Source organism: Mirounga angustirostris, unplaced genomic scaffold (assembly GCF_029215605.1).
Source record: "Mirounga angustirostris isolate CCGP_5_RB_7025 unplaced genomic scaffold, mMirAng1.0.hap1 SCAF_1, whole genome shotgun sequence".
Lineage (NCBI taxonomy): Eukaryota > Metazoa > Chordata > Mammalia > Carnivora > Phocidae > Mirounga > Mirounga angustirostris.
In genome coordinates, this window is record NW_026991709.1 from 67,196,888 (window position 1) to 67,440,680 (window position 243,793).

The window sequence follows — 243,793 nt, forward strand, 5'->3', positions numbered from 1 at the left end:
AAGTCTATCCTTAAACCTACACCAAAGATTCATGGAGACCCTTATGCATATTTCTGGGGCTCTTTCTCTGGTATTCTGCCCTGCAAATTTCATTTGCCTCAATGTCTCCTAATTCCAATTTCTCTCTCATTTAGGAGGAGTAATATAATCTGTTTGGCTTTTTTCTATCCTGTGCTTAGGTAAATACCTCCAGAAAGAAATCTGGGGAAACCTTTGGACTCATTTTATTTGTTTTCCTTTTTTTCCAGTATGCCTATTGTCCAATGTTTGAAAACACTTCTTTCATAGATTTGGTCCAGTTTTCTATTGTTTGTTATAGGAAGGTTAGTCTGGTACCAGTAACTTATTCATGGCTAGATCACCCATAACATTTTTAAAATGTAAAATTTCTACTGAATAATAAAATACATACTGGAAAATTGCATAAATCTTAAGTGTACAGCTTGATGAATTGTCATTAATTGAACACACTGGTGTAATCAACACCCAGATCAAGAACAACAGTATTAGAACTCCAGGAGCCCCCTAGTGGCCCTTTTTAAACATTAATACTGTTTAAGGATAACGAATATCCCAACTTCTATTACCATATATTATTTTTGTCTATTTTTAATATTATAAAAGTAAAATCATATAATATATGATTTTCGTATCTGGCTTATTTCACTCAATTTTATGACTGTGAAATTCATCCATGTTTTGTGCGTACTGGTAAATTGTTCATTCTCTTTCCTGTATGCCATTCTACTATGTGAATATTCTAAACTTATTCATCCTATTAACATTCTTTTTTTTTTTTTTTAAGATTTTATTTATTTATATGACAGAGAGACACAGCGAGAGAGGGAACACAAGCAGGGGGAGCAGGAGAGGGAGAAGCAGGCTTCCTGCGGAGCAGGGACCCGATGCGGGGCTCGATCCCAGGACCCTGGGACCATGACCTGAGCCGAAGGCAGACACGTAACGACTGAGCCACCCAGGCACCCCCATCCTATTAACATTCTTATATATGTCTTTTGGTGAACACATGGATATGTTTCTACTGCATATATACCTAGGAGTAGAATTGCTGGGTTAACCCACTTCAGTAACCACCAAATTTATATAATTAGTCCAGACATTTCTTCTGAACTCCAGACTTCCACATTCAAATCTGTTTGACCCCTCTGTTTGTAAGCATCTCAAACTCATATCCAAAACCATTTGCTCCTCTTTTTACATTCCCTGAATCAGTAAATGGCTTCTTAATCCATCTAGTTACTTAAGGAGTCATTCTTTTTTTTTTTTTTTACCAAATTAGACAGATGTTTATTTCCTGTTTTATTAAATGACTCATAATGTACAGTCTGCTTTTTGTCCTTCTTGATATTATCACTCACAAATAATATAAGGGTGTCAACATTGTTAATGTAAATCTAAGTTGACTGCTGCTAGTTACTTCTGTCTTCTAAAGGGATGATTTTTCTACCAGTGAGGAGTATGTCTCTGTACTGCTCATTTCCACCTTTACGTGGTGGATGAGATGCTCTAGCTCATTCACTTTGTAGGTCTCCAGTCCTAGCTCCTTGGCTAATCTTAAGATACGATTCTGAGTTGGCCCAACATAAGATCTTCCAAGGTCCACATATTTAATCTTTTGGTTCCTGATGGTGTAAGTCCTGCCTCCCATCCGGTCTCGGGCTTCCAGAACAATCACATTCAGGCCAGAGTCATGCAGAAGCTTGGCTGCTGCCATGCCTGAGATGCTGCCCCCCACCATGACCACGTAGCATTTGCGGCTCATGGCGCTCGCCCCGCTCTGGGCCTCCCGGGTGCCCACTGCTTGGCAGTCTGGGTCTCAGCCCCCGCCTGCCGCGCTGCTGCCCCCGCCTTAAGGAGTCATTCTTAATGCTCTTTTCTTTTCTCTTCCCAGAAAACCAATCCATTATTAAGTCCCTTGGATTCCACCTCTCATTTATACATGTCCTGAAATTATCCAACTCTCACTGTCTCTACTGCCATTACCCTAGTTCAAGCCACCATCATCTCTGGCGTTGACTAATATAACTGCCTCCAACCTGGCCTTTCAGCAACCCTTCCTGTCCTCTTCTAAACTATTTCCCACAAATAGCCTGAGTGAGCTTTTAAATATGTAAATCAGATCCTATTTAACATTCTCTATTAGCTGCCCATTAACCTTAGGATACATTCCAAAATACAATCTAAAATCTATTATGTGGCCAATAAGAGCCTGCATGGTCTGGCTTCTGTCTCATCTCTGCCCAAGCTCGCTCCCTACATTTCAACCACACTGACTTCCTTTCAGTTCCTAGAACACACCAAGTTCTTTCATGCTCCCAACAACCTAACACTTAATGTTCTCTTGGCTTGAAACATTCTTTTAGGCTTTTTCATATGCCTGGAACTTAAAAGGCACTTCTTCAAAGACATCTTCCCTGATAGTCCAGAATTAATCCATCATCATACCTACTAATTTTCCTTCATAGTACTGATGACAATTTATAATTATGTAATGATTTATGCTTTAACGTCTCTTGCTCTTATTGCACTTTAGATTCCATCCAGTGGTTATGTTTGTTCCTGTAACCCAATGCCTAACACCGTGCTTTGCACGTGGTACACAGTCATTAAGTGCTTATTTAACAATGCATGACCCATGCAAAGGTTGGAAGGGGCCGCAGGGTCTGCATCTGCCATTTCTCTGCCAAGGTTAGGTGCTTCCTCTTGTGTGGTGATAGATGGGGCAAGTCCTTTTCTTGCTCACTCAGAGGGGGCTTTTCCCCCATGCTGCTTGGGTAAGTGTTTGCTGTAGGGCCGCGTGAGAGACACACTGCCTCCAGACACAAGCGGCAGGCAGAAGAGATTAGCTTTATTTGTGAGAGACAGCACTAGCTGTCAGCGTCACCAGAGGACTTTGCAACCTCTTGGCGCAGGTGCGTGAAAAGCTGCCAATCTTTCCTGGATGGGGGCGGGACTACATCGGGCCCCAGGAGGGGGCGGGTCAGTGTGTCCTTCCCACAGAACCTGATTGGCCCGGGTGAGCCAAAGAAACGGGGGCGGAGCTTGATCCCGTCGGACGCCAGCCACGTTGAACGCGGGGCTGCCCCGCAGAAAGGCCACTCCCTGGCCCCACAATGCATTGCGGGTCGCGTCACTCGGAGCGGCGGGTCCCGGCTCGGCAGGTATGACCTGATCTTTCGGAGTTCTCGTTCCTCCCCTGTTAGGGTCGCTCGAACCCCTGGTAGGCGTTCCCCTCGCTCCTCCTGCTAGCCGCCACGGCCCTCACCCTCGGGACTACAGACCTCCCCCAGGACAGGAACCCAGCGCGTGCCGTGGGGGCGGGAGCCCGGTGGTTGGAGCCGCGGAGCTCTGGAGAGGTGGGATGGCGGGGGCTTCGTCCCCTTCGACTTGAAGGGGACTGTGGGTCCGCGCGAGCGGCGGTTGCCCCTCGGCTGACCTCTCTTGGGTATGGGGCAGGCTAAGCAGGGGGTTCCGGGGGAGGGACAGTCGCTGTGGGCTGCCAGCAGTGGGGGGCATTCCCTGGAGCCCAGTTGTTAGAGACACGGTAATCCACCTAGGCTACTGAGCTGGCCCAGAGAGCTTGACGTGGCATTTACTATTTTTTAAACGCAGGGTGGGATTTGAACCAGTGGCTTACTTCGCGTTCCGTGGGGATTTAATGGGCATTGAGCCCAGAGATTTGCCCGCGTTCGCCAACAGAAACCTTTTAAGGCCCTGTTAATGGCACTTTGGAAGCGATGTGGCTTAAAGGAGACCTGAGCAATTGGCTCGGCAGGTGGAAGAGGGCTCCGGAATAGGAGGCCGAGCTCCAGCTGACTTGAATCTCTCTGCCAGCGAAAACAGCTTTGGACTTTTCTCCGCCTTAGTTTCCTGGATCATCCGCTGGGGCGGTTGGAGAGCTTGAGAACCAGTGCCTCCTATGCGTATACAGCCAAGGCAAAGTCCGGGGCTAGAGTATCAGTCAGCCACCAGACGGGAGATGTTGTGATCCCAGCTAACAGGTGGAACAACTACTTTTCTAAAGTCTGAATTTGCTCACGTGCTGAGATTATAAGGAGTTAGGCAGTACTTGAAATAGTACCTGTACTTTCCATTATTGAAGGTAGTTCAGTATTTGAATCTGATATGTGACCATGACCTAAGTTAATGGGACATCTGGGCATTTTCTATGTTGAGAACCATGATATCAGTTTAGTGATTTTTTGTGTGTGTGTGTATGAACTGGTTTTAAAAAATCTATATTTTATATTGATGTTTAAAAGAAGCATAGGTCTTATCAAAGTATCCATATACTTGAGTAGGAAGCTTGGAAATGTTGTGAGGCCGTGTCTCACTGGGTGGTTAAAGTTAGGCCTGCATTTAAATCTGTCACTTACGGATGTAGGAATTGAATAAATTACTTTTCTGAGCTTGAATTTCCTCAAGGGTAAAATAGAACTGATAATATCTCTCTCACAGGTTATCGGAGGGCTTAAATGAGGTAGTGTATAAAGTGCCTGGTAAATAGAGGGCAGTCAGTTAATATAATAATAAACAATATTGTATTTTTGTTCTTCAAGGTGATGTTTCAGGTTCTTTATGTATCCCTATCAGGTAGATACTGTTAGTATTTTTAAAACAATCCTATGAGATACATAATATTAGTGACCACATTTTACAGGTGCTCAAGTTCACAGTTAGCACAGGGGTGGAGCCAGTTTTTGAACCCAGGTGTATGTTCCAGAGTCCATCCTGTTAACTGTTATACTGCCTTTTAAAGAAAATGTGAGGTGGTCTTTTATTATTTCAAAATTAGTAGCTAGATAGCTTCTGTATCACCAGGTTCTTGCCCCTTGTGGGTTTTAGGAGACCGATGTAGCACAGCAATGTGGAGATAGAAGAAATTGAGGTTTAAGCACCAGTTCTGCTATATATTTGCAATGTGACATTGAGAATGGGACCTTCAGTTTCCTCATCTGTAAAATGGAGGTTATACTGTTTGGAGTTTATTGTTTGTAAGCTGTGAGGTGCTGCATAACTGTTGGGGATTGACACATTTGTGCATGTGTTGGGGGCCCTGTTCCTAGTTGTGGGTATAATCTCCTCTGGAGCCTGAGGTCTTACACATACTGTGTAGTACAAGCACCTGTAATAGGAGTATTGAAGGCTGTTGGTAAGGTGAGGGGCATAGGCAAAGCTGCAAAATAAATTCTGATTGTCTTTGGTACCCTTTCCCCTTTTCCTCTTCAAGCTGTTTTTCACGTGTCTTTCTGTTAACCTGTGGCTGTGCAAAGTCCTTCCCTTTTCTCTCAATCTTGCTCCCACCCTACACATCACAATTAATATAGCTTTCTCTCCCTGTAACCCCCCGCTCCCAATTCCCACAGATCTCAGCTAGCATTTTCAATAAAATATGTACCAAGGTAGTGTTTCACATGCAAGATAATCTGAGTGATAAGTAGATGAACATTTTAAAAAATTTTCCAAAAAATTTAACACATACATATTTGTAAGGCAGATGTGCTAACCACTACACCATGGAACCAACACATACATATTTGGATGAAACAACAACAAAAAAATCTCTAGGAGAAAAACCTCTAACATCTCAAAACTGATTTCACAGATAATTTTGCTAAGGATAGGGCAAAAAAATAAGTCAATTGAAAGACCTTCATTAGGTAAATAATAATACAGGTAAGATGTAGATATGGTATGACTTCTGAAAATGGGGATGTCTGGGTGGCTCAGTCGGATTAAGCAGCTGACTCTTGATTTGGGCTCAGACCATGATCTCAGGGTAGTGAGATTGAGCCCTGCGTCAGGCTCTAAGCTCAGTGTGGAGTCTGCTTGAGATTCTCTCTTTCCCTCTCTCCCTCCCCTTGCTTGTTCTCTCTCTCTCAAATAAATAAATAAAATCTTAAAAAAAAAATAATTCTGAAAATGGTACTTGGATGATTTAAGTTTGGGAAATAACTAAAATAAGATATGAGTGGTTAACCCGATATGAAATGTTTTTCTCTTTTATGAAAACATCTTGCTGGAAAGTAGATATAAAATATGTGTTGGGTTTTGTTAATTACTTTTTGAGAAAGTGCCTTCCTGGTGGCCCACAGTCATTACCCCACAAGGTTCTGAAGAAGAGGTCAGCATCCTGTTATCCTGGGACTAAACAGTTGCTAAGCATTGGCATAGTGGGAGTTTATTTTCCTCAGTGTCTACATAAATGTTTTCCCAGACTTACTCAGATTCTAATTTGGGCTTTTTCCTTTAGCAGTTGCTGTTGAGGAAAGGATGTGCAGGTCACTACTCAGATTCCCTGTGAGTTTTCTGCTGTCTAGAGACATATTTTTTTTTTCAGTGTTAAAGGTGAGGAAAAATGGATCATGGCCTAAAAATGTATCTGTGGCCTGATAAAACTACTGTTGCTCCTGAATCTTCCTATGCACATGGTAACCTCTTGATTTCCTCAGTTCCCATCAATTTTTCCTTGGTTTTCCCAACCACCACCGTGCCTGGACTCTAAGGGTATTCTAACCCTAGCTCGGCCTTTATGTGGACAGATATCTTTTTCTACTAGCATAGTCCAGATGAGATTGGAGTGGGTTTTTTGTTGCTGCTGTTGTTGTTGTCGTTGTTTTAAGGAACTGCATTAAGAACCCAAAGTAGAAACAGAAAAGAGGGGAGAGGTAGTAGTTGATAGAAGAGAGATTGCTTATCCTAAGTGATTGAAGTCCAAATTAGTCAAGCCTGACATTGTTCATTGGGCAGTCATGACAGTTTCTTTTGCTAGCCCACTGGTTTGGATATTACGTCCAATGACTCTGGGAGGAAGAAATTTAGGTTTTTCTCCTCAGAGGAATTTTATCTACTGACAGAAGCAGTTTTCTGACAACCTTTTAAGAATCTTGACAGGGACTATCAATGCTGTGTTGTGGGTTTGGTTACAAGCCTAAGTGTGTTAGGAATATCTGAAATGCAAGTTTGTCTATAGTTTTCCAGTTAGTTAAGTGGTGGGTGACACAACTTGTGTTGTGTTTGCTCTTTTCATCTGAATTTCTTTAATTCTGGATTGATGGTCCTTGAGGGTAGGAACTGTGTATTCCTAATGTCTCCCATAGTCCCTGGCATATAGTACCTACTCAATAAATATTTGTTATATGAATGGAACTTATAGGTTGGTATTTGTTTCTTAGTATATGTTTTAGGAAATACGAATCATATCCTTTGTTTTTAATTCATAAAAAAGAAAAGTAACAAGATTACATGAAAATTGGCACTCTATAATAAAGATTACTCCTAATATTTCTGTTGTAATCCTAGAAAGATCAGGCATAAAAGAATGCAGTCTACTCTGTACCTCTGAAACAAACAATACATTATGTGTTAAAAAAAAAAAAAAGAAGAAGATAGTAGGAAGGGAAAAATGAAGGGGGGGACATCGGAGGGGTAGATGAACCATGAGAGACTATGGACTCTGAGAAACAAACTGAGGCTTCTAGAGGGGAGGGGGGTGGGGGATGGGTTAGCCTGGTGATGGGTATTAAGGAGGGCATGTATTGAATGGAGCACTGGGTGTTATATGCAAATAATGAATCATGGAACACTACATCAAAAACTAATGATGTAATGTATGGTGATTAACATAATAATTAAAAAAAGCTATAGCAAGAAAAAAGAAAGAATGCAGTCTACTTTTAAATACTAAGAATATGGGTGTTTGGAAACTATTAAGTCACAACCCTGCCCTCATGTTAATTCCCAGAGTAATCATTGTGTTGCAGTAAACTTCAGGAAGAAAAAATTTTATATTTAAATAATAAATGCCTGAGGGTACGAAGTAAGACATTTTCCTACTTATACTTAGGCTAAATCTCATAATTATGGTTTACTAATTAATAAAACATAGTACATTTTAAAAATGGGTTTGTAGTTTAAGTATTATCCCTTGAAGAATCCCAGCTTTCTCTTGGTACTGCTTTTGGAAAGGAAACTGATTGAATAGGAAAAAAAAATGATTTGAATATGTTATGTTGGACTTCCATTAGAAGATCCCATTATGGTAAAGGCTAATTTAATTCCTGTTGGGTTTTTTTCCTTTTAAATGAATGAAGGAGAAAAATAGTAATGATATATTAATACCTAGCTATTCCTTTCATTTCCTCATGAAAAGAGGAAAAGGGGGAGTAAATTTAATGCATAAACTTTGTCGTTTGGATTAATTTTTTGTGTCACTCAGTTACCATCGTGAGTAGACAGTCAGATTGCAACTTTACACAGCAATGAAAACGAGGAACTATAGTACTAATTTCCAAAGTCGGTACCAGTTGGTTTTCTTTGGCATTTACATAGCAAACTCAGTTTTTCATTTTTGGAATGAGATAATATTGAGCTATCTGAACAGGACAGGTGAAGATTTAGTCTCTGGGATACAATATCTTGAAAAAAGCCTATGAAATTGTTTTCAGAATTTTCAGTTTTCACCATTTACCCTACTGCTAGTGAAGCAGTACTTAGTGGCATTGTTCTCCGAAGACCTGGCAAGAAAGAGTTAGCACTTAATTTCAGACTGTGAACATGTTTTAATTTAGTGTTTTTCAAAGTATGATCCGTAGACACTGAGCATAGTAATTACCTGGGAATTTGTTAAAAATGGAAGATTCTCAAGCTCTACCTCGTAGTCAATGGATCAGAATTTGGGGGCAGGGGGAGGTTCAGAAATCTGCATTTCTAAGCAAACTTCCAATGGTTTTTCTACAAGCTAAAATTTGAGCAACATTGTATAGTTTTTAGCAAAGTTTCTGTTTACCTGATTTCTTTCAGACCCAGCCTGTGAAGTCCTTTTATCTACTTTTGTGAAGTTTGATCAGAATATAATAAAATAAGCCATTATGGTTTATTTTCTGGTAAAGACATTGAGAGCAATATTAAAACCAGTATTCCTTTAGCTTTAAGACTTACTATAATTTTTTGTTGTTGTTTAAAGATATCTTTATTTTAGAGAGACAGAGAGTGTGCATCAGTGGGGCGAGGGGCAGAGGGAGAGAGAGAATCCCAAGCAGACTCCCTGCTGAGTGGGGAGCCTGACAGGGGGCTCAATTTCAAGACCCTGAGATCATGACCTGAGCTGAAATCAAGAGTTGGACGCTCAACTGACTGAGCCACACAGGCACCCCAATAAAACTTTTTTTCTGATTATAAAAGTAATATATGTCCACTATGGAATATTTTGAAAATTTAGGAAATTATAAAATAACAGTCACCCATGATACTATTTTCTGGAGATAAGCATTATTATAATTTTAGCATGTTTCCTTCTGATATCTGTTTCTCCATTTATCCCTCCCTTCTTCTTTGTCTTTATAGAAAGCAACATTTGCAGTTTTTATCCTGCTTTTTTTCTGATTTATATGTAAGCATTTTACTACATTATTGAACTCTTTTTCATAAACATAACTGTTCTTCATCATATTCCATCATAGGGGTGTACTATAATTTATTTAACCATTCCCCTATTGTTGGATGTTTAGATTGTTTTTGGTTATTTCTGTGAAAGAATGCCTTTCTGTTTAAAATTTTTTTTAAACTTTATTTTATTATGTTAGTCACCATATAGTACATCATTAGTTTTTGATGTAGTGATCCACGGTTCATTGTTTTCGTATAACACCCAGTGCTCTATGCAGTATATGCCCTCCTTAATACCCATCACCAGGCTAACCCATCCCCCCCACCCAAAACCCTCAGTTTGTTTCTCAAAGTCCATAGTCTCTCATGGTTCGTCTCTCCCTCCGATTTCCCCCCCTTCATTTTTCTCTTCCTTCTCCTAATGTCCTCCATGCTATTCCTTATGTTCCACAAATAAGTGAAACCATATGATAATTGACTTTCTCTGCTTGACTTATTTCACTTAGCATAATCTGTTTAAAATTTTGTTTGAATCTGATTACTTCCCTTAGGGTATGGTTATATATTTATATTGCTCTTGTGGTCAAAGGGCATCAGTATTTTTACACTCTTTTGAATATCACCAAATTATTTTGAGAATGGTGTTTACTCCAATATTTACTTCTGCAAATACTTATAAGAATGCCAAAAAGAAGCAAGTATTATTTAAAAAAAATTTTTTTTTCTAAATATTTATTTTAGCGAGCCAGCGCATGCACTGGAGGAGAGGCAGAGGGGGAGGGAGAGGGACAAGCAAACTCCACCCTGAGTGCAGAGGCTGATGTGGTGCTGGATCTCAGGACTCTGAGATCATGACCTAAGCTGAAATCAGGAGCAGGTAACTCAACCGACTGAGCCACCCCGGTGCCCCAACAGTTTTTATTTTTTAAAAGCTAATTTGTTAAGGAAAGTGTAGTATGTCATAGTTTTAATTAGTGAATCTTTGATTATTAGTGAGTTGAACATTTTTGCACTGTTTATCAGGTTTGGCTTTCATTTTTTATCTAACCTCAATTGTTCATTTTGTTTTAGGTATCCTCTGCTGGTTGAAATGTCTATGATTTTATCTGCGTCAGTCATTCGTGTCAGAGATGGGCTGCCGCTTTCTGCTTCTACTGACTATGAACAAGGCACAGGCGTGCAGGAGTGCAGGAAGTATTTTAAAATGCTCTCGAAGAAACTTGCTCAGCTTCCTGATAGATGTACACTGAAAACTGGACGTTATAACATTAAGTAAGACTTCAGTTTCCTCCATTAGAATCATTTGCCTAGTGGTTGCCTTTTGCATGAAATTTAAGTGGTTGCTGTCAAAAGTAGTGATTGGTTAGTTTAGGAAAGTGTTCAAGTCAAGAATCATGTGGTTCTGAACTAAACAGTAGTCATCATGTAGGAGAGAGCTTCGTTATTGAGATGACGCATGAGCCATGTCCTGAAGAATAGTAAGATTTGGCTAAGACAGAGAAGAGGGCATTCCAAGTATAGAGAGGAGAAGCAGAATAAGTAAAGAATGACTTGGCCTTGGGGGTGTATTCACCTGTTTGGTGTAGTGAATGGTGATTTAGGGATAGTTACGGGAAATGTGAGATAATTAGTGTGGGGCCAGATCCTGGATTTCCCTGCAAGTTCAGACTGAGGGATGTCACTTTGATGTAATAGGTTATAGGAAGCTGTTACTGCAGGTTTGAGGGAAGTGACTTGCTAAAAAACAATGCTGAGGCAGTGAAATAGAAAGTCTGAGAGAGATTAACTTATAATTAGGACCTGACCTAGTAAGATGTAAGTGCAAATGAAAAAGAAAATGCCAGTCACAGAGACACTTCAAAAGAAGAAATGGTTAAGCCTGATAAGATGGAATGCCAGAGATGAAGAGATGGAATACCAAAGATGACTTTGAAGCCTTGGAATTGGACAGAATGAGCTCTTTGGGAAGGGTTGCTTATAGGGGTGAAGAAGAAGAGAAAGATAACTAAGCACGATTTTGAATATTTTACTTGAGGTTGTGACTAGGCAGCCCAATTGAGATGGGATAGAGATTTTGGAATCATTCACATAGAAGTTGAAACTGTGAGGGTAGTAATGCCCACTGAGTTTCTGAGAGGCCAGAATAGAACCTTAGAGAATGTCCATAATTACTTAGATTAACTAGGTAATGGTAAGATAATGAGCTTTTATCTTAAACTGGGTTTTTAAAGGGTTTAACTGGAAGATGTGGTGATGATGGTTAAAATGTATCTAAAATTATGTCTAACCTGTTTCTGTTTTATGGAGAAAAACTTGCAACATTTTAATATTCTATTTAATAGGCTCTTTTAGTACCTTGGTCATTATTCTGAGTTTCAGTTGATACTGTATCGTACTGTAGACCTATGTCAACATTATAGAAGATTGTTTGAACATATATTAATTCTGACAGATGCCCTGGACTTGGAAGAACAATTTTTTGCAAATATTTTTCTTCCTCTCTCTTAAGAGTATCATGTGGTAAATTTTTAACACCCCTCCAATTCTAACTGTTTTGAATTCTAGATTATGTATTATTTCTTTGTACCCCATCTTATTCCACAAAGGATGTGAGGCAGTTCACACACACAAAAAAATAATTCAAGAGCACAGGAAAGAGAATCACATGAAAGTAGAGATAAAGATAGAATAATAAACTGAAGTAACATTTCCTTCTGGAGATGCAACTACATAGTCCATTCATTTGTTGGAAAAGGGCTGGAAATATTTCTCTGAGCTTCCTCATGGCCAAAACAGAGGAGGATAATGAATCATTTACAGGATTCGGTGTCCACTGGATAAAAACATTGCTCTTCATGTTCCTGAGACCTGATGTACGTAAAGAGGGACAGCATTTGGATAGCATTCTTCCAGCAGCCATAACAATGAGCTTTTTATGATTTTTCTTAATATCCCTTAGTGTAAGCAAATATCACGATACAAAAAAGCAATTTTATGAGACAGTTTAGGAGTGAGATGGATCAGCAGTGGTCTAATCTGGCCTGATCTAAGAATACAATTTAGAAATGTCTAAAGGAATAAATAGACTACATGGCCTTCGGAACCACTCAGAGAAAAGCCTCTATGCATGTTATTTTTGTAATTAAGTTTTTTTTTTTTTAAAGATTTTATTTATTTATTAGAGAGAGAATGAGAGAGAACACATGAGAGGGGATAGGGTCAGAGGGCAAAGCAGACTCCCTGCCGAGCAGGGAGCCCGATGCAGGACTCGATCCAGGGACCCCAGGATCATGACCTGAGCCAAAGGCAGTCGCTTAACCAACTGAGCCACCCAGGCGCCCTGTAATTAAGTTTTTAAAAAGGATTGAACAACAGAGAAGTTTTAGTTCTAGTTCCTGACAAGAACCTGGACTTTATATGTTTTCTATCATTGATTAGAGGACTTGTTGATTGTTTCCTAGTTTATTGAGGTTTTCATGCTGTATGACAGTACATTTAGACTGAATTATAAAGTCACTCTGAAACTGGGAGTTTATATGTTACCTGAGTTATTTATTTTATTTTTTTATTTTTTAAGATTATTTATTTATTTGACAGAGAGAGACACAGCGAGAGAGGGAACACAAGCAGGGGGAGTGAGGGAGGGAGAAGCAGGCTTCCCGCAGAGCAGGGAGCCCGATGCGGGGCTCGATCCCAGGGCCCTGAGATCACGACCTGAGCCGAAGGCAGAGGCTTAACCAACTGAGCCACCCAGGCGCCCCTACTGAGTTAAAGTTCTCTTGTGACACCTCTTTTTCTAACTGCCCATGAGCTTGTGAGATAAAACTCACAGATCTGCAGTTGTAGCATCGTAGCACAGCCCAGAACTGGCACCAGGCTGCCTGTCTGCCTTGTCAAAGCCTGGCCTAGAGCCTACTTCTTTGGAATCATCTTTTTTGCTACTACTATTTCATTTCTCTCATGATCTCACTGCTTACACAGATTGCCTGTAGAACTTGTTTTATTGTTTTATCATTTATATTTTTCTTATTTTAAATTTATTTTTAAATTTTTGTATCCTTCCTCTGTAGTTAGATAACTTACTGAGATACTTGATCTGTTCTGGCTTATAAGTGATTCCTCATCTCTTAACACTGCATTTCAAATTTCTGTAAAAATTGAGGTGCTCTTTGCAGAATACCACTGAGAACCAAAATAAAGTAGCTTAAGTATGTAGTTATATGCTAAATCAGATGGTACCTCACAGTGGATTCTAGTTGAATAGGTAGAGGAAGACCATAGCGTTTGAGAAAAAACTTAGAATAACATTTTAAAATTAAAATTCCGGGGTGCCTGGGTGGCTCAGTTGGTTAACATCCAACTCTTGGTTTCGGCTCAGGTCATGATCTCACGGATTGTGGGATTGAGCCCCACAGCAGGCTCTGTGCTCAGCAGGGAGTCTGCTTGAGATTCTCTCCCTCTGCCCTTCCTCCTACTCCTGCGTACACACTCTTTCTCTCTCTCTCAAATAAATCTTTAAAAAAATATTTTAAAAAATAGGAAAAAATCAAGAAAATTCCTTTAATATCCCCCCCCACACACACTCCCAGTGTGTTGGGAAAATGATGAACTTTATCAGATTGTAGCAGCTAAATACTTGAGTTTAGCTAATGGAGCCCATTTTGTGGCGCTTAGGCTGGCACAACGCCTTGCACATACGATTCTAACTGCTAAATGAGGGATGGTTGTTTTGGGGGTATGGCAATGTTCAGAGTGCCATGGAGTTAAGTCTTAATTTTCTCCAAAATACTTCAGTTTGGCTTATTGATTAGTGAGTGGTTGGGGGATGCATAATCTAGTTTTGTGATTTCTTCTCATATTACAGTTGAATCCTTGAACAACATGGGTTTGAACCACATGGGTCCATTTATAATTCTTTTCAGTAAATACAGTATAGTACTATAAATGTATTTTCTCTTCCTTATGATTTTTTAAATAACACTTTATCTTCTCTAGCTTACTTTATTGTATGAATACAGTATGTAATATGTAAAATATGTGTTGACTGTGTTATTGGTAAGGCTTTCAGTCAACAGTAGGCTATTAGTAGTCAAGTTTTTGGTGGTCAAAAATTATGCTGATTTTTGACTGTGCAGGATATTGGCATCCCTAACCCCAGCATTGTTCAAGGATCAGCTGTACATAGTGATGGTACAGTTCTTTCTGGGTAAAACTTTAAGGAATTTATCTGTTTCATAAGTTGAAGGATACTTTCCTAAAGTTGTCATAAATGTTTAATATATAAATCTATATCAGAACTTAGGAAACAATGATGACTAAAGCAATAATTATGAACCATATGAAATTAAGTTGTGTCCTATGAGATCTTAAATTTTGAGATTGGTTTTGGGGGTTTGAAAATCATAGTGGTACATTTTGAGATCTCTTTAAACATTGAGATACTGATCTTATGAAAATACAAACTGCTTTGGGAGGTCAGTCATACTCTATTGTGAATTTTAGTGCAAGAAGTAAAATTTCTTAGTTCTTCCACTGTCAATTCTTTTGAAGTCTGATGATATCTGTGAGCCTTATAGGTTCTCTCTTTACCTGAGTCCTTACTTTCTCCATATTAGTCCACAAACTGCTACCTCCAGCCAGGAATGCTATTTTAGGCTTACCTGCCTTTTGTTTTTAGTTTCTGGCGGTGCTTTTCTTTCACTCTTTGGTGCTATTTCCTGATTACAGGAATAACAACTTCAACAGTGACCCAGTTATTAAGTACCTGCAGTTGCCAGGCACTTTTCTTATGGTTCAGTTTTGCAACAGTTCTGTGAATAGTTAATATATAGAGCTTTTCCCCATTGTTGAGGGCAGAAACACAACTCACTAGTTTAAGCAAAAAAAGGGTATTGTGAAGGATAGGAGGGCTTCTGAATTGGCTGGAGCCAGGGACTCAGATATTGTTATCAGGAATCTTTCTCTCATTTCTCCACTTTCTCTCCTTTTGCAAATAGGTATTTTCCATGTATGGAAAACACTGTACGGGCAGCTGCAGGCATACTTCATTTCAGCTGAGTACCCCTTTTCCTCCATGTTTCAAGGAAAGGACTTAATTAATTAGCCTTGCTGTGTCATGGTACATCTCTAGAATAGCATTGTAGTCAGAGGGCCGAGGTACTCTTAGTTGGATCCTGGATCACGTGTCTACCCAGTGGGTGAGCAGCTTTACCAAAGTCATATAAAATAGGTAGTAGGGCTGGAGATAATTCCCCAAAGGCAAAGAGAAATGGGATGTTGGGCAGATAGCCATTATGGTACTATTGCCCCCCCCCCCCCCCGCCTTTTTCTTTTTTTACAGATGAGGAAACTAAGACTTAGGGATGTAAAGAAACTTGTTCATAGTCACAAAGCTAGTAAGTGGTATATCTGTACCATAGTCTTTTGGCTTCGGCATTCACATTATTCTCTGGTAAAAGAAAGAGTTGCCTCCCTTTACCTTTAGCCTCTCTCTTTACAGGGTGTGTGTGTAATTCTCCTAGTTCTTTTTACTTTTTATGGAGAGAAAAATTAACCAGGGAAGAGAATTAAGTGAAAGTTATCCCCCTCTCCTTTTTTTGGTTGAGAAATAATGAGGACTAGAGTATGGGTGAGGAGACAGCATTATCTTGTTGGAGACTAGTTGTTTGGTGGAGAGGGGGCATGGCAGGGACACGCAACCCTCCACTAGCTACCAAACCACTTGGGGGAAGAAGATAACCTATGTATCCTGCTTTACTGTTTTATCTCATTACAGCATCATATTACTTTTCTACTGCTTACTGTAAAATCTACAGCTGTTCAGCACCACATATGTTAAATAGGCTGTTATGAACTCGTTTAGGAACCTCGTTACTCATACTGTGGAAAAATGAGTTCTAGGTGCAATAAAGTTTGGGGATACCACATAGAGTTAAATGAGGGATTATCTATGATTGATTATCTAAGAAAGTCAAGATCTTCGTTCTCTGTGGTGTGAGGTGTTAGGGTTAGTGGGAAAGGGTGAATCAGGATATAGATTAACTGCAGAAAAGGAAATTAAGGATGTCATTGGCAAAGGTTGCTTGCTCTGCTCTGTGTTTTATCCAAGGCTCAATGGTATAATCACCTTTGCCCACTTAAAATTCTCTGATTCTCCTTGTGCTTACTGTTGTAAGTTGCTATCACCTGGCATATTGCATATTAATAAATATGTTCTTATATAGTGAGGTTAAAATTAGTGACTAAGAGGCGCCTGGGTGGCTCAGTCGTTAAGCGTCTGCCTTCGGCTCAGGTCATGATCCCAGGGTTCTGGGATCGAGCCCCGCATCGGGCTCCCGGCTCAGCGGGGAGCCTGCTTCTCCCTCTCCCACTCCCCCCTGCTTGTGTTCCCTCTCTCGCTGTGTCTCTCTCTGTCAAAAAAATAAATCTTTAAAAAAAAAAAATCAGTGACTAAAATGGGTCTTTTATTCATGGGATAATGTATTCATAATTTAGCTTTTCACCAGTGGAGGATAATTGAAAGTTGGCCACATAAGAGAGAAATAAGTGAGAAAATATGAAGTTCCTAGGAGAATGTTGTGCATGGTGGACACTCAGTGTTCTCTTTCTGGTTCTTGCCTCACTACTGTCCCAGTGATGGCAAAGTCTTGTCTTCACTTTATTTTCTATTAGACATACTTGGTGATAATAAAATCCATAAGATAAACTCACTTTCATAATGTCGGGTTTATTTATTTTTAAAAGATTTTATTTATTTATTTGAGAGAGCATGTGAGAGAGCACAGAGTACAAGCTGGTGGGTGGGGAGCAGAGGGAAAGGGTGAAGCAGACTTCTGCTGAGCAGGGAGCCCGACTTGGGGCTTCATCCCAGGACCCTGAGATCATGAGCTGAAGGCAGACATTTAACCGACTAAGCCACCCAGACATCCCTGTCAAGTTTATTTTTATATTTAAAAGTTTAAATGCTTTATTTTGGAGAATAGAATTCAGTGTGGAAGCTCTGTTTCAAAAAAATATTTTTCCTGGGGCACCTGGCTGGCTCAGTCAGTGGAGCATGTGACTCTTGATCTCAGGGCTGTGAGTTCGATCCCCATGTTGGGTGTAGAGATTACTTTTAAAAATATATATATACATATGTATAATTTTTAAAAAATAATATTTTTCTTTTACTTAACAATTTTAACAGATTAGAGAAGGCCTGTCCTACTGGAGAACTTTTCTTCACCCATGAAAGCTAACTGGGCAAATGAGGCTACAGAGGATAGACAGATTTTCTATGTGTAATGGTTCAATTGTAGAATGTACCATTATAGGCAATGTAAATGTTAATTATTACTGTCTCGATTTATTAATAGTTTGCTGTATACATTGTCATTTAGCATGCTACAAAAATGCAGTGTTGTTTCTTGTTTTGTGTATAGTTTTAAGTGCATTCCCAGCACTGTATTGCAGGTGCCCAGCAGGCAGAGATTTTGTTTTTGAAACTAGAGCCTATAGAGTAGAATGTGATACATATGCTAGGTGCTTTGTTTTTTGCTGTGGGGAAGATCACTGCTTTCACTAATTATTTAGTTTGGTACAGCAGGCCACAATTGTCCTAATAATGTCAGTGTTTAATTGGTGATGTGCAAAATTTCTTTGACAGTTCATAAATAAAATCACATACCAGAAAATGCTTAATGTTTAAAAACCACTTATTTTATTGGATCTTAGAAATCACTTGAGGTTTGGCCTGCTTGGATACATGATAGAATTAGCTTTTTTTTTTTCAATGATTTTTTTTTGAAGATTTTATTTATTTATTTGAGAGAGAGAGGGAGAGAGAGAGCATGAGAGGGAGGAGGATCAGAGGGAGAAGCAGACTCCCTGCTGAGCAGTGAGCCCGATGCGGGACTCGATCCAGGGACTCCAGGATCATGACCTGAGCCGAAGGCAGTCGCTTAACCAACTGAGCCACCCAGGCGCCCCGAATTAGCTTTTTAATGAAGTGATTGAAAGGGGTAAATACCCCTTATCTGGAGTTTGAACTTCTGTCAGTCTTACCTGTTGAAGACATATTTCGTCCTGGAACGCCCTGAAGAAGTTCATGGTGTGTCTGCTGGCGGAGGAACCAAAGATGTAATGCAGTTGGATAAATTCCTTCGCCAGAAGAAAGACAGTAGCCATAAAGACCAAACCCCATCTGTACCAAAGCCAAGAAGTAGAAGGGAAGTAAAAAGGAGTAGAAGCAGGAAGAAAACAATGGCAATTTAAAAATTGTGCTCAAGGTGGAGAAGAGATGTGTGAGGATTAGTAATGTCCATGATAAAAGGACGGTAGACATATCTAACGTATACATATAACCATCTGTAGGTGAGTAATTCTACATGATCTGAGAACATCTCTGCCTTTAAAGTAGGGGGATGTTGAAAACTCACGGACCTGAACCCTAAAGCCTTCTGGAAGAGGAGGTAAAGTTGTATTCTGTTCTGTTAAATTTAGTCAAGTATTTATTGAGCTGCTTCTTTATGTAGATACTTTGTGTAGATACTGCTGGGCTGTACAATTATGTGTACACAATATACTCAAATTAGTGTATAAATAAGTGAATGAATGATGTCATCTTTGTACTCATTTATTCACTAATTTATTGAGCACTTATTTTATACCAGACACCAAATATTCTAGTTGGTAAGAATACAGTGGTGAGCCCTCTAGAAATTATCTCCGCTCCTATGGAGTATAGATGTTAGTGAAAGACATCACAACAAATAAACATATAAATACATAATTACAAATTGGGTTAATTACATGAAGAAAAATAACAGCTCCTATGATATAACAACCATAGGGGTGGGATCAATTTTTATATTATTTAAGATTTATTTATTTATTTTAGAGAGAGTGCATGAGCTAGTGGGGGGAGGGGCAGAGAGAGAGGGGTTGAATCTCAAGCAGACTCCCCACTGATCATGGAGCCTGATGCGGGGCTCAATTCCACAACCCATGAGATCATGACCTGAGCCAAAATCATGAGTCTGATGCCCAGTGGACTGAGCCACCCAGGTGCCGGGGGTGGGATCAATTTAGATTGTATGCTCTGGGAGGAACTTTAAGTCCAAGAAGGATGAATAGGATTAGCCAGGTCAGAATTGGAGCATGGTAGAGATAGGGTTGGGTTGGAGCATTGCAAGTGAGGAAGACAGAATTCGTTTGTCAGATTGGGAGTTGGAGGACTGGGAGTAGGTTGGTATCTTTTGGATCTGAAATAACACTAGTGTGGCTAAAGTGCAGAGAGGGAGGAGGAGTAGAGTTGCACAAGAAGTAGAGAAGTTGGCAGGGCTTCTTGAATATCCTGATTCCAGTTCCCAAATTCTCAAGTTTCATTAACTCTTAATTAGAAGAAAAAATAGAGATTGATTTGTGACTTGAAAAAGTGTGGGGGAAAAGTTGATGAATTAGCACATAATTGGTTTATCTATAACATAGGGAAGTTGGGTGTTGTGTTGGGAAAGAATGTGGGCTTTGGAGTTAGAACTAAGTTTGACCCTGCTCTGCTTCTTAGTGGTGGTGGTGGCCCTGGTAAGCTCCTAAACATCCCTGAGCTTCTGTTTCATTATCTGTAAAATGGAGATAGTGGTGCCCTTTTACTGTGAGAATGAAATTAAATAAAATACATACATAAAGCACTTAGCAGAGGACCTGGTTCAGACTGAATGGTCAGTAAACTGTACCTGCTGCTGTTCCTCCTCCTCCTCCTCCTCCTCCTCCTCCTCCTCAAGGCAGAAGGACAACAGCCAGATTGTCTATAAAATGTGAGCTAAATGAACCTAATGGACAGGCTAATGCATGCACAGACTGGCATGCTTGTAGTGACTTTAGACTGTTTCATATGAGGAGTTCTCAGTGAAAGGGTGGGAGTCTTTGAGTTTGTCCCCATGATAGTTGAAAGCCAGAAGTCTTTTGATGATGGAAGGCTTGTATGTACTGTTGGAAAACTGGCTTTGCATTTCAAAGAAAGACAATAGCATAAGCCTAAATTCATTATGAAAAGCCGTAATAAAATAGAGTACTTTATGGCCTTTTCAGAGAATATCACATAATTAAAGTAAAGGCTTTGAAAGAAAGATTCTCTGAAAATGCTGACATATAATCTTAAAAACACAGGCTTCCCTTTATTTCATAAATAATTCTGTAGTTAACTAAGTGCGAGCAAGAGAAACTGTTTGGGATAAACTGTTGTGTATGTGTCTGTGGTTCACTTTATTATTAATATGGAAATACAGCCAAATTCTACCATAACACAAAATATTGAAGTCCAAAAGCTTCAGTTATATTTTTGGAGGATAATGAAACAACTCCTAGGTAGTTATTTGGGTGTTCTGAGTATGTGGAAAGCAATCACCAATTGTGTTTTATCCCAACTCAGGTTACTGGGGAGTATATTTGAATGCTAATGACATGTCAAAGAATTTTTAAAATGATAGTGAAGATTTTTTGGAAAGAGAAAATTGGGAAGAACATTCGTTGCCTTTGATTTAGTTATTCATAGAAAAATGCAGTATGTATCATTAAACTTTTTTGACTATGATTCATAAGAAGAGATACATTTTATTTATTTATTTTTAAAGATTTTATTTTTTTGTCAGAGAGCGTGCACAAGTAGGGGGAGCTGCAGGCAGAGGAGAACCAGGCTCCCTATAAGCAAGGAGCCCGACACAGGACTCGATCCCAGGACCCCAACGCAGCCACCCAGGCATCCCAGGAGATACATTTTAGTTTGTGAACATTACCTATATACAAATAGGGAAACTAAAAAGTTTTATGAAACAATATACATTTCCAATATTTTCTATTACGTTCTATTTCAATTTTTAAGAAAATGCTTTATGTAGTTTACACTAATTTTATGACCTAATAGGTCACAAGTTGCAGTTTGAAAAACACTGCATCAAATGACTGTATTAATTGAACTTCAGAAAGGAATTCCAGGTTATTCCAGAAGGTATAAAACCAGCACAATCTTTCTAGTAGTATATTCCACACCATTAATAATAGGTGATTAACAGGTGCCAATCCCATATCATCTGGCTGCATTGGATGGTCTTTTAAGAAAGAAATAGAGAAAGAGAGAGAAAAAAATGAGGCAGGGAGGGAGGGATGCATGAACTCTCACTGAATGATATGTAAGAATTTAATAATATGAGTTGGGGTGCCTGGCTGGCTTGGTCAGTGGAGTATACGTATGGCTTAATTTTGGGGTTGTAGGTTCAAGTTCCACATTGGATGTGGAGATTACTTAAAAAAAATCTTAAAAAAAGTAACAACATGAGTTGCTTGAGGGACAGAGAATTGGGTATCTTTAGGTGGAGGTAGTGAAAAGACACTTTACTGTATTTCATTTTTCATTGTTTTAAAATTTGAACCATGTGAATATATTCTATATATTAAATTTAAAATAATAAATTCTGCTTCTACATTATTAGAGAAGAAAGAGGGGAGGGGGGCTCCAGTTTGGATCTGGGTTTGTTCAGTAAGGATTGCTGCAATAGATTAGCAGTGTCTTTCACAGGAGTGGGAGATAATAACCTTTATGCTCTGTTTATTGCCCCTGATCTAGAGGAGCTACATTGACAGTTCTATAAAAGAATGTTTAGAAGAATGACTAAGAGGGGCGCCTGGGTGGCTCAGTTGGTTAAGCGGCTGCCTTCGGCTCAGGTCATGATCCTGGAGTCCCAGGATCGAGTCCCGCATCGGGCTCCCTGCTCAGCAGGGAGCCTGCTTCTCCCTCTGACCCTCCCCTCTCTCATGCTCTCTGTCTCATTCTCTTTCTCAAATAAATAAATAAAATCTTTAAAAAAAAAAAAGAAGATTGACTAAGAAGGGTTAATTTGTGTCCCATTCTCTGCTTCTTGTAGGGGGTTATACGCTTCAGAAATTTTTTTTCAAGAGAACATGGCTAATTTGAACATTTCAGTACTTAAAAGAAGTTTAAAAAATTTTTTAACTTATTTAGAAATAATTTCAAACTTAGCGAAAAATTGTATAAATAAGAAAGATATACATAATACCTATTCCCAGATTCACCTTTTGGTAACATTTTACCCCATTTAGTTTATCATTTTAATCTGCCTACCTGTCTATCTGATTTATTTTTGTCTGAATCATTTGAGAGAAACTTAAAATACCATGCCCCTTTATTCCTCACTACTTCGAAGTGTATTTTCTAAGATTAAGGATATTCTCTTAACTATGGTACAGTTATCAGCTCTAGTAATATTGATATCCTACTTTACCGCCTGTTTTCCATTTTTGTCAGTTGACCCAGGGATGTCCTTTATAGCATTTTCCCCCTCTGTGGCACAGGATCCAGACTAGGGTTAGGTATTGGCATTTAGTTGTGTCTCTTTAGCTTCCTTTGATCAAAAACATTTACACAGCCTTTATTTTTTCTTTACAACATTGAGATTTTTAAAGAATATAGCCCTTCCCCTTTTTAAAATAGAATGTTGATCATTTCGATGTTCTTTCAGCATTAGATTCAGATTATGCATTCTTGGCTAGAATACTTTATAGCTGATATGTCTTTCTGAGGATATCACAACTGAAGGCACAGGAAGTCCATCTACCCCTCATTAGTAATGTTAGAGTGCTCAGTCAAGATGTTTTCTAGGTTCTGCTGTATAATAAATATTTTCCCCTTGCAACAAATAAGACATTTTAAAACTATGCAAAATTTCCTGCTTCTCGTCAAAAGTTCCACCTGGATTCACCATTCATTGATTGTCCTTGCTTGATTCAGTCTTTACTATGTTGGTGGCAAAATGCTGATTTTTCCAGTTCTAGGACTACCTATACATTTACCAGTTGGTACTCAGCATTCTGCTGTAAGCAAGAGTTCTCCTTTCTACCCCACTTATTTTATTTGTTGTTGTTATAAACTCCTAAATTACTCTTATTTCACCAGTGGTTCATAATTCATTATTATGTGAAGTAGAGGATTTGATTCTGGAATCAGTGGATGACATCAGGAGGTCAGTGACCAACCTGAAATTGTGTGCCAGGTTTCGTGTTTGGACAGTTTTCTGAGGAGAGTGTCCATAACTTTAATCAGAATCTCTAAAGAGTTCTTGATTCAAACAAGATTAAGTTCCACTAGGTTGAATAGTTAAGTGTTAAGCTATCTGTAACCCTTACATATTTGTATATTCTTTTCCCTGCTTTCTACCCCAAGTGATAAATAACTGAAGTGTTAGAATTATAGTATGTGTCCTTCTGTAGGTACATTGCATTTTTTTGTCTACTGTTTTTAACTGCAACTGAAAGTAGTATTATATTTTGGTTTCTTTATTTTTTTTTTGCTGGAATATATAATAAATGTTAATAGCTTCATTGCCACTGTAGCAGCAGTTTATGGTGTATAGAACCAGTCTTTTGAAGCAACAAATTACCTTGATTTAATTTGAAATTTTAAAACCAATGTTTTTTACACTGTAGTTTTATTAGTTCTCTGGGAGTGAGCTACATGATGTTGTGCACTGAAAATTACCCGAATGTTCTGGCCTTCTCTTTCCTGGATGAGCTTCAGAAGGAGTTCATTACTACTTATAACATGATGAAGACAAATACTGCTGTCAGACCATACTGTTTCATTGAATTTGGTAAGGGCCTGATTTTTTTTTCTTTTTCATTATCCTGTCTCCAATCATAAGCGATTTTTCATGTAATACTGGGGACCAGGGGAAGAACTCAGAAAATTCTGCTACCTTGCTTTTGATAGAATAATTTGACAGATGGTCTATAAATTATGGCAACTTCTTCATTTAGGTGCCTATTTGAAAAAAAATGTGTTTGGGCTGCGGAGGGGATCATGATTATTGGCACAAAGAGTTAATCCCAGAGGACAGTTTCTCAATGAGAAATTTATAAGCTAGAGATTCAGAGTTCTGTGTTTATGTGATAATCTTTTATAGTCTGCTTAATGTAGAATGGAGGTTGGCAAACATTTGCTGGAAAGTACCAGATAGTACATATTTTAAGCTTTAAGGACCATATGGTCGCTGTCACAACTACTCAGCCCTGCCATTGTGGCTTGAAAGCAGCCATAGGCAATACATAAATGAATGAGTATAGTTATATTCCAATAAAACTTTATTTCCATAAGCAATCAGCAGGCTCAGTTTGGCCTCTGGGCATTAGTTTGCTTGACTTCTGGTGTAGGAGGAGAAAAAAGTAAAACCAAGTTGTAAGTAATGAAGGTAAAATTGGAAGATATTTAGAAAATGTCTTTTATTGATTTCATTAAATTTGTTGTTTAAAACATACATTCTAATGGTATAAGCAATAAATAAGAAAACAGGTTTATAAGAACTTGCAATTTACAGTATATGTTGTTATGTAATTACAATTGGTAAATACTGACAGACTTAATATTTTATGAGAGATGAATCCTATAAAAATTAAGACTTTGGTTTAAAAATAAAGCAAGCTGTTTTTGTTTTTTTCTAAAAATTTAAAGTAATTCCTTGAAGAGAATATAATAGTAGAAATTGTCTCACAATCATGTAGTGTTAAATCCTTATTTTATTTATAATTATTTCTAGAATATAATTTCTAGAATGAAACACTGATGACTCCATGATGTATTAACTATTAAACACAAATAATATTTGAATATTCAATGACAAATTGAATAGTTTTGGACAACAAATTAAACTGTTGATCTGCAGAATTCCATAAATGTCACACTTTCAAATTATTTAATTAACAAATGACTGCAAGGAAATTTATTTTTTATTTTACATAGATAACTTCATTCAGAGAACCAAGCAGCGATATAATAATCCCAGGTCTCTTTCAACAAAGATAAATCTGTCTGACATGCAGATGGAAATCAAGCTGAGGCCCCCTTATCAAATTTCCATGTGTGAACTGGGGTCGGCCAATGGAGTCACATCTGCATTTTCTGTTGACTATAAAGGTGCTGGTAAGATTTCTTCTGGTGAGTTATGGATCTCAATTATTTCATTAAAAAAAACTTTTGTAAGAACTGAGTAATTCTTGTAAATTAATTACTCTAATATTAATTTTAAAGCAAGTACATGAGAGAATACAGAATTTTAAAGTAATTCTTGCAATGGTTTATAGAGTAATCTACTAGATATGTGACTAATCAGGAAAATACTTTTAAATAGCAGTCTCAGAGAAACTCTTTGCTAGGGAAGCATTTAAGAATTTTTCTTAATTGTTTCTTAAATATTTCTTCATAATTTGTTTTCAAGAAGTGAATAATAGTTTATTTATAATATATATTTATGTACATGTAAAGTGCTTTGCATTATGTCAGAATGGTTACATTCAAGGCCAGGTTTCTTGATTATCACAGAAAATGGAATTATCTACCCAAGCCTATCCTACCATACAAGAAATACCATACTCAATAGTTGTGACAGATAAAAATCTTCTGCTTAAAAATGGGAACCTCATTAGTGTCTAAGGTAGCATATGCCATTGTTGAATTGCTTGTTTAAAGAATTCCGTGTAGTACCAATTTGTTTGTCTAAGTTCTGCGACTTTTTCTCTGCTCTTCAGCTATGCCAGAATATCACTTCAGAACTTTGAAATCAGTAACTCTTTGTCCTTTCTATCCTATTACTCTGATTGACTTCAGATATAATCAGTTTCCTTAGCCTTTTGTTCTGTGACATTTTGAAACCCTCCCCATCCTGGAAGCTGCTTCTGTATGTGCTTTAGTTTGTTAGTATTCTTCAAATGAGGCATTCAGGACTGAACACAACATTTCTTGGGTTGATTATTTCAAATTATGGGAGAAAAGGGGATGCAATTTTTAGTAAAATAATCCAGTCAATCAGGAAACAAACACGGAAACAGGCAAATACCAGTAACAAGCCCCAGGAGAGAGGAAGTGGATCAGTACTCATAGTTGTTATGTTTTCTAAAATGTCCAATCTCCAACAAAAAAATACAAGATATGCAGAGGAAGAGGAAAGTGTATATTTTTTTGTTGGAGGCAGTTTCTATTGCCTGCTTTTTCCCTTTGAGAGTGATCAGATGTCAGATTTTTTTAAAAAGATTTTATTTATTTATTTAACAGAGATGCAGCGAGAGAGGGAACACAAGCAGGGGGAGTGGGGGTGAGAGAGAAACAGGCTTCTCATGGAGCAGGGAGCCCAATGCAGGGCTTGATCCCAGGACCCTGGAATCATGACCTGAGCTGGAGGCAGACGCTTAAGGACTGAGCCACCCACGTGCCCCCAGATGTCAGATTTAACAAAGACTTTGAAGTAGTCATTATAACTCTGTTCAGAGAACTAAAGGAAACCATGATTAAAGAAGTAAAGGAAATATCACAATGATGTTGTATCAAATAGACAATATCAATAAAGAAGTAGAATCCTATATCCAGCAAAGCTATTTTTCAAAACTAAGGTGAAATAAAGACATTTACAGAGAAGCAGAAGCTGAGAGAATTGTTGCTGGCAGACTCCTCTTGCAAGAAATACTAAAGGAAGTTCTTTAGGCTGAAAAGTGATCTAGACAGTAATTTGAATCCACACCAAAAAAATCAAAGAGCAACAGGAAAGGTAATTATAAGACAGTCATTTTTCTTCTTCTCTCTTTTGTTGACTGATGTAAAAAGCAAGTGTATAAAACTAATGTATTGTTGGGCCTATAACATATAGAAATGTAATATATATTTTTCATAAGAGCACAAAGGAGCTGGATGGGAGCAAAACTACACTGGGCTAAAGAAATGACTCCAGATAGCAATTTGAATCCACAAGAACAAATGAAGAAAGCCAGAAGTGATAAGAATTCATATTAATAAAACTTAAAAAAATATAATTCCTATCCTCTTAGCTACTCTAAAAGACATAAAATTATGTGAAGTAATAATTGTAACAATGTATTTTGGGGTTTGCAATGTTTATAAATGTAATTTGTATACAATACCACAAAAAGGGAAGAAAAGGAGTAGAGCTCTATAGGAGTAATGTTTCTATGGCTAATTGGAATTAAGTTAGTATAAATACGAAGCTATTTCTGTTAAGATGTGTATGGTAAGTCCTAGAATAGCCACTAAGCAAATCACTCAAAAAATAGTAAAAATCATTAAAGAAATTAAAGTGCTGCAGTATAAAACATTCACTTAATGCAATGATAGAGTCAAGGAGAAATAGAGCAAAAAAGGGCATGAGACATATAGAAATAGTAAAATGGTGTATGTAAATCTGCTATGTCAATAATTAATGAGATTGGATTTTAAAATGTGAGTGAATGAAACATTCCAGTTAAAGTTGGAGATTATAAAAGTGGATTAAAAAAAAGGTAGAAAAAGATTCAAAGTAAAAGGAATAAAAAAAAAATACAATGCAAATAGCAACCAAAAGAGAAGTGGAGTGGCTTTTTGATATTAGACAAAATGGGTTTTAGGACAAAAATTGCTACTAAAGACAAGGACATTTTATAGTGATAAAAAGTCCATCGATTTAATGTGTAGCAATTTTAAACCTAGGTGCATTTAACAACAGAGCTCCCAAATACATGAAGCAAAGCCTGCCAGAAATGAAGGGAGACATAGGCCAACAGTAATGGTTGAAGACTTAATACCCAACTTTCAACAATGGATAGAACTAGGCAGAAGATAAACAAGGAAACAGAAGATTTGAACAATGCCATAAACCAGCTAGATCTAACGACTACATAACACTTAATATTACAAAGTATATTCTTAAGCGCACATGGTACATTCTCCCCCAGGATAGACTTAATGCTAAGCCATTATAAAACAAAAACTTTGTAAACTTAACAGGCTAAGAATAATACGAAGTATATTCTGTAACCACAGTGGAATGAAATTAGAAATTAATAACAAAAGAATTTGGGAAACTCATAAATATATGGAAATTAAACAGTACACCTAAATAATAAATGGGTCAAAGAAGTATTCAAAAGGGGAATTTATACTTGGAGACGAATGAAGGTGAAAACATGATATAACAAAATCTGAGATGCAGCTAAAGTTGTACTTAGAGGAAATTTTATTGCTATAAATACCTATATTTTTTAAAAAGGAAGATCTCAAATGAATACTTTAACCATCTGCCTAAAGATACTAGAAAAAAAAAGCAAATTAAACCTAAAATAAAGAGGAGGAAGGAAATAATTAAGATTAGGGCAGAAATGAAAATGAAATAGAAAATAGAAGAATAGAGAAAAATCAATAAAACCAAAAACTAGTTCTTTGAAAAGATAAACAAAATTAACAAACCTTTAGCTAGATTGACAAAAAAAGAAATTACTAGACTCAGAAATGAAAGGACATTTCTATTGATCTTACAAAATAAAGGATTTTATTTATTTTTTTATTTATTTTTTATTTTTTATTCTTATGTTAATCCCCATACATTACATCATTAGTTTTAGATGAAGTGTTCCATGATTCATTATTTGTGCATAACACCCAGTGCTCCATGCAGAATGTGCCCTCCTCAATACCCACCACCAGGCTAACCCATCCTCCCACCCCCCTCCCCTCTAGAACCCTGTTTGTTTTTCAGAGTCCATCGTCTCTCATGGTTCGTCTACCCCTCCGATTTCCCCCGCTTCATTCTTCCCCTCCTGCTACCTCCTCCTTCTTTTTTTTTTTCTTAACATATATTGCATTATTTGTTTCAGAGGTACAGATCTGAGATTCAACAGTCTTGCACAATTCACAGCGCTTACCAGAGCACATACCCTCCCCAGTGTCTATCACCCAGTCACCCCATCCCTCCCACCCCACCCCCCACTCCAGCAACCCTCAGTTTGTTTCCTACAATTAAGAATTCCTCATATCAGTGAGATCATATGATACATGTCTTTCTCTGTTTGACTTATTTCACTCAACATAATGCCCTCCAGTTCCATCCACGTCGTTGCAAATGGCAAGATCTCATTCCTTTTGATGGCTGCATAATATTCCATTATATATATACACCACATCTTCTTTATCCATTCATCTGTCGATGGACATCTTGGCTCTTTCCACAGTTTGGCTATTGTGGACATTGCTGCTGTAAACATCGGGGTGCACGTACCCCTTCGGATCCCTACTTTTGTATCTTTGGGGTAAATACCCAGTAGTGCAATTGCTGGATCATATGGTAGCTCTATTTTCAACTTTTTGAGGAACCTCCATACAGTTTTCCAGAGTGGCTGCACCAGCTTGCATTCCCACCAACAGTGTAGGAGGGTGCCCCTTTCTCCGCATCCCCGCCAACATCTGTCGTTTCCTGACTTGTTAATTTTAGCCATTCTGACTGGTGTGAGGTGGTATCTCATTGAGGTTTTGATTTGGATTTCCCTGATGCCGAGCGATGTTGAGCACTTTTTCATGTGTCTGTTGGCCATTTGGATGTCTTCTTTGGAAAAATGTCTGTTCATGTCTTCTGCCCATTTCTTGATTGGATTCTTTGTTCTTTGGGTGTTGAGTTTGATGAGTTCTTTATAGATTTTGGATACTAGCCCTTTATCTGATATGTCATTTGCAAATATCTTCTCCCATTCTGTTGGTTGTCTTTTGGTTTTGTTGACTGTTTCCTTTGCTTTGCAAAAGCTTTTTATCTTGATGAAGTCCCAATAGTTCATTTTTGCCCTTGCTTCCCTTGCCTTTGGCGACATTTCTAGGAAGAAGTTGCTTCGGCTGAGGTCGAAGAGGTTGCTGCCTGTGTTCTCCTTTAGGATGTTGATGAACTCCTGTCTCACATTTAGGTCTTTCAACCATTTGGAGTCTATTTTTGTGTGTGGTGTAAGGAAAGGGTCCAGTTTCATTCTTCTGCATGTGGCTGTCCAATTTTCCCAACACCATTTGTTGAAGAGACTGTCTTTGTTCCATTGGACATTCTTTCCTGCTTTGTCAAAGATGAGTTGACCATAGAGTTGAGGGTCCATTTCTGGGCTCTCTATTCTGTTCCATTGATCTATGTGTCTGTTTTTGTGCCAGGACCATGCTGTCTTGATGATGACAGCTTTGTAATAGAGCTGGAAGTCCGGAATTGTGATGCCACCAGCTTTGCTTTTCTTTTTCAACATTCCTCTGGCTATGCGGGGTCTTTTCTGGTTCCATACAAATTTTAGGATCAAAATAAAGGATTTTAAAGGAACACTGTGAACAGTTTTATGTCAATGAATTAGACAACTTTGAATGAAATGGGCATATTCTTAGAAATACACAAAATTTTAAAAACTAAAAATGGATCAAAGACCTAAATTTAACCACTAAAACTATACAACTCTTAGAAGAAAACATAGATGTAAATCTTTGTGACTTTGTATTAGACAGTGTTTTTTTAGATTTGACACCAAAAGCACAGTGAAAAAAAAAAAATTAAGGTGGGCTTGATTGACGTTCAAAAAAAAGTTTTTTTTTTTAAGTAGGCTTTACGGTCAGTGTGGAGCCCAATGCAGGGCTTGAACTCACAACCCTGAGATCAAGAACTGAGTTGAGATCAAGAGTCAGACAGAGACACTTAACACTTAACTGACTGAGCCACCCAGACACCCCCAAAGTTAAAAATTTTGTTCTTCAACAGACACTGTCAATAAATTGAAGATAATCCACAGACAAATCATGTATTTCCTAAGGGATTTGTGTCCAGAATATATAACACAACAATAACAATCAAAAGATAATGATCCAATTTTAAAATGAGAAAAGGATTTGAATAAATACTTCTACAAAGAAAATGTGCAACTGGCTAATTAACACATGAAAAGATGTTCCACATTATTAGTCATAGTGAAATGGAAAGCAAAATGATAAGGAGATTCCATTTCACACCCACTAGGATGGCTGTAGTTTTAAAAAATAGTAACAAGTATTAGCAAGGATATGGAGAAATTGGAACCCTCCTATAATGCTGGTAGGGTTGCAAAATGGTGAGCTGCTTTGGAAAATACTTTGGAAGTTCCTCAGAAAGGTAAATGTAGAGTTACCATATGACCTCACAATTCAACTCGTAGGTATGTACCCCAGAGAGTTGAAAATGTAAGTGTGAATAAAAATGTGTACATGAATATTTATAGCACTGTTATTCATAGAAGCCAAAAAGTTGAAATAACCCAAACATCCATCATCTAATGAATAAACAAAATATGGTGTATACATGCAACAGAATATTAAGGAGTAAAAAAGGAATGAAGTATTGATGCATGATACAACATGGATGAACCTTAAAAGCATTATGCTAAGTGAGAGAAGCCAGATACAAAAGGCCATATATTTATAGTTTCATTTATACAAAATGTCCAGAATAGGCAAATCCATAGAGACAGAAAGTAGCTTAATGGTTGACAGGAGCTGGAGGGGTACAGGGAAATAGGCAGTGACTACTAATGGTTTTGAGATTTCTTTTTGAGGTGATGAAAATTGTGGAATTAGATAATGATTGCACAATTCTGTGAATACTAAAAACTTCTGATTTAATATACTTTTATTTTTAGGGAGAGCGCATGTGCGCTTGTGAGTAGGGGCAGGGCAGAGAGAGAGAGAGAATCTTAAGCAGGCTCCAATGCTCAGTACAGAGCCCAGTGTGGGGCTTGATCTCATGACCCTGAGATCATGGCCTGAGCCGAAATCAAGAGTTGGATGCTTAACTGATTGCACCCCCCAGGTGCCCCTGAATTATATACTTCTAAAGGGCAAATTTTACTGTATTCAAATTATATTTCAATTTTTAAAATCAGTAATAAATGAGAGGGTTATTACTTTGAGACTTCTACTTCCAGTAGTGATGGAGTAGGCAGTTCAGACCAATAGTTCCACAAAATACATGTAGGAAAGCTGAATGGAACGTATACATTCTATAGAATATGTAGGTCTAAAAAAAAGAATATGTAGGTCTAATATGATACAGAATTTAATTTAAAATATAGTCTTGCCGAAGTCTTTGGATATCCAACAAGATTACTAAGAATTACTGGGATACAGAAGAGGGTGGAGGCCTATGGAGATGAGCTTAATGTTCGGAGCTACTTTTTCTTTTTCTTTTGGGGCTTTTACCAATTCTGGAGGGAACAGCTGGCAGCCACTCAAGACTAGGGAGACAGGTATTAGAAAGCAGGGTCCGCCAAGCTGATGGACCTCATGAACAACCCCCTAGCTTTGGGTTTGGATGTCAGCACTCTAGGAATATGGGTTGACAGGAATATGAAGTAGAAATAGAAAGTCTTTTATGAGGACTGCAGCTTAGTTTTGAATCATACTGATCTCTAAAATTCCACAGTGCTATGCTCCAAAGATCTGGCAGAAGCAAACAAACATCTTTCCTAGAGGAAATTGTCACATAAGCTTCAAATTATATCTACAATAATATTTTGAAAATAGAATGTTTGGTAAACAGTGAAGTAACCAGGCATAAATCACCAGGCACTTGGATTACATGAACACAAACCATTACACACACACACACACACACACACACTCTCTTTCTCTCTCTCTCTTTCTCTCTTTCTCTCTTTCTCTCTTTCTCTCATAGGAGTCCTGGAAGCCAGAAGACCACTTAATGGTATCTTCTAAAGGATAAAAGAAAATAACTGCAAATGTGGAATTCTGTGCTTAACAAAAATATACTGAAAGAATGAAATGGCAAGAGTGGCTATCCTTGCAGTGTTCCTGATCTTAGCAGGGAAAGCATTCAGTCTTTCATAGTTAAATATGATGTTAACTTAGGGTTTATGTAAATGCTTTTTTATCCAGTTGATAAAATTCCCTTATATTCCCAGTTTGATGAGTGGTTTGTATCATAAATGAAAGTTGGATTGTGTCAAATACTTTGTCTAAATTTATTTATTGAGATGATTGTATGATTTTTCTTTTTAAAGTCTTTCTGTGGTAAATTACATTGATTGCTTTTCAAATGTTAAACCAACCTTGCGTTTCTGTGATAAACCCCACTTGGTCATAATATCCTTTTTGTATATATATTGTGAGATTCAATTTGCTAAAATTTTATTTAGATATTTTATGTATGTTTTCATGTGGGATTTGGTTTATAGTTTTCCTTTTTTGTAACGTTTTTGTCTGGTTTTGCTATCAGGATAACATTGGCCTCAGAATAAATTGGGAGATATTCCATTTTCAATTTTTTCAGAAATGTTTCTGTAGAATTTTTATTTCTTCTTCTTTGTTCAGTACAGTGAAGCCTTTTGAGCCTCTGGTTTTCTTTGTGGAAAGGTTTTTAACTACACACCAATTTCTTTGACAGATGTTCAAGTTATCTGTTTCTTGAGTGAGTTTTAGTAGTTTGTTTTTTTGAAGGAATCTGTTCATCTCACCTAAGTTAATGCATTTTTTGGCATAAGTTAATAATCTCTTATCCCTTTAATATCTGTAGAGTTGTGATACAACCATTCTCATTTCTGATATTGGACATTTTTGTCTTTTGCATTTTTCTTATTTTTATTAGAGCTTAGCATTTTTATTGATTTTCTTAAAGAACCAGCTTTTGGTTCATTGACTTTTTATTTTTGTTTTTTATTTCATTGATTCACGATCTGATCTTTATTACTTCCTGTCTTCTGCTAACTTAGGGTTTAATTTGCTCTTCTTTTTCTAGGTTCTTAAGGCAGAAGTTGAGGTTATTTAAAAAAAAAAAAGTGGAGGTTATTTTTTATTTGAGATCTTCTTTAATAGGCATTTAGTAGTATGTATTTCCCTCTAAATATTGCTTTAGCTACATTCATAAATTTTAATATATTGTATTTTCATTTTCATACTGTTTAAAATGCTTTTTGAGGCTCCTGGGTGGCTCAGTCATTAAACGTCTGCCGTCAGCTCAGGTCATGATCCCAGGGTCCTGGGATCGAGCCCCGCATCAGGCTCTCTGCTCTGTGGGAAGCCTGCTTCTCCCTCTCCCACTCCCCCTGCTTGTGTTCCTTCTCTCACTGTCCCTCTCTGTCAAATAAATAAATAAATCTAAAAAAAAAAATAAAATGCTTTTTAATTTCCATTTTGGTTTCTTTTATGATCCATGAGTTACTTAGAAATGTGTTATATAGTTTTAAGTATTTAGAGATTTTTCCAGGTATCTTTCATTTCTTGATTTCTAACTCCATGTGGTCAGATACCAAATTTTGTATGATTCTAATTCATTTCAATTTATTGAGACTTGTTTTACTCTCCCAGAATATGTTCTGTCTTAGCCATTTTTCTGTGTTCTGTGTTGAAAAGAATGTGTATTCTATTATTGTAGGGTGGAGTTCTATAAATGTCATTTAGATCAAGTTGGTTGATATTGTTCAAATCTTTCATATCCTTTCTGATTTTCTGTTGACTCTCAATTATTGAGAAAGTGGTGTTGAACTCTCTGACTATATTTGTGAATTTATATCTTTCTCCTTTTAGGTTTGTCAGTTTTTATTTTATATATTTTAAAGCTTATTAAATATTTAGGATCGTTCTCTTGGTGCATAGATGCCTTTGTCACTTTGAAATGACCTTCCTTATCCCTAGTAATATTCTTAGTTCTGCAGTCTACTTTATTAATATAGCCACTCTAACTTCTTTAAGTAGTATGGGAATGGTGTATCTTTTCCTGTCTTTTTTCTTTTAACCTTTCTGTGTCTATTTACAAAGGTTGCTTTTAGGTATTATTTAGTTGAGTCTGTTGGAAAAAAAAATCCAATTTGACATCTGCCTTTTTTTTAGGTGTTTAGGCCACTTACCTTTAATGTATGTGATTATTAATGTGGTTGGGGTTTTTTTGTTTTTTTTTTTTAAGATTTTATTTTTAAGTAATCCCTGCACCACTTATGGGGCTCAAACCCACAACCCCAAGATCAAGAGTTGCATGCTCCACTGACTAGCCAGATAGGTGCCCCAATATGGTTGGGTTTAAACCTACCATCATGGTTGTTTTCTTTTTATCTCATCTGTTTTTAGTCACCTTTCTCTCTTTTTCTGCCTTCCTTCAAATTATTTTTTGATCCATTTTCTGTTCTTGGTTGACTTATTATACCTCTTCATTTCTTTTGTTTGTTTTTATGGGTGCTTTAGGGTTTATAGTATATACCTCATATTTCATGGTAGGGCCACTAGCTTCTGCTTTGGCCAACAAGCAAGCCAGGAACTAGTTCTTGAAATGAAAACATTTTTCTTTTTGCGTAAGAGCCATGTCATTGCTTCAAAACCCAGGATCCTTTTTTATGATTCTTCTTTCCAAATTTGCTACAGATTCAAAACATTATCTCTATCTTCCACAGATATTTTGAACACCATTGGATCTGTGAGGTGTAAGGGCTTAGTGGCAAAGTAGTCTGTAATGCAGTCTCGATCTTTCTGTTGCTTTGGCCCTCTTCAGCCATTGTTATTCAGTAAACATGTTGGAGCAGTATACCCAAGTCTCGTAATGTTGCTTTTGAAATCTAGAAAGGCATACTCAGCAGCATATCTTTTCTTAGTGGTATGGGTTGCAAGTTGCAACTTGATCTTTACATTCAATATACTCTAGACCATTAACAACCAGAAACTCGACTGAGGTGGTAGGCTCCTATAATTTTGTTATTATTTTCCATACTCTGGCATACATTTATCATCCCAAGGTATCTACTGTCTGTTCTTCAGATCCTGTCAGCATGAGGTTATCAACAAAGTGGATCAGTATAATGTTCCATGGGGTGTTAAGAAGCTGAGTCCTTGTAGGCCAAGAGTCAGCAAACGTTTTCTGTAATTGGCAAGGTAGCAAATATTTTAGCTTTTATAGGCTAAATGGTCTCTGTTGCAACTACTTCACTTTGCCGGTATAGTATAAAACAGCCATAGACAATGTGTAAAAGAATAGGTAAAGCTGTGTTGCAGTAAAGCTCTATTTACAAAAACAGGTGGTGGGCTGGATTTAGCCTGTGGGTCATAGTTTGCCAACCCCTGCTATAGACTCCTCTCTGGCTTAGAGTTGACATAACCTCGTGGCAATATAGTAAATGTACTGCTATCTCTCTCTCTCTTTTTGGAGGGGGGGAGATAGCTCAAGCAATGGGGGGAGAGGGAGGGAGAGAGAGAATCCCAAGCAGACTCCATGCTCAGTGTGGAGCCTGACATGGGGCTCAGTCTCAAAACCTGGAGATCATGACCTGAGCCAAAATCAAGAGTCGGATGCTTAACTGACTGAGTCACCCAGGCGCCCCTATGTACTGCTGTCTTTATCAGGTAAAAGTAAAATGCATCTGATTTTCTCTGTTTATTAGGGTAGAGAAGAAAGTGTTAGCAAATTAGTACCTACATGTCATGGAATTAATTGTTGTTCCATATGGAGACTGTATCTGGAAAAGCATGTGCAGTTGGAACCCACAGTAATCTGTTGTCATCCTCTAAGGCACTCTCATTTTGGAGCCTTAAACTGGAGAGTTAAATGGGTGTGTAGTAGGAATCACTATCTGTTCATATTTTAATAAGCTTTGGATGGTGACACTGATTTCTGCATTTACCTTAGGGATTAATATTTTGATGATGTTTGGGTGGGGGGAGCTCCATGGCTTCCATTGGCCTTTCCTTCTCTAATAGTTCTAATTCCATAGGTCTGGCAGTCAGTTTTGCTGCCAGAATATCTGTCCATTAATGTACACACTCAGGATCTAGAAAATTAATCTTTAATTTTTTAAAGATTAATTTTAATCTTTAGGGGTCCATCCAACTTGACATACCAAGAGACAAATTCTGTTAGAAAGTTCATGTAATGTTTGACTCCCCTAAGTCCCCACTCTGACCTGTAGTCTGCTGGATCACCAGACAGGAAACACTGGGAAAATGGGAAATCTGGCATTTGATAATTGTTTTAAGAAAGAGAGAGAAGTTTTAAGAAAAGTTTTTAAAGTAATTCACAATTAGAACTTATTTTAATATTAACAAAATTTTCTTTTAATCCAGACAAAGCCTGGGTAATACTTTCTGTAGTCTCTGAGTTTGTTTTCCTAAATAAAATTATTTACTCTATTTTGGAATCTGGTTAATAGCTATTTGACAGATATTATTTTTCAGGCCTTTTTCTCTGTTAGAGTATCTTACTTTTGGTTTCTTGACTTTTTCTCTTTTTGACCTTTTGACCCCTCCCCCTCCAGTCTAGCATGAATTTTTTCTATAATTTTCTGAAGTCTACAGATGTTCTGCTATCCATCATAGGGTCAATATGTTAAGTTAAACACTATGTCCTACTTTTACCCTGTTTTATTTTTAAAACATTTTATCATGGAGAAATTTTAAATAGCTACAAAGTAAACAGAATAGTATAATGAACTTTTTTGTGTGTCTGTGAGCTTCATCTTTTTTTTTAAATTTTTATTGTTATGTTAATCACCATACATTACATCATTAGTTTTTGATGTAGTGTTCCATGATTCATTGTTTGTGCACAACACCCAGTGCTCCATGCAGAATGTGCCCTCTTTAATACCCATCACCAGGCTAACCCATCCTCCCACCCCCTTCCCCTCTAGAACCTTCAGTTTGCTCTTCAGAGTCCATCGTCTCTCATGGTTCGTCTCCCCCTCCGATTTCCCCTGCTTCATTCTTCCCCTCTTGCTTTTTTTTTTTTTTTTTTTCTTAACATATATTGCATTATTTGTTTCAGAGGTATGGATCTGTGAGTCAACAGTCTTGCACAATTCCCAGCGCTCACCATAGCACATACCCTCCCCAATGTCTATCACCCAGCCACCCCACCCCCCACTCCAGCAACCCTCGGTTTGTTTCCTGAGATTAAGAATTCCTCATATCGGTGAGGTCATCTGATACATGTCTTTCTCTGATTGACTTATTTCGCTCAGCATAACACCCTCCAGTTTCATCCACGTTGTTGCAAATGGCAAGATCTCATTCCTTTTGATGGCTGCATAATATTCCATTGTGTATATGTACCACATCTTCTTTATCCATTCATCTGTCGATGGACATCTTGGCTCTTTCCACAGTTTGGCTATTGTGGACATTGCTGCTATAAACATCGGGGTGCACGTACCCCTTAGGATCACTATATTTGTTATCTTTGGGGTAAATACCCAGTAGTGCAATTGCTGGATCGTATGGTAGCTCTATTTTCAACTCTTTGAGGAACCTCCATACTGTTTTCCAGAGTGGCTGCACCAGCTTGCATTCCCACCAACAATGTAGGAGGGTGCCCCTTTCTCCGCGTCCCCTCCAACATCTGTCATTTCCTGACTTGTTAATTTTAGCCATTCTGACTGGTGTGAGGTGGTATCTCATTGAGGTTTTGATTTGGATTTCCCTGATGCTGAGCGATGTTGAGCACTTCTTCATGTGTCTGTTGGCCATTTGGATGTCTTCTTTGGAAAAATGTCTGTTCATGTCTTCTGCCCATTTCTTGATTGGATTCTTTGTTCTTTGGGTGTTGAGTTTGATGAGTTCTTTATAGATTTTGGATACTAGTCCTTTATCTGATACGTCATTTGCAAATATCTTCTCCCATTCTGTTGGTTGTCTTTTGGTTTTGTTGACTGTTTCTTTTGCTGTGCAAAAGCTTTTTATCTTGATGAAGTCCCAATAGTTCATTTTTGCTCTTGCTTCCCTTGCCTTTGGCGACATTTCTAGGAAGAAGTTGCTGTGGCTGAGGTCGAAGAGGTTGCTGCCTGTGTTCTCCTTTAGGATTTTGATGGACTTCTGTCTCACATTTAGGTCTTTCAAGCATTTGGAGTCTATTTTTGTGTGTGGTGTAAGGCAGTGGTCCAGTTTCATTCTTCTGCATGTGGCTGTCCAATTTTCCCAACACCATTTGTTGAAGAGACTGTCTTTGTTCCATTGGACATTCTTTCCTGCTTTGTCAAAGATGAGTTGACCATAGAGTTGAGGGTCCATTTCTGGGCTCTCTATTCTGTTCCATTGATCTATGTGTCTGTTTTTGTGCCAGGACCATACTGTCTTGATGACAGCTTTGTAATAGAGCTGGAAGTCCGGAATTGTGATGCCACCAGCTTTGCTTTTCTTTTTCAACATTCCTCTGGCTATTCAGGGTCTTTTCTGGTTCCATACAAATTTTAGGATTATTTGTTCCATTTCTTTGAAAAAAGTGGATGGTATTTTGATGGGGATTGCATTGAATGTGTAGATTGCTCTAGGTAGCATTGACATCTTCACAATATTTGTTCTTCCAATCCATGAGCATGGAACGTTTTTCCATTTCTTTGTGTCTTCCTCAGTTTGTTTCATGAGTATTTTGTAGTTTTCTGAGTACAGATCCTTTGCCTCTTTGGTTAGATTTATTCCTAGGTATCTTATGGTTTTGGGTACAGTTGTAAATGGGATCGACTCCTTAATTTCTCTTTCTTCTGTCTTGTTGTTGGTGTATAGGAATGCCACTGATTTCTGTGCATTGATTTTATATTCTGCCACTTTACTGAATTCCTGTATGAGTTCTAGCAGTTTTGGGGTGGAGTCTTTGGGTTTGCCACATAAAGTATCATATCATCTGCAAAGAGTGAGAGTTTGACTTCTTTGCCGATTTGGATGCCTTTTATTTCTTTTTGTTGTCTGATTGCTGTGGCTAGGACTTCTAATACTATGTTGAATAGCAGTGGTGATAGTGGACATCCCTGCCGTGTTCCTAACCTTAGGGGGAAAGCTCTCAATTTTTCCCCATTGAGAATGATATTCGCTGTAGGTTTCTCAGAGATGGCTTTTATGATATTGAGGTATGTACCCTCTATGCCTATACTCTGAAGAGTTTTGATCAAGAAAGGATGCTGTACTTTGTCAAATGCTTTTTCTGCATCTATTGAGAGGATCATATGATTCTTGTTCTTTCTTTTGTTAATGTATTGTATCACGTTGATTGATTTGCAGATATTGAACCAACCTTGCAGCCCAGGGATAGATCCCACTTGGTCGTGGTGAGTAATCCTTTTAATGTACTGTTGGATCCTATTGGCTAGTATTTTGGTGAGCATTTTTGCATCCATGTTCATCAAGGATATTGGTCTGTAATTCTCCTTTTTGATGGGGTCTTTGTCTGGTTTTGGGATCAAGGTAATGGTAGCCTCATAAAACGAGTTTGGAAGTTTTCCTTCCATTTCTATTTTTTTGGAACAGTTTCAGAAGAATAGGTATTAATTCTTCTTTAAATGTTTGGTAGAATTCCCCTGGGAAACCATATGGCCTTGGGCTTTTGTTTGTTGGGAGATTTTTGATGACTGCTTCAATTTCCTTAGTGGTTATAGGTCTGTTCAGGTTTTCTGTTTCTTTCTGGTTCAGTTTTGGTAGTTGATACATCTCTAGGAATGTATCCATTTCTTCCAGGTTACCTAATATGCTGGCATATAGTTGCTCATAATATGTTCTTATAATTATTTGTATTTCTTTGGTGTTGGTTGTGATCTCTCCTCTTTCATTCATGATTTTGTTGATGTGGGTCATTTCTCTTTTCTTTTCGATAAGTCTGGCCAGGGGTTTATCAATCTTGTTAATTCTTTCAAAGAACCAGCTCCTGGTTTCGTTGATCTGTTCTACTGTTCTTTTGGTTTCTGTTTCATTGATTTCTGCTCTGATCTTTATTATTTCTCTTCTCTTGCTGGGTTTAGGCTTTATTTGCTGTTCTTTCTCCAGCTCCTTTAGGTGTAGGGTTAGGTTGTGTACTTGAGACCTTTCTTGTTTCTTGAGAAAGGCTTGTATTGCTATATACTTTCCTCTTAGGACTGCCTTTGCTGCATCCCAAAGATTTTGAACAGTTGTGTTTTCATTTTCATTGGTTTCCATGAATTTTTTAAATTCTTTAATTTCCTCGTTGACCCATTTATTCTTTAGTAGGATGCTCTTTAGCCTCCATGTATTTGAGTTCTTTCCGACTTTCCTCTTGTGATTGAGTTCTAGTTTCAAAGCATTGTGGTCTGAAAATAGGCAGGGAATGATCCCAATCTTTTGGTACCGGTTGAGACCTGATTTGTGACCTAGGATGTGATCTATTCTGGAGAATGTTCCATGGGCACTAGAGAAGAATGTGTATTCTGTTGCTTTGGGATGGAATGTTCTGAATATGTCTGTGAAGTCCATTTGGTCCAGTGTGTCATTTAAAGTTTTTATTTCCTTGTTGATCTTTTGCTTAGACGATCTGTCCATTTCAGTGAGGGGGCTGTTAAAGTTCCCCACTATTATTGTATTGTTGTCAATGTGTTTCTTTGTTTTTTGTTATTAATTGCCTTATATAATTGGTTGCTCCCATTAGGGGCATAGATATTTATAATTGTTAGATCTTCTTGTTGGATAGACCCTTTAAGTAGGATATAGTGTCCTTCCTCATCTCTTATTACAGTCTTTGGTTTAAAATCTAATTTGTCTGATGTAAGGATTGCCACCCAGCTTTCTTTTGGTGTCCATTAGCATGGTAAATGGTTTTCCACCCCCTCACTTTCAATCTGGGGGTGTCTTTGGGTCTAAAATGAGTCTCTTGCAGACAGCATATCGATGGGTCTTGTTTTTTAATCCAATCTGATAGCCTGTGTCTTTTGATTGGAGCATTTAGCCCATTTACATTCAGGGTAACTATTGAGAGATATGAATTTAGTGCCATTGTATTGCCTGTAAGGTGACTGTTACGGTATATTGTCTGTGTTCCTTTCTGGTCTATGTTGCTTTTAGGCTCTCTCTTTGCTTAGAGGACCCCTTTCAATATTTCTTGTAGGGCTGGTTTTGTGTTTGCAAATTCCTTTAGGTTTTGTTTGTCCTGGAAGCTTTTTATGTCTCCTATTTTCAATGACAGCCTAGCTGGATATAGTATTCTTGGCTGCATATTTTTCTCATTTAGTGCTCTGAACATATTATGCCAGTCTTTTCTGGCCTGCCAGGTCTCTGTGGATAGGTCTGTTGCCAATCTAATGTTTCTACCATTGTAGGTTACATATCTCTTCTCCTGAGCTGCTTTCAGGATTTTCTCTTTGTCTCTGAGACTCATAAGTTTTACTATTAGATGTCGGGGTGTTGACCTATTTTTATTGATTTTGAGAGGGGTTCTCTGTGCCTCCTGGATTTTGATGCCTGTTTCCTTCCCCAAATTAGGGAAGTTCTCTGCTATAATTTGCTCCAATATACCTTCTGCCCCTCTCTCTCTTTCTTCTTCTTCTGGGATCCCAATTATTCTAATGTTTCATCTTATGGTATCGCTTATCTCTCGAATTCTGCCCTCGTGATCCAGTAGTTTTTTATCTCTTTTTCTCAGCTTCTTTATTTTCCATAATTTGGTTTTCTAGATCACTGATTCTCTCTTCTGCTTCATTTATCCTAGCAGTTAGTGCCCCCATTTTTTAAAAAAAATTTTTTTTATTTATTTGAGAGAGAGAATGGGAGACAGAGAGCATGAGAGGGGGAGGATCAGAGGGAGAAGCAGACTCCCCGCTGAGCAGGGAGTCCAGTGTGGGACTCGATCCCGGGACTCCAGGATCATGACCTGAGCCGAAGGCAGTTGCTTAACCAACTGAGCCACCCAGGCGCCCAGCGCCCCCATTTTTGATTGCACCTCATTAATAGCCTTTTTGATTTCGACTTGGTTAGATTTTAGTTCTTTTATTTCTCCAGAAAGGGTTTCTCTAATAACTTCCATGCTTTTTTCAAGTCCAGCTAGTATCTTTAAGTCATGATTTTGAACTCTAGATCTGACATCATACTAATGTCCGTATTGAGTTAGGTCCCTGGCAAGTCGGTACTACCTCTTGTTCTTTTTGTTGAGGTGATTTTTTCCATCTTGTCATTTTGTCCAGAGGAGAACAGGTAAATGAGAGAATAGAATGCTAACAGGGTAACAGCGTCCCCAGAAAATATACTCTAAACAAATCAGAAAAGACCTGAAGCCGGGGGAAAAGAAAGGGAAAGAAAGAGAAAAGAGAAAAAAAAAAAAAGAAAAAGATAAAAACAAAAACAGAACAAAACAAAACAAAAAAAACAGAATATGATCAAATATGATCAGGCTGGTGCATAGATCAGTGCCACACACTAGATTTTGGGTGTATTTTGGTTTGTTAGAAGAAAGTGCCTCCCAAAAATTTTAAAGAAAGAAAAACTTACATATGTACAAAAATAAGGGTTGATATGATGAAGGGATGGAATATGACTGTAAAGATGAAAATTATAAAAAATTTTATAAAAGGAATTGATAAGAAATTGTTTGAAAATAGAAAGAAGAGGATTTCAAAAAAAAGGAGAGAATGTGATCAGGCAGGAGACTAGAACAAAGCCATACACTGGAGATTTAGGGTATATTTTGATCTGTTAGAAGAAACTATCTCAAAAAAAAATTTTTTTTTTAAAGATTTTATCTATTTATTTGACAGAGACACAGCAAGAGAGGGAACACAAGCAGGGGGAGTGGGAGAGGGAGAAGCAGGCTTCCCGCTGAGCAGGGAGCCCGATGCGGGGCTCGATCCCAGGACCCTGGGACCATGGCCTGAGCCGAAGGCAGACACTTAATGACTGAGCCACCCAGGCGCCCTGTATCTCAAAATTTTAAAGAGAGAACAACTGGGCGCCTGGGTGGCTCAGTCGGTTGAGCGACTGCCTTCGGCTCAGGTCATGATCCTGGAGTCCCGGGATCGAGTCCCGCATTGGGCTCCCTGCTCGGTGGGGAGTCTGCTTCTCCCTCTGACCCTCCCCCCCTCATGCGCGCTCTCTCTCTCTCTCTCTCTCATTCTCTCTGTCAAATAATAAATAAAATCTTTAAAAAAATAAATAAATAAAGAGAGAACAACTTATATATATATGCCAAAAATAAGGGTAAGTACTATGAAGGGATAGAATATGACTCTAAAAATGAAAAATAAAAAATTTTTTTTAAAAAAAGGGATTGATGTTGGTTGAAAAAGGGAAAAAGAAAAATTAAGAAAAATACAGTTAAAAAAAAATTAACTTTGAAAGACTAAAGAATCATGGTAAAAAAAAGCCATGGATTCTATGTGCAGTATTCCCCTAGCGCTAGAGTTCTGCCGTTCTCGTTGATCGATAAACTTGGTCTTGGCTGGCTGTTCTCGCTGATCTTCTGGGGGAGGGGCCTGTTGCTGTGGTTCCCAAATGTCTTTGCCAGAGGCGGAATTGCCCCGCCCTTGCAGGTCCGGGCTAAGTTACCTGCTTGGGTTTGCTCTCGGGAGCTTTTGTTCCCTGCAAGCTGTCTGTACAGCTTTGGAGGACGAGAGTGAAAACGGCGGCCTCCCAATCTCCGCCCTGGAGGAGCCGAGAACTCGGGGCTCCGCTCCTCAGGGAGCCCCCAGAGAAAAGCAGTCTATCACTCCCGTCTCTCCAGTCTCCAGCCGTACTCCGTGCTCATCCGGCCTGTGACTGAGTGTTTCTATCTCTGACACTCGACCCTGGGTGGAGTCTCCAAACCCAGCAGATCCGTGTGGTGCGCTCCCGCGCTGTTCCTCCCGGGGGAGGAAGGGGAGTCTCCCCGGATCTGTCGCTTGTTGGGTCCCTGCTGGAAGAGCAGTGGTCTGACTGTACCGCGGATCACAGTTTATGGCAACCCTGAGCTGAGGGCCCGCTCCTCAGCTCCGTCTCTGCAGCCGGCTTCCCTGCTCCGATACCTGGGAGCTCTGCCGCACTCAGGCACCTCCCCCCCGGTCTTTCTGTGACCCCGGGGCTCCTGAGACCACACTGTCCCACGAGGGTTCCACCCCCGGCTTAGCCACTGGAGCGACATCCCTCAGCGGAGCCGACTTCTAAAAGTTCTGATTTTGTGCTCTGCTCTCTATCACTTGCCAGAAGCGGCCAACAGAGGCCCTGTCCCCCACCGTCTATCCTCCCAAATATCGCCTCGGATTCGCTTCTCTGCATGTCCTGCCTTCCAGAAAGTGGTCCCTTTTCTGTTCAGAGAGTTGTTGCTATTCTTTTCTTCGATCTCCTGTTGAGTTCGTAGGTGTTCAGAATAGTTTGATCCCTATCCAGCTGAATTCCTGAGACAGACGAAATCCAGGTCTCCTACTCCTCCACCATCTTGCTCCGCCCCCCAGTATAATGAACTTTTATCTACCTGTCACCCAATTATAATAACTATATCAACATTTTGCCGTTCTTGTTTCATCTGTATCCCCACCCACTATCCACTCATCTACTTTATAATTTACTTCTGTGGTTCTTTTTTTTTTTTTTAAGATTTTATTTATTTGAGCGAGAGAGAGCACAAGCCGGGAGGAGAGGGAGAAGCAGGCTCACTGTGGAGCAGGGAGCCTGACTCAGGACATGATCCCAGGACTCTGGGATCATGACCTGAGCCGAAGGCAGATGCTTAACTAAGCCACCCAGGCGCCCCTGTGGTTCTTTTCTTTTTTAAGGGAAATTTGCACATATTAAAATGCACAAATCTTTGCTGTATGGTTTAGATACATGGATACATTTGTATAAACCACTCTTTTTAAAAGTATAGATTTTATTATTATTCAGGTATGATAAGGCCAACAGATTAGGAGACAGCCGCCACTGCAAAGGTAGTTTGTTATTCTCAGATCCCATGGAAAGGGTGCACACTATTCCACCCAGGGCAATGCGGGGGAAGTGCAGGTGTTGGTCAGGAGGTAAAGGAGTGGGAGGAAAACGTGAGCAAGAGAATTTATTGTGCTTTCCCTAGGAAGGAACTGAAGAGGCAGGGTAAGCAGGTTTAGATTGGCTAGCTTGAGTTACTTACAGCAGGCTCTGGGATATAGGGCTGTCCTTAGTTGTTTGATACCTGACCTTGGGGTGATTCAGGCAGGGGGATAGTGGCCCTGAGTGTGAGAGCCCCATATAGGAGGTCAAGTGTGGGCTTTGGATTAGGAGGTTTGCTTTTGGAAAGCACTCTTAGAGGTGAGTTGTTTGCTATCTCTAGGAATTAGATAGCCCTGGGAAGGGCTGTCCTCTAGGACCAGCAAGGCCCCAAGATATCAAAGCATCAAAATACAGAATATAAGAAAAAAAACTAATACATACTGTTATCATGATGTAGAATATTTCCATCTCCCCAGGAAGTTCTTTCATGTCTCTTCCCAATCTCCACCCTTCCTCCAGACAACCATTGTTCTAATCTTTTACACTCTAGCTATTTTTAATTTTGTTTGTTCTAGAACTTTATATAAACAAGATTATGTAGTGTGACTCTTGTGTTTGGCTTCTTTTAGTACAATGTCCTATGTTGTAGGTCTCTGTACTTTGATCCTATTTGTTGCTGAGTAGTAGTCATTGTATGAACAGGCCACAGTCTGCTGATGAACATTAGCTTGTTTCCAGTTTTGGGTTATAAAACTCCTACAAACATTTGTCTTTTGTTGACATGTTTTCATTTCTTCTGAGTAAATATGAGCAGTGGAATTTGCCAAGTCAAAAGTGAGGTACATGTTTGACTCTGAGAAATTGCTGGTTTTCTAAAGTAGTTGTACCATTTTACATTTCCACAAGCAGTGTATGAGAGTTTCAATTGCTCTACATTCTCACCAACATTTAGTGTTGCTAATCTTTTTAATTTTATATTCTGCTTTTATTTTAAAAAACTTAACAAAACTCTAAATTCAATACATTTTTCTGTTTCTTTGACACGTTATTTTTAGGATAAACACTAGGTTAATCAGCCTTTTTTTCCACCTTTGTAATTTTATAGACAATTTGTCAGTTGGCTGAGAATGGTACTCTATACGGCAGTTGCCCCACAAGGCAAATAAATTTCCTAATTTACTCTCTTTCTCTCCTCTCTCTCTCCCTTCCTCTTTCTCTTTCTCTCTCTCTCCCACACACATGCACACACACACACACACGCCAATAAGTAAAATACAAGATAGAATGTGATACATGTTCCAAAAGAGATAAACAGAGATAAATAGGAAGTACCACTTTTAAGCCCAGGGCCTTGAAGAACATACAGGCTTTTGTCAGGTAATGATGTAAGAAAGGGCCTCACTGGTGAAAAGAATAGTGTATTTAATACCATACAATTAGCCTCAGTCATAATTTAGTCATAAATTATGCTCATTTAGATGGAATTGACCTGAAATTTTTCTTGTATGTTCTAAAACCTGCTTCTCCAGATATTTGGGGCATCATTGAATGACTGTTCCTCCTGAACTTTGTTTTCACTCAAAGCATAGGCACTGTGGTATATTGATGATGTTTGAAGGTTAGAATGGTACCATCATTTTGAATCTTCATAATGATTGTTCTGGTATTCTCTGTCATCATTTTCCCTTTCTCTTGACTCTCATTTCCTCTTCACTGAATTTTTTTCATTCTACTTACAAATGTATTCAGATCTCCCTCTTCTACTGCATTACAGTGGAAAAATAATTATTTCTCAGTCCTAGTATATCTGTCAGGCTGTCATCCTGGTTTTCTTTAATGGCAGTAGCATTCAGTCACTGCTTCTCTCTCTTGCCATTAACAGTTATTTAGCGTCTTGCAGTCTGAATTTTGCCTTCACTCTTCTAAAACTGTTTTATAAAGGGTCAACAACCATCTTTTAGTCAGTAAATCTAATCTTTTTTTGTTGTTGTTTTGAGTTCAGATTGTCTTTGGCCTGTCCACAGACACTGATATCCATATCTTTCTTCCAGATGGCCTCCCCTTCCTAGGCTTCTGAGGCTCTTTCTTCCTCCTCTTCTCCTAAATCTGTCTTCCTGACACCATCCTCCCTGTGAAGATACTGTTTGCCAAAGATTTGCCCTTGGCCTACTTCTTTCCTTAGTAATCTCATCCCAACCCTTCCTTTCAGATACAAACCTCATTTGTTTCTCCAGCTCTGCTACTCTTCCATTCTTCCATTGCTTGTTAAACACGCCTCATTATCACTACAAGTTCGATACGTTTAAAATGTCTCCACTCTTGATCAAATCTGAATTTCTTCCAGTGGCTTCATCGGTAGCACCATTAACTTTCCAATCACCCACACTTAAAACCCTGACATTTTATTTAATTTTCTTCCCTTTTGTTTCCCGTATATAAATAGTTGTTATGTCTACTAGTTTTAACCCCAGTAGTATCACTCACCTCTTTCTTTTTCATTCCTGCTATCACTATCCAAATTCAGGTCCTCATATCAGCCAGTCTTTTGCAATGACTCCCTAAGGTAGATTTGTAGAAAGAGCATAGGCTTTGCAGTCTTGTAGACCCAAGTGCTAATTGTGAAGATGACACTTACTAGCTGTCTGATTTATAGCAAATTATTTAACATCTCCACTGACAGATGAAAAAATTCAGACACCGAGAAGTTAGTCATTCCTGCCTTATGAAGTACCGCATTTTGAAGGATAAGTGGGACAAAGTGTACCTACCAAGAAAGCACTGAAAAAATATTATTTGTCTTCCTGCTTTTAATCTCCTTACAGCCCATTGATAGATTAATATTCCTTAAGCATAGCGTTAATTATATTGGTCTCTTGCTCTTCAGTGTTTCCCCATTGTCTAACTTGTTCATAATTTTTAGTATTTCTGTCTATTAATTAGCTTCAACCCCCTTTCTGACCTTATTTCTTCCTTCTCTTCGTAAACATCCTTTTAAGCCAAACAAAACCAGTAACAATGCCCAGTGGCAGAGTGGTTATGAACATGAGTTCTAGTGTCAGGCTAGCTGGGTTTAAATCCCAGTTCATTTACTTAACTTTGGGCAAATTACCTAATCTCCCTAAACCTTAGTTTCATCTGAAAAAATAAGGATAATTATAGTGCCTACTGCAGTGGGTTCTTGGAGGGGTGACTGAGATCATGTATATAAGCACTTGTGCCTGGTACGTTGAGAATAGCCACTATTAGTAGGATTAGCAGAGGTAATAGGATTAGCAGCGGTAGTAGTAGTAGTAGTAGTAGTTGTTCATGCTCTTATTATTTGCATCTCATTTCCACCTCCATGCTCACATTCTTTTCTCTGCAGAAATGCAGTTTTTCCCATATGTGCCTGTCTACATTTTAACCATCTTTAAAGATCTTCCCTGGCTTTCTTACCACTCCTGTATCACCACCTTCCCCCTAGTTATCTTTCCTTTCAGAATTTTTTTTCTTTTATCTTTCTTGTTTTTTTTTTAAAGATTTTATTTATTTATTTGACAGAGCACAAGCAGGGGGACCAGGGGAGGGGAAGCAGACTCCCTGCTGAGCAGGGAGCTGATGCAGGGCTTGATCCCAGGATGCAGGGCTTGATCCCAAGACCCTGGGATCATGACCTGAGCCGAAGACAGATGCTTAACAGACTGAGCCACCCAGGTGCCCCTCCTCTTCAGAATTTCTTAACTCTTTTAGTTTAGAATGCTTATTACTTTCACGGGCTTATCTGTTTTTTTCCCTTCAAAAGACTAGAAGTATCTTGAGGGCAGATTGTTTATTGTATTTTCTAAAGCACAACGTCTTATACAGAATCATGCTAAAAGGTATTTGCTGAGTAAATATATTAATTCCCTATAAGCAATAGCCTTTTGGTTCCAAGAGATTTACTTCTTTAGGAACTTTTCTAAACTTCATTAATTATTGGTTTATACAAAATTTAATTTTGTCGTGAAAATGCTATTATTGGGCTCAAGGAGACTAATTAAAGAAAAGGCATTGTAGCAAAAGACAGTAATAGCAAAAACAAAACAAAAACTGACCAGGTAACACTATTTTGGATTCAGTAACTTCTTTTTCTACACTGCCTCGCATTTGTTATTGTTCGAAATCTACTGTCTACCTAATAGTACTTATCATGGTGCCAAATTGAAGTGTGAAGTAAACATTTGTGGATAACAATGAATTTAAAATTTGTTTCACTGAAATAGAAAGTAGCAGATATCACATAATACATTAAAATGTGATTAAATATTTTGTTCAGTTGTTAACATGAGAAATTGTCCTTAGGGAGCGTCACCCTCATGTTGTATGCAGATGGAGTTTTCTTTTGGTAACCATTCCCACTGGTCCTAGGGAAGGAGATAGGGTGGGAGTGGGTGAATCTCCACTTGAGAATTTCTTTCCCACAGTGATTTTGGCACAGCTCCAGCCTGTCCTTCAGCATAATACGTGCCTTGTCTTTGTTAAAAGAGGCTTGTCATTTGCTTTCATGCTTTTAAAAATATTTCTGGTCATTTTGAAATAATTTTAATAATAAATGGTATATTATAATTATAAGGAGAGTGCTCTAAAGCCAAGAGATAAATATTAGAAACGTTAATTTATATAGTCAATTATTTATTTCTTAAATAGACATTGATCAGCACATTAAAATGGTAATATTTTCCCATTCAAGAATGGCCATACTTGACCATAAACAGCTAAGATTTTTTAGTTATAATACAGAATATTATTTGGGTTTTTTGGTAAGGTAAACTTGTATACTTTAGAAGTATGATTTATGTAATCTGTTTAGTTGTCAGGTAGTTTTATGCTCGAGGCCCATATTAAGGATTTCTTTTTTTATTAGAGGCCAGTTTTCCCTTACTACTGAGAGGGTATGGGGAGGGATGGACAGGGGATACAAAACATGACTAATTGGTAGACCAGTTGGATAGATTTTTAAATTGTGAGGGTTTTTTTCCCCTACTGACATAAAACTTGGTATTAATTACTTTACAGATATTTAATTTTTTGTTTTCATATTAAAATCTCAAGGAAATTGATTGAGAGACCCAGCAATCAGCTTAGGCACAGAAGAAAGTAAAGAAAATGTTTCCCATCTTAGCATTTTCTGCTGAACTTGAGGAACAAATACTTTTTTGTGATGTGTGGGGTTTTGTGTTTCTGTGAACTGTTTAGGGAAGCTTTTCTGCTGTAATGGCTGAATATAAGTTGCAAAGATTTAAGCCTTTCCTTATATTAATGTTCCACCCCATTAACTTCATTGTTAGGGCTTTTACACTTCAGTGATTTTAACTGTAGTTCTGTTGTCCTCTCTTTCCTTCTGTCTCTTTTTGAGGTCTAGATAATTATGTATTTAGTTTTTTATTTTCATTTAGACTCAGTTGTTAATTTTGTTAAGCCCAAGATGATGATAAAGTGAAACTGTTGTATAAGTAAATGTCTTACACTGCTGAAGCCTTGACAGATAAGGAGATGCATTTGTGAAGAGGAAGTGGTCACTTCTTCAGCTAGTGTTTTTTCATTTGTCGTGGTCCTCAAGTGATTTTCAGAGATCAGGAACTTCATAGCTATAAGACTCTTCTATTGTGAAGTTCAGATTGGTGATTATACAGGAGCTTTCACCTATATCCCATGATATTTATAGCCCTGGAACCCAAATAAGGGAGAGTTTTGCTTAAAAAAAGCAAGCTATGTTTGTTTTTAAAAATGTTATCTAAGCATTTTCAGAAAAAGTAGGAATTATGCAGTGATCTTTCAGGCAAAGTCACCTTTGCAAATATTTGCAACTCCTTGCAAATGGCAGACCTATTTAGGCAGTAAGGTTTTTTGTTTTTTTTTTTACATGATTCACTGCCAGATGTGAGCACTCCTTAGCCTGTATACCCCAAGTGTACATTAGATGTCTCTTTAAAAAGTAGAGAAAAAGAAGTTGATTGAACTTGAGTTCGGGGCAATGAAGCTATCATGTTGTCAGACATTTTGCATTTTAAAAAAATAATTACTAATATCTTAATAAATAACTTTATGAAGATTAATCCGTGTTTGACCCATTTAAATTGAGAAGGGAATTTCATTTTACATAAGTTTAAGTATTGACATGCAATAGTGGTGTTCATTTCTAACCATTTCTTTTCCAGCTCACCAGCGACTGGAACCAGCAACTCTGTCAGGGATTGTGGCATTTATCCTCAGTCTTTTATGTGGAGCTCTGAATTTAATTCGAGGTTTTCATGCCATAGAAAGTCTTTTGCAGGTACTGTACTATTTTTGCAATTTCAGGTGACTGTGCCTGTTGATTCTACTTGTAACTCAGTTGATTTGAATTGATTTGGGTATAGTACAATTTGTGGTGCATGTTCAGATTCTGTATTCTTTATGCCTTCCCTAGTTTCTCTTTCCTCTAAGATGATGATTTCTAGTTGGCTTCTTTGACTCAGCATGTATTTATTTATCGACTCTGCAAGAGGCACAGTTTATTAGGTACTCTGGGGACACCAAGGTATGTCTGACATGAGTGCTGCCGTCTCAGAGCCTAGAGTCTAATTGGGAGGGGGCAAAGCAGCATGTGAATAATTGCCAAGTATGTAGAGTTTGGAAGAGGAGTAGTCAATATAAGTCAGCATAGGAGAAAGGTGCTTTGTGGAGAAGGTCTGAGCTGGACCTAAAAGGATCTGAGTGGACAGAGAGGAATGGAAGAAAAAGGGGGCAGTTATGGGCAGGTTTTTGTCCTACTTCTATGTATTTCCACTTTATCTGTTCTTTCTCCTTTTTGTTGGTGGCTACCTGAAACCACTACTTTTTTCAGATATTACAACTATGTTGTTCTCCAGTGAAGTTTTTTCCAGAGACTGTGGCTATCAGAATATACTAAATTTTTCTCTTTTTGTAAACTTTTTGAAACTTCCTTTCTTAAAGTTTAGCACATTTCAGACTGGACAGCTTTCCTTACCTTTGTTTCTACTCCCTCTAAAAAAAAAAAAAAATTTTTTTTTTTTTTTTGATACTTCCACGTGTAAATTAGTTCTCTGTTTTTGGTCAGCATTAAGCTCAGAATACCATTCTTAAAAACCCACTTAACACACCTTATATTCTTTTTTAAAATTGCTTGTTAGTTTGGGGACACTCTGAGAGTACCATTCTGAGTACCCTCCGAATGTCCTCAGCTGTATGAAGCCAATAGCAGAGGACATCACGGGTCCCAGGCAGCTGAGCTATCCCTTGAGTGGGTAGGGGTAGGTTTCTCATGACTTCTCAATTCTTTTTTCAAACATCCTGGACTCTGAGGTAAAACCCCTCTTCCCTTTCAGGCACAGGACAGCTGGCTACTGTCCCTTGGTGTTCCTGTCCCTGTTCTCTAGCCAGGTCAGCTTTGTTCCAGCAAGAGTTCAGTTTTGAGCCAGTTAGACAACCTACCAAAAAAAAAGGCAATTTGGAGAAAGCTGACTGAAAAGTTAATAAATAAGATATCCTCTTCCTTCTTTTTAAAAAGTGGAAAGAACAGTAGTGTAGGTGGGTGAAGAGTTGGTTTTTGTTTGTGGAGGAAAGAGAGAGGGGTTTGGCTCCAGCTCAGCTCCTGATTAGCTCTGTGACCTTAAATAGCTCACTTTACTTTCTGGTCCTCAGTTTCATTACTTATAAAATGAAGGAGAAGGCTGAATTTGATGATTATTTCTCAAAACATGAGGCACGTTTACCACTAGTTGCACAGTAGATGACTTTAGATGGTAGAGGGATAAACATTTTTAATTTTAGGAGTTATGTTTTTAGTGTATGTTAATGTGTAGCTTCTGTATTGGGTAAGATTAATGATAGAGATATAAAATTTTCCTTTTAAAATTAATTTTAATAACTTTATGGAATTTTTTTAAGTATTTTAAATAATGGTATAATTTAGAGTTTGCAAAAATTGTGAAGATGGTTTTCTGTGGTTAAAAAAAATTCTCAGGTTGTTTGAAATTATCAAATTGATAAATAAGGGGAGGGAGCAGATCTGGGTAGAAAAGTTTTTGTGTTACAGAGCCTTACCATCCCTGACCCAGAAGACAGTGTCTAAGTGTGGAGCTGGGGGCTTTGACCCTCATTATTTTTAAGTTAAAAATCTGACAAGGCTGTTTTATCTCACAAAACCTATTAAAGAAAATAGTGTCTTTCAGGCACTCAGATATCTTATCCCTCATCTTCCTGGACTGATTCTTTCCTTCTCCTTCTTCTGATTCACAACTTCAAAAGTAAGGAAAATAGTATAAACTACAGCTTTTCATGCTTTTGAGCTGCTACAGCTAGCTGATGCCTGCCTTGATTTCTGAGTGTTTCATGTTTTCCCTCTGCACAGTAACGTCTTTGCCTCATCACAGTTGTTGTTTAGGTTTTAGAAGAACAATAATCTGATTAAACTGATTACCACTTACATGGAACTGACTGATGGCTCTGAGATTTCTCAGCCTGTTGACATATAAAAAAGACATCACAAACCAGTGTAACTCATGAACACAGATGGAAAACTCTTAAACAAGATATTAGCAAATTGAATCCAACGATATATAAAAAGAATTATATACCACAGACAAGTGGGATTTAGTCCAGGTATGCAAGGCTGGTGCAACATTCAACAGTTAATGTAATCCATCACATCAACAGGCTAAAGAAGAAAAATCATATGATCATGTCTGTGGCTGCAGAAAAAGCATTTGACAAAATCCAGTACCTGTTCATGAACTCACCACAAACTTGGAATAAAGGGGAGCTTCCTCAGTTTGATAAAGAACATCTGCAGAAACCCTACAGTTAATACCATACTTGATGAGAAACTAGATGCTTCCTCCCTAAGATCAGGAACAAGACAAGGATGTCTCCTCTAACCATTCCTATTCAACATTGTACTGGGAAACCTAGTTAATGCAGTAAGACAAGAAAACAGAAGGCATACAGATTGGGAAAAAAGGAATACAACTGTCTTTATTCACAGATGTTCTGATTGTCTATGTAGAAAATCCCAAAGAATTGACAAATTCCTGGAACTCATAAATGATTATACCACGGTCACAGGATCCAAAGTTAATATATAAAAGTCAATTACTTTATATCAGCAAGGAACAATTGAAATTTGAAATTAAAACAATATATTATTTATATTGGCATCCCCAAAAATGAGGCACTTAAGAATAAATCTAACAAAACGTAAATAAGATCTATATGAGAAAAACTGTAAAACTCTGATAAGAGAAAGAAGATTTAAATAAATGGAGAGACATTCCAAGTTCATGAGTGGGAAGACTCAGTATTGTTAAGATGTTAGTTCTTCCCAGCTTGATCTGTAGATTCAACACAACCCCAAACAAAATCCCAGAAAATTATTTTGTAGATATTGACTAAATGATCCTATATGGAAAGGCAAAAGACTTGGAATAGCCAACACAGTACTGAGGAAAAAGAAATCAAAGCACTGACACTAACCAACTTCAAGACTTACTATTTTTTTTTTAAAGATTTTATTTATTTGACAGCATGCATTCAAGCAGGGGAGTGGCAGGCAGAGGGAGAGGGAGAAGCAGACTCCCCGCTGAGCAAGGAGCCTTATGCCGGGCTGGGATCATGACCCAAGCAGAAGGCAGGTGTTTAACCAACTGAGCCCCCCAGGCACCCCTTCAAGACTTACTGTTAAGCTGTAGCAATTAAAACAGTGTGACATTGGCAAAACAATAGACGGATGGATCAATAGAACAGAATAGAGAGCCCAGAAATACACCCATACAAGTATAGTCAACTGATCTTTGACAAAGGAACAAAAGCAATTCAGTGGAGGAAGAATAATCTTTTCAACAAATGGTGCTGGAATAGCTAGAGATCCACATGCAAAAAATAATAAATCCAGACACAGATTTTATACCTTTAATTACAAAAAGTTAATTCAAGGGGTGCCTGGGTGACTCAGAGGGTTAAGCGTCTGCCTTCAGCTCAGGTCATGATCTCAGGGTCCTGGGGTTGAGCCCCTCATCGGGCTCCCTGCCAAGCAGGGAGCCTGCTTCTCCCTCTCCCTCTACTGTTCCCCCTGCTTGTGCTCTCTCGCTCTCTGTGTGAAATAAATGAATTAAAAAAAAAAAAAGTTAACTCAAAATGGATCACAGACCTAAATGTAAAATATAAAACTTATAAAAGATAACAGGAGAAAACCGAGATGACCTTGGGTTTGGTGATGACTTTTTAGATACAACGCCAAAAATATGATCCATGGAAGTTTAAAAACTTATGTTCTGTGAAGGACATTAAGAGAATGAAAAGCTAAGCCACAGACTAGAAGAAAGTATTTACAGAACACATCTGACAAAGAGCATGTGTCCGAAACATACAGAGAACTCTTAAAACTCAAGAAAGTATATAATGCAATTAAAAATTGGGCAAAAGAATGGAATAGACACCCCACCAAAGTAGATATACAGGTGACAAAAAAGCACATGAAAAGATGTCCAACATCATATGTCACTAAGGAATTGCAAATTAAAACAATCAGATGCCACTAAACTCCTAGAATGGCAAAATCCAAAACACTGACAAAACCAAATGTTAGGATATGTAACAATACGAACTCTTCATTCATTGCTGGCGGGAGTGCCAAATGGTACAGTCACTTTAGAGGACAGTTTGGCTGTCTCACAAAGCTAAGCATAGCCTTACTGTATGATCCAGCAATCATGATCCAAGGTATATTTACCTAAAATGAATAGAAAACTTATGTCCACGCAAAAACCTGCACATGAATGTTTATATCTGCTTTACTTGTAATTTAAAAAAACCAGAAGCAGCTAAGATGTCCTTCAAAAGGTGAAAGAAACTGGCCATCTGTACAATGGAGTATTATTCAGTAATAAAAAGAAATGAGCTCTCAAGCCACAAAAAGGCATGGCTAAACCTTAAATGCACATTGCTTAATGGAAGAAGTCTGAGAAAACCACATACTTAAATGATTCCAACTATATGACCTCCTAGGAAAGGCAAAACTATAGAGACAGTAAGTAAAAAAAATCAGTGGTTGCCAGGGGTTTGGAGGGAGGTAGGAAGGGATGAATAGTTGGGGCACGGGGTTTTTAGGGCTGTGAAACTCTTCAGTATGTTACTGTAATGGTGGTTATGTCATTATACATTTGTCAAAACCCAAAGAACATACAACACAAAGAGTGAACCCTAATGTAGACTATGAACTTTAGCTAGTGATAATGTGTCACTGTTGGCTCATCAGCTGTAACAGATGTATCACATTAATGTAAGATGTTAATAATGAGGAAAGTCTGAGCAGGGAAAGAGCTGGGTATATGGGAACTCTCTGTAGTACACACTCTGCTTAATTTTCTGTCAACCTGCTCTAAAGATAAAAATCCATTAATTTAAACACACACACATGCATACCACACACCAACATTAAAACAAAGACCAGGAAGGGAGGAGCAGCCTCTGGGATTTGATTTTTCATGAGGTGTGGCTCCACTTAGCAGTTAAAGTATAGCCTGTTGTACCCAGCCACCTCTTAGGAAATGGTGGATTGGCTTTCTCTTCTCATGGAGGGGCTGAGCCTTCCCCTTCACACAGGCCGGGAGGGCATGTCAGTATCCTGGCCAGGGTGGAACCTGGGTCTAGAAATGTGATTCATGTTGTAGGTCAGGTGTACAATTTTGTGCCCTCTGAGAATGCTGGCCATTTTGAGAAAGCCAGTGGAGATCCCCTGACCCTGCACCCACTAGTCCCTCTCAACTCAGCCCCAAATACCCACACCAAAGATGGCCAGGGAAAATAGTAATATCTTTTAATTTGCATAAAGAAACTCTGGAACAATAAGAGACTAAAAAATGCAGTAGGAACTGGATAGATGGGAAGCAGGGTAGGAATGAGACTCTTCACAGTATATGCCTTGTATATTATTTTTATTCTTTGAACCATATGAATATACTATTCAGATTTTAAGTAATAAAAATGAGTATTAGCACCTATTATTTAATCATTAAAGAAAAAAAGGACAACTTCGGTTAACCCAACCTAATAAGGAGATTTTCAAGTAACATTTCAGTAAAGTAAAGGTAAATATTTTTGTAGGGGTTAAAGGGAGCCTGAGCATTTTTCCTGGGTTTTTGTAGCTTCTTACTGCCTCTGTCTTAGAGTCCACAGTTTCCCTAGACGCTTCAAGGTTTTTTGATTGTTTTACATGGTTCCTTAAAACTGTGGTGCTGGAGTGTGAAGGAAGTATGGGGTAAATTACAAGTAGGGAAAAAGAGTTTGTTTGTTTTTTTATTAGTAGATCATTTATAATTTGGGCACTCAATGGATGTTTTTATCTTTGAGATGTGTCTTTCTAATGGTTGATACAGAATTCTTTCTTTTTCACTGTTGTCCTAGACTAAATTTATTCCAACAGTGTTTCCTTCTCATCTGATCCAAGGAACTGTAAATTGGTCCATATGGGATTTTTAGCTGTCTAGAAACTATGGACACCTGGTTACTTGGTTCCTTTAGGATTGTTTTAAATCTTTGTTCTGTCGTAGCCACCTTACATATTCCACATACACTCATCAATAATTGAGGTTTCTAAAACAGGGATGCTCAGAGAAAGGAATAAGGAAACAGAGTACAGAGTTGGGAGGAATTTAGTCCACAGGTAGTTTGTCACTCATAGGTGGTTTAAAAAGATTTTCCAGCAAATTCTGATCTTCTCACCTAAGTGAGAATCACTGCTTTTGGAAATTCATTGGACTAAAAGTAGAGATTCCTATTACTCCAGTCATTGGGAATTTTATATCAGTATAGAGGAAAAATGTTTTGGTAAGTTACTGGTGCTTGGAAATATTTTTCCATGTCTTGTTGTGTAATGAAGGAGCACTCTGTAGCGTTGGAAATATCTATCTTCTAAGGATTCTGTGTCCTAAAGGATGGACTGGACAGTAGTCAAACAGAAGGAGAGAGGGGCATCTGGGTGGCTCAGTTGGTTAAGCGACTGCCTTCGGCTCAGGTCATGATCCTGGAGTCCCTGGACCGAGTCCCGCATTGGGCTCCCTGCTCAGCAGGGAGTCTGCTTCTCCCTCTGACCCTCGCCCCTCTCATGTGCTCTCTCTCTCTCTCTCATTCTCTCTGTCTCATATACGTAAATAAAATCTTAAAAAAAAAACAAAAAAACAGAAGGAGAGAAAGGAATGCCAGATTGCAGAGGGCACTGTGATAAATTTAGAGTTTAAACAGGATAGAATTAGGGGTACAAATTAGATTAACTTCAACAAGTACATCCTTTCAGCCCAAGTTAACCTGGAAATATATACAGAATTGGGGACTTGCTTTTAATTTTCTCTCATTGGAATCTATTTTATTATTGTTCATGACTCGTATTGGGTAAAAGGGTCCTTTTTAATCTCACTAGAGCCATTGAATTTAAGACATACTCTCAGCCTTCTCTGTGGTTCATCATTGTATTTTGTGTTAGAAATAATCCCTAGAGTCACTGTAGATAATTTTTGGTCAGTAGAAGATCTTTTTGAGATGGTGTGCTTTGTAGATTCAAGTGCAGATTCCAGGACATGGGACTTAAACTTAACCTGTTTGGAAGTTAACTATCGTGGAGTTACTCAAATCATGGTGGTCAGAGAGGAGGCAGGAAGGCAGTACACAGAGTAAGTGGCCTCAGCATTTCTTTAATACTTGATTGAAGAGCCAAGGATTTATTTGGCGATCTTATTTTCAGATCTAGCTGAAAATATGTATTCTATTTGCTGAGTGTGAGCAGTATATTGATACTAAAGTTTACCTTTTTAAGGCCATGAATTTTAACTCCTGAATGCAAAAAATGATTGCCACATTTATCTTCTAGTATGTAAGTTGGTGCCTGAGGCACATTTAAATTTGAGAACCCGCATGAATCAACATTCCTGTATATTGTTAACATTGTTTGAAGATTCAACACGTTTGTTTCTTCTAAATTAATAACTGCCTCTTAGAGTAAAAACGAGGAATTTATTGAAATATATAGCACTGAAGCATTTCTTTGGAATGTAAGTTCAAACTGGGGAGGTGTAGGATGAGTACAGTTTTATTTTAAGCTGGTAAATTTGATTTGGTGTTCACAGTAATGTGTAAATTAGATTATTTTCACTCATTTCCTAACTTTGTTCTGAGTTTAGAGATGTTAATAAGTTTATTGTGAATTGGCACCTCATGAATAAATAAGCTTTTATCACATTAGGTTTATATTGCCTGTGTTCCTTTAACGATGAACCTTGAGACAATGATATTAATTAAGCTTGGTACCACCCTAGAAATAATTTGCATGTGGTGCATTAGGAAAAAATTGAGGACTCTGATACAGGAGTAGAAATGCTGGCCTGGAATTCAGTCTGCCTGGGTCGCATCTGCCAGTAACTAACTTAGTGACCTTGGATGGGTTATTTTACCTTCTTGGATCTCATTTTCCTGTTCTGCAAGATGCAGGTTTTAGACTACAGAGCCTCAAGGACCACTTCAGTACTAGCGTTCTAAGACTCTGATTCTGAAGTTGTCTGTAGTGGCTACTACAAAGCAGAAGTAATCAGCTTGCTTTTATTCCTTGAGTTCTTTATTTCCCATATATTTGTTTCTACCTATTAAAGCTCAGCAGAAATTTTTGATTTATTTAGTGGCATAATATCTATAGTAAGATGCAGTGCTTGTTTGCTGGCTTTCAAAAGAAATAAAAGTATTTTTCCTGATTCTGTGCTCATTGTTAAAGAATAGAGGGAAAAAGTATAAAGAAAATAAAAATCATCTCCAAATTTTCTCTGTATATATATATATATATATATATATATATATGCACATACATACAAACATACATATATACAAAAACACGTATATATGTCATATCCATTATATAGGTTTGTGCCCTTTTTTCCACTTAAGATTAAAAAGTGAATATTTCCCAATTATTACAAACATTTTAATGGTATCATCTGAAACATTGTGTAGCTATTATATAAAGCCTCTGCTTATCTCCTCATCCTCACCTTTAAAAAAAAATATTCTTTCCCTCTGTTAGTTTTCAAAGCAATATATTGGTATCCTAGCATTCCCCTACAGGTGAAAGTGATGTTTTTAAAAATTTTTATTTGAACTCTTTATGTCTGCCCCCTCCTTCCCAGCCCTACTCCACCCCTGCCTCATCCCTTACCACATACACTCACTTCTGTCCCCCACTCTGAACCTCTGTCCCACCTTCCCCCAACCGCTAGCTGTTCCCTCACTTGCATGTCATTTTCCTCTCTACTGGCTCTCTTAGCTCATAAACATGCCACAGTTTGCCGATCTTTACAAACAAACCAGCCTCTTGATGTATGTTCCCTTCTCATTTTTTGAAAGAATAGACTGTGTTTCTTGTGCCCACTCCCTTACCTCTATTCTCTTAGTCTCTTGTGACCTCTTTTCTGCTCTCAGTTCTTTCACATACTGACCAGTAAGCTCTCTGGTATCCTTCTGATTGCCAAATGCTGCCGCCACTCTTGAGGCCTTGTCTTATGTGGCCTCTCTGCCTCACCTCACATGCTGTTCAGTTTTTTCTTTTAAAAGTAACTCTTTTTAATTTCAGAAAGACTTATTTTCGAAAACTTAGAAGCCAATAAATCACTATTAATAGTTTGTTACATTTTCTTCTTGACATTCTCTTATCCCTTCATTTTCGTGAAACCATTTTCTCCTGTTGTATTTTTTTTCTTTGTCTTCCTATTCCTCGGTTTATTTGGTAAACTTCCTTGCTTCACCTGTCCTTTAAATAGTGGTATTCTCCAAAGTTCTGCCCTTGGCTTTATATTCTTCTTAACTTTTCAACTTCTCTTTCGGTATTTTCATGATGGCCTTTTTATCTTTTATTTTATTTTTTTTAAGATTTTATTTATTTATTTATTTGACAGAGACAGTGAGAGCAGGAACGCAAGCAGGGGGAGTGGGAGAGGGAGAAGCAGGCTTCCCGCTGAGCAGGGAGCCCGATGTGGGACTCGATCCCAGGACTCTGGGATCATGACCTGAGCCGAAGGCAGCCGCTTAACGACTGAGCCACCCAGGCGCCCTCATGATGGCCTTTTTAAAAGAAGTTAATCTGTGCACATACCCACACATCCTCACACAGTAAAGTGTGCACATGCCTACAGTTTCAAAACCTATAATTCCAAAGCCTGTTGTCACAATAAGTCATTCTTTTCCCATCTCTCTTCCCTAGAGTCAACCACTGGGTTATCCTCCTAGAGGGATAATGTGTATGTGCTAGTACATATGAATTTATATATTTACTTACATAATTGTTTTCAAAGTGTTTCTATATAAATGGCAGTATACTCCATACTTAGTTGTATCTTTTCCACCTGACAATATGTAGGAGATGACTTTATATCAGTGTATGGAGATCTGTTACATTCATTTTAGTGGTTGCATAGCATTAAAACAAAAATTTGTATTCCCCTTTCCTCCCACTGCATTTTGTTTTGGAAGAATTCAAACTTACAGAAAGATTTAAAAAAACAATATAATTAGCACCCACCTATATACCTACTTACCGTTCTTTTTCTTTCTTTCTTTCCTTCTTTCTTTCTTTCCTTCTTTCTTTCTTTCCTTCTTTCTTTCTTTCTTTCTTTCTTTCTTTCTTTCTTTCTTTCTTTCTTTCTTTCTTTCTTTCTTTCTTTCTTTCTTTCTTTCTTTCTTTCTTTCTTTCTTTCTTTCTTTCTTTCTTTCTTTCCTTCCTTCCTTCCTTCCTTCCTTCCTTCCTTCCTTCCTTCCTTCCTTCCTTTCTTTCCTTTCCTTCTTTCTTTCCTTCTTTCTTTCTTTCTTTCTTTCTTTCTTTCTTTCTTTCTTTCTTTCTTTCCTTCTTCTTTCCTTCTTTCCTTCTTTCCTTCTCTTTCTTTCTTTCTTTCTTTCTTTCTTTCTTTCTTTCTTTCTTTCTTTCTTTCCTGCTTTCCTTCTTCTTTCCTTCTTTCCTTCTTTCCTTCTCTCCTTCCTTCCTTCCTTCTTTCCTTCTTTCCTTCTTTCCTTCTTTCCTTCTTCTTTCCTTCTTCTTTCTTTCCTCCTTCTTTCCTCCTTCTTTCCTCCTTCTTTCCTCCTTCTTTCCTCCTTCTTTCCTTCTTTCCTTCCTTCTTTCCTTCCTTCCTTCCTTCATCATGTGAAAGTAAAATTGTAGGTATCATGACAGTTTATTTCAAAATTATTCAGTATGTATGCCTTAAGGACTAGGAATTCTCCTACATAATCACAATAACTTTATTACACCAAAGATTTTTAAGATCAGTGCAGTATTATCTAATATAAAATTCATATTCAAATTTCTACAATTGACTAAATATCTTTTATAGTTTTTTTTCTCTCTCCATTCTAGGAGCCAATCAAGAATTAAGACTCACATTTGATTGTCCTAGGCCTTCATTTAGCAACTGTTTAAATAGATGACTAAAGTAGGATCTCTAGATCCAACTCTTTCCTGAAGCTGACTTAAAATCTATGAAATGTAATTATTTGGATATCACACTGGCCCCTCCAAAATAGCACGTCCAAAATGAACTCATTTTTTTCTGCTCTTAAACCTACTTTTCCTCCTGTATTCCCAACTTAGTGAATGGTATCATTCAAATGTTTCCTTAACAAGACGACTTGGAGTCGTCCTAGGCTCTTTCCTATTTGAGATTGTATGTGCTACTCCCTTTGCCTGGAATTCTCTCCCTGCCTTCTCTACCTTTCCACTAGTTCATTCTTCAAGACTCAGATTAAGCTTTACTTCCTTGAGCACACCTTTTCTGACTCTTTTTTTCTCCAGGCAGAATTAGATGTGTCTCCAGTAGTCTCCTTTTATACCCTGTACACACACCTGTCCCATCAGTTATCACTTTGAATGGGAATTGTTGGTTAATATATCTGTCTTCTTAATCAGAAAGTAAGCTCCTTGAGTTCATATGGATTTAGTTGTCTTCTATTCTAGGTCTAGTAATATAATACCTGACTCCTAAGTGTTTAATGAGTATTTATTGAATGGAAAATATATTTATAGACAATCTTTGGCAAGTAGAAATAGATTTTTTTAAGCTCAACTCAACTTGGCATGCATTTGTTGAATTCCTACTATGTGCAGTTTCGTGCAAGTAGTTAAGATTGATTTTCTGCCTTGAAGAAAGGTTAGGGTGGTGGGATTGGGGGGGTGGGCAAAATGGGTGAAGGGGATCAAGAGGTACAAATTTCCAGTGATAAAATAAATAAGTTATGGGGATGTAACATCAACATGGTGATTATAGTTAATAATATTGCGTTGTGTATTGAAAATAGCTAAGAGAGAACTTAAAAAGTTCTCATCACAAGAAAAAGTTTTGTAACTTTGGTGACAGAGGGTAACTAGATTTATTGTGCTGATCATTTTGCAATATATACAAATAAAGAATTGTTATGGTGTGCATCTGAAACTGATATAATGTTATACGTCACTTATACCTCAATTAAAAAAAAAAAGGTTGGGGTCTACTTGAGAAGATAAGGCCAGTATACTACAGGTTTAAACAATACTAGAAGGTAATCTAATTATCTGATAAATGATGCAGACAGTAACCTCAGGGAGAGAGAAGTTGGTGAATGAATGAGTACTTACTATGTGCAGTTAGCGTTCTGTGTGTTTGCAAATGTTATTTAATCTCTACAACTTTTATTTTTTAAAAAAGGAAATTGAAGTTAAATAGTCCAAGACCATACAGATAGTAAGTAAAGACTTGAATCCAGGTCTGACTGACTCCAGGAACATGCTCTTAAGTGTTCCAAAGGCAATTAGGAGAGTTAAAAAGTGATATTATAAATTAAGGGAAAAAAACAATATCCAATTATAGGGTAATTAAATCAATGGTATATCCCCACAGTGAAAGGTTATATAATCGCTACAAATCATGTGGTTGAGGAATATTCAGTATCTTGAGAAAGTGTTTATGATATAATGTGTAGTACTAAAAAGCAGTATATAAAAGTATGATTCCATTTTTTTAATGTACATATATTTTTGTATAGAAAGATCGGAAGGAAATACATGAAATGGTTAGTAATAATCCCAGGGTTATGGTATTATAGACTATATGAATTTCTTCTTTGTAACAGTCTGTTTTCCGGATTCTGTACAATGAACATACGCTTTTATAATCAGAAAAAAAATCATTTAAAAAATAAAGGATTAAGAAAAAAGCAGAACTTAAAGTCTTAGATTTATTTAAGTTAGAAAGGTTTCGTGACCTTCTGCGCCTCTGAGGTAGAACAGACCTAAGCATCCCAGACAGATTAATGGTTCCTATTTTAAGATCATCTCACTAAGATAAGCAACTCTCCCTCTGCCTTATGGTCAGTTCTGTTGCCCAATAGCAAGTGGAAAAGGAATTTTCTCTATATTATTTCATGAAGATATGGTCATGAGAGACACTCCCATGTCTTGTGAAAATTTTCATTGTGTAAAGATATTTTTTCTAAAATAAGGGCCAAATGTAATGCTCCTGCCTGGGCTTTATGTTTTACCTCGTAAAACACTGAAAGAAATTTAATGTAGATATTTAAGAAGAATCAAAAGAGAATAGAAAAACTTGGGTTTTCTGTTAGTTTTCCATTAGTTTTCTTTGAAAAGAAACATTCTGCGTATGATGTATCTCTTTTTCTTCTGGGTGGCTGTTTTTCTTGCACAGCCTGTGTGACTGTTCTCATTGGGATTTAGCACACTCTAGTGGACAGTAACTTTTCAGTTTTTGTTTTTGTTTTTTTTTAATCATGTCAAATTACTTTATTGGGCGATTCAATGATGTACTTACCTTATAGTAAGGTTTGTCAATATTTATTTAAGTCACGTGGTGATCCTAGTGAGCAGGACTGACTTTATAGGCCACTGGGGTGTTGTACATTTTTCTATGTTGTTGTTGTTGTTGTTGTTTTTCCAGTAGAGAAGAGAGGTTTTTTACTTTATGTGGAAACTTTCCCATTGGCTTACATCTTTTCTTGGGTTGACTAAGAAAAGAGGCAGAGCTGAAATAAAACAAGAGCATTTATTTGGGGTCTCAGAATTGCAACTTGGGGAGCACAGATTGGGTAGCAACCCAAATTGTGTCCCTTTAGGGTACAAAATCAAGAGTTTAAAGAAGACAGAAAGGAATGTTTGTATGTGTTGTTTACAAAGAATTTTGTTTGGTGTTGGCATCAGAAAACTAATCTTGGCTGAATATAATTGGTTGCTAAGGCTGTCCCTAAGCAAATTCTCTTACTGTAGCAAATTGCAGGGGTTTGGGCAGAGTCCTTGGAATATTTGTAGTTTGGCCCAGTTCAAAGTTCATGGTTTCATCAGGTGAGGACGTGCGTAAATCTAGAGGAGATGGCCTCTGACACCATTTTAAAACCCTTTGACATAAGTGATTTCATTTTCATTTCACCTTTCACACATGGGTAAGATGAAACTGATGGGCCAAAATATAGAGGAAGACTGGTAGTCTCTGTACCTCACACTCCTTGGAACTTTTAGGACTCTTGAGAATTTTTATATGCCATTTTGATAAAAATTTGACCATTTGTGCATAAACATTGCCGTATCGATGGATTATTTTTGGAAATGGGCTTCCACCAGGAAAAAAGTAATTTTTAATTTTGTTTTTTTGCAGAGTGATGGTGAAGATTTTAATTACATTGTTGCATTTTTCCTTGGAACAGCAGCCTGCCTTTACCAGGTAGGTTCTCTCCAATTTTTGAGAAACACTTTCCTATTATTGTTTGTTTCAGGTATTAATTCTCTTAATTGTGCACTTAAATAAATAAAAATAATGTCTGAGCTCTTTGCCTCTCTTTTGAGCCTCTTTTAGCTTTATGATCTACATCTCTATTTTGAATGGACCTAGATCCCAGTGTACTTAATGTTAACACTCTTCTGTGCCAGGTTTCCGTGGTAGTATGTCATCTGCCTGTGGCGGTAAAGGCTATTTCTAGATTTTTTGGGGATTGATTACTGAGTCTCGGGGCTCTGCTTATACTTCAGCGTGAGGATTTTGTACTTTTGGGAAAGTCTTTGAACAGGGAACAGCAAAAGCAGGATTTTAGGATATTTAATTTAGTAGTGAGGAATAGGATGGATTGCCAGAGCAGAGAAATTAGAAGAAAGGAAATTAGTTGGGAGGTGATTCTTTTACTTAAGGCAGAAGGCAGTGAGAGTGAACTCTGAGAATGGCAGTAGGGATCGGGGGTGAGGGAATGACACTGAGGAGGAAGACTACTAGGACTTGAAGACTTACAGAGCCAGGAGGCTTTGCAGCTGTTGATAGGGAGATGGGTACTGGCATTCCTGAGAAGACAGGAAGCACAGATTTGTAGGGACGGGAGGGGTAACCATGCTAGTAACTCAAACTGAGGAATGTCTTTGCTGAAACATGGTACAGCAAGCAATACCTTTTGACCTAACTTTTGTAAGCGACACATTTCTCTGGCTTGCATAGAAAGAATGTTAGAAAGATTCAGGACTGCAAACATAAGGCTACCTAAAAAACTCAGTAGAAGTCTCTAGTGAAATACTTTGAATATATGCATTTGACTTTATGTAAAGGTAGATTAGAGATTTTAGTTTCAAGTGGCCCTGTTTTTTAAAAGCCCCTAATTTTTCTTAATCATTTGTATTTAGAAATTTTCTACACACTTTGACAGATTTAATTATAATGAATGACATTTCATGCAGGAAATGTGAACACTTGTTAATGTCACGAGTGCTTTAATTTTATGTAGTATTCTTGTGTAGATTTTAAACTTTAATCTCTACAGTTCTATCACATAGAGGATATTATTTCATTTTTGAAAATGAGAAATCTGAGGCAGTTTGAGTACTATCCAGAAAGCACATGGCCCAGTAAGCAGTAGAGTCAGGACTTAACTCTGGGTCTTCTGATTTTAAATATTGTATTCATTCCACTATATTATGCTGTTTGTAAGCACAATTCCTATATTTGTATAATTTCCATAAAGCTATAAAATTATAATTTTATAACTCTTATATGCATTATTTCATATGATTCTAAAACAATATGAGGTAAATGTTAACTTTAAAATAATTTTATGAGAAGTTCTTGTAAAATGTACTTTTGGCTGCTTGGCTTTAATGAAATGATTTTATTCATTTATTTATATTTTAAAAATTACTTTTTATCAAAGAGCCTTAATGAAATAATTTTAAAGACTACTTAAAATAGCAAACTGTATTGCGCTCTTACTGTGTGCTTAAGCCCTTTATATTCCGTGTGCCCGGGAAATCCTCACAGGAAATCCCACGCTAGTCTTGTTATGATTGCCATTTTTCACTGAGGCCCATCTAGCCAGTTTGTGCAGTCAGCGGCTCAAGCCCCGGTCTGCAGCCCCGGTCTGCAGGACTCCAGATCAGTGCTGTTGTTTAGGGAGATAACACACCTCTGCTGCCTTCCCCGGAACAGCTGAAGAGAGTTCTCAGAGGAGCGCTGTCACTCAGGGGTTCTTGTACTTGAGAGAAGTTAAATGGATTCATGCTTTAAAAAAGAAAAGCAAAAAGCCAGTTTTCTTATTGACAGGCATGAAACTGCATGCTTTCCAAATATGCTGAGCAGAGTGATAATAACGCTGGCTTTTTCCACAATAAAACATACGTGATTATATTTTACCCTGTAACATGCTCCGTCTCCAGTTGTCAGAGTGTTTTTTAATCCCCTTTAGATCAGTCCTCAGAGGCTAAGGCTACATAGTTGTTGTCTTTTTCTCCAGGCTGTGGGTACTTAGGGACACGCAGAGCTCAGCCAAATAGGAGTAATCTTGCTATGGAACATCTGAAAGAGGAAATCAAAGGATCTAGAAACTAGAGACTATTCTTTTTTCCCCTCAGTGCTTTATTTTGAAAACTCTCAGACTTCCAGAAAACTTGAAAGACGAGTACACTTACAGCCACCAATTATTAACATTTTGCAACACTTTCTATATCTCACTCTTTTTTTATGTACATGCCTATAGTATGTTTATAAAGTAAGTTGCAGACACATATGTGAGTATACAGTTGTTTTTCCTAATAAACTTTTTATTTTGAGGTAATTGTGATTGTTGTAAGAGAGATATATAACCTTTACCTGGGTTTCCCCCAGTAGTACTCTCTTGCACAACTATAATACATTATCTCAGCCAGGATATTGATGTCAATGGGGGCAAGATATAGAACATTCTTATTGCCACAAGCACCCCTTTGAAGTTGCCCTTTTAGAGCCACACGCACTTCCCTCCTGCCCCCTCATCTCTGGCAACCACTAATGTGTTCTCCATTTCTAAAGTTTCCTCATTTTAAGTAATGTTATATAAAGGGAACCATATAGTATGAACTTTCTGTGATTGGCACTATTTTGCTCAGTATAATTCTCTGGAGATTTATCCAGGTTGTTGCGTACATCAGTGGTTTGTTCCTTTTTGTTGCTGAATGGTATTCCAGGGTATGGATGTAGCACAGTTTGTTTAATCATTCACCCATTGAAGGGCATCTCGGTTGTTTCCAATTTGGGGCTATTATAAATAAAGCTGCTATAAACATTCATGTACAGGTTTCTGTGTGAACGTAAGTCTTCATTTCTCTGAGATAAATGCTCAGGAGTGCAATTGCTAGGTCTTGTAGTAGTTGCATGCTTAGTTTTATTGAAACAGAACCAGTTCTCCAGAGTGGCATTCCATTTTACATACACATTTTACATTTTACATCACGCACACCAGCATTGTGTGAGTGATCCAGTCTCTCCATATGCTCTCCAGCATTTGTTATCACTATTTTTTATTTTAGCCATTCTGATAGGTGTGTAGTGATCCCTCATATTGGTTTTAATTTGCATTTCCCTAATGGCTAATAATGTTGAACATTGTTTCGTGTACTTATTTGTTACCTATGTGTCCTCTTGGGTGAAATGTCTTGTCATGTCTTTTGCCTATTTTCTAATTGGATCATTTGGTTTTTACTGTCAGGTTTGAGAGTTCTAGCCATCTAGCCCATGTCAGAAATGTAATTTGCAAGTATCTTGTCCCAGTCGGTAGCTTGTCTTTTCATCCTCTGAACCAGGTCTTTTGCAGAGCAAAAGTTTTTAATTTTGATAAAGTTCATTTTATCACTTCTTTCTTTTATGGAATATGTTTGTGGTATCAAGTCTAAGAACTTTTTTTTTAATTGAAGTATAGTTGACACATAGTGTTAACTAGTTTCAGGTGTGAACATAGTGATTCCACAAGTTTACACCTTATGCTGTGCTCACCATAATGTAACTACCATCTGTCACCATTATAATTCCATTGATTCAAGTCTAAGAACTCTTTGCCTACTCCTGGACCCTGAAGATTCTCTCCTTTGTTTTCTTCTAAAAGTTTTAGTTTTATGTTTTACATTAAAGTTCATGATCCATTTTTATTTGTTTATTTATTTAGAATGTAAACCTATTTCTAGGATTTATTCTTTTTCTTTGTGCTTCCACAGTGACCACATAGGCCTTTATTTGTCTTTCACATTGGGATTGTTGTATTACTCAGTCTTGCCACCTCTGGTTTCTTCGAATACTCTGTTAGATTACTGGAAAACACTATCATTACTCAAGACTCCACAGTGTCTTTGTACTCTCTACCGTATGATGCTTACATTACTCAGGCTAGTACATCAGCCCTCCATAATTTGGCCCCACTCTACTTAAATCATCAAAGTGGATTTCCTGCTACTCTCCAGGGACATCCTGCACCCTAGAGTGGTCTCGTCACTGTGCCACCCCAGGCCTTTTCTGTGACTTTGCTCATTCTGTGCACTGTTCTCGTAACTGCCTTCCTCGTACTCCCTTTGTGCCCCTCTCTTACACATCTTTAGGAGGCTCCATCTCCTCCATGTCGACCTCCTGCCCCCCACCCCACCCCCGCCCTAGTGGAACTCTCAGAATCTGTCCTTTTAACCCTGGCTGCAGCCTAATGCCTCACGGTTCTGCCACTGTTTCTTATGTGCTAATATGGACTCCCCAGCTGTTTTGAGAGCTCTGTGAGGGCAGGCAATGCTAACCATAATCTTCTTTTCTCTTCCCACTTGGTTTCTGCCAAGTGCTGAGCAGAGGGAAAGCCCTGGCCAACTCCTGAGGAGGGTGCTATGAGGAGCAGGTTCCTGGGCAATGTCCTCTTCTTTCCCCTGTTCTTTCCGGAAGCCTCTCACGAGGAGGCCCAGTCCAGTGGCAGAAGCAAGTTAAAGGAAGCCCTGGAATGGTGGGGTTCTCAACCCTGGCTACCTATTATAAGCATTTGGGGAGCTTTAAAAAATATAACTGCTTGCTCTCTTCCTTCTCCCACCCTGCTCAGAGGTTTAGAATTTAATTGGTCTAAGGCAGGACAGCACTGATGTGTTCTCTAAAGCTCCCTAGCTGACTCTGGTGGTTTCACTAACTGAGCCCTACTGCTTTCAGGCCCCAGCCCTTTTGGCATGCACCCCTTCCAGCACTTCCCTGTCTTGTTTCCAGGCAGGAAGTCATCCTAGCACTGGCCAGAGACTCCAAAGAGACTGTCTTTAGATAAATGCTCTGGTATCAGCTATAGCCTGGCGGACATTAGGAGAAGGAAGGGGAAAATGAAGGGGGGAAATCACAGGGGGAGACGAACCATGAGAGACTATGGACTCCGGGAATCAAACTGAGGGTTTTAGAGGGGTAAAGGGGATGGGTGAGCCTGGTGATGGGTATTAAGGAGGGCATGTATTGCATGGAGCACTGGGTGTTATACGCAAACAATGAATCATGGAACACTACATCAAAAACTAATGATGTACTGTATGGTGACTAACATACTAAAAAATAATAAAAAAACACCTTTGAAAATCATGACCCATTTTTAATTAAATTTTGTATAAGGTTGTATGAAATGTGAGACTTAGATGATTAGATTGAGGGGTTTTTGTGTTTTTGGTTTTGAGTTTTGGTTTTTTTGGTTTTGTGTTGTTTTGTTTTGTTTGCTTGTGAATGAATGGCCAGTTGCTCCATTTTTTGAAAAGGCTTTTTTCCTCCCCTGAATTGCTTTTGCATCTTTGTCAAACATCAGTTGGACATATTTGTGTAAGTCTATCTCTGAGTTTGGTATTCTGTTTTATTGATCTATGTACCTAGTCTCTCTGCCAGTACCACATAGTATTGATTACTGTGACTATATAATCTGTGTTAAGTTCCATTTTCTTAATAGTTATTCAAATTATCTTTCTCATAATATGTGAATTATGATAGTTTGTATTTTATGAGGAAGTGGTCTATTTCATCTTACCAAGTTTGTGTAGAGTTGGTTGTAGTATCCCCTTACTATCTCTTTTTGGTGTCTGTATGATCTGTAGTGATATCCTCTACTTCATTCCTCATATTGGTAATTTGTATCTGCTCTTTTTCTTTGTCAGACTTCCTTGTTAATTTCATCGATCTTTTCAAAGAACCTGCTCTTTGTTTTGTTTTTTCATATATTTAATTTTTACCGATTTCTGCTCTTTATTATTTCCTTCTTCATGCTTGCTTTGGGTTTATTTGGCTCTTGTTCTAGGTTCTTGAGATGGGAGCTTTGATAATTGATTTGAATTTTTCTCTTGTAATATATACTTTTAGTGTTATACATTTCTCTCTTTGAGCACTTTATTATCTGTGTCCCATAAATTTTGATATGTTGCATTTTTTTTTCATTTTTTTTTTCTTTCCAAGTTATTATTAAATTCCAGTTAGTTAACATAGTGTAATATTAGTTTCAGGTGTAGAATTTAGTGATTCATCACTTAAATACAACACCCAGTGCTTATCACAGTAAGTTCCCTCCTTGATACCCATCACCTATTTCCCCCGTCCCTCTGCCCACTTCCCTTCCAGCAACCCTCAGTTTGTTCTCTGTGGTTAAGAGTCTGTTTCCCGGTTTGCCTCTCTTCACCCCCTCCATCTCTTCTGTTTTGTTTCTTAAATTCTACATATGAATGAGATCATACGGTATTTGCCTTTCTCTGACTGACTTTGCTTAGCATAATACTTTCTGGCTCCCTCCATGTCATTGCAAATGGTCAGATTTCGTTCTTTTTTTTTTTTTTTTTTTAAGATTTTATTTATTTATTTGACAGAGAGAGACACAGCGAGAGAGGGAACACAAGCAGGGGGAGGGGCAGAGGGAGAAGCAGGCCCCCTGCGGAGCAGGGAGCCCGATGCGGGGCTCCATCCCAGGACCCTGGGATCATGACCTGAGCCGAAGGCAGATGCTTAACGACTGAGCCACCCAGGTGCCCCTCGTTCTTTTTTTTAAGGCTGAGTAATATTCCATTATAAATATATATATACACACACATATATTTAAATTTATATATATATAAAAATGGAATATTATATACACATAATGGAATATATATAGGAATATAATAGAATATATATATAATGGAATATATATATTGGAATATAATGGAATATATATATATAATGGAATGAATATATATATATATAAAATGGGATACACACACACCCCATGTCATTTTTATCCATTCATCAGTCAATTGATATTTGGCTCTTTCCATTGGCTGATACGTTGCATTTTATTTTCATTTAATTCAGTGTATTTAAAAATTTTTTTCCTTGTGGCTTCCTCTTTGACCTATGGATTATGGATTATTTGGAATTGTGTTTTGCGTCCAAGAATTTGGAGATTTTCCAGTTTTCTTTCCATTATTGATACCTAGTTTGATTCCATTGTGGTTGGAAAACACTCTGTGTGATTTCAGTTCTTTTAAATTTGTTGTAATTTATTTTGTGGCTCAGAATATAGTCTGTCTTGGTATATGTTCCATGAGCACTTAAACAGAATGTGTATTCTACTGTAGCTGAGTAAGTGCTCTATAAATGTCAATTAGGTTGTGATGGTTGATGTTCAGTTTTTCTCTATACTTGTCTAGTTCTATCAGTTGAGAGAGGAGTATTGGAAGTTTTCAACTATGATTGTGGATTGGTATGTTTCTCATTTCAGTTCTATCAGTTTTTGTAGCTTTGTTGTTTGGCTCATATGCATTTAGGATATATTGCCTTCTTAGTGGACTGATCCATTTATCACTATATATCATTATATAATATCTTATATAATGATATCCCTCTCTAGCCCATTCTTTTTTAGAAATATATTTATCTGATATTAATATAGCCATTTCTGCTTTCTTCTGTTTAATGTTTGCATAATATATTCTCCATCTTTTTACTTTCACCTTGCCTATATCAGTTGATGTGAGTTTCTCGTAGACAGATTAAAAGCTATTTTTAATCCATTCTGCTGATCTCTGCTTTTTAATTGTTGTATTTAGGCCATTACATTTAATGTAACATTAATATATTAGGGTTTAAGTTTGCCATCTTATTTTTTGTTTTCTGGTTTTCATTTTTATGTTTTCTTTCTGTGGGTTACTTGAACATTTTGTAGAACTCCATTTTGATTTATCTGTAGTGTTTTTGAGTTTATTTCTTTGCATAGTTTTTTTTGGTTTTTTTGGTTTTTTTTTTTTTTTTTTTTTGAGAGAGTATACACGTGTGCGCAAGATTGGGAAGGAGGGGCAGAGGGAGAAGGAGAGAGAATCCCAAGCAGGCTTCACACCCAGCCTGGGTCCCGACGCGGGCTCAGTCTTACAACCCTGAGATCATGACCTGAGCCAAAATCAACAGTGGGACGCTTGACTGACTGACACCCATCTACCCCTCTTTGTATAGTTTTTAAGTGGTTGCTCTAGGTATTGCGTTAGGCATACTTATCAGTTTTTTGGTGTTGTCATTTTACTAGTTCAAGTGGAACATAGAAATTGTATCTCCTTTTATGTCCCTTTGCCCTCCTCTGTTTATAATTGTCTTAAATAGTTCCTCTACATATATTTAGAACCACATCAGACAGTGTTATGAATTTTTACTTCAGTCATCAATTTAGAAATCTGAAGAGGGGAAGGAGAACCTATTACATTATTTTGCTGACTGTTTTTTTTTTTTTTTTATTAAAGATTTTTATTCATTTGACAGAGAGAGACACAGCGAGAGAGGGAACACAAGCGGGGGAGGGGGAGAGGGAGAAGCAGGCCTCCCACAGAGCAGGGAGCCCGATGCGGGGCTCGATCCCAGGACTCTGGGATCATGACCCAAGCCAAAGGCAGACGCTTAACGACTGAGCCACCCAGGCGCCCCTTGCTGACTGTTCTTTTTGCTTTCTCAGTGTTCCAGGTTTCTTCTTTTATTGTTTCCTTTCTGCTTAGAGATCTTCCTTTAGCCATTCTTTTAAGGTGTATCTGTAGATGTCAAATTCTGTTAGTCTTTCACCTGAGAATGTCTTTATTTCTCCTCCCACAAGACAACTTACTAACTACAAAGGGAAAAATAGTTACTTCACAGTGGAGAAACCTGTCAGACACCACCTTACCAAGAGATCAAAGTTAACATCACCAATTGTAAGACACACTGCACATCACCTCTGTAGTATTCTTGCCCAAACTGCATGTCCTCACTTCAGTCTTGAGACAATATCAGACAAACCAAAATTAAGGGGCAGTCTACAAAATAACCGATTGATATTCTTTAGACTGTCAAGGTCATGAAAAACAGACTTGAGGAACTATGACAGATTTGAAGAGATATAACAGCTAAATGCAATAGGGAATCCTGGATTGGATTTTGGATCAGAAAAAGAGCCTTAGGACAACTGGCAAAATTCCAGTAAAGTCTGTAGATTAGTCTACAGTATTGTATCAATGTTAATTTTGTAGTTTGATGATTATACTGTGGTTATGCAAGAAGATAACATTAGGGGGAGCAGGGTGAAGGATGTATAAGAACTCTACCATTTGGGGCGCCTGGGTGGCTCAGTTGTTAAGCGTCTGCCTTCAGCTCAGGTCATGATCCCAGGCTCCTGGGATCGAACTCCGCATCGGGCTCCCTGCTCGACGGGAAGCCTGCTTCTCCCTCTCCCACTCCCCCTGCTTATGTTCCCTCTCTCGCTGTGTCTCTCTCTCTGTCCAATAAATCTTAAAAAAAAAAAAAAAAAAACTCTACAATTTTTACAACTCTTTTCTAGGTCTAAAATTATTTCAAAAGGAAAAATTATTTTTCCAACTTTTTTTACACAATGAAAATCAGTCAAAATAAGTCCTTACAGTTCATTTTGCTTGGATAGCAGTCTTCTTTTTAAGTAAGCAAAGTCCTAATTTGTATAAGAAATAAAAAGATTTAAGAGAACATTTCCACGTTCTTTCAGCATTGTTGCAAACACCTTAAAGTCCTTCCTGTACTGAAGCCTGGATAGAATTTCACACAAAGACTCTGCTTCTTTCTTAAGACTGTAATCACATATAATTCCTGTATTTAGCAGATTGTGAATTTTAGATACCTTCTGGAAAACAGTTCTTTCATTCAACAAATTTTTATTGAGCACTTACTGTGTGCCATGCACTGTTCCGGGCCCTGGATAAATGAGTGAACAAGACAGTAAAAAAATCTCTCCTTTCATGAAGCTTAGATCCTATTGGAAGAATATATATATATAACAAAACAAGCATATTTTTGAAGTGTGTTTATGGTTATATTGTGGAGAAAAATAAAGCAGGAAAAGGTGAATGCCAGGATTTGGGGCTTGTGGGGGGTAGTTTCTTTATTATATTTTCTAAAATAGCACTTACTACATTCTCTGTCCCCTTGTTCCATCTTTTATTTTAAGACATAACTATTTGGTATTTTATATACATATATATGATCTTTTATATATATAATCTTTCTCCCTCCATTAGAATTTAAGCTCCATGTGAGCAAGGGCTTTGTTTGTTTACTGGAAGCTAAAGAACAATGCCTAACTTGTAGCTGGCCCTCAATAAACATCTGTTGAATGAATTCTATCTACCTCAGATATTCACTCAGATACTCTACCTTGCTTATTAGTTCCTAGGCACTTAATGGGGGGTCAGTAAATATTTGTGGATTTCATTAATATGCAGACTCAGATTATATGAGACCATTTTGCTATGGTTTGTTTGAGGTTTTTTGTACTTTTCTGGGGAGAGAATGAGCAATGGAATCCCCTCAGACCCTGAGAATGCTTCATAGTTGCCTGTCACCTTGAGGAATGTGTTCAGCCTGTTTGCAAGGGAGTCATCCAGTTGTAACTCCCATTTTAAATATGATACAAACTGTTGTGTCTTTTGACAAATGACAAACATAAAAGGAAAAATCTGTTTTCCTTTCAAGCTGTAGAGCTTTCATAGCTGAATGTCTTAAAGAGGCTACAGTATCTTATCTGTAGATGAAAAATCCCTTTATTCCACTCTTAAATTTTACTCTGTGGCCTGTTAAAATTTGATAGTAGAAGCATCTATTTCTTTTCTTGTAACCCTAATCATCTTTCATTTTATATTTTGAACAGTGTTATTTACTTGTCTACTACACCAGCTGGCGGAATGTCAAATCTTTTTTGACTTTTGGTTTAATCTGTCTGTGCAACATGTATCTCTATGAACTGCGCAACCTGTGGCAGCTTTTCTTTCATGTGACTGTGGGGGCGTTTGTTACACTGCAGATCTGGCTCAGGCAAGCCCAGGGCAAGGCTCCTGATTATGATGTCTGACACCATCCTTCAGACATGTTGCCCTGGCTCCCGGGAAAAAAGGAAGAGGGAGCATATCTTAACTGCCACTGTGATGAAGAAACTGCTCCCCACATTCGAGAAGCTCTGCTTTCTTTCTGTCCAACTGTCCCGTTTGTTTTAAGTCAGCATGGCGTGCCTGGGAGCGTGCAGTACCTGCTAGGCAGACTCCTCATGTTAGCCGTGAGATGATGATTCAGAGGAGGAGGAGACTTCCCTCTACAGGGCCACAACAGTAGAAGAACGGTCAGAAGCCATCGGAAGAATTGGCCAGCGGTCCGGAATCCTTCTGAAGAGTTCGATCAAAACGTGTGTGGTACATGCTCTGAGGACCAAGCGGGAACTCTGCAGCCTGGGTTCGCCTTTGTGAGGCATAAGTAGAGCCTAAATAAAAAGATGCCGTGGAGTTTATGTTTCAGACAACTTGCTAAATATCCGATTATTTGCACATTTCTGGTACTAGGAGTTTATGAAGTCCAGGATGGTGTGGAATTGGTTCTTTTTCCTTTTATATTTTCGCTTGAATCTAATCTGGAAACCACTTGATACAGGAGAAGGCTTTTTTGAGCTTATCTCTAGAACATCACAAGTATTGAAAACACAGTAACATATGTTTCCTTTCTAGACCATGTTTGTAGTTCCTTTTGAAATTACTTTTTAAACATGTGATTTGTTAGATTCTATAGCCATTGTGCCCCATACTTCAACCACTTGAGTATTACCTATACTGTTATTTCTTAGTATTTATCTTTTAAATCTTCAAATAGTTTAAAAAACAAACTAATCTCTACTCTGAGAGGAAAACGAGCATCAATTTAGCAGGAATAACTACAAAATAAAACAAAAGATGTTATTAAATTCTAACTAGATCCCAATGCCTCCTGAGGCTCTGAATCCAAGAAGCCTGCTTGGTGCAGTGAGATAGAGGTTACCCAGCACCAAAATGGGGCGCTTTCTGTGGCATTATCAGAAGGATAAAATTGTAAAGGGAATGACATTTTCACTGTGATTCTGTATTACTTACTTCTGTGTTGTGTACCACCTTAAATACTCTTGCGTGCTACCAGTGGTGTGGGTCCTGCTCTGTGGAAACACTGAACTATGCTGAGAGAATCAGAAGGTAACTTATTCCAGCAGCTCTTACTATTTTGTGGCTTTGAGGAGTTCAGCTCCTAGTAGTATCTTTTAGAGAATTTGTTTGCTTTTTGATAACATTATAAAGGTTGTTCAAGCAGTTATGAATTGATAATATAGGAAGCACAGTTTGATTCCATTAGCAAAATCTGCAACTCTCCTGGTTTTGGAAGGTACCTTCATTAATGATTTTCTTTTGTTTTGAAAGAAAAGATTCCAAGCAAAGTATATATAAGGTACTAAAATTTGATATCCAGAAGACAGTGAACCCATTATGTATAATTCATGTTACTAAGTGTATTTATTAAGCAGAGGAATCCAGAGTGGTAAAGTCATGGAACCACCACGTTTGCCTGAACCTGTATATGCAGATACGTCTGCAACTGTAAAATCTTGCTTAACTAGAACCTTTTAGGAGAATGAGGCAAAAGGAAGACAATAAGCTTGTAATATCAGTGATTTAATTAAAACGGGAAATTCCATTTCAGTTTTCTGACTCTAACAAAACCGCACAGAAATTATGTATTTTCTGAGAACTGCCCCAAGAGATATACTACATGATCCTAAATCAGCAAAATAAAGTTGATTTATGTTTGACATTTTGTACTTACTGAGCCAGGAGAGTGAAGTGGTTCAGTTTAGAAAAATTTTTCTGAACTAATGGTTAAAACAGGAAGAGTTTTCTTGTAAATATCCAGTTAACCAAGAAGTTGGAGCATTCTGCGATTTTGCTATATACTGATACTTTATAGCTCTCTTACCAGTTGGTTCAGTTTGGTTCTCCATATTCCTGAATTATTGAATTATAGTGTTTGGTGTTTGGATCATTCAGCAAGGACACTTTAAAACTCACCAGCTGTCTTTAAAGGCTTAATTTGTTTTTTGTTTTTGTTGTTTTTTCACCGCTATTTTGGATAATGGGATGTTTACATCTTAGTGTAAAAAATGAAAATAGGCATAAATAATGTTTATGTATAGAAATGCTTTCTTTCATTATTTGGTGTCTGCATCGCTGAGTGTTTATATGACTTCTCTGCCTCTATCATGTTGTTGCCAAAGAAACTATTATGAATTTGGAATGAAAAATTTTTGCCATGAGTGTAAAGTTCTTAAGCTCATTAGGCTTCTAATATGTATGTATGATAGTAATATCTTCCATTTATACTATACTTTTAAGAACAAGTCTGCATTTACCTAATTATAATGAGTTTTGTAGTGTAGGAGAATTAGTTGCCTTTTTTTTTTTTTTAAGATTTTATTTATTTATTTGACAGAGACAGACACAGCGAGAGAGGGAACCCAAGCAGGGGGAGTGGGAGAGGGAGAAGCAGGCTCTCCACCGAGCAGGGAGCCCGATGCGGGGCTCGATCCCAGGACCCTGGGATCATGACCCAAGCCGAAGGCAGACCCTTAACAACTGAGCCACCCAAGCCCCAGTTGCTTTCTTGTCACATGTTAATGACTTATCTAGGGCCACAGAGCTAAGCACATGCAACTTCTTATCCCTTAGCTTTGGGGCTCTTCCCCACCAGAGTGGGAACTGATGAAGATAACTAAGGTTGTACTCAGGGAATAGGTCTGTTCTTGGTAAAATCAGGGAACTGGGGACTTAATGAGCTCAGGCCTGGTAGTGTCAAACCTCGGGGTCTATTAAGGTAATTCAGAAATACTGCTTTTTTATTAAGGTGTGCTGTGAAGGCATAGATGCTGTCTTTTATATCCTAAAAATAATTACAATATTTGCTTGCTTTTTTGGTCTGTATTTGAAATGTATTTATACCTGGCCTCTTTCCCCAAAGAACTTGAAGCACTATACCAAAATAAGACCTGTACAGCAATGGTGGTAATATGAACAGAAAGGGAGAAAAACAAGATCAGTGAAAATGAAAGGAAAAGGGAACATGTTGCTGTTATCAAGTGTAAAATTTGACTCTTGAACTTCCTGCAAGTCACGGCTTAGAAGAAGGGGAACAAGTTTTGCATCGCACTAGCTTGCTCTGTAAGTGAGAGTATACCACTTCCTCAGGGGGGACTTCTTCCTGAGGGATTCTCGTAAAAATGTTGGCACTTGGGGCTCCTGTGAAATGTTAAAATGAACAGAAGCCTCAGCTGTTTTAGACATTTGCGTATTGTGATTGTGCCTTGAATCCTCAACTTGTACCAGCTTTCAGAGGTACATTTAAGAATTTTTGGTGTGGTTAATAGAGGATTTTGTTTCCATTAGGAAAAATTCTTATCCTAAGCTAAAATTAGGTATGTGTCAAAGCTTGAAAATCCATTTGAGACAAATGTCTGGAGACATGGAGAACCTTTACCTAATTTTGTAATTTTATAATTTATATAAAGTGAATGTGCTGTCCCTGGATTAGCACATTTATTTTGTATTAATTGTGGTCTTTTTCATAGTAGAATCTAATCTGGACAAATGTCTGGCTCCATTTCTGTTAGGCCATGTCTGGAATCTCATTAGATTTGATTTGTCAAGGCTCCACGGAGCACATTTGTTGTATGAGCCTCACCTCCGTGTCACGGAAGTGCTTCCTGCTCAGATTAGCGGCCCACCAAAAAGGGAGTTGCTTGGCCTTTATTCCAAAAGTTTTACTAAGGAAACTGGGGACCCCACTCTGAGCTATTGGATTTCCAAGAGATACAACAGAACGCACGTGCGTGCGTGTGTATGTGAGTGATTTTTATTTTAAGAAGCTTTTCATTTTAAAAGTTAGAGCTATCATGGAGTATGTAGTAAAAGAACAAATAAATTCAGTTGACCTCGAACATCAAGTGCAGGGGTTAGGGGCACCCACCCCTCCTCGTGCAGTCAAAAATCTATGTATAACTACTTAACTAGTAATAGCCTGCAGCTTACTGGAAGCCTTACTGATAAGCAATTAGCACATATTTTATATGTTATATGTATAATATGCTGTATTCTTACAATAAAGTAAGAAAATTTTTTTTAAATCTTAAGAAAAATGCATTTGTAATACTGTAATTATAAAAAAAGTCCACATGTAAGTGGCTCTGCACAGCTCAAACCTGTGTTGTTCAAGGATCAACTGTACTTCCAAAGAAGCCAGCACGCGGATCGAATTGAACACTTGGCCTTACCACCAGTTATAGGTGACTCCTCAGGGCTGCCATCTTTGTCTGTGGGCAAGCCTTCTTTGTGTTTTTCTGCTTCATCAGCTCTAAGGAAATGCTGATCAAATCTGATTTTTAGTTTTAATTGGCTTTAGTAATATGCTACCTAAAAGTTACTCCAAGGGTGATGAATGAGTTTGTGTTGTAAAGGCTGTGTTGGCTGAGAATTGAAACTCGAATGGTTCTGTTGCTGAGGGCTGGGGGTGTCTGGTCATCTCCATCGGTGCTCTGGGACCACTGTTGAATGTTGGCGTCTCGCAGCCTCCCATTTGAGCAGTGAACTTTTCAAAGAGCAACTGTGGCTGCCACTACTGAAAGCTCTTCCTTGAGTGGCCAGGCTCTCTAGATTACTTTATGTCACAGGTGAAGTCACAGCGTTGAAGCGCTGTGTGGTTGCAGGCCATGCGGCTGGTATCCTCCTCGCTCGTGAGCAGTGATGGCTGTTGTGTGTATGTGTTTTCTTCTGCGTTGGCAGTGCTGGTGTGTAATAAATAGTCTTAGCACAGCGGAGACTGTAGGAAACTCAAGGAGAGAACAGGCTTAGCTCTCAGAGAGTTCCTGAAATCAGTTGTTCCTGCTCTTCCCTTGGTTACAAACCGTGTTCTCAGCCCCACCTTACACACGGGTCCTGTTTGCGCTTGGCTCCCGCGTCCCACAGCCTAGCGTGCAAGTGTCAGTGCATGGAAGCGCAGTCAGGCTCCGTCTGAGAGGAGGAAGCAGGGCTCAACATTTCTCTCTCCCATTCGGTCCTGGCAGCCCCTCCCCAGCTCTGCCCCGATTGTTTGCTGGTTTTGTGCCAGTGCTTTTCTGTGAGGCTGGGTTGTCAAGGACCTTGCCTAGAGGTGAGCAAACAGTCCGTGGCCTTCTACTTTGAATTCCTCCAGTGCCTGGGACTAATGATATGAATTCTTCGCGCCGTCGGTGGGCCAGGGCTAGGTCCTCCGACGTGGTTAATCCTTATGGCAGCCTGGGGCATCGATGGGCTAGCACTCTCTCATGTTCACCTGAGGAAACTTCACGTTCAAACCTGAGATTCAGGCTTAAATGATTCAAAAGTTGGGGTCATATTTCTGTGCCACAGAATCTCAGGAAGAATATTCCTTGTGAGTTTGTGTGTGTGTTCCTGACAACCACTGGGCTCTTACTGTTGTAGCAGCAGTGAGAACAGACAAAGCCGACATGGAGGGGAAATGGCACTGTGTATGATAAGCACATCATCCTCCCAGAAAGCCTTTCTGTAGGCTCTCTCTTTTTTTTTTTTTTTAAAGGTTTTATTTATTTTTTGACAGAGACACAGCGAGAGAGGGAACACAAGCAAGGGGAGTGGGAGAGGGAGAAGCAGGCTTCCTGCTGAGCAGGGAGCCCAATGCGGGACTCGATCCCAGGACCCTGGGATCATGACCTGAGCCGAAGGCAGACGCTTAACGACTGAGCCACCCAGGCGCCCCTAGGCTCTTTTTTTTATAGACGAAGCATCTGAGGCCTAAAGAGGTTCAAGGACTTGACCTCAGTCACAATCTAGCTCATGTGGTGGCACCAAGATTTTAATCCAGATCAGCCTTACCCAGAACTCATGTTCTTAACCACCATGTAATATTAAGCTAGACAAAATGGAAATATGTTGAAATATATAAGGAATATATGTTGGAACGTATAAGTAATCTACTTTTTAAATAAGAGATTGGTCAGTGCTAACTCCTGCAGTGTGGATTTTCTAGACTGAGTAGTTTCCTAAAATTCCTGCATCTGTAACGGTACATGGGGGGACATGTGGCTGCAGGAGGTATAGTGAAACTTAAACGTGCCTTAGATTTTAGGGCAAGGAGCTATACAGTCTGGTCTTTGTAGTAAGACTAACTCATGAATTAATGATTCTTGATGTAGAATGTTAAAGCTTCACTGGTGATTCATTTGTTATAAACATTTACTTTCCCTTTTCGATTTTTTTTTAAGGACCCATTTTATGAATCATTTATTTAGCACATAAGCAGGGGCGGAGAGGGAGAGAGAGAATCCCAAGCAGACTCCCCACTGAGCACAGAGCCCGACATGGGGCTCAATCCCACAATTCCCAAGACCATGACCCAAGCTGAAACCAAGAGTCAGACACTTAACTGACTGAGCCACCCAGGCGCCCCTCAAACATTTACTTTTTCTAACTGAAGGACAGAATCGATTGGTTCTTTGATATAAAGTAATTTTATGGGAAGTCTGCATTAAATGGTCCCTATATCTGAAAACGCTAAACGAAAAATAGAACATTTACTATTTGCAATTTTGAATAGTGATTATGAATTTGGAGTCAGACTCCCTGGCTCTCCCTTGTACTAGCATTGTGACCTCTGCAAGCCACGTAACCTCTTTGCCTCCATTTCCTCGTCTGTAAAGTGGGGATGATAATAGTTACCTTGGGCAAAGTGTTGCCGTGAGTATTTAAATGAGTCAATAAATACAGAGTACTTAGAACAGAGCCTGGCACAGTGAGTACTAGGACAGCATGGTCCATAGCATTATGGTCTGTCTTGTTGGTGCTACTACTACTTTTAAGATAGTAAGTCTCTTACGCTGTAAATGCCCCTAAATAGAAGTCACTGTACAGAGTTTTCAGAGATCAGCTAAGTGAGGATTCTTTTGAACTGTCTAGCAGGCATGTTGCCTGCCCTGGCAAGCCCTTGGGTGCAGACTTCTGGGCAGGGCAGTGAGGATGCATTCCAAGAGAGGAGAAGGGTTTGGAGAGACTCATGCCTGCCAGGCACCTGCTGCACATCAGGTGCTTTCTGTACAGGTTATGTGAGCTTGACAGAATCCATCTGAGGTCAGTGAGCAGGATGACGTCGTCCAGTGTCACACAGCCTGGCAGTGGCAGACTGCGCTCTCCAGGAGCCCACAGTCTCCCAGGCGCTGGAGCGCTGTCCAAGGGGGAAGGTGCCTCTGGGAGCCTCACTTGTTCAGTGTGGCCCTAGCGCTGTGGCCCCATCATTGTTTGAACACTCTGATCTAGTGGGTACTCTTGAACGGTGGCTGCCCTAGGGCCCACCACTGTGTAAGGGCCTTCATGAGTGTGCATGTGTGTGTGGTCTCATGGTCTCTGCTCTGATGGGAAGCAGAGGGTGGCGGAATGAAGCCAGCAGCCTCCAACCCATGATACGGAAATAACATATAGTGCTGGGGATGTGAAGCTCAAGGCACTCTTAAAAAGTGCAAATGCAACATGGCTTTTAAAAGATTAGTCTGACGCAAAATGCAGCCCTCCAAAAAAAAAAAAAAATCCCACATGAGCCAGGAAGTGCCAGTCTAGCTAACTGACAAAGTCAAAGCACAGAAGCAAATTTTGCAAAATTGGAAAATAGAGATGCTGACAAACCAGAGATTCCAGGCAGGTCTAAATTAGAAATTGGCTGAGAGGGAGAAAAAGTGATGAGGCCCCTCATGGACTCCAGTGAAAACTCTTTAATTCACAGGCCTAACAGACCAGCAATAGGAAAGGGGCCTTGAGGATGAAGATGCATTCAGCAAGTGAGGGGGTGGCTCCGTTGCGTTCACTAGAAACAGACGGGTGGGTGAGGTGTAGGGCTGGCAGGCCAGTGGGGACGGGGTGCCTACTTTACCCTCAGCCCTAGACAATGCTCTTCCTTCTCTTTACTGTCTTTCCCCTGCATCCCACCTTCTGGCCCTCCTGCTGGGCCTGTGAACCGAGACTGAGCATCTGGCGCTCCGCACTGCATGGCCCGGGGCCCGTGGTGGGCAAGGCCGCCGGCCGCTCCTGCTGGCGCGCTGCCCGGGGGGGGCCTGAGCGAAGGCTTGGCCACTTTGGCTTGCAGGTGACCTTCCCGCAGATCCCCCCTGGTGTGATGCTGCTTATCTCATTTGCCTTCGGCTTTAAAATCTTAAAATCCTAATTCGATTGTGTTTATGTTTGTGCCATACTTGGGGTCTGGCACTTGAAGATTTGGACCGGGTCCCACAAATATTTAGAATCCGAGAATGCCAGAGGAGAAAGGAGCCTCGGAGGTCAGCCATTCCAGTGGCCTGACTTGGCTTTGTTCTTGTGTCTGTCTTGAGAAGCAGTGACCCTGCCAGTGGGAAGGAAAGAGACGCAAGAAGAGGACAGCAAATACCATGTTTTTTCATTCTAAGACGGTGGCGGGGGGCACCCCACCAAAGGGCTTTTTTGAAAATCTGAAAGGCTCAGAAAAGCTATAGTATAGTAAGTGGACCTCAGTTCATCTGTTGTCAACCTTGAGAAGTGGCAGGCCCTCTGTCCCTGCAGGATCATGAGTGCCCAGCCAGGTAGGCACAATGGGCAGAAGTGCCTGTGGGCTAGAGCCGTAGCTTTTGCCCGGGGGGATCAGAGCAGCCTAGGAGATGGGCCCGTCCTTTCTCCCACTGCCTCCTGGGCCTGGGGGCAAGCACAAGTGAGAATGTGTATGGGAAAGCTCTTTATACACTGGATGAAGTTCGTCCGGAGGCAGGGTGTGGGGGCATGGTGTTCTCCGGTCTGTTGTGCCCTCCCCTGACCCATCCCCACAGATCACACCAGCCCTTCCCACTCCTGCTGACCCCTGCGCTAAGTGGTACCTTGCCACGGCCAGCACGGCCCAGACTAACAGCCCCTTCCTTCAGGAAACAATCTGTACAGCATTTGTTGTCTTCAGTGAGGAATTGTTTTGATTTAGACAAATTGAAAAGCTGTGGGTTTTCCACAGTGTGTCCCCGCCACTGCCTCCTCTTGTTCAGGTGGCGGCGAGGATCTGCTCGGCACCTTCCTTCTGAGCATCGTACATCCCAGCGCCCGAGAATACTGTCCTGCCCTGCAGTGATTCGGGCTCAGCATCTTTTCCAAGCTCTAGAGGCTCAGTTTCTGCTAATTAGCAACTCGTGAGGTTGCAACGTGATGGAAAATAATTTTTATCATGTAAAAACCACAGCTCTGGGCATCATTCGACTATATGCCACTCAGGTGATACTTGCTTTTGGAAAAGTTCTGTAAATGTATTTCTCAAAGTCTTTAACACGACTGCCTGGTGAATATGTAGCTTCAGCTTCCTCAGTGCGCCAGGCTTCACCGTGCCTTCCCACAATGTTGCTAACCCCGCTCTACAATCAAATCATCACCATGCTGGCTGAAGTCCAGTCTTTGCTGTCAGTGGATGTTAAAGCGCTGTCCGGAACTCACTACACCTATCAATGGTGTCTTTGCTAGTAAGTTTTGCTAATTAACATCCCAGGTATGGATATGCTTTTGCAAAAAAGTATAAATCTCTAAGGGAGAAACAGATGTGTTCTCTGGAATGAGCTCAATGGAGATGGGAAGGGGTCGGGCTCATGGAAGTTCTGAGTTGCATTCCTTGGCTGCCCTGGTGTGCACTGGATGTGCACATATGTGCACGTGGTTTCCTGGGCCTGCCTGAGGCTTGCCCCACCCCCCCTCGTCACAGCAGGGTGGGGATTCTTCAGGAGCTGACATGCTACCTTAGTCTAATCAGCCCCTAAAGGTTGGCCTTTTCATTTGGTTTCCTTTTCTAATTGATGGACCCTAGCCTAAAAAGTTCTCAAGAGTCAAACATGAGCTCTATACAATTGCATCCTACACCAGACAGTGGAATCCTCACCAATGCTATCCCAATTCCTTGGAGCAGGGGGCCTGCCTATGAGCAGGACTGCCATATCTGTGCCCCCATGTGGCCATTGTTGCAATGAACCCAGTGAAGTCTTTTTCCCTGGCTCCTTCATTTTCACGTCACCAAGCGTCCTGGTCTTATTTCCTGAACCCAAATAGAACCCTGCATTTGATGGGTGTGGCAGGCAGGCAGGCACTGTTTTTCTACCACCTTTCCTTTCCTCAAGCGAGGTAAGAGTCGTCCTGGGGCACGGAGGACAACTCAAGTTACCTGCATGAGCTTAGCAGACAGGCCTGCTTTGAATCTCATCTCTTAATTACCAGTTGTGTGAGTTAGGCAAATAATTCAATCTCTGTGTGTTCATCAGTGACATGTGGTGGCCAGGAGGAACAAAGGAGATAAAGTTTGTATGGTGCTTATCCCGGTGTCTGCCACAGAGTGTCCAATAGATGGTAGCCATGGTTATTAGCTATCCAGGTCAAATCAGTATGCCTCCAGCCAGCATCTCTCCTCCTCTCCCTGCTACTTGGGTCCCTTCCGGGATCGGTGTCCTTGTCTTTTCTACTTTCTTTCCCCCCTTAGCATAGAAACAAGGTTGGCTCACCTGTTTTAAAACATCCTCTTCTCATCCCTGCACCTTTTCTGGTACCATCCTTGATCCCTTGTCCCCTTTCACTCCTGGGGTCTCTCCTCATTCCTCAGCCTCCTGCATCCTGGTACCTGCTCCTCAGTCCAGTGAACTACCTCTTGCCAAGAACACGAACATCCTCTCACCTGATTGCCACAATGACCGCAGTCCTTAGCCAGCATTCTCTCCGTAGCAGTGTACCGTTCCCCACCCAGAGTGGGTCTCTGCCTTCTGGGGCTCCCTCCCCAGTGCCCCACCAAGGACCAAGTGCACTATTCTTTGAACTGGAACCAGGCCCATGGCCCAAGCCGCAAATCAGACCAGGACACGTTACCAGTGAAAGTGTTTAATAGTTAAATTATTTAAATAGACTTTTTAAATTTCCATGGGAAATCATAATCGTATCTGTTTTTGCAAGAGCAGGAATAAAAAGAGTGCACACCCTTGGAGGGAATGAAGAGCTAGCACTGCACGGTGTCACCAGTCACTGCTGGGATAGGAGGGATGGGCCCCCAAGAGGCCGAGGAGACCGTAACCAACGGGGGAACCACCGGAGGAACTCAGCACACACGTTACTCAGGTTGGAAGCAAAATGAACACCTGGCACCACTGGCAGGCACTGTGGAGGGGCAGGGGACTTGAGACCACCACCATGGAGAAAGCCAGCCCGCCCAACAGATGCGAAGGGGGGGCGATGCAGAACTCAAAGGATGGAGCAGCAAAAGCATGGGCAGACTTGGGCTGGCAGTTTTAGGTCTGTAAGCTTTGCTTCTCAGAGAGGTGCTCAAGCTGGGGTGAGAGATGGTGTGTGGAACGGGGAGGCCGGCGCTAGGGTGCAGTGAGAGGCGGTGCAGGGCGGCATCAAAGTAACATCTCGCAGCTGTTATATAGCTGCGCCACCCCCCCCCCCCTTCAGGCTCATGTTGGAGGTGAGAAGAATCCTGCCCTGAGAAGCAACAGAAAGATCTGGGCACAGAACCCAAGGATTCTGTTTGAATATATCTCTGTGATGATCGTTTTTCACTTTCATGCCCATTTCCATTTTATACCCTTGTAGGGTATAAGAAATAATTTTTTCCTATATATTTAACTGCCCCCTCCCCACAAAACAAACAAAAACCAGACAAAACAAAATTTCTGCTAGCTTTGCCCTTTGGACGTTGAAGCTGGGCTCTCCCCTTTTCTCTGTCTGGTCTGCAGATGGAGAGCAAAGCCACCACCCTCCCTGAACCTGAGGGCTGCACTGTTACCCCAAGTCTGAGGCCTTATCTCTGGGAGAGCCACCTACACGGTAGCCAGCCGAGCAAGGCAGGCAGGTAAGGCTTCCTACCGCCCCCACAGCAGCTGAGCGCCCGTGGCTGTCCCTGAGCTCTCAGGGCTGCGTCTCTGCAGGCAGCAAATGGCTGACATCTCAGGGAACGGAAGAGGGGACAGTGGTTTGCCGCAGGCTCCAGCGGGGCCTGAGATGGGAAAACAGCTTTTTGTTTTATTATCCACTTGCATTTAACTGAAGGGAAGTGATGTGTTAGAGAGATGGGGTAATGTATGCGTGCATCTTCCCACTTAATCTGAATGTAGGGCACCCCGAAAGGACACATGCTGCTGCTCTGGCTGGACCTGGGAAAAGCCCAAACTGCCTCGTCTGCGGTGAGGGCACCAGGCATCCTGTATGTGACCAGTTCCACAGCCTAAGCGCACACACCTACACCAGTCCACACACTGACATCCGTACAGTACAAATGCTGGGCACAGCTGTTTTCTAATATCATTTACAAAATATAGAATTCAGTATATTTGTTAGATCTCCAAGGATTTCAATAATAAAAAATAAAAAATACAAAAAAGACACGTTGGGATCCCCGCCCTCCCACCCCAGTGGCATCTTCGTTTGCTTGTGGGTCTCTCATACGCATACAACTAGCATAGTCTAAAGGGCACAGAAAGTTGTTTTATTTAATAAATATTCTTTTTCTCAGAACCACCCCTCCTTGCCTCGAGTCCTCTCGCCTCCCCTTCGCAATTCACTCTGTTCCCCTCGAAGAGGTGCGGGAGGAGGACTGTGGAGAAGGCCGAAGTCCGTCCACAGCCCGCCCTCCTGCCAGAAAGCCCCTCCATGGGGCAGGGGCCGTGGCCTCTGTCGGCAGTTGAAAGGCTCACACGGGAAAGCGGACCCCCGAGGCCCCTAGGTTCCCGGGGGCTGGAGTCGCGCCTTATCCCACCCGCCCCAGGCCGAGGCCTCCCCCTCAGCCCTGCCGTCACACGCCGGGCTGCCCCGCCCCATAAGAGCTCCGGCAGCCCCTTTCTACCCATGCAGCAGCAGCGCCCGTTAGAAAACTCGAGATTCAGATCACGCCTAGTGGAGTCTTCTACGGAGGAAACATCTTTGGTCAGCTTGGTGCTTGCAGGACGCTGGCACCCCGGGGCCTGGGACGGAGGCGGCTGCCTGCCCACAAAGGCAGAAGCTGCTTCTGGAGTCAAAGTGGAAAATCTCACTGGTGCAGCCACGTGGGCTAGAGCGCAGGCTTCCACCTGCCCACTGGCACCCAAAGAAGCCATTTCCATTTCTCTGGAGGCCAGGCTGCCTGGCATCACCAGGTGGCAGCTGCTAACTGAGCGGGGGCCCCCCGTTGAGGAAGTAGGTCATCATCTCGCCTTTGCCCTTGACCTTGACCACACCCCTGCACTCCAGCTGGTATGTGTTGGCAGCCAGCACCTGGTACATGTCCGTGGTGACCTGAGGAGGCAACGGAGGAGAAAGGATAGGTCATGGTTAAGCCGTGAGTCCACTGACCGGTGGCTCTGCCTGACTGTCCCCACCACAGACGGTGGGCAGCACCTCCCGGGCAGGGGCTCCCAGGGACTGACAGCTGCTCGTACTGCCTGTTGGAAACCAGAAGAGTGGCAGCACCTACTCCGTGCCAGGCAGTGTGGCCAGCCACTCACCTGTGCTATTCTGCTGCTCAAAGTGTGGCTCATGGTCCCTGAACTGCCTGTCCCTGTCCCCACTGAGAAGCGCAGAAGCTGGGCGGAAGTGCTTGGGCGCGTCCATAGCAATCTGACCCTGCTGCCATCGAGACCGAGCACGCGACCAGTGTGCTCACTCAAGTCTCACTCCACGGCAGGTAGGTTGAGAGCCACTGCTTATCTCATGTAATCTGTGCGGAAAGCGCTTTTATCTCAGGCTCAGACAACCTAAGTCCCTTCCCTGAGGTTACATCGCTACAAATGGCAGAGCGAGCCTGGACTCAGGTCTGTGTCCAACTGCCCATCTGCTGTAGCTTTTGGAACAGAGAGGGGACCCCACCGGTGGCTCCAGTCTTCACTGCACTCTGGCCGGGCGGAGGAGAAAGCAGGCTGACTGGAGCAGCAATACAAGCGCACGTCTCGCGAGGTGACCCAACAGCTATCTGAGCACACCCCGCAACACCCCTGCTGAGGCTCCTGGCCCGCCTGGCTGGCAGGCCGTGAATCTCTGGCTGGGCTGCTGGAAGGTGACCCTGCTGTGTGATCAAGGGAACGCCCTATGCGAAGGTGAGGTGCCAGGCCACTGTGTGGGTGCACAGAGTCCTTCACTTGTCTGTGGGTGGGGTCAGAAGCTCTGCACACACGTGCGTCTCCCCCCATCTCCTATCTTGTTGTCCCTTCTCCTCTTGGCACAAGAAAGCCATTTGGTCGGTCCCTCCGACAGCATCGGCACGCCAGCCAGGCCTGGCTGATCTGGCCAGGGCAATGCTTTGGGCTGACCCTTTGTTCAGAGGTCCCACAGGAGAGAGAATTTAAGGGACATTTAAGCAGTGTCAGTGCGAGCAGAGGGCCGTAAAGAGAGCACAGTTCAAACTTGGGAAAATGGAGGCCAGGAAAACTAAGTGACCTACCCACGGCCTCATGGGGCACTGGGGGGGTGGAGGGTACAGGAAGAGAGCCCCGTCCAGGGCCTCGCTGTTGTCAGATTGGAGCAGAGGAAATCGAGGAAGGCCTGAGAAAAAGCAGCTGAAGAGAGGCAGGCCTGGGCATCACAAGAGCCAGCTTGCAAAGGAGAGAGAGGAGCCAAAGTCTCTGGGTCTCTGGCCAGCCCCTTTGGCTGCTGGGGGTACCATCCCAGGGGGGCGAGTGGCCTGGCCTGGTTCTCCTGAACCAGGCCCCGAGTGCTCCATTAGGCAAGACCTTGCTCCCTGCAGCCATCTTTGTGTCCCCTTGTATGTGTGGGTTGTGGCATGAGCACTTCTGTGGCCAGTAGAGGGCTTGGCACAGGAGTGAAGATCTGTCCAAGGTCCTGAGGGCTTGAAACACAATTGTGTTTTCCAAGCTCCCAAGACGTAGCCGCAACCACCTTCAAATTTGGCTGCAGAAATTCTGGCTGGGAACTGTGGGCGGCCTGCCCCCAAGCCCATGCAGCATCAGACAGAGCCCCCCCGCCATGTGGGTGAGGTGGGCGGTGGACGCGCCGGCACTCACCTGGATGCGGTCAGGCACACCGGTGCTGTCCATGCGGCTGGCCACGTTCACCGTGTTGCCCCAGATGTCGTACTGAGGCTTGCGAGCCCCGATCACGCCGGCCACCACGGGGCCGATGTTGAGCCCTGTAGGGGACAGACCAGCGCTCACCCTATCATTCCTCCCTGACACTCAAGGTCCTCTGGGCCTGAGGCCATGCTTAGCCCTGCGGCTCCCACTCCGCTGCTGCCATCAAATGCCCGCTAACCCAGACCACAGAGGTGCGTTCACACAGCACTGCTCCTGAGTACTTGCCGCTCCTGCAGTCCATCACCAGGACCGCCCTCTCAAGTGTCCAGTGACCTGCGGCATCATCCGGTCGCCTTTCCTTAACCACCCCTCTCAGTGGCGTTTAAGTTTGCACTGTCAGTTCAGACTTTCTTCCTCCTACCTCCTCTGTTTCTATCAGGGGCGCCGCCATTCTTTTTCTCAGAACCTAGCTCCTAGCCCACAGTCTCCTCTCTGTCCAAGTGCTCCTCCCCCTGGGTGTCTGTCTGAGCTAGCGCAGGGATGTCGCCGTGACCCAGCTCCAGGAAGCAAGGCTGCTGCCCTCCACGCGCGCTCCCTGTCTCGCTCCTGGCACATCTGCTCTAGGCTATCCACCGTCCCAGTCTTACCCACACCAACCCCGATCACCCTGCCACTCCACTTTCGCTCTGCTGCTTCCCCTCCGCTCCAGGCAAGAGCCTTCCCCAACACACCTGGCTCAACTGACATCGTCTAGACATTCTCTGCCACGTCTCCACGCCCCTGGGTGCTCCCTCTTAGCACAGAAATGGTCTCTCTCACAGGGGCCGCATGAAGCCTCACTGTTGTGTGAGACGTGGGACCACACACACTGCAGAATCTCCCAAATAGCAGTTTTGTCCATCCATTAAGACACTGTCCTCCACAGCCCTCCTCTTTGGTCCTGCCAAGCCACATGGAGCTTTTCACCCCACCTGCTATTCCCAGGCCCGACTGGTCGGAAGCCAAGCTCACCGATCTTCATCTGGAAGTTGTTGAAGGAGTGTTCATTGATGTACTTCATTTGATCCATGAGCTTCATGGCAAAGTCGGCCAGGGCTTTGATGTGGGTCTTGCCCACCTTGTCATACGTAGAATCGTTGAGGCCTGAGGCGGCCATGTAGGTGCTGCCAATGGTCTTGATCTTTTCCAGCTGCCTGAACCGATCCTCGCTGATGATCTGGATGGAAGGAGGCCAAACCTGGGTCTCCACCAAGGCTGGGGCACTGAGGTCTACAGGGAAGGGTGGCAGCATGGCCCCCCCATGTGCCCCCCCCCTCGTTCACACAGGGGGCCCATCTGCACGCCAACTCGGTGCAAGACAGGGCAGGCCGCCTCCAGTACTCACCCATGTGTGGTGGCTGGGTGCTACCCTCCGCCCTGCACCCAGAGCCCCAGGCCAGCTCTCTAGTCACTTCAGAGCCTCTTGTCCCCAATAGGGGCTGGTGGCCATCTCCCCCCTTCTCTGGCTCACATCCCCATCCCTCCCAGGGACCCCCTTCTTCTGTCTCCAGGCCCCACCAGCCAGAAGCCTGCCCAGAGCCATTTCAGCCAACTTCAGTTACCCCCTGCCCCAGGAGCCTCATGGGCTGCTTCCAGCACAGCCCCAGCCCAGCTCCATCATCCTTCACCCCAGGCCCTACATTCCCACTGGGGTTGACCCCCTCACACTCCTCACTCGGCGAGCTCCCAGGGTCGAAATGCCTATTGGGCACAGTGTACCCAGTGCCTGGCACACACTGGGGATTTGGCGAGGGTGCGTATTTGTATTTCTGCCCCTGCTGTTCAGGGCTTTGCATCTTTGTCCTTCCTCCTCCCTTAGCCTGGGAGTCCCTCCTTCCTTGGACTCTCACAAAAGCTGGGCCCCACCCTGGGGCCTGCCCAGCCTTAGGTGGCACGAGAGGGGCGGCAGCGAATGGGGAGGACTGGCGAGACGGCCGCGCAGGGTCTCAAGGGGGCAGCCAGGGCGCAGAGACTTGCCATCCCAGCGGCCTGGGCTGATGCCCACCCTGCCACCTACTGCCCATGAGCTAAGCCCCAGCTGTGTGCCTGCTTCCTCCTTTGTAACAGGCTAGGGGAGGAAATGCAGGCAAGGGGCCTGCCCTCAGGTGCCCTGGCATCCCTCCCGCTCCAGGGGCCCAAGCTCCCCACTAGCCGCACCTCATCAAAGTCGGCGATGATCTCGTTGAGCAGCCGCAGGCACTCGACGCCCTCATTGTTGGCCTCCAGCTCCACGTAGAACTCGGAGAAGTTGGCGATGGAGGCGAACATGACGGCCACGCACTCGCACGACTGGTAGTAGAGCTCGTCGTTGCGGCGCTCGCGGGCCAGGAAATGGGCGGCCACGTCCTTGGGCAGGATGTTGTGCAGCAGCCGCCGGTTGTAGGCCTGCAGCTCCTCCATCTCCTCCTTCTCCTCTGTGGCCTAGGACGAGGCGCCCGGTCAGCGGGAGGGGCTTTCTGCCCCCCGCACCCCCGTCCCCCCGTCCCCACCTGCGGCTCTCCGCAGGGAGCAGCTAGCGCTCCGACCATGAGAAAAGGGAGAGACGTGTATGCCTCCGCCTCTGCCCTGCCTGCCCCTCAGAATGTGACGCACCGGAGGGCGCAGGCCCCGAAGGAGGGAGCCCCCGACTGGAAACATCCTGGAGGACAGGCTGAAAGCACCCTGTCTGCCCAATGCTAGACCGAGGCACGGGGTTACAGGGATGGTCCAAAACCACACCTCCCCCACCAATGGCCCTCCAGCTACCAAGCGCTCCTCAAGTGTCCATTTTCCTCTTCGCATCAGGAAATGCAGTTTGATGACTTTAACAGACTGACTCCATGGGAAAACGTCCTAAAGCCCTGCCCACTCTCCCCAGTTCCAGCACAGCCCCAGCCCAGCTCCATCATCCTTCACCCCAGGCCCTACATTCCCACTGGGGTGTGGGAATGTAGCCAAAACTGGCTTCTGGATTAGTTTAGGGGTGGGGCAATGGATTATCATGCACACATCCCAAAGCCAGGAGGTGCAGATGCCCCAAAGTGCTCCCTGGGGCGGGATGGGGACACCACCAGTGACTTTGGTTCTCCCCCAGTTTGGGTCCTGGGTCTGGGAAATTGAGGTCTGTGGTCACTCACGAGGGACAGTGCAGAGCCCTCGAATCAAGAGGCCAACAGTGGCCCGCAGGCTGAAACACAGAGATAGTCCTGCACTAAGGTGTGCAAGGAGCCATGTGACACAGGAGGGACAGAGTGCAGTCTGCTGGCTTCTTCCCCCTCGACGACAAACAAAATGGCCCCTCTAATGGGGAGTGACTACGTTGGTAAAACAGGCAGGTAAAGGATCATTAGCAGGGCCGTTGAAAAGATCCAGCCAGCCTGCTTGGGCCTTCTCTAATTAAATGTGGAGGCCTTTCTATTTGGCTGCACCGAGGATCTCCTCGAGGGCCATGACTACGTCCCTGGCCGCACCAAGGATCTCCGTGAGGGCCAGGACTATGTCCCTGGTGCTCCTGGCAGGTGGTGGCTGCTCGTGGGGAAACTGCTGGCACACCCAGCCAAGGCCACAGGACCTGGGTCCAGCAGGGACCCCAAGGCTCAGAGACCTGGCCTAGCCTTGCACCTGAAGTGAGAGGACCCATTAGGCCTAGAGCAACTAGAAACGGCCTCGAGAATGGGGGTCATGCCTAAGGAAGTTCCTGGATGCCAGGTGGGCCCAGTGGGCATGTGCTACCTTCCAGCCCCGGTGAGGTGAGACTCCTAAACAGGGCCACCTGCTCCTAGCTCTGAAAGAGGTGCCAGAGCACCTGAAGTGGGAATCTCTGTGCTTCTGGAGGGCTGCACCCTGGAGGAGCCCCAGCTGGTGCATCTGCCTCTGCAAGTGCGCTGGCCGCCTACAGTCCTGCCTGCTGAGACCCCATGCCTGGGCACCCAGGGGCCCTGCAGCTCCTTTGATCAGCCCAGCAGGTGGCAGAAACCTAACACATGCCCTCCTGTAGCGCATCCGCCCAGTGGCAGGCAGGTGGTGGAGGCTAGGGTTGGGACGCTGGGAGCACGGCGATTGCTGGGAACACAGACCAAGTCCTGCCCAGGAACTCCTGCCACATCGGGACAACTCTGCCCTGAGACATGATGTTGGGCAGCTCCCAACACAGCCAGCTGTTTCTAGGACTGGGCTCTGGCCAGGCAGGAAGACTCAGGGGCCACAGCCCCCCTGCTGAGCCCAATAAGGTCAGTGCTGTGGGAGAGGGATGGGAGTGGGCTCTCCCAAGAATGGAGACCCACGGGTTTGGCCAGGAGCAGACTTGATGCCTCATGCAGATGCTTCAGGGACGCTAAGGACCTCGGGCTTCCCCACCTCCCTGTCAGCACCACACCCACCCACCAGGACCAAAGATCCAATAGCAAAACTGGCTTCTGGGTTAGTCTAGAGGTGGGGCAACAGATTATCACTCACCCATCCCAAGAGCCTGTGTTCAAGTTTTTGCTTATTGGTATGTTGTTCCCCCCTCCCGAAGGTCCTGGAGGAGGACGGGAGATGGAAGGATGTATAAGCATCCTAAGCCCGTTGCAGGGGTTCAGTGGAGAGAGGCCAACACACCTGGCAGGTAGACCTGCTCACCGCCCCACCCCCACACATCTGTGCACAGGCCTTCTTAATCGTTTTCAAAGTGGGAGAGGAGCTGCTGCTGCCTGGGCACTGGGGTGGGGTTGTGCGGAAGCCTCAGGCTGCTCGGCTCAGCCCTGGCAGGCAGCTTCACTTTGACCCTGGGCACTCAGGAGCTAGACAAAGACGGGGGCGGGGGTGACAGGGCAGCAGGTCACAGGCAGGCTGAGTGGCAGGCTCACCTTCCCCTTGCTTCCACCCCTTTCTAGAGATCTCTGCAACACAACTGACTTGCACAACAGCCACCGTCTAGGGCGCAGGGGACCTCCTCAGAGCTCATGTGGGAGGTGGGGGGTGTGTGTGCAGAGAAGTGGAGGGACATCAGCCCTAGAGCCCACGGAGCCTGGTCAGCCCCTAGGACAGCTGGCACCTCCAGGGAGCTTCCCCAGAGGAGAGGGGTGTGAGCGAGCCAAGAGAAGGCAGGGAGGCAGCAGTCTGAGCCAAGAAGGTAGAGCCTCACACTGGATATCTCCCAGGTCCCTCCCAAGCCAGGGCTGACCAGCGGCCTTCCACAGGCAAAACAGGTTCCCTCCAACCTCAGGGCATCTGCTCAGTGGGGACCTCAGTCAACCTCATGCAAGACATCCAGCAACAGGGGCAACTGGATGCCCCCATCTTTAACAAAAACTCAGGACCTCCTGCCCCAGCCTGAAGACTTGAATCTCAGTGTTAGGAAGAAGCTGAGGATGGAGGAGGCCTAAGTGAGTTGCAGGTGAGCTGGAGGAGGGGTCTGGAGATAGAGGCCAGGCCCAGCGAGGCAGAGGCTGGGCTGGAATAACCGGTCTGAGGCTGCCCACAGGGAAGACGGCTTTCTCACCATGAATGCCCTTGGGTGCCCTCCCCAGACCTTCTGAAGCCATCTAGCAGGTAAGGAGCAACTTGTCTCCTGCTAGCACCTGGAGCATTATCCTGCGTGTGGCCCAGGGGCATCTCCTCTTCCAGGTGGACACTATCGGGACACAGGGCACAAAGCCTGGAGGGTGGAGTGCGGGGCTCCCAGCACCCCACTGCCTCTGCCCCTGCCTGGGCCACCTCTCCCCAGGGCCGGGGCACATCCACCTGCTTAGGCTTCCTGTCGATGGGTCTTTGATGCCCCTTCCGTCCATTCTCCCCTGGAAGAGCCACTTCTGGTCACATCAAGCCCTGCTCAGCAGCCTGGTGGGCCAGCTCCCGCACTGCGGCCTCCATGACACGGCGCCTGCGCTCCCCATACTCCTCACCTCCTGCCACTCTTTCCTCCCCACCCTCCTGACTCCTTGCTGCCCACACCACAAACCGGAGCTGGCCATGCCTAGCCCCCATCCCTGCCTCTGGACGCACACAGTAATGCCTGGTCGATATTTGGGACCCACCAAAGTCCCAGCACTGTCAAGGGTGGGTTTGTTTGGCATAAGCTCTGGGATTCTGTGTCTGGGCTCCCAAAAGCAGGGAGCAGACCTGCTGGGACATGGAGCACTGGGTAATTGGGCTGTGGCCTGAGCAGGACGCCCCATCAGTGCAGAACTAAGGCCCAGCCAGCCCAGGTGACAAACTTTTTCACTCACAAAATGCTGTGAGGTCTGGGTGCCTCCCCACCCCAGCCCCAAGGCCACCCACCTGCAGTTTCCAGAGGAAGTCCAGGCGGGCGGTGGACTCCACTTGCTGGGCATGCAGGTATAGGGCCAGCACAAAGACGGAGATGATGATGGGCGTCACCACCTTCAGTGCCACCTTGGTCGCATGCTCAGGGCTGCGGGGGGAGGTAGATGCCTTGGCACTTCATGGCAGGCTCCGAGGCCCCCTCAGGCCTTTTGCCTCCTTCTACTACTCCCCCTTCTCTTCACCCTCCTGCTCAAGTTTTGCCTGAGGTAGGGCCTTCTCCAGGAAGCCTTCTTGGTTGGCAGCCCCATCGCAGCCCCTGCTCCCACGAGCAGCTCAGCAGTCATGACTCCTCTCCTGATGCCCCCCTCTTCCCCATCACTGGGAAACTTCTCTCTGGTCACATCAGGGGATCAATGAGGCGCTTGTAAAAGGCAGTATGTACATCCCAGGTCTCTCCCAGTGGACAAGATAGGGGCCGTGGGCACAGTAACAAGGGAGCCAGGCAGGCCATACTGACCAGCTCTGGGCTTTGGGCAAGTCTCTTAACCTTTCTGAACCTTAGTTTCCTAATCTGTAAAATGGGATAACGACACCCACACTTTAAGAATTAAAGATACTGTATACAAAATTCCTTGTATAGCATCTGACAAACAGTAGGAACTCCAAAACTGGTAGCTAATAATGGCTAATTACATTCCTAATAACATTATTAATAAATATTCCTAATAAAAGCAGCTATCCTGGGGCGCCTGGGTGGCTCAGTTGGTTAAACGGCTGACTCTTGATTTCGGCTCAGGTCGCGATCTCAGGGGCGGGAGACTGAGCCCCAAGTCAGGCTCCAAGCTGGGTGTGGCGTCTGCTTAAGATTCTCTCTTCCTCTCCCCCGTCCCTCCCCTGCCACATGCACGCATGTGCACATGCTGTTTCAAAAAAAAAAAAAACCCAAACAAAAAGCCCACACAAAACCAAGCAGCTATCCCAAACCCTGCTCCCTGTCCCAGCAAAGAGCCCAAACCTTGAACTCTGCAGACTCCCTGCCCAGCAGCAGCCCAGTGCAGGGCTTACGCTACAAACCCCACAGGCCTTGCCTTGGCTCCTTTCTTCCGCAGCGGGGGCAGGGGGCAGGGGGGTGAGGTCACCAGTTCCCGTTCTCTGGTGCCTGGGATCTCACACATGCCCCTGGGGAAGAGCTTGAGGCCGTATGTTTTAGATGAGGCCTGTGGAATGGCCTGCAGGTCCTGATGACCCAGCTACTGAGTCTGGAGGTCATCTTGGGGAGGTGGGAATCATACGAGAAAAGAAGGGCATCTACCCAGTGAGGCCCCCTTGGTACCCAATGAGGAAAGGGCTTCCTGGCCCCCTCCAGCCTCCTGCTTCACTGCCCACCTTGCCGCCAAGGCCCCCTCCCCGCCGGGCACCACTGCTTTCTCTGCTGGGCCCAGGGCAGCTGGCCTCTGGCTGCACCAGGCCAAGGGCAGGGAGCGGCTCAATCAAACTGGAGAGTATCCACTCACCACTGGGAGGTCCCGTTGTTGTTGAAGTCTCTGTGAACAGGAAGTGGGGAGGGCTGTTTGGGGCTGCTCTTCTGCATGGGCAGTCTCCATGCCCGCTGCGCTCCCCTACCCTGCTCTGCCCCCCTCGCACTGCCATGCCCCCCACTCCTAGCCCTGCCACCCCACGCCCACTCCTAGCGCCCCCGCTACTGTTGCTCCTTCATCCCCCACCCCCAGCACCCCTCGGGATCCAGGGATATTTTCAGGATGGGAGGCTTGCAGAAAGCCCAGCCCCAGCTGGCGTCTGGTCACCATGACCACAAATCACCAGCCCTTACCTGGGACCCTGGGGGCCCCCAGCACATCCACCTGGGCAGAAGCCAGCCCACCTCCCACCCCAGCCCTTTGCTGCATCCAGAGGAGGAGAAACACTACCCCTGTGCTGTCCGGTGTGGTTGCCACAGCCACGTGGGGCTCCTGAGCCTTCACATGTGGCTAGTGCAAGTTAAAATGTCCCGGAAGTGTAAGATAGATACTAGGTTTTGAAGAATTAGTGTGGGAAAAAATGTAATCTGTTTCATTAATAATTTTATATTGACAATTGAAATAATATTTTGAATATATTGGTTAAATACAAAGATTAAAATACATGTTTTGCCTTTTTAATACAGCTACTAGAAAATTTTAAATGACATACGTCGCTTGCATTATTTATCTACTGGACAGTGCTGCCCTAGGGCCAAGCCAGGGTCTCCGAAACCAGAAATTATCTCCGTTCTCTACTGCTGCTCCAGCGGGAGGAGAGGAGAAGCTGGGGGTTGGGGAAGGAGCACGTAAGAAAAGGAAGCAAAGCTCCCAGCTCCTGCCCTGATCGGGGAGTAGAAAGGCCTGGACCTCCTCCCTCTCCTGGTCCTCACAGGACTGCAGGCTGCCCCGCTCCTGGGGCTACTGGGTGTCCCGGCTGTCTGCCCACAGCACTGCGCAGCCGCCGGGAAGGCCGGCCTTAAGCCGTAGATCCTTCATTACCCCTTCTTCTGCTCAGGTGACACTCTCTTCACCAGAAAGTGACATATCTGACACCAGAGTTATGGCCTGTTTTATCCATGACTGTTCCGCCACTGGCTCAGTGCCTGGAACATGGGAGGCCCTCAATAAATATCTTTGGATGGATGGATAGAAGGATGAATGGATCCCTTCCTATAACTTGGAGAAAACAGAGTTTGCTGCATTTTCTCAGGGGACACAGACCTGTCACATTTTTGCACTTCCTGGTGTGTGTGTGTGTGTGTGTGTGTGTGTGTGTAGTGGGGTGATGGGAAGAGAAGGGTATTGACATCAGGCACTTTATGAACATTTTACTACTACGGATATTATTCCCATTTTACTGGGAGCTAGATAGCTTGGGGTACAACTCCTAAGCCTGCTACCTAGATGTGGGACCTAATGGCTCATCATCATAACTAGGAGCCTTTGAGCAGTGCACAAACTACCCAACCATCCGTGGCAGCCCTGCCTACTTCACTGGGTTGCTATGAGGCTGAAAAGGGATAATGTATGTCCCAGTGCCTAGCTCGAGGCAGGACACAGAGCTCAAGAAGAACAAAGTCTGTTTTTCTGCTCCCACAGACCTTGCTATTCAGCTCTGTTGAATCTTGACCCCTCTCTGGGCCTGAGGTGCCACAGGCAGATGGAGTTAAGTGAAAACAGCTCATCAGAGGCTGCCCTGAACAAATGAGGAACAATTCACTGAGGCCTGAGGGCAGGACTGAGTAGCAAACTGGAAGCAGAAGGACAGCAAGACCTAGTCACCCCGAGGCCACCCCCCGCCCCATATTGGGGAAGGGAGAGAGGGAAATAAGACACTGTGGTGCTTTACCCAGGTGGTCAGCTGGGGAGCAACAGAACACTCTCCTTGCAAGCCCCCCGTGGCCCAGTCTCCCAGCCACCCACTCTTCTGGCCTCTCTGCAATGCCCCAGACCCAGTGGGGGATGGGGGCGGTGCCACCTACATGGCATTGGCAGTGACCAGCAGGTCAGCATTGTCAAAGAGTGTGACACGGGGCACCTCGACGATGAGCACGTATGTGAGCTCAATGGCCAGCATGAGCACCAGCTTCCCAATGCAGCTGATCTGCAGGAACACGGAGCAGGCCAGCAGGCTGAGCAGCACGCTGTAGGTGAAGTACTGTGGAGAGAGGTTGGTGAGCCTCAGCGGCCCGGCCCCACCCTCCCCCGGCCCACCCTCCAGCATCCCCCCCAAGTCGGAGCTGGCCGCAGGCGAAGCCCACTCTGCCGGTGTTTCTGCTGATGCAAACTTGCGAGGGAAAGTGAAGGGCCCCGGTAGGAACCAGGAGATGGGGCTCCAGGCTGTCTGGCCAGTTGGCAATACAGCCCCATGGTTAGAGCAGGGCTCCAGGCTCGGGCAGACCTGAGTTTCACCCCTGATTTACTATGGACTGGTTGTGGGACTTGGGCCATTTATTCAACCCTTCGAAGCCCCAGTTTCCCCATCTGCAAAAGCTCCTATGTCATGGGCTCACGGCTACAGTTCCATGACATGAAAGCACCTGGTGGCTTGGGCCTGGTGCCCTCAGGAACTGTGGGGAGCCCAGGGGCCCCAGCCCTGGGTCTGCAACTTTAAATCCAAAGTTCTGAAAACTGAAGTATTTCATGACTGATAGGGTGGCAACACCTGAGCTGACCTGATTTGGTGGCAAAAACCGCCCCAACTGTGTACTACTAATTAGCATCTTTGTCCTGCTTCTTGTGACTCTGCATACATTTTGCTGCAGAAATATTACTGTATGTCATTATCAGGTGCTGCCCAAACTATACTGGGGGTGTGAAACACCCTTTTAAACTCTGAAAAATTCCAAAATTCAAAATACATTTGACCTGGAAGCCTTCAGATGAGGGACTGTGGCCCTATATGATTTAGTTTAGGGAAGTCCCTTCTGGTCTCACCCCCAGGCAGCTGGGGTGTGGGGACTGCCCCGTGCATGGAGCAGATGCCCTGGGCTGGCTCAGCTGGTCACTCGAAAGCCACTCCCCAAGAAAAAGGTGAATGAAGCACCTCGCATACCATAGGCGCTTAATGCATGCCGCTCTCTAAGGATTCTCGGCAATGGTTCTTAAACCCAGTAACCTAGGGGTAGATTTCCTTCAGGGGGGCGATGAAAATGTTCTAATTAGATGGGGATGCTGATGGTGGCACACATCTGTGAATATACTAAAAACTACAGAATTGTACACTTTGAATGGGTGACCTTGATGGCAGAAAGGGTTCCTTTCTTCCCTGCCTGCTCTCTGGCCCACAGCAGAGGAGCTCGGGCCGTTTCTCCTGAGGCAGGCCTGCTGCCAAAGCTGAGGGTCCAGAAACAGCTCTGCCCTCAGGCTGAGACCAAGCATTCTACAGCCAGACGACCTGGGTGAGAGTTCTGGCTCTATCCCTTATTAGCTGTGTGACTCTGGGCAAGTCACTTACCCTCTCTGTGCCTCAGGGTCACCTGTATAAAAAAGATACTGTGTCTGAGGACTGAATGAGGGAAGCCGTCAAGTCCTCGGCACAGTGCCTGCGACACTATATAAACGACAGCCCTGCTGTTGTACCGTTCTACGAGAAGGCTGGCCTTGTTCACTGGTGTCCCACACATGGAGTGAGAGACGGGAAGGGAGGTCTCTGGGACGGCTGCGAGCTTGAGAGCCCACTGACCCCCTCAGAGCCGCCGAAGGCAGAGGGGGAGTGCAGTGGGAGGGTGTCTGTCTGCGCCCGGAACCACCCCCCATGCCTCCCCCTGCCAGCACCTCAGGGAAGTTGCAGTTGGGCCACGGGCTGCTGCAGAAGCCCCGCTCGTCCCCCAGGCTGTAGTTGGCGGCCGACCCCACCACGTGGCACGCGTTGACCTGGCCGGCGCTGATGTTGTGCTCGTCCGCCAGGCAGCCGAACAGGTCCCTGGAGTTACACATGAACTGGGGGCAGGGGAGGGCAGGGTCAGCCGCAGGGGCCAGGCCAGGGCAGCCCGTCTCCGCAGGGCGGGGGGTGCTCATCCCCTCACCCCCCGACCCCGGGCTCGGGTGCCCCCTGCCACAGAGCGGGGACAGGAGAGGAGCCTGGCGGAGGCTGAGGAACTGACGAGGTCCGCCCGGCTGCCCGGGGGAGGGGGTAGGCTCGCAAACTTCCCTTGGGGACTTCTCGGAGTCTGGATCCGCAGCCTTGAGAGCAGGGAACTAAAAGTCTGTGTGAGAGGCTTTAGGAATCAAATCTGATTCCAGAGACCTGAGGTGAAGCCCCAATAAGAAATCCTGGGGAGGGAGAACTCCAGAGTCTGGGAAGGTTCTGGGAGGTGGAGCCACCTACCATGTTGACGAAAGCCGACAGGAACACTAGGGTGATGGTGAACACTCCGACCAGAGTGCTATTCATCTTAGACCGCACAATCTTCCTGGAGAGGGTCTGCAGGGGGGCCGGGAAGAGCTGTCCCAAGGGACGGGGGCGGGTGAGGAGAGAGAGAGAACAGAATTCAGTGGGGACTCTGCAAGCGCCATAAGGGAGCTGGTTGAACCCGCCACCCCCCTTGCCTCTGGCCAGCCTCACCCGAGGGCCTCCCTGAACACCCTCACAGGGTGCAAGACTCCAGGCTCACACCATGCACCCCTGCCCCCAGCGACAAGAGCACAGAATCCACAGCAGGCCCATCTGCCTGGGGAGCCTGCACGAGAGAGAGGCAGGATGGAAGCAAAGAGGCTCTCTTAACCCCAGCGGAGTGGAGGAAAACACATGAATCTGCCGTATGAATGCTGAGCTGGTCAGGATTACAATGGGTGGAGGGGCAGGAGATGGCAGGTGGGGAAGCCTGCTGGAGGGGCCCCAGAACTTTCCCAGGAAGGGTCAGAGCTTCTGGGCAGTAGAGAGCTGTGGGTCTGAGGATTCGGAAGGGACCTGGGGTCTGGAGGGAGGGGACAGGCTTGTGAGAAAGGGCAGAGTAGCGTGTGAGCAGGAGGGTGGGCCCTGGACGAGTGAGTTCAGTGAACCTTTATTCCAGGACTCTCACTGATCTCCTGTTTCCTCACCTAACCCTTCCGACATTTCCTTCAACTAGACAAACTACACGGCCACTCAAAGACCCACTGCAGTTCTGGTAATTAAATGACCCGCTCCACCATATCTGACACGGTTGGCTCTGTCCATCATGCCCTCCTCATCTCCGAAGCAGCCTAGATTTAAAAAGATGTTGGCAGACACAGAGAAACAAAGGGGTGGACTTGGGCTTCCCCTGTCCCCCCACCTCGATGCCTCCCGGTGAGGCTGGTCTACTGCATAAATGCCAGGTGTCCTATGGAAACCCAGAAGGGCAGAGGAGGGTGGTGGAAAAAGCACTGGACCGGGAGCCTGGAAATTTCGAGACATGGCTTTTCCTGTGTGGCCCTCAGCAAGGCACATCCCTTCTCTGAAGGCTCCCCATCTGTAGGACTCTCGGGGCCCTGAGCATCTGTGCACATTCCGGCTGAGTACACCAGACTACAAGGCTTATCCCTCCTCTGATAGTGACAGGATGGTCACACACACAATAAACAGGCAAAAGGACACCGCGTGGTCACTAGGTGACTGCTCGTTCCCACTGTGCAGGAGACTGGCTTGTGTGCTATAGTGTTTCCTGCTGGCACATATGGAGACCTTGGTCTCCTGTTCCCCAGCTATGACCCCCACTCACTATATGCAAAGCATCCACGTGGGCCCATCACATCTAACCCCGTGGGGCTTTGGGAAGCCGACACTAATATGCTGCTTGCTGTGCTAGGAGTCATAGCATCCTGTCTCTGACCCAGGAGTCTCATGTCTCCTGCCAGCATCCATGACATAGTAAGGCTCACTTGCTGGCTTGCAAGTAGGGTGAAACCAAATCTCAGACCCTTCACTGTTCTTGCCATCAAGTAAGTGCCCTGGCTCACCCTTTGGTGTTGGGCTTTGAGCTGGGTGTACATGCTGAGAAGTATATCTCTTCTACCCAAATCCCCTTCCAGCCTTCCAACAAGGCCACTCCCTATTCAGCAGAGGGAAAGAGAGGATCACAGGAAAGGACACACCACAGCAGTGGTAGAGGCCTGACAACCTCACGCTATATGCGGGCCAGTGAAGACCTTGGATTCCAGCAGGGGCACCCCCCCAACCTGTGTTCATGTATCATCAAGTCTGTGGCATTATTCTGAAACACTTCCTTTTGGAGTAAGAAAGAACACTCAGATTAAACCCATTTATATGGTAGAAGGAGAGCTATGTGTGATTTGGAGAGCATAAGCTTTAATGAAAATCCTGCTTAATAGACACAGACACTAGGATATTCCACTCAATGGAACAGAGTGAATCCAGAAATAATCCCTTACATTTCTGATCAATTGATTTTGACAAGGTTGCCAAGATAATTCAATGCGGAAAGAAGTTGCTGAGGCACCTGGATATCCACATGGAAAAGAATGAGGTTGGGCCCCTACTTCATACCATATACAAAAATTAACTTGAAATGGATCAGAGACATAAATGTAAGAGCTAAAACTACAAAACTTGCAGAAGAAAATATGCAAGCCAAACTTTGTGACTTTGGGTTGAGCAATGGTTCTTAGAACACCAAAAGCACAAGCAAAAAAAAAAGATTAGTTGGATGTCATCAAAATTTAAAAATTTTTGTGTTTCAAATACCACCACCAAGAAAGTAAAAAACAAAAAGGTGAGGATATAGAAAAATTGGAACCTGTATGCATTGCTGGCAGGCACAAAAAATGATGCAGCCGATGTGGAAAACAGTATGGAGGCTCTTCGAAAAAATTAAAAGCAGAATTACCATATAATCCAGCAATTCCACTTCTGGATATACACCCAAAAGAACAGAAAACAGAGGCTTGTACACCTATTTGCAGAATCATGTTCATAGCAGTATTATTCACAAGGGCCAAAAGGTGGAAGACCCAAGTGTCCATCTATGGATGAATGGATAAACAAAATGGGGAATATACATCCAATGGAGTATTATTCCACCTCCAGGAATGAAATGTTGACACCTGCCACAACATGGATAACACCGTAAGACAGTATGCTGAGTGAAAGAAGACAGTCACAAAAGGATAAGTACTATAGGATTCCACTTTTTTAAAAAAAAATTTGTTTATTTATTTGAGAGAGAGACATTGAGTGGAAGGGGGAGAGGGAGAGAATCTCAAGCAGACTCCACACTGAGCACAGAGCCCAATGCGGGGCTGGATCCCTCAACCCTGAGATCACGACCTGAGCTGAAACCAAGAGTCAGACACGTAACCAACTGCCACGCAGGCACCCCAATATAGGATTTCACTTTTATGAGACACCTAGAATAGTCAAATTCAAAGAGACAGAAAGTGGAATGGTGGTTTCCAGGGGTGAAGGCAGAATGGGAAATTACTGTTTAATGGGTCTAAAGTTTCAGTTTGGGAAGATGAAGTTCTGGAGGTGGATGATGGTGACCTTTGAACAACAATGTGAATGCATTTCATGCCGCTGAACTGCACATTTAAAAAAGGCTACAATGGAAAATTCTGTATTATGTACATTTAAAAAGGAAAGTGAAACCCAGAGAATGGGAAAAAATTGTTGCAAGCTATATATCTAATAAGGGTCTTATAACCAGAATATAGTAGTCTCCTCTTATCTGTCTTATTCTAAGACCCCCCACTGGATGCCTGAAATTGCAGACTGTCCTATACTTTTTCCTATACATGCACACTTATGATAAAGTTTAATTTATAAATTAGGCACAGTAAGAGATTAGTAACAATAACTAATAATAAAATAGGGCAATTATAACAATATAGTGTAATAGAAGTTATGTGAATGTGGTCTCTCTCTCTCTCAAAATAGCTTACAGGATTCACCTTTCTTCTGCTGGTGATGTAAGATAAAGTGCCTACATGATGGGACGTAGTGACATCAGCACTGGGACGCAGCGTTAGGCTCCTACTGACCTTCTGACAATACGTCAGAAGGAGGATTATCTGCTTCCAGTCCGCAGCTGACCACAGGAACTAAAACCACAGAAAGTGAAACCACTGATAAGGTTTACTGTATACAAAGAGCTCTTACGACTCGACAAAAAGACAAAAAACCCAATTTAAAAATGGGACAATGATTTGAATAGATATTTCTCCAAAGAATCTCTATAAATGGCCAATAAGCACATGAAAGGATGTTTGGCATTAGTCATCAGGGAAATGCAATTCAAAAACACGACATACCCCTTCACACTCCCTAGGATGGCTATAATCAAAAGTCAGATAATAACAAGGGTTGGTGAGGATGTAGAGAAATGAGAACCCTCATACATTGCTGGTGGGAATGCAAAGTAGCGCAGCTGCTCTGGAAAACAGGTTGGTGGTTCCTCAAAATGATAAACAGTTACCAGATGACCCAACAACTATACTCCTAGGTATTTACCCAAGAGTACTGAAAACCTAAGTGCACATAAAAGCTTGTATACAAAAGTTCATAGCAGTACTGTTCATAATAGCCTGAAAGTGGAAACTACTCCAGTGTCCATCAACTGATAAATGGATAAACAAAGTGGTTTATATCCACACAACGGAACATCATTTGGCCATAAAACGGAATGAGATGTTGTCACATGGTACAACATGGGTGAACCCTGAAAGTATCATGCTAAGTGGAAGAAAACAATCTCAAAAGGCCACATATTGTATGATTTCAGGCAAATTCATATAGAAAGCGGAGTGTGAGGCTGCCAGGAGCTGTGGGGAGCAGGGAAGAAATAGTGACGCCTAAGAGGTCTGGGGTTCCTTTTCAGGATGAGGGCAGTGTGCTGGAATTAGTGGTAATAGTTGCATAACTGCATGAATATACTAAAAACTCTTACAACTACATCCATATTACAACTTCATCCACCTTTATAAAGGTGAATCTTCTCTATGTCAATTGTATCTCAATAAAGCACTTACTAAAAATCCCTGCGCAAGCTCTTACTAGCTGTGTGACCCTGGGGAAGCTATCAAGGGCTCTGAGCGCAGTTTTCTTATCGATACTTGGGGGATCTCTCTCTCCCAAGGTGGCTATGAAGACTCAAAGAAACGATGCATTTTAAAGTGCTTTATAAGCTGTGAAATTCAACAGAAAATTCAGTTAATATTTGCATTTTTTAAAGAGCTCTGTTGCCAATAGGAATGAAAGTCCTTGTTTCCTATTAAAGGAATTTTTCTGTTTCACAGCTGGGGAAAGTGTTCTGGCACTAGCCTGAGGAGCTTGCTCTGAAAAGGTATGACAGATGGTTCCTAATTTGTGTCCAACTAAAATTTTGCCATTCCATCCTACCCCCTTAACCCATGTTACTTAAATCGTTTCAGTTCTGATCATCCCATCCATCAGTTGAAGGGTTTCTTTTATCATTTTGCACCCACCAGTAAAATTCAAGCAAAGGTGATTAGTAGATGCTAAAGGAAGGTGGCTGGGGGACAGGCTATGCACATGGGCTTCCTGGTGATGGTGGGACCAGGGGCCCCATGGGGCCACCTAGAGGTCAGGAGAAGAACTGCAGGCTATTTTTTAAATCCAATCCAGAATGTAGTTCTAAAGAATGATTGACTTCCGGGGAGGGGGGGGGGGCGTGGTATATATATAAAAATTTTTAATTTATTTTTATTAGTTTCAGAGTTAGAATTTAGTGATTCATCAGTTGCATATAACATCTGGTGTCATTCCATCAAGTGCCCTCCTTAATGCCCATCACCCAATTATCCCTTACCCCCAACCCCCTCCCCTCCAGCAACCCTAAGTTTGTTTCCTAGAGTTCAGCATCTCTTATGGTTTGCCTCCCTCCCAATTTTCATCTTATTTTATTTTTCCTTCTCTTCCCTTATGTTCATCTCTTTTGTTTCTTAAATTCCACGAATGAAATCATATGGTATTTGTCTTTCTCTATTTCACTTAGCATAATACTCTCTAGTTTCATCTATGTCATTGCAAATGGTAAGATTTCATTCTTTTTGATGGCTGAGTAATATTCCATTGTGTATATGTACCACATTTTCTTTATCCATTCATTAGTCGATGGACATCTGGGCTCTTCCCATAGCTGGGCTATTGTGGACATTGCTGTGATAAACATTGGGGTGCATGTGCCCCTTTGGATCACTACATTTGTATCCTTTGGATAAATACCTAGCAGTGCAATTGCTGGGCCATAGGGTAGCTCTATTTTCAACTTAATGCATTGGCTTGCTACAAGCCGATTTCTCTTGTCACCCTGTTTATTTATTTATTTATTTTTAAAGATTTTATTTATTTATTTGTCAGAGAGAGAGAGAGAGAGTGAACACAAGCAGGGAGAGTAGGAGGCAGAGGGAGAAGCAGGCTCCCTGCTGAGCAAGGAGCCCAATGCGGGGCTCAATCCCAGGACCCTGGAACCATGACCCGAGCTGAAGGCAGACGCTTAACCAACTGAGCCAGCCGGGCATCCCTTTTGTCACCCTTTAAAAAGACCTGCTCTTGACTTTAAAACCTCAGGCAGGAACCCAAGAATTGCGGTTTTGAAATTTCCAGAAGATTTGAGATCCTGCTCTAGTAACACTTTATAGAGTATCTCATCACCTGGAATCAAAAAGTTCATCTGTATGTTTGCCCTAAATCCCATCTTCACTAACCCCAGTGTGGATGGTGAAACTCTTCACCGAGGGCACATCTCTCACGGGGACGCACCACAGCTGCAGCGATCCTGGAGACCATTTTTTGCAACAGGATAATTGTGCCCGTGCAAACCAATTGTTCGATGCTGCTCACTCACAATTACAGCTCAGAAAAAGAATTGATTTTTTAAAAATTCCCAACCAGTACATTCCCAGTCTGATTAATTCAAATCAATTCAACATGAAAAACAGGAGTGGGGACATAATTAATAAATCATGACTGGGGTGAAGGACAGTTTTGATCCTGGCCTCTCTGAAAGCCTCCAGGCAAATCAATGACCAGCCTGGGGCTCTGGTTCCTTGTCTGTGATGTGGGGTCAGGGGATTGCACAGATGAAAAAAAAGTGATGAAATCTGATGGGAGGGAGAGGGCACCTGGGTGGCTCAGTGGGTTAAGCATTTGCCTTCGGCTCAGGTCATGATCTCAGGGTCCTGGGATCGAGTTCCACATCCGGCTCCTTGCTCAGTGAGGAGCCTGCTTCTCCCTCTCCCTCTGCCCCCCGACTTTTGCTCTCTAATAAATAAATAAAATCTTAAAAAAAGAAATCTGATGGGAAAAAATCTTAAAACTGTCTTTTTGACAAGAAACAATGTGAAAAAGCAGTAGCTCCTACTACATAAAATTTTTTTTAGAGATATGAAAACTTCAGAGGCTGACCAAGGCAGGCAGAAGCTGACCCAGCCCCACACCACTGCTCTCCCAGGGCTTAAATGGACCTATTAACAAAGGCAGTGTCTTTGAGAAGGATTATGGGCTCAGAAGTCAAGAACCACTGTGATTTAAATCCTAGCTATACCACTTCCTAGCCTCAAGGCTTCGGGAATGCTGCCTGACCTCTGAGCCTCATCGTCATCATCTGCAGGGTGGATGTAATAAAAGCCACCTCAGACGCTTAGGAAACAGAGCTCAAAGGGGCAGAGCTGGGATCCAGACCCTAGACTGATGGACTCAGAAGCCATGGGAGGAACTGAGATATGCCTCCCGGAATGAAGAATTCTCTATCCCCAAAGGAACATGTGTCTGGCCACAACACCCCCTCCCGCTAATAGAGTGTGACCCCGAGCATGCTGGTGGAAGCTGAGTGTGGGGGTTCTACAGTCCTCACAGGACAGAAGATACCTAAGAGGTCAGAGGTACTGCTGTGTAGGAAGACCCTATTTCAGAAACCGGGGACAGCAGTGGGGCTGCGGTGGTGAAAAGGAGAGTCAGCACAGCGGGGGGACTTGGTGAGGACATTCAGGCTGCAGGGAGGGAGAAGAGGTTTCTAGTGACTGCACAGAGCATACAGAGCCTAGATGCAGCTCTGCTCACAGTTCCCAGGAGCTCAGACAGCTGGGTCCCAGAAGTCCATAGGAGGCAACCAAGAGGGAGCCAGCAGTCAGGAGGAGGAAGGAGATTTAAATATACACACACACACACACACCGAGAACTATGGTGCCAGGTCCTCCTCTGTGCCTATCTACTACTCCCAAGCCTCAAAATGAAGGAGAGGAGGCTGGGCTTCCAAGCAAGGAAGTGCTAATGAGCCACACTGAAGACAGGGGGGTCCAGGCCAGAACGTGGGGAAAGGAGGGAGCCACCCTCTTCTACCCATCTGGGTGGTGGTAGCAAAAATGCTGGCACTGCCAGAAGCAGGCCTGGGGGGTGCAGTCGGTTAAGCATCTGCCTCTGGCTCAGGTCATGATCCCAGAGTCCTGGGATCAAGTCCTAAGTAGGGCTCCCCACTCAGCAGGGAGTCTGCTTCTCCCTCTCCCTCTGCGCATGCTCTCTCTCTCTCTCAAAACATATAAATAGAATCTTAAAAAGAAAAAAAAAAAAAGAACAAGAAGAAGTAGTAGGCCTGGGCTGCTTCACTGGATGATGGGGCAGAAGCCATAGGGAAGCTGATGGAACAGTCAGAGGTACCCAAAAAGAGAAGAGGCTGTACTCAGGAGATGTGAGTGAACTCACCATCCCTGGAGGTAATCAAGCAGAGGCTGAGAGATTCCAACCTCAGGTGGGTATCTGGGCTGCTTCACTGCTCCAGCCATTTCCAATCTGAGATTACCAGAGTCTGTGGACCCCGTGTGATGGCAAGGAGGGATTCAGCATGGCTTTTTCTAAGACGAGCAGCTCTGGTGCCCAGGTCAGCACAGATGCTGAAGGAAGGGAGGAATGACGTGTGCAGGTGTTCATTCAGCCCAGCCCCAGAAGAAAAGAAGTGCTTGAGGGAGGAGACTTTGGGCAAAGCAGCGCAGAGACAGCGGGGCCCTGAAGGGCAGGAGCAGCGGGAACAGGAGACCTGGGCACCCAGTTAGCCTCACGTCAAGGCGGGAGTGTGAACTGGGCCTCGCATGTCAGATCAAACAGGCCCAGGACACAAGGGCCATCAGAGCCCTCAGGAGTGAGTTTCCCAACACCTTCCCACAGGAAGGACCCAGGCAGCTGCCGCCTGCCAGACAGCCAAGACCACTGAGTTGGCTCCTTTCAACTAACTCAGTCGACACTTTCTTCACAGTTCTCTCTTCAAAAAGGGTAAACTATGGACATTTGAGCAACTAAGTCCATGCTGTTTGGGGGACATGGGAAAACAAATGGAATAGAGAAAGCCACCATGGCTGACAGAGCCGCCCGGCTGCGGGTCCGCTGAGCCCAGGCCGCGGGTAATTTAGGGACTGTCGTATCTCCTCAGAAAGCCACCACCTGTGACTCCTGAAAAACCGTGGAAGGAAGATGAGAGATGTCTGCGTTCTGGCACAGGGCAAATGTTTTCAAAGGGAAAACAGAATGACACGGGAAGTCCCAGTCTAGTCAGCATCATGGCCGTCCCTGCAAAGGTGATCCGGCCGCCTGCAGGCGGTGGGGGGCGGCAGTGCTCCATGACGGGCCGCACGGTGGGGACACAGAAGCCAAAGGACAATTACCCCCTTCATGTCTTAGTGTGCAAACAGTTCATCCACAACACGGAGGAGGAAAGAATAATGAAATGGGAGAGGGATTCATACTACAAGCAACTTCTCAGGTTGGGGTCTACTTCGCAGAAGGTGGAGAAAGGCTGAGATGGCGCATCAGAGGTGGGGGGCGGGCGGGGGCTGGGCGCAAGGATGCAGCCAGGACCTCAAGGCGGGTATTAGAGTCTACTTGACTCCTGGCCCAAATTAGCAGGTGCCAGACTTGATAAGCCAGGGAGCACTTTTTTCCTAAATAAATAGTTTACAGAAGCTCCCCACTGCAAGATAGAAGCAGCAGCCTCCCCTGGGTGAGGGGTGTGTGTGCGGAGGGGCGAGGGACGGAGTGGGGGCAGGAGGTAGGCACTCCCTTCCCCAGCCTCCCCTGCGGGGACCCTGGCCTCCTCAGAACTGTCAGAAAAAGCAGTGGGCTGGATAAAGGAATTGAGAATAAGTTTATTGAATGTGACACTGATTACAGAATAGATAGATCCAATGAAACATAAGGAGCCAGGAATGATTTTCATAAATAATCTTGAACAGTAGCAAAAAGAAGTCACTGGACCAAGGTATGGACTCAAAATGGCCAGTGTGGTAGTGGGATGAGCCTTTCTCCCTCTCCTCCCCTTCCCCTACCCCCAGATATACATGCCAATCAGGGAACACAAACCAGGTGAAGTCAGGGTAGCTCAGGCCTACCAAAGCAGCTAACAGGAAAGAGAGAAATCTAGGTTCTAGTTTTAAAATTGTAGACCAGATATAGCTTTGATTCTGACTTGAATAAGCTAATTAAGTACCTCAAAGAGACAATGACTTTGCCTCAGTTTATAACTTAAAAAGAGAAAAGAGTCTTCTGGATGTTCAAAAAAAGAATGCTTACAAGGCCCTTTTAACTACGGTGTACCATTTGTTGTTGTTTGGTTGTTGTGACTTCTTTTATGGTGGTAAAACATATGTGCCATAAGGTTAGCATTTTAACCTTTTTTTTTTTTTTTAATTTTTTCTTTTAAATTTTTTATTTATTTGCGAGATAGAGAATGAGAGACAGAGAGCATGAGAGGGAGGAGGGTCAGAGGGAGAAGCAGACTCCCTGCTGAGCAGGGAGCCTGATGTGGGACTTGATCCCGGGACTCCAGGATCATGACCTGAGCTGAAGGCAGTCGCTTAACCAACTAGGAGCCACCCAGGCGCCCAGCATTTTAACCATTTTTAAGCATTCAATTTAGTGGCATTAATTCTATGCATACCGTCAAACAACCATCACCGCTCCATTTCCAAAATGCTCTAGTTCCAAGACCCTTCCATCACTCACCCCATACAGAAACTCCACACCCATGAAGCAATAACTCTCCATCCCTTTTCCTGCCAACCCCAGAACCATCTAGTCTACTTCCTGTCTCTATGAAGTTGCCTATTCCAGATCTTCCATATAAGTGGAATCACATAGTCTATGTCCTTTTGGGTCTGATGTCTTCCACTCAGCATGTTTTTAAGGTTCGTCCATTTTGTAGTGTGTGTCAGAACTTTATTGCCTTCCATGGATAATATTCCATCACAAAGAAGTACCCTTTTTGTTTGTTCATCTGTGCATGGATATTTGGGTCGTTTCCACCTTTTGGCTGTTGTGAATGTACCATGTGCTTCGATAGCCATGAGATGCCCCCTGGGGACAAAGCAGGCTTTTGGGGGGTAAGGGGGGTAGGGGGAATGACAACAGCAAGACCAAAAAACAGGCTATGACTGAACACAAAGCCTTGAGGAAGGAGCTGGAAACCAGGATTAAATCCTCTACCACTCCAGATGATTCCCGGGGGGCCTTCCCGTTCTGACAATCAGTCCACCAAGACCTCGACCATTAGATAATTAAACAATGATCAGTCTAATGAAATACCCTGCTTGGAGGGTAGAGAGAGAACGGTGACTTTGGAGGTGACCAAGGTCTAATCCCCCCAGAAGAACGTGGTGCCCACGGTAGAGAATGATGGCAGAGCCTGCCCCCCACACTTCCTGGGGCTTGGCTCCAAGTGAGAATCAAGGAGGAACACAGAAATGGTTCCAGCACAAGCTGGAGGGGCTCGTACCTGCCTGGGGACAGGGCGCTTTCTGGGACCAGGCTGGCCTGTCAGGGAAGTCTGAAACCACTAGGGAAGGAAATGAGGGAAAGGCTTGGTGGACAAGGCAAAGGGGATACCTGAGTGGCTTCTACCACAGACCAGAATGCCTTGTGGCCAGGTCCCCCTGAAGCCTTGCAGGGGGGTGGGGGGGTAGCGCACAGCATGCCTAAGAGGAGATATGGGAGAAAAACACAGAACAGGGTCTCATGCCCACATTCTTGGCTGTGTGGCCCTATCTGAAACACTGAACCACTCTGGGCCACTCTCCTCATCTCTATGATGATTGGCTCAAAAGCCATCAACCCTCTGGTCCCCTCCAGGGCCAATTCCAGGCACATGGGGACACTGAAGGGGGTGTGGAGAGAGATCTCTTCCATACTCACTCGTTCATCAAATGTTTATTGACCACTGCTTTGTGCTAGATGCCCTTCCTTCATCCTACCTGACACCAAGGGGACAGACAGGAGAGGCAGTAACACGATCTTCTCATTGCAAAGATTTGCAAAGGCAGATTACAATAGCCGATACCACCAAGTCTCCACTGACAAAGCACTCCCTGCAGTCTAGCTTGCTGCCGATGCCAATCAAGAGTGGTGCCCCAGCATCATGCACCCCAATCCCATCGGGCTCTGGGAGGAGCTCCTATCCGTGGGCTGGGAAGGGAAGGAAGAAGGCGACAGGGGGCTCAGATGCGAGCTAGACTCACCTTCACGCAGGAATAGATCACGGACACAAATACCACCAACGTCAGCAGCAGGAAACAGGTCAGGTAGAAACTCAACATGAACACGGAGCTGGAAAAAGAGAGGAGGTGGGGAATTCTGGGGCTCTGAAAGCCTCTGGAAGGAAAGAGAGGTTGCTCCATTTCCCCTGAACCCACTGCCCAGTCTCTCCTAGCCCCTCACTGAGAAGGGGGCTTACACAGCCTTGTGAACTGATTCAGGAGCCCCTCCATGGTGGTCCGGCTCCTGTCCTTGCCATCTCCCGGCATGGAGTGGAAACCCGCAAGGGGCTGAACTGAGAAGTGAGTGTCACCTGCTCAATGTTTTGCCTAATTCTTAGCTATCCACAGACTCACTTCATTTAGCTTGGAAGGACCTATTTTAAAAGTCACCTCGTTATTCCCTCCCAGCAGTTACTCATGGCTAGGTGAGGAACTGTGAAGGCTGAAAATGGGATAAAGGGCCATCATTTCTAAAACGCATTTGTCAGCAGCCCAAGCAGACACTCTGAGAAACAGCAGGGATGCGTCCCTTTGGAGGCAGAGTCCCTAAACCCTGTACCCTGCCAGGCCCCACGACAAGTCCTACTCAACTTGCCAGTTCAACACGAAAATGCAAGGAATTCCCCCTGTCCCTGCTGCCAGGGACAGATCACAGGTGATCTTAACGTTCACCAAGGGCCAGAATTCTCAGACAAAAGAGCTGCCGGTGACTTTCCATCTGGAGCCTCCCACTGGCCCTCCTGGGGCCGGGACTGGCCTAAGGTACACCCCATCATATCAGGAGGTCACAGAAATCCCTTTTCCCTTCCGGGGAGTGAGAGTGGCCTGGAGATGTCAGGCGTCGTTAGCAGGTTAAAGGCAAGCAGAGGGCTTGACAAGGCAGGGGAATACCTCTAGAGAGGCGTTCAAAGGGCGTCTTTGTTCCAGGCACCCCCAGAAGCCAGCACTTAGATGCTTTAAACAAGCAGAACAAGGGTAGAGAACTCTCTTCAGAGGGAAAGAAAGACCTTTAAAGTAGCTTTGAATGCTTCCGTAGAGAGAGGACTGCTGGAGAAAGACTTCCGTCAATGCCTTAGCAGCTCGGAGCTGTGGCTGGGGGGAAGGGAGCCACTGCAGGCGGAGCAGGGACCAAGGGAAACCCAGCCCACCAGCCATGCTGTAGAAACAGAAAGGCAAGCGGCACGGAGGCAGGGTTAGAGGCACCCAGGCTAACCGGACTGTCAAGAGCAGCAAGGGGACAGAAAGGCTAGGTCGCTTATTTATACCTGTAGCTCCATTTCCATATAGAAAAAAATGGGGTCCTGTGTCAATAAAGACCCACAGTCCCACCAGCTCTGCACCACCTCAGCGTGGGGGGCAATGGGGATTAGCTGCACAACCAGAGGGCTGGTGTCTGTGGTATCCTACAGAGTCACAGTGGACACAAATGTCAGGACCATCTCTGCAACAATGTGTCATCAAAAATAAAAGGCACTGAGTACTACGACAGGTAGGCATCATGTACCTCCCGATAACATGCACTAAGAAGGACACATCACTTCTGTGGGATTCTTGTCAAAACTGCATAACCTCAACCTGTGAGTACACATCAGACAAACCCAAATGGAGACATTCTACAAATTAACTGGCCAGCACTCATCAGAAGCTCCAAGGCCACAAAAGACAAATAAAGGCTGAGGAGCATCACAGATTAGATCACACTGAGGAGAAAGAACAGCTAAACGCAATGTGGGATCCTAGCCTGGCTCCTGGGACACAAAAAGGCCATTAGGGGCAACGCTGATGGAATTAGATTACAGTCAGTTAGGTAATAGTGCCATTCCAGGGTTAATCTCGTGCCACTGACCCTTGTACTGCAGTTACCTAAGTGTCAACATTAGGGAAAACTAGATGAAGGCTGTACAGAGACTCTCTCTGGTACTTCTGTAACTTTTCTTTAAGTCCACAATTACTTCAAAATGAAAAGTAGAAGGTGTCGGGGTGAGGGGACTCTACTAGATTCAGTTGGACTTAGGAGACATAACCAAACACAACCAGTGGATCTTGAGTAGATCCTGGCTATGAATAAACTAAAAGTAGGAGACATTTGGAGACAATTCTGGAAATGTGAACATGGATTTGGTGTTACATGATTGCAGAGAACTAGTGTTAATTTTGTTTGGTATATAAGGCATTGTGGTTAAGAGGGAAAATGCCCTGAAAATAGATATATATTGAGGGGTTTGGGGGAAAATGTCCTTTCATCTAAAATTTAAATAATCAGGGACGCCTGGGTGGCTCAGTCATTAAGCGTCTGCCTTTGGCTCAGGTCGTGATCCCAGGGTCCTGGGATCGAGCCCCGCATCGGGCTCCCTGCTCAGCAGGAAGCCTGCTTCTCCCTCTCCCACTCCTGCTGCTTGTGTTCCCTCTCTTGCTGTGTCTTTCTCCGTCAAATAAATAAAATCTTTAAAAAATAAAATAAAATAAAATTTAAATAATCAGAAAAAAATAGATGAAACAATAGTAAAACATCAACAATAGTTACATCTAGGGGATGGGTGCTGATTATATTAATTACTTTGCTTTTCTGTGTGTTTGCAATATTGCATAATAAAGTCACAAATGTGTAGATACATGCACACGTGCACATACAAATGTATATACACACACACAAACATAACAAAGATAACCAAGCAATTATCTTCCTTGTCTACATGTGACTCTGTGACTATCTACCTAACACTTCATTTCTGGAAGCCCACTGCCCACTTCAGAGTGGTCCCCTCAAAAGCCACAGGCCTCTCTCAGGGACGCGACCAGTCCTTGGAAGCGTTCAGGAGTATCTCTGAGAAAAGCCTTTAGAACCAGAAATCCATTCTTTGAAATACCCAGAGTAGCAGAAAACCTTTATCTTTTGAAGATGTGTTAATGGTTTTGCAAGAACCAAAGGTCACACGGAAGCAAACCTGGTGAATACTTCAGGTGATTTAAGGGCAACCACTGTGTGGGTGACAATGGGGCGAGATGATAAAGTGCTGAGTCTCTCATGCAGCAAGGCAGGCCCAGGGAGGTTTCCCGCCCTGTCACAGGGGACTCAGACTCGTGGCTTCCCCGTCCCACCGAGGACACATGGGGAAGCCTCTCCTTGTCTGAGCAAGTCCGACCCCTGCCTCTGCTTGCTCCATGACCTCCGTTCCCACCCCTGGAGCCCCACAGCCAGAGGGACGGTACTCACTGGGGCACGATGGTGATCTGGACAAAGCAGATGAAGAGGAAGACAAGCGAGGCACATGCCACGTAGGCACCGAATCGGTCATCCACCTGCTTGGAGTACTGAGAGGAGGGCACGGGGTGAGAGGGGCCCTGCGTGCTCCAGCCCCGCTCCACCCCAGACACATGCGGGCAGCCCACTCCCAACACCTGGAAGAACCAGCACTAGCCTTCGTGCTCAAGAAAACCAGTTCAAAGCACCCTAACGTGGTGCCTGTGGGGACGGCAGCTGAGATGTGTCAAACCAGACACTTTCTGCAGGTCGGGTCACTACAAGAGTCATTCATAATGATCCTGGCTCAAATCACGGAGCACCATCTACCCGCTAGGACACGCGACCAGTCCGAGTTGTCCTCCCGCATCCTCGCAAAGCCCCGGAAACAGAACCTATGTAGCTGCTACTTCACAGAGGAGCCCGGGCTGGGGCTCAGGGTGGACGGGAGGCTCGCCCCAGCCCCAAATCACGGAGCTCATCTCCCAGCCCCCAGTTCCTCCTGCAACGCCAAGCAGCGTCGCCCACAGAGGCCGCACTGGCACCAAGTCACCAGAGAGGGCGCTCTCGGCTCAGGTCCCTTTCTCACTGGCCAACGAGTTTGCCTCACAGGACCGAGGTCGGGTCTGGCTCTGTCACGACTTCACTGGTGGCCTACAGCAAGTTGCCCACCCTCTCAGTCACAACGTCAGGAGATGGGACAGAGAGATCTCGACTGTCCCGACTTTTTGCCAGTGTGCCAAAGGCAGCTGGGAGGTCTACTGGTGATGATGTTCATAATGGTAACAACAATAAAAATAAAATCGATAGCAACTAACATCACTGAACATCTACGTGGCAGATACTGTTTTATGCGTTTTACACATATGGACTTGTTTAACCCTCACTATGACCCTCTGAAGAGGGTATGGTAAGGAACCCCATTTTCCAGATAAGGAAACTGAGGCATGAGGAAGTTAAGACTTATCCCTTCTGACCGTGAAAAGCCTCCCTAAAATCTCCATCTCCTGAATAGTGTGGCATTGGAGCAGGCGACACTAACAAGAAAGGGCACTTTCTGTGGTGATGGGGACAGGCAGGGAGCCGCCTATTGCCCTGTCCTCCTCCCTCTGGTTCTGGTCCTGCCCAGGGCCTCCTTCCCACCCAGGGGGCCGTACCTTCTTCTCTAAGTCAGGCTCCCTGAAGGTCAAGAGGAACTTGCGGACATGCTCAGACCGCAGCCTGTCGATGCTCCTGGCGTCAATGGCACGGCCCAGAAATTCGTCCACTTCATCCTCAGGGTTTGCACTTTCCTGGGCGTTCCTGGGGAGCAAGAGGCGCAGACCCAAGCTGACCACCAGGGGGCACCGCTGACTTGGCCCCCCTGTACCCAGGCCCATCAGAAAGGCCCTAATAAGGGGTGGGGACTCTGGGACTGGGACGAGGATTGCCAGGAGGCCAACTCTGGGACTGGGACGAGGATTGCCAGGAGGCCAAGTCTCCCCTCTTAACTGCACACATGCAGAGAAAACTGCCCATGTCTGACCCGCTGGCTGAAGGGCCTCGCTGACAATAAGGCTTTTCTGACTCTACTGATATATTATTGTAGTACAATAATAATATGACTTGTCATTGAAGGTTTAATTGTTTTTCTCCACAGGTAACAGTCTCTGCTCTTCACTGTCCAGCTGTACCATCATTCTGAAATGAAGGCCAAGATCGGGGAGCAAGGCTCCTGCCACAGAGGCTGTGAGCCACCCCAGTGCTTTCCCCTGGCTCAGGCCACCCTCTGGAAAGCAGGTTTCATGATCAGGATGCTGAACTAAAAGCCCTATTCCTCAAGGTGACACCCAGTCGTCAGTGGGGTGGCTAGCCCCCAAGAGCTGGGAAGTGGAAGAGAAAGAGGACATGCCCTCAGGGCACTAGGCTGTGGCCAGGGGCCGGGGACCAACAGGCAAGGGCTGCATTTTCCTGAGAGCTGCAGGCACGTGTGTGTATGCACACAGCCATGTGCAGCGTGTGCATGTACACGTATGTGTGTCCATGTGTTTGTGGGATGAGGACACGTGGGCTGCACTGAGACCCAGCCTCTCCGCCCGGCGGCCCAGGCTCCTGGGCTACCCCTCTAGCAGCTGCAGTGGGCTCCCGCCACTCTCAGCCGAGACTGTGCCAAGACTGTGCCGGACCGTGCCGGACCGTGCCGAGACCGTGCCAGACCTTGCTGAGACCATGCCGGACCTTGCTGAGACCGTGCCAGAATGTGCCGAGACCGTGTGGACCGTGCCGAGACCATGCCAGACCGTGCAGAGACCATGCGGACCGTGCGGGTGCACTGCCCACCCAGCATGGAGCAACTGAGCTATAAGGCAAACTTGGGGCTATCCCTCAGGCCAAGGAAGCAGGAATAAAGAAGGGCATATTACTCACTTGTCCTTGGGGTCTTCAAAGCCCTAAAAGAGAGGGACAGAGAGAGAAGGAAAGGAGTATGAGAACAGAGATGACGCTTCCAGGAGGGACTGTGGGAAAGCAGTCCAGCTCACCAAGGAGTCTGCACTGAGGGAGGCTTGTCACTCGTAAGTTCTTTCTTCCTTCTTTCAGCAAATACAGCCGGGGCCTTCCTATGGGACAGGCTCTGCACTAGACACTGGGGGAGCCCTGATTTCATGTCATGCACTGGCAAAACCCAGGTGTCTAAGCTCTTCCTATCCCCACACCCAACTCCCCAACTCCCCCACCCTTCCTCCCAGACCCTGAGTTTGGTAGGTCCCTCTCAATTCTGCCTTGAAATAAGCCTGAAGTAAGAGAAACCACTGAGTGATCAATTCCCACATGTGTGCGCGCACGCACCCTACCCCCACTGAGCACACAAAATCTCCTGGGAGTTCACACAGTTGTGCGCTTAAGAAAGTTAAGCTCCAGTTACCTGCAACAGCTTTTGTGGTATCTGAGAACCAGTGTGTTCTTCCAAGGCCAGAGTTGGGTGGTGACCCAGGAGGTGAGAGACCTGCCTGCCACGGGTGTGACTACTGCTCACATACACGGGGCAGGGGTGAGTGTGAAGGTCCCTGATTGGTTGCCAAGCTCAAAGCCCTATTTACAGTTAATCTATGATGTCTACAACATGCGTCTCAGGGTGTGACCGGCTGTGGCAGAATGGAGGGTGGGTTCCCTAAAACGGGAAGGGGGTGGAATCCCGGAAGCAGTGGAGGCGGCGGCAAGCAGCCCCAGGACTGTTTCAGAGAAGGCTCAGGTTGCCAGGACAAGGACAGAAGGTGACCTGTGGTCTCTCACGGCCCAGCGTGGAGCACACTGCTGGGCAAACATGGAGGTCAGTAAACGCCAGGTGAACCCAAATCCCAAACGAACACCTCTCTTTGTGCCCACTGCACACTTGGTTTGAAAATGCAAAAAGCAGGATTTATGTTGGTCTTCATGAGCCAGAGCTGCCAGATGCTGAAATAGATGTGGGGACCACACTGCACTGGGGCTCTGTCTCCATTCTATCCCGCAGTGGAGGGCTTCCAGGAGCCTCAGCAGCCTCTCGTGGCAAATCCAAGTGCCCGACTCTGGACTCTGCGCCCCTCCCAGGCTGCCTGGCGGCGGTCTCCCTGAACAAGCCAGACCCTTCTTCTTGTCCTCTGGGAATCACCAGGCCCTCTGTCCCAGCTGCGAGAGCCAGGCCACTACACCATCCCAGCCCTGGGCAGGAGGAGTTGATGTGACTCAAGTGAGTGCTCCACCTGGGGGCAGGCCCACGCTGGGTGCTCCCAGGATCCAACAGGGCGCAAGCTTAAATGGGCAGCAGGGGAACCCGGACAGGCCAGTTCTCCACAGAACGCGGTGAGGGGCTGGCACTGAATTCCATCACAGGGGCCGGCCACGACCTTACTCTGGGACAGAGGACAACTGAGCTGTATTATGCCTATGCTGGCTTCTGCAGCTCGGAAATAGACCTGACACGTTTTCAACAAAGCCGTCTCCGACTTTCTCCTATACTCCTTTGGTCTTCTGCTGGGGCTGGTTGGGGACCAGGTCTGCTCTGGGTGCCATGCTAGTGTGGGGAGCTGAGCATGGGGTTGGGGTGTTAGCAGATAAACCATGGCAGATGATCATTAAGAACACAGTCCAGGGGCACCTGGGTGGCTCAGTCGGGTAAGCGCCTGCCTTTGGCTCAGATCATGATCCCAGGGTCCTGGGATCGAGCCCCCCTACTCAGCAGGGACTCTGCTTCTCCCTCTCCCTCTGCTCCTCCCCTCTGCTGGTGATTTCTCTAATAAATAAAATCTTAAAAAAAAAAAAAAAAAACCACAGTCCAGCAGACTGGGTTCAAGTTCCCTGACCTGCTTACTAGTTCAGGGAGAGCCATCCTCAGCCCGGCTAGGAACACCCCCAGATAGGTTCCTGCGGTTTGTGCCACAGCACTTCCAGGGAGCAGCTCAGCTCACCCGGTTCTGTTTTGTTCCCAATTCCTGTCCCTTGGACCTAAAGGCAGGAGCAGTGGCCGTGGCCCCTCCACTCACCCACGTGGAGGCGCCGGCTCTGGTTTGCACGCCCGGCTCGGCGAGCTGCCTGCCTTCCCTGAGCCCTTGGGCTTGGCCTGCTGCCCCGAGAGAACACAGAGCCTCTCTGGCTAGATGAGCAGAGGCCCCTGTGTGCCCTTCCTGTCAACCTTCTTATTAATCAGTACCCTTAGGGACCTTATGACAGGCCTAAGCACAAACCAGAGCAGCTCGTCACTATATTTTAAAAGCTGAGTCCAAGTTGGAACAAGATTTAAAGAAATAAAACGGCTGCCTAGGGGCGCCTGGGTGGCTCAGTCGTTAAGCGTCTGCCTTTGGCTCAGGTCATGATCCCGGGGTCCTGGGATCGAGCCCCACATCGGGCTCCCTGCTCGGCGGGAAGCCTGCTTCTCCCTCTCCCACTCCCCGTGCTTGTGTTCCCTCTCTCGCTATCTCTTTCTCTGTCAAATAAATAAATAAAATCTTTAAAAAAAAAAGAAGAAATAAAACGGCTGCCTACGCGTTAGTACCTTCCTTAGGTCTCCCAGTCACTGCTTAATCTAATCCCCCACAGCTGTCGTCAGTGGAAGTCAGGGGAGAAGCTCTTCTTTTGCGTATCTTTCGCAAAGATTTCAGGCAAGGGTACCACTCATGGCAGTGCTGTGCCCGCCAGCTGCCGGAACCACGCCATCCACTGCCTGCACACTCTGCCTGCGTGGGCTGGGGCCTGCAGGTGGTCCTTTGGCGTTGGCCTCCGGTGACTCTGCCCAGCCAGGAGGAGGGGCGGGGAGTCTCTTCTCCCAAAGGCTGCGGCAGAGGTGTCCCCGACCCTGTTTGTCCACACACCTTCCTATCCCCTCCCGCTGGCGAGGTAGCCAACACCACGCAGAAATCCTGTAGCCAGTCTCCCCGATGACAGCCCTTCTAATTCTTCCAAGGTTCCTCCTGGTCCTAACAATGATTAATGCGTCTGCTAAATCAGTGCTTACACTCCAAACTACTTCCTTTGAGACTTTGAAATAACTAAAGACTCCACTTATACCAAATATCACCAAGAGAAAAGCTTTCCAGTGATTTTAAACAGAGAAAGCCCATCAGGCGCCTTTCCTGCCTGCTTGTGGTTCTTCCTCTCCTCGCTCCCATAGTCTCCTGCTCACCTCTGTCCTCTCCCTCCTGTCTTCCTGTTCCCTCCTCCCTGTCACCTGGATGACAGCCTCCCTCTTTGCACCCTGCTTTCTGTGATCCCCCCCTCTGCTCATCCCCTCTCTGGTCCTGGTCACATGGATACAGAGTCCGCAGGAGATTAAAGGGCTGGGTGAGAACAGAGAGGGTCCACCAATTGCTCTTTGCTTTGGGGAGGGCCCCCCAAGGAGGGGGAGTGGTGGCTGGAGATCTGTAGAAGTCCAAGTTCAAAGCCTTGGAGGAAGACAGGCACCCCTCCCCCACTCTGCTCCCTCATAAACTTGGTGTCCTATGAGTTGCTTCTTTACCGTCAAAAATTAAAATGGAGGTCTTGACTCAATTCATGTTTTGATCCTATTCATTTTCCTTAAATCTTTGTCATCTGTTATTCGCCAGCTAGCAAGGAGCAGAGTGGCCGGGTCCCCAGCCTGTCCCTGGCTCATTCTGCTGACTCAGCTGGATTTTCATGGAATTTATCTGCAGTCCCTGCTGCTGTAGCTAAAACCTGGTCCAACACACAGACCCCAAATTGGGGATCCTAGTGCCAGTATGCCCCATCTTATTCCTGTCCTCTGGCTCCGAGGACACACACACACAAAGTGCCCCCCCCCCCACACACACAGCTCCTTGCACCCTCCAGCCTCACTCACCCTCTCCCCAGGGTGGGTGCCTCCTGCCTGGGAACCAGGCTGCCCTTGAGCTGAGGAGTGTGCTTGGATGGAGAAGCCAAGCTCTCAGATAAAAAGAAAGAAAACCCTGCTGCTCTACCTTGACCTCTTCATACCTCTTCCTCTTTGTCCCACCCTCTGAATTCTATCATCACTGGCAGAATCCAGGCAGAGCATCCTGAATTAGATGGCCCCTGGTGTACACAGGGATGGCTGGGCGTGTCTGTCCCCCGAGGCAGGCAGGGTCCCTTGAGTTGGAAGTAGCACCCCACCATGGCCTCTGCTCATCCAGTCTGCATGCCCCACTGGAAACCTGTAGTTAGCAGGGGCACTTCTCAGTGCAGAGAGCAAAGGGGACCATCGCCTAGCACTTTCCAAAAAGTACTGAGATGGTTTCTGAGCAACTGAGCCCAAGGATGTGTTGCAGCCACCTGGGAAAGGCGGAAGGTGCTAGAAGGATGTCTGATGAGCTGGTGCCCCACCAGACAGTGCCACGGGAGCACCGGAGGTTCTGGCTGTTCTCGGGGTCTGCTTCCAGACTTTGGGACTCACAGAGAGAGCCGAGGACCAGAAGTCAGGCGCTCTGGCTCCTAGCCCAGAGTTGCTTCTGCAGCTCTCCAAGGTTCTGTCAGGTAACACAAGGGGCGTGGCCCAGTCCTCACACCCACGGAAGGCCCTAGCCCTGGAGAGGCCACATCCCGCACGCTGCCCCACCTGCTACTTACCATCCGCTTCATCTCCTTGGACACCTGGTTGCCCCCTAGGTGGTTGTAGAAGGGACGCTCGGCCCCCCAGTGGGGCGGGTTGTGCCCAATGGAGTTGGTTCTCTGGCGATTCATCTTGGCGATCATGGCCTTTTCTTCTTTCTAGGAGAGTAAAACATATGCATCAGCCTCTGGGCAGAGCCTACCAGGTGAGCCCAAGTGGGGCATTTCTCACCCCTCCTGGGTGCCTGGCCATGTAGGAGTTAAGGCAGGTGTCCCTCTTTTCTGTGCACAGCCTGGAGCCTAGAGTCTGCCGGGATCCTGGAGCTCACTGCAGGAAGCATCCTCAATCCCTTCACACTCCCCAACGCTAGCGCTGGCCGGCCTAGGTGGGAGGTTGGTCTTTTGAGAAAGCAAAGGGGTGTGGGGACAACTGTCATTGTCACAGAATTCTTCAGGGGTGCGCAGAGCCCGGGTCTGAGGCGCCGGGGTAAAGGCAGGTAAAGGATTCCAGTCTCCACTCGACTTATCCCAAACAGGCATATTCTACCAAAGAGGCAGCTTCTGGAGGTTTGGGTCACTAGAACTTGAGAGGCAAAGGCCGATATACATTGTACAAATACACAAGTGGGGCCTCAGCTGGCTCCCTGTATGCCACCCACGATCTCTGTCTGTCCATCCATCCAAATGGGCTCCAGGAGGAAGGTTGGAGAGGCCCTGGGGAGACCTGAGGCAGCCTTCCCCTCAACTCCCTCTCTGAGCCTGGGAAGGGAGCCGGTCGGATCAGGGACACAGAGGGGAGGGGACACAGCCTGCTTCAGCTGACACAGCTCTGGGTGGGGTGAGCGTATGGGGTGTCACTCTCTGTCTCCATTTCATCTTGCTGGACCACCTGTCAGAAGAACAGGACCCAGAGAACCCAGGGTAGAAGGTGAGCTCTCAGCCTGAGTGGGGCAGGAAGGGGGGGCTGAAGACCCTGTCACCTTGACAGAGGGGAGGGTGTGGGAGGGCCTGGGAGGAAGTCAGTTCACTTACACGCTAATCAAAGAGCAAGCAAAATGTGTTCAAAAATGTGTCAAATAAGCCACTAGGCACGCTCCCCAGGGTGTCTAAATGCTCCCATCCCTCTCTGCGGTCTGTGGGGGGCCCAACACAGCTCCCACGCTGTTGTGGCAAGTGAGGTTCCCCTGTGATGTCTCTGTCAGGGTGGACACCTGCCCCCAAGGAGCCCCCACATCTACCTTTGCTGTCACCCAAGACTCTCTCTGGACTTTTCTCCCAGCTTAATTTTATCTTTAATCTAACTTCTTAAGAAAGAAAGAGGGAAGCTTTTCTCTATCAAAGGCTGCTGACCAACAGGTCAATGCAATGGAAAGATTCATCAGTAAAAAGCTTTTTAATCTACGGAGAAATAGAAAATGTTCTCTTCATTCACTTTAAAAATTAAGAACATGGAACATGACACTATTAAAAATAGAATGCCAAAGTCTGCTAATAATTCAGTTTTATATTTGGGCAAGTGTGGGCTGGGACAAAGGGAGGGAAGAGAAAGGGACTAGAAGGTGAAACCGGGGAAGGACGGTGAACTGGAGAAATGAAGGTGTGTAGGGACCGGCAAAGACACGTGGGACACAGAGAGGCAGAGAAGGGCCCAATGTCCGCCTGGTTCAGGCAACAGACAAGGAGCAGGGAGGACACGAAACAAACGGTTGGACAGAGAGTAGACGGTGGACAGAGTCCTTGCTGTTTCATGTCCATGCCCGGCCTGTGGCTGTGCCGTGGCTAACTGATTTGAGGCCTGTTGCGTTTCTGCAACGGAGGCATAACATTCCTGCTTTTGCTGTCAGCCTTTGCAAGTCCTCCGTAAAGCTCATGAGCTTCCCGGGAAGCAGGAACCACACTGCATGAGGAATTCACAACTTGACTCAAGGAAAGAGTGAGAAGAGAAGGAAGTGGATGCCAAGAAACATTCCTCCCTGGAAGAATAGGGCCCTGCAGCCCCCCGGTTCTCCCACACCCGCCCAGCCCCCTGGCCGGACCCGCTTCTGGGTGCAGCGCAGGATCAGGAAGGTCTCGATACTGTGCTCCTTGAGGTAGGCGTTGCGCTCGCCCCCGCAGCCTGGCTCCACCTCGTAGTCACCATTCAGGTAGTTGAGTGTGGCCTTGGTGATGTGGATGCGCCTGCAGCAGGGAGAGGGGGAGGGACGTGGGGAGAGGAGTGCAGAGAACAGGACTTCAGAACTCCAGCCTTCATGCACAACCACACTGTGACCCACTTGGACACAGTTCAAATCCCACAGCCCCACACTCTGGCTCAAAGGCTAACCCCAACCTAGATCCCGACCTAGATCTCAATGTGCTGGATCCCTCCGCTGTCATCATCGTGGTGGCTTGGGTAGGGCCCTTCCGGGCTCACGGCCACACGGCCTCCCTGACCACACAACATCGCACTGAAGTTCTAGCATCGTCAGAGCAGAAGACATCTTTGGCCTGTCAGGAGGACACCGCCTCAGTCCCACAAACTTTGCAAACCTGCTCAGAAGCCAGCAGTGGCTCCGGCTGAGTACAGGACTGAGTCCAGATCCCCCAGCCTGGCACAGAGGTCCTTTTAATACAGGCACTGTTCCTCCCACCGGTCCCTAAGAGGTCCCGTGCTCTACTTCCATTCCTCAGAAACACCACGTTTCGTATGCCTGTGCCTGTCCTCACCTTGGTCCCTCGGTCTGGCTCTCTCCTCACCTCACCTTCCTCACCTGTCTGAATCCTGCCCAGTCGTCCAGGCTCATGTCCCACTTCCTTCTCATCCTGGCTACCCCGAAATTACCCATGGTTCCTCCCTCCTCCAGAACTCTACCCCCACCTATTGCATCACACAACAAGCCACTCTGTTTTGTGCAAATATCTTCTGGGTGAAGTCTGGGCAAAGGTTGAGAGGATGCTCCCTACAACTTGCCAGCATGTGGTGCAAGTAATTTGTTAAGGAGAGGAATTTCTATTTAAATTCTGCCAACCCGGAGTTGCAAGTTACCCCATCCTGCCCACCCCAGCCCCATTCCTCACAACAGTCATCCGGCGGGGAGGGGGGCGGGCAGGAAGCTAAGTCTGGGCCCTCACTCACCCTGCCTTGCCTCCAGCTTCCATGTGGTTGGCCAGCGTGACGTCATTAGACCAGACGTCGAACTGCCACTTCCTGAGACCAAGGACACCGCAGTGTACTCGCCCGCTGTGAATTCCCACGCGCATGTTCACGTTCACCCCTGTCACCTCCCGGACCAACCTGGGGATGGAGCAGGGGTAAGGCTGGGAGAGGGTCAGGGGCCAGGCGCACAGAGTGGGGGCGAGGCTGGAAGGCACGGGGTCAGGGGTGTGACAGAAGGTGCAGGGGTCAAAGAGTCATTTCCCTCTGGTCCAGCCCAAATCCAGAGTCTGAGACTGTTCCACCTGATGGACAGGGGCTGGGCCCTGGTACTCAGGTGCCGTAGGCAGTGAGGCATCGCTTCAGGGTGTGGCCACAAGGGGGCACAGTGCCTCACACTGCAACCCAGACCCCACTGCTTCCCCAGGAAGGCACCTTGGGCCTCTGCTCCCCTCAGTCAGTTCAACTGTATTCTGGGGATGCAAATGCACACTAGGGCCCGCTCGAGCCAAACAGGGAAGTTACAGCTGCTCCAAACCCCATTCATATGATGCTCAGAACTGTCCACATTGCAGCTTCATGGATGTTAGCAGCATAATGGAGCAAGGTGGTTAACTGACCAGGGAGGTTCCCCGAGCGAGAAGCAGCACCAGCTCCCACCACAGGCACCACACCCAGGGCTGAGGGCGCCCCCAGGACATGGGTGGGCCCTCTGTGGGCTGGAGCGTATGATAGAAGCTGTACTGCTCTGGGTATGCGTGCGAGGCACGGGGTACGCAGAAGAGGGTGCAGGTGCTTGCGGGGGAGGTACACAGTGTGTACTCTTCGGGGACCAGCATGCTCTCCGATACCCTGGGACAGGCGACACACGACACAGGGAAGAGTTACGTCATTCATCGTTTCTCTTGTCCCGGGCCACCCCTGCTGGAATGTGCCTTCCATCCACAGTGCCTTGGGCCCCTTGCTTAGGTTGATATCTCAGCCTTAGGTTGATAATAACTTTCTGGCTTTACGCCAGGGCCACGTCCTTCATGAAGCCTCTCTTGGTCCTCCCAATGGAAACAAATGTCCCCTCCTGCCCCCCACCCCCATCTCAGTCTGCCTCCCTCACCTGGTGCCGTCCGCTCCGCATGCCTGGTGTCACAGCAGCGGGAGTCCCGGCCTCTCCCTCAACAGACTCCGTGCTTCCAGGCGAGGGCTCGAGGCACTAGCTAGCCCAGGCATGCAGGGGCGCTCAGCAAGCCCTGCCCAAAGGAGCTCCGCCAAACCCAATGGAGCCGGCCGCCTTCCTGGACAGCTACTCTGCCCCCTGCCCTTGTCCGCTGCGGCTCTTCCTTTGCCCCTGCCCAGGCTACTTTTGAAGCTCAGTGACTGAGCCTAAGCTGGCATTATCTCCACATCTTTTAATAACCGCGGCCCCTCCTCTGGCCAGCAGTGACCAAGAATTGGCCAAAGATCCTTTTTGCTACTGCTCCCACGAAGGATGGATTTTCTTATATGCGGACACCTGCATTTGCATCCACCTGCCAGATTGTATTACCCTAGAGAGATGTTTAACCTCCGTGCTTCCAACCTTTCTCGATGGGGAAGAAAGGGGCCCATGGGCTCTACACCTGGCTGGGTGGCCGTGGGACCTGAGAGGCGAGGGAGCAATGCATAGGGCACAGCATGACGGCCAGCTTGTCCTCCTCTCCTGCAGAGGTGGGGCCACACCTCCCACTGCCCTGGAGTCTGCAAAGTTCTCCCTTCCTACAGGACACGTTCCTCTGGGAAAAGCTTCCCGGCTGCTGCAGGTAGAAGTTGCCCAGGAGAAGGCTCTAAGCCTAGAGGTGCAAATCAACCCTCCAGTATCAGGTACTCAGGCTGTGGGACGGTCCCCTCCCAGATGGGCACTTACGAGATGGCCTCAATCATGTCCATGCCCATCTCCACGCAGCAGTGGGCGTGGTCAGCCCTCGCTTCCGGCAGCCCAGAGACACAGTAATAACAATCCCCCAGGATCTTAATACGTAAACAGTGATTCTCCTGGAAAGCAAATTAATTTTGAAAATTAAAAATAGTAGGAAAGAGAAGCGGGAGGGAAAGAAACAGGAAGCAAACAGATTCACCCCGTGCCTGGAATAACTTGCCTTTTAGGGCAGTGAGCACAGACCCAGTGCCGGCAGATGCATGGCCCTGGCCGGCCCCAGGACGGGCTTATCAGGAGCCGAGGGGGGAGGATGGAGGACAGGCTGAGCAGCGCTCAGGCATTCCATCCTCCCCAGGCTCAGGAACTCACTTTTATGGTCACTGCTGAGACCCAAGGAGCAAGCAGTTGGTCCGATGTCGGAGCAAATAGGGCAGACTTATCAATTCGAGGAAGGCCCAAGTTGAGAGTCAATATCCCTGGTTCCACTCCCAGGCCCTGGAGAACGCTCTGACTCTTGGCCTAAGGCTCTACAAACAGTTCTCTGATTCTCCTTCTTTTACAAAAAGACTGAAGCAGGAATGAGGCTTAACCAAAGCTCGTCTGCCCCTCAGCCTGTCTGAGACTTTGACCAAACAGCGCGCTGGTAACCAGAAAGCGTGTGAGTGCTAAGACCCCCCCAGAGCTGAGGTACCTGCCCACTGCTGCGCCTGAGGAGAGGAACGGGCACAGCCGGGGTCACCGTGCGGGTCACAACTGAGCCAGGACTGGGACTGGGATGGGATGTCACTAGTCACCAATTCTCAGCTCTCCAAGTCTGGCCCCCAGGAGTTACTTCATGAAGTAGAACACTGGGACTCAAGTGTCCGCGTGGCCTGGATTCTCATTTAAGGCCCATCCACTGCCCGAGGGCCCAGCATACACCTAACTCCCCTCACCCATGGTCAGTGATAAAACCCCCCAGGCAGGTGTGCGACCTGCCATCTAATGCCCTTGGAGGCCCTGGCGCCACTTCTGACTGGCACCAGCCTCTCATCAATGATCTGATGTCCTGTGAGGGCCAAAGGGAACATGTCTGCCTGTCGGTGGACATTGCAGTGAGCAGCCCCTGACATGTAATGACCCGACAAAGGCCCAGGACATCACCCAAAGACACAAAAGCTGGAGAGGATGACAGTATAAACAGGGACCAAATGGGTAAATGTGTCATCTACCACTCCACGCCCTGGGATGCTACTTCCAATTTGTGCAAACAGCGCAGAGTCCTCCTTCTGGAAGCCTCGGGGGGGGTGGCGCACAGCTGTCTGCAGACCAGCTGGGACTCAGACTCATTCTCTTACCAGTCTGGCCCAGCTCATCAAGAAAATGGCTCTATGGGCACCGAAGCTGCCCCACCGAACCGCAATTCCTCAGGGGCCTGGGCAGTGTCACCTGCAGCCCTTCCCACACCCTTCCTCAGGTGGAGGGCTCCCTCACTTGCTCCCTCGTGAGCAATGACAGCATAAAAACACGTCCAACTGCATGCAGTGTGAGGACACACAACCACAGCTGCTGAGCAGACCCTCTGCGCAGCAGGGCACATGCCGCCCCAGGGCCCGTCCCGGGGGCCCACGGGGCCTCGGCCGCAGCGCTCTCTCTCGGGCGGCCCAGACGGAGCCCTGGGTGCTGAGGACGGCAGGGAGGGTGACTCACCGCGGCCAGCTTGTCGAAGCGGGCGAAGAGCTCGTTGAGGGTCATGACCAGCTCCTGGGCAGTGCACTGGGATGCCAGGCTGGTGAAGCCCTCGATGTCAGCAAACAGGATGCTGGGGAGACAGGTGGAGGAAGACCCCCATGAGGGAGGAAGATCACCACCCTGAGCCTTAGGAGGGCTGCTGGCCAACAAGAGTCCTGGGGAGGGGGGGGGTTCCAAATGGCTACTGGGGAGGGCATAAAGGGTCCCTGGCACTGGAGAGTCGAGGATGCTGGCCTCACCATCTGGCCAGGAGACGCCTTCTGTGCTCTCACTGTGCCCTCACTCCCGCCCAAGATGGGGACAGCGGCTGGGGGGCGGGGTGCGCGCACAGAGGCACATGAGGCCTGGGAGTGTGCACTTGCCTGAGTTACCAAAGACAGGGGCCTGTCCCTGCCATTTCTGTCCCCTCTTGGGCCTGCCTTGTTTGACTCCTGACCAGCCCCCTCAAGATAGCTGCGGCCTTTGATTCATGGGCTTGGAAAGTGTTTCAGGCCCCAGTGGCAACCATACTAAGGTCTTACTTCCGAGCCCCACAGATAAGGTTTCGGACCCAAGCCCTCCATCCCTAGGGAGTCTCTAGAAGGGACAGACTAAAGAGGCTCAGGGAGGAGAGAGAGAGGAAGACCCAGCCAGCAAGCATGTCTGGAAGCCTCCTAAGTTGTCCCTGCCAGCAACATCAGCCTCATCCCCAGGCACGTAGTCAAACAGAGCAGCTGGTGCTCGCACTATGCACTGTGGATCTTCTGTCCGTCTCTGTGGCTTGTGTTCCGGAGACTGAAACCGTCTTCCTTTTCTTTCACAACACACCGTTAGAGGTGAGGCCCCAGGGCTGGAGTGTGGAAGGGCCCCTGGAGTTTTTTTCTTTAAATGGTCACAAAAATGTAGTAACTCTCGTGTCCGGAGAGGCTCCCGGTGGCCTGGCTCAGGGCTGGGGGCTTCTAAACTGTCTTCTCGCTGAGTGCTCCATGCGACCCTGCAGCGAAGCCTCGCGTCTCCTCACAGACGGGGCGGCTGAGGCTCAGGGAAGAAGCTGCAGATGGCAGCATGGTGGGCTCTTTCTCCCAGGCTCGTGTTCTTCCCACTATTCCACAAGGCTCCTGAGGCTCCAGATAGTCTTCCTTTTTTAAATTAGGAATGTAGAACTAAACATAGTTTGTCATTTTATCTGGAAAATGTGTACTGGTGCATTAAGCCTGTCTTTCTCTTCTGATGTTTGACACCTGGGGCCTTACTGACCCTGGGGAACCTGTCAGCCCCAGGCTGGCCGGGTCTTAGAGTTAGTCAACAGCTTGCCTTAGGGTCCAAAGCCCCACAGCCCAGCCAGGCTCTCACACTCAGGCCATGAATCCCCTGCCCCAATCACCCCAGGACCGGTACCAGACTCGGGACAGTCCCTACCCCCCAGAGCCCACTGAAACGATTCAAGCCCATCCCAAGCCGGCTTACCCTGCCTCACCCACTCCTTCCAGCAGAAACCCCAGTAAAGGCTCTCATCCCCAAACCCCTCTCCCTCTGCCTCCTGACACACTGGAGCAGTGCTTCCCCATGGGGCCCCACGGTGTGGCGGGCTCCCTTCCCCCGGGATGAGTAACAAAGGATATTTTCAATAGCAGCTGTCTCCTCACCTACTGGCCTTTGCGTACCTGGATAATAAAACTTGCCTTTTAAAACAGTTGGACACTGTCCTGTGCCCTTTATGTGTATGAACTCACCTAAACATCACGACCACCCCATGAGGTCAGAATCCTTTTACAGGGGAGAAAACGGGAGGCACAGAGAAGATACGTCATGTGCCCAAGGCCACATGGGCAACCTGGCTTCATGGCCCAGGAGTTGACCCAAGAAATATTAAGCTGGTGGCCCCAGAGCCATCTTAAGTGAATACAAGCATAATACAGGGGTCTGGCATTGTAAATGGGGCAGAGGGAGGCGGAAGGGCATGTACGGGCCGCCAGGACTCCATCAAGAGAGGGCACACTCAGCAGCTGCCTGCCAGCTCACACAAGGGAAGGTGCAAACAGACAAGCCAAATGAGGGGAAAGAAGAAAAGCTGAGGAGGAGGAGGAGTGGAGAGGAGAGATGCTGCCCCGGCAGGCCACAGGAAAGAAGACAAGCTGCTCCGGAGTGGGCAGCTAGGCGGGCAGGGGCGCAGAAGATGCAAGGCAGTCAGGAGTCTCCATCAGACCTCCACTGATGCCTAGGGTCTGGACCGGGCAGCACCCCGCCCGAGGGGACTGCATGGCGTCTGCATGCTGGGTTAGAAGAGCAGATGAGGGGAGGCTGCCATGCCTCAGATGCTGATCTCAGCTCCCAAACTAACTAGGTGCAGCCCCCTCCCCACCCACCTGCCACCTCTCCGCCTGTCAGTCTTGCAGGCAACTGGCCCACTCCACTTAGGAACAAGAGAAAGTTCTCCCCCAGTCTATGTAAAAGCACCACCATATAGTTGTTCTGGAAATTCTTAACTCTCAGGAAACCAAAGCTAGTTCAGGTTGGGGTCAAAATCCATGGCTCCAGAGTTAAGAAAGATTCATTCGGCTAGGGTCAGTATCTGGAATGCAAAGCCAGCAGATATCAGGCCCAGCGGCTATTCCATGCTAAGTCCAAAGTTACACAGCGGAAGGCTGGCTTTGGGGGCTGGTGAGACCCCAAAATCCCTGAATCCAGCTTGGCAGGATGACTACTGGGTCCGGTAACCCATGGCAGCGGGCTGAGGAGAAAGGAGGGGAGGAAGGAGAGACACGAGCGTAGAGCAGGGGCTCAAGGTGGGTGGAGTCTGGGACTCCATCGAGAAGTGGCACACTCAGCAGCTGTGACCTCACTGAGCTGTGACTCCACACCTGCTGAGCTCACCTAGCCAGTCAGGAGAGCCCTCCTCTCTCAGCCATGGCTGGCTGTGGGCAGGCCTGCCATCATTCTCCTCCACAGGGGACCTCACTGGGCCTTAGAACACTTTCCCCCACAGCTGCTTTCATCCCGCTAGACCAGTGGTTCTTAGACCTGGGGTCTGTTAGAGATACCCAGAGCATTTATAAGAGTGATCCCAGAGCCCCACGCCCAGAGATTCTGGCTTAATTAGTCTGAGGTAGGGCTCTGCTATTGATTGCATGCACTTGCCTGGTTTTGTTTTATTTTAAGCTTCCCTGGTGGTTCTAATATGCAGCCAGGGTTGAGAACCACTGCACTCGTTTAAATGTCACCTCAAGGAGACTTCTATCACCCTATTTGAACTACAGCCCCTCCCATGTCGGCCTGCCTTACCTGCATATTCTTCTCCATTGCACGTTTCACTCCTCACTGAAGTCCTGATACTGTTTGTGTTATCCTTATGCTCCTGTTGATCTCTTCCCACTGGAAAGTAAAGTCCTTGAGGGAGGGGTTTTGGCCTATTCCATTCACTGCGTATGTCCCAGCTACCAGCACGATGTCTGGCGCACAGAGTAACTGTTCAATAAAATGTGCCACCCGGTGACTGACCGAGGACAGGTCACAACCACGTGCCCTCTGCCCTATCCCCCCCCGCCCCCCCAGCCCACAGGAGCCGCCTCTATTAGCTTCCCAGGGCTGCCACAGCAAAGCGCTACAGACGGGGTGACTCAGAGCCACAGAAATGTATTCTCTCACAGTCCTGGAGGCTCGAGGTCCGAAATCCAGCTGTCGGCAGGGCCATCCTGCCTCTGACACTCTGGGCAGAAGCCTTCCTGGCCGCTCCCTACTTGCTGGTGGTGGCTCCCCACCCTTGGCATTCCCGCGTTGCAGCGGTGTTACTCCAATCTCGGCCTCTGACCTCACGTGCTGTGGTCCCCGTGTATCCGGGTCTTTATACAGCATTTTCCTCTTCTTATGAGGGCACCACTTATATTGGATTAGGGGCCCATGCTATTCCAGCGTCTTAACCTGATTCCATCTGCAAAGACCCTATTTCCACATTCTCAAGGACCAGGGGTCAGGACTTCAACATATCTTTTAGGGGGACACAGTTCAACCCAGGAGCAGTGCCTAATGTGTATTTGTTGAATGGAAGAGAATATTCATACTTTCAAAGCAAGCAAGAGGCAAGACCGGTCACTCCAGCAGCTCTTCCTTCGACTCCATGGGGCCTCTTGGGGTCCCAAGCTAAGTCACCTGAGACAGGAGCCCGTGGGGCCAGCAGTGTTCACAGGACGGACGGCAGAACAGTTACAGAGGCCATGAGCAGCTTCCTGGTCCATGCCAGCAGGCGTGGGAAACGACGCTGGTGTGTGAAGGGCCTCCGGGTGGCTGAGAAAGCCAGAGCCTCCCTCCAACCTGCTGGGATCTACTCCTCGTGGCCCCTCCTGGGGTTTTCAACAGCTGCTGAGGAGTCAGGGAGGACGAGCTCCTGGCGGACGAGGCGGTGCCGAGCGGGGGCAGCCAGCCAGCTGGAGAGGAGTGGCTCAGAGCAGGGCTCAGAGCGGGTTGCTACCTCGAGCCAAGGTTTGGACAGGGTCTGAACCCCTGCAGCCTCTCCTACACATTTATGGAAATTCTGCCACCTCCACATTCCCCCCACCTCCTGTCACAGGTGAAGTTACACTCCTCTGATACTGCCTCAGGGGAGGATTTTGCTCGGCGGCTGCCACTCCGGAACCTCCTCTGTTTTTGAGGTTGACCCAACTGCAGACTGTCTGTTCCCCCGGCCAAGGTTTCCTGATCGGCTCTGGGGTGATCCTGAAGGCCATTTTCCAACCACGCCGGGCCCAGACATGCAGTGAGGTCCTCAGTCATCCATCAGCTCCCACGTGAGAGCTCATCTTGGCAACGCGATGGGGCCCTCGTGGGGGCGCGCAGACGCCGGGCCGGCTCCTCCCTAACGCCCGCCATCCCCCACTTCTCCTCCACAGGCGAGAGCACGCAGGTGCCCATTCAGCCCAATTACCACCGCAGGCCTTTCGGCGCTCTGCCCAGCTCAGCCCAGCTTCTCCATGCGCATGTTTGGGGAAGCGCATTTCCCCGCCGTTGCTCCCTCTCGTACCAACAGGTCCAGTGACCCGATGAAGATGCTGGAGTCTGACCCTGCTTCTGAACAGAAGCCACATCCAGCAGCACATGGGACACCCAAGACGCCGAGGTCTCCTCACGGTCTGCGCCTGCGCAGAAGACAGCACCAAGGACCTGCTCCTCGGACCTGCACTTTTCGGCACTGCACACAGAGGGGACTCAAGAAATGCTGAGAGGCAAACCGTCTGTCGAGGCAGGCCCAGGAGGGTTGGGGCGGCTGGAGAGACAGAGGTCATTGGGCAGGGGCAGGAAGGGAGTACGGCAAGGTGTCAGGGAGCCTAGCAGGAGCTGAACGTCGTAGGGAAGCAGGGCAGGAAGTGCCCAGGAGCATAGCCTGGGGAAGCCCGGCCAGAGACGAAGGGTCTACCCCCTGCAGCGTGCCCCGCATTTGCTCTAAACCATACAACCTGGGGAGCGTCTTGGGTTCAGGCCCCTCGAACGATAAAGGAGAAGCAGTGGGTCATAGTGCTAGGTGAACAGCGCAGTCAGGCTGGTCATACCAATATCTGGCTGACAAAGGACACCATATGACTGGGCATTTTCCAAGGGGGGTTGTGAAACAATTAGAGCAGGGCGTATGGACAAGGAGCAGTGGGAGAACCTTCTGAGGGACAGGCTGGGAGAGTCAAAGGGGGAAGGCCAATGAGAGAATGCTGAACAGACTGCACGTACATACGGATTCCACCCTGGACAGCCATGCCCTCTCCACTCTCATGGCAACGGGCTACCTTCCTTCAGAAAGTGGAAGGGCCCTGCGACCGGCTTGACTGTCAGGATTGGGTCCAGCGGGTCTAGGGTCAACATATGTCCTAGAATCCCTGTTGCCAGCCTCGGGGCCTCCTGTAGACCCCATTCCAACCCCTGATCCCCTGATCTTGTTTCTGCCCACCAAATCCTACTCCCACCACCCAGACAACGGACCTCCCATCACACTTACAGACTTTATGCTTACAAAGCCTTGAAAGAGCTGGGGAAACGCAGCCCAAAGGAGAAGCCCAGGAAGGGGGGACAGGACAGTACCAAGACGGAGCAATAGTCAGTGACCTCTCAGTGATAAGTACATGGTGCTTTCTATTGTCTTCTCTGTATTGTTAGCTCCTAATTTTCTTTTCTTTTTCTTTTAAATATTTTATTTATTCATTTGAGGGACAGGGGGAGAGAGCACACAAGCAGGGGGAAGGGCAGAGGGAGAGGGAGAAGCAGGCTCCCCGCTGAGCAAGGAGCCTGATGCGGGGCTTGATCCCAGGACTCTGGGATCATGAACTGAGCCGAAGGCAGAAGCTTAACGACTGAGCCACCAAGGTGCCCCTGTTAGCTCCTAATTTTCTATAAAGAACACACATCCTTTATAGAATAAAAAAGGTTGAAAACTAATTACATTCTTCTAGGATCTGATTTTAGCCCTTCTACCTTCGTGATGTCTTTTCTGACTTACCCAACCCAGGATAATCCTTCTTATTCTGAATTATTAGGATCAGAATTTCAAAGGCATAGCCTGACACATTCAACAGGTCAGTGTCTCTTCACCCTAACTTCTCTCTCTTGCCATCTACTCCAGGGCCCCCAATTTTGAGTCTGAAGTGCTAAAATAATGAGTCCTAGCTGGCTGCTGGCTCCATTCCCCATTGATCCCCATTTGGTGTCCAAGGACAAACTCAGGTCTCTTGTGAACACCCACCTCCACGCAAGGAAGTGAAGAAACTAAACCGCGTGCATGGTTGGTGGAAAGGCAAAAAGGCGAGTTGCTATGGAAAACACTGTGGGCTTCCTTAAAAAATTAAAAACTAGGAGTATATGCCATACGATGTAGCAATTTCACTTCTACACATTTATGGAAAGAACTGAAAGCAGGGACCCAAGGAGGAATTTGCACCCCCACGTTCACAGCAGCATCATTCACAACAGCCAAAGGTGGTGGCCGCCCAAGTGTCCATCCGCAGGTGAATGGATAAACAAGGTGTGCCCTACACACACCACGGAGTACTATTCAGCCTGAAAAAGGAAGGAAATCCTGGCCCACGCTACAACATGGACGAACCTTGGGTACATTGTGCTGAGTGAAATAAGCCCTGGAGGGCTTAAGAACAAGTCCTGCATGATTCCACTTACATGAGGTACCTGGAATAGTCAAATTCACAGGCACAACATGGAATGGCAGTCGCCAGGGGCTGGGGGAGGAGAGGAATGGGGAGCTATTGTTTAATAGGTACAGAATTTCGGTTTTGCAAGATGAGAAAAAGTTCTGGAGATGGATGGGGGTGGTGGTTGCACAATAGTATGAAAGGTTAAAATGGCCAATTTTATACTATGTATATTTTACAACAAGTAAGATAGTTGATTAAAGAGCAAAGCCCCAACCCCAGTGGCTTCCCCAGGGGGACCAGCTGGGTTATGAGGTTCCCACGGCACCGGGCCCAGCCCGACCTCACTGCTGAGGGCTAGACAGTCCCTAGGGGGCAAGCATGGAATCTTTTCTATCTACTCCTAGTCATACCTGGCAAAGAGTGGCAGCACAATAAATGTGGAATGACTGAGATAATAATATAAAGGCCACTTGTGTCTATAATTGGTATAGCGTAGAGCTCAGAATACTTTTCTTAATATCAGGTTGGAGACAGGAATGCTAGGTTTACGGACCATCCCTTATGTGGTCGGTTGTCAGGAATACGACTGGAGGTAAACATTTTTCCTCTCTGCCCACAGGGTGCACAATCCACCCACAGGTATCTGAACATCGAGGGCGCTGTTGCGAGGCCATTATAATTCATAGCCATGCCTCAGCTGAGCCAGACACCAGAACGACCTGGGGAACACAGCCAAGTCCTTGACGGAGACGGGAGAGGAGATGATAACCTTAAAAGGGGGAGGTTCGGGAGAGGTCGGGGAGAGAAGGGAAAGAAGAGGGAAGGAAGGAGGAGAGGGAACCCTCCCCAGGCCCCTCCAGACCCCCACTGTGCAAGGATGGCTGTTACCTCATTTCCACCCCTGGATTAGCAGCTCTTCGGCCAGACCCCTGAGAACGAGGCTGTGATTTGAGCCAATGAGCCAAGACCCCCCGCACTCTATCATGAACCCCTCCCAGGGTCCAAACAGAGGAGGCCAGGTGAGGACCAGCACCCCCTGGAGGAGTTAGCTCTCTGGCCCTCCCCACCATCTACAACCTTTAAAAGCTAAGGGCTCTAGCGTGAGGACAGGTCATTCAGGCATCGAGCTGTCTCACTCAGTATGGACCCACATGACAGTGGTGTAGCCTTCAGTACCCTCTCAGGCTCAGATGTCCCCTGCCCCCTGAAACCTTTGGGGTATTGGCTACCTGACCTTGACTCTTACCTCGTACTCTGCTCCACCTCCAGAGGGCAAAGAGTCTGCAGCTACCTCTTGGGTGGGGGGTCTGGCAGGGGCCTTCCATACTCTACCTCATCTACCCTCCCAGCACTCCTGCAAGGAGTGAGTCCTAGGGCCCCTCTTACAGGCTCTGTTCCTTTGTGGCTTTTATCATAACAGAATAACTGAGTGGTAAGTTTTGTAACATCTATGGATACCCCTAAAAATGCAAAGTCCTACCCCCATTCCTCATGTGATACATTCCCAACTTACTAATTGATCCACGGTTTACTGTAGGTCTTCCTATACAGAAAGTGAGCTTCCCAATATCAGAGACAGTGTCCCTCTTAATTCCCATTGCAATCCCTGCCTCTATAGCTAAGTGTCCCACCAGTGGAAGCAGAGAAAAACATCCACTGAACGGATGAGCCAGGGGACGTCACTATTCCCATGTTATAGATGAGGAACCTGAGGCTCAGGTTAGGTGACTTGCCCGAGTTCCCACAGCTAGTAAGGGGCAGAGAGGGGTGTGACCCAGGCTGCTCAACACAGACACTCATCTTACTCCGCAAGGGTGACGTCTTGGCAAGGGTCACCTGGTGGCAGCTGGGTTTTGGCATCATCTGTATGTTTACTGTACCCACGGGGATATGCTATGTGCCTCTAGGTCTGCCCCCTTCCTCCAGCCTCAATGTCCCTCCTCCCAGGCAGAGCTGCCTCTGCTGGCATGTGCTGGAGGCCTTTGTTCCCGGAATGGGGACAGCACAGCCCCACTCTGGCCCTCACACTGCCGGCTGCAGGAGAGGCAGGTATCTGGGGGGAGAGGACATGGAGGAGGGCCCTCAAGCCACAGGCCGGACCCCCAGCCATAGGCCCCAGGCCCCAGCTAACCAGTCCCACCAGAAGGGCTAAAACATCTCCAGCTGTCACTGTGTGTCAGACAGGAGAGGCTGGGGGCCCCAGGGGGGTCTCCAAGGGTTCCTGGGCCTCTGGCCCACCTCAACGCCTTGCCAGCGGTGGCTCAGCCCCACAGCATCCGACAGGCTCCTGGCGGGTCCCAGGGGGCAACTCTTCTGTTGGGGGCCAGGAGAAGGTGAGGCCACAGAGAGCAGTGGGGTTCCACTGTCACCCCTCCCTGCCCCGGCCAAACTCTCCCCACCCATTAGTCTCTTCCCCTTCCGCAGATCCAGGCCCAGTCTGTCACACCACAGGGTTGATTTATTTTTCTTGTGGCCTTGCTCTCGGAGGGGGCTAGAGAGCGGCATGTCATCACCCTCTCTAAATATTATAACTCCGCAGAGAATTGACAAACGTGACTCATCACCCTTCCACTCTCCAGCTAGAGAATCCCCAGGCCTTGCTTTGTTGATAGGAGTGTGATAATCATCACAATAATAGCAGTAACGATAATCACTGCTCCCAGTTACGGAACACGTGGCCAGTGCCAGACACCATGCTAAGCGCTTCCCTCACACGTTTTCATCCTCTCTTTGCAACTCTGCTAAGTACGGGAGAGGAGGAGACTGAGTTCAGAGTATCAAGACCTATCACTCGCCCTGCTCACATGGCCAGGGGACAGCAGAGCCCGGCTGATACGGGGGGCTGCCTAACCCCGGGCCCCAGGCCTAATCACTGCACCATGAGCCCGGCCCCAGAGTGCATCTCTACACTGTGATGTCATCCCTCCACCTACTACTCAGTCACCCAAGTCAAAGGTTCAACCCAAACCAGAGACTAAGCCTGCAATGTGTTTCCATCAAGATCTGCAGCCAGGGCTGCTAACAGAACAGGGACCGGGCCCCCGCGGGCTATTTGCATATGATTGCTTGTGGCTGGCCTCTGATGTGTGCCAGCCACCACCAGCCTGGTGATTTCAGAGTCAGAATTATGTGTCTCTATGAAAAGGGTAACATCTTGATTTTTCTCTCCTTTTATCAGCTGCCATTGATCTTAGCACATCCGAAAACAGAAATACCCCCACTGTGGCTGGGAGTCTAGTTCTCGCCACGTGCACACTCAGGCCACCCTGTGATTAGGGTACTGTTCTTTTAGTTACCCAAAGTCACAGCCTCTGTGGGAGTGGAAGGGTGAGGGGACATCACCCCAAGAGCGGGTCACTCCTTGTGGTAGCCGAAGAGGCCTGAGTCAGCCCCTCTGATCAAACTCCCTTGCTGGAGGGCTGAGGGCCCAAAGCAATGGAGGGGCAGGAGACGGAGGGGTGAGAGGCGCTGGGCAAAGATGCAGAGATGGCCAGATGTGTTAGCCCGGCCAGGCTGAGAACCTATGCCTTGCATGCCAAGCTGTTTCTGAGCTGTGAATTTTCTGCCTCCCCTTTGTGTTTGACTTCATACTTCAGTGGAGTCCACCATAAGCTCTGCTGAGCTGAGAACAATCAAGGAAAGCACCTTTTGCCCACGTTGTGTTTGGAACAACGCCAGGGCCGGTGAGGCGGTGAAGACAGGACCGAGAGAGAAAATCCCAGAAAGGGGGAGCTCAGGGGTTCATATGTGTTGGAACCACTTGGCTCCCACCTGAGCTTTGGGCCTCTGGGATGTGTTCTAACAGGGACGGCTATTTCTTTGTGTGTCCTAGAGTCCCCCAGATTTCAGGGGTGGCTATCAGACAGGAAAGGCCCTGGTGGGTCCACAGTGTCTGTCTCTCTCTCTTTTTCTCTCTCTCTCTCTCTCTCTAGAAGCCAAACCTCTCTCCTCCCTCTCTTCAGAGTCTCCCCTTGGCTTGGGGGCTTCCTGAGACTCCTTCCCACAATTCCTCATATACACTCCTTTCTCCTGGGCATATAAAAAATGGCTAGTAAGACTAGGTAACAACTCTGCTACGAAAAAGCTTTCTGAGGGCAGCTGTCCCACTTAACCAGCTCTAGGATCTTAGACAAATTAATCTCTGTGCCTCAGTTTCCTGTAAAATGGAGATAATAGTACTATCAACCTCTTACATGTATTCTGAAGACTCAGTGAACTTATGAAAGTATTCAGAATAGCGGTGGGTCGAAGAAGGCTCTATATGAGCATAACTATTGTTGTGAGCAATTATTCCACCTCGTGGGGGCAGAGACGGGTGTGAGAATTTGGGAACCAACACGTCAGCGCGACCTACCCAGTCCCGGGCCCTGCTTCCCTCTCTGAGCTCGGCTCGGCTCCTGAGCAGGCCCGGGGGCTCGGCCGGCGGCAGCCTTCTTCCCGCCACTGGCGACACTCTCCCTGCCTGACAGTGGAGCATGCGTGGGCTTCAGGGGGATTGGGGAACCCCAAAAACTGAGGACAAAAGTGTTGTTCAGGTAACCTTTTCTCCCAAAGGCTTAGAGTCTATTTTGGACAGGACACACGGGCAGAACCAACAGTCTTGGATTCCGGGGCACACTTGGGGACTGGGCAATTCTGCCTAAATTCTGACGGTTTCTACAAGAAAACACAGTGCCCTCCCTCCCCACCCCCACGGCCATCAGCCTTGCCTTGAGTGGATGTATATTAGTGTGTGTGTGTACGTGCATGCACCATAATTTATATCATTCCACTTAATCCCTTTATGAAAATTCAGCCCAAGCCTCCAAAGGGTTCCCTCTCCACCGGCCTTAGAAGATTCGTGGGTCCTAGGAAAACCTGCCCAGGGAGAAAGTCATTCTCTCGAAGGCACACACAGCAGCTCCCTTTCTGGGCATATGGGAGGATTACTGGGCTCTCCGGGAGCCGTGCTGGATGAAGGCCTCTACATCGCTCCACGTCCCCATGGAGCTCCTAAGCAGATTTTGCACTCTATTAGGCTACATCTGTTTGCACATCCCTGCTGTCAGCAGCTTCTGTCTAGAGAAATGGCAAATGTGCAGTAAAAGGGGAATGGGCTTTGGGGCAGGCCGACCAGGATGCACCCCAGCTTTACCGCTCCTGGCTGAGTAACCCTGGGCGAGGGTCTTAGCCATTCTGAGCTCAATCTCTAAACAAGGGATGCTGATAAGGGTGCCCCCCTTGCAGTGTGGTCAGGAGGACTGACAACAAGGTAGGTAATGCCTAGTGCAGTGCCTGGCACACACTGGCTTAGAAGGCATGGAAGCTGCTAGATGATGATGAAGATTGAGATGATGATAGCGACATGTGGGTCCCCAGTCTGCTTTCTGTCTCCCTTGCTAGGCTAGGAGTTTCCCCGACAGCTGGTGCTATTGCTTTCTCCTTTCTCCTCCTTCCTTCTCTAGCTTTTCCCTGGGGCCTCCCCTCCCATCCCTCGATAATAATTCACTTCACCAACCTCGAGGGTGCCATGCAGCCGGGGTGCCCCAGACAACACCCACCCCAAAGCCACAGGCCACCCTGTCAGGCTGTGCTCCCTTGGGAGGGAGCAAGGGGGGGGGGATTGTCGTCTCCCTGGGGGATCAGTCCTCCCTCCCACCCTGCCGTCGCCCCCCAGCCTCACTCCTACCTCACGTTGTCATGTTTCTGGATGTAAATCTTATGGAACATCATATCCTCCTGCTTGGCATTGATGTCTGCTTTCATCTCCATGGCAACATGACGGGGGAGGACAGACAGCAGGAGCCGCTCCTGGGGAGGGAAGCACACACTTTCATCACAGCTCCCTCCACCTGCCTGGCGGTCCCCCTTCCCTCCCCAGGCCGACTCCTCCACACCTGGGCTCCCCACCTACAGGGCCCTGGGGAACCCCACAGGCTGGCTTGAAATTCGAGGAGCTAACACTTATGTGAGGGTGGGGCTAGTATCATGCCCCCAGGGCTACTTGAACCCTTCTTCCTGGGAGACCGCCCGGGTTGTCTGTGCACATACTTGGGGAAGAGTACACCTGGTGAACCTATAGTACGGAGCCCCCTGGAATCCTGGATGTCACCTGAGACCATGTGTGACCGCGGGCAAATGACTGAACCTCTCTGAGCCTCAGCATCCTCCTCTTTAAATAGCGATGGAGCTGTTGAGAGCATTACGTGAGATTCACTCAATTAGTCACCAAATATGTACTGTGCACCTACCATGTTCTGGGCATCATGCGGGGGGCCCCGAGTGACAACTGTGGGACAGGCAAGGTTTCTCCTTCACAAAGCTCCCAGTCTTGTAGGGGTACGGGGTACGACAGGGCACTGCACAGGGGTGCCTGACCTCGGCTGGGGAGAACGGTGTGGTCAGGGAGGGCTTCATGGGGACCAGAAGGATGAGGTTGGGGGTGCTCCATTTCCACGTAGGGGACAGGAGCCCAGAGAAAGGGAAAGCACACGGACTCTGAGAACCCGAGAGAAGCGAAGAGCTGTTGAAGAGGAGGTGGGAGAGAAGCAAGGAGAGGCGCCAGGGCTGCGCTGTGGAGGGGAGGGCCCCGACTTTGCCTCCCTTCCACCTTCTTCCCCCGGGGCCGGCCTGCTGCAAGAGGTCCAGCTGCGTCAGGAATGGGCAACCTTGCCCTGTGCCCTGACAGCCCACTACCCACACGAGGCGCTCTGCCAGGCTGGCTCACGGACTTCTCCCACGCGGGGTGGCTTCACCTGGCTGGCCCAGCCCTCCTCATTCTCCCTTCGCTTGCCCGCTAGACGCTGGGCCATCACCCATGCGGCCGTAAGACTCTGCTCCTGCATCTTTCTGGGTTCTCTCCCTCCTCCTGCGCGCCACACAGCACATCCCCACCTCTCTCCTCTTTCTGCTCACGCTCGCCCCTGTGAGCGTGGTTCCCACCAGCACCTCTGCCCATCACCTCCTACTCCCTAGCCCTTGTCCAGGCTCCCGAGTCCCCAGCTGCCCCCTGGATGACTGGCCACTACGGCCTTGACACCACACCCCAAAACATGCTCACCTTCCCAGGTTTCCACTCCCCAGTGGCTCTTCAAGTTCCCTGCTTTGGCCCATGTCAGCCCCATTCTCCTGGTCCAAGGTCAACACCCCGCCCTTGTAACTGCTTTTACTCTTCGGAACCTCCCCTCTGAGATTCATCCCTGTCCCCTCGGCCCCAGGCCCTGTCCAGCTCTGACCAAGTTCTGTGGATGCGGACTCTCGTCCTTCCTGTTCCATGTCCACCTCTGCCGCCTGGACAAAGTTCTCACCTGACTGTGGGATCCTGGCCGTGCCGTCCCAGCCAGACAACCCCTCCTCAGCCCTCCTGGCTCCCTGTATGGCCCTAATCTCTCCAGTACATTGCCTTTGTCATGATACTCCCCGGCTCAAAGGCCGCCAAAGCTTCCCTGGGTTCCACCAGCCACAACAAATGTGCGTTCTTCTGGACCCAGTGAGCCCACGCCTCTTTATTTTCCACTACAACCCCATTCTACCCGCCCCCTTCCCATGCCTGACCTGCTCCTGCCAACCCGGGCCTGGCTGCCATCCTTATCCTTGTGAAGCCCCTGTGTCCCAGCCTGCTGTCTCTGATCCACCTTCCACACGGCAAGCCATTGAGTGATCGTTCTAAAACATACACCTGACCCCATCGCTGCCCTGCCTAAAACCCTCCTATGCTTCCCGAAGCTTCCAGAACCAGCCCCCAAGCCCAGCCTGGCCTCAAGATTTCCACGATCTGGCTCCCCGCTACCCCTCCCTGCGCCCAGCACGCCCTGAGCTCTGTTCCAGATACAGTGAACCGTGGGACACTTCCCAAGCTCCTGGCAGTGTTTCTTTGCCTTTGCACACAAGCTCCCCAGCTAGAAGCCCCATCCTCACATACTGCCAGAACCCTCCTTCAGGGCTCCCCCCTCCCCAGGGAGTAGGGTCCTGGCTCTGGCAGCGGCATCCCCTCACCACTCAGGGCCTTCCTTCCGAGTCCTTGATCACTCGGCGTGTCGTGGTCTGTTAACAGGGTCTCCCTGTAGTGCGTGCAGTGAGACCCTCGAGGACGGAGCTGTGTCATGCTCAGCTCCCCAGCTGACAGCCTCGGGCCTGGAAAACACTGCTAATCCACTGACAGTGCTCTCCATGGGTTAGTTCGGTCTCCCTGAGCATCCGTGGACATGGACTTCAATGGCTATTTACTGAATTCTCAGTAAGCAGTTCTTGGTGACAGAAACACAAACTAAAATACAATTCTGTGGAAATACAGCACAGCTGGGGGAAAGTGCGCTATATATGGTTATATCCATGAGAGACCTTCCCATATTTATAACCACTTCTGGGGCTGAGGGTCAGAAGTGTGGGTGCGGATGGCTGGAGAACAGTTCTGAGTCCCACCATCAGGGGGCACCTCGGAGTGCCCCCCCAAGGACCCAAGAGCAGCACCTTCTGCAGAGGGCAGGGGAGGCCCAAGAGCTACTGGGAGCCTTTCCCCATGAAGCACGCCTCCCCTCCCTGCTATCTTGGCTCAGAACATAGTAAAGCAAATGGATTTTCTCCCCGAAATCCCTGTGGGTTTGCTGGAATGTCCAGCCTGTCCAGGCCAGTGCAAGTAAACTGTAATGAGCTGTAAAATACGCATTTTACTGGAGAAGGAACAAGGCCCCCGAGTGACAGGGGATACTCCCTGACACAAAAAGGGAAGGACGGTATCCCGATCTCAGGCGAGAGATGCCAGGGCCTGAACTGGGACGAGAGAGGGGGCTCCTGAGGCACGGAGGGGCTTAGAGTAGGGTGCAGAAGGGCGCCAACCTTGTCAGAAAGACAGTGGGAGGACTAGGGGACACCGCTGAGTATGGGGTTCGCTCAAGAGCGAGACCAGGAGTTCAGACAGGGCCAAAAGAATGCCTAGGGCAAGCCAGGCCTCCGACTAGACGGCATGAGCTGGGGACCTGGCCAGACACAAGGGCCACAGCAGCAGGGCTGGGCAGGAAGCAGGGACAGGCCAGGCGGCGACTGGGCCGGGAGGGGGTGTGCGGTGCTGGAGACACTGCAGAGCCTCACCCCCTTGCTCAGCCATCCCGACACGGCCAGCCCATGTCATGTAACTCCTCAGGAGGCATCCAGATGGAGTCAGAGACCCTCTCACGTGTGGTCAGACTGCTGTGCACTTGGGGTGTCCACAGCATGCAGTCTGGGCAAGCGAGGAGGGTGCAGGGGACTAGCGCTGGCTAGGCCTTTGTCTTCCTTGTCCCCAAGCTCAAAGGCAGCAGGACTCCACTCATGTTTGTTGGGTAGGCGTGAACATAAGAGGAGAGGAGAACCTGCTTTGGAGTAACTTCATCTCTAAGAGCCACACCTAGTCCAAGTTGAGTAGAGGCCCCGTCACCCTGCTGACCTGTCCACACTCTCCCCTGGGGTCACACAGCCCCATCTCTGGGGCTCCTATCTGTGAGCTATTCAGCTCCAGCCTGTGCCAGAGGCCCCAGACCTCATCTGGTTCACACACAGGAGAGGGCACATGGTCCTGAACCCCAAACAGGATGCCAGGCAGCCAGGGAGGGAACCCTGACACAGCCCTCCGTCCTTTCCCTGCCCCCACCCATGAGAGCACACGGGGGGGGGGGGCAGCTCCCTCTGCCCCAGCGCTCCCTACGAGAAACACTCCGAGTCTGTGCCCCTGTGAATGGCTTACTTCCCTGCCCAAATATTCTCTGAGAGTGAGGTTTAGGGTGAGACAGGACCATCAGCCTTTCTCTGAACCAACCAAGCCCCAGAACTCAGCACAGGGAAAGTGCCTAGTGGGGGTGTCCCAGGGGCCAACAGCTCTACCTCTTCTCCTCTCTCCTGGGGAGCATCTTAATCCCAGATGGGAATGCTGAAGCTCTCGCCACTCCAACTCATCAGCACTGGGGAGGGGTCTGGGTTGTGTGGCTTGTTTGCAGCCCACAGGCGAACACTGAGGAGGCAGGAGGCAAGCACTGGGGTAGAACTTTCTCCAAAGTCTCCAGAGAGCATTCCCACAGAGCCAGAAATGCTAGGCTCCCTCCAGGGAAAACATTCCCTTCTGGCTGGGTCCCTGCCCAGGGAGGTGGGGCTGGGCAGCTACAAGGGGCACAGTTGGTGGGGTGGCAGGTAGCTGGGCTGAGGCTAGTCTGGAGCCTCTGCTCCCTGTAGCCATGCAAGGGCAGGAGGGCCTCACTCACCTGTTGCTGGTTCTCCCGTTGTGAGTGGAGTCGTGCCTGGATGCACTCCCGGGTCTCCTGGAAGGCCTGTCTCTGGGAGACCTCAGCTGGGTAGTGGGTGCAGACACCCACGATGTTGGTGCAGGAGAAAATGAGGACATTGGAGACAAGCTGCAGAGGGACAGATGAAGACACGGAGCTCAGGCCCGGAGTGGGCACCAGTCACTGGAGCCCCAACCCTGGCCCCTGGAGCCCCCAGCCCCCGGGTTAACACACATACACCCACCTGCAAGCAAACCAATGCCAAGGACACCCGCCCCTGGCTGGCCACAGGGAGTAGCCAAGCATAATAGGTCAGTCTCTCGGACGTCCTTGAAGCCCAGAGCTTGGCAGGTCTATGACAGGTTGTGGCCCTACAGAACTGAGTCTCTGAATAATCATACTGTGCATGCCCATGGCCCCAGAGATGAAAAGATCCGGCATACCGGTGAGGCTGTGAGGGAGCTGTGTACATGTTGGGGATGGCAGGGGCATGGCAAGGAAGGTTCCATAAGGGTCACAGGATTTCATTTTTTGAAAGTGTGATAGAGTCCAGCATAGGACTAAGGGCTGCCCTTTTGCAGAGGGGCCTGAGATGATTATTTTTATATTAGCTTATTATTCCCCAGGATCAACTGCAAAGAAGCAAGCAGTTGCTGGCTACCCATGAGATAGCCAGCATTGTGCCGAGTCCCCTGAGGACTGAGAGAAGGATAAGGTCCCTGGCCAGCAGGGGTCAGTGTCAACAGCGGGTCCCCGCTCCTCTTCCTGGACTTCCATTCCTTCTCTGCACCAGCCCCGAAGCCCCCTGACAAGTCCGGCATACCAGCTGGTGAGTAGCCACTGTCGCCCTCTGCTCCGCACTCACGCCCTTCTCCGTGCCGACAGAGATGTGTGTGTGGAAAAATACTACTGTCTCTCAGGGCGCAGAGAGAAGGCTGGAATTCTTTGGAAAGGAGTATTTACTGAAAAGCTAAGGGAAAACAGAACACAACACTACACACCCCACAAAAGCAAGTTTACACGGCACATCTCATATCCTGGCCAAGGAGCTGTCGAGACCAACTTTTTCTTGGCAGGTGCAGCTCCTGGGATATCTGGGTAAACTGACACTAGTCCTGCCCTTGCCTCAGGCCACACAGAACAGAAGACACGCAAAGATGTACAGGCTTCTAGGACTCCATCACTCCCTCCCAAAACTTAGTTCTTAGTCTCAAAGACAGAAGGGAACCCCGATTGACCCCCGGCACCTTCTGCTGTAGCTCCTGAAGCCTTCTGAGACTTCAGCACCTGGCAGTGACCTGGCAGACAGCCCCACACACTCATCTTCCTGGGGCCTCTTTGTCTCTGGAACCTAGAGACTCTGCATTCAGGTCTGCGTTCCACCTGAAGGCCTTCCCCACCCTGGTATGACCTCCACCCAGGGTCCTCAGCCAGCCTAGGCCTGGAGGCCATGTGGGCCCCATGCTGGATGTGGTGCCATGCTTCCCCGGAGATATCCTATACCGTGACTGTCCCAATCCATGAATAGAAAGAGACTTTGTCTTTCCCATCCCAAAGTCCTGCTCTCTCCTTGGTTGCACAATAAATTCTGGTTTCCTGGCCAAAGGACACTGTGAGCTCCCCTCAAGCACCTCCAGGATACCTTCCAGATGCTTCCTGGATGTGCCTCCAGGGAAGGGGCAAACTCAAATTACCAGCTCCACCAACTCTAATGATGACTCATAACTCCCCCAAACCTCACTCCAACCCCATCCACCTCAGAATTGTCATTTCATGTAAAAACATGGCAGAGAAAAACACAACCTACTCATCATAAGGAAAGAAAACCCCTGCTGTACCAAGCTTACAATCCAGGTGAAGAGATAAGTGGTCAAGACTGACAGAGAACCAGCAATACGAAGCAGAAACAGCCTCACGCCAACCAAGAGAGAGAGGAGGAAATCATGGGGAGGCAAGAGAAGAACTCCTGGGCAGGCCATGGCACACTGGCCCTGGGCTGGGGGCATAGTTGGCAAGTCTGGCAGGCATGGGAAAGGGTATACCTGGAAAGAGTATCCATGACGCTCAGGTTTGTGAGGTACTCAGGGTCCCCGAATAAATAACTCAGCCTCTATGATCCTGAGGGGAAGTCCACAGAGAAGATAGAGCTGCAAAGGCAGACCAGAGCCAGACTGAAGGGGCATTTGAATGTCAGGTTGAGGAGGCCTGGCACAATCCTTACACAATAGGAGCATGAAGGATTACTGAAGGAAAGAACAGCAGGATGAGCACACAGCTTCAGGAAGACTCATCAGGGGCAGGAGTAGCGTAGGGAGTAGGAGACAGGTCAGGAGGCTGCCACAGAAGCCCAAAGACCTACATGAGGCCGGGGCCAGGCAAGGCAGAGCTGACTCAGAAGGAAGAGCCCCAAAGACCAGGGGGATAAGGTTGAGAAAGAAATAGACTGTGGCCTACAGTAGTAACCAATGCGAGTGACCAATGCGACAAGCCTCCAGGAAGCCACTGGGGCCCACTGAGAGATAGGTAAGGAGAGAGAATGAGATGAGGAGGTGAAGGCTGAAGGAGGAATCTTCAGGGAATGCTGGAGAATGTTCTAGTCAGGGGATATATTTTGAAAAGAGAGGAAGGTGCCAGATGACTAAAAACAGGAAAAACTGGGAAGGAAAAGATGACGAGCTACCCTCAGATAGGATAACATATCATGATAATGCAACATGGCCAAGTGGGGTTTATCCCAGGAATGGAAGGCTGGTTCAACTTTGAAAAATCAATGTAATTCACCATATTAACAGACTGAATAGAAAAACCATATGGTTATTTCAATAGTTACTGAAAAAGTGTATGAAAAAATTCAACATCAAGGCAAGATTAAAAAAGAAAAACTCAACAAATTAGGAATGGAAGAGACACTCCTCAAACTGATCAATGGCGTATACAAAAACCTACAGCTAACATCATACTTAATAGAGAAAGACTAAATGTTTCTGTTAAGACCAGGAACAAAGTAAGGTCGACCCCTTCCTCACTTTTATTCAGCATGGTACTGGAGGTTCTAGACTATGCAATAAGACAAGAAAAAGAAATAAAAGGCATACAGACTGGAAAGGAAAAAATAAAACTGTCTTTTTGTCACCTGCATGCGGGTGACGTGCAGAAAATCCCCCCAAATTCTACAAAACAGCTACCAGAATTAATAAGCAAGTTTAAAAATACAAGAATACAAGATCACAGGATACTAGTTCAATATATAAAAAGCAACTGTATTTCTATATGTAAGCAATAAATAATCTGACATGAAATTTTTGAAGTACCATTTAAATATCACCAAAGCTATGAAATATTTGTGTATAAACCTAACAAAAAACACACAAACCTGTTCACTGAATACTATAAAACACTGATGAAAGAAAAAAAAAAGACCTGAATAAATGGATATACCATATTCATATATTTGGAAAACTCAATATTGTTCAGATGTCAATTCTCTCCAAACTGATGTAGAGATGCAACACAATCATAATCAGAATCCAAGCAGGATTTTTTTTTAAAGATTTTATTTATTTATTTGACAGAGAGAGAGATAGCGAGAGCAGGAACACAAGCAGGGGGAGTGGGAGAGGGAGAAGCAGGCTTCCTGCCAAGCAGGGAGCCCGATGTGGGACTTGATCCCAGGATCCTGGGGTCATGACCTGAGCTGAAGGCAAATGCTTAATGACTGAGCCACCCAGGTGCCCCCAAGCAGGATCTTTAAAAAGATATTAACAAGCTGAGTCTATGATTTATATGAAAAAGCAAAATAACTAGAATAGCCAAAATTATTTTGAAAAAGATGAACCAGTTGGAAGACTCCTACTACTCAATTTCAAGACTTACTATTAAGCTACAGTAATTAAGACAGTGCAGTACTGGCATAAGGATAGAAATAGAGATCAATGGAATAAAGTTGAGAGTCCAGAAATAAACCCTTCCATTTATGGTTAGTTGATATCTGACAATGGTACCAAGACAATTGAATGGAGAAAGAATATTCTTTTCAGCAAATGATGCTAGGATAACTTGATACCTACATGTAAAATAGTGAAGTTGGATCCCCTACTTCACACCATATATAAAATTAACTCAAAGTGGATCAGAGACCTCAATGTAAGAGCTATAGCAATAAAACTCAGAAGAAAACATAAAAGTAAATCTTCATGACCTGGCATTAAGCAATGATTTCTTAGTTGTGACACCAAAAGCACAAATGCAAAAAAAAAAAAAAAAAAAAAAGATAAATTACACTTCACCAAAATTAAAAACTTTTGCTCTTTGAAAGACACCAAGAAAGTAAAAAGAAAACCATCAATGGGAGAAAATATCTGCAAATCATAGATCATACTTTTATTTTTTTACAAATATATAAAGGCAACTAAAGAAAGGAGAATCTTTTCAACAAATGGTGCCAGAAGATTTGGCTATGCATATGACTAACTCAAACCTCACAAAATACATAAAAATTTACTCAAAATGGTTCATAGGCCCAAATGCAAAACCTGAAACTATTAAACTTTCATAGGAAAACATAGGACTTTGGGTTACATAGAGATTTCTCATATACATCAGCAAAATTATGATCCAATAAAGAAATGATAAATTGAGGGGTGCCTGGGTGGCTCAGTCGTTAAGTGTCTGCCTTCAGCTCAGGTCATGATCCCAGGGTCCTGGGATGGAGCCCCGCATCAGGCTCCCTGCTCAGCTGGAAGCCTGCTTCTCCCTCTCCCACTCCCCCTGCTTGTGTTTCCTCTCTTGCTGTGTCTTTCTCTGTCAAATAAATAAATAAAATCTTTATTTAAAAAAAAGAAATGATAAAGTGATAAATTAGACATCATCAAAAATAAGAACATTTGTCTTCCAAAGAAACTGTTAAGATAACAAAAAGACAAGCCACAGAATGGGAAAAATTATTTGTAAATCACATATCTGATAAAAAGAGTTGTACCCAGAATTCATAAAGAACTCTCAAAAGTCAACAATAAGAAAACGACCCACTTTTTAAAAGAGCAAAAGAGGGGTGCCTGGGTGGCTCAGATGGTTAAGCATCCTCCTTCAGCTCAGGTCATGATCCCAGGGTCCTGGAATTGAGCCCCACATCGGGCTCCCTGCTCAGCGGGGAGCCTGCTTCTCCCTTTCCTTCTGCCTCTGCCTCTCCCCCTGCTTGTGCTGTCTCTGCCTCTCTCTCTCTCAAATGAATAAATAAATCTTTTTTAAAAAATAAAAAATAAAAGAGCAAAAGATCTGAATAGATAATCATCAAAGATGTAAAGATGACGAATAAGCACATAGAAAGATGCTGAAAATCATTAGCCATTAGGGAAATGCAAATTTTTAAAAACAATGAGATACTACTCAGCACTATTAGAGCGGCTAAAATAAAATGACAAAATGAAAAGAAAAAAGAACTGCCAACATGGACCCTGGTAGGAAGGTGGACTACCTAGAACTCTCACACCTTGCTATGAGAAATAAAAAATGGTAGAGCCACTTAAGAAAACAGTTTGGCAATCTCTCATAAAGTTAAACACATACTTACCCTATGACCAGCAACCTCAATCCTAGATATTTGCCCAAATGAAATGAGAAGTTATGTTCACCCTAAAATCTGTGCCGGAATGTTTACGGAGTATGATTCATCTCTAAAATGGAGCGATCTAGTGATAACACACAACAACGTGGATGAGTCTCAAATACAGAATGCTGAGTGAAAGGAGCCACACTCAAAAGGCCATATGATTGCATTTACATGGCATTCTGGAAAAGGCAAAACTGTAGGTACTGCAAACAGACCAGGGGTTACCAGGGAGAGGCTGACTGCAAGGGGCAGCAGGAAGAAATCTTTCTGGGCGACAGAACTGTCCCCTATCTTCACTGCGGTCGTGGTTACACATCTGTACGCCCCTGTCAAACCCACAGAACTGTATACCAGTAAGGGTGAAGTCTACTGCTTGTAAATTAGACTTTAAAAAAAAGAACGGGAGTAAGATGTGGGAGGGACTAAAAGAGAGAATGTGAACGGCAGCCGGACTGAGAAAAAGCAGCCTTTCCTCTCGCTGAGGCCAGAAAGAGGGGCCAGAGTCTATTTCAGGACATGACCCCCAAGGTAATTATCAACTGGCCGCTGGAGCATCTCAGTCCTAATCCTCCTGGCCTCTCCTGCTGTAATCTGACTCCTACTGAAGCCAGAAGGCCAATAGCAACAGACGGTGCAAATCCAGGTAAAATGATGCCCAGTAACCCAATAGGGGTCCAAACAGCTTTGCTTAGCTTAGTGTGTCTCCGTGTTCCCCTCTCTCATTCACTAAACACAAAACGGGGTGAGCAGTTACAGGGTGCTGGGGTGTGAGACAGGGGTCTTGGGCCAGGTCATTGGGAAGGGTTTTCAGCAAATTTCACTCGAGAGTGAACAGTAAGAGATAAATATGTTTGTTACACACACACACACACATCACTCACCAAAAGAGCAGAAATCTGTGCCCTGGTTCTCATAGATGCTAAGGCTTCTGTGCAGACACTAATGCGGTGAATGAAGAGGAGGCATCAGTCAGCAGGGCAGCAAGGCCTAATTAAGGGTTTGTTGGTTTTCCTTGCGTGGACCTTGAGGGACATATCTAACCACAAGGAACACGTGCCCAGGTGTGCGTGTGTGTGCGCGCGTGCACATACTCACGCGTGCGCACATACACCTACACCAGGTAGGGTAATAAGGAGACCTAACAATACAGCAAACCTCAGCCCGGGGATTCGCCTCAGCATCTGCTTTAAAACAAGCCCAGCAGATGGTGTGGGTCCAGGTAGTCTCAGGACCACGCGGGGAGAAACCCTCGCTTAGAGAGGAATGTCTGGAATTCTAGTCTCCGCATAGAAACCCAGGGGAGATGCCTATGAATATTTACCACTCTGGCGGCCATGATGGCGGTATTTCTAAAACCCCAGCACTTTTGGAAACCCAATCTCTCACTGCCTGCAGGCTGCAGGTTTGATTTGGCCCAGGGTGAAGCTACGGTGCAGCGCCTGCTCATGGAGGCTGAAAGAGGTTCCAGCAGCGGGGCCTTGGGCACTGCAAACAATACCGCCTCTCTGACTTTGTAAGAGGCTCCCGGGGCTTGCTACTTGCCACTCCTGGGAAAGGCAGAAGGCAAAGAGGGATGAGGAACGAACAGGTTTGGAATCAAAGGAAATGAGCTGGAGAAGACCCTCTCACAACCTGCTATCAGGCATGGCTTCTGTCCTGGACAAGTCGGCTTGCTTCTTGCACTGCGATTCATAGGGTGTAGCTGGCGGTGGCGACAGTGGCAGAGATAAGGAATCAGAATACCCCAGGGAACCAGATTTGGTGATGGGGGTGGGGGGTGAGGTGTTCAGTTACATGTGAATTACGGATAAATAACAAAATTTTTTTTTCTAGTGTAAGTATGTCCCATGCAATATTTGGAACATACTTATACTAAAAAATTATTTGTTATCTGAAATTGAAATTTAACCATATTTTACCTGGCAATCCTAGGAGGGAGTCTTTTCAAACCCGCCCTCCCCCAACTCTGACAACTCTCTCCCCCTTGGCAGGGCCCCAGGACTTTGGGGGTGACCCAGCTCCCACTCCGCCCTACTCCTTCTTCCAGACACTTCCCTACCCTCTGCGGATCCTGCACAAACAGACCACAGTGCTTTCTCTTCACATCGAAGTCTGAAATCCCCTCAATTGAGGGCAAGCCAAAGCTGGGATCTGATTTTCCAAATCCACCCATCTGGCCACAAGGGTCTAGACAACATCTGGGCTCCTGGGGCTGAGGACCAGCTCCCCACTGCTCTGGGTATTAGGAAGAGAAGAAAGTTCCTCTCCTGGGACCCAAGCCCTAAAGACAGGCACAGCCCCTCCTGTTCTAGTCCTTTTTTCTATTTGCAAACATACAAAACTAGCAACCAAATCCCAAATAAAAGGAGCTGACAAGCCTGACAGGAGTTTCTTCCGCCTGCCCCAGATTTCATTTGTTCTATACGGTGCCGGTGGGAAGCTCGGGGGACCTCAGTGGAATCCTATTATGATACAAAATACAATAAATCAAGGAAGGATAATCTTAAATTATATACTCTTGGAAGTCACATCAGCTTGGTTCCTTGTGCACTGCACTGTGCTCAATGAGGTGTTAAATGGCTTTTTAAAAATATCACATATTTTTAACTTTTTAAAAAATCATAGTGATGCCTCTTAAAAATTTGTCCCTTACAAAGAATAAAGACTGCTCTATGCTTTTTTGGTGCTCAAAGCTGCATTATCTTGGCTTAGGGGCTTTCATGATGAGATTCTCTTTCATGGAGATAGTTGGTTTATCTCAATGGCTCTGGGCAAACAAGACCAGGCTCTCTGCTGTCTTCATTCCCATGGGGTCCTGCCCAGAAGGCACCCCCTCTTCTCCATTCCAGTGAGGATCCAGTTGCTCAGGGCTTGTCCATCTCTCCTGCTCTATGTCAGAGATCCCCATATCACATCATGACACCTCCTGCCCAAAAGCGTGCCATGACTCCCTATCATCAGTAAGATAAAGCCTCAGTCTCTGCGCTGGCACTAAGACTCCACAAGCCCCATTACCGGCCATACATTCCCCTTCTCATCTCCTACCCCAACCATACGGGCTACCCACTGTCTCTGGAAAATACCAATCTATAATATGATTCTCAAAGTATAATGTTTATTTAATACAATTTCGCTGTTACTACACACAAGGCATAAAATGTTAACCAATCAATAATTAGCATCTGCTTAATCCATTTTTAGGAAAGACAAAATAGACTAAAACGTGAAGAAAGACAAGTATCTAGAAACGATCGGGTGCATCAATTTACAGCTTTAAAACACTTTCCACATGCACTGTTGCACTGCCTCCTCATCACGTCCTTCTGAGCTAAGCTAGCTGGGTGGCATCACCGCTCTTTGGCTAATGAAGACACCAAGGCTCGAGGCAGGAACCCTGTCCGCAGCTACACAGCACAGAGGCAAAGCTAAATCACAGATTCTCATTCCAAGTGCAGAGCTCATCCTACTCTACTAGACTAAGCTGTTATTTATCCCAACCTAATTTAGGCCTACTTTGGCTTTACTCTATTTAATAAAGGAACACTCGACTTTCTTTCCCTCTCGCCCCAGGTGCCCCAGGCCTTCCTCATAGATCCTGGTCACATAAAATGCTGCTGATTAGGGACCTGCCCCCAGCCACAGCCTCCAAAACTCGCTCTCTTCAAGGAACCACCACTGTGGGTGAGAAAGGTCCACCCTGTACCTCGGGGAGGTCAAGCCTTTCTCTAGTACAGCTTCCCTTAATTACCTTTGCATTGAGATATAATTTCTATGCCATACAATTCACCCTTTTGAAGTACATAATTCAGTAGTTTTTAGTGTATTCTCAAGATTATGCAACCTTCACCATTAACTAATTCCAGAGCATTTCAACATCCCCAAAAGAAATCCCACACCCATTAATCACTGCTTACTTCCCATCTGCACCACGACCCCCAGCTCCTGTCAGCCCCTAATTTACTTTCTGTCTCGATGGATTTGCTTATGCTGGACCCTTCATAGAAACAGAAGCATATAATAGGTAGTCTGCTTGTCCATCTACTTTCACTTAGCGTAATACTTTCAAGATCCATCTCTGTATCAGTTCTACATTCTTTTATGGCCAGATGATATTCCGTAGAACGGATAAACCACATTTTGTTTCTTTATCCATCAGTTACAGGCATTTGGGTTGTGTTGCTATGAACATTCATGTGCAAGCTCTTGCACAGATGTATGCTTTCAGTTCTCTTGGGTCTATATACATAAGAGTGAAACTGTTAGATGTTCTAGACTGAATGTTTATGTCCCCTCGCCCCCAAATTCATACGTTAAAATCCTCACCTCCAATGAGATGGCATTAGGAGGTGGGGCTTTGGGGAGCTGATCAGGTCAAGAGGGTGAGATTAGTAAATGGGATTCATGCACTTATAAAAGAGATCTCAGGGGCGCCTGGGTGGCTCAGCTGGTTGAGCGTCTGCCTTCAGCTCAGCTCATGATCCCAGGGTCCTGGGATGGAGCCCCACGTTGGGCTCCCTGCTCAGTGGGGAGTCTCCTTCTCCCTCTCCCCCTCCCCCTGCTCATGCTCTTTTTCTCTCTCTCTCAAATAAATAAATAAAATCTTTAAAAAAAAGGTGGGGGAGAGATCTTAAAGAGCTCCCTCTAAAGCCCCTTCCACCTTGTGAGGACATAGTGGGAAGATAGCCATCTATGAGCCAGGCAGTGGGTTCTCAGCAGACACTGAATCTACTGGTGCCTTGAACTTGACTTGCCAGCACCCAGAACTGTGAGAAATAAATGTTTGTTGTCTATGCCACGTGGCTTATGGTATTTTGTTATGGCAGCCCAAATCGACTAAGATGCTGGGTCACATGGTTAAGTCTACATGAAACATTTTGAGGAACTGCCCAACTGTTCCAAAGTGGCCGAGCCATTTTCTACTCCAACAAGAAGTATATGGGGGTTCTGGTTCCTCACATCCTCCCCAGTGCTTGTTTTTGTACGTCTTTTTGATTACAGCCATCCTAGTGGGAGTAAGGCAGTATCTCATTGTGGTTTAGATTTCCTTAAATTTTAAAGCAAATAGTGACAATAGTAAGTGAGATAGTTTGTTCTGTAACTCAAATAGCTGTGCCTTTAGAGAGAGAGAGAGTCACACTGGACATTTTATGTTTGTCATCTTTGGTTACGTATTCCTAGGAAGACCCCAAACGTTGTATACGCATTTGAATGAGAAACAACAGCTTTCACAGAACAGTACTCACTTGAGCAGGATATCCTCTGAATGCAGGCAACAAACACTGACCGAGTACCCAGCACAGAGCACTGTTCGGGGTCCGGGAAAGCTCAGCACTGGCCACCCGGCCCCTGGCCCCCAGGACTGCAAGTCTGGTGACGGAGTCAGGCACGTGCCCAGAAGAGCTGAGAGGACCCCATGCTACAGGCTGTGCAATCTGCAACTCCAAGTTAGTTTCACAGACACTCAGTTTGCAAAAAATATGGCAGCGGAGACAACAGTCTTAATATGAACTGTTTTCTAAATTAACAAGAAATAAGTAGAACAGAAAAATCAGTAACGTAGATGAACAAGCTATTCAAAGAAGTAAAACTCCAAATGACTGACAAATGCAGGACATGAAAAAATGTAAAACCCCACTAGCAAACCAAGAAATACAAATGAAAACAATATTTGCCTATTAACCTAGCAATGCTTTTTTCATGGTAATCATATTAGCAAGAATGCAACAGAACAGATACCTTCTATCCATCAGTGGGTATGAGAACTGGTACCACTCTCTTCAGGAAACCAATTTGGGAATATGGATGAAGAGCCTTAAAAATATTCATACTCGGGGCACCTGGGTGGCTCAGTCATTAAGCGTCTGCCTTCGGCTCAGGTCATGATCCCAGGGTTCTGGGATCGAGCCCCATATCGGGCTCCCTGCTCCGCAGGAAGCCTGCTTCTCCCCTTCCCACTCCCCCTGCTTGTGTTCCCTCTCTTGCTGTCTCTCTCTCTGTTAAATAAATAAATAAAATCTTTAGAAAAAAATGATCATACTCTTCCCTCGTGCATTGTTGGTGGGAATGCAAACTGGTGCAGCCACTATGTAAAACAGTAAGCAGGTTCCTCAAAAAAATTAAAAATAGAAATGCCATATGATCCAGTAATTCCACTACTGAGTATTTACCCCCCAAAAAAACAAAAACACGAATTCAAAAAGACATATGTGCCCCTCTGTTTATTGCAGCATTATTTACAAAAGCCAAGATCAGAAAGCAACCCAAGTGTCCACGGACAGATGAATGGATAAAGAAGATGTGGTATATATCTACAATGGAATATTACTCAGCCATAAAAAGAATGAAATCTTAATATTTGCAACATGGATGGATCTAGAGGGTATCATGCTAAGTGAAATAAGCCAGTCAGAGAAAGACATATACCAAATGATTTCACTTATATGCAGAATCTAAAAACCAAATGAACACACAAACAGACAAACCAGAAACAGACCCATATACAGAGAACAAACTGATGGTTGCCAGAAGTGGGGCGTGGGGAGGGACGGGCCAAATGGTTTCAGAGGAGTGGGAGGTATGGGCTTCCAGTTACGGAATGAGTAAGTCACAGGGATGAAAAGTATAGCATGAGCTATAGACATGAGACAATTGTATTATAATAACGTGGTGACAGATGGGAGCTACACTTGTGAGCACAGCATAGTATAGACTTGTCCAATCACTATGTTGTACATCTGAAACTAATGTAACATTCTGTGTCAACTGTACCTCAGTTAAAAAATAACATGCTTATAGTCTTTGACCCACAAGTCAGTCCCCTCCACGGATTATCTGCTACACAGAATCTCACTGGCCTGGACAGGGCTTTATATGCAAGGATGATTAGAAAATTTAACATGAGGAACAGAAATGTTGAACTGGAGAAGAATTAGGAAAATGATGGTGTTTCAGTACCCTGAAATATGTCACGACCTCTACAATGTTTTATTTGAAGAAGATTAAACATCACGGGGAAATTTTCAAAATCTAATGTCAAGTGGGAGAGGAAGAGAATACAGAATTCCATATTCAACATGATCCCAATCTAAAAATATGTTATGTGTCAACAGTGGTAGAATGTCTCTAGGTGGCAGCAGGATTGTAAGTATTTTTTCAGACCTTTTTCTTTAGACCACTGAACACTTTCCAACTTTTATATGTACTCCTCTTAAAAGACAAAAATGATAAATTGATATTAAAAAGGAAAAAAATATATGCTTTTGCTGTGAGGAGGGCAGGCTGCAGAAACTTCTCAGCTAATAGAGGAGATAAGAATCCAAATGGGCCTGCAAAACCAGGCCAAATAAGCCAAATGGGAAAAGAGATTCAAATCAGAAAAAGAAGTCATTTGAGGGGCCCCTGGGTGGCTCAGTCGTTAAGCGTCTGCCTTCGGCTCAGGTCCTGATCCCAGGGTCCCGGGATCGAGTTCCACATCGGGCTCCCTGCTCGGTGGGAAGCCTGCTTCTCCCTTTCCCTCTGCCTCTGCCTCTCCCCCTGCTTGTGCTCTCTCTCTCTCTCTCTTATCCTCTCTCAAATAAGTAAATAAAATCTTTGGGAAAAAAAAGAAAAGAAAGAAAAGAAAAGAAGTCATTTGAGGCAGTGGGGACCAGGAAGGCTTTATGGAGAGGGCTCTGCAGATGGAACTCACAGTGTGGGCAAGATCCAGGCATCCAGGTGGCAGAAACCACATGAATTAAGGAGTGGAGGGACTTCGAAGGGTGCAAGGCTGCCTGGGGAAACCCAGGAAGTCAATGCTGACTGGAACAGAACAAGCAAAGGGGAACTGGCAAGAGAGGCGGTGGGGTTCACGGCTACATAGCAAAGGATATCCATGTTCGGGTAAGGAGGTGGCACATGACCCAGGAAGCATTAAAACTCTTGGTGGTTGCATTTCCGAAACTAAAAAGTATACTAAATTTTCAATTTCTAATATGTGCATTCATTAAAGAAAATTTCAATTTACTGCCCAACACAACCAGTGTTAACTGGTGCATTCCTCTTCCTTTTTTAATCTACTCAACAGTTTTTTGTTTTCATGAAGCTGTGATCTTCCTGTTTATAATTTAGTATCCTGCTTTTTTCACTAACATTATAACATAAGTCTATCCTCCCGTTATTACAACTTCTAATGCTGCAGCCTTTCAGTAGGAAAATGTGATCAGAGCTGCACTTTGGGAATATTAATTTCATGGCTGGGAAGCAGGCGGCAAAGAGGAAGGTGCTAGAAGTAAAGAGGCCAAACAGAGAGCTGGGCAAATGGCACAGATGAGAAGGACCAGAGCCCGAGGGAGACAAGAGGCCCTTCAAAGGGAAAGAGGAGCAGTGTTCAGGATATCCCAAGCAAGCATCTCAGAGGGGTAAGTCTCCAGGGGGAAGGGAAGGGGCTTTGGTTCTTAATCCATGCAGGGGAAATCCAGTGAGGCACTGGTTTCAGGGTGGCCAGAATGAGTAAGACAGTGTCATAAAAGCTAAATGGAAGGGAGAGATTCAAGCAAGAACTGGAGAGCCCACAGTCAGGTGCTGTGGGAGAGGCTGAAGAGATAAAGAGGAATCCAAGGTTGTCAGGGGTCCCACAGGTGCCCTCTGAGAAAGATCAGGCAGAGGAGGAGTCCAGACCACAAGGGTATAAGTCATAAGGGGTGGTGAGGACGATAATAGAGAAGGTGGCTCTTTCTCAGGGTGCTTACGAGAAAGGGTGGGTTACAGCTTGGGTGGATACAGCATGGAGCAGAAAGAGAGGCAGGAGAACCCGGTTCATCCAAAGGCAGAGGGACAGAGGACTAAAGAGGCAAAGGACAGAACTCCACCGAATAGCAGGGCAGTCACCAGCCACGGTGGCCACGAGCCACCAAAAATCTCCTCCAAAAATCACCCCCCAAGCTCCCCCACAAGGCTAGTCTGAACTGAGATGTGCTGTCAGTATAAAACTCACACCAGAGTTTGAAAGAATGTTTTATATTAATTACATGTTGGTAGGATATTCTGGATATACTGGGTGAAAAAAAAAAGATATTGCTAAAATTAGTTTCATCTGTGTTTTTTGTTGTTTTTCTTTTTTAATTTTTTAGCTACTGGAAAAATTAAAATTACGTATGTCGGGCACCTGGGTGGCTCAGATGGTTAAGCGTCTGCCTCCGGCTCGGGTCATGATCCCAGGGTCCTGGGATCAAGTCCCGCATCGGGCTCCCTGCTCCTTGGGAGCCTGCTTCTCCCTCTGCCTCTCTCTCTCTCTCTGTCTCTCTCTCTCTGTCTCTCATGAATATATAAATAAAATCTTTAAAAAATAAAAAATAAATAAAATTACGTATGTGGCTCTCATTATACTCCTGTTGAACAGCACGGCTGGCTGTAGAACAAAGGGGGGCAAATCAAGAGGGACCTGGAACCCGCCATCATCACGGGCTGATTTGCAGAATATCAAACTGGTGTTTGGGAAAACTGAACAGTCGGTGAATCTACCTAGAGCCCCATCTTTGGGCCTCAGACAGACTGGCCTCCCTTCCTGCCCTTTAGGGGGTCATTTTCCCAAGGCTCAGAGTCATTCCTCTGCCGGGCTCAGAACTCACTTTGGATGGCACACTGCACAGCATCCACTCCCTCTGGCTTTGGGGAGCATAACATGTAAAGGAGAAAAGGGAAGGGGTGTGTGGGGCCGAGGCTCACCCATAAGACCCCAAGGGACAGGAAGGTCTCGGATGTGAGCCCAGGTATAGACTGAAGCAGCAGGACTATCTAGCATGTCAACTTCTCTAGCATGTCATGAAACTTGGGGGCTTTGGGAGAACAGACAGATCTAAAACCACGGGGAGAAGGGGCAGCCTAGGAGCAATGAGTCAATGTCTGGAGACAGCACAGTGTAGAGAAGGGACTGGGGACTTAGGAAGCTAACTTCTCATTCTGGATATGCAAAAAAAAAAGAAGAAGAAGAAGAAGAAAGAAGAAGAAAGAAGAAGAAAGAAGAAGAAAGAAGAAGAAAGAAGAAGAAAGAAGAAAGAAGAAGAAGAAGAAAGAAAAAAATTGTGTGTGTATATATAAAACTAGAGAGGCAGTGGGTGAAGGCCAAGGTCTCTGCCACCTGGGACAATCCAGGAGTAGCCACAGCCTGAGTCTCTGGCTGCTCAGGCAGGATCCTTGTCCTGACCATACTACCATGATTGGAGAGGCCATTCACAGGATGTTCTGAGAAATCCCCTATTTCAAATATTCTGTTCCGAGTTCTCCTGAAATACAATGGAATGCTCAACAGTGCAGCATATAGACAGCTGGTTACAGCTGGAAGTCCTACGAAGGTCTCCCTTCTGACCCATGCAGGATCCATGGGGAATCCCAGGGGAAGTTGGAGTCCTTCAGAATCCGTCAGGCAATGGCCTCCCCACCCACCAAGGTGCGGGGATCACATGTATAAAGCAGTGTGGAAATGCAGATACATTCCCACCCAAACCAAAGCAAGGACACAGCTGGGGTGGAGGGAACAGGGGTGAAAGAGAGGCTGGCCTGGCGGGAGTGCCTCGGAAAGCCTTTCTAGAGAAGCTAGGTGGTGGGTCTGCTCACCCATAAGCAGCTTCTCGTGCAGTTCTCTCATCTCCGGGGTAAGGAAGAGTTTGCTTTGTGGCCTGGCAAGAAGTTCTGTGGGCTAGCAGTTTATTTATAATCCAGTGCAAGTGAAATTTCTCTCCTCCAAAAATCTCATCTTGGAGAACAATTATCCAACACCCCCCAAGTTCCCCCACCCCTCAACTTCCTCCTCCCCCTTCCAGGAAAGTCAGACAGGCTTTCATTGTTCCAGGTGAGTGGTGGTGACATAAGAGGATGATGCCAGGCTGTGTAGGTGGAGGGAAGGGGCTGACAAAATGCTGGAATCGGATTCAGGGGGGAGAGAAAAGAGCACCACCAAACAACAGATTTCTGCTTTCCACCCTGCACAGGTGAGGGGCGGGCTTTCCCCGTGCCTCTCCACCCACGAACCTCCTCCCTCCCTCCAGGCCTCACCTCCAGGGCCCATTTTAGGTCTGCTGAATTTGGAAGGAAAACAGGAAAGCTCAAGAGAAAGTGAAACCTCCATTACCCTGCTTACCTAACCTTGACTTGGTAGCGCAACATGCTCTGGGGCTGTGTCGGTCTGTGTGGAAGGCCCAGGTACCCCGCGCGTGCCCCAGGGCAGAGAGGTGCCCTGGCGCTGCTCAAGACAGGTGCCCCAGCAGGGATTCAGGGGGCCCCGGAGGCTACCCCACACACTGCCTGCAGAGAAAGGCAGGGAGCAACAATGGGCGGAGCACAGTGCTGGAAGTCAGGGGGCCCGGGGGCTAGCCTTGTGACTTTGGGCAAGTCACAGCACCTACTGGGATCTCAAAGCCGTCGTCTCTAAAATGGGAGTGAAGGTCACTAGCTAATAGATACCGGTACAAACACGCTCCCCACGTAAAGCCCCGTAGCCGGGCTGGCCATGCTGTGAGTGGCTTGGCGCCCTGAGAACTGGCTGAAAGCCCCATGGGGCTGGCCAGGCCTCCTCTGGCTCCGTAGCACGTCCTCCTCCTCCTCTAGGACGGGACGGGGCTGACACACAGCAGGCACTCATAAATGCTTGCTATGTGAATAAATGGCTGAAAAGGAAGCTGAGGGCTGCCGGGTTCTCTCAAGGCCTTGAATATTCCAGCTCACCTGAGAAGACAGTCCGGGCCCCCAGCAGTCTTTGCTTCAGACACTGAGCACACAGCCCAAGGCAGGGGGTGGGGGGGTACAGGACCCCCATCCACAAGGCTGCCAAGGCCTGAGTCAGAATTAAACGAAACGCAGATGACACAGCAAAAGACGGACAAACATAGCATTGACTGCCACAGCAGCAAAGGCCTAGAGGTGGTTTCCAGCAGGGAGATGAGCCGTGAGGCAAGTCTGTGTGTCCCTGCGAGTGGGGTGCAAGCTCGGGGGGGCTGGGAACTGGATCTGGGTGTAGTGTTGGGGAGTCCCTTCCTGGCCGGCTGACCATGACTCTGTCCCTGGGAAATCCCCGGAGGCCGAGCCTGTGAGGGGAGAAATAACGGGGAAATGGCGTTGTGGTGAGGCTGGGTGAACAGCGAAGGACCTGGATTACGGCAGGCCCAGGCCTTCTCCCTGGCTCGGCTACCTCCGCAAGTCCTCTTGGGGCCCAGGAAGTTTCTTCTTACGTAAAACAGGAGAAGTGACCCCCTGACTCCCAGCTGCTTCCCAAGGGCCCTGACATCCTGGGAGCCCTCTCTGTGGTGTGACCCAGCGTATCAGAGAGAAACCCAAGAGTTGGCCCCGGTCCAGTTGCCACTCATTCCCAGCCATCCTGCTAACAAGCGGCAGGAAGGGCGCCTAGGGCTGGCACTGAGGCCATGAGGTATGAGGAGTTAGAGGTAAGTCTTCCCCAGGGCCAAGGGAAACATATCCTGGGCGCCGAGGGGTGAGCCATTAAACTCAGCCATTACCGGTACATGCCTATAAAAAGCACCCCGTAGGATGGGTGTGGCAGACATTCATTTGCAGACTGCCCTCCCCACCCCTACCCTCCAGAAACATAATCTCAGCTTGAGGTCCACCGGGTGAGCTCTAAATTATCACACTACCACCTCTTACCACATCCCTTTGGAGTAGATCACTGATACTAATTTTTTATTTTAAAAATCCATTTTTTTAAAGGCTATAGGAGAGACTGGTTGTGGTCTACCTAAATTCATTCTCCCTTTCTTCCAAAACAACACCCAAGTAGCTGGGCACGCAGCTGCTCAGATCAAAGGGGTGTGAGTGGAAGCGATGTGTACGACTCTCCGTCATCAGACCTAGACCAGCACCTTTTAGCACTTTCTTCCGGACCGGAACATGGACAGGCTCCAAACCCAGCTCTGACCAAACAGATGGGGATAACGTCCTTGTAGATGAGAACAACCCCACAGAACTAGACCAGGTCACTTAGACTCTAATTACCTAAGAAAGAAACCCATCTCCTTAAAGCCACTGTATCTTGGCGTCTCTGTGTTATACAGCTTAGTATAACACAAGGTTATACTAAGGTTAGTTGTTACCTCAACTAACAGAACAGCAAACAGCAGAGGTTTCTAGATCTGAGCATCCAACGGCAGCCTGAGCCCATCCTGCCTCCTCCTCTCCTAATACTTGCTCCAGTGCAGAAGGGAGAAGCCACGACACGCAGAGTGCGTAAGATGAAGGAAGGCAGGATGGGGTTGGAAGTGTGAACACAGGAAGGCCACTTGAGAAACGGTGGACGGTTTCTGAGGTAGTGGTCCTGACAAGAGCTGGGCCAGAGCCCAGACGCCAGAGCAGAGACAAAGCAGACAGAGTGGCTGGGCTCTCAAGGGCAGAAGGAGGTGTAGTGGCTGCACTCGGCGAGCCGGGAAACAGAGGCCCAGGGGGACGAAGGAGCAGGCTCTGCGTTATCTCAAGGAGGTGAAGCACAGCATGGGGAAAGTACGCGGGAGCTGGTGTCCGAAAACCTGGGTTCAGGTCTCAGCTCAGTTACTTATCAGATGAGTGGTGTTCACGGAGTAACGTCCCCTAGTCAGCCCGAGATTCTTCTACAAAATAAGGATGTACTATCTACTTCTCAGGTCCTGTTGATAAACTAAATAGGGCAGTAATATAAAATGTCCAAAAAGCAGTTATCTTCCACTGCCTAACTGGGTTTAGATACAGTGAAAGCAAGAAACCGAGAACCCCAACCAATCTATCCCCAGTCCCTGAGGGTAGTAGGGAGGGGAAGGACATCGACTGGTATTTGTCAAGTGTCCTGAAGCCCCAGGGACGCTGCTGGGTGGCTATTCCCAGAGCATCTCCCAGGGAGGGTGACACATGACCAGACCTGCGGGAGTTCTGAGGCATTGTGCACCTGCCACCCAGGCGCAGAGGATGGGCAGGGCTGGGGGCAAAACTGCTGTTCCCACGCCTCTGGGGCAGCACCTCAGGGGTTCCACCCATGAGGAGAAGAGGCCTCCAAAGATAGGGACCGCCCCTGCTGGAGAAGGGGCTCGTCTCCTCCGTCCAGAGGCCTCTTCAGCCTCTTGCCTGGGAACAACAGTCCTTCACTAGTGAGTCCACATGTCCTTTTCCTAAAAGCGGGGAGCTGGGAGGCATTTGGAGAGCCTCTAACTCAGGAATGAAAGCAAAGACCCAAGCTTCTCTAGAGGCTCTCAGCGAGCTGCCAGGCCTGGGCCAGCACAGGCTCTTGAACACCTTGTGTTCCTGTCTGATGGGCCCTCAGCATTTCCATACAGCGAATGCAGGAAAGCAAAAGTTGTCTGAGTACCTCACCTCAGGAGCAGCCAGGCCTTGGGCTCCGACTGAACTGGGGGGACAGTGAGGGATTTTGCAGAGGTTGAGGCGGGCAAAGTCCCTGAGGTCTGTGGTGGGACTAGAAGTGCCCACAGTTACCCTCTTGTCCTTCAGCCTGTCTTCCTCTTTCTCTTCTACAACTCAAGTTCCTTTCTTTATTCCCAAAATTATTTGAGTTAGTGGAGGAAAGTGAACAGAAACTCAGCCCTTGCCTGGCCCTGTAGGCTGTCCCTGATAGCCCCAACAGCACCCTCTGATGAGCCCACCACACAGACCCTTGGGCTCTTGACCCATCTGGCCAGTGTGCCTCTGCCAAGGGGCACGTCCAAGATCCTTTGTCTTCTCCTAAAGATGACCTCCTGTGCCAGCCTAAAGCCCTGTCTCTCCCTTAGTTCACCCCCATGTTCCCTGCTACCACACTGACCTCTCTTAGTCCCAGCTGCTTATACCCACCCCAACCCCACTGTGGCAAGCCCTCCCCTCCTCACCTCTCCCCAAAGACTCAGCACACTCTGCTCTGACCCCCAGAACATGGGCATTTCCCAGGGATGCCGTGGGATCCGGGAAAACATCATGAAGTCCTGTGGGGCAGAATCTCGACCCCCAAAAGACATTGCCATCCTGAGAGCACCCAGACCAGAGGAGCCCGGAGAGTGCTTTCTTCTCCCCATCTGGAGGAAACAGAGTCCCTCCCAGGGCTGAGGTGGATGGAAAGAGCCCGCGTCCTCAGCAAGGCAGACTGGAGTGGAACCCAAGCCAGCCATACCAGATGCTCTCGTTCCCGGGCCACGTGCCTGTACCTGGGATGACAGAGCGTGACAACTCGAGAGGAGAGGAACGCAGCAGCCCAGATCCAGCCACCAAACCCTACCCCCAAAAGCCCTGCCCCCCACCAGCAACAAGGGCAGGAAAGCCCAAGCAGGCTCATGGCTGGCATCAGCCATTCCTGATGGTCTGTTGTGGATCAGGGTCTGCACCAAGGAAGCCACCATGGGAAGGAAGCCTGGGGTGCAGCCTTTGTAGTCAGTCCCCTACCTGAAGCAAATGATCGCTCCCCTCATCAATCAGCTTTGCAAGTCTGAATGTTTGTCAGCAGGGCTTTCTTTTTTTAAAAAAAAAAAAAAGATTTTATTTATTTATTTGACAGAGGGAGACACGGCGGGAGAGGGAACACAAGCAGGGGGAGTGGGAGAGGGAGAAGCAGGCTTCCCGTGGAGCAGGGAGCCCGATGCGGGGCTCGATCCCAGGACCCTGGGATCATGACCCGAGCCGAAGGCAGACGCTTAACGACTGAGCCACCCAGGCGCCCCAGCAAGGCTTTCTTAAAGAGGGCCACAGCTACAGCAGAAAGCAGAGCCTGGCAAATCCTCCATGGACCCTGGAGCAGCTGAGCCCTGACCAGCGGAGGGGAGGGCACAGGTGCTCAGAAACGTGGGCACTGCAACACTTGGCCCCAGGTTCTCTCCTGGTCAGTTAAGGTCTTCACGCTGAGAAGTATCCACAGCAAATTACCATGCTGTCAGCCAGGTAGCACTCCGGGTGCCAAGACCACATCTCACAGAGCCTCAGAACCCCACACAGTGCCTGGCACGTGGCAGGCATTTATAAATGTTTGGTGAGGAGGAGAATGGGCAAACAGATCAAGGAATGACTGGCTCATCCTAACCACGGCCATTTCTAGGCAGCAGATATGTACATAAGGCATACAGACCGATTTGACCTCAGTATGAGCTCAAAATAATTAAGAGAGGAAGTCTGCTACAAATCATCCAGTGCATTCCAAACTATCAAATGCATTTAGAAATTCTCTGCTGCTTGGTATTAACCATGCCCATTGGCTTCCTTGCTTAATGCAGCTAACTGGCCTAACACCCAGGGGGTGGGGAACTCTCTTGGAGCCTACGAGTCTAAGCTGGGCCGCTCCAGGAGCCAGAACAGGACTGGGAAGACGAGGGCTGAGAGAGGACCAGATTTCCCCCCCGCCCCACCCCAGGTCTCAGAGCAGCAATGCCCCCCTGTCCGGAGGGGCCCTGGGAGCTGGGACAGAGTCCTTGTGAGTGCCTCAAACGCTAGCACAAGCCACCTAAGCTAAAACAAAGCTGCTGCCTGGCACTTGCAGGGCTGGTCCGGCTTGCCTCAGTGACACTCACCAAAGGGTGGAATTTGGCCAGGAGCCCCCCGGCAGCACAGGATCAGGCCTGAGGGAGCACAGGCCCTGGGCTGGAGTCCAATCCCATTTCTACTGCAGTCACTGGGGAATCTTAGGACACATCTCTTGACCTTTTGGTGCCTATAAAATCAGGATAGGACTTGCCTGTGTTTTTTGATGGAGACGTTTCTACTGACGGTTACGGTCAACTCCCAACTACCCTATTAAAGGAATCAAATCAGTGTGGCTGGCCCCACGAGACATGCTACAGACATTCAAGATGGGGCTCCTGCTCAAGGCACTCTCAGTTAAGGTGGAGAGCACGGGAGAAACCACACGAATAGATGATGAAGAGCAAGATGGCTGGGTTCAGAATGCAGATGTCTCGCATGGGCCCCAGAGGCCAAGACAGGCTTCAGGGAGGGGCAAGGCTTGTGTGTGGAGCTGAACAGAATTTGGATAGAGAGGGGAAATTTTCACATCAAAGTGACAAGCTTGAAAAATCATAGCATGGCCAGTGTGGTGAAGAGGCCACCCAGCAGGATCAGAAAATGACAGGAGGGTGTTGCGTATTCGAGTAGCCCAGGTGACGAGCCACTGTCTACCCAAATGGGAAGCTTGGTATCACAGCCAACAGGGAGCCACCGCAGATGGGGGTGGGGAGGAGGAGTTTCATGATGAGACGATATTTAATAACAACTAGTATCTACCGAGCGCTTATAGTGTGCAGGTATAACCTCATCTGATCCTCATTACAACCCAATGGGGCGGGTGCAGTTAGAATTCCCATTTTACAAAGAAAATGAGGCATAGCAAGGTTAAGCAACTTGCTCCAGGCCACACAGCTAGGAAGTGGCTAGCCATCAGGCAACACTGCTCCTCACCACCACCGAGAAGGAGAATCATCTGTCTCTAGTTACAAAGAAAGGTAGGCACAAAGAGGTCTGCAGACTGGGAATACTGCTGCATTAGGGGGATGAGGATGAGGATAAGGATGGATTAGGATGGAGAGATGAATCCAAGAGATCCCATGAGGGGAGTACTGACAAAAGGATTGACTGACCCCCATCAGCCCCAGGGAGACTTGAATTTCAGGGGACCTGTGACAGAAATGGGAAAGCTGAGAAGTGCACCAGTTACGGGGCAGATGAGTTGGGACTCAAGAGTGGAGAGTCGCCCAAATGGCAGACACTGGGGCATCTCTCCTTGTCAGGGAGTTGTTCTCCCACTCGGCCTAGCCCCACCTTCAGCAGGGCTTTTTCAAGTTAGCCCCACCCTCTCTCTGCCCCCTCCCCCAGTGACACCTCCACCCCTACCAGAGTCCCTTCTCCAGGGCAGCACATCTGTTCCCAGGGGAAACAGCCCAGATCTGGTTAGTGTCTGTTCACGGCCACGGAGTCCAAAGTGGGAGACTGATTATGTCCAAGTCTCTGTGTGTGAAAGCATGCATGTACGTATCAAGATCCTGCAGATATAAACAGCTCTACCTCTGAGAAGGAAGCACACTCTCATTTTTCCTCAGTGGACAACAAACAGAGATAAACCAGGCGCGGAGCTTTCCTAGGTTCTGCGGCCAGTAATCGCAGCCAAGAGGGCTTTCCACATGGTGTCCTTCCTGGAAACTCTGGGCCCCCACAGTCAAAGGTCAAGGCGTCACCCCAACATCACCCCAGCCTATCCTGTCTCTGGGCTCAGCCACTCATCTGAGACAGACCCCCCTGTTCCCAGTTTTCAGAGCAATTTGGAGAAGGAAGGCTATTTACAACCCAAGGTCAGCAGGTACCATCTTGCTCTTCTGAGAAAAAATGTCTGCAGTTAAGAGTTTGCCACAGAATGCATGAGGGGCCAGAGGGGTGAGAGGCCTCTGGCAGGTGGGCTATTCCAAGGGCTGATTTCATCCTTCAGTGTCACCTGGGGCCCCACTGCGTGCTGGGCATCTGGCATCTGGGGATGCTGGACGGGGCACTCACACGACATGTGAAAGGCTAGAGTGAACACCTTGCTCATCTGTCCATGTCAGCTTCTGTTCTGGTGATTCTTAGACACTTGCCATGAGGAAGTCCAGCAGAGCTCCACGGCCGGGCTCCCTGCAGGCCTTCAGAGTAATAGTGGGAGTCCTGGTGGCGACAGTGACGTGGGGCTTCTTCACTCAAAGGTTGAATTCTCTCATGGCTGCCTGGGGGGGTGTGTGTAGCGGACTTGGAAGTCCTCGACTTGGAAGTCCAGGGCAAGGGGCTGCGGTGGGGTACAGGGGGGACTCAAGGACTGCTTAGAAGTTCTGCCTGTTTTAGCGGGACTATGACTAAGGTGGTCCTCAGTTTGGAGGCCCACAGGATCAAAGAACAAGGAAACACCCTGAGTGTAGCCAAGGTGGTCGCAGTTAAGCTAAGCAGGCTCTGGACCCTGGCACTTCTGTAAGAGAAATCAGAATTTCTTCTGAGGACTATAAGTTCTCTCTGCCCAAGGCCAGGGTCTCCCAGTCCAGGCCATACGTTTTTGAGAAACGCCTCATTAGTGGGAGGAGACTTTGGTTTCTAGAGACCTTTTGTCCAATAGAGGCCTCAGGACATGACCTGCTACAGGGAAATCACAGTCAACGGCCAGCCCGCCTACCATGTGCATGCCCAGTGGGATCTAAAACACATAACAACAAACCCCTCAACCTTAGCCCCACATGCCCCCAGAGCAAAGGGGGCCAAGCAAGCTAAGAGGATGAAGTGGTCAGGAGAGCCTGGAGAAGAGAAGTCTGGACAGGCAGGTGGGAGGAACCAGCACCAAGCCCTCAGCAAGAAAAGGACAGGAAGAACATGTTTCACTGACATATTCCCAAAGCCTAATTTTAGACAATAGCTCCTTTCTCTATCAGCATTCTTCCCAGAATTAGGATTCGCATCTGGTGAATTCCCGTCATCCCCTGGGGAAGTTGCATCCTCTGGTGTTTCAAGCATGGAGTGCTTTTTATCTGTGCTGACGCAGACCAGTGGAGAGACATGCCCAGCAAGAAGGGAACCTCAGCCCATGGCCTTTCTAAAATCGTGCGTGCGTTCACCCACGCGAACACGCACACCTGGCCACCGCCGGCGGACAAGAGCAGAGCAGACGAGAGCTACAGCCTGACACAGAGGCCAAGACGATCCTTTCAAAACACAGATCTGATCATGTAAACTCCACCTCCTCTCCCACTTCAAACTGATAACTTCCATGTCTCTTGGAATAAAATCCAGTCTCCTTAACTCAACTACAAGTGCGCGTGTCCTCTGCCTCCTTCTGCCTCTCCAGCCTCTTCTCACACGACCACTTGCTATCACTACCCTCGAGTTCAATCCCCGCTCCATCCTGCTACAGGGCTTTTGCAGGCGACTGCCTTCGGCTCAGGTCATGATCCTGGAGTCCCGGAGATCCTGGAGGATCCTGGAGATCCTCACCCAAGAAAACCCCACTCCCACCCTCACCCCTCTCTGCATTGTTACCGTCTACTCTTCCTTTAGACGGCAGCCAAATACTCAATTCCTCTGAAAAGCCTTTTCTGACCCCCCGAAGTGGCTGTGACCTCCCCCTAACAGCCACCACAGGCCCATGTCTCCCTCCCTTTCGTGCTGAGTACAAGGGAGAGGTTACCATTGCCAGTGTGACTTCTCTCGGAGAACCACTTCCCTACTAGACGGGCAGCTCCATAAAGGCAAAGCCCATCTGCTCACAGTGAAACATCAACGCCTAGCACGGTGCCTGGCACAGAATAAATGCTCAAGAAACACTGAATGAATGAATGAATGAGTGAGCGAATGAATGAATAAGAATAACCAAGTCTGACCTGGGCATCTCCAAAGCTAGATCCACAAATTACACTTGGGAACAAAGCTGAAAAACAGCTGAGGCACCACAGTCACCTGCCCATCTCTTCACCATTGGCCAGGAACCCTTCCTTCTCCAGCAGGGTCACTCAACACTCATCTTCGAGTTTCAGGCCCCAAAAGGGGTAGACACTCTCCTTTTTCAGATGAGCAAACACTCGCAGTGCTGAAGAGCAGACACCCGGCAGGCGCGCAGCAGGGACCTGCACCCGGACTGACACGTACTGCAGTATAGGAACCGGCCAGGCCTTGCCGCAGAGACAAGTACACCCCGGAATGTCCATACGAGCTAAGCTCTGGCTCACTAAAGATGCGATACCGGCCAAGTGCTCTACTCCCTCTGCACCATGTGCCTCTGGGGTCACCTGGGAAAGGCAGGAGAAGTCAGGAGAAGGCTGGGGACGGCACAGAGTATCTTCATGGGCCAGTCCCGGACGTGGCACACATTCTGCCCGAGTTCCACAGTCTGCGACTCAAGTCACCGGGTTCCACACTCCCTGTGAGGGAGGCTGCGGGACCCATAAAGAGGGAATGGCGTGGAGAACACGTCCCCACCACTGCTCTGCTGCTCCTCACTAGAGCTACTTCCAGCCAGAGCCCTAAAGTGACCCGTAGCCTCCACTCGCCAAGTGGCCCCACGTCCCTCGGGGGAGGACAAAGCTCCCTACCCTGAGATGGTAGACTGACCAGGAGCCCAGTTTCCCAGAGCAGAGAGCCCCCAGGCAGAGACCAGCAAGTGGTCTTCCAGAATGACGTGGGGGCTCAGTGATAATGAAGACCACACCCTGGTGGCCTGACCATGCCCACCTTACTCCCCAGAGGCTCCAGATGGTCCGGCGGATCCCGTCCTGTGCGGGGCAGCTTGAGGCTATCCTGGGAAAGCCCCACTACCATGTGGAAACTGGGGGCTCGTATCCTGGTCATCTGCCTGAGATGCCAAGGGAGGGCCAGGGGGAAGAAGCCCCGGCAAAGAAAGCTACCTGTGGCTCAGGTCCTGGCCCTAGTCGGACTGGTCAAATGTCTTTAGTTGTGTATCTTCACGCCTTTGTTTGCTGAAAGGTAAAATGAAGATGCTCTGCATCCACCCTACCCTATGGCCCAGGGTTAGTGTGCAGATCAAGGAAGAGAAGTGAAAAGTGATGTTCAGATAAAAGCGATATCAGTTATTATAGAGTCACCTAAAGCTCGGGGGGTGGGAGGCTTCTCTTTGGCCGTCCTCTGACTCTGCACACCAAGTCTGTGCTGCCGAAGCCCTGTCCCACACTCTCATTTTCTGAGCATCCTAGCCTAGGAAGTCAGGCTGAGGTTCTCCAAGTGAAGTGAATTCCTGGCACTGGCTGGCTCCCTTGTTCTACGGTACGCGGACACGGCATCAGACACGAATGTTCACTTCAAACGCTGCTCTCGCCCACCACACCGGTGTCCACCATCTCCAGCCAAGGGAGACAGCACCACTCGTAGGCACTGTGGGATCACATCTGGTCTCATCCCGGCAGAGGTACCGGAGCTGGAGAGTGGGGTTGATATGGGGTGGTGCGGGTACAGAGGCCCCAGAGTGGGGGAGGGGAGAGCAGGAGGAGGGGACCTCACGAACCATGCAAGGCTGAGCCTGGGCCAGGGTCCCTAGGGCCGAGACCTCCCCTCCAGGAGAACTTCTGAGACAATTCTCTGGAAATAACATGGAGTCTCTCCACTCTGGGGAGAGGAGTGTGATGAGGTAAGAAAGGAACAGAAGTGCAGGAGGCGAGAGGCTTCAGGCCCACAGAGCAGGTGGGTTTTCAAGAACTTTGAGAGAATCTAGGAGAGCAATTGCTGCTGCTTGGGGTGGGGGTGCGGAAATGAGGGAGACAGGAAGGGGAGGAGAAGGTGTGAGAAGAGAGTGGGTGAGGCAGACAATGAAGGCTGTCAGGAGAGGCTTGTGTGACAGCTCGGAGCGTGGGACGGGCATGTGGGTGAGGGTGGGGTCGCCTCATGGGGGCTCCGAGAAGCAGGAGGTGCTCGGTAACTGCAAAGGTGAGAAACCCAGCCAGGGCCCCAGGTCTCAGCCAGCTTCTGATCAGACTGCCTGAACAACAGCCTCCAAAAGTTTCTGAAACTGCATTTGTCTTTCCATTTAAGGATCTCACCACAGGTTTCTATGTGAACTTTAGTAGATTATCCTCACTTCTGCAGAAGAGACGGACTCAAAAGAGAAACCAGCGCAACCCCAGGCTACACAGATGAAATAACAAATGTGGAGTCGGAATTTAAATCCGGGTCCTTTTAACCCCAAAGGACACTGCCAGGTATCCCGGGGTCTGACTACCCCCCTCCCAACAACGAGTCAGACTCTCCTAGCTGGGGCTCCTTCCCTAATTAGAAGTAATTCTTCCCTCGCCTGGCCTCTGAAACTGTGAGTCCAGGTTTGAACATTTTGGTCTCCTAGGAAAAAAGCCAGAAAAATCCCAGTTACAATTACCAACGCCATCAGCATGATTATCAACCACAAACACGTACAGGGAGCCATGAAAATGGGCAATAAGCTGAAGTCGGTGAGTGGGAAAATGACGATAATGCCCTCCGCCTTCAAGTGGATATTCTGCTCCCTACGGGCAAAACCAAGCTCCAAGCACCAGGGTTCAGGGATTGCAGATCCTGGGCCCCCCAAGGGAGGAAGTGCCGAGAAGAGGTGTGTGGGATCTGGACGATGAGCCTTGTCAGCCTCATTTACCAACCTAAACCATGCACTACAAACTGCCTACCACCTGGCCCTTTACACACAGTCCCTGTTGGCTGGCTCTCTCGGAGTCTGAAATCAGGGCAGGCATGCACCCGCAGTGCCAGGACCTGGGGTCCCCACCTCTGAGCCCCCTCAGATACCCTCTGCCCCCCACAAGAAGTGCAAACAGCAAGTCCCCCCCCCATGGGGCATCCCCTCTGCCCATGGCAAGTACCTGAGTGGGCGTCAGGCTCCTATTCTGTGGAACGAAGATACCCTTTAGGTTGGCACAAGGATGGAGTGAGTCGCTATGTTGGTAAGTGCTAATCGTGCCAATCAAGACTGTCACCAACACTATTACTGTCTGAGAAAGGGGTGCAGAGAGATGGAGCCCAGAGAGGCTTGTCTCCCCTGTCTTTCCCCTCCCTTTGCTTCTCTGGGACGGGGAGGCAAGCAGGAGCTCACAATTAGCACTATCCGTGAGAGGTCAGGAGTCTGCCCAGGAGACAGCAAGCCTGGGTTCCGTTTCTGGCCTCTCTACTTCATGGTGTGACTTTGGGCAAGTTGCTGAGACCGTGTGTGCATCGGCGTCCTCACCTGCAGCAAAGGGACAATAATGGTACTTTCCCCGTGGGGTGCTTTGAGGATTTTATATGCATTAATAAGTGTAAACTGCTAACACATTTTTTTTTAATAAAAAGAGTGTATTATTCTACTCTTCCATTACTGGAGGACAGCAGCTCTCTCCTTTCTAGTAAATGCCAAGAATTTTCTCAGAGCTGAGGTCTCAGTCATATTGTGCCAGAATGGTGGGAGGGGAGCTCACCATCTGCTTCAGCCACAAGACCACCGTCTCCATTCTCCCGGGAGTCTTAACCTGTGGCCTGTGCACACAGGTTCTCACAACACCCATCCCAGAAGCCTCTCCCCAGAGGTGCCAGGCAATAGGCTCTGTGGCTGAAGTGTCGCCTCGTTGCAGCTCTGCTCGTCGGCCTGGGAGAAGCTGGATGAGGTAGCAGCTGGGCACGCCTCACGGACGTGCGATCTGTGCAGCTGCTCAGTTTAGGGCTCTGCTGTACTCATCTCAAAATCCTCAATGCTTTTTGAACAGGGGGCCCCGCATTTTCATTTTGCACTTTCCACAAATTATGTAGCAAGTTTGGCAGACCTCTCCACCTGTCTCCCGGTGGCTTATCCTATCACCCCCAGGCTCCATGTGCTCGATCTTTCCTCCATGTCAGGGCTCACCTGGATGCCTAAAGCTGCTCTCCACCTTCCACCCTTGCCCCCTACAGTCTCTTTTCAACAAAGCAACCAGAGGGTCCTTTTGAAACAGGAGTCAGAATCATGCCACCCCTTGCTCAAACCCTCTAGTAGTTCACATTGCACGCAGAGTAAAAGGCAGGACCAAGTCCTGACAAGGGCCCTTGAGGCCCTTCACAGTCTGCATCCTTCCCTTCCCTCACTGACTTCTTATCTGGGGTCCTCCCTCTGCCTCCCCCCCGCCCCCCCCCCCCCACTCCAGCCACACTGGTCTCCTTGCTCTTCTGCAAAAAGGCCACCAGGCACATTCCCACGCCAGGGCCTTTGCTTGGATTGTTCCCTCTGTGTGGGACACTCTTATCTCAGATATCCTTTCCAAACAGGACCAAACAGTCCTTTAATGCCAGAATAGTCCTCTAAAATCATCTCTATTCCCTTGTCCCCAAGTTGGACTACACTTAATCTGGTCTTTAAAAAAAGCATAGAGCATTGGCAAGAATGTGGAGAAATTGGCACCCTGGTGCATTGGGGTGGGGGGGGAAGGCGGGGCATGTAAAATAGTGCAGCCACTATGGAAAACAGTATGACAGTTCCTCACAAAATGAAACATAGAATTACCATGGGATCCAGTAATTTCACCTTGGGGTATACACCCCAAAGAACTGAAAGCAGAGACTCAAAGAGATATTTGTTCACTCATGTTCACAGCAGCATTACTCACCACAGCCAAAACGTGGAAACAACCCAAATGTCCACAGGTGCATGGATGAACAAAATGTGGTACATGCATACAATGGAATATTATTCAGCCTTAAAAAGGAATGAAATTCTAACCCATGTGACAAGATGGATAAACTTCACAGAAATTACACTAAGTGAAATAAGCCAGACACAAAAGGACAGGCATCGTGTGATTCAACTTATATGAGTCAGAATTCATTGAGACAGAAACTAGGATAGTGGCTACCAGTGGCCGGGGGCAAGGAGGAATGGGGAGTTGTTATTTAATAGGTACAGAGTCTCTGCTTAGTATGATGGAAAAGTTCTGGAAATGGCTGGTGGTTATGGTTGCACAACCTGGTGAATGTGCTGATTGCCACTGAATTGTACACTTACAAATGGTTAAAATAACAAACTTTATGTTGTGTATATTTCACCAGAAGAAGAAAAAAGCATGAAGGTAGAAGATTCAATTAAATTTGGAATCCACTCTGGGCCCCGGACTCCTTTCTGGACTCATTAGCCTCTTCCACAGCCACCCCAGGGTCTGATGCTGATCCCGATCGGGTGACAGTGACCACCCTGCACAAGGGGTGGCTGAGTCTTGGCCCTGTCCTGGAGAGGGAATGGGGTGCTCTGGCTCTGATGCATCCCCTAGTGACACTGAGTGCAAGGGACGCTCAGAGCCAGATACACACGCACAGCCCGGGCCACTGTCGAAGATGGACCGTGTGAATAGATGGAAAGCTCAAAGGGAAAAATCCGTCTCCAGGGAGGCATTGGGGAAACTCTGAATTCTGTCTCCAGTGCTATGGATTCCATGAAAGCCCCTTGGAGGGGCAGGCAGTGCCCACAGCGTGTGACAAGAAGGAAGGGAGGAGACCTCTGTCCTCGGTAGCCCAGCCCGGCAGCTGCCCCCATGGCCGCTTCAGGAATTCGAAGTGGATCAGCACAGCCTCGCACCTGGAGCAAGCTCCAAAACTCTCGGCTCTCCAGGCCTGGCCTTCCCCACAACTGACAAGGCTGCGAGGGGAGAGAGGAACTCTTTTGGCCTCCTGGGGAGTTGGAGATGCTCACAGCTCTGCCCCAACCCCAGGGTGGCATGGGGCGGGGCTGCCGGGGCTGAGCTCCAGGTTCCCACCTTCCTGGAGAAGGCCAAACTCTTCAGGGAGAGGAATGAGAGATGAAGAAGTGCCCGCTTACTGGGCTAATTTTAGGCTCACAGCAGCGGCCCTGACAGCAGCAGCTCCCTCCACAAAGCCCCCTGTACCACTCAGCTAAGGAGGTTGAAACTCTGGGGCCAACCAGAAGGAAAGGAAAATAGGCACGTGCACACACCCCCATTCACATGCACGGGCCCATGTCCCCTTCCTCCAGGTGGGCCTTGGAAATGCTCTTTCCTGCCCTATGAAAGGGAGGGAATTGGTCAACGCTCCTTACTCCCTGAAGCTCTGAACCCAGGAAAGCCCCACCAAGTATTATTAACCACATGACCTTATGATTCCCGGGTCGGAGGGCCTGAGGTCGCTAGGCCCCAGGAAAAGACCCTGAGGGAGATTTAATAATAAACAGCCTTCAGCTCACAGCTGCAGATGGGACCAGCTGTCTCCTCTGAGAACAGAACAAGAAGCTCAGCAGTACATATTATCAAGGAATTTGGTTGGAATTGAGGATGAATTTTCCAACCAAGAGAAACCTAGAACATAGAGCTGTGGAAGCTCATCCCAGAGCATCAATGTGTCACAAAAAGCTGCCTCTTCTCCTGGGCTAGGTCAAGCGTGGCCCATGTGCGGACAGGGGGGCGCTTAGATGGCCTTCGGAGCCCTTGATAACACCTGCTCGTCTGCCCTGCATATATATTATTTGGGGTTCAGAGATGTTGAGAGCCTTGCCCCAGGTCACACAGGAGGTAAGGGACAGAGCTGGGCTCTGAAGGCAGGTGTGTCCTTGTAAAGCCTGTCCACATGCACTGTCCTTTCTCTGACCTCAGAACCCAGGGACTACAAACTGTTCCTTCTTTGTCCCCTCCCCATTAAAGCCACAAGAGCTGGCCTTAAGCCTCGGTGTACCTCTTCTCTCCCAACCTCCCACTCTGAAGCTCAGCTCTGGCACCATCTCTGAGCCCCAGCGTTTCTAATTTGTGGAGCTCTATGCCACATGCACCACCCCACTGTTCCTAGAGCCCTCCCTGCACCTATGACCCCTCAGCTGGGAGGAGGGGACAATAGGACCTCAGGGATGCAGGGACCAGGCGGAGGACGAGCCCTGGAGTCTCCTTGAAGTCCCTGGGGCCCCATCCCGGTCCTCGAAGTCATAATATTTACAGGGAACACTGAAAAGCCAGCCACCCCGCAGCTCCGCCTGGCTGGCAAGTTACTGAAAACAGCAGATGTCTCTGAACAATGTGAACACAGCCCCCTCTCCTTACTTGGCGCCCTGTTCAACTCCCAGTAAACAAATAAACAAATAAGTTGCCGGAGCCAAGAGAGCTGCCCTTCCTGCAGAGGTCACCCTCGAGCCGGAGTTGCACACTCCCACTCCATTTAAGAGCACGTCCTTCTAGGGGCAAAAAATGTCTCTCGCAGACACACACACACACACACAACACCAGTGCTACAATCTGTGTGTGTGTATGAGACGGGGTGGGGGGAGAGAGAGAGGCAGAGATGGGGGATGGAGGAAGGAGAGGGAAGGAATGTCAATAGAGCCAAAATGCTTATTTTATTAAAACCTTTTATAAATAAGCCTCTCTTAGCCCCAGCCAGACATGCAGCGTCAGTGCCAGAAATCGTGACTCGTCAACTTTCTGGAGACCTGGTTGGTGAGACAGAGGTGTGCACAGCGGGGCGGGGGGACCTGCTGGTGTCGTGAATGCATATCCTTGTGCCCTCCAGCCCCCAGAACTCCCACAGGGAGCCCTATCTATCCCCAAGCTGGCTAGAAAAGCCTGAGTCCGAGTCTCACTGCACCACTCGTTTACTTGCTGTGTAACTTTGGGCAGCTTACTTAAGCACTCTGTGCCTCAGTTTCTCATCTGTAAAATGGAGAATAACAGTATCTATATTTGAGAGTCGTGGAAATTAGATATTAACTATCATGACGATGATCCCATTCTCCACTCTTCTTACGTCCCTCTCTACGGTCTACGAAAAGACTTCTTTTGCGGACCAGCAGAGAATCATCATTACCACCATCTTCCTCTCTTTAATCCCAAGGCAGCTGTCCTTATTGCCATCTTAGAGGCTCAGAGAAGCTTTGCAACTGGCCTGAGGCCATGATGTAAGTGACGGAGCCTGGGGAGGCCTGTCCTAGACACAGAGGCATCGGCCCCATGGAAAGGCTTTCCGAAGACCCAGCCTTCTTCAGAACTCATGGGGCCAAGAGAAAGCGAGGAAAGGCACACGGGTGTGCATGAGCCTGGGGTGGTTCAGCTGGGGTAGGCATGGGGGCACAGGGCTGGCTGCCAAGCCAGGTGACTCAGCCTTGACACCTCACACCTCTTGGTGCCCAGAGCCCTGAGTTTCCGAGAGAGGGTCCCCCACAGGATGTTAGCGGCCCAGGACCCTAGCTCCCACACTGGTGATCTCTCGACCTCCCAGAACATTGCCACGATGCTCCAGCTCTCTACCCGGGCGTGCTCTCCAGACAGAACTGAAGAGCCCCCAGAACAGGCCTGTCTTCCACTCAGGAGACAGTATGTTCCAATCTGCCCAGGATAGTCCTGGCTTATGCCCGCTGTTTCGGAGCAATTATTAATGGTGCTCCTTCCCCTTCCCTGTCAAAAGTGTCCCGGGTTTGATGCTCACTTATATGGTCACCATACTCCAACACCGCCCCCCGGGGGGTCTTGAGCCCTGGGCCAAAATCCGCTACCCAAGAGGGCAACCCACCCTCCTTGGGCAGTCCCAAGGATCTTCAAGAAACACTCCTGACCAGCCTCCTCTACTTTCCAGGCTGTAGAAACTTTCTTCCCACGCTGCCTGCCAGCCCCCCCTGCCTGTGACTTCTAGAAGCAGCCCAGCTGGGTCTTCTCAGCACAGCACAAGTGACCAAAGGTCGGGAGCCTGTCAGTGTGGAAGGCAACTCCAGCAGAAACTGGCCACTCCCGAATAGAGAAGGGAAGCACCCAGGCACGTCACCCAGCACTGCTTGTGGACACACAAGATCCATGAGAAATCACTACATCTTCAGGAAGAGAAAACTCCCTCAAGCTCTAGTCTGCTCCATCGTTCATTCGTCCGTTCATTCATTCATTCAGCAAAAATTGATTGAACATCCATGAGGTTCAAGGCTATGTCCTGTCATCAATGAAACCAAAACTCACAAAATTAAAATATACAGAAAACCTAGAGAATTAGGATGGAAATACACACAAACATGTATATATACAGATTTAGTTATCTGTGCTTGTGAGTTGTGAGCTATCCCAGGAATAATGTGACAATCCCTGGTATCAGGCTTTGAAAATGCAATAGGTGATTTTTTTCAATACATTTACCTCATTGGTGATGTTTCAGCCCATTGATATTACATTGTTATTTAAATGAGCCTGGATTTTGAGACCTCTTCTACACTCTCAGAAAATACCAAGGGTTGGGAAAGCTAGCCAGGGGGGAAAAAATCAATTCGGCCAAATTCACTGATCTGGGAGTTTGTATTAATTGCCCAGGATGTGTCCAGCACTGCAAGAAGCTGGGGGGGCAAACCACAGAGGGAACACATGAGGTGAGAGTAATAAAAATATGCAAATCCAACAAACTGCAGAGGGAAACCTGCCTCTTGCTGAGGAGGACATTCATCTCAGCCCTGCCCAGCCACAAACACAAGACACTCAAACTAAGTGACAGAGTGACCTCCCTTAAAAAGACCTATTAGCAGATGCAAGAGAGAATTTATCTTCATACAACATTAATTAGACAAACGTACGGAGGCCAGTGGCGGGCCAGGCACTCTGCTAGGGATGGAGAAATCAGCAATAAATAATGCCTGTCTTGGATCTTGAGACACACCCAGTCTAGGGGGAGAGAGACAAAGAAAACCAGGGAGATCACAACAGCTGGGTGAGTGTGGTCCCAGAGGAGCCCCAAGAAAAGAAAGAAAGAGCCCATCCCTGTGTACTGAGGCATGACCAAGGAAGGCTTCCTGGAGGAGGTGATGTTTGACTTGGGCTCAGGAATGCTGAGAAGCAGTGGCAGAGTGGGCAGCAGGAGGGACAGAAAGCATTCCAAGGAAGCTTGGAGAGACAGCTATGCAAGCATGCAGGGCAGATGAGGGGAAGCCAATACTGAGGGCTGGAACAACCAAGAAGCAGTATGCTCAGAGCTGAGCTATGGAAATGTAGCATTATAGCTGTGTGGCAGATGCACCAAAGAGGGAGGGGGCTGAGTCAGGGCAACCATGTAAGGGCTGTTGCAACGGTGTAGATGAGAGACAAAGCAGGGAAGATTAGGAGGGGGTGCAGGGGGAGGGGAGAGCAATGGAGAGAACATTTCAGAGCCCAAACCATCAGCCCAAGGGACACACAGCCTGGGAGCAACAGACCGCTGGAAATCTGCAAGTCTATCTCCAAAGAGGCCTGGGCCAGAGGGATAGATATGGGGACAATTACTGAATCACAGAGGTGGGCAAGATCAGCTAGAAGAGAGCCCATTATGGAGCCCTGGGAAACACTTAATGCTCAAAGAGGAAGGAGAAGACCAGAGGCCAAGACAAGAGATGGCTCGGGAGAGAGTGTCAGGAAGGAGGCAATGCCAGGCTGACAAGAGGCAGAAGACCAGCAGTTAAGGAGCCTCAACCATGGGACAGCCAGGAGACCCCAAAATGTACAGCAAGAGACGCTTTCATCCTGGGGGGGTAGAATTGGGGAGGTTAGGGAGAGACAGGCTGAGAAACACCCTGTGGAGAAGGCTGGTGGTGACAAGGAAGAAAGAGAACATGGGGACAGAGGGAGGCCTGGGGGAGAAGGAGGATGGGTTTGTACGTGGGAGGACCTGTGCCCACGCTTAGCATCTAAGGGAGGGAGCCGAGGAGGGAGGTGGCCTGGAGTGACAGAACAGAGGCCAGGTCAGTGGAGGAAGCGCCCTGCTCAGGAGAAGGTCCTGGGCTGGCTCTGAGAGGCCAGGAACGGTACCCAGGAGGTCAGGTGAGAGAGGGAGGGACAGAGGTTGAAGGGTCTTCAGGCAGGCATGGAGCTCATGTGCCAACAATGAGGGGTGGTAACACAGGCCTGGGAGCTACAGAGACAGTGGAGAGGGCTCCAGCTGGCCACTGTGGGGAGGAGGATGTGAATAAAACCACAAACCTCATTAGAAGATCCTTGCTAGGAATTCCGGCCCAGGAGGGGAACTGGCTCAGAAGAGTTAGGAACACAGCTTAAAGAGTTTCCTCTAGGCTAGGATTTGTAGTTCCGTCCCTACGTCTTTCGATCCCTTTGCCCTCAATACTAATAGGGTGCATCTGCACATGGAGAGTTTTCACCAGAGAACTCCCACCCCCCTCCCCCCCACACACTCCCTGCACATCACGGCCAAACCCCTGGTCCAGCACAGCCCACATCTGTTTCTTGCTCTCGGCGATGCCCCCAGCCGAGCACCACATGCAGAGAAAAATGGGACAAGCAGATGAGATGGACACTAACCCAGAGGTTAGAAAAACCTATAACTTTCCCCCTCGCTGACCACAGGGTCAATCAACTCTCCCAGAATAAGTACTTCACTGTCCATGGCTCTGAGCAGGATCAACTCCAAAGGAAAGCGAACATGACCTAAACCTAATTTAACGGAGAGTACACAGATGTCCAAGCAGGCCTCTGAGCCCCAAGAAACAAAGGGGACAGAGCATGCTGGGGAGCCTGGCTGGTAGGGAGCTGCAAATGGCCCTGTCCTTCCTCAAGAGCAGTGGGGAGTACAGGTGGGGGCCGAGCCAGAGGGAGGGCCGGGGAAGTGGTCCTGCTCAGGGCTGCACATGAGGGCAGAGCAGGTGGCCCTGGGTGACAGGCGGCTGCCAGTCCCTGAACCATCAAGATTCTAGCTTTGGTCGCAGGCTGGGAAGTTGGACAGACACTTGGAGTCATCAACTCAGAGGACAGATCCCCGCCTGTACCCTACTACGCTTTCCTGGCAAACACAGCTCACAGCCAGGCCCAACTTTTATCATGGCTTGTGGCCAAAGGGGGAAAGAAGAGGGAGCTGGTGGCCTGGAAGACTGCAATTAGGACAGGTGCATGGCAGCCTTCGGGGTCCACTAGATCTCCCGGTGCTGTGCCAATCTTTTTCTCACCCTCCATGCCCTCGCCCTGTATCTTCAAGCCGTCCCCCTCCTGCACACGCTGGTGGAATAGGCCACAGATGGCCAGCCTCGCTGTGTGCGATCTGGTTAGCAGGGGCTCTAACTTAGGCATGCGCAGGTGGTTTTCAGGAGCCCAGGGCCCCCTAAGATGGTTTTGAGCTTTCTCTGTGTGTGCAGAGGTGCCTTTCCCTACAGGACGGGTTTACAGCTTTCCTTTGATTTGCAGAGGGGCTGAGACCCAAAGGAGAATAAAAGGTTGTTTTAGGGGACTCAGAGGTGCCATGGAGTAAGGAACAAAGGCTGGGTTGGGCTCTGGTGGCTGTGGGTGAAGCCACAGGGCAGTCCTGGACCTGGCAGCTCGGCTGCCTAGTCACGTCCCCAGAATGAACTCATCCTGCTCCTTTCTCCCCCTTCACCTGCTCAGGGTGGCAGGCTGAGGTCTGTATCCCTGACGGCTCATCTCTGTGGTCTGTCCCCCAAATCTCCAAATGAGAAGGGAGTATTGATTCAAACTTCAAGTACTACAAACAGAAACTCATGGGGGCAAGGTGGGCATTTTGAGGTTTCCCTCCTCCCTGGAATGAGGTGGCCAAAGCTGACTTCAAAAAACCAGAAGCAAACACTACCAGCACACTGTGCTGATTCGGCCTTGGGCAGGAGCCAGCACACTTCCCAACTGCCCCTCCTAGAGCTCGGGGGCCGCCCAGTGCACCTGCGCACGAGGCCCAGCTGCCCAAACAGACTAGCCAAGGGGTTCCCGGAAGCTCAAAGAATGTGCAGGCATGCTGATCCCTCGAGGGTGGGATGGGAGGAGATAGATGGGAAAGGAAGCAAAAGTGTGTGGGTCTGGGATGAAAAAAACAAGCTACATTCTGAGAATCTCTAAGCATGTGCCATCCCCGAGGCTGCTGGGCCACTAAACTAGGCCAAACCCACCCTTCCTAGCCGGTCCATGGTGCTGCTGCCCGATGAGTGCAGACTGTCTAAACATTCCCAGATGTCCTTGAAGGCCATGCAGGGGACAGCAAGTGCAGCTCGGACAAAATAAAGTGAAAGATCATCTCTTGGGAAAGAGAGGCTCTAAATTACAATTACGACTTCCCACCCAGCAGGAGAGAGAAACCCCGGTGCTGAGGATGGAGGGTGGACAATGGCGTTGCCCTTCCTGAGAGGCAGCCCTCACCCAGTCAAGGAAGCCGAGAAACAATGACTCTCCGGGGGCTGATTCTGGCCATCTCCCTGCTGCAGCCCAGCTCCCACCATCTCCCCTTCCCAAGGTCCCAAGGCCCAAATGCCATGGGATGGAAACAGGACCAAAATAACCTCAGCCCACGAAATGTGCTCAGCTGTCTCCAGGGCCCGGGGCTCCTGTTAACTCCAAGTGGTGACGCAGGCAGTCCCTTGGGCCTTGGCCCACCCTTGGCATTGCACGACGCCAGGGGATCCATGCAGACTATATATGCATGGCCTCCTCGGCAGGCTGGGGGGCTGTGAGCCACAGCCTTGCAGGCTAATGGGCGTCAAGTCCTGGCGTGGCCAGTGGCCCTACAACCAGCTCTCCCAGCCATCTGCTCCCAGCCTCCAGACAGGTAGCCCCGTCCCTCCTCTCTGATCCCAGGAGCACCTGCAGTCCCCGCCATGCACCCCCTCCCTCACGGCTTCCCCATCGTGCCGAGACTCTGAGGCCATGGGCAGGGCCCTTTCCAGAGTCCCCGACAGGAGCACTGCAGTGGACACAGGCCACAGGGGGTCTGCCTGCTCTGGACAGGTGCCTCCTCTGTGCATCTAATTTACTGCACGTAATTAAGAAAAATTCGCTATGTAGTGGCCAGAGTGGGGGAAGCGAGTTACGGAACAGTGTATCCTATATTATACTAATGTTGGTTTTAAATGATTAGAAGGACATTATAGAAATGTCATAGAATTAAGGGTGATTTCAGTTTCTCCTTTATACTTTCTTTCTAATTTTCCAGATTGTGTTTAAGAGACGTGTATGGCTTTTATGATCAGACAGAGAGAGTACAAATGCAGTCAAGATTTTTTTTCCCTCAGAGGAAGCTTGAATGGATAGCTCTGTGAGCTCGAGGGGGGGGAGGAAATCTGCCAGGTGTTATGAAGTCTGAGGAAGAAGTTGAGATGGGCTGGTGTGTGTGGCTGAGGACATGCTCCTTGAGGCGCTCAGAAACCCCACTTTTAGAGAACAAGAAGCCACCTCCAACTCTCTTACCTCAGGATGGCGGCCTGAGGCCCCGAGGACAGGAAGCTGGCCTCAGCCTGTTAGCCAGGGGCTAGTAGGGCCTGTTAGCCAGGGGCTAGTGGCTACGCTGAGCCTGAACCTGGCCTCTTGACCCACAGGCACAGGGCACGGATATTTCCCTCCTCTGCACCTCTCTCCGTGCCAGTTTCTCTTCCTCCCTCCCTCCCTCCCTCCCTCTCTCTCTCTCTCTCTCTCTCTCACACACACACACACACACACACACACACACACTGCCCTTCTGCGTCCCACCACCCGCCCATGGGACAAGCTATTTTTTGGTGAGGGGAGGATACCAGCATCCTCAGGGAGGTCACCACAATCTCAAAGGACAGGTGACCCTGACTGCCCTGGGCCCGACAATGGCACCCAGGAGGAAGACTCTGGGCACTTCAGTGTCTGCATGAGCACACGGTCAAGGCGAACATCTGAGCTGACACAGACACCCAGGTCCCCAGCATCAACACCTCCGCCCACCAGCACAAGCTACACCAACACAGTTGTCCCCCAGAGGTGCAAGCGACCACACGGTTTAGGAGTAGGAAAGGCCTTAGTTCAAGCCGGTTCACTCAGAGCTGAGCTCTGCAGCCATGGGCATGTTATTCCTCTTCTCTGAGTCCCCATGCAAAATGAGGACAAGGACGTTAACTCCGAGGGGTGGGGTGTCACATGAGAGCGAGATAACATGTGCAAAGTGGCCATTTGGGCTGGCCCGGCCAGGTGTTCACTAGCTGGCAGCTACTGGGGCCACCAACAGGGATCCTCTGCAGACCAGCGCCAGACTCCAATGGCTCAGCCCCCTTCTAGCTTCCCCTCCTTCCCTCCATCCCCGACTGCTGAGGACCCTCGCCAACTATGTACAACAGATTTTAAGATGGTAACGTTTTAAATGTTTTTTAACTTTGAAAATATTTTTTCATTCTCTTAACTGAATTTGATTTTAAAAATGTTTTCTTACCCAAATCAAAGATAATAAATTTTCCCACCTTAACAAATCGACTGTTTTTTAGTTGATTTTAGATCCTTCTGGGGATCTGATTATTGTTGCACAAAAAGAATGTGTATTTACAGTGGTATCTCATCCTTCCATAGCACAGCTGAGAACCCAGAAATAACCCAAAAGGCACCGTATGGGACAAAACAGAGGTCACTTAAGACTGTGCACTCATATTCATGAACTTTACCCACAAGTGATAATCTCAGGTTATCACTAAGTACCTGATAACTGTTAGTTTCCGCAAATTCTAATAATACAGTTGCCAAGCTTGTGCAGTTTAGAAATAGCAAATTAGAAGTGGGGGAGGGAAAGGTGAAGAGCTGCTTGGGCAGGCACTGTGATAACTCTGAGAAGTGACAAGGGACAGTCTATTAACGAGAAAGAAGACAGATCATGATTTTTTTTAAAGCATGCTTAAGTGATCCAAAAGATCCAACAGCTGGGGCTATTTAATACAGGAGCAAACATCCTCACCCCCACCTGCCTGCCCTGTTCTGTAGCAGAACATGGTAATTTACTCACACAAGGATTCCCCAAATCACACAGAAAAGGTTATATCAGGGACTACTTAAGGAGGTGGACAAAATACATAGTTTAGGAAGACATCTATCAAAAATAGTTATAATAGGGGTGCCTGGGTGGCTCAGTTGGTTAAGCGTCTGCCTTCGGCGCAGATCATGATCCCAGGGTCCTGGGATAGAGCCCCGCGTTGGGCTCTCTGCTCAGCGGGAAGCCTACTTCTCCCTCTGCTGCTCCCCCTACTTGTGCTTTCTCTCGGTCTCTCTCTCGCTCTCTCTCTCTGACAAATAAAATCTTTTAAAAATAATTATAATAATAAATGCTGGCATAAATTCTTAATTATCTAGAAAAAGCAGGCCACACAGAATGGCCTGCTCCCTAAAGGTTCTGGGGAGCAGCAGAGTTACTGTGCAACTTCATTTCTTCGTTTTTTTAAGTGAAATTTGCCCTTTGGACTATCCCACCTTCCCTGGGCCGTGTGTGATAAGCAGAAGGGCTTTCCACTCTCAAGGACACAGACTTCTCTCTACTCACGGGGCCCATCAGACCCATGCCCAGCGTCCAGACAGCAACCTCAGTCCAGCATCTCCAGGGGCCAAACATCTAACACATGGGCCACCCAGGGCATGCAATGTCCCCAAAACTGGTCTCCACCATGGCCCCAGAACATACCCAAACTCCAAGCCCATCCGCCTCCTCTCCCCCAAACCCGCGCACCCACCTTCACACTGCCTGGCTTCGTTCCCTTGGTGCTCCCTCAGCATGCCCCACAGTGCAGGGCCTGCTACCTCTCTCCCCTCAAAACCCTAATCGGCCTGTTGAAATCCTTTTCACCTGACAGGCCCTGCCTGGGCCTTCCCTTGAGCGCCCTCCCATCCTGTACTGAGTACAGCTGCCCACACACCTGCCTCTCCCACTCCACTAGATGGTAAGCTGGGTGCAGACAGAACCGGCCTGTGTGGTTCCCTCCAGGAACAGCACGGCATTCAGCACTTCACGGGCATTCAATAAACTTCTGCTGGATTTGAAAACCCGTGTCCACTGCACAGCAGATCAGGGGCCCTGCTTTCCAGCGCACACATGGGCGTGCACGCCCGTGAGCACCCTCGAATGCGTGCCTCACCCTTCCCACCACTTTGGGGAAACTCACACATGATGTGATCTCCCAGAATTAGGAAGGAAGAAAGGAGATCCAGCTGGGACGGAATTCCCCCTTGCCCAATAAGGACTTTATGCTAATGTTTTTCTCCATAAACTCTAAAAAATAGAAGGACTAAATTTGTCTCTGTCCTGGTGTTCTTGAGAATGGGTGGAACTAGGTGTAAGGGAAAGGGGCTCTGCCAACAATTTCCTCTGTGCCTTGCCTCGCTGACTTTTTCCTTACTCTTTGTTGTGGCACACAGGAGGGTGAAGCACAGAAACATCCAGAATCCCTAGGTCCTTCTTTTCTCCCACTTCACCAGGCAGCAATCTCCCCCATCCTCAAAGACTGCCATGAAAAGGAATGACGGACTCATCCATTTCAGCACTTAATCTTCAGATCTGGAAGTTCTTCCTGATGTCTAGCTTAAATCCCTCCTGTTCTGGCTGAAGGATCTTCTATTCCCACTCTCAACCATTTTCCCCCTCTGATCGTACGTGAACTGGATTTTTTCCAACCAGAGGGGAAAGAGGGATGAGGAAAAGGGCTTATACCAGTGCTGGCTCAAGCTCTGTTCTGTCTTAGGGATAAAACAGTGAGGGGCACCTGGGTGGCGCAGTCGGTCGAGTGTCCGACTGTCGGTTTCGGCTCCGGTGGTGATCTCCGGGTGGTGAGATGGAGCCCCAAGTCAGGCTCTGAGCTCAGCACAGAGTCTGCTTAAGTTTCTCTCACCCTCACCCTCTGCCCCTCCCCCACTCGTATGCATGCTCTCTTTTACTCTCAAATAAATAAATCTTAAAAAACAAAACAGTGAAGGGGCCCATGTTGGGGAGACAGCCCAAGAGGCTGCTGGGAAGAGTGTAGGGGACAGGAAAAGAGTAAGAAGGGAAGTTTAAGGGTTAACCTTCCTGTCGCAAAGTCCAGCCAGCTGCTGGGCACTTCAAAGCTGCTGACAGGTGCCTGGGCTTCAAGCAGCCCCTTGTCTGGGATGCCCTACCCCTCAGCCCTGCGGCACCGAAGCAGCCGTGGGCTGCCCTCCTCCTCAGAGCACTGGCAACAGGTGCCCATTACCATGGCAACCAGCTCTCCAAGCACCTGGAGACAAGGTCTCACCAGCAAGGAAGCCCCCAGGTGACCTCTAACCAAGCCTCCTTCCTCCAAAATCAAGGGCTCTGCCAAGCCCTGGGCTGAGACACGCCATCTGGCTACAGATTGACAGAGAGGCCGGTGTGCGCCCTGACTTGGACCAGTCGTCCAGGCCATCACAAGGTCTGGAAGGGTCTGCTGTGGGGATCCCAGGGCTGAGATGACACAGGGACACTGGAAGGTGCTCACTTCTAGAGATTTTCCAAGGATGAGTCAGGATATGCCCCATCCATCATATGCCCCATCCATCATCACCACACCACTAGACCTTCATCACCTCAGGTCTGGATTCCGGGCCAGTATCCCTCCCCTACCCCAAACCATCAAACTCACGGCCTTCTCTACCAATTTTCCTGTTCTGCCATGTTTTCTCTGCTCGTGCCATCACGGCCCCTCCCATCATCCCCCCTCCTGCATGTCTTTGCCTTCTGGTTCGCATTCAGATCCACAACAAGCTAGGCTGTAGTCTGCCACTGTAACTACTCGTCCACCACGATGTTGCTGTAAATGACCATCGGATGGTGGGCTCCCAATTTCTAACTTTATGGCGAACTCCTCAAGCAGGAAACTTTCTCTTTCATTAGGCTGTGAGACTCCCTTGTTAGAATGGGAGTTCTCAGAGGACCCACAATGTAGCTTCCTCCATCAGACTAGCCACTCCCGAGGGACCAGCAGCACAGCTTCTCCATTAGAATTCTCCAGGGACAGGGCGCCTGGGTGGCTCAGTCGTTAAACAGCTGCCTTCGGCTCAGGTCATGATCCCAGGGTCCTGGAATCGAGCCCCGCATCAGGCTGCCTGCTCCATGGGAAGCCTGCTTCTCCCTCTCCCACTTGTGTTCCTCTCTCGCTGTGTCTCTCTCTGTCAAACAAATAAAATCTTTAAAAAAAAAAAAAAAGAATTCTCCAGGGATGGTGCTGGGGGCGCTATCTCTACACCTCCCCCCGGGGCCTCAGCCCCTCATTGGCTTCTCCACACCATAGCTGTAGCTTCCAAGGCAAGTTGAAGGGTCTAAGTCCAGGGCAGGGCTATCCATGGGAACTTTCTGCAACACTGGAAATGTTCTATATCTATATCTATATCTAAATGTTCAAAATACTGGAAGAAGCTGCTGGTGGCTATTGAGCACTTGAAATGTGACTAGTCTAAAATGAGATCTACTGTAAGCATCCAATAGACACCAGATTTCAAAGACTCAGGAAAGATATAAAATATCTCACTGGTGATTTTTTTTTACCTTGGTTATAGGTTGAAATGATAATACTTTGCATATTCTGAGTTAAATAAAACACAGTGCTAAAAATAAACTTAACTGTTTCTTTTCATTGTTTTAAATGTGACTACTAGAAAAATTTTCAACTATACATGTGGCTCCCATTATGTATGTTTCTACTGGACAGGCCCGTCTAGAAAGCTTTGAGTATGTTCACCGGCTTGTACCTTTCAGTTACAAGAGTCTCTCTTTGACCTATGAAGGGTGTCATGAGTGTCCCTTCAGAAGTATGTTCATGACTCACCTTTTTTTTCCCCTCTCCATATTGCTTATTGTAGTAAAAAAGTATCACATGAAATCTACCCTCTTAACAAATGTTTAAGTATATAGTACAGCATTAGTAACTTTATGCACATTACTATACCCCATCACTTTTCTTAGTTTTATTTTATCTTGATGCATGCCTCTCTGATAGATGCCTTAAATTTTCTCTGGAACAAAGTGGTATTACAAATCAGTTACTTAACTTAGACCTCCAGTGCCCTAATGCTGAGTCTCTCAACCCAGGTGTGCTTTAGGAATAACCACCATGCGGACAGCACATTTCCTTTATATTGTTCCTTACTGTATCATGGTGCTTTGGGCATGAGCTAGTTCACACACTGACCCCATGAAGCAAGCAGGCCAGTCACGAATATTAATATTAACAGGTAAGAGAACACACGGTCGGGAGGTAAAGTGAAGCATGCAAAGGCCGTGCCAGGATGAGACCTAAACTCTTGACACCCAGATGCTCCCCGCTGTGCACAGGCAGGCAAGGGCAGTGGCCCAGCAGTTCTAGCTACACTCTCCTTGTCCCTACGGAGAGGCTGCGACAGAGCTCAAAAAGTGGAAATGTTATTAAAGTAGGAGTAGGTGGTAAGGACAGTGAATAGGTCTAAAATGGGAGCCCGTGGACCTGGGTTCCAGAATCACCTCCACTCCCCAGAAACTGTGCATCCTTGGCTCACCAATCCTTTCACATCTGTGTGCTTCGGTCTCCTCATCTGAAACATAAGGAGCTGGATGCTTTGAGATGCATCCGGATAGGCACCGCTCACCCAGCTAGTGGGAGGGCCCACCAGCACAATCCTTTTGTACAGCAATTTGGCAATATGTGTCAAGAGCCTTAGAAATGTTAAAACTCTGACCCAATAATTCCACTTCTGAGAATCCTAAGGAAATAATCCTAAATAAGGAAAAAGCTTTATGTGCAAGGACCTTCATCTCAGCACTCCTTAAAACATTAAAATACTGGAAGTGAGCGAATGTCTAATAATAGGAGAATGGCTAAACCAATATGGTAAATCCACTTAATGAAGTTATACAGTTATGTAAAAGAACACAGTATCAACCAAGAATGTGCTTTTGGCCATGTGAAAAATGCAGGGTACCAAAAGGCTGATACTGTATAATTGTAATTGGATTTTAAAAAGAAAAAGAAGGGGCGCCTGGGTGGCTCAGTCATTAAGCGTCTGCCTTCGGCTCAGGTCATGATCCCAGGGTCCTGGGATCGAGCCCCGCATCGGGCTCCTTGCTCGGTGGGAAGCCTGCTTCTCCCTCTCCCACTCCCCCTGTTTGTGTTCCCTCTCTCGTTGTGTCTGTCTCTGTCAAAAAAATAAATAAAATCTTAAAAAAAGAAAAAGAAAAAGAAAAGTCTTGCGCCCCTACGGATGCACACATGTACATATTCACAAAACTTGAAGGAAATTCACCATACTGCCAATAGTGACTATTTAGAGTGATGGGACTCTGGGAGCTTGTTTTTTTCTACTTTTCTCAGGTTCCAAATGTGCATAAATAATTTTTGGAAAAATGTATGTAACAAGGATTCTGATTTGAAGTTCCCCAACATGACTACGGCTCTGGAAGGGTCAGACAGATGGTGAGGGGGACACTGATGTTAAGCCCAGGCCCACAGCTAGGTCGGTCAGGGAAGTGCCAAGCACCTAAGGACTCCTCTACAGGAAAAGCCAAACCCCAGAAGACCAGGGACCAGTATGATTCATATCCAGGTGAGGAATGATCATCCCCCTGCCCCATCCCTTTTCCAAAAAAAAAGAGATCGATTTTGTGACTTTGGCACTGAGGATAAAGTCAAGCATATGTCTGACCACCCTATATGTATCCTAGAGCACACGATTTTCAACCTGGGTTCACTGGAGGCCAGTTAGTGGCTGGGGTCAAAGTGGGGAAACTGGCCATGGCAGGGGAGACACCCACCTCAGGGACTAGTAACTGTTTGGCCCAGGGATACCTATGTAAGAGTTCACTGAGCAAACGGTGGAAAGATAAGGTGCCTGTTCTTGCAGGGTGGGGAAGAAAGCCGGGACCATCCTGAGTCCTGACCTCCTTTCCCTGTCAGCATTCTTCATGTCAGGAACAACATATTCCCAAACTTTCCAGCTTTTCTCTGAGGTCCCTGCTGTCACACGTAGCCAACTACCAAACCGACCTAGAAAACCTGGCCTGTCTCAGAAAGGGCCTTAAAAACATATGAGGGTACTCAGATGACCCCTGGGTGACCTCACGGCACTTGCCCCTCCCAGAATCCTCAGGCAACAAGTGGCCACCCAGGTCACACCTCAGACAAAGTCTGGCCAGGCTAAAGCAGGTCATAGGTGGGGCCGGGGGGGTGGGGGGTGGGGAGGCAAGGACAGGGGCCCTGAAAAGCTAGAGTTGTGCACCAGCTTCTCCAAGACCAGTGTTGGTGCCCCTGAGGGCTTAAAGAAAGCACAGTTAGGACACAAAAGGGAAGTGCATTCTGCTAAGCTGGATGGGAACCCCTGACCCCCATCTGTCTAAGAGCTGAAATAGGCTGAGGACAAAACAGACTCAGGGAGGATTCAGATAAATTAAGATTGGTTATCAAGGGACACAAGGGATGCCTGGCCCACAAGCAGGACCTTTTAAGGTCGATAGCAAGGAGGACAGCCCTCCCTCCACTCTGCAAATATACTGGCTTGGGCCGGGCCCAGAGGTGGAGTGCTGGGGCTGCGGAGCATAGCTCCAACCCAGAGCTACTATTCTTGGGACTGAATCTGGCTGCCTGACAGCGCTGGGCTGCCAGGAAGCCTGGTGGCAGCGTGGCTGACAATGTTGGCAGGATGGTGAAAGGGAAAAGGGGACCCTTGTCGTGCAAGCGAGGGTTTGTTCTAACCTCCGCATCCCAGAGCAGAGCAGCTCTGAGGACCACGGTTGGGGAACGAGTTCCGAGAGGACTCTAGTCATGTCTACAGTATTTTCCTTTTGGCAAAGAAAATGTACGTATGTTACATTGATTATACAAAGATTGGCAATAAAAAGTAAGAAAGGAAACCATGAGAGCATCTCTCAATACTGATGAGATGGACAATGAAATCAAAGGATTTCTTTACCAGGACCACCACATTTTGCATTGTCTTGAGTAGCACAAAGAGCACAGATTTAGAGCCAGAAAGACCTGGGTTTGAATCATGGCTCCAACACCTACGGCATGTGGGACCTGGGTCCAGTTTCCTCGTCCATGAGATGGGGATGGTAATAAGATCCACCTACCAGAATCACTATGAGAATAGTTCAGGCGTGTTCCTGAGAGGCTCAGCACAGTGAGGAATCGGGTCTCACCTCCATCTTCCGAAGGATGCCTCCTTCTCCTTCCCATCACTCCCATACCACTGCCATATGCGAGAATCAATCACATCAATCAAGAGCTCCCAAAGGGCTCCTGCTGACCATGAGATTAAGAATGAACCTGTGAACGAACCAGCCTTTCCCAGCCGCCGGGGGGCCTCTGCTCACACAGTACCCCTCATGAACCCTGGGTCCCTCCTTCCTTTCTGTCTGTCACAGTCTTCCTTCTACCTCTTCTGCTTTCAAACCCATCTCACTTTGGAATCCATACCCCTCCAGAGGTCTCTGACCCCTCCAGCCACAAAGGAATTCTATCTCTCCCACCACCTTCTTACATGCTGCGCTGATGACAGTCTGCGGCATGAAGGTGTCCATCCTCCTGACGAAGCAAAGATTTCAAGTCCGGTTAGTTTATGAGAAAGGAATTCTTCCTTCAAAGAACTTGGAATCCAGTGAGGAAGAAAAGAGATATGCCCACCCAGGAAACACTGAAGAAGACCGAACATTCGGTTGCAAAGTACCAGCAGAAGGGGCACAATCAGCGCTGTATCTGAGTCACAACCCTGCCTGGGCCAAGCTCCAAGACACTACCTGCAGGCTTTGGAAAGGGACTTTTAAATGCAGCATGAATGTGGGTTAACAAGCACCAACCAAGCACCCCAACGCTGAGAACACAAGACCCAAACAAAGACACAGATCTCTCTTCCCATAGCTTCCAACCTTGAACAAACACTGTCCCAGACATAGGGAGTGGACAGGATTATCCTTGCGCTGCTGGCCAGGTCTGAGCATCAAGCAGAGGGCCCTCTGGTACGTTTGGCCTTGCCTCACCAGCCCCCCACCCAGGACTTCCCGCTCTGGCGTAGCCGGCGGGATGGGGCCAGAAGGCGGGTAGTTGGCCCATGTCCCTGCCTGTGTTTGGGGCCTGGTTCCTGCCTTGTCCCATCTCTCCAGCTGTGCACTGGAGAGAAGAATGTGCACTATGCCCAGAACAAACACTCACACAGGCCTCCTGGGTGGGAAGGCAGCTCGGGAAAAAGAAGCGGGAGCCTCCACCCCCATCAGACCAGGGCTCCTGGCAGCTCTGTGAGCTGTGTGTGTGTGTGTGTGTGTGTGTGTGTGTGTGTGTGTGTCCCCAGAGCCACTCTGAGTTCAGCATTAGGGAATTTTCAAGTCAGAGGGAGCATGGTGAGAAAGTCACAGAACCAGGGCTCACTACCTGGGCACCCTAGGAGGAATCAAACTGAACATAGACAAGTCGGAGCTTGAGTCCCCCTGGCTAGAAGGGTAGATGACTGACACACAGATTTCTGTCTTATTCCATCTTTTCCTATCCTATCTTCAATCAGCTCCCAAGAGAAACCCTGGCAGAGTAGTCTGGTAAACACGTTTAGTTTGGGGTTTGAGCCCCTACCTCTGGCCTCCTCTGAGCCTCAGCGTGCCTACATAGCACAGACAGAACGAGACCTACCCTCCCTGCCTCTGGAGGCCTGCGGGACAACACAGAAGGAAGGCGGTGGGAAGCAAGCATGCTAGAACGGCTCGTAAGTGTTTCCTATTGGTGCTGCGGCTGTTTGGCTGGAACGGCCCCGGACAGCAGAACAGCTCGGTGAGGGCCTGCCGGCCAGCCAGCACAAGCTCCCCGCGCCTGTCTTCCTGGCCGCTGTGGTCTTGATTCCGCAGCCAGGAGACCCAGGCCCTCAGTGGCCCGCAGCAGCCCCACCCCTGCATGCCCCTCCCTCGGCCCCTTGGCGAGGCTCTGAGCGCCAGTCTGGACCTGGCAGACAGGGACAGGCAGACACGAGTCATCTCAGATCACAGGTGTCCACCTTCCAAGTCCTCCTTCCAGATGCAGAGTCCAGGTAGGCGGAGAAGCTGGAACTCCAGCTGTGCTCGCCTTCAGGACCTGAGAGAGCGGGGAGGCACGGAGGACCAGTAGGACCCAGCTGAAAACAAGGTCCTTGGCATTCCCCACCATACCAATCAGGTCTGTTTATTTTTCTGTATTTCAGAGGCTTTGACATCTTGCAGCCCAGTAATTCCTAGAGATAGCAAATGACTTGCCTCTTACCTGCTTGCAAGCCTTTTATATACAAACCAACCAATCCAGAGCCCAAAAGGCCAAGCACCTCCTTTATCAAGCTCATTACAGGCCTACACTCCAGACCACGACTCGCCTGCCCTAATCACCCCAGGGACTGGTACCAGACCCAGGACAGTTCCTACACCCCAGAGCCCACTGAAATGATTCAAACTAACCCATCGCAAGCCGGCTTACCCTGCCTCACCCATTCCTTCCCTCAGAAACACCAACAAGGGTGCCTGGGTGGCTCAGTTGGTTAAGCGACTGCCTTCAGCTCAGGTCATGATCCTGGAGTCCCGGGATCAAGTCCCACGTCAGGCTCCCTGCTCGGCAGGGAGTCTGCTTCTCCCTCTGACCTTCCCCCTCTCATGTGCGCTCTCTCTCTCTCTCTCATTCTCACTCTCTCGAATAAATAAATAAGTAAAATCTTTAAAAAAAAAAAAAAAAGAAACACCAACAAAATCTCTTGTCCATGATTCTGCCTCACTCTACCTCCTGACCCATCGCAGCGCTTCCTCACGGGGCCCCCACAGTGTGGCACCCCCTCCCAGGGAACTGTGAGGAACAACAGATCTTTTCAAGGGAAGTCATCTCCTGATCTGCTGGCCTCACCACGCCTGAGTCATAATACCTACATTTGAAAACACTCAAAACTAGAGTTCTTTTGTCAGTTACAAAGGTAATTCTCAGGTACTACTGACCAGCAAAGTGGTGTTTTCATTTGAGTTGGAGGCAGTAAAGAGGAGAGGAAAGGGATTTTTACTCATGAAATCGTGCTCTTGAGACTCAAGGTTGTTGTTTCCTTTCTGTCTCTCCCATGATCACTCGAATGGCACAAACAATGGTTTAACCAGTACCCACTGCTGTAAGGATGGGAGGGACAAGGACACTCAAGTGACATGGGGTTGAGCAAGCTGGCGTTCCCAGCACTCAACCCAGCCGGGCTCCTTATAAGGCTCTTGACAGTGTCCAGGCCCTCTCTCCCCCCGTGCCCCGAGGCGGCTCCTCTCAGGGCTGCAAGGCCATCCTCCACCGGCCTGTCACTCGCACACCTGCCCACAGGCCAGGCCACAGCTATTGCTCCTGTTTCTCAGGAAATAAAGGACCTTTTCCATCTGGGCACCAGGTCACCCCTTGGTTTTGGGTCAAAATTCCTCAATGTGAAGCCATTCACATCCAGGTTTGGGGACATCCTTGGAGTTCAGCTACCACATTTCCCTGAACTGCCGGCTCCTCTGTTCTAGGAATGTGACACCCCCTCAGCTGCCCCTCCCTGCCGGGCGTCATCATTCAGCTCAGCCCACTCGATCCCTCAAGGCCACATCCCCAGTCCCAACTCTGACCACCAGCTCCAGACACCCTCCCACTCTCCCACACCGCTCCCCATCTATAAACTCCTCTCCTAGCTCCCCTTTCGTCTCCAACATTAGCCCCCAGCATTGGCCCTTAGGTTCCTCAGGTCACCAACAAGCTTGGCACCGGATAAACAAAATGTGACCTCTCCATGGAACTGAATATTATTCAGCCATACAAAGGAATGACATACTGATAAATGCTACAACACGGATGAGCCTCAGAGACACGGTGCTGAGTGAAAGAAGCCAGACACAAAGACACACGTTACATGATTGCATTTATATGAAATACCCAGAGTAGGTAAGTCCATGGAGACAGAAAGCAGACTAGGGATTGCCAGTGACTGGGGGGAGGGGAGGATGAGGACTACCTACTCACGGCTCTGGCGTTGGGTTTGGAGGGGACAGCAACGTTTGGGACCAGACAGAGGTGGTGGCTGCACACACCGTGAACGTGCTACACGCTCCTGGATTCATGCGCTTTGAAGTGCTTAGCTTTGTGTTCTGCCAATGTCCCCTCAATTAGAAAAAAGAATCAGGGGCGCCTAGGTGGCTCAGTCGGTTAAGCATCTGTCTTGGGCTCAGACCATGATCCCAGGGTCCTGGGATCGAGCCCCGCATCCAGCTCCCTGCTCAGTGGGAAGCCTGCTTCTCCCTCTGCCCATTTGCACTCTCTCTCTCTCTCTCAAATAAATAAATAAAAATCTTAAAAAAAAAAAAAAAGAGTCGGATTGGACCATCCATCAGTTCTTTACAGTGGGCACATGGGAATGTAAGAGGTGGTCTGGGACAGCACAGAGAACACCGGACCCACAGCGGCAATGTTAAACCCCAACTTTGTGTGCTGTGCTAGGGAAACATGAGGCAAGCCATGGAACATCGCCTCCGTGGGATGTTCTACAGCAGGCGTACGATCAAAATACGTGCCTTCAGTGCCGCGGGGAGAATTAAATGAGATAATGTAGGGACATTCCACAAAAGACACTCATTGGTACACTCAGCAGGAAAATGAGTATACAAAATATTAGGTTGCAAAAAACCAGCAGACACAAAACTCTAGCTATACAGGCTCCATCCACGTACGTAAATGTGTATCTCTGTTGGTATAGGAAAGACCTCGTGTGGTGTTTTTAGCTTACGGAATTTTTCTTCCTATAAAATGGTCTGTACACACAGTATATCGTAGGAGTCCAGGAGGCCAGGTTCTAGTTTCTGGCTCTGCCCCTAACCAGCCTGGGAGACCTCTGTGAAATCCCTCCCCATCTAGACCTCCATTTCCTGGTTTTGAGAATGGCTTAACCGTGACGACAGCCCAGCTGAAGCAGACCCACTCAGCCCCCAGTTCCTCCATGTGCCAGGGGCCGTGCAAGGTACCATGGAGCCCCCCATTAATGAGAGTGACTCCCCAGTCCTCAGGGAGCATGCCACAGCACTAGAAACCCAGGCAGAATGAGAAAAAAGAGGACAGATGGCCCAGCACGCATGGTTCTGTGTGGAAGTGTCCTTTGAGCCAGGGCCTGAAGGCAGGACGTGGCTTTCTCAGGTGGAGAGGATGAGTTCCCGGCCACACACCTGTCCGAGCAGCAAGGATGGGCGAAGGAAGAGGCACCATACATGCTCACTTGGTTGTCTAGCGTGACGGTTCTCAGAGAGGGCTCGCCACGCTGGTGGTAGCAGCATCACGGGGGACCAGGTTAGAAATGTCAATGCTTGGGCCCCATCCCGACCTTGTGATTTAGAAACTACGGAGTGGAGCCAGCGAGCTTGAGCACCCGCTTCCATCACGGAGGCCTGGCAGGAAGAGTGTGTCACCTGCCCCAGCCCCGCCCACCTCCAGCCCCCAGCTGGCGGGGCTGAGAGAGTGTCCTGTGCCCAGAGGAGCTCATCTGGCACGCGGATATGGATGACCTTTCCCTCTCTTCACCAGCCCACTGGCCTGGGAAAGGCAAACACCTCAAGGGGGCAGAGCCTAAATCAATCTGCCCGCGGCTGCCGCTGCCCTAGCTTTTCCCACACCCATTTCCCCTGACCTGAAACCTATGCCTCCCAGGCCGTGGCCCCAGAGCCCGGAGGTCCCCGGACAGAAGGAGGCGACTGGGACCTCCCTGTGCTCTGCCCACACAGCTGGGATCCTGTCAGCCCAGCGGGAGGCCCCCATCCGCCCCCGGGGCACCCTCCAGAGCTGAGAGGATGAAGGAGGGAGAGATGAGGGCTAGAACACAGCTCATCACTCCTAAGGACGGCAGAGTGACTAGGAGTTTCCTTTCTAGAACTCTCCAGGAAACAGCTCACAAAGACTCCCTCCAGGGCAGCTCCGCCCCTGGAGCGGTTCACCTCCTTTCCTCCTCCTCCTCCTGGAGGGAGCACCCCTACCTCCCAGGTGTCAGAGGACAGAAGGGGCCAATTGCCTGTTTGGGGAGGTTCAGCCCCTATTAGTCCAAAGCCCCTGGCCACTCCCTGCAAGGGTCTGGCTTTGGAATCACACTTCCACCTCCCGCTAGCTGGGTGACCTTTGAGATTCGGGTTTTCTGGAAAAGCAGGATAACAATACCCTCCTTAGAGGGCCTGCAGTGAGGATGAAATCAGAGGACATAACACATAAAGTACACACAGGAAAGACTCAATAACGGAAGCTCTTATATTCATCACCACTATCACACCCACCCTTTATTCAAACTGCTGCAATGGCTAATCATCCCCCACTGGGTAAAGCCCAAATTCCTAGGAACTAGCTTTTCTGGCTCCCACTCATCTCCAAACCAGCAGCAACAGGAAGACATTCTTGATTTGTCAATTATGCCCTCCAGCTATCAAGCCGGACCCCCAGACCGTCCCAGACCTCCACGACTGTCCCAGTTCTGTCTGTCAGAAGCTCTCTTGCCTGCCCTGTGTACCCCTCCCCCACTCCCAGCAATCCACCTGCACCTCCAAGTCATGAGTGCCTGCTTTGCAGAGTGCCTGTCATCCATCATGGGGTCCCCTCACAGAGGGCTGAGCAAGTCCAAGAGCAAAACAGATGTTTGGAAAATTGAATGGAATCCTTCCAGGTTCAGAAGAGAAATCAGAGCCTGAAATCAGCAGAGAGCAAATGGATGCTGGCTGACCCTCTCCCACCACTGTCCTAGTCATCATTCGTGTTTGGGGCCTGTCCTGGGCACTTGGGGGAGGTCACGTTCTGAGAGACTGTGTCCTCTGAGTTCCCAGCCTGAGACAGAACTCTCTAGAGGCAACAGATGCTGACCCAACCCCAAGGGGAGAGAGGACAAAGGCCTGAGCTTGGCCAGGATCTCAGCTCCTGTCTGCTCTCCTCAGCCTGCCTCCCACCCTGGGGCTGAGACCCATCATCCAGACATGCCCCAAGCCCCGGCTCCCACAGAGTACCAGCCCAGCACTACAAGTTCAGCTCAAGTCCTAAAAGCGAAGCCCAGTGGGGGTTTTAAAGCTGCTCCTGAACTCACAGTCTGAAGGCCAGGGCAGCACAGGGACGCAGGGACCCAGGCTCCGGCATGCACACCTAAGAACAGCATAACCTAAGGGGACATCTGGGCTGACATGTCAATACAGGTGAGTGGGCCCATGCAGGACTTTCTGCCTGTGTTGACTGCACAACAGAGTCCCAGGTGGACAGACTGCAGCCTTCACCACCCTGCTCCATACACAGTCCAGTTCCTGTCCCCACATCCTGTGGGCCCGCTTACCAAACCCACCAAAATAGAATGTCCCACCTTCTGGACCATGCCCTCCTCCTGCAAACAGAGTTTCAGAACCCCAGGTCTCTGCCCCAGCATCCAGCAGTTCAAGACATCTGCCCTCTTCTCTAGAAGGCGTCAATGAGGTTCCCATTCATAAAATCTTCCTCCACATAGGGGAGGATCAGAAGAGACAACAAGAAGGAAAGGGGCTAACCTTCAGGGAGGCTTCTTGATTGGAAGGGAGATGTCATGGCCGGAGAGAAAGCATCTTCCCCCATGGGCCTTACTGGGCCCAGCCTGAGTGCCCTGTCTCAGTTCAGATTGCTGCCACCAGATTGCCCTTAGAGAAGGCATTCTCCCCAGTAGGAAATAGGGGGGATGGGAGAGAAAAGAATAGAGTGACAGAAAAAGAACCCTATAGGACCGTCCCCACACGTCTCCCCCCGGCTCTGAATAAATGTCAAATAATGCAACCATAATGTCTTCTGAAAGTCCAGGCACTCCTCAAACTGTGATTCCCAAAGGGGCCAGGGCTGGTTCTTCGGGTGACATGTGAAGGGTATTAGGACAGCAGTTACAGTGCTGGTGACGGAGAGTCTCAGAGAAGAGAAAGGTTGGAAAGGTTGGTGGGCTCCATGGAGAATTCTCGTCCAGCACGGAAGGAATTATCAACTGGCTCTCTGTTATGTGGAAGGCTCTGGAACCCACCTGCCCCGCATCCCTCATTTCCTATCTCTGCTCTTCAGCTTTACCATAAAAAACATCTGGAGAAACAGAAACATCTGGATCCGTCCTCAGGCTAAAAACAAAACAAACAAACAACCAGGAAGGGCAGTCACAGTTATGTGCTTGTTTGATGAGGGCCCTAACTAGCCCCGTCCGTCCGTGAACACGCCCGTCACGACAGCCCGGGGACCTTCGCTCACAGGGTTACAGACACCCGGGCTAGCCTCACAGAGCAGGAGTCACAGCCCAGTTTGGGACTTTGTTTCAGGTGAAACTGAGATTTGTCAGACGTCACTAACCCCCCAGACACACAGGCTTCAAAATATAGACTCATCCTGAGACGAAGAGCCTCTCTCCCCTGTTCAACGTTTTCTCGGTTTCATCTTGGAAATGCTGCCAGTTTGTGGGAGAGGAGCTACAGACCCTGCCAGGCTGTTTGCTTAAGTAGTGTTTTCTTAAGTAGTGACCTTTCTGAAGGCAGGCACTGAAGTTTGCCTAAAACACGTAACACTTCCCCAAACCCTAATCTCAGGCAGGCAGGAGCACTTCCCGTCCCTGAGGAGATCGCTGGGCTCTGAGCTCAGGCCCATGGGTGGGCTGGGGCCCAAGGAAGGATGTCCATTTCTGGGAGGCCTCTGATCTCAGCCTGAGGAGGGAGGGAGGGAGGGAGGGAGATGCTCCCTCTCAGACAGAATTTCTGGAGTTGAACCATAGAAAAATGCACTTGGGGAGGGCTCACCTCAGAAACCTGAGGCCTGAAGTTGGTCCAGACCCCCGCACCCCCCTCCTCCAGAAAATCCTAAACCAGTATGGCTCTCACCAGAGGACAACTGAAGACACAGCTCCAGAGACTTGGGGCAGCTTGGCCACCACAGGAAGCTGCTCTGCCTGACCGTACTGTCAGTCTAACCTAAAACCCTCCGGCTGTAACTGGAGGCATTTCTTGTTCTCCCTTTAGAAAGACAAAGAGAGAAAGCGGTTCCCTTGCCCTTTGATTTGTTCAATGAGCATTTATTAAACCTGACGGTGCTGGGTGCAAGAGACAAAAGCCCCAGCATCTGCCCTGAAGGAGAATGTACAGCAGCAAAGGCCAAGGGAGACCACGTAGGGGGCAGGGCTGTGCAGTGGACAGAGCAATGCCTGGGAGTCGCGTCCCAGCCCCACTGTGGACTGTGTGCCCCTGGGCAGCTCACTTCACCTCTGCACACTTAGCCTCATCCTCAGAGCTAGTGGAGTGACCTCAAGGGTCCCCGTCAGCTCCAATTCAAAACTCAGAGGGGAAAGGAGAGAGAGAATGAAAAGGTGGTCCAGACAGTATGTTGTGAACTAAAGGCATATAAACTACTGCGGGACCTGCCTAGGATGGGAGACTGAAGAATGACTTTGGGGGTACACTGAATCTTCAAAGGCCTGCACCACATCTCAGTCCATCCCCAGCCTTCTCCACTCCCAGGTGGACAATCCTGGCCCCCCTGCCACTCTGCACAATCTCACCCACTAGTCTGTGCCTCCCTGAGCCCCACCTCCACACTTACTGTGCACCTATGTAAAATCCTCTTATCCTCTCTGGGCCTCATTTTTCTAATCTGTAAAATGAGGATGATAATAAATACTTCATTGCCACTCCAGTGAGATAATGTATGGGAAATGCTCCTCAGAAACTGCACCAACAATGATTTTTTTTTTTTTTTGGCCAATGATTTGGATTTTATTTATTTATTTGAGAGCACAGGCGGTGGGGAGGGGCAGAGGGGGAGGGACAAGCAGACTGCCCGCTGAGCAGGGGAGCCCGCCGTGGGGCTCCATCCCAGGACCCCGAGATCATGACCCGGGCAGAAGTCAGACGCTTAACACACTGAGCCACCCAGGCGCCCGGCCAATGATTTGTTTTGCCAATGATTCCCTGTGTCCAGAAGTGAATGCCAGAGGGACATGGGAGCTGCAAATCAGGGGAGAGAGACAGGAGCACTTCTGAGTACCAGTTCTGAACTAGGTGCTTGACCTGACAACTCATCTTTAAAACAACCCTTTTGAGGATTTACAGATAAGGAACCTGAGGCTCTGGGAAGCTAAGTAACCTGCCCGAAGCCACAAGGCAGTCAAGGCAGGATGTGAGTGTGGGGCTGTCTGACTCCAAAGCTTCCACCACATCAGCGTCTGGGAGCCCCAGAGAGAAGAACCGAGGGGTGAGCCACAGCAGGGCCTGCAGTCCCCTACCGGTGACCAGGGAGGAGACCCAGAGGTTCTGCCCCAGTCCCCACTGGCCCTGGGGTCTGACAGGAACTGTTCATTCTAGATTCTGACATTTTCTGTAAACATGGCTTAGGTTGCCAAGAGAGAGAGAAATTCATTTGTTAGAGAGGAATGAGACAGAATCATTACACTTCCCCTGGCTCACGTGGAGCCAGGGAGACAGTGTGGAAGCAGCCTCGGACAGGCCCCTCACCGGCCTCTCCCCAAGCCCCACCACAGACTCCACACTACCACGCCAGGTGTCCTCGCACCTCCAGTCTCGTGGTCAGAGCACTTCTCACCAGAGCCCCGGGGAGGGCTTCCTGATACAAGATAAAATGACCCAGATTCTTTCCGAGCTGGGCCACTTGTCCTCCCGAGGGTGACAGTGGGCCCCTGGGAGGACTAATGAGCCTCTCTTCAGCGTCTGGGGGACCGTTTAGAAAATGATTACTTTTCCTGTGACCAGAGAGAGGGGGCAGCACGTCCCACAGAGCCTTTGGGGCCTCAGGGAGGAGCTCCAACCAGGGAGAACGCAGTTTAATTACAAAACCCAAGCCTCCAGGTATAACCGGAGACACCTTACTACACCAATTTTCTTTTTCAGTTCTCCTTTCTTTTACCCCAACAGCATACCCTTGGGAAGAAATCACAGTGAAGAAATGAGCATTGGGAGCATCACTGACTGACCTGGGATGGCACAGAGGCAGAGGTCAAATTTGGGGGCAGATTTTTCCTTTTTTCAAACTACATACTAAGTATGTAGAGGTAAAACTGACATGATGGCTGGAATTTGCTTTAATATTCTTCAGCAAGAAGAAAAAAAAGGATAAATGAAATACATGTGGTAAAAAGCATGACAGTTGTTGCATCTGAATGATGGGTATGTATGTGGGAGTTGATTATTCTGTCTACTGTGAAATCTGTCATATTAAAAAGTCTGAGACAAAGGCCCCACCCAGGGACGGGGAGTCATAATGCAGAAACAGATGAGGTTCGCAGGGAGGGCGCAGGAAAAGGAAGCCGGAGGGACAGGAGGAAGGAGGAGATGGCGCAGGAGGGGTTAGAAGGGATGACGATGCCCCACAGAGGTTGGCGTTCTCCTCCAAGACCTGCTGTCTTGATGGGGACAGGTCACCACCACCCCAACAGGTCTCTTTCTGAGATTTCATTCTTCAGGACTCACTTCCAGACTCTTCCCCAAAAGGGGCTAAATGGCACAAATTTCCTTCTCTGGAACTTCGAGAACTAGAACATTTTGTCTAATTGAGTTGAGGAAGACACCAGGCTGCCCACAGAGGGACAGCCTCGCTGACCCCCCAAAAGCCCTCCGGGACCCTGACCTGACTGGAGGGGAGGAAGTTCTTAAAGCACAAGGCGACACTCTGACTCTGCCCCCTCATCTGAGGTAAACGATGGAACATGACAATTCGTTCACAGAAACTTGTAGCGACCTCAAGAATTTGAGCAAACTTCCTACAAGACATGCCTCCCAGGCTCACAGACAGGGCACCCCGATACTGGGGAAGATGCTAACCTACAGCTCTCATTTGCAAACCCTCTGTTATGGATTGAACGATATCCTCCAAAATTGACAGGCTGAAGCCCTAATGGGGTATTGGGGAGGTCACTGAGATTAAAAGAGGTCCTAAGAGGGGGGGGCCCTCATCCAGTAGGGCTGGTATTATAAGTAGAGGAAGAGACACCAGAGTCTCCTCTCTCTCTCTCTCAACAGCTCATGCGCAGAGGAAAGGCCATGTGAGAACCCAGCCAGGCGGCCATCTGCAAGGCAGGAAGACAGTTCTCACCAGAAACTCAATCTGCTGGCACCTTGATCTTGGACTTCCAGCCTCCAGAACTGTGAGAAAATAGATGTCTGTTGTTTAAACCACCCAGTCTGTGGTATTTTGTTACGGCAGCCCAAACTGACTAATTCTTCCCCTCAGAGCGATGAGGCGCGCTGCAGTTCCATCTGACCCAGTCAGCAGACCTGTCTGCCTCAAGCACCCCTGACTGCCTAGCATCCCTGAGGGTACAGGATCCCTCCCCCTTCTTCACTCCACCTATACATGACCCAGGGCAGGAGGCAAGCAAAGCCCAAATGGGGTCTGCCTTTCCAGGGAAGGAAAGGAGTTGGCACCAGCCGGGGGCCCTCACTCTCTCCTCCTCAGCCCTCCTCCTGGGCTCAACAAGGCAGTGAGGGAAACAATCACCTAGCCGTCAAACCGACCAAAGCTAGGGAGTCCTCCTCTCTCACAGGCCCTGGACAGCCAGGCCCCCAGAGAGGACATTTCCTTAAGCCCTTGCCCTTGCCACTCCCTAAATGAATATTTGCATTTGCTAGGCATTGTCCTTTTATTCAGGCAACACATTTTTATTAAATGTCCACTTAGCTGAGTACCAGAGATGGACATGTAGCTCCTGACTTTGAAGAGGCCAGAAACCCACAAATAAAAAAGGTGACATGGGAAAGCGGATAGTATCTCAATTCAGAAGACAGGTCTAAATCCCAATCCATTGCGAAAGGTCAAAATCAGCTCTGACTAGCCCCGTGACTTTGGGTGGTCACCTCATCTCCCTGGGCCTTCATTCATTCCACTAAAAATAAGAACTGGATACGATAGCTAACGTTCTTGGGACCTCTGACATTTCAGAATTCTATGCAGTAAAGTACAGAAAACGATACAAATGAAGATTTGCAGGGTAAGATAGCTTGAGGTTCCTGAAATGTGCTGGGTGAAGAACCAGAGTGGCCCTCGGGCACAGGAAGACCCTGGACCAGCCATGGCTACCAACTCTTTTGTGGCAAGGAGACAGCCACAGGAATCAGAGTGGGCTCATTTCCGTGGGGAGCCCTGGCCGCCATGCCCATTGGCAGGTCTGAGCTACTAAAGCAGCCAGGGCCCTGGGAGCCGGGACCCACCTGGCTCGCTCATCCTGGAAAGGTAAATGGCATGTGTTCACCCAAGGATCCCACCTCACCACCTGGCCTATGCTCCCACCATCCCAGGCACCCCACAGAAGGCCCTGGCCCTGCATCTCCCTCGCCCCATCACCATTCTCCAGAGACCTGCCCTCCGCCACATCAGAGGATCCAGTTCTGACCCAAGCACACCAGCCCCTTCCCTCCAAACGCCCACAAGCCAAGGAGCTACAGACCTCCCTCTTCTCTTTGAATGGCAGCACTATTCCTTTCCCCTGGCTCGTCAAACACGCCTCCTCTTCCTTACTTGCCAAACCCTGTCAGCTGTCCAAGAGAAATGTCTCCCCCTTCATCCTTTCTTCCCACTCCCACTATGCTCCCCACCCGCCTCCCAGACCCGCTTCAGCCTCTTTCCAGGGCTGCGTGCTCCCCACCCCACCAGCTCTCCCTCCCCAAGCCCCTTCTCAAGCGCAGCCTGAACCATGCACTCCTGCCCTCAAAGGATCCCCTCCTACAGCTCTATTACACAGACGCTCCACAGCCAGCATCCGAGGCCATACTGGGTTACACTTCCTGTCTCAGCTCCCAGCCACCCCAGGGAGGACTCTGCACTTGGGTCACCAGGAAGGCTCGGTGAGGCCAGACACACCCTGCACACTCTAGCTTCCAGGCCTTTGCTCCTGCATTCCCCGCTGCAGCAATGCCGGCGTGTCAGAGCCCCCTTCGTGAAGACCCCATGTGCTCCTCCCCTCCCCCCCACATCCCCAACTGCTGCTGAGCTGCTCCTCCTCGCCTCCGGGCCCTGTCCCCGCTCCTGACTCTCGATCTGCACTTCTCCATGCTCCTTATTTTATTCCCCTCAGATTAAGAGTTATTTGTGTGCTTGTCTTAGACGCCACCCACCCCTCCATCCTGCACAGATGACAAGTTCCCGGTGGGCGAGGCCGCTGCCTTCCTCATCGCTGGCTCCCCGTGCCCCGCAGACAGAGGCACTCAAGACCTATCTGTTCCCTCAAGTGACATTGGACAACCAGTTCTTTGGAGGGAGAAGGCAGGGGCGGGCTGCCACGGTGCGCCGGGACAGCCTTGGCGCTGGTTGCTACATCGGGAGCCGGCATCGGCCACCCCGGGGACAGGTCTCCTCTGTCCAGCGCAGCCTGATGGTACGTTTCTGAGTCATGGTCACGAGGCCCACAGCAGCTTAATGAGGGACATTCTCTATACACACACTCACACGCACAGACACCCAGACACACCCCAGACAGGCAAGCCATTTCCCGCCTAGAGAACAGGGTTAAGCTTCCAGGAGACCGGTGAGGAGAGGGGCAGAAATGTTCAGGCCCAAACCCCACCTTGGCTTGCCCTCTCCGGGGATTTATGATCTCCTGTCTCCATTTCCTCCTGCTTGGAGCAGGGGTGAGGTGGGGAGTGCACTCAGAAGCAGAGGAGAGAGGCAGGAAGGCAGGGTGGCAGGTGAGGGGTGGGCTATCTGTGTCTCAGGCCCTCTAAGTGCCTTCAACTCTGTTCATCTGCAGGCAAGAACCTGGACCATCTGAGAGAGATGCCAGAGGCCCGAGGCCAGCCGAAGCCTGCCAGCGGGCCCCAGACCATGGCCTGCTCCACGCCAACCCCCTTCCTCTCCCCTGAGGGTGGCAGGTGGCTGAGGGTGGCAGCAGGAGTTAGGGAGCCATACCCCCATCAGACCCTGCACTCGTTTCAGGGGCTGCTCTAACAAAGTACCACAAACTGAGGGTTCAACAACAGAAATTATTGTCTCCCAGTCTTGGAGCCCAGAAGTCCAAAATCAAGATATCAGCAAGGTTGGTTCATCTGGGCTGTGAGGGAGAATCTGTTCCAGGCCTCCCTCCTAGCTTCAGGTAGCCTCAGGTATTCCTGGGCTTGTAGATGGCCTTTTGTCGGTATCTCCAGGCCATCTTCCTTCAGTGCATGTCTATCTCTCGGTCTGAATTTCCCCTTTTTTGTAAGGACACCAGTCATGTTGGATTAGGGCTCCCGCCCCCCATGACCTCATCTAACTTGATCATCTGCAAAGACCCTATTTCCAAATAAGGTTACGGGTACTGAGTTAGAACTTCAACATCTTTCAGGAACTACAACTCAACAAAAACAGACCGCACAGGTGGGAGCTGCTGAAGGTACTTTCATTGTCCCCACCAAAAGAATAACTATGAAAGAGCTGACCCTCGTGGGCTTACCATGTGCCACATGCTATTGTAAGCATGGACAACAATACTATGAAGTTACCTTTATTATCTCAACTTCCCGATGAGAAGGGTAAGGCACGGAGAGGTGAGGAAACCTACCAAGGTCTTACAGCTGATGCATGCCAAAGCCAGAGTTCGAACCCAGGTGGTCCTTAGCTACTGCACTATCATAATCATATCAGAATGTGAGCATCTGTGCCAGTTCTGGGCAGCAGAGATCCTATGTCACTATGACACCTACTCCTAAATCCAGGGCCTGGCTATGGTCCATCCTGACCATCAGACCGAGCTATGGAGAGAGCTCCCATGGGCAACTGCCGCCCCCCAACCCCGGCACTCTGGCTCAATTTGCCACCCAAGAGTGGGATCAGGCCTGCAGTGGGCAATGCCTAGGTAGGAGATGTTCTGAGTGGGCAAGTGAAGAGCAGTGGGCAGGGGCACATAGGACAAATGGAGCTCGCTGTGTCCCTTTGTGGGACTCCCCCCTTGGCCCGAGATGGGCACAAGACTATACCCTATCAAACCTCCCTGCTGTGCTATAGTGGGAGGGACTTACCGATTTCTCCAGAGGCTTTGTATTTAATGAGGCAAGACTATGGGAGAGAGATGTGAGCATGAAAAGCCTGAAACCCAGTGCCTTCCAGCCCCACAGCCATCCCTCGTGCACTAACCACAGCACTGGCCCGGATCCAAGTCCTCAAATCTTGGCCTTCTCCATAATTGTGTGTGCTTGTTGGTGTTGTTGCTGTTATTATTACTGTTGTAGTAATCATATTACTCGATGTTTCTTCCCTGGGCACTCCGGGGACAGCACAGACATTAGCTCATAATACTGCAGTCTTGCCTGGGAGGCAGAACAGTGTGCAGGCACTAGGAATGCCAGCTTCCTTCTGGGCAGGAAGGGGCTCTCACAGGGTTCTGCTCAGCTCCTAATATGGCCACACTTTCTCCCCTTCTCTCGGCAAAGTGGCACTAAAGCTGAGGCAGGATTTAGATGCGTAGCTAAAGCAGCCAGAAGTTAAAACACACACGAGACCATGGAGGGACTCGGGTGGGCAGAGTGGTCAGAGGAGCTAGACATTTAAATGACTGCACTCTTCCTCTCGGCCTGTCTCTGGCATTTCCATGACCGGGGGGAAGGTCAGAGTGTTTTACACAGATTAGCACACAAGGCTTGCAATAGCGCTGTGAAGTAGATAGCAACAGCCCCAAGTGATCAGATGGGGACCCTGAGGGTCAGACGTGTGGTCACTCGTCCAAGGTAACTTGTACACAGGTAGGTGGCGGAGGTGGGTCTCAAACCCAGAGATGCCTGACTGCAAAGCCCAAGGACCTGTCATTAAACCACATGGCAACTGAGTCACGACTGCAGGTCAAGGGCAGTGAACTCAGCTCACGACTGGGGGGTGCTGCAAATAATCCCCCTCCCGTAGCCCCCACCAGAATGACCAGACCATAGGACAATGGTTTCCATGCCAGGCCCACCAGCAGCAGGCTTGGACCCCTCCTCAACGAGCCCCTCCTCATGCTACTGAGAGCCCTTAGAAGCCATGGTACTCCCGAAGAGTCCAAGGGCCGTGGCCATTCCAGGAGAGGGACATGCACACAAATTAATGAGACAGTTCTTTCTCAAGTAGGGGAGAAAGATACAGACACAGATCACAGTCTGACAAGAGCCTGGCATAATCTAGATGCATAGAACAGAGAGGACCTCCCAAATGTCCCTCCTGGGGAGAAGCATCAGGGCCGAGCTTGAGGACAAGGAAGGGCCAGGACAAGTTACCGGGGCTGCTCCAGCCCTGGGCTCAGGAGTAGGTCACGTGAGGCAGCAGTTCAAGAGGGTAGTTGTCTTGCCCACCAGAGGTGCCAGCCCAGGCCGCCCTGACTGCCCACCCATCCCACACCTGCGCCCACGCCCCCTGACTCATGCCCCGAGCTTAGCACAAGCCCTTAGTGCTCACCTGGTATCACCTGGCTCACCTGTGAAATCGTGATAGTAAAACCCATCCCTACCCCACCCCTGGGGAGAAGGGAAAGTGGAGGGAAGCTCCAGATGAAGGGAATGTCATTCTTGGCTCTGACTTCCTGCAGAAAGGTGGGAAATTTCTCCTCTTGAGCATTCCTGGCTATAACCGTGGAGCCTCCAGCATTTCCCCCCCACCCATTTTCCAGGTTTTCCAGGGGCCCGGGACTGAGCACCTTTGTGTCCCACAGCCAGAAACTAGGTCCTGAAGTGGCAGAGACCTGATCCCATTCTCAGGGAGCTCCCAGTCTGAGTGGGGAGGTAACATCCCCTGCCCTCAGAGAGTTCCTAGTCTGGTGGGGACAGACTCAGCCCCTGGCCTCAGGGAGCTTCTCGTCTGATAGGAGAGAAATAGTCCTTGTCTCAGGAGCTCCTAGTCTTGATGGGGGAGAGGCAGCCCCTGCCCTCAGCTCCCACTCTGATGGCAGGGGCAAGCCCCCTGCTCTGAGGGGGTTCCCTGACATTCTGAGAACGGCTGGCACTGGGTCCCGAGGCAGAAGCCCTGCAGGACAGAGCCCAGCAGCCAGCAGTCCTGCCACAGTCAGGATCCAGGGCCAGGAGTGCGGGGTCTTCTCGAGGCAGAGAACCATCCCAGGCCCCCTGCTTAATTCTCTGGAAGGATGGTTCACGCATTCCTTCGGGGATGAGGAAAGTAGCTGCCACATGCCTCTGGAAGGGAAGGGTGGGGCTGGCCAGCAGAGTGGGAGAAAATAGGGGGTACCCCAGGATTCAGGCCTGGTCACCATCACAGGCAGCTTCCACCCCAGCCCCTGATCTTGGAGATGGCAGGAGCATCAGTCCCATTTCTCACATGTACAAGCCAAGGCCCAGGAAAAGGGCCAGAGAGCCTCAGGCGGAAGCTCTCTGCTGTTCATTCTGTTCTCCCACTGGCTCCACGCTGGCCTTTGGGAGCCCCAGTGTCAGGGGCTGGGGGCGGGGGGGACGTGGCCAGGGCCCCAGCCTCAGAGCAGAGAGGCTAGCCCCAAAGCAAGGAGACTGGGAACAAATGTGGGGATTATCACACCTCACTCTAGGGTCCGCATTGTACACCCTGGTAACACACACAGTGCCCTGCCCGCAGGAAAGGCTCACAGGTCTGTGTGCTATGGGGCTTGGCATCTGTCCTGCCCCTAGCAATCTGCTCATAGAGGGATCAAATGCTGGGCAGGGCTGTGTGCACACGTCCCCGCAGTTCATGCCTGTTCCTTTGGATGCTCTTTGCTGTCAGGTGGTGGGACTGAGGACTGTTCATCTCACCGGCAGAGCCCAGGGCTGCCCCCACCAGGCTGGGAGCTCTCTGAAGGCAGAAGCCACGTTTCCCTCCTCTGGAAGACATGGGCTTGGTGGAACCAGACAGAGAAATCCTACCAAGAGGGCCCTTAGTTCTCCCAGGCCCCCTGCTTATTTCTCCGGAAGGATGGTTCAGGCAGGACTAACAATCTTCTCCCAAATGAGCCCTTCCTAGGACTGAACACCCCTGAGGGCGAGAGAACAGGAACAGAGATGTTTTGTGGGGGTGGGAGGCATTTCTGGGGAATGATGAGCTTGGGGAGGCCACCACCTTCCATCAGCCCTTCCTCCATCCCGACTCAGTGACCATCCTTTTAATCACATCCCCCTTCTGCATACCATGTTCACCCTGGTGGGTGCAGGCTAGCTTTTCCAATGGGCTCTGGGTTGGAGGGCGTGTGTATGTGCATACACACGCATGTCCGTGTGTGTGTGTGTGTGTGCCCATCTGTCCTGGAGAGCAATAATAGTTAATAAATAAGTGAATGGCAAAAATAGCCTCAAAGGAGCTGACAGGCAGAAGGCCAGAGCAGCCGGGCATGGGGCCAGCACCCTGAAATGCCAAATGTTAATTTAGCCAAAAAGAAAAGCGGTCCATTTCGAGACCGCCTCCATTAGCCAGGGTCAGAGTCTGTTGTGGTTTCTGGCGCTGGCCTAGCCCCTCCCCGGGCATCCTGAGTGCAGCCCAGGCACAGGGGGCCCCTGGCGCACCGAGAGGGTAGCAGCGCTGGAGGGAAGGGGCCCAGGCTGGGGCACACGAGGTTATGAACAGGCAGGAAGCCGGCAGGCCGCTTCCCAGCAGCCCTCCAACAGTCCACCCAGCTGGCCAGCCCTGCGTTCAGCCCCCAAGGTCTAACCAGCTGGGGGAATGTTCTAGACATCATCGCCAATCTCTTGACCGGGGATGGGCCCTGTCCCACCTAGACACTCACTCAGGGGCAAGCGATGTGACTCAATGTCCTGGCTGTCCTTCGCCCTCAGACCAGATCCCTCTAGTGTCTCGTTTGGCCTCTCTCCGGCCTTCTCCCCAGCAGGCCTCACCAGCTCAGAGCACTCTCCACGCTGAGGCCTCTGGTGGTCCGTGGGTGGTTTTGTAGTCCTTTGCTGCCTGAGTACGTGTCTTAATGAAGTTACAGAAGGAAGCACATCTGGGAGAAGCAGATGTGTGCCCCTCTCTTCCCCAGTGCCTCCGACCCTGGAAAACCATTCTCGGTTTACTTACTGGCCTCTCTCGGACGGTCCTGATGGGGGATTGCTAGCCACACGCCTGACCTCCTCACAGCCTCCCTCAGCGACAGCCACCCCCAAATTCATGGGGGACCTGGCCCAGCCCACTCCCCAGTTCACGCTCACCCAGGAAAGTCCTGCCCCATCTCCCAGACTGGTCCCAGTCAGTTCTGGAAGCTTCCTTGCTCCTCGGGGTTGTGCACTAGGCATCTGGTGGTCAGAATAAGGATGGGGCAAGGGTGGGATAAAAACCCCTGACCCAGCACCTAGCCCTCCTTCCACTTAGCCTTCTTCTGGGAGATAATGCAATTTTCTTCTACCCTGTTTACTACCATCCGCACTCAATGAGCATTTGAGAAAAACACTAGGCTCTCCTATGTGTGGGAAATTTAAAAGAACAAACTATACACAGCCAGGACAGACCACAGGTCATTTATTCAGGGCATTTTACTTGGCAGTCCCTGTGCTAAGTGCTTTGTATATATCATCCCATACAATGTTCAACACAATCCTTGGAGGTAACAGTTCGTAGTATATCGCATTTTATGTAAAACAGGCTCAGAAAGGGCAAGGAGCCTGCTAAGGAGACACGGTGGGGCAAGGCAGAGCTGGGATTTCAGCATTTCAACCATGTTGGCAGAGGGAAGACAGTCGTAAGCATGAGGAGCCTCTACCTGGGGAAGCAGCCACTCTCATGGGGGGCAGCAGGGGGAGGCAAGCAATGAACAAGGGAGTTCGATTCGCACTTTGTCAGGTGGCCTCTGAGAAAGGACAAGATGTAGAAGTCACCATGTTGGGCCTGTGGGAGTGCTAGGAGCCCTCCTGGGGGTCAGGGTGGCCAGGACACCAGGTCCCAGAGAAAGGTATCGTCCTCAGAGGCATGAGATCTCTGGGCACCTGGCTGGACTGGCTGCTACAGGGGGTCCCAGCATCCAGAGGGAGGAGGGGCTGAGAGCTTGAATGTTTGGGTGCTTAACATCTGGATAAAGGCAGAGCCCTAGGGATTTGAGGGAAGGAGGCTGACATGGGATATTTAAAGCCCAAGAAAAGGGAAGGAGGGATGCATCCCAGGTCTCCCCAGGAAGGAGGTGATACCTAGTTCCCCAGAGGCTGGAGACCCAGTGTCCTGGTTAGGGAGCGCGAGGGAGCAGCTTTGGCACCACTAGTAACCAAGGCAAGAAGAAACTAATAGGTAAATGCCCAGGTGCTCCCTGTGAACCTCCCTCTCTTGGCTGAAGGCCCGACCCTCAACTCTCCACCCCGCCCCGCCCCGCCCCAGGGCCAAGGGCTGCAGTCTCTCCACTCACCTCCCACTCTCCCTCTCCCTGGAGGCTCCTCCCTTCAGCTCCAAACACTAAAGCCACCTTTCTAAATACACATGGGGCCACATCCACTCACGCTCCATAAGAACCTTCTAGACATGCCCCCTGCCTCCAAGCCAACCAACCTCGGCCCAGAAATCCACACTCTTCCCAACCTAGTCCCACCCACTAGCCAGCCTCCTCCTTACTGCAGCACTCCCCATATCCATCGGGAAGAAGCCAGCACGCTCCATCTCTGCTGCTGACGCCCGCCGCTGGCACCCCACTGGGCCCAGGGGGTGCGAGTGCCTGTCTGTCCGTCTGTAAGAGCCTAGACTTGGAGCCAGGCTGCAGGTTCATTGGTTCAGCTTGATCTAGCCTGCCGCGTCTCAATGTGCCCATCTGCAGAATGGGGGTGACAACATCAGTGCTTACCCCATAGTGCAGCTGTGGGGATGAAATGAGTGAACACAACTGAAGCACTTAGAACAGAGCCTGATGCACACGAGACAATAGTCACATGTCTCCTCTCAAGGGCAGGGTCTGTGGCTAATTCATCTCGGTTCCCAGTGCCTAACACATGGGCGATATTTGCTAAATGACTCAGTCCAGCAAAGTGGACAGCAGGACCCAGGTAGAGAGAAATGACACTGATAAAAAATAAAGCCAAGTTAGGGATGATGATGAATTTTGGTTTAGGACATGCTGAGTTCCAGGAGGCGGAAGGACACTGACAAGGAGGACCTATGGATGGGGACCCATGACAGAGGTTAAAGCAGGAGAGAAGTGTCTAGGAACCCTGCCCTGTCAGCTGTGGGACTTTCAGTCCCCGCAGGGCTATATCGTTTTCTTTTCTTTTTTTTTTTTTAAAGATTATTTATTTATTTATTTATTTGAGAGAGAGAGAATGAGAGAGAGCGAGTACATGAGAGGGGGGAGGGTCAGAGGGAGAAGCAGACCCCCCGCCAAGCAGGGAGCCCGATGTGGGACTCGATCCCGGGACTCCAGGATCATGACCTGAGCCGAAGGCAGCCGCTTAACCAACTGAGCCACCCAGGCGCCCCTATATCGTTTTCTATTCCCATAGCCCCTGAATTACTTGAGCGGCAGAGAGACCGACCTTCCTCCAAGACCACCAGAGTCTCCATTCCCCAGAGGGATGGGGCTGGCTGAGGGGGTGGGAGCAAGTGGGAGAAGTCAGGGTGTGGCTAGCCTGGTAGCTTCTCAGCTTTTGAGAAACCCAAGGTTCCTAGCCTTTGCACCCTACCCAGGGAAGAGAATGCCTCACCCCACACCCACACCTGCACCCAAACGCAACTGGTCCTCCCAAGCTCACTTGCCCTCAGCCACTGCTCTGCTCCCTCCAGGCCTGAGCTGTCCCTATTAGGCTAATTCCACCTGGGGCTGTGGACACCCAGTGGAAGTCTCAGAGCTGGTAGCTCTCCATTTACTCGTTTACTCGCCTGTAGTAAATGTGTAAGTGCCCCCACCCCATCATTCCGGGGCCAACCTGGGGGGTGGGGAGGGGCCCAAGACACCCTCTTCCTTCTGCAGCAGAACCTAAAGAGGACCCTAGGGGAAGTGGGGTGGGGCAACCCACATCTCTTTGTTCCCTTAAGAGAAACCAGGTCTATTCTTTAAATCTGGGTTTAGGGTGATTTCCCTTTTACTTCCAGAAGAAACAGAGCAAAATTAAAGAAAAACAAAAGAAAACAAAAGACTATGGGAGAATGCAGGCTGGAACCTGTCTTACAGACCTGGACACAGCCTCACCTGGATGCCACTTCTTCCTCCAAGGAGAAGCAAAGAGCAGCCCCAGGGGCTGTTCTGCCAACCCCATAAGCTCTCACCTTTCCCACTGACACCTGCCCCAGGATCAAAGCAGAAAAGGACACCACTCCAGACCCAGCAGGAGTTCCCTAGAGACCTGTTTGCCAATGAAATCTCCCCCAGAGGCCTCGGAGGGAGAGGGTTTAAACCCACCCGACTGAAGGCAGGTGGCAAATAGGCAGAGGCAACAACACCCCACACAGGGAAGATGTCGGCTGGTGACTAACTGGCTTTTCTAGGCCATTGCCACCAATGCTGGAGAAATATTCCACTTTAAAAATAAATGTAAAGCAAAATCCAAAATTAACTCTCCCCAGATAACCCCTTTCCAAAAAAGACCACGTTGTAATCCACATGTGGCCATTCATGTACAGTTTAACCCAAGGACATCGCTCGGTCCTGGATAGGGGTACTTTCTAGGCCTCCACCCCACACATCTGGTGCACTTCCGTCGCCCCAGTCCTCAGATGGACCCCAATTTCCTGCGCTTCTCTAGCTGTTCCCAGAGCAGGAGGGCTGCAGCAGGGCCCCTGTGCGTCCTGCCCTGATCTAAAGGTGCTAGAAAAGAAGTAACTTCAAGGTGTCTTCGCCACACAGGCTGGTAACACCAATATCATTCCTTGCTTCTCAAGAAATCAGGAGTCAAAGGAGAAGTAATGGTGGTTAACGGCGCCGGACGAACGTCGCTCTCTACCTGCTGTGTCACTCGGAGCAAATTCATTCATCCATCCCATGGATGGATGGATCTACTACAGACACTGTTCTCGTTTACAGTCTAGGTGGAGGGACTCACAGAGGACAGCGAACACCGCTGAGGGTGGGGAGCAAGGCCACCACGGGTGTTTGCACGATTTCCACCCACTCCGAGGTGAAATACCACGTACGAAAGACAGGAAGGAGTTAGTGCCGATCAAAAGGTCCTTGGGTGTCACTGCCAGGGGGCTGCAGCACGTTGAGCGAGATTCGCGGCCCCGCCAGGGTGGCTTGGGCGAGCACACGGTGTAGCAGTCGTTTCCAGAAATATTCCTGCAGTTATTATAGCACCGTGTGCAGCCATGTATCGAGCCACGTTCGAGGCTAATTGCTGGTGATAAGAGCAACATAAATATACTGAGCCGAGCCACAGCCTTGCCTGACAAGATTTTATACACCAACCACCAACCAAGTTTTCCTCCCATTACATGCCTGCAATAATTTTTAGTGGCCATCACTCTTTACTGAATCACCACAATAAACCCTTTCGATATAAACAACTCGCCCTTCAATATAGCCATAAATCAGACTCAGTGTCATCTACATGATCCCTCTGCTGAGGGAGGGAGGCTCAGGGCGGTAGTTCTCAGCCCTGGTGCATGTTGGGCTCACCAGAAGCATAACAACGTGCGGATGCCCAGCGCCGCCCTCCCACCCCCCTGCGTGAGCCTGGGTACCGGGGTTATATAAGACTCCTAGATGTGCCTTCACTTCCCACACATTAAGCTCCATTCGGTTTCTTGAGGTTAACCCACCCAGAGAGCTGAAGTCTTAGCCCTGGGAGTTTGAGGTGAAAAGTGGAGCTGACGCATGCTTGGTAGTACATGGCAACCAACTTGAAGGAAGTTGAGAATGTGCTGCGGGAACTGTGATTCCATGGATTGCTTTCCAAAGAATGAAGAATACTTTCTGCAATCTGTGTAGTTATCCATGCCCATATTTATTGTCCTTACAGTTAAACCTGACTCCTGGCAAGTCTCTGGGGGTCTTCCCAACACCTTACAGTGGGAAAGGCGGAGTCGGGGAGGACTCAGGGAGCAGGAAAGATGAGAAGACAGGGGATCGAGGATGGGGTGGGGTGGGGGGCAAATGGGTGCAGGGGTCCTGCTTGACATCACCAGACAGACCAGATCCAAGAGAGGGAATAAGGTAGAAGAAAAGCAGTGTTTTCTAAGGCCACGACCCCAGGCACATGGTCCCCCGCCAGTGGAGGACAAGCCTGCCCTGGTTCAGGGAGGGAGCACCATGAGGGACTCCTCTCTGCCAAAGCAGAAATCCTGTGGAACCTGAGAATGGGAACTATCTGCCTTCTTCCCACAATGCTGGGCAAGTAGGGACCACAAAGTCGATAGCATTCAGTAAATATTTGGATATTAAAACAGACAGACACCTGCCCTCAGAAAGCTGACTGTCAAGTAGAAAGAGAGATAAACCCGCCAAGACAAATTACAGACCAGTGTAAGTGCTACAGGGAAAAAGAAGAGGATGCTTCTCATTTAGATCCACAGGATCCAATGTTGCAAAGGCAGGGCCCCTGGAGAGGCACAAGGCTGCCCTGCTCACCGGGGCTCAGCTCTGGCACCACTTCCCGGCAGCCTCTGCGGCTGAGATGTAGGGCCGAGACACTGCCTGCTTGTGGTACCAACTGGGAGCCAGTGAGGGGGCAGATGGATCCCTCCCATGCAACAGGGTAAAAAGTTTATACGAACAGGGACTTGGCCAGAGGAAGACTGGGGACTTGGCATGCTAAGTAAACAAATAAATAGCTTTCCCATCCCCAAAAGAAAATGTGAAAATAAAAATCTTGAAATTCCACTGAGCAAAAAATGGCACTTGGGTAGGAATTAATGTTTTCCTTTAGTCTTCTTGAGATGAGGGACAGGGAGAAAAGCGGATGTGAAGCAGGAGGTTTGGGGTACTTTTTAAGATGTTGATAGTTGTGAGGAGCTATGCTTTGAAGGTATCGTAGGAACACTCTAGTAAGCACTAAACCGCACATCTACTAGATGCTACTCTCCAGAAAGACCCTGGGTCTGACCTCCAGGGTGTACCAAGGAGTAGCCTGATGCGTCCCCGGCACATTCTGCCTTCCCCTCCCCTGTTCCACTTATGCCACCATAAGAGTGGATATGAGGCAGCCTCCCCCAAGCTAAGCTATCCTAGTGTCACTTCTGACCCCTCCCCTGGATCTCAGTCCCTATCACACATCCCTAAAACCACTCAGGAGGGGGCGCCTGGGTGGCTCAGTCGTTAAGTGTCTGCCTTCGGCTCAGGTCATGATCCCAGGGTCCTGGGATCGAGCCCCGTACCGGGCTCCCTGCTCGGCGGGAAGCCTGCTTCTCCCTCTCCCACTCCCCCTGCTTGTGTTCCCTCTCTCGCTGTGTCTCTCTCTGTCAAATAAATAAATAAAATCTTTAAAAAAACCACTCAGGAGCTCTTCATCAGTAAGCATCTGATCCCAGGCACCCCCTGAACACCTCAGGGCCGCCTTCCCTCGCGGCACTGCAGGCTCAGGAAATGACAACTCACTGAATGCCCATCTGAGCCAGACACCATGAAGGAAGGAAGGCTATCACAAATAAAACACCATGCATTCCAAAACCCAACCGAGACAACTGCCTGACAACAGCTGTGCCTTCTCTAGCTTCTGTATGCACCACCAAGTGGATGCAGGGCTGGGTCCAAATGTGAAAAGAGCACTGGATTTGGAGTCAGAGATCAGGATTTATGTTGCAACTCCTAAGCGAAATGACTAACTGTGTGACCTAAATGAGGTCACTTAACCTCTCTGAACCCCTACTTCCCCCTCTCCAACATAATATCAGCAACACAGGTCTGGAACTAGGAGTGAGTTACCTTGTTTTGGCCATCCAACATCAGATCCTGTCAATCAGGAACCTACCATCCCCCACGAACAGGAGGGAAACACTGAGGGAGGCAGAGCAGCTCAGCTAGGGTCACGGAACCAGGCTTTTCTCCTGGACCTCTGGCCCCAGAGCTCATGTCTGCCCCATCTGAACCCATCACCTCCTCAGAACCGTCATGACTAGCAGAGGAGATCACACATGGTAAGGTCCTTTGTTATCTATAAAATGCTAATCAAATAGGAAAGTGAGTCTTTAAAAAAAAGGGGGGGTACATCTGGACAGCTCAGTTGGTTGATCTGACTCTTGGTTTCGGTTCAGGTCATGATCTCAGGGTCAAGCCCCACATCGGTTCCACACTTAGCGTGTAATCTGCTTGAGATTCTCTCTCCCTCTGTCCCTCCCCACCTGCCCATCCATTAAATAAATAAATAAAATCTTAAAAAAAACAAAAAGTGAGTCTTTTGGCTGGTATTTGAGCCACTGTCTAGGCAACGGAAAGCCATACTTTTTTAAGAAGTAAAAATTTTAAAAATAGTTATGCAGATAGATAGATGAATATATCATATATAAATTATATGTGTATTTATAGAGAGTATTGCTTAAATTGTTTTTTATACTCCACTTCGTTCCTCTCACCCAGCAACAACCACTCTACTAGTGACAAAAGTTACCAGGTAGGAGTGAGGGGTCCAGGCAGGACTAAGTCTTGCACCTGATGCATGTTTACCCCAGTAAGTGGTCTCTCCCCCGTCCTGGGGTTCAAGTCAAACCTGGGTTAGAATCCCCGCTTCTCAACTCTCGCTTTGGATTCCCCACAAGAAAAGATTCTGAGACAAGGATTTGAGTACAAGTGGTTTACCTGGCAGGTGACCCCAAGAAACACCAAAAGGGGAATGGGGGAGTGAGACGAGGAAGGGAAGAAGGCCCAGAAAAGGGGAACGTCATCAAGCCTGTTAGCACTGTGGGCAACTAGAGCCGACAATTTCCTTGGGATGGGGAGCCGATGGAGAACACATGTCTCAGAGTGAGACTCCCCTCACCCCAGGGGCAAGGGAGCTGGGGTATTCCTCCACCAGCGTACAATGGTCATTGGCTGAGAGCTGCTCTCGGGCTGGAAAACCCCAGCACTTCTGACCTGCCCCATGGGCAAGCAGAGAGGCTCAGGGCCAGAGAAAGCCCTCGGGTACGGATGGCTGGCAGGAGTAGAAAGGTCCATGCCCAGGGAATATGGGTGCGTGCTGCACCATCTACTATGTCAAAAGCTGTGTGACCTTGAGGAAGTTACTTACCTTCTCTTATTTCATTGTCCGAGCCCTGAAATGGGGATAAAAATGTCTTTCTCGTAGGGATGACATTACAATTAAATGAGGTCTTATATGGAGGGGATTAGTTCCATGTCAGGTTCATGGTAAGCATTCAGTATATACTCATGGTTTCAATAATCTTTAAGGACTTCCTCCTTTTGGAGGGTTGAAGTGGGAAGAAAACAAAGAATATTTGGGGGAGAAGGATGATCCAGAATGGCCCATCACTCACTTCCCTGTGGGCAGCCAGGCAATCAGTGCCTGAAGTGAAAGTTCTGGAAAGAAATTCAATGGACCCCAGACCCACCAAAGGTCATTATACAGAAGCCCAACTTGCTCCAACGTCTAATGATAGCAAAAAAAAAAAAAAAAAAATACAAAACACAAAACAAAAAAACCTAAAACAAACTAAAATTAGATTAAAGGAGGCATCTTCCTGGTCCCTTCCATCAAAACCCTTTATTTTTTAAAGGATTTCAGACCCAGATGGGGAATGAGACTTTAAAACAGGCAGCCAGCCAGTGCAGGCTGAGAAATGTTCTTGAGGGAGGAAAGCCACCAAACAAATGGCCCCGTCTAGATTACCTTGCCTAGGCCTATCCCAGAGGCCCATGCCTGCGAAATTTCCCAGGCATGGGAAATTGCTTGCTCCCACCTCCTGAAGCAGTGTGTCCTAAAGTGAGTTCCAACAAACACTATTTTTTTAATTTTTATTATTTTAAGATTTTTCATCTATCTGAGGCACCTGGGTGGCTCAGTTGTTAAGCTTCTGCCTCCGGCTCAGGTCATGGTCCCGGGGTCCTGGGATCGAGCCCCGCATCGGGCTCCCTGCTCCGCGGGAAGCCTGCTTCTCCCTCTCCCACTCCCCCTGCTTGTGTTCCCTCTTTCACTGTCTCTCTCTCTCTCTGTCAAATAAACAAATAAAATCTTAAAAAAAAAAAAAGATTTTTCATCTATCTATTTGACAGAATGAGACAGCGAAGGGGAGCTGCAGAGGGAGCAGGAGAAGCAGACTCCCCACTGAGCAGGGAGTCTGACCGGGGGCTCAATCCTAAGACCCTGGGATTCTGACTTGAGCTGAAGGCAGACACTTAACCAACTGAGCCATGCAGGCGCGCGCAACAAACACCATTGACCCCTGTTATGTTCCTTAAAAAACAGATTCTAGGGTCAAATATGTTTGATGAAGGCTTCATGCGATATCCCCCCTTTGAACATATTCAAAGCTTTGAAGTCCTACAGTAAATAATTCTGTTTAAGCCAGTATTTCGAAAGCTCACCTGACACAGAAGCAAATGTGTGTAGGTGAAACATCTACTAACATTCCTGCAAAGGACAGAGTCTGAGCTAATGGCAGTCCTGGGTGCTGGGACCCAGGCTTTGAAACCCCCCCCCCCAAGGCCTAGCGCAGTGCCCTGTATACAGTAAGCACCTAATACCCAGGTGCTGTCTGACTGAATGGGGAGAAGGTTGGAGGAATGACTTAATAATGGCTTTCAGATCTGTGAAGTGAACGGTATTGGCAGTGCCAGGCGACAGCTCTCGGTTTCCAAGAAGGCACACGTTTAAAATTGCAGCAGGAGGGATTTTGGAAGCCCTGCTCAGAGTTTAGGATTGCAATCCACCAAAATAGGCTTCCAAGCCAAGCTGCATCGCTTCCTTCTGTGGAGGTGTTGGTCTAGCACTTGGGCGCAGCAGTCTGTGTGCAGCCGTCTACCCACCCCACCACCCATTCATTCACTCATTCAAACCCTCACTGAGCACCTACTATGTGCCGGGCACTGAGGTCCCTGAAGACCCCTTCGAAAAGCCAACTGGGACTGCAGTGAGCTGTGTGAAAAAGCCCAGGGACCCCTAAAGGGAAGGAAGGGGGACCACCCAAGTGTGAGGTCAGGCAGCCTCCAGCCCAGAAGCAATAACTCATAACCCACTCAGAGCAAGGAGGAGGTGGGAGGATCTCACGCGGACACATGAGGCTGGCCTGAAGAATAAAGCCACTACTGTCTCTCCCCGTGTTTGTTCGTCTTTCCCCCTTTTCTGGTAACTACATCCCATTGTTCCCAGAGAGCATCCCTGCCCCCACTTCTCAGCCTGTCCCTATACGCAGAGTTCCAATCTCCTCTTGCTTTCCTGAAGCCCTACCCCTCCTTCAAACCATCTCCTTGTTCCCTACCTCTTGCCCCACTCCATGTTCTCCCCATTCTGTACATCCCTTCTGGACCAGGGTGTCCTCAGTATTTTTCGTATCCACTACCAGACAAAGGAATGAATAAACTAGGACTCAAACCGAGGTCAATCTCTATGCTGACCACCCCCCTGGTACCACCACCAATGGTGAGCCACAGATCGCTTTGCCTCAAACCAGAGGCAGGGGATGAGAAAGGTTGGGAAGAGAGTATGAGTCCAGGTCTGGGACATCCCTCCCATCCTGTTTCACCACTACCCATCGCCTTCCAGGTCTGCATCCTCCCATCAGCACATACTGGCCAGCCCCACCTGAAAGTCTCATCAGGTCTGCAATGATTTTGCTTCTTTTTAAAAAATTTTTTTAATTTTTGGGGCACCGGGCTGGCTCAGTCGGTTAAGCATCTGCCTTCAGCTCAGGTCATGATCCCAGGGTTCTGGGATGGAGCCCCGCATCTGGTTCCCTTCTCAGCATCGGGCTCCCTGCTCAGCGGGGAACCTGCTTCTCCCTCTCCCACTCCGCCTGCTTGTGTTCCCTCTCTCGCTCTCTCTCTCTCTCTGTCAAATAAATAAATAAAATCTTTAAAAATTCTTTTTAATTTTTTATTTTTACGTAATCTTTACACCCAACGTGGGGCTCGAACTCAACCCTGAGGTCAAGAGTCGCATGCTCCACCGACAGAGCCAGCCGGGCACCCCTGCTTTTGCTTCTTTCAAACAGAGCCTGAGATGGGCATGACAACAGAACCCCTCAACGGGCTTTAGGAGACAGTCACACCGATGCCAGGCACTAAACCACAGGCTCCTAGGGTTGAGGGTGACCTGAGCAGTCATCTTAGTCAATGATCCCAAGCCTAAGAGTTGGTCAAGATCACCTGGGGAACTTTGAAAAGTAGATCCAAGCTGTTTAAAAAAACAGATCCATTCCTGGACCCCAAGCCAGACCTCTGAAAGCAGAGCCATTTCCTCAGTAACAAGCGTGGCTGAGGCCAGCCAGCCTCTACTTGCAAACCTCCCCTGCCCCGCTGCCTACCCCGGGAGGCATCTGCTTTGATGGCTGCAGCCCCAAAGGCTGGAAAGGTATCTCCTACCTGGAGTTGAAATCTGTCTATTGTTCTTACCCATTTGCCCCAACCCTGCCCTTGGGGACAACTAAAAATAAATTTAGCCCCTCTTCTAGTGTCTGGCAACAGGGGTCCCGGCAATAGCGTCTTGCCCAGGTGTTCTCTTACCCGGCTACAGCCTGCTCTCCTCCCAGCTAAATTTCTCCCAGCCTTTCAAAGGTTCTCTCAGAAGTCAAAGTCTCCGGTCCCCTTCCCAAGCTGGTCACCTTCCTCTGAATTCCAGAATCAACCACAGTATTTCAAAGGGGGCCTGAATCTTGCCTTGAATTGGATATGTCCATTAACCTATCCAAACAGCCCGCTGCTCTTTTCAGACTGGCAGCCCCCAATGCAGGCTCACTCTGAGCACACAGTCCATTACCTAGAAACCCCCAGATTTTGTTTAACCTTGCAAAGAGAGATCTTCCCTGTCCTTGAGAAAAACTGGGGGGAGAGGGTGGGAAGTAGGGCTTTCTAACTATCTCCATGAAGTTTTGGGTCTGGGAGAGAACATTAATGCTGATCCCACCCTCTATTAGCTAGTTGCCCCCATCTGATAAGCACGGATGAAAGGATATGCTAAAACATAACTTATGTAACGGCACCCAAAGGATTTATGGGCATGAGTTCTTGGAGCAAACTATTTCCAATCCCAATACAGGTTGCCCTCCTGGGAAGTAAACGACCAGGAGCTGGACCCCCCACAAGATACACACAGTTAACTGAGGTGCTGGGCGGGCATTCTGGACAGGACGCCTCCCTTAAAGAGGCTGGTACAGCCACAGGAGCCTCCCATCTGGCCTTGCCCAACACCCACTCCATCTCTGGCTGGGACCAAGGTAGGAGCGCCTTTCATACCTCTTAGGAGAACACGAAGCCTGGCCCAGCAAGGACCCCAGCCCTGCTTCTGCTGCAGCCGCCCCTTCTGACAGATGACCTGTGGCCAGGGCCCATCTGCATGGGAAAGCTTCTGTCCAGGACTTGTGTACTGATTGTTAGAACTTTTCTGTGAGGTTGGGCACATTCCCGCGATGGGGCTCAAAACATCATCTGTGTCCTCTTTATAGACAAACATGAGCACCCTGTTCTGTGTTCACAGCACACAGACCTCATGCTCTTGCTCCAGATCAAAACTTAGATTGAGGGGCGCCTGGGTGGCTCAGTCGGTTAAGCAGCTGCCTTTGGCTCAGGTCATGATCCTGGGGTCCTGGGATCAAGCCCCGTTTCCGGCTCCCTGCTCAGCGGGGAGCCTGCTTCTCCCTCTCCCTCTGTCTGCCACTCTGCCTACTTGTGTTCTCTCTATCTCTCTGTCAAATAAATAAATAAAATCTTTAAACAAAACAAAACAAAACTTAGATTGAATTATTAACACTGAACATTCCCACAAATACACAAGCTGGTCATTTTGTTCCTCGGCTGGGTCTCTGCCCTGCCTGAAGTCCTCCCCATAGGAATTGAGGCACCCCTGGGATCTGGAACCCCCTACCCAGAAGCCCTGCTCGACCCCACCCCCAGAAGCTTCTGCTCCCCTCCCAACACCCCTGCCCTGTTGCCCAGAGAAGGAGGCAATGTAATTGAAAACAATTAGCAAAGAGAATTGGCAAAAACAATTAGCCAAAAAAAAAAAACGACCCAAGCAGACCCTCCTCGGCTCCCAACTCAGAGCCCACCACCACGCCCAGACCGCTGCTGCTGCTGGAGTTCACTAAGGCCTGGTGTCTCCTGTCCAGAAATGGGGGGAATAACGGGTGGCAGGCAATGCCAGCCATTGCAGGAGAAGTGCGTCCTCCCCCACAGCACCCCAGCAAGCGGGGGGGAGCGGCCTGTGGCAGCACACAAATGGCCAACACGGTGACCCACCACACAGGCCTCTGCGCTGAGCTCCAGGGCAAGGAGGCGGCCCTTCAGTGGGGCTCCCTGGGCAGCTGAGTCAGTGGGCAGCAGGAAGAGTCTTCAAAAGGGAAGGATAGGAGCCTTGTATTTCAGGGGAGCTGACCACTCGAGTCTAGCCCCCAACTTCATTAGGGAAAGTAGGGGATGTGCATCCAGGGTACTGCCCTGAGGAGCCAGAGGTGAAGGTCGGAAGGGCAGTCAAGGCCCAGAATCAGAAAGGCAAATGGCCACCCCTGGAAGCCAGCCACCAGCCAGGAATAAACAGGACAGAGCTGCAATGATCTCCTTTGGAAGTCAGCCCAAAGGCTTCCCCAGGCCCACCTCCAGTGCGGGGGTCAGCCCACACAACAGACACACACACACACACACACACACAGAGACACGTGTGTGTGCACCACACGGGCAGACACAGCCGCACATACACAGCAGTCAGTTCGCGCTCTGCATCCCCACCCCCTCCATCCCAGCCTCCTAGCTACAGACACTCACACGTGCTCACAGTCACAGAACATCACCCACACAAGCGCCTGTGCCTCTCTGATCTCTGGGACAACTGGTGACAGTTACAGGTTCAAACAGGCACAAAGGACGAAATGCAGGATATCACGGAGTTTCTCCAAAAGGGTCGTGGGGCAAGACAGGAAGGCAGTGAAGATGGGCGGGGGAGGAGGACGGGTCACCCCACACCATGAAGCATGACCCATTCTTCTCACAGCTCTCTCAAGCTCACAGGGACCCGCACGGGGTCAGAATCTTCTCAGAAACCACGTCGGGCAGGCCTATTGTGGCTGCAGAATAATAATACCCCACATCTGAACAGGACTCTCTACTTTTCTCTCCAATCCATTATCACCTGCTGGAGTAACACCGGACGGCAGAGATGCTCATCTCCTCGGGCCGGTGACCACCTGCCCCCACAGGGCCCAGAGATACTTTCTCCAAGATGATCTTTAATGGCTAAGCATATGTAATGGTTGTGTGAGCGTGCTTGTTTGTGTGTGAGTGCGTGCCCAGGCTTTATGTAGCGGAGTGGGATACCATCAAACAAAAATGAGGTCGCCATGGCAACAGGCTCGGCATCATTGCAGCCCTATTAACACAAGTGAGGAATGTGTTTGGCAGATGCTCGAGTGTTATTTATGGTATGGGTGTAGCAGAGGGACTTCTAACAGGCAAAGAAGGAGGAAAAAAACAACCCCGTGACGCTCCTGCTGTATCCCACGGAAGAGACAACGGAGAGACAAGAGCACAGGAGACGCTGAGAGGCTGCAAACAGGGAGTAGGAGATGGGGAAGCAGCACAAGCCGGCAGGCAGACGAGAGGAGAAGGAAGGTGGGCAGAGAGCAACAGGGGACTGGAAGGGGGGGTGGGAGGAGAAAGGAAGTGAGAGGGAAAGCAGAGGGGGAGGAGGATGGATACTGGGGGAAGAGCTAGAGCAAAAGATACAGGAAGGGAAGAAACACCATCCCCCAAAGAGGGCTACCTCTTGGTTATCTTTTGAGTAAAAACCCTCAGGAGGCACCGGTTGAGAAACCAAGTATTTCTCCTCCTAATTGGAGCAAAGGACAGAGCCCCAAACATAAAGAGGGGGTGGGGAAGAAGAAAATACCCAGGTCAGATAATGACTTTGAGGACATGGGCTGTGGGAGCAAGAGGGTCAGCCCTGCAGAAGGAGAAGTGAAGAACACAGTTTACCAAGGGCCTACAAGGCACATGGGATGGAGGCGGGGGAGTGGAGGGAGAATTTCCAAAGCCCCAACATTAGAAACCATGCACTGACCCGACCCGCCCCCCCACGCCGTTTCCCTGGACATGTGTCTTTATCAAAGAAAAGAACAAGGCATCTAATGCCAGCCAGCCTCAAACACCTGCTGCTCTGGGGTAATCTGAAGCAGAGGTTAATGCTAGACTGTCCCACCTATAGTTCCCCACCATCCATCAGGGTTTGGTCAAGAAACATAAATTTTCTATCAGGCATAATCAAATACAGACCCCCCAAAATACAGTTTTCTCTGAAGCCAAATAGAATGTTCGCATTCCCTTGTCCTGGACCATCGCTAACAAGCTCTGCTGTCCTCAACGGAGCAGAACGGGAGAAGTAAGTGTAAATCCACCCAAAAGCCTACAGCCAAGTCTAAAGACTGCAATGGGTAAAAGCAGCATGGGGTGGGAGGTGGTGAAGGTGGGGGAGGGAAGGGGATTTGCCAGAGAAAGAAGGCGAGTCAGTCAGACAGTCACTCTGCTGTGGCCAGGGCATTGTCATGCTAAGGTGGGGTTGGAGCACCCCAGGGCCAGAACTCCTTTCTTGGGATCTGACTCCAGTCTCTTGAAACCATACATCTAGGGGCGCCTGGGTGGCTCAGATGGTTAAGCGTCTGCCTTCGGCTCAGGTCATGATCCCAGGGTCCTGGGATCGAGTCCTGCATCGGGCTCCCTGCTCAGCGGGGAGCCTGCCTCTCTGTCTCTCTCTCTCTCTGTCTCTTATGAATAAATAAATTTAAAAATCTTAAAAAAAAAAAAAAGAAAGAAAGAAACCATACATCTAGAATGGCCTGGGCTGTTTCAGAAAAAATACCCTGAATGATCCTGGAAATCTCTGCTTCTCCATGTGGACGACAAGCCCTTCCCTCTGCAGAAAAGCTACACCCACCCAGGCAACCTGCCTTCCACCCAAGCCAGAAACAACGCCCAAAGATACGACATCCGTATGATAGCCTGGGTCCTCAGGTCAGAAAGAGTCGGAGCCTTTATAAGCACTAACAATAGCAGTCAACTTTTTCTTATACCACCACCTCTCGATAGGTTCCTCTCTCAAGTTCAAAGCTGATCTCTAAAAATTTTTGTTTTCCTTCTGATCCCAGATCAGAAAAACTTTAACTAGGCTTCAACAGCCCCACCTACTCCACTCACTGGAACACAGCCAAATTGGCAAGCAGTTATTAAATCCCTATTAAGTACCCTAAAATGTGCTAGACAAGGAAGAGAGGGTGGAGAAGAAAAAACATACACGTCAGGAATCCTGCATCCAAGGAGCTTACATTGGATGGGGAGCAAAACCAATGGGCACTGGAAAATAAGTAAGTGCTCCACTCTGTGGCTCTGACTCTCTTGTTAACCGTGCAGAAGAGGGAGAGGCCAGTGTGGCTGGAACGGAAGGAGGGGCTCCTGGTAGGAGGTGAGTCTTGGCACAGAGGGTGAAGCTTGGCACAGAGATTGGAACTGGAAGGAGCATACACAATTCTCTCATTCTCAAGAAAAGAACCCGGGGCCCAGAGAGGCTGCAGATCCTCTTCCTCCCAGTCACAGAATACTCTGTTGTGGCAGCTAGAGCCCAGCTCCCTGAAGCCCATACTGGTGCTATTCCCTGTGGCGAGAAGGGTACCACACCCAGGAAGCTGGGGGCACAGGAAAACTCCTCAAGGAAGATGCAGTACCCAAGAGGATCAAAGTCTGAGCAAAGGCAGAGGGAGGAGAAAGGCAATGCCAATGGAATATGGTTAGAGGTTCTATCAGAGGACGCAGACACCTGGAAAGAGGTGTGGGGTCCATAGTCGAGAAACTAGCCTGCATCAAGGGCTCACTTGACTCTCACAGCTGAGCTGCACGAAAACAAGTAGGCTCAGCAGGGGTCAATGGATGAGGCCCACGGAGCTCCAGACAAGGCCCCTGCTAAAGGAAGCAGGTGTGCATGTCGGAGGGGCTGGTCTCACCTGAGATCAGGAGAGCAAGCACACCTCTCTCCCAGAAGCCTTCAGCGCGTCACCAGTTAACCAGGCAGAGGTTTTAATTCCTCCAGAGCCCACCGTGGTGAACGCATGGAACCAGTCTCAGCAGGAATAAAAAGCCCCCACCACCAGCACTAGCCAGGAACACCCAAGGAAAGGGGTCACGCCACCCAACACTAGCTTTCTGCTCAGGCCAGGAGGGGGACTACCACCACACACATGGCAGACGCTTCTTCCCACCTTTGCTGAAGGCAGCTTTTTGGCTTAGGGCACTTTTGTAAACAAAACAAACTTGTCAGTCCTCCCTCAAGTTCAGGGATATCTCCAGCTCCCAAAACCCCAGCCTCAGACAACTGGCAGGGTTATCATTTCTCCTCCTTGAGACTGGGCAAGGGGTGCCCAGGGGCTCCCCTCCCCAACCCTCTATCCAGGAATCCTTAACAAACGAGGAGGGAGAGGTTGCTACAGGGTCCAGCCACTTTTGTGAGGGGCCTTTTACATACAGGGGCAGGGGAGGGAAGGGGGACCTCTCCATAGAATTTTCTGCTCCAACTCTCCTTCCTCACTCATATCCCCACATTAGTGGCTACGTGTCTTCTCCGGCGCAAGGGCATCTTTTTGTAAATGAACATGCTGGGGCTCAGAGGGGGTTAAGAGGCTCTGAAGACACCACTAACTGGCCCAGCCAAGTCTTCCTGGCTCTTTCACCACTTTAGAAAGGGTGATGGGTTGCTTCTCTTTGGAGTCGGGCCGAGGCCTGCCCACCCCACAATCTACAGTCCCTACGTCCAGGTGCGCTCCTACCTGCTTGAGCAGGAACTGGTCCTGGGCGTTGGTGCGCAGGGCGATGGCCAGGTGGAGGGCCGACAGGAGCACTCCGCTGAGTACCGCGGCCCGCATGCGCACAGGCAGCAACGTGTAGATGGTGTAGATGAAGAACACGGTCCACCAGATGCCCTCGGAGGCGCTGCGCGGCTGGGGCAGCAGCAGGCCCACCACCTGGACGGCCAGCACCACGGCGATGAGCGCGTAGCAGGCCAGGCCCATGTGGTCCTGGTGGAAGGCGGCGCGGTTGCAGAGCACAGCCATGACGAGGATGACACCTATCGCAGCCGCCAGCACTGCCAGGTAGGGCAGCTGGAGCGGGGGCCGCGCCGCGTGGAAGGCCAGCATGACGAGGCACACGAGCACCAGCACGGCCATGAGCATGGTGAGGCTGCTCTGGTTCAGACGGAAGAAGTAGCGCTGGTACAGACGCTCCAGCTTGTCCGACGGGAACTTCTTGGAGCGGAATATCTGCAGCAGCGCCAGGCAGCAGGCACCCAGCGACAGCACTGCGCCGGGCCCCGTGCCTGATTCTGCCGAGCTGCCGCCATCCCCCGACCCTTCGTCGCCCTCGACGGCGCCGGCCTCCAGCTCGTCCACCGCGCGGCCCTTGCCCCGCCGCTCCTCCAGGCCCAGCTCCACCGAGCGAGGGCGCACCTCCGTCCCGCCCGCCGCGGCGGCCACCGCCGCCGAGCCGCCACCGCCGCCCGCAGGGGGCGCCCGGGTGCTGCCCCCTCCGGCCGCGCCCCGCCGCTGCCGGCGGCTGCCGCGACCACAGTCGTCGCCGCCGCGCTCCTGCCAAGCCGACTTGGAGCGGAAGCTGAAGCCGAAGCCCCCGGCCAGGGGGTCGTCGCCACTCAGCGGAGGATCGTCGTCGTCGTCGCTGCGCCAGCGGTTGGCCAGGCGCTGCTGCTGCTGCTGCTGCGGGGTCACCGCCCCCCCGGGTTTCTTGGTGCAGCCGCGGGTCGAACCCCCAGGGGCGTGAGGGTAGCCATTGGCGCGGGAATCCGCTTCCCCCCACGCCGAGCGGTGTTCCGGGCCTCCCCGGGACGCCGGCGCCGCCGCTGTCTGCGCCGCGTAGCCCGGGGGGCTCACGCTTTTGGAGCCGGACATCCCCCCCTCGGCCTCGTCGTCTTCTTCCTCCTCCCCCGGGGGCCGGGCCGGGGGCCTCCAAGGGGACGGCGGACGGCCGAGCAGGGGGACCAGGCTGGGGTCACACGTCGGGGGCGGCCCGGGGCCCTGCGCAGCAGCGGGGCATCTTGGCACCCCCGTCCTGAGCGGAGAAGCAGGGCAGCAGGAGGGCAAGCGGGGAGGCAGGCAGAGCCCTGAGGTGAGAAGTGGCTGAGAATCCGCGTCTGGAGTCCCAGGTCCGAGGTGGAGTTGGCTCCGAGCTGGAGCGGCGGGGACTGCTCGAGCCGCTGCGCCGCGCGCAGAGGGACGTCCGGACTCCTGGTTCGCGTCGAGCTCGACGAGGACCGGAGTTGCGGACGAGGCGGGACGGAGAGGTGTCCTTGCGGGCGGCGCCTCCCCGGGGCTGGCAATGCAGGGGCGCTGCGCTCGCAAATTCTGCCTAAGCGGGACCCAGCGGCACACGCGGCGAGCCGGCTGCTAGGGCGGCGAGGCGGGGGTCCCGGCGTGGAGACCGAGCGGGTACCCTTTCCTCGCGGCGGACTAGGAGCGACTGGGAGGTGCGGGCGCCAGGCAGCATTATTTTCTTACGAGGGGTGGGGAGGTGGGATGGGGGGTGGAGAGGACGGGGGAGGGGGCGGCGGGCGGAGCAACAGCTCCGGGGCCCTGGGGGGTGGGTCCTGGAGCCCAGGGGGGCCGTCGCCCGCATCCCTCACCTCCCGCAGCGAGAGTGGGAGCGAGGCCCCCGCGAAAGCCGAGCCGAGCTTTCAGCGCGTCCGCGCAGGGGGCGGGGGCGAAGACCGGCTCCTGCGGCGCGGCCCTTCCCCTCTCGCCTCCCCCTTCCCCCCAAACCGACCGGGGCTGGCCCAAACCCGCTGGCCCAGGAGGGCTGCCGCGCCGACTCCGTAAGCCCCAGGCTCCTCGCCGCCGGCTGCGGGCTCACCGCGGCCGGGCGCAGAAGGACTAGGCGGAGGGCGGTATCCGGCGCAGCGCCGCCGCCGTTGTGCCCCAAAGCAGACGGGCTTCTCCCGGGGAGTGCGGCATCCAGAGATCGAGGGCCAGGGCTCAGATGCAGCCGGCCGAGAGGGGTCCGCCCAGGAGCTGCTGCGGCCCGGGGGCGCTCCGGGGAGGCCCGCGGGAGCCGGGCTCAGGGCGCGCCATGCACGCCTCGGGCCCTGCGCCGCTCCGGCCGCTCGCGCCTCTCCTCTTTTCTCAGCCGCTTGCCGCCGCCGCCGCCGCCGCCGCCGGAGAGCCCTCCGCATCCCCTCCTCCCGCCGCCTCCCCGCCCCCCGCGCGGCTCCGGCCTCGGCTCAGAGCGGCGCGCGGCCGCCTCCGCCCCCGGTCGGGCCGCGGCCCCCGCCTCTGCGCCCCGCCGGCATCCTCAGGCCAGGCCCCGTGAGGCGCCCGGGGCCGCGGGGTCCCCGGTTCCCCTTCCTCACCTAAATTTCTCGCCGCGCCCCCTCCCTCCCAGGCTCCTGGAGCCTCGTCCAGCCGGCGGTCCCTTCGCTGGACCTGGGTGGCGTGCACTCCTCCCCCGCCCCCTGCTTGGGTTCTTGCGCCCCTAGTCCAAGCTCCCCTCTCTTGTATCCCCCTTTAATCCCCCTCCCCCATTCAACCCAACTTCAGCCCCTGCGCTGCGCCCCCCTTCCCTGGCCCGGCTCGATTGGCCGCTTCCTGAGCTGTCAGACTTGAGTCCCGCGCTCTTATTGGACGATTCTCTGGCCGGGCGGCTGTGCCAAAGGAGGGCGCACCGGGCTGGGGGCGCCGGGGCAGCGGCTGCCGCAGGGAGCGGGAGACCAGAGTCCCCGGAGGGGCCCGAGAGCCAGACCCGGAAGTGGACGGGGGAGATGGAGAAACTGAGGATCTCTGAGACGTAGGAAGGCAGTGACGGAAAAGATGGGAGATGCAGTGGGTGAGGCTGATGCAGCCAGGGCGGGGCGGGCAGGAACGCTTTGGTGGGTAGTTACCGAGAGGGAGCCCTGCAGACAGCACTAGGAACACCTGGCGTTTGTGAAGAGCTTTTGCCTGGTCACACTTTTTCTTCCTTCCTTCCTTCCTTCCTTCCTTCTTTCCTTCCTTCCTTCCTTCCCTCTTTCTTTTGTTCTTTCGTTTTTTAAATCTTATTTGGCCTCTTTCAATAGCCCTGGGGTGTGACAGAGAACAAACAGGGCGCATGTGACTATTCCCAATTTATAGATCCGAAACCGAGACTTCTAGAGTGTGATTAGCTTGCCATGGTCACACAAGTTCCCTAACTTGTGACCAAAGGTCTTTCTTCAGCACCAAACTACCTCCTGTACACCTAGCAAGCTGTTAACCTAGAGCAAAGTGGGGTTCCCGCTGGACCTCGAATGACCAGATACTCCTGCACAGCACCAGCCACAAAGAGTCAGGAGTGGAGAAAAGGACTTAACTGCTGACCTATGAGGACCTTGATCTGTGGAATGATGTACCTACCCAATTCTCAAGTAGAGGAGAATTGCTACCTGCTCCTCTGGAAGTCTGCTTCTCCCTCTCCCTCTGCCCCTCCCAAATAAATTTTTAAAAATCTTTTAAAAAATAAAATAAGCATCATCTTACCAAAAAAAAATTATGATTAAGTGTAGAAAAACTAACAAAAAAAGACAAAAGCAAACACATTCATAATCATACCGCCTAGAAAGAACCATTAGCATCTTAATTTTTTTCTTAACTAAAAATAGGGCTTTTACTGTACAAATAATTTTACATTCTGCATTTTTCTACCTTGCTAAATATAGTGTTTTTTTATGTCAGTAAGCATTCATCTACAATATTCATTTTATTGTCCAAACAGAATTCCATTGCATGAATATGGCATAATTTATTTAACTAATCCCCTACTGTTGGGTATCTTTCACTGTCATAGCAGTTTATAAAAAGTTTCCACTCTTTTACTGTTATAAACAATGAGCATTTTTGCAGATAAATCTTCACACACATCTTTATATCCTTAGAAGAAATTCCTACAAGGAGAATTGCTGGGTCAAAGGATAAATATTTTTTTTTCCTTAAGGTATTTCTGAAATGTCTATCTTCAGCCCCTGCCTTCCTTCTCAGTTCCAAGCTTAGCCCTGTCCACTGGAGAGCCTCCCATGGATGCTCCTTGGTACCCACCAGGGACAGATTCAGTTTGTCTAAAAGTAAGTTTAGGTTGTCTCCCAAGAAGCCTGCTCCTCCCTGTTTTCTCACCACTTGTGGAATCACCGTCCCCCAATCTCCCTGATCTTTGAGTGGTGAACCCTCCTCCCCTCCTATCCCTGTCCCAAAGCCCTGCTGCCACACCCTCAACTTTTCCCATCTGTCTTCCGCATTCTCTAGCTACTACCTTCCCACACATCCTCCCTGCTCCTTGCCTGGACACTCTCCAGCTCTCTCCTTCCTCCTTCCTCCTTGCCCTCAATCTGTCTTCCACTTTGTCCCCCACTTTGATCCTGCAGGTCACAGCCCCTAACTGAAAACTGTCCACAAAACAACCTCTTCCCCCCCCACCACCTGTTTTCACTGCCCACCACTTCCCCATGTCACCCAACCACCCTGAGTTGCCCCCTCAAGCCTCTGTAGAGAGCACCTTTCCTACTCTGCACAAATCACATTTCTGGCACCTCTGTGAAACCCTCTCTAATGCCTCACCCAGGCTGTGAGGTGCTCCCTCCTCCTCAGCTCCCAGCCCACCTTGTTTTTATCTCTATTATAGTACTTGTCACATTGTATTTTCTTAACTTGTTTTCAGAACAGTCTCCATAGTCAGCTGAACTCCTTGAGGGCAGAGTTGGTATCTTACTCATTCTTGTGCCCTGTGCTTAGCCTGGTGTCTGGCACATAGGAGGTGCCCCATAACTTTGTCGATAAACAAATGGTACATCTGAGGAATAATGAGCAGAATGGAGTCTGCTGGGGGGGGGGGGAGATGGAGAGGTAGGTCGGACTCTTGAACACTGTGTAGAGGGAGGGGGGCTTCAGTTTAAAAAGCCACTGAGGGCGCCTGGGTGGATCAGTTAATTAAGCAACTGCCTTCGGCTCAGGTCACGATCCCAGGGTTCTGGGATCGAGCCCGAGCCCCGCATCGGGCTCCTTGCTCAGCAGGGAGCCTGCTTCTCCTTCTCCCTCTACCTGCTCCTCCACCTGCTGTGCTCTCTCTGTGTCAAATAAATAAAAAATCTTTAAAAAGAAAATAAAATAAAAAGCCATTGAATTTGGGGACAGGAGTGTTCCGGTCCATTATGTTTTGGAAGGCAAACTCTGGCAATGATGAAACTAGACTGAGAAAACAAGATCCAAGAGCTTAGGGGAGGGGTAAGGAAGCTCTTGCAGAGCACATGTAGACTGAGCCCAAAGTGATATGATGGGAATGATGCTATTGGCTGGCAGACATCTGTGGAAGGCTGAAACCCAGGAGTCAAGCCCTGGGAAGAGGAGGAGTCCTCAAGGTCAGAAGAGAACTAGGAAAGGAACGAAAGGCAGAAATTTTGAAGACCAACTCCCAGATGTGCACCTGGCTATTGTCATCAGATAGGGGCTGACCCAACGCCACGTCAGGACTCTTTCTGGAATGAGTACTTGGTTTACAGAGGTGAGGTGACCACACGCCTCAGGATTCTGCAGGTCCTTTGGGAGATCTGCTGATACCCCCTCCTCCCTCCAGTCATCTTCCCTCTTGTGCCTCAGTGACACTTCGGGATTTCATTCTTCACTCTCCTGGGCTTCTTTTTGGAAGAATATTTCTATTTCAGAAATTATAATATTAATATTTTAGAATTTTTAGAAATATTGGTACAAGTGGGTATCAGTACTACTCCCCTACCCAAAAATACCTTCCCTCACACTGCTTAAAAGTCTACCATTAGATAGTCATGCTTTGGGATGACAATTATTCCCTAAAAATGAGACAGAAAGTAGAGACAGAAAGTAGATTAATGGTTACCTGGGACTAGGGATGGGGAGGAATGGGGAGTGGTGGTTCATGGGCGCAAGGTTTCTTTAGAGGGATTATGAAGATGTTCTAAAGTTGTGATTGCACAACTCAAGAAATATACTAAAAAACATTGAATTGTACAGTTTAACTCACCAGGTGAACCTTATGGTA

The 243,793-nt window shown here is 47.7% G+C and overlaps 2 protein-coding genes across 5 annotated transcripts; one reads left to right on the top strand and one right to left on the bottom strand.

Annotated features, from left to right (window-relative positions):
- Positions 1-3,063: 3,063 nt before the first annotated feature.
- SEC22A (SEC22 homolog A, vesicle trafficking protein) lies at positions 3,064-80,450 on the top strand. Of its 4 annotated transcripts, XM_064570738.1 has the most exons (8): positions 3,097-3,182; positions 3,634-4,022; positions 10,480-10,680; positions 23,884-24,047; positions 25,193-25,387; positions 52,063-52,178; positions 66,565-66,630; positions 77,336-80,450. In XM_064570738.1, exons 3-8 carry the CDS (start codon positions 10,499-10,501, stop codon positions 77,534-77,536), a joined length of 924 nt encoding a protein of 307 aa, XP_064426808.1. In that variant the 5' UTR covers positions 3,097-3,182; positions 3,634-4,022; positions 10,480-10,498; the 3' UTR covers positions 77,537-80,450. The 4 variants fall into 4 exon arrangements, with proteins under 4 accessions (XP_064426768.1, XP_064426808.1, XP_064426909.1 ...); XM_064570698.1 differs by lacking the exon at positions 3,634-4,022 and having other exon boundaries at positions 3,064-3,182; XM_064570839.1 differs by lacking the exons at positions 3,097-3,182; positions 3,634-4,022 and adding an exon at positions 3,233-3,377.
- Positions 80,451-90,046: 9,596 nt separating this feature from the next.
- Positions 90,047-239,912, bottom strand: ADCY5 (adenylate cyclase 5). Its single transcript, XM_045903003.3, has 21 exons — positions 237,541-239,912; positions 151,142-151,291; positions 146,602-146,723; positions 133,789-133,900; positions 132,088-132,215; positions 130,173-130,331; positions 129,094-129,235; positions 127,076-127,216; positions 122,429-122,451; positions 121,180-121,324; positions 119,996-120,093; positions 116,764-116,851; positions 104,657-104,773; positions 104,104-104,268; positions 102,309-102,484; positions 100,321-100,350; positions 98,822-98,954; positions 94,739-95,002; positions 93,554-93,758; positions 92,534-92,658; positions 90,047-90,812 (listed from the first exon to the last, which is right to left on the bottom strand). Exons 1-21 carry the CDS (start codon positions 238,672-238,674, stop codon positions 90,684-90,686), a joined length of 3,786 nt encoding a protein of 1,261 aa, XP_045758959.2. The 5' UTR covers positions 238,675-239,912; the 3' UTR covers positions 90,047-90,683.
- Positions 239,913-243,793: the final 3,881 nt, after the last annotated feature.

Coding starts and splice junctions, on each gene's coding strand:
- SEC22A (XM_064570698.1), top strand. CDS start 10,499: ATGTCTATGATTTTATCTGCGTCAGTCATTCGTGTCAGAGATGGGCTG. Junction 24,048..25,192: donor ATACTGTTTCATTGAATTTG/GTAAGGGCCTGA, acceptor TATTTTACATAG/ATAACTTCATTCAGAGAACC. Junction 66,631..77,335: donor CAGCAGCCTGCCTTTACCAG/GTAGGTTCTCTC, acceptor TATTTTGAACAG/TGTTATTTACTTGTCTACTA.
- ADCY5 (XM_045903003.3), bottom strand. CDS start 238,674: ATGTCCGGCTCCAAAAGCGTGAGCCCCCCGGGCTACGCGGCGCAGACA. Junction 122,452..127,075: donor CCAAGGAGATGAAGCGGATG/GTAAGTAGCAGG, acceptor CCTCTCTTTTAG/GGCTTTGAAGACCCCAAGGA. Junction 95,003..98,821: donor ACTTCCTCTGGAAACTGCAG/GTGGGTGGCCTT, acceptor GCCTCGTCCTAG/GCCACAGAGGAGAAGGAGGA.